General features: G+C 41.1%; 2 protein-coding genes across 16 annotated transcripts; both read right to left on the bottom strand.

Moving 5' to 3' along the window:
- Positions 1 to 12,374: 12,374 nt before the first annotated feature.
- LOC131468238 (neurturin) lies at positions 12,375 to 21,996 on the bottom strand. 2 transcript variants are annotated; one of them, XM_058642386.1, is made up of 4 exons: positions 21,871 to 21,996; positions 21,270 to 21,709; positions 15,288 to 15,588; positions 12,375 to 14,095 (listed from the first exon to the last, which is right to left on the bottom strand). In XM_058642386.1, exons 3-4 carry the CDS (start codon positions 15,559 to 15,561, stop codon positions 13,659 to 13,661), a joined length of 711 nt encoding a protein of 236 aa, XP_058498369.1. In that variant the 5' UTR covers positions 15,562 to 15,588; positions 21,270 to 21,709; positions 21,871 to 21,996; the 3' UTR covers positions 12,375 to 13,658. The 2 variants fall into 2 exon arrangements, with proteins under 2 accessions (XP_058498369.1, XP_058498296.1); XM_058642313.1 differs by lacking the exons at positions 21,270 to 21,709; positions 21,871 to 21,996 and adding an exon at positions 16,026 to 18,653.
- Positions 21,997 to 50,143: 28,147 nt separating this feature from the next.
- On the bottom strand, positions 50,144 to 210,089 carry LOC131462852 (receptor-type tyrosine-protein phosphatase F). 14 transcript variants are annotated; one of them, XM_058634394.1, is made up of 35 exons: positions 209,724 to 210,089; positions 151,908 to 152,082; positions 139,773 to 139,918; positions 138,758 to 138,899; positions 120,093 to 120,281; positions 118,663 to 118,680; positions 116,207 to 116,317; positions 108,695 to 108,964; positions 107,247 to 107,828; positions 106,472 to 106,605; positions 105,919 to 106,063; positions 102,959 to 103,264; positions 97,605 to 97,798; positions 92,634 to 92,660; positions 89,942 to 90,059; positions 88,759 to 89,334; positions 88,045 to 88,145; positions 86,850 to 87,097; positions 84,461 to 84,539; positions 83,314 to 83,535; positions 77,111 to 77,262; positions 73,887 to 73,999; positions 70,628 to 70,660; positions 69,145 to 69,242; positions 66,462 to 66,585; positions 66,144 to 66,319; positions 61,385 to 61,504; positions 60,500 to 60,654; positions 59,672 to 59,957; positions 57,233 to 57,411; positions 54,510 to 54,636; positions 53,418 to 53,543; positions 52,270 to 52,424; positions 51,887 to 52,022; positions 50,144 to 50,313 (listed from the first exon to the last, which is right to left on the bottom strand). In XM_058634394.1, exons 2-35 carry the CDS (start codon positions 152,005 to 152,007, stop codon positions 50,245 to 50,247), a joined length of 5,757 nt encoding a protein of 1,918 aa, XP_058490377.1. In that variant the 5' UTR covers positions 152,008 to 152,082; positions 209,724 to 210,089; the 3' UTR covers positions 50,144 to 50,244. The 14 variants fall into 14 exon arrangements, with proteins under 14 accessions (XP_058490377.1, XP_058490371.1, XP_058490384.1 ...); XM_058634388.1 differs by lacking the exon at positions 209,724 to 210,089 and adding an exon at positions 168,338 to 168,670; XM_058634401.1 differs by lacking the exons at positions 118,663 to 118,680; positions 209,724 to 210,089 and adding an exon at positions 168,338 to 168,670.
- Between the last annotated feature and the right edge of the window lie 78,269 nt (positions 210,090 to 288,358).

Consider the following 288,358-nt stretch of genomic DNA (forward strand, 5'->3'; position numbering starts at 1 on the left):
TCCCATTTTTGTGGAGGGTCTGAGGACAGAGGGCGTCACTTACTGTACCGACTGTAAAGTTAGTAATGTTGGGCTGTATAAATAAAACTTGACTATCACACATCGCTGTCAGGAGCAACCTGGGGTTAAGTGTCTTGCCCATCGCCATGTAGACTAGTGGAGCTGGGAATCGAACCCTTGACCTTCCACTACCACTGTCGTCCCTGCAGATTTTTCCCAGCTGACGCTGAACACGTCGTTAAGATAACTCAGACTGTAGATAATGATACTGTGTTCTGCAGATGTTGGTTTTCAGATAAAAGTCTGTGTTGCTTCTGCGTCTCGGCACAGAATCAATCAGTTTTATTGTTTTTGGGCTCAAACAAACAATCAAAGTGTGTTTTTCTGCCCACGAAATGCAAATGACACAGAGCAGACGTGCATTCATTCAGACCAGGTGGAAGTTGTTGTAAAGTGATCCGTGGACTCCGCTGGAGTGTGTACATGCCATGATGTCAGAATGAGAAGCGCCTCATATGCATGTTAAACATGTGAAAGGCCACAGATGTGTCTCTCGTATCGTTACTCAAACAACTTTGTCTCCCAGAGAACAAATGACACCTGCTCACACCGCGCTCATCCCTCTGCTCCACACCAGTGCCGCACAGTTCTCACTCCCACAAAGTTTAAGAGTGCAACATTCAAATTAGCACCTCAGATGCCACATTTTTCTTTTTCTTTTTCTTCAGATCTGTTATCACTGGTGAGCTGGAACATGTTTCCAGTAGGCAGATCCATAAATGAGTCATGCCGCCTTAGTCGTCCTGGAAAGCTTTGGCAGTGCTTTAAGGCGATCGTGTCAGAGTGGATTACGTTCACACGAAGACGCCGATGAAAGATTGCGATGGAAATGTTTGAATTGAGAATTCGTGGCATGCTGAGATGAAGGGAGAGTGAATGAGGGCTGTTGTTGCTGCATCAGTGAAGAGACTTGTGCCGTATATATCAAAGTGTTCCTCCCTTTGAGAGGCTTAGGTAAACAATAGACGTCTATATGATCTCCATTAAGAACCTCTGGTGATTCTTTATTTGTGTCATTTATGTCCTTATAGGGAATCAAGGTATTCCAAAGAGGGCTGGCAAAATTAAAAAAAACACTGCACATGACTTTGAGGAATTTACGAGAAGCATCCTCCTCCTCCTCCTCCTCCTCCTCCTCCTCCTCCTCTTTAAGGATGGAAACGCTGAATAAATAAAGTTTACTGACCGGAATAAATGAGGAGCATGACGTGGACTTTAGTTAAAACTCCTCACTCCATGTAAATAAAGTCAGATATAGTTTCCACGCTATTATTGGAGTCAGTGATCAAAGAAGGTGACGACGCCAGAAACTACTGTCTGTTTACATCATGACATCACTTTAGAGTTTTTATGTTAAAAGTACGCTTTCATTTCCGAGTGTTTGCTGCAGTTAGTGTTCACACTGTGTATAACCGCTGATGGTGGTTATGTTTAGAGCTGCAACTAACGATTATTTTCATAATCGATTATTTTCTCGATGAATCGTCTTTTTCGGTCCATAAAATATCAGAAAACCTTAAAAAGTGTTGATCGGTGTTTGTCAAACCTGTTCAAAATGATGACGTTCTCAAACGTCTTGTTTTGTCCACAAACTAAAATGATTAACTTTTAATGATTTCTTTATTATCCAGAGCAAAGAAATGAAGAAAATACTCACGTTTAAGAAGCTTAAACGATCGTAAATCTGGTTTTAATCATGAAAAAAAGCTTCAAACCGATAAATAAATACACAATCAAGGAAAACAACCCAACAACCATCTCAACCCATGCATGACGGGTATTATATAACAGTAATGAGGACGTGAAGAAGAGAAGAGAGGACACACTGAAAACACTGGAGACTAACACACTACCATTCATCCATTCACACAGCACATGTATGTGCATATTCTATCGCACATATTTCAGTGTATGTTTCAAACCCACAACCTTCCAGTTCAAAGACAACTCTCTTTACCAATGAGCCACTGTTGCCCCAAAAAATAAAAAAATACATGTTAAAAGGCTCCTTTAACCAAAGAAGGAGAAGAGAAACTTATAATAGGTGCATTAATGTATTATTTAACATCAGTTAAAGGAGACTAATTTTGTCTGATCTAAGATGAAGTAAAAGTGTTAAAATAAATAATAACGGCCGGATATAAAAGCCAGGTTAAGTTCTGTTTCCTCAAGTTTACATGAAATAACAATTACAATGCACACACAATAATATACATTTCTTGTCTGTTGTTCTCACATCCTGCCACAGGGGGGAGCTGTTATGGTAGTGTCCCAAATATTAAACATGTTGTACTTCCTAATTCAGAGGGATTAATCATGACAGATTTAGCCTGAACAGGATTAGTGGTAGAAAATGAATGAATTAATATTTGACAAGACTTTTCAACACAGATGTTGAAATCACAGCTCGGCACAAGTTCATGAGGACTTCATTAAATAAACAATAAATGAAAATCCTGACTCGTTCTGAAAGGTTTGAAATCATGTTCTCATTCTGCAAACGTGTGCAAGAACTTCATAATAAAGTAATACATACAATTATTTTTTGGGTTTAATTGAAGTTTATTATTAAAGGAAATAAATAAAAAGATGTTGGCACTGTTAAATATTATAATATAATATAATAATAATATAAAAAGTCATATTCTATTTGCAGATTTGTCTTTGTTTTCTCACCAACTTTGACACTGAAAATAATCATTATTTTGTGACAAAGGGAGCGGAGTGAGTGGATGAGTGGGATCGTCGGCACAATACTTCGACCCACTCGTCTTTTCTTTCCCCTCCCTGAGATTAAACGATTCCATCACATCCTGCTGCTCACGTCCAGTCATCGCCTCGCCCCAAAGCCCCGACAAAGCATCAGTGAGGACTACAAACACTCACACGCCCACCGACGGACACTGAATAAACAACCCAACCCCATATGTACATAAATAAAGATGTATATGACTCAAGAAGAAAACAATGCAGTCATTCAAAGTAATCCCATGAGAAGACTTAAGTAGATTATTGTTCATCTTTATTGAAATAAGATTTTCGATTGTCAGCCGAGCTGAGCGGAAGGGAGTTCAGCTTGTAACCGGAGGATTGCTGGTTCAAATTCCCACCATCGCTGTTAATTGGACACTCTTAACAACAGTGTAGTGCTGGTCCCAAACCAAGATAAATGGAAGAGCATCTGACTTCTGAAATCTCTATTGGTTTATTTCTATTAAGCCGTCACCAGGGACCAGAATGCACCTGGGTGGGCCTCAGGTTTGGATTCATTTGTTTGTTTGTTTGTTTGTTTGTTTGTTTGCTTGTTTGCTTCAGGACAATCAACCACAAAAACAACAATCACCTGCATCGTATCCATTTTAGTTTGACCTTGATTAGTTTTTGTTTTTCGACAAACGGCCGTGTCATATATTAATGAAACATCTGAGAGAGAAGTGCTAAACACAAGTAGCACAGAATGAAGAAGAAAGGAATATCCTGAGGCAGAGATCAGTGTCATCCTCCCTCACTTTATATCACTGCGGCATCAATAACATTCAGCACGCTATCAGCAGCATCTCCACCAACGAGCACAACCCAGAGAATGTTGGTGAAGACTGAGGGACATCAAAAACAGAGGCTCCTCTGTTCCCACTCACAGAATGGCCGTCATTCTTCTGGTCAGCAGAGATGCTGCCATCCCAGAGCTCTCTGGAGACAATACTGCCAAATTAAGCAGCAGCTTTTCACACTTTTACGACCACAGACTCACATGTGAGCAGTCAGTGAGAGAGCTGTGCTTCAGCAGCAGCAGCAGCAGCAGCAGCAGCAGCAGCAGCAGCAGCAGCAGCAGCAGCAGCAGCAGCAGCAGCTGGGTCCCGTCACATCAGAGCCCTGCAGGTCACCTCACTTTACTCCAGACTGCCGTGTTTACGCGGCACACCTGACACTCATCCATCATCAGCTGCACTGCACATTAAATAGTTCCTCTCTCAAACACAAATATCAGTAACTGAGTCATTTCTTTTCAATTAGCGGTCACATACTTTAACTTCGCTTAATTATTTATGATTATTTACATTTGAAGGTATTAAATATTTATGGGAGTGTTCCGCAAAATGCACATTCATTATTAATGAATACAAAGAACATTTCCCTCCCCATTCTGTATATATCCTGGTTGCTTAACATATGTATTGTATTTATATAATCTTTACAGTCCAATGTGAAAATGCACGTTTATTATTTCAAACCTTGACCTTCACTGTCTTGCTGCTGAAACGATGTAAATCCCCGCCATTGTGGGACTAATTATTAGGATTATCTTATCTTATCTTATCTTATTTAAAAATGGAACGGCCAACGTTTTAATGTCATCAATTCTTTATAGGAAGAAAAAAATAATGATAATAAATACACGGCCAAAATGGATTATGTTAATTCATCTTTGGAGAGTTGAGAGTTGCTCAGGAAGACGAGAAACACCTGCTCGCTGGCTGCGGTCGTGTCCTCCAGAGTCACCGCTGCATCCTCTGTCCTGCTATCTCTCTCTCTCTCTCTGTGTGTGTGTGTGTGTGTGTGTGTCAGCGTCAGCTAACGATGGCTGAACTCACCAGCATGCTGCAGCTGGACATGGGAGGGGGTTGTAAAACTCTGGCATGTTTATTGTAGATCTTCTCTGTTCCCAACAACAGATGTCTTGTATACACTAACCCTATTATCCTCCAACATGCTAGAACATTGAGGGGGATTCCTTTAAATGTGCAAACACAAATAATCATCATTTTTGTTGTTGTTGTTGTTTTTACTAAACTGTGATTTTCTCAGACACCAGGTAGCATCGCATTATCTAAGAAAGAGAGAAGAAGAAGAAGAAGAAGAGGGAGTGACTCTGTCGAGTTTAGGACCCACAGATCACATCTTTCAATTTGGACGCCATTAACTCCTGCTGGTCCAGCGTCTAACCTGCTATTATCACTCCATGAAAAGCACATGAGGATATTTTTTTTGTTGTGAAAATGTTGTTTGTAGTCAAACCACAGTGGAGCAAACACGTGGAGATTAATCATACTTTGTGATTAAATGGCTGCCATGTGTGATTGTTCTTAAACACAGTTCTTGTGCTTTCTTTCTTTTTTTTAAATTATTTATTCTCGAAAGTCCTCGAAACCTCTGCAGTGGGTTTTGTAGACGTTGCAGTCAAAGACTCTTTAATGCAGTGGCAAGTAGCGGAAATGTCTGTTTATATCTGCGATGAAGTGGTTCCACTTTATTGCGGTTCTAAACATGCAAAGGCATATTTTAGCTGCTGTGAGAAGGCTGAAAAGTGAAGGAAATTACATTAGAAGAAAGCAATAACACAACAAGCTGGAGGAATGTTACGCAGGTTTTTCCTCTCCCCTCTGGTCGTCGAAGGCAAAGTCATCGTTTCGTCAGAAATTCCGCTTTTTTATCAGATTCTTACTGCATAAAATACGAAGTTGCTCTGCATACAAAGTGTTGAAGTCATCTCTCCCCCACAGCTGCATTAAATACAACACGTCACAGGCAAATAGAAACATGTGCTCCACTTGGCCAAACAAAAGCCCAAAGGAAAAAGGATTCTTTTTTCACCCACCAAAATACAACAGTTGTGCCGTACCACACATTAGCCACATCACTGTGTGTGACCCGCCTCTAATTTCTACTCTCACATAATTCAAGCTGACTCCTGTGCTGCTTCTCCAGCGCCTGCAGCCATCGTATTAACTCCGAAAGGTGTTGTTGTCTCATTGAATCTCTGCAGGAAGTTGTGTCAGTGTGTCTGTCTGTGCCTTTTCTGAGATTTCTGTCTGCGGGGGATAACAAGCACCACGTCTCCATGCAAGTACAGCTCAGGAGAAGACTTGTCCCGCTCACTTCTAATGATACCCGGGAGCTGATATCATATTAAATTCAAAATAATTCACCCCTCGGTAACACTTTTGCTGTTAACTACACGTTCTCTGTGTCAGGACTGGCATCTGCAGGGCGTCACACACCGAAAAATAAATAGTGTTCTTCAATTACTACATGTGATTTATTTCCACAACTATGGAACTGTATCCTACAGTGTATACACGGCTTACACGTCACCTTTACTGTTGTTGTTTTCATTAAATAAAGTGTAAATATTCCTCAATCACTTTAATGGGACACATCAGCTCCACAGCAGAGGTGTCAAACTGGCGGCCCGTGGGTCATATGCGGCCCGCGTCTGACTCTAGATGGAGTTATCATGAAAACTTGGCCTCTTCCTTTGAGCACAGCATTTATATAGTCTGTCATTCACTCACACAGCCGGGAACCAAACCCACAACCTGCCAGTTGAAAGACAACTCACTCCAGCACTGAGCCTCATGAATATAATACTAAACATATCTGCTGGCCATATTATTGTAAGAGCAAAAATAAAACATTTGGTTGTAATTCTACATTATTATTACAGTATCACATTCAACACTAAATTACATACAACCTTCTTCAATGTTGCAGTTACAGTTATTACTTACTTATTTTACATTTATTTGAGTCTGTTTTTGATATGACTTTTGTTTTTGCATCATTTCACTTTTACTGTGAAACTCTGTGAAATATTACTTTGAGTTATTGTGATATCATGATGGAATATTGTGTAATCATATCAAGCTCATATTGCCCACCCTTTACTCAACAGTTCCCTTTAGACCAGATGCTCATTGGTCCCCAGGTCACAACTGCTGCTCTCTGCAGGTTCAAGTCTAGACTGGACCTCAGATGTTCTGGTGTGGGAGTCCCTAATGTTTTAAACCCTTTGGTGGCACCTTAGGGGTCATTACCAGAACCATCAGGGCCATTGTTCCCCTGAGCAAGGCACTCAATCCCCAGTTGCTCCTGGATGCAGACGGTGGCTCAGTGGTAGAGCGAGTCATCTTTAAACTGGAAGTTTGTGGGTTTGATTCCTGGCTCTACACGCCGATGTGTCATTAACCCCATGTTACTCCTGACGGCTGTGCTGGCAGCCTGTGAGTGGGTATGGTCATCAAGATGATATAAATACGATATATATAAATACAGACCATTACATGCTGAGTAAATAGCTGAATTCTAAAATAAAGAGGAGGAAAAAAATCTTTTTTTTACTTGAATAAACAAAACAGATCGATGTTTGTTCCACGGTGATGACTATCCACCCGCAGTCACTACAGTCGGATGGATATCAATCGTGTGGCAGAATTTTATTTTATTTAGGTTTATGACAGAACGTCGCTAGATTTGTCGCTAGTCCTTTTTTTTTTTTAAATAAAAAAAGTCACTCGGGGTCTGTAAAGTCGCTAAATGTGCACACAGCGCGAAACGTAAGCAAACACACATGATTTCCCTTCTTTCCCTTGCTCGGTTCATTTCTGTTCATATATCTAATGTTTACAACGTCTTACAGCGCCACTGCAGTCCTGGCATATGTACTGCAGCGTCTGGAGTCGTTTTGAGACATTTCCCGAAACGATGTCGTCTTCACGGCAAAGAAAAAGCTGGTTTCCGTGTGGATGTGGCCTCCTGAAGTCCACGAGTGAACAATAGCAGGACCATGACTCTCTGTGGGAGTTTAACTCTAATTAATGTTAGTGGTAAAACCTGTGTTTGTCCCACAAATATCTGCAGTGAAAAAGGTCTATTACAGCAGGTTTATGAAAGACATGCTTGAGCAGTACATACACATGTTTGTGTGACAGACGTGAACAGCTCTGTATATTTGTGTTGTCACTTCAAAACATTTTGTGTTTAATCCTCGCTCACAAACACGTCTATATTTTAACTCTTCTCTCATTAAACCACATTCCCCTCCTGTAAGTGATATCCCAGAGTGCATCGTGGTACTTACAGTAACAGCAAACATTTTGAATTTTCCAGGTGAAACTAATTAAACCAATGACGGGTTTGTTCCATGTCAGAATCACATGGAGCCGCGCTGGCAGTGAGTCAGCAGGCACAGCAACCTGAACCTGAACCTGACACACATGAAAGGAATGCAGATACAATTAACGACATCAATTACACCTGTGCGTTACCTGCTGTGACATGTTGAAATGTCTGCAGTGAAACATACATTGTGAACGTTTCTGAGTCGTGAGGCTGTGTTCTGTTACCACTTGATGGTTAAATTGCTGTTTGTTTTTAAATCTACTCTCACCGTCCACTTTATTAGGTAAACATGAGACCTAATAAAGCGGCAGGCGTGATGCTCTGTGTGGTCTCCAAAGTTAAACGTGCTGTGTGATCAGAGGTGGTCTTCTGCATACAAGTAGTTGTTTGAGTTACTGCTGTTGGTTAATGTTGCATTTGTATCGTGTTTATCATGTATCCTCTGATCTCTGCCATCAACCACATTCTCTGTAAACTACGATGGAGGGTTAGGGCCATTCAAGCTTTCAAGGAGACAAAAAGTGCAATTTTAGACGATCAGCAACATGGAGCATCTTGTAAGGTTAGACTTTAGTTTGGTTCTTCACAAATAAGGAAATACTTAATCTTTTGGCACATCGGCAGCACACTAGCATCAGTGTCAGGGATTTGAAAAGATTGTGCAAGAAATGGAGTCTCTTCTGAGGAAAGAATCACACAGACTTGGAGGAAATCCTTTCTTTTGGCTGGTAGTGATCGACTGTATGTATCGTGCTGAGGTTTTATCGTTCCTCAAGAAACAATTAGATTGATGATAATTAACATTCTGGATGCAGAGGGCGTGGAACACCAAATGCATGTGATGAACCATAAGAATATGTTCACTTATATACAGTCTACATCTGACACCATGATTCATTTAAATTACCGTTCGCCCTCGTTGTGATGCTTGGTTTGAACCTCGGCGGGTCGTCTTCACTGGGTCTACATGCAGTGAGTCGTATGTATGTGTAAACAAACGTGTAAACAAACGTGTAAACAAACGTGATGATGTCAGGCATTAGCACACAGTGTTTTCTCTGTCAGTGAATGGAGATGAATGAGAATCTGCATCCTGCTAAGAATTTTCCAAACGTTCCAATGACCGAAACCACAGTGTGTGTGTGTGTGTGTGTGTGTGTGTTTGTGTGTTTGTTTTCTAAAATACTCGTTTGCATGTGGACTGAACCAAATATACGTTAGGAAATATTTTAATTCTGTGGTGTAAGTTCCTCAAACTGCACAATAAGTTGTACAGATGAGAGCAGATCTGCCTCTGACTCAACACAGTGGAGCTTCTTTAAACTTTGTGACGCTCTGATAGCAAATATCATAACAACTGACCGCAAGCATAGTCCAGACAGAGGTGTTAACCCTTAGAACACAGAGCATTTCTGCAGCTTTTTTCCATGAAACGTTCATTATCTACAGAATGTGCAACATAAAGTGTCTTATATCGCCAAATATTAGGCAAATACAACACGTTCCACCGCTGCCTCAACACAGCAGAGCTTCACTGGAATTTGATTAGTAAACTTTAAAAAATAAAACAATCACATTTAAATGTATTTAACATATGATTGCATTGCACAACTGTTCTTCAAAAGGTAGCGTAATAACCACTCACACTTGTATGAGCAACAATCACTTGTACTGAAGCTAATTACTTGTGTCAGGAAGTCGTGCAATAATATGAGAGGGAAAAAAAAAAGTGAATGAACGACACGGTGATGACAAATATTTGGCTTTAACAGAATGAAATGATTAGAATCAGCAACACGATTTGTAATTACCACCTTTAACGCAGGTGTGGTTCCAGACCTTTAATCTGGTGTCCACATGATTTTTTTTGGATTATTTTCTCTGTGCTATTTACAGTAATCTGTGGTTGTGCTCTTTGATTGCCCAGATAATCAAAGTAGGTGGGACAGAGATCAAAAGAAACCAGTGCCTCCTTTGCCAAAGGCAAAAATATGATTGCAAAAACAAATGCATTTGAGCGTGCATGAGACGATTTACAGCACACAGTACACACAGCTGTGTGTTTGTTTGTTTGTTTGTTGTAAACGATCTTAACTGCACCTCCACTGATCTATGGAGTCAACTTCAAATGTCACTGATGGAACAGATACTGTGGTTGTTTTCCTTTCAGCAGAGACTTCACAAAAACAGTCCTCCAAGTATAAAGGAAACGGCGGGAGATATTCCAGAGAAAACAGTCAACAGTGGGATTATCTCGCACCTTGTTTATCCAGAGGCAAGAGTCTGGCCATGCTGGATAAACAAATAGGTGCTGGGTTCATTCAGTAGAAATTTGCCTGTGACGACGAGTAAAAACAACAGTCTCTGCACCTCCATCACCTCCATGAAGCAGAAAAGCAACCTGTTCACCTGTGTAACGTGCATGTAAAGCAAAACCACAGAGGCTCCTTCAGGGGTCGGAAAGTTCTGCGACTCATGAAGCTCTCGAGAAAACCTGCCGGCTACGTTTAAAGCTGCGCTGTGGTCAAGTTAATGACAGGGTTGTGTGTGTGTTCACCTTTGAAAAGTACAAAACACACCATGTTCCTGTTCCCTTCAAATCATCCCCGGCCAGTATTACCTCTCTGTCTGCAGGATAGAATCTGCAAGAATGATGTCATTTCCACTCAGATATTGTTGTTTGTTCGTCTATCGTTTCATTTCTGAGTGAATGAAAAAAAAAGGATGATGGTGAGGGAGTGGAGCGTAGATGGGAGACTCCCCTTTTGCAAAGGTGAAATCTGTTGGCACTTTTCCATCATACAGTTCTAGCACGACTGGGCTTTTCTATGCTTTTCCATCAGTGGTAGTTCCTGGTGCTTTCTTTGGTGCCTGCTCTGGCGAAGTTGCACACGAGCCGAGCAGAGAGTGTCATCACTGGAAGAGTCAGGATCAAACTGAACAATGCCGAACTATCGATCAGTTAAAGTCGCTTTGGATAAAAGCGTCTGCTAAATGACAATGTGATGGAATGTAATGTTAAAAAAAAACTTAAAAATCCTGAAAACGTGTGTTAATCTCCAACATTTAGCAAGATCATTTCTAAAATCTCAATCTGGTGTATACTGAACGATTCTTTTCAATGAACTGATTCAAATGATTCAGTTACTCAAAAACAGCTGCTTTGACCGTCTCTAGTTTGCGTGTTTGTCGCGTATGTCACGGCAGTTTCAAGTAGACCCCGCCCACGTTGAGAAAGTACTACGAATGCATGGAAAACGACAAATCTGATACCAAACTGAGCAGAGTCCAGTCCAGTCGTGCTGGAACTGCATTATGGAAAAGCACCAAAGTTTGTCCTCACTAGCAGTCAAAGGCGGCAAGTGTCACATGACCATGTTTATAAGGATATGAAATCTTGCGAGAATAAGTATTGTAAAAGCAAAACGCCAGGCGATGCGAGATTGGAGCTTTGAGTCATTATACTGTACATATTCTACAGGATTATTGTTAACTGACATCAATTTGATATTTTTTGACGTGAAAACTATTGTTTTAAGCAAGACTCTTCATTCCAAAGTCCATTTGCTCTTGGATTTGATTTAATTGATCTGATTTAAAAGTTTTTATGACAAAAGAGTAAAAACTGTGGACTGTTTAGTGGATTATTTGTTTTCATCACATTGAAGGAACGTGTCACACAGAACAATGGGTAATTATTTTAATGATATAATGACAACAAAGGAGCAGAGGAATAAGATGTACCTTTGAAGGCAGGGGTGACATGTGTTAGTTCACGGCTGACTTCACGTGACCTTTCATATTTAGAAGAAGAAGAAGAAGAAGAAGAAGATTTTTCCTCTTCTTCTTTCTTTTTCTTCTCAGTTTATCACGGCCTCATCCTCTGACTGCTGATGAGTTTTCAGCTCACAATCCCTGTTGTGTACGCTAATGTCAGGTTAGTACAGATGTGACAGAGGATACAGAGGAGACGGATGAATCTCATATACTGTATATGGTTCATTTAGTGTCAGCACATCCTCCTCCTCCTGCTGCTGCTCTAATCCTCACATTGCTTCATAGAGTTCAAATTGCTATATTAATAGGACCTTGAATGACAATAGTTGTATTATTACATATTTATTTTTAAATACAATCTGAGTACAGAATATTCCAGACCTAGAGACCAATCATTTGGGAGAAATGATGAACATCCATAGCTCTGAAATAACGTTTATTCAGCAGTCAATATAGAATGTTAGATAAAACATTTTTTGGCACAGTTGCTTAATGATAAAAAGCTGTCCCTTTTCTGTGTGCTACTCTAAATAAATATGCAAAACCATAATTTACTTCCCAAATAAATACAATATAAACTACAAATAAAGATGCACCGCATCCACGCCGCGCACTGCACCTTCTCAGAGAAACAAAAAAAAACAAACAAAAAACATAACTCATCGTACTTCAGGCAAACATTTGCGATGGGTTCAAACCAGAGAAAGATAGAAGGTGAAAAAGATGCTTCATAATTCATTTCAACAGCTTATTTTCTACTCGGCAAATACAACAAGGAGGCATTCCATGGGCCAGTGGAAGGCTGCACTGTGGGCTTCTGCTCGTATGAATGGCTACAAACTCGTCTCTACTTCATATTTACTTTTCTGTCAGTGAGGAAATGCCACCGCAGATTTTTAGATTCATTTTCCACTGTGAGTGTAAACAATCGCCAATTAAACCCAGAGACGATTCCATTTTATAACCTGGGACATGAAATCTGAGTTTGTGAGTGAATCACAAACTCCAAATTGACTTTGTGCTTTTTGGCAATCCTAGAGGATGTTGAGGGTAATTGCAATATTAGACATGTTTGTTTATTTATTTATTTATTTTTTAAAGACTTGACTTTTGTTGGCAGCTTCTTTGAGTGTGAGCTATAATCCATGTGTTGGAAAGCAGGCCCTTGTTGTTAATCTACACATTATCAATATACAAAAGACGGAGGAAAAGTGGGGATCAAATCTTGAGCTATAGAAAAGGATTTTCTTTCATCATTATTATTATTATTATTATTATGAATAACTTATTATGAACTTCTTCTTTCCACCTGTGTAATAACACTGCAGTCAGTAACAGTAATGCATACAAACAGGTCACAACGTCCAACACAGATTTAAGTCCACATCTTTACAGAACCTTAAGTAAGTAAACATTGTTTGAGAACCTTTTTTTTACTGAACAGTGATTTACAGTCACCATTATTAGTATTATTACACTATAAGATTTGGACTTTGATTTAATACTTGTGAATGTGAAGTTTAGTAACAGCAATAATCTAGTTCCCCATGTGCTCATGGTCATCGTGAGTCTATCCATGTTCTACAGCTAAATCCCAAAGGATGCTGCTACGCTGTCGTTCCACCACAGTTTACAGTGTTACTACACAGATAGAAAAGATGGTAAAAAGGGTTTTGCCATGAACAGTTATGTCTTTTTTTACATGGAATCCGCACAAACACAGCACTTGCTGTCCATGGGATTTCAATCCCAAGCTCTGGTGACAGACACCCAGCAGAGCGTCTGTCAAACATGACAGATTCCGCTTCCTTCTCTTCTCTTCTCGAGTTAATATTCCTTTGTCTTTTGACAGCGTCCTCGCTCAACTCGTCCAACAAAGCCTGAGAGCAGCATGAAGAAGTAACAAGTCCATTTCTCGGGGGTCATACACACCCGCAGTTCTTCGCCGACACGTTCTGTATCGTGTGATAGCGACTCTTATTGTCCAGGAAGGAAAAGTTTTTCTCGAATGCGATTGGCCGGCAGCAGGGCCCGTTGCTGACCTTGTCCTTGCGCCCCCTCTCCCTGAAGCCCGACCGCATCATATGCTCCATTGTGATGTCATAGTTTTGCCGGTGGGCTGTGCATTTGCCGCTGCAGTATCGCAGCAGCACCGTCTCGTCGCTCTCGTAGCCCAGACCCAGGTCACTCACAGTCAACTCCAGCTCCCTCAGAGAGCAGGGCTTGGGCTTGCGGGCTCTTTTAGTCCTCCGGGCCTGGCTGTCGCCCAGACGCCGGGTCTTTCTTCTCTTCCTGTCCAGCAAAGTCCCGACCATGTGCTGAAGCTCACTTTCTGTGAAGCTCTGAAACATCATGGAAACTGAGAGAGAGAGAGAGAAAGAGGAGATACTTCAAAATGTTGTCATTTCTGTGTACGTAGATAAAGGTTCAGTAAATATACACAGAAATAGCAAAGTGTCATCTGCAAAGTAAAGAAGCATCTTTCTAAATCAGTAGCTGTGTTTACATGAACAGAAACGTCACCGGATGCCCTTCCTGACACAACCCTGACATTTATGGAGGCTTGGGACTGATACGAGGAGTACACTGCATGTGGCTGCTGGTAGTCGGGTTCACTCTCGGGCCTTGTGCTCGGCCACGGTCTGCCCCGTTTACATGGACACAAACAGAAGAGCCAGTGCAAAGATGGCCAATTTGGAAAGAAATGTCTTTCTGCTGGAGAGGGTTAGTTTATGACATCATCATTCCAATAGCGTTCAAGTAAACATTTGTAATGATCATGACTTCCCAGTTTGGGTTATCACCCGTCTGTCTGCGTAACATATTCCTGCTTTTGATATAAAAAGAAGAGAAACATGGCAGAAGTCTGGAGCCGACACAGTTTTCTTATTAAAAGAAGTCAGTGAATGACATGTGCTTGGTTTGATGTAAATGTCTTCCAGTTCTCGAACCCTGCGGATCAGACATGAGCTGCTGAGCCTGCAGCTTCATCACGGAGAACAAAAGAAGCAAAAGCATCTTATGAAGAACATAATGAAGGTCAAAGAAAAGATGAATAAATGAAAGTCACAGATGTGACGTGTTTTTGTTCAGGCGGAAGTGAATCCCTCTCTACTACTGTTTCTGGACATCGTAAAGGTTTATTATCTTATCTTATCCTTCATCAATGGATTACTTATTTTAAGTTGTAATTTGTGATCAGACTGATTTTAGTCCGATTGAAGACGTAAAGTCTATATAAAGTCACGACAGCAACACAATCTATTCATCGCACAAACATTTTTAGAAATCTTGCTTTTAGAGTCTTGCTGCCAAAATTCCTCTCTGTGAAGCCATGTGAAACCAAAGTGGGTGTTTTCACTGCGGTTGTGTGCAAAGACTGTGAACTATGAGGTGTTAATTGACTGCAGGTTATTGTTGTTGACATTAAATTCTTGTTCTGTAAACAAAAGAAGCTGGCACTAAGTGTTCCGCCTGCACCACAGCAACGCTTTCACACGACATGTCAGATCAGAGGAGGAAGGGAAGGGAGAAAATAACATTTGTCTTACAGTCTGAGAGGAGAGAGTTCATGTTCTCTGCTGAGCGGGAACTGCGGCGGAGAGCCACCATGTGCCGGGGTGCCGCCGAGGATGAGGGTGATAGCGGTGAGGTCCTAGGTGTTGATTCTGACGTTGAAGAGTGACTTGAAGAAGATGAGAATGTGTATGGATGTTTTGTCCTTGGTTTGAACTGTCCAATAGTGGCCATGTTTCTAATGAGGAGGATGGACAGGGCTGCACCACAGAGCATGAAGGCAAAAGTGGCACCTTTCCATAACTTCATCTTAGAACGTGGAGGAGCATTGAAACTCTGCGGAGAGAGGCAGAACACATAAATACCGTCATTCAAATTCATGTAAACCTCCTTCTAAACTTGTCCCATAATAAGCACAGAGAACAATGTTGTAATTGTAATCGTCTGTGTGTTCTGTACAATCACATTTCAGTGACCTTCCCGTTTAAATCCACCTCTGTCGCTGAGGTTTCTCCTCACAGTCTTTTTTATTTCACCACCAGTTTACTTTGTCTAATTCTGCTGTCAGTTCACTTTCACTCTAAGTGGGTTCATGATCTGCAAGCTTCTCATCACTTGCTGACACCTGAGAATGCAGTGTGTGTTTAACGTTATGTCGCGGCAGCCCGAGGGTGAAAGAACACATTTTTTTATTTAGACTGAGGCGTGCTGCGTGAGTTATGCAAGCGCTTTTCCCATGAAACCTCTTAAGAAATGTGTGCAATTCAAAATACCTGTTGTGACTTCTTGTCTTGAATTCTGAAGAAAGTGCTAGAGATAGTGTTCACGCAACTCCTTTTGAAGTGAGGAAGATCCGTTTCTTTCATGTCAGGAATCTCCAAAACCACACCTATATCCAGTGCTATGCTTGATGAGACCTCAATGAACATGTGTGCTTGTACATCCCTTTATCTTATACAGCCCCTCCCTTTTCTAAAGCACAGCAGGCACAACACTAAAACTGGACTTATAGGTTTTTCTTCTTTACATTTTCTCTTCCCTCATTCTCATTCCACAGGTATTTGAGAAGCTTTACGATCCCACGTCTTTGTATTTTTCATATCATGTCACCAGTGAGCAAAACATTTCCCCTGAGTCGGAAATGGTAAACTGGCAGCGAATAAGTGCAAATCCAGACCGGTGTTACAAAGTGTTTTGCCAGACTGGTTCCTGCAGTTAACATATACAGACTGCTGGATTGTTTACAGTGGGACAAAAATGTCAAATAGCTTTGTATAGCTAGTTTAGTATAGTGAAGTGAATCATGTTTTTAAGTTGTCTGCAGCCTGTGGGATCATGTCACACATAAAAAAAAACAACAACTTACAATATAACGCAAGAAATAAAAGAAGAACTAAAGGTGAACTCAGAGTGTTTTGGAAACCGCAGCAGGGAAAACAAAAATAGAAGCGGGCACACATGAGCTGCAGTGGTATAAACAGCGTGTAAACAGGTACAACCAGTCCTATCAGTCAAAGCTTGACTCATCACTCATAATTCCGTATGCGTTTGACATGGAGAGCGGCCTCGACATGATGGAGGGGTACAAGGGTTTTGATTTGACAGTCAAACATTTCACTCAACAATGATATAAATCAAATGTGGAACCACAGCTCCTGCAGAGTGTTACTCCATGCCCCACATGATGAATCGAAAGCTCTTTGGAAAGTTCCAAAGTTTCTCAGTGCTGCTTCTCTAAAGATGATAAATTCTCAATAGAAAAAAAACGAGCCACTTTGTTATGGTATATAGCAAAGGATGAGGTCATTGTTTTCTTTTGCTATTAATAGGTCAGTTTGAGACAATTACCCAGTCTTGGAATTAGTCGTTTCACACTGCAGTGATACGTCAGCGTCCTCAGCTTCGACCTCACTCTTGTGGATCGTCTTGATAAAACAATTAGCTGGTAAAAGACAGATGAGTCCCCCAGTGTCTGAGACGTTGACACTGGACAAGACTGGTCATCAAACTATGAGCTCATGTCCCTGAAGACGCTTTGATTGTCATAATTGCTCCACTCAGAAACCCATTAGTTCTATCTGTGGTCACTTGGTGCCAACAAAAGTGCCAAGGAGCATTCTGCAGCTTGTTGAGATGATCGCAGATGATTAATTAGCCCAGACATTTGATATCTACTACTGGCCCCTGCTGTCATGGACATAAATATACAGATACTGATGGGGGGGGGGAGATCGCTGGTGCTGAGGACACGTCCAAGAAGGACAAACGCTGCTGTTTTCCTGCAAACAACACAGAGGATTGAGACGAAGCCCAGAGGACGCTCCAGCAGAAGGAAAATGAATCCATCCTCAAACACAGACTTAAAAGTGCAGAAGAGTTGCAAAGACAACTGAAACAGATCCCACACAGACGCAGCATGTCCGGCCCTCACAAAGCTTCAGCGCTGATGTGCCCATGCATGCTCCTGTCATAAGGCTGGGCCCAAAGAACGCGGAGAAAATCATCCGTTCATAGAGAGAAAAGTTTACATGTTTGTTTGAAGAGGGCGTGAATAAGAGGTTTGTATGAAATCGAACACCTATGTCAGTCGTCTATCACCTGACGTGCAACCAGCGGAGTGGAAACAGTCTCCAGAGGATCGTGACCGTGTTTGAGACCAGTCTATGAACTTGAACTGCTCAACCTAGACCTTCTCAGTCTGTCAATGCCATTCCTCAGACATTATGTGTCCTCGAATGCATGCGTCGTACAGTTGGAGCCTGACCCCCAGCCCTGAACCGAGCTCTTGTTGCGCCTCAAAGATGGCATTATTTCAGATGACACAATAAAAGTGATATTTTCAAAGGAATAATTGGGTCAGTGACCGTGGCAGTGCTAAGCTGGCTGTAATGTAATTACAGTAGCATGGCACATGTCCCTTTCTCCCTCCCAGGCCACAAGGACACACTCATTAGAATGCCAAAGCCTATGGAAGATGAAACAAAGATCTGTCAAAGTCTGGATAAGGGACGTCTGTGGTTGAAACTTTTGAATGAAGCTGGCGGACGGAAGGATGTTGGGGGGGGGGGACACATGTCAGCTTGCTTGAATCTTGACCCGTTTGACATGATTACAGAGAGAAGATCAGAAAGGCGTCAATGAAGAGCTTCTTTGTGCAGGGGAAAAAAAAGAGGAGGCAGATACCAACTTTTATGTGCCATCACTCTGTAGCATTTGTTCCTGTACATTCCCTCAATACAGCGTGTTCTGTGTCACTCTCTCTCTCCCTCACTGTGACTCACACATACCATAAATACACTCGTGCAGCACTTGCGTGGCTCCCACTTTCCCCAATTCTTACAACTGGAGTGGAGATCGAGGCAAAGTCCAACCTTCCACTGTTTTCCAGACACTTGCAGGGCTCACACACACACACACACACGCACACACGCACACACACACACATACACTCCACAGCACCGTCACACACACTAGATAATCTAGTTTATATAACCCTGCTGCTTCTTGAGTTCAACAAATGCCCCCAGGTCAAACCTCGGTGTATTTGCCACCGCACAACCTCTAACCATGACAACATTAGAACCGCCGCTGTGTGTTGTCAGCGCCGCTCGGACCATGTGACCGGCCATATCTGAGCCACTCTAAACACACCCCATATCCACCTGCTGTGAAAAGATAACAGGAGCTTAACAAACAGCGGGAAAGGCACCTACTGTGTTGTTGCAAGGAAACAACGTGCTTTAGGGAAGTCGTAGGGAGGCCTTGTCTCGTCTTTTCCCTCTTAAGTGAGCATCAGGAGGCCTGGGGACAGCTAGAGAGTGCTTGGAGAGGTAATAGGGACATATTCCAAAGATCAGGGCGGGATTAGCACTAATGCCTCTCGGCTTTATCTGCAGTCACGTGGGTTAACACCTGGCTGCAGTGCATAGACCTGAGTGTGTGAGTGTGTGTGTGTGTGTGTGAGTTAATCCATCAGACACCTCTATCTCAGGGGTTAGGCCACCGAGCAGAACATGAAGAGTCACTTCTTCTTCTACTCTCGAGCTTTCAGTTGGACTCGTGAAGAAGAAGAAGAAGAAGAAGAAAGAGTGACATGTGCGTTTCTCCGTGTTGTGTGTGGCACCAGGGTGGGTCAAAAGCCTATAAAATGAAGTGGATGTTCTGAGCCGGGATTGGCTGTTCTAAATCCAGCCTTGGTTCTAATGCAACTGGAAAAGGCTTAGGTTAGAAAGTGCTGTAATTTTGCTGGGTAGCCACTTCACTTGGCTCTGGCTCTATTACTTCCGTAACCGTTGTATAATTAAAACAAGGCTGCTCCTTGTTAGTGAGAGCTGCCTCTCATTATTGAGAGAAAGGAAGGCGGGAAACCATGTAGACGTAATGCAAGAATTGTTTTGGTTTTTTTGATCATTTTTTACACACATTCCACAAATTCTAAACATAACTCGTGCATCCTATTACTGGACGTAGGTAAGTGGATTAAGTGGCTTCATTTGTCTCCTGTTATTGTGTGGATTTAACGTAACTTTGCATTACATTGAAGAAAAATTTCCCCATGGGGATTAATAAAGTGTTCTGATTCTGATTGACACAGATTAATCCAGTGACCCAAAATCTCTGCACTCAAACCTGTCGCTGTGACGACAGTGTTGACGAGGTGTGAGAGTAAGACGCACTCACAGATGACACCTGTCCCTGTTTGTCTGCCCTTTGCTATTATGCAGTGAGATAAGCTGAGGTGTAGTTGTGACATGCATTTAAATATTTTTTTTCCTGGCAGTCAAAGAGGGTTGGCACGGAAACGTCAAATTGTCTCATCGGTTTTTTTTTTTTGTGAAAAAAAATAAAGACAGAAAGATTGATGTTTTCTCGGCTGCTTTCTAAAGAAGAGTCCGTGAGCTGCTATTCTGGCTGCTAATCTGTCTATGCCAGATCCTCTTTTAACACAACAGCACCGGCTCTAAACCCATGTTAAACATGTTGATGTTGCGGCTACAAAAGGTTGACGGCCATCTGGCACATACTGAATACTATTTTCAAATATAACCCACGCAAGCAGGCGCAAACAAGTCCAAACATCTGAAGTATGATGACGTTTTTTCACGTCTTTTAAGTATGTGCTTTCTTTAGACCTAAATAAATCTTGGTTTTAATGTATGTATGCGATGAAATCCCAAAATGATTTTGTTGACACGTGAGGTGCGGTGCATCGTGTCACATTATCCCTTCAGCTTCCTCCAGTTATGACCAGCGTCAGCAAGGTTATGAAAGTTGAAATGCTCAATTGACTTTAGGCTTAACCTCTATATGGCCCCTGGGGGCCCACTTCATACAGTATTATCTCTACATATGATATGGGCTTAGTGAGAAGGGCATTATCACTTTAGTAAATATGTCCATAGTGATCCGGTTTCTCTACGGTTACACCCATTACATTTTTAAATAAGAAGTTTAGCAGTTTGAGCTCAAACTTTGTAATTATTTTAACTATTAAAGGTGCAGCTTTGTGGTAAAAAATTCAACATCAATTATGATAAACATGGAAAAATAATGAGCTGAAATCGTTGTTTATGCTTCAATCTCTGAGGAAAGGCGGCGAGAGACTGTGTGGAAAGCAATTATGCATGCTAATGAGGCAAACCACCATGTTGGATAAGTGACACTAAAGTTAAAATACTCCTCCTTGATCATATAAACGTGTCCGTGTGGCGAAAGGTTGGTCCAATTCTCTAAGATAAATCCAAAGACTGCATGAACAATTTCTCCTCTGACTGTTTTTCCATCATTGTGACCCAGGGCCTGTAATCAATGCTCACCACTTTGTAAACATTTTGTGACAGGCTGCTGCGTGCCATTGATATGTGGCTCCTGCGAGCGGCCGCTTGTTGATACAGATCATCTAACGTGTGTTTTCTGTCACTCGGGCACTCAGCGAGGGCTCCCTGTGTCAGCGGCACCTAACGCCGTCTCCATAAGCTGCTGGCTTAGACTAACAAAAGAAGATGTGGTGTCCTTACCGTTTGGCCGGCTAATCCAGACTTAGCTGCGTGGCGTCGTCTTCAGCTGACCTCCACAGGCACAAGTGCTGGTTCGGTAAGTCCATCATCTTCACAGGCGAGATGCGAGGACAAGATTCCCGCTTGTTCCCCTGGAAAGCATCTCAACTCCCTGTGCCTGCAAGTAAGGGAGGTGTCCTGACTTGATTTGGGTCCACACCGTGCTACTCTTTTATCATATTTGCACTTCCATACAGCTCTTTAACGTGGCAAAGATCTCTATCAACATTCCTTCACACGGAAGCGGGGACTTCATAGCTTGATGGCAGGTCAATCCAAAACGATGAGAGAGAGATAGGTGTTTAGAGAAGCTGCCAACTTGGCATCTGGTTCACTTCAGGAAAAACTCCTGTCATCATCCTCTTTCCATGTAGAACCTTGGGTCCCCCTCTTCACACAAACTGCAACAGAGGAACAGAGCAAACCTGAGGTAGAGCGTCAGGTCATGAACAGACCTCACACATGCCTTTAACTTTTACTCCATCTGTTATGAAACTCATTGTCCCTCAGGACAGTTTGACTGCGTGGAGCAGTGGAGGAGAGATAAAGCACATGTCCTTACCTTCTGTCCGGTTGCAGGTCTCCTCTCCAGCTCAACACAGAAGAACTCTGTTGGGTCAAGAAGATGGGTTCGAGTGAGGAGGGAGAGTGTGGTTACTGTAAGTGGAGCAGAGAGCTTCTCTGATGCCTCTGCCTGCTTCCCCCCCCTTCAACTGTTGCTCCTCCTCCTCCTCCGTAGTTGTGCTTGTGGGCCGAGTCGGATTACTCCTGACATGATAATCTCCCTGGCTCTAGCTCCAGAAGCACTAAAGGATGCTTTGGCCTGAGCAAGGGCTTACATTTACCTTCTGCTGCAAGAGAGTCTGCCATCTTAAGCGGGAGATTGGTAATAGCCTCAATTGGGTAGCTCTGCCCTACTGGAGCAAGAGATTTCCAATCTTTTAGCAGGAATTAACAACGTTCACAATTGGTTTATTGGTGCTGCTATGACAATGTTAACCCTGCTTAAATGCCATTATCACCGCAGAGGTTTTTCATGGTGATTCGATCTACAGTTGGCTGAAGATAAAACTGTGGGTGTTGTTGTTGTTGTTGACGATCTCACGTTCACGTCTCCTTCAATACAAACCAGTATTTTAGCCCTTGAGCCTTGAGCGCCAAATGAGGAACAGATGGTTGTGCTTTTGGAAGGTATCAGGCCCTGCAGACTGCAATCTAAATAAATACCGCGTCCATGAAGGAAATGCGTCAGGTGTGTGGGGTCAGTCTGTATATAAACACAGGACAAGCAGTTTGGGTGATTGCACGAGGGAGGAGGGACATACACAGAGCTTCACGTCACAGGTGCAGTTTAAGGAGCATGAACCAGTCACAGAAATGTGAAAGTAAGAGCTGTTGTTGCTGCTTCACACATGAGCAGAAATCTTTCAAGCTACAAGTTAGTTTCAGGAAACAGGAAACAAATTATTTGCTCGCAAATAGCTCATTCTGACGCCGTGAGTCAGAATCACTCCCGCCAAGACATACACAATTCACAGTGAGGAGGAGATTTTGCTAATGCTAAACCTTGAAGGATTTAAAATTCCTACTGTATTTAATGAGAGGAAACGTTAACGAGAAACTGAATATTCCCAAAACGAGCCCTGAAAAGTGTCCTTCAGCGCTAACCTTAAGATAAGCTCCGAGGTGTGAATCAAGAGATGCTTTGTGTTCGGCAGGTGCACGGTCATCCACATCCCACCAACCCCCCAAAAACTACAAAGAAAACATGGGAATTATCACAAGTAACTTGTTTGACATTCACCTTAATTAGCGGCCAGAGGAGCTTGTGTAAATACATAATGACTTCCAGTTTGCGGGTGATATCGTGCTTTCTTAGCCTTGAAGAGAAACGATCAGCGCAGAAACATTTCCTGAGCATTTGCTCTTGATACATATTGTTCGCAGATGTGTAACGTTTTCATAGACCAACCTCAGCTGTAGTAAAACCCACACATCTGTTAATTGCTAAATTAAGTCGGAGACAAAAAGGGTGATACATTTGATCCGTATACAACAGAGTTTCACTCGGCAGCTGACGCGACATCAGTCAGAGAGCGAGTTTGACACTCAGCTTATACAAGAGCAAAAAAAAGTGTATGTTTCCATTTTGAATAAGATAGTATCCCATACACACTGGACTGAGTCTTTCCCACTGGGTGTGGATGAGTGAAGAAACACATTTTGTTTAGGTTTGGGCAAGATTTTAAGGAAGCCCTCAATCAGTAACACTATAAACACACCATTCCAGCCGAGGTGTCATTAGAACGGCTGGAAATAAGGCGCAAATGTTGCTACTACTCTCGCCGTCTTGCACAAGATGTGGTTTGATGATTGGACAAGTAGCTTTCAGCCAAATGTCATCTCAGCGAGTGGAAAACTACTTTTCAGAGAACCCAAAATCTAAACAGGCATTTGGGAGAAGGACGCAGAAGAACAATGAAGGCTTTTTTTTTTTCTTTCTTTTCTTTTTTTCGTTTTGCCGCAGGTTTGAGAGACACCACCACTTTCTCTGAAAAAAAAGAAAAGTGGTCACAAGGTAAATCCATCCTGGCTCAAGAACAAATATACAATGCAATTTGCAGTCGTGCACCAGATGAGCTGAGGCCCCGCGGGTGCAGAGGCCACTCATGTTTCAACATTCACAGAAAGACTTTTCACTTTTACACACCTCGGTTTGTGTTACACTTTACAGCCTCAGCTGCTGTGTGTTATTGTCCTATTACATGCATTGCACTGCATTTACACGGCATGCTACGTACAACAAAGTGCTCAGAATAACATGCTCGTAAACACGGCTAAATGCTGCCCCCATCTGACAGCTGTGTACAACTGCATGCACTAAGAACAAACAGAGAAACAAAGAACAAATAGCTTTTGTGTCATTTGTTTTTTTCTGTAACATGCTGGAGCAAATGTTGCACAGATTTAACTTCTCTGTCAGGACAGAGTTTGATCTCTTGTGGAGATTAGTTTGAAACTACTTTGAATCAAGTTCTTCAAAGTAGTTTGGGGGTTGGCATGCAGCACCGGCCCTAGCCTTTACGTGGCTCTAAGCTCTGAGGTCAATTTGGGGGGTTATAGTATAGTATGTCGTCCAAAATTTGACAAAAGGTCATAGTATAGTATGTCGTCCAAAATTTGACAAAAAGGTCATAGTATAGTATGTCGTCCAAAATCACTCAAAAAAGTCATAGGATAGTATGTCGTCCAAAATCACTCAAAAAAGTCATAGTATAGTATGACGTCCAAAATGAGACAAAAAATTCATGGTATAGTATGTCGTCCAAAATGAGACAAAAAATTCATGGTATAGTATGTCGTCCAAAATGAGACAAAAAATTCATGGTATAGTATGTCTTCCAAAATCGGTCAAAAAAGTCATAGTGTAGTATGTCGTCCAAAATGAGACAAAAAAGTCATAGTAAAGTATGTCGTCCAAAATTTGACAACAAAGTCATAGTATAGTATGTCGTCCAAAATCACTCAAAAAAGTCATAGTATAGGATGTCGTCCAAAATCAGACAAAAAAGTCATAGTTTAGTATGTCGTCCAAAATGAGAAAAAAAGTCATAGTTTAGTATGTTGTCAAAAATTTGACAAAAAAGTCAGAGTTTAGTATGTCTTCCAAATTTTGCACGACATATTGAACTATGACTTTTTTGTCAAATTTTGGACGACATACTATACAATGACTTTTTTGAGTGATTTTGGACGACATACTATACTATGACTTTTTTGAGTGATTTTGTACGACATACTATACTATGACTTTTTTGTCAAATTTTGGAGGACAAACTATACTATGACTTTTTTGAGTGATTGTGGACGAAATACTATACTATGACTTTTTTGAGTGATTTTGGACGACATACTATACTATGACTTTGTTGTCAAATTTTGGACGACAAACTATACTCTGACTTTGTTGTAAAATTTTGGACGACATACTATACTATGACTTTTGTCAGATTTTGGACGACATACTATACTCTGACTTTGTTGTCAAAATTTGCACGACATACTATACTCTGACTTTGTTGTCAAATTTTGCACGACATACTATACTCTGACTTTTTTGTCTAATTTTGGACGACATTCTTATACTATGACTTTTTGTCTGGTTTTGGACGACATACTATACTATGACTATGTTGTCAAATTTTGGACGACATACTATACTCTGACTTTGTTGTCAAATTTTGGACGACATTCTTATACTATGACTTTTTTGTCTCGTTTTGGACGACATACTATACCATGACTTTTTTGTCAAATTTTGGACGACATACTATACTCTGACTTTGTTGTCAAATTTTGGACGACATTCTTATACTATGACTTTTTTGTCTCGTTTTGGACGACATACTATACCATGACTTTTTTGTCAAATTTTGGACGACATACTATACTCTGACTTTGTTGTCAAATTTTGGACAACATTCTTATACTATGACTTTTTTGTCTCGTTTTGGACGACATACTATACCATGACTTTTTTGTCAAATTTTGGACGACATACTATACTCTGACTTTGTTGTCAAATTTTGGACGACATTCTTATACTATGACTTTTTTGTCTCGTTTTGGACGACATACTATACTATGACTTTTTTCTCCAATTTTGGACGACATAGTAAACTATGACATTTTTGTCAAATTTTGGACGACATACTAAACTATGACTTTTTTGTCAAATTTTGGACGACATACTAAACTATGACTTTTTTGTCCAATTTTGGACGACATACTAAACTATGACTTTTTTGTCCAATTTTGGACGACATACTAAACTATGACTTTTTTGTCCAATTTTGGACGACATACTAAACTATGACTTTTTTGTCCAATTTTGGACGACATACTATACTATGACTTTTTTGTCTCATTTTGTACGACATACTAAACTATGACATTTCTGTCAAATTTTGGACGACATACTTAACTATGACATTTTTGTCAAATTTTGGACGACATACTATACTATGACTTTTGTCTCATTTTGTACCATAAACTAAACTATGACATTTTTGTCAAATTCTGGACGAAATAATAAACTATGACATTTTTGTCAAATTTTGGACGACATACTAAACTATAACTTTTTTGTCAAATTTTGGACGACATACTAAACTAGATTTCCGCAATTCCGTGCCGAAATTTCGAGTGTGCCTGCAGTTCTTGCGGCATGTGTCTTCGCGTGCAGGACTTGTGCTGGTAAAGGATTGAGTGGTATTTTGGTGGAATCACCCTTTGAAAGAGAATAACTCATAAACCCCTCCCACTCCCTGATGCCCCCTCCCCCTTCCGAACACCTGCGTTATAAAATCTAAAAATGTGGATTGAACCTTTAAAAGCATTTAGACAGAGTGGTATTTTGGTGGACTCACCCTTTAAAAACACCAAGTTTTAGAGGAGATAACAAGACGGATCAGAGAGGACTCAGACGCAGAGGCTTTTTAATTGTCTTTATTGGCACTCGTAAACAATTCTCAAGGCAGGTCCTCTTTACTGAGGAAAAACAAAAGCGTGGCTATGAAAACCTATAACAAATTGCGAGCGCAACGCTCTACAAGAGAAACGTTGTGGAACTATAAACGCGGAACAAAAAAATCACTCCGAAGAGGAAACATACTCGGACTAAGGTTATCATGTAAAACTTAAACAGAAAACTCTCCAAACGGAGGAAAACACGGCTCTAAACACTTCAAAACAAAAGCTAACTCAAAAGCACAATCCTAATGATTGGCGATCCTTAACCAACTAAGAATGAGATAAAAAACAAAACGCAATCTAAATGATTGGATCTAACTAATAAAAGGTAAGTCACAAGCCTAGTGATTGGAGTTCCTAAAAGGCTGTGAAAATTAACAAACAAAAAATCTCTCCCAAGGAGGAAAACAAAAGCTATAAATCTTAACTAAGGTATCAGCTAACAAGCTATGATAAGAAAACTTACAAAATAAAGCAACGCTCACCAAGAGGATCAAAAACTTGAGGATTCTGGGGCTGTGACGAGGCGCTATGGTGATCAGGCATGGACGAAAACACACTGGCACTGAAACAGGGGAACAGGGAGTTTTTATAGTCCACATGGCTTAATTGTCAGCAGGTGTGTGTAATCAGGGCCGGCAGAGGAGGGGGCGGGGCAAACTGCTGGAGTGACAGGAGAGAGGGAGAGAGAGAGATTCACAATCCCCTCTGTTTCCCATTCTCACAGAGAAAACAGCATGTTTTAAAGTTGTCATATCTCAAGAACGGTTGATGATAGAGATAAAATTTTTGGTTTGTGAGCGCCAGGAGGCTTTCAGCAGCTCCCATCTCAAGATTTGTGACAAACGGGCGTGAATTGACAGAGAAATCACAGTTTTAAAATCACCCTCATCTTGATTTTCCACAACTCCAAAGCAGACATTTTAACATGGGAGTGAATTGAGACTGTGACCAGAGTTCTCTGTGCTTTGAGGTGATTTTAAGAAAAACTACAAGTCATATGAACATGACAAACACACACAGGGTTAGACGACAACCATGGCAACATTTTGATGTAAAAATTGTCTCTGTAGGTTGGAAATTGTGGGCAGGAGAAGAGTTTGTTTAGAAGTTTTTCTGATTATTTTGCTGGATCTTGCTAGAGTGTGTCACTCTAGCTCACACCTAACGACCACACACACACCCATTATAAAATCAGAAAGCTTTGAAAAAAAGTACAAAACTTAAACTGCGATAGTTCAAAAACCGTAACATGTATCAAAATGTCGACTTAGGTCAGAAAAGTCCCAAGTCTTGTGACCCGTTTAAACTTCCAACCACGTTTCTACGTTAAAGTATGACGACACTGTGATGCTCCAAAGCGGGCTTGGTTTTTTTCGGTCTCCCATCCACTTCAATGTTAATTTTTGTTCAGTTTTTTGTAAATATTATCCCAATGGTTATATGAAAATCTTAGAAAAGTGATAGCACACCATTCCCGGTCAAGGCGCACATTTTGATATAACTTGTGTTGGGGGTTTCTCAAAGATGCAGGAGGAGTAGCGTGCCGAAATAACGGGAGGGCGCGAGAATAAAAAGCAGAATAAACGCGCACGATTACAAGAGATGCCTTGCAGCGCAAGGCATTCTAGTGAGAACCCTAGGGTTCTCACTAGAATGCCTTGCAGCTGCAGGCACTAACTATGACATTTCTGTCAAATTTTGGAAGACATACTATACTATGACTTTGTTGTCAAATTTTGGACGACATACTATACCATGACTTTTTTGTCAAATTTTGGACGACATACTATACTATGACTTTTTTGTCAAATTTTGGACGACATACTAAACTATGACTTTTTTGTCAAATTTTGGACGACAGACTAAACTGACTTTTTAGTCCAATTATGGACGACATACTATACTATGACTTTTTTGTCAAATTTTGGACGACATACTTAACTATGACATTTTTGTCAAATTTTGGACGACATACTATACTATGACTTTTTTGTCAAATTTTTCACGACATACTATACTATGACTTTTTTGTCTCATTTTGGACGACAAACTATACTATGACTTTTTTGTCAAATTTTGGACGACATAGTAAACTATGACTTTTTTGTCAAATTTTGGACGACATAGTAAACTATGACTTCTTTTCTCATTTTGGATGACAAACTATACTATGACTTTTTTGTCTCATTTTGGACGACAAACTATACTATGACTTTCTTGTCAAATTTTGGACGACATACTAAACTATGACTTTTTTGTCAAATTTTTCACGACATACTATACTATGACTTTTTTGTCTCATTTTGGACGACAAACTATACTATGACTTTTTTGTCAAATTTTGGACGACATAGTAAACTATGACTTTTTTGTCAAATTTTGGACGACATAGTAAACTATGACTTCTTTTCTCATTTTGGATGACAAACTATACTATGACTTTTTTGTCTCATTTTGGACGACAAACTATACTATGACTTTCTTGTCAAATTTTGGACGACATACTAAACTATGACTTTTTTGTCAAATTTTGGACGACATAGTAAACTATGACTTCTTTTCTCATTTTGGATGACAAACTAAACTATGACTTTTTTGTCCAATTTTGGACGACATAGTAAACTATGACATTTTTGTCAAATTTTGGACGACATACTAAACTATGACATTTTTGTCAAATTTTGGACGACATACTAAACTATGACATTTTTGTCAAATTTTGGACGACATACTAAACTATGACATTTTTGTCAAATTTTGGACGACATAATTCACCATGACTTTTTTGTCGAATTTTGGACGACATACTAAACCATGACTTTTTGTCAAATTTTGGACGACATACTAAACTATGACTTTTTTGTCAAATTTTGGACGACATAATTCACCATGACTTTTTTGTCGAATTTTGGACGACATACTAAACCATGACTTTTTGTCAAATTTTGGACGACAGACTTAACTATGACATTTTTGTCAAATTTTGGATGACATACTTAACTATGACTTTTTTGTCAAATTTTGGACGACATACTAAACTATGACATTTTTGTCAAATTGTGGACGACATACTATACTATGACTTTTTTGTCAAATTTTGGATGACATACTTAACTATGACTTTTTTGTCAAATTTTGGACGACATACTAAACTATGACATTTTTGTCAAATTTTGGATGACATACTAAACCATGACTTTTTGTCAAATTTTGGACGACAGACTTAACTATGACATTTTTGTCAAATTTTGGATGACATACTTAACTATGACTTTTTTGTCGAATTTTGGACGACATACTAAACCATGACTTTTTGTCAAATTTTGGACGACAGACTTAACTATGACATTTTTGTCAAATTTTGGATGACATACTTAACTATGACTTTTTTGTCAAATTTTGGACGACATACTAAACTATGACATTTTTGTCAAATTTTGGATGACATACTTAACTATGACTTTCTTGTCAAATTTTGGACGACATACTAAACTATGACTTTTTTGTCAAATTTTGGAAGACACTATACTATGACTTTGTTGTCAAATTTTGGACGACATACTATACCATGACTTTTTTGTCAAATTTTGGACGACATACTATACTATGACTTTTTTGTCAAATTTTGGACGACATACTAAACTATGACTTTTTAGTCCAATTTTGTACGACATACTATACTATGACTTTTTAGTCCAATTTTGGACGACATACTTAACTATGACATTTTTGTCAAATTTTGGACGACATACTAAACTATGACTTTTTTGTCAAATTTTGGACGACACACTATACTATGACTTTTTTGTCAAATTTTGGACGACATACTAAACTATGACATTTTTGTCAAATTTTGGATGACATACTAAACTATGACATTTTTGTCAAATTTTGGACGACATACTTAACTATGACATTTTTGTCAAATTTTGGACGACATACTAAACCATGACTTTTTTGTCAAATTTTGGACGACATACTATACTATGACTTTTTTGTCAAATTTTGGAAGATATACTATACTATGACTTTTTTGTCAAATTTTGGACGACATACTTAACCATGACTTTTTTGTCAAATTTTGGGCGACATACTTAACCATGACTTTTTTGTCAAATTTTGGGCGACATACACTATGACTTTTTTTATCCAATTTTGGACGACATACTAAACTATGACTTTTTTGTCAAATTTTGGACAACATACTTAACTATGACATTTTTGTCCAATTTTGGACGACATACTAAACTATGACATTTTTGTCAAATTTTGGACGACATACTATACTAGGGCCACACGGTGGTGTAGTGGTTAGCACTCTCGCCTTGCAGCGAGAAGACCCGGGTTCGAGCCCCGGTTGGAACAAGGGCCTTTCTGCATGGAGTTTGCATGTTCTCCCCGTGTGTGCGTGGGTTCTCTCCGGGTTCTCCGGCTTCCTCCCACAGTCCAAAAACATGCAATGTGGGGATAGGTAAATTGGACACTCTAAATTGACCATAGGAGTGAGTGTGAGAGTGAATGGTTGTTTGTCTCTATCTGTGTGTGTGGCCCTGCGATGGACTGGCGAACTGTCCAGGGTGTACCCCGCCTATCGCCCGATGTAGCTGAGATTGGCACAGCACCCCCCGCGACCCTCTGGTGGAGGATAAAGCGGTAGATGATGATGATACTATACTATGACTTTTTTGTCAAATTTTGGAAGACATACTATACTATGACTTTTTTGTCAAATTTTGGACGACATACTTAACCATGACTTTTTTGTCAAATTTTGGCTACATACTAAACTATGCCATTTTTTCTCATTTTGGACGACATACTAAACTATGACTTTTTTATCCAATTTTGGACGACATACTTAACTATGACTTTTTTATCCAATTGTGGACGACATACTTAACTATCACATTTTTGTCAAATTTTGGATGACATACTTAACTATGACATTTTTGTCTCATTTTGGACGACAAACTATACTATGACTTTTTTGTCAAATTTTGGACGACATACTAAACTATGACATTTTTGTCCAATTTTGGACGACATACTTAACTATGACATTTTTGTCAAATTTTGGACGACATACTAAACTAGGACTTTTTTGTCAAATTTTGGACGACACACTATACTATGACTTTTTTGTCAAATTTTGGATGACATACTAAACTATGACATTTTTGTCAAATTTTGGATGACATACTAAACTATGACATTTTTGTCAAATTTTGGACGACATACTTAACTATGACATTTTTGTCAAATTTTGGACGACATACTAAACCATGACTTTTTTGTCAAATTTTGGACGACATACTTTACTATGACTTTTTTGTCAAATTTTGGAAGATATACTATACTATGACTTTTTTGTCAAATTTTGGACGACATACTTAACCATGACTTTTTTGTCAAATTTTGGGCGACATACACTATGACTTTTTTTATCCAATTTTGGACGACATCCTAAACTATGACTTTTTTGTCAAATTTTGGACGACATACTAAACTATGACATTTTTGTCCAATTTTGGACGACATACTTAACTATGACATTTTTGTCAAATTTTGGACGACATACTAAACTATGACTTTTTTGTCAAATTTTGGACGACACACTATACTATGACTTTTTTGTCAAATTTTGGATGACATACTAAACTATGACATTTTTGTCAAATTTTGGATGACATACTAAACTATGACATTTTTGTCAAATTTTGGACGACATACTAAACCATGACTTTTTTGTCAAATTTTGGACCACATACTATACTATGACTTTTTTGTCAAATTTTGGAAGATATACTATACTATGACTTTTTTGTCAAATTTTGGACGACATACTTAACCATGACTTTTTTGTCAAATTTTGGGCGACATACACTATGACTTTTTTTATCCAATTTTGGACGACATACTAAACTATGACTTTTTTGTCAAATTTTGGACAACATACTTAACTATGACATTTTTGTCCAATTTTGGACGACATACTAAACTATGACATTTTTGTCAAATTTTGGACGACATACTATACTATGACTTTTTTGTCAAATTTTGGAAGACATACTATACTATGACTTTTTTGTCAAATTTTGGAAGACATACTATACTATGACTTTTTTGTCAAATTTTGGACGACATACTTAACCATGACTTTTTTGTCAAATTTTGGCTACATACTAAACTATGCCATTTTTTCTCATTTTGGACGACATACTAAACTATGACTTTTTTATCCAATTTTGGACGACATACTTAACTATGACATTTTTGTCAAATTTTGGACGACATACTATACTATGACTTTTTTGTCAAATTTTGGAAGACATACTATACTATGACTTTTTTGTCAAATTTTGGAAGACATACTATACTATGACTTTTTTGTCAAATTTTGGACGACATACTTAACCATGACTTTTTTGTCAAATTTTGGCTACATACTAAACTATGCCATTTTTTCTCATTTTGGACGACATACTAAACTATGACTTTTTTATCCAATTTTGGACGACATACTTAACTATGACTTTTTTATCCAATTGTGGACGACATACTTAACTATGACATTTTTGTCAAATTTTGGATGACATACTTAACTATGACATTTTTGTCTCATTTTGGACGACAAACTATACTATGACTTTTTTGTCAAATTTTGGACGACATACTAAACTATGACATTTTTGTCCAATTTTGGACGACATACTTAACTATGACATTTTTTCTCATTTTGGGCGACATACTAAACTATGACATTTTTGTCAAATTTTGGACGACATACTTAACCATGACTTTTTTGTCAAATTTTGGACGACATACTATACTATGACTTTTTTGTCAAATTTTGGACGACATACTATACTATGACTTTTTTGTCAAATTTTGGACGACATACTTAACTATGACTTTTTTGTCAAATTTTGGACGACATACTAAACCATGACTTTTTTGTCAAATTGTGGACGACATACTAAACTATGACTTTTTTGTCAAATTTTTGACGACATACTAAACTATGATGTTTTTGTCAAATTTTTGACGACATACTAAACTATGACATTTTTGTCAAATTTGGCTACATACTAAACTATGCCATTTTTTCTCATTTTGGACGACATACTAAACTATGACTTTTTTATCCAATTGTGGACGACATACTTAACTATCACATTTTTGTCAAATTTTAGACGACATACTAAACTATGACATTTTTGTCAAATTGTGGACGACATACTAAACCATGACGTTTTTGTCAAATTTTGGACGACATACTAAACTATCACATTTTGTCAAATTTTGGACGACATACTAAACTATGACATTTTTGTCAAATTGTGGACGACATACTATACCATAACTTTTTTGTCAAATTTTGGACGACATACTAAACCATGACGTTTTTGTCAAATTTTGGACGACATAGTAAACTATGACTTTTTTTTTCATTTTGGACGACATAGTAAACTTTGACTTTTTTTCTCATTTTGGACGACATACTAAACTATGACGTTTTTGTCAAATTTTTGACGACATACTAAACTATGACTTTTTTTCTCATTTTTGACGACATACTAAACTATGACTTTTAGGTCAAATTTTGGACGACATACTAAACTATGAGATTTTTGTCAAATTTTGGACGACATACTAAACTATGACATTTTTGTCAAATTTTGGACGACATACTTAACTATGACATTTTTTCTCATTTTGGAAGACATACTAAACTATAACATTTTTGTCAAATTTTGGACGACATACTTAACCATGACTTTTTTGTCAAATTTTGGAAGACATACTCAACTATGACTTTTTTTCTCATTTTGGACGACATACTAAACTATGACTTTTTTGTCAAATTTTGGACGACATACTATACTATGCCTTTTTTGTCAAATTTTGGAAGACATACTATACTATGACTTTTTTGTCAAATTTTTGACGACATACTAAACCATGACTTTTTTGTCAAATTGTGGACGACATACTAAACTATGACTTTTTTGTCAAATTTTGGACGACATACTTAACTATCACATTTTTGTCAAATTTTGGACGACATACTATACTATGACTTTTTTGTCAAATTTTGGACGACATACTAAACTATGACATTTTTGTCCAATTTTGGACGACATACTTAACTATGACATTTTTTCTCATTTTGGGCGACATACTAAACTATGACATTTTTGTCAAATTTTGGACGACATACTATACTATGACTTTTTTTGTCAAATTTTGGACGACATACTTAACTATGACTTTTTTGTCAAATTTTGGACGACATACTAAACCATGACTTTTTTGTCAAATTGTGGACGACATACTAAACTATGACTTTTTTGTCAAATTTTTGACGACATACTAAACTATGACGTTTTTGTCAAATTTTTGACGACATACTAAACTATGACTTTTTTTCTCATTTTGGAAGACATACTATACTATGACTTTTTTGTCAAATTTTGGACGACATACTAAACCATGACTTTTTTGTCAAATTTTGGACGACATACTATACTATGACTTTTTTGTCAAATTTTGGACGACATACTAAACTATGACTTTTTTGTCAAATTTTGGACGACATACTAAACTATGACTTTTTTTCTCATTTTGGACGACATACTAAACTATGACTTTTTTGTCAAATTTTGGACGACATACTATACTATGCCTTTTTTGTCAAATTTTGGAAGACATACTATACTATGACTTTTTTGTCAAATTTTTGACGACATACTAAACCATGACTTTTTTGTCAAATTGTGGACGACATACTAAACTATGACTTTTTTGTCAAATTTTGGACGACATACTTAACTATCACATTTTTGTCAAATTCTGGACGACATACTAAACTATGACATTTTTGTCAAATTTTGGACGACATACTATACTATGACTTTTTTGTCAAATTTTGGACGACATACTAAACTATGACATTTTTGTCCAATTTTGGACGACATACTTAACTATGACATTTTTTCTCATTTTGGGCGACATACTAAACTATGACATTTTTGTCAAATTTTGGACGACATACTTAACCATGACTTTTTTGTCAAATTTTGGACGACATACTTAACTATGACCTTTTTGTCAAATTTTGGACGACATACTATACTATGACTTTTTTTGTCAAATTTTGGACGACATACTTAACTATGACTTTTTTGTCAAATTTTGGACGACATACTAAACCATGACTTTTTTGTCAAATTGTGGACGACATACTAAACTATGACTTTTTTGTCAAATTTTTGACGACATACTAAACTATGACGTTTTTGTCAAATTTTTGACGACATACTAAACTATGACTTTTTTTCTCATTTTGGAAGACATACTATACTATGACTTTTTTGTCAAATTTTGGACGACATACTAAACCATGACTTTTTTGTCAAATTTTGGACGACATACTATACTATGACTTTTTTGTCAAATTTTGGACGACATACTTAACCATGACTTTTTTGTCAAATTTTGGAAGACATACTATACTATGCCTTTTTTGTCAAATTTTGGACGACATACTAAACCATGACTCTTTTGTCAAATTTTGGACGACATACTAAACCATGACTGTTTTGTCAAATTGTGGACGACATACTAAACTATGACTTTTTTGTCAAATTTTTGACGACATACTAAACTATGACGTTTTTGTCAAATTTTTGACGACATACTAAACTATGACTTTTTTGTCCAATTTTGGACGACAAACTATACTATGACTTTTTTGTCAAATTTTGGACGACATACTAAACTATGACTTTTAGGTCAAATTTTGGACGACATTCTTATACTATGACTTTTTTGTCTCGTTTTGGACGACATACTATACCATGACTTTTTTGTCAAATTTTGGACGACATACTATAGTCTGACTTTGTTGTCAAATTTTGGACGACATTCTTATACTATGACGTTTTTGTCAAATTTTTGACGACGTACTAAACTATGACTTTTTTGTCCAATTTTGGACGCCATACTTAACTATCACATTTTTGTCAAATTTTGGACGACATACTTAACTATGACATTTTTGTCTCATTTTGGACGACATACTAAACTATGACATTTTTGTCAAATTGTGGACGACATACTATACTATGACATTTTTTCTCATTTTGGACGACATACTAAACTATGACATTTTTGTCAAATTTTGGACGACATACTTAACCATGACTTTTTTGTCAAATTTTTGACGACATACTTAACCATGACTTTTTTTTCTCATTTTGGACGACATACTAAACTATGACTTTTTTATCCAATTTTGGACGACATACTATACTATGACTTTTTTGTCAAATTTTGGATGACATACTTAACTATGACATTTTTGTCTCATTTTGGACGACAAACTATACTATGACTTTTTTTCTCATTTTGGACGGCATACTAAACTATGACTTTTTTGTCCAATTTTGGACAACATACTAAACTATGACATTTTTGTCAAATTTTGGCTACATACTATACTATGCCATTTTTTCTCATTTTGGCTACATACTAAACTATGACTTTTTTATCCAATTTTGGACGACATACTTAACTATCACATTTTTGTCAAATTTTGGACGACATACTAAACTATGACATTTTTGTCAAATTGTGGACGACATACTATACTATGACTTTTTTGTCTCATTTTGGATGACATACTTAACTATGACATTTTTGTCAAATTTTGGACGACATACTTAACCATGACTTTTTTGTCAAATTTTGGAAGACATACTATACTATGACTTTTTTGTCAAATTTTGGACGACATACTAAACCATGACTTTTTTGTCAAATTTTTGACGACATACTTAACTTTGACTTTTTTGTCAAATTTTGGACGACATACTAAACTATGACATTTTTGTCAAATTTTGGACGACATACTTAACTATGACATTTTTTCTCATTTTGGACGACATACTAAACTATGACTTTTTTGTCAAATTTTGGACAACATACTAAACTATGACGTTTTTGTCAAATTTTTGACGACATACTAAACTATGACTTTTTTTCTCATTTTGGACGACATACTAAACTATGACTTTTTTGTCCAATTTTGGACGACATACTAAACTATGCCATTTTTGTCAAATTTTGGCTACATACTAAAGTATGACATTTTTTCTCATTTTGGACGACATACTAAACTATGCCATTTTTGTCAAATTTTGGACGACATACTAAACTATGACATTTTTGTCAAATTGTGGACGACATACTAAACTATGACATTTTTGTCAAATTGTGGACGACATACTATACTATGACTTTTTTGTCTCATTTTGGATGACATACTTAACTATGACATTTTTGTCAAATTTTGGACGACATACTTAACCATGACTTTTTTGTCAAATTTTGGACGACATACTTAACTATGACATTTTTGTCAAATTTTGGACGACATACTAAACTATGACTTTTTTGTCAAATTTTGGACGACATACTTAACTATGACATTTTTGTCTCATTTTGGACGACATACTAAACTATGACATTTTTGTCAAATTTTGGACGACATACTATACTATGCCATTTTTTCTCATTTTGGCTACATACTAAACTATGACTTTTTTATCCAATTTTGGACGACATACTTAACTATCACATTTTTGTCAAATTTTGGACGACATACTAAACTATGACATTTTTGTCAAATTGTGGACGACATACTATACTATGACTTTTTTGTCTCATTTTGGATGACATACTTAACTATGACATTTTTGTCAAATTTTGGACGACATACTTAACCATGACTTTTTTGTCAAATTTTGGAAGACATACTATACTATGACTTTTTTGTCAAATTTTGGACGACATACTAAACCATGACTTTTTTGTCAAATTTTTGACGACATACTTAACTTTGACTTTTTTGTCAAATTTTGGACGACATACTAAACTATGACATTTTTGTCAAATTTTGGACGACATACTATACTATGCCATTTTTTCTCATTTTGGCTACATACTAAACTATGACTTTTTTATCCAATTTTGGACGACATACTTAACTATCACATTTTTGTCAAATTTTGGACGACATACTAAACTATGACATTTTTGTCAAATTGTGGACGACATACTATACTATGACTTTTTTGTCTCATTTTGGATGACATACTTAACTATGACATTTTTGTCAAATTGTGGACGACATACTATACTATGACTTTTTTGTCTCATTTTGGATGACATACTTAACTATGACATTTTTGTCAAATTTTGGACAACATACTAAACTATGACGTTTTTGTCAAATTTTTGACGACATACTAAACTATGACTTTTTTTCTCATTTTGGACGACATACTAAACTATGACTTTTTTGTCCAATTTTGGACGACATACTAAACTATGCCATTTTTGTCAAATTTTGGCTACATACTAAAGTATGACATTTTTTCTCATTTTGGACGACATACTAAACTATGCCATTTTTGTCAAATTTTGGACGACATACTAAACTATGACATTTTTGTCAAATTGTGGACGACATACTATACTATGACTTTTTTGTCTCATTTTGGATGACATACTTAACTATGACATTTTTGTCAAATTTTGGACGACATACTTAACCATGACTTTTTTGTCAAATTTTGGACGACATACTTAACTATGACATTTTTGTCAAATTTTGGACGACATACTAAACTATGACTTTTTTGTCAAATTTTGGACGACATACTTAACTATGACATTTTTGTCTCATTTTGGACGACATACTAAACTATGACATTTTTGTCAAATTTTGGACGACATACTATACTATGCCATTTTTTCTCATTTTGGCTACATACTAAACTATGACTTTTTTATCCAATTTTGGACGACATACTTAACTATCACATTTTTGTCAAATTTTGGACGACATACTAAACTATGACATTTTTGTCAAATTGTGGACGACATACTATACTATGACTTTTTTGTCTCATTTTGGATGACATACTTAACTATGACATTTTTGTCAAATTTTGGACGACATACTTAACCATGACTTTTTTGTCAAATTTTGGAAGACATACTATACTATGACTTTTTTGTCAAATTTTGGACGACATACTAAACCATGACTTTTTTGTCAAATTTTTGACGACATACTTAACTTTGACTTTTTTGTCAAATTTTGGACGACATACTAAACTATGACATTTTTGTCAAATTTTGGACGACATACTTAACCATGACTTTTTTGTCAAATTTTGGAAGACATACTATACTATGACTTTTTTGTCAAATTTTGGACGACATACTAAACCATGACTTTTTTGTCAAATTTTGGACGACATACTTAACTATGACATTTTTGTCAAATTTTGGACGACATACTAAACTATGACTTTTCTGTCAAATTTTGGACGACATACTTAACTATGACATTTTTGTCTCATTTTGGACGACATACTAAACTATGACATTTTTGTCAAATTTTGGACGACATACTTAACTATGACTTTTTTGTCAAATTTTGGACGACATACTAAACCATGACTTTTTTGTCAAATTTTGGACGACATACTAAACTATGACTTTTAGGTCAAATTTTGGACGACATTCTTATACTATGACGTTTTTGTCAAATTTTTGACGACGTACTAAACTATGACTTTTTTGTCCAATTTTGGACGCCATACTTAACTATCACATTTTTGTCAAATTTTGGACGACATACTTAACTATGACATTTTTGTCTCATTTTGGACGACGTACTAAACTATGACATTTTTGTCAAATTTTGGACGACATACTTAACCATGACTTTTTTGTCAAATTTTGGAAGACATACTATACTATGACTTTTTTGTCAAATTTTGGACGACATACTAAACCATGACTTTTTTGTCAAATTTTTGACGACATACTTAACTTTGACTTTTTTGTCAAATTTTGGACGACATACTAAACTATGACATTTTTGTCAAATTTTGGACGACATACTTAACTATGACATTTTTTCTCATTTTGGACGACATACTAAACTATGACTTTTTTGTCAAATTTTGGACAACATACTAAACTATGACGTTTTTGTCAAATTTTTGACGACATACTAAACTATGACTTTTTTTCTCATTTTGGACGACATACTAAACTATGACTTTTTTGTCCAATTTTGGACGACATACTAAACTATGCCATTTTTGTCAAATTTTGGCTACATACTAAAGTATGACATTTTTTCTCATTTTGGACGACATACTAAACTATGCCATTTTTGTCAAATTTTGGACGACATACTAAACTATGACATTTTTGTCAAATTGTGGACGACATACTAAACTATGACATTTTTGTCAAATTGTGGACGACATACTATACTATGACTTTTTTGTCTCATTTTGGATGACATACTTAACTATGACATTTTTGTCAAATTTTGGACGACATACTTAACCATGACTTTTTTGTCAAATTTTGGACGACATACTTAACTATGACATTTTTGTCAAATTTTGGACGACATACTAAACTATGACTTTTTTGTCAAATTTTGGACGACATACTTAACTATGACATTTTTGTCTCATTTTGGACGACATACTAAACTATGACATTTTTGTCAAATTTTGGACGACATACTATACTATGCCATTTTTTCTCATTTTGGCTACATACTAAACTATGACTTTTTTATCCAATTTTGGACGACATACTTAACTATCACATTTTTGTCAAATTTTGGACGACATACTAAACTATGACATTTTTGTCAAATTGTGGACGACATACTATACTATGACTTTTTTGTCTCATTTTGGATGACATACTTAACTATGACATTTTTGTCAAATTTTGGACGACATACTTAACCATGACTTTTTTGTCAAATTTTGGAAGACATACTATACTATGACTTTTTTGTCAAATTTTGGACGACATACTAAACCATGACTTTTTTGTCAAATTTTTGACGACATACTTAACTTTGACTTTTTTGTCAAATTTTGGACGACATACTAAACTATGACATTTTTGTCAAATTTTGGACGACATACTATACTATGCCATTTTTTCTCATTTTGGCTACATACTAAACTATGACTTTTTTATCCAATTTTGGACGACATACTTAACTATCACATTTTTGTCAAATTTTGGACGACATACTAAACTATGACATTTTTGTCAAATTGTGGACGACATACTATACTATGACTTTTTTGTCTCATTTTGGATGACATACTTAACTATGACATTTTTGTCAAATTGTGGACGACATACTATACTATGACTTTTTTGTCTCATTTTGGATGACATACTTAACTATGACATTTTTGTCAAATTTTGGACAACATACTAAACTATGACGTTTTTGTCAAATTTTTGACGACATACTAAACTATGACTTTTTTTCTCATTTTGGACGACATACTAAACTATGACTTTTTTGTCCAATTTTGGACGACATACTAAACTATGCCATTTTTGTCAAATTTTGGCTACATACTAAAGTATGACATTTTTTCTCATTTTGGACGACATACTAAACTATGCCATTTTTGTCAAATTTTGGACGACATACTAAACTATGACATTTTTGTCAAATTGTGGACGACATACTATACTATGACTTTTTTGTCTCATTTTGGATGACATACTTAACTATGACATTTTTGTCAAATTTTGGACGACATACTTAACCATGACTTTTTTGTCAAATTTTGGACGACATACTTAACTATGACATTTTTGTCAAATTTTGGACGACATACTAAACTATGACTTTTTTGTCAAATTTTGGACGACATACTTAACTATGACATTTTTGTCTCATTTTGGACGACATACTAAACTATGACATTTTTGTCAAATTTTGGACGACATACTATACTATGCCATTTTTTCTCATTTTGGCTACATACTAAACTATGACTTTTTTATCCAATTTTGGACGACATACTTAACTATCACATTTTTGTCAAATTTTGGACGACATACTAAACTATGACATTTTTGTCAAATTGTGGACGACATACTATACTATGACTTTTTTGTCTCATTTTGGATGACATACTTAACTATGACATTTTTGTCAAATTTTGGACGACATACTTAACCATGACTTTTTTGTCAAATTTTGGAAGACATACTATACTATGACTTTTTTGTCAAATTTTGGACGACATACTAAACCATGACTTTTTTGTCAAATTTTTGACGACATACTTAACTTTGACTTTTTTGTCAAATTTTGGACGACATACTAAACTATGACATTTTTGTCAAATTTTGGACGACATACTTAACCATGACTTTTTTGTCAAATTTTGGAAGACATACTATACTATGACTTTTTTGTCAAATTTTGGACGACATACTAAACCATGACTTTTTTGTCAAATTTTGGACGACATACTTAACTATGACATTTTTGTCAAATTTTGGACGACATACTAAACTATGACTTTTCTGTCAAATTTTGGACGACATACTTAACTATGACATTTTTGTCTCATTTTGGACGACATACTAAACTATGACATTTTTGTCAAATTTTGGACGACATACTTAACTATGACTTTTTTGTCAAATTTTGGACGACATACTAAACCATGACTTTTTTGTCAAATTTTGGACGACATACTAAACTATGACTTTTAGGTCAAATTTTGGACGACATTCTTATACTATGACGTTTTTGTCAAATTTTTGACGACGTACTAAACTATGACTTTTTTGTCCAATTTTGGACGCCATACTTAACTATCACATTTTTGTCAAATTTTGGACGACATACTTAACTATGACATTTTTGTCTCATTTTGGACGACGTACTAAACTATGACATTTTTGTCAAATTTTGGACGACATACTTTAACTATGACATTTTTTCTCATTTTGGACGACATACTAAACTATGACATTTTTGTCAAATTTTGGACGACATACTTAACCATGACTTTTTTGTCAAATTTTGGAAGACATACTAAACTATGACTTTTTTTTCTCATTTTGGACGACATACTAAACTATGACTTTTTTATCCAATTTTGGACGACATACTATACTATGACTTATTTGTCAAATTTTGGATGACATACTTAACTATGACATTTTTGTCTCATTTTGGACGACAAACTATACTATGACTTTTTTTCTCATTTTGGACGGCATACTAAACTATGACTTTTTTGTCCAATTTTGGACAACATACTAAACTATGACATTTTTGTCAAATTTTGGCTACATACTAAACTATGCCATTTTTTCTCATTTTGGCTACATACTAAACTATGACTTTTTTATCCAATTTTGGACGACATACTTAACTATCATATTTTTGTCAAATTTTGGACGACATACTAAACTATGACATTTTTGTCAAATTGTGGACGACATACTATACTATGACTTTTTTGTCTCATTTTGGATGACATACTTAACTATGACATTTTTGTCAAATTTTGGACGACATACTTAACCATGACTTTTTTGTCAAATTTTGGACGACATACTTAACTATGACATTTTTGTCAAATTTTGGACGACATACTAAACTATGACTTTTTTGTCAAATTTTGGACGACATACTTAACTATGACATTTTTGTCTCATTTTGGACGACATACTAAACTATGACATTTTTGTCAAATTTTGGACGACATACTTAACTATGACTTTTTTGTCAAATTTTGGACGACATACTAAACTATGACTTTTAGGTCAAATTTTGGACGACATACTAAACTATGACATTTTTGTCAAATTTTGGACGACATACTTAACTATGACATTTTTGTCAAATTTTGGACGACATACTAAACTATGACATTTTTGTCAAATTGTGGACGACATACTTAACTATGACATTTTTGTCAAATTTTGGACGACATACTAAACTATGACTTTTTTGTCAAATTTTGGATGACATACTAAACTATGACATTTCTGTCTCATTTTGGACGACAAACTATGCTTTGACTTTTAGGTCAAATTTTGGACGACATACTAAACTATGACATTTTTGTCAAATTTTGGACGACATACTAAACTATGACATTTTTGTCAAATTTTGGACGACATACTTAACTATGACATTTTTTCTCATTTTGGACGACATACTAAACTATAACATTTTTGTCAAATTTTGGACGACATACTTAACCATGACTTTTTTGTCAAATTTTGGAAGACATACTATACTATGACTTTTTTTCTCATTTTGGACGACATACTAAACCATGACGTTTTTGTCAAATTTTGGACGACATACTAAACTATGACTTTTTTTCTCATTTTGGACGACATACTAAACTTTGACTTTTTTTCTCATTTTGGACGACATACTAAACTATGACGTTTTTGTCAAATTTTTGACGACATACTTAACCATGACTTTTTTGTCAAATTTTGGCAGACATACTATACTATGACTTTTTTGTCAAATTTTGGACGACATACTAAACCATGACTTTTTTGTCAAATTTTGGACGACATACTTAACCATGACTTTTTTATCAAATTTTGGAAGACATACTATACTATGACTTTTTTGTCAAATTTTGGACGACATACTTAACCATGACTTTTTTGTCAAATTTTGGCAGACATACTATACTATGACTTTTTTGTCAAATTTTGGACAACATACTAAACCATGACTTTTTTGTCAAATTTTGGACGACATACTTAACCATGACTTTTTTATCAAATTTTGGACGACATACTATACTATGACTTTTTTGTCAAATTTTGGACGACATACTAAACCATAACTTTTTTGTCAAATTTTGGACGACATACTTAACTATGACATTTTTGTCAAATTTTGGACGACATACTAAACTATGACATTTTTGTCAAATTGTGGACGACATACTTAACTATGACATTTTTGTCAAATTTTGGACGACATACTAAACTATGACTTTTTTGTCAAATTTTGGATGACATACTTAACTATGACATTTCTGTCTCATTTTGGACGACAAACTATGCTTTGACTTTTAGGTCAAATTTTGGACGACATACTAAACTATGACATTTTTGTCAAATTTTGGACGACATACTAAACTATGACTTTTTTTCTCATTTTGGACGACATACTAAACTATGACTTTTTTGTCAAATTTTAGACGACATACTAAAGTATGACTTTTTTTCTCATTTTGGACGACATACTATACTATGACTTTTTTGTCAAATTTTAGACGACATACTTAACAATGACTTTTTTGTCAAATTTTGGACGACATACTTAACTTTGACTTTTTTGTCAAATTTTGGACGACATACTAAACTCTGACTTTTGTCAAATTTTGGACAACATACTAAACTATGACTTTTTTTCTCATTTTGGACGACATACTATACTATGCCTTTTTTTTCTCATTTTGGACGACATACTAAACTATGACTTTTTTGTCAAATTTTGGACGACATACTATACTATGCCTTTTTTGTCAAATTTTGGAAGACATACTATACTATGACTTTTTTGTCAAATTTTGGACGACATACTAAACCATGACTTTTTTGTCAAATTTTGGACGACATACTATACTATGACTTTTTTGTCAAATTTTGGACGACATACTAAACTATGACGTTTTTTCTCATTTTGGACGACATACTAAACCATGACTTTTTTGTCAAATTTTGGACGACATACTAAACTATGACGTTTTTTCTCATTTTGGACAACATACTAAACAATTACTTTTTTGTCAAATTTTGGACGACATACTTAACTATGACTACGTATATATGCTTGTATGTCGCTGGCATATTTTTAATCATACGTCCATATTGTGTCTGCTCCCATCATATTCACATCCATCCATTACTGTCTTTGATCCGAGGACTTATACTTATTGTCAGTATCGCGGGTCTGTACTGGATTAAGAAAACAAATCATATAAATATAGGCTCCCTCTTCCTGGAACAAGCTACAAAATAGTTTGAAACTGAAGGATCTGGTCCTGTTGGAGACTTAAAGCATTTTTAATGCTGTGTGACTGAATAGTCGAACATAGATCGCTGCTGCCTGTATTGGCCAGTACACTTTTTAATCTCAATACTTTTATTCCAATTTAAATAAAGGTTAAATAAAAAAAACAAACAAACAAACAAATAAACAAAACATGAGTCTTTGGACAGTCACTGATTCTTACTCACTGATAGAAAACATATACAGTGTATACACATTTTCGGCATTAAATTATCTTAAAATGAATAGGCCCCTACCTCATTGACTTCCATGCTTGGCCCCTCTACAGCTATTCTTATTTTTTTATGTTCATGTATTTTGCACACGGAAGAAAATGTATATCTACATGTGCTATGACACATTTGTTGTTATTGTCACAAAAGAAGAGGCTAAATGGCCTCTGATGTTGGACAAATATCAAAAGAACTCCTGAAATATTGACAAAAAGTTATGTATTTTGTTGACGGGTCTGCTTTTCCAACACTTTTATTCAGGGTATGAGACCGTTTTATTTTGCTCACCTTTAATGACCTCCTCTATTTAAGGGAGAGAAGGAGGAAATCATGTGTTTGGTATCACTAGTTCAGTCAGTGTGTTAACTTTTGTTTTTTTGTTTTCAGCTTCTCCCTCTCTAGGGGTCGCATATTTGATTTGATTTGGCAGAGATGTTTTATGCCAGATGCCCTTCTTGACGAAACCCTCCCAATTATCTCTGCTAGGAACCGGCACTGGATGTTGTTTTCATTTTATTGTTGTGTATTTGTCGCTCATCAATCTTGGATGAAACCGCACTACGATTCCAATGATCCCACGGCGCTTCTCGACATCATCAAACTTGTTTTTTTTGTTATTGATTTCTCGTAGCAAAACAAACGACATACGCTGCATTTAAATGTCAGGCTGTGATTGGTCAAACACAAGCTCAGGATCCTGGAGACAGGACAGGATTACATTTCTACCTTTAACTCGTGTTCATAAAGGCTCCAGTCACTTATTGTAAGAAGAAGGGAAACTGTGTGCATCTACTTACTGTCTATGAAAGAATATTTATAATGAATAAAAACACACTTCAGACCAGTTTCATGTTGCTATGAGCAGGTGAAATGGCTTTAAAATGCAAATATAGTAGTTGTCAATTATTACCAATCTTATAAAGACAATTATTTATTTATCATTGTCATGACCTTTCTCCTTATGTCAGCTGTGATAGAGTGAGAGTGAGAGTGAGTGACGGTGTCATTCATCACATTGATGAAAAAGAAGCTCGAAGAAAAGCCTCGACACAAATGCAGCGCGAGTGTGAACTGAAGCTGTGGCGTTCACGCATCACTAAGTATTTCTGGGGCAGAATCATGGGCACCAGCCAAGTGAGAGATCATCGACAAACAAACTCTCAGCAGTCAGGGTATTTGTACAAAAACCGAATTATTTAACTTTATTAACATCAATGTGTGTTTTTGTTTTTTTTCATTTTCATTGACAGTTTCTTTTTAAATTCCAGTTCTTTATCAACAAATAGAAAACAGACTGTGTGTACAACAGATCGAACCCCTACAGCACTAAGCATTCACAAGGTAAAAATGAATATTTTTGTTTTTCCTCAGCGTTTTTCAAGTGCCCCCGCCCTCCCACCACCATCACCACCACCACCACTGTCGGGGTCAGACGGCGCCTCCTGCAGCTCGTGTGGGAGAACATGTGCTTGACTGGTGCGATGGCCTGTGCCGAGCGAGGAGTCGCGACGCTTTGATGGGTGGGGCGGAGGCGGAGGCGGGGGCGGGGGCTGGGGGGGCGTTGTGCTGTTTCCGCTCATCCAGATGGACGACTGGCTTGTTGAAGTTACGATGGTTTTACAGTAGATACAATGGTGGTTCCGTTAATACACACTCTAGGACAGCAGGCTCTCTGCACAGTCTCTCGGGTTGGTACATCAGCAGAGTTAATCCTTTCAACAATATACTTGTGAAGCTGTGTATATACCTTTGTGTAATTGTACATATATATATAATCAATCATAATTATATATATATATATATATATGTATATATATATATTTATATTTATAGTTCTATTTCGGTATAAAAGAATATCAGGTTTCAGTCCAAAGGGCTGAGTCTCGTTCCCTCTGGTAGGAATGGTTGATTCTGTACAGGTGCCAGCGTTGATGGTTTGAATCCTCAGCCCATGTGAACCACTTCCTCTCCATTCAGTGTGTGTGTGTGTGTGTGTGTGGTTCAACTCCAGCGAACCGACCTGGCTAATGGGCAGTGAGGAGACGGGAGGGACTTGAAGAGCATTTATATTCAGAGATCAGGGAGGGCTTTTCCGTGTTCTGTCAATTACCCCGTGGGTATAAAAGTCTGTGTTCCTCTGAGTATGAAAGGCCTCAATGCCACGGGCTTGTGATGAGAAACAAACAAACAAACAAACAATAACAAAAACAAAATAAAACATAGAAATCGTGTGCTTTCCATTTCTGTACACCACTCGTTTAGTCTCGTGTTAGCGGTTTCACTTGTATTTTAACTAGCTACCATGTTTACAGAAGGACAACGTTACCGCGCGTGTGTGTGTGTGTGTGTGTGTGCTCTGAAATCCACTTTCCCGCCGCTGCTTTGTTTTTTACCCAAAATGACAAAACAAAAAAGGCAATTGTTTCTTTTGAATTGTGTTGAAGTGAATAAGAGTGAACGACGACGTATACGACACGTGATATGAACACAACAAAGAAGTCATATGATAACATGAATGTGACAGCAGCTCAGAGAACAGTGGGTCCTCCTGTATTAGTATCTAGGAACGTGTTAAAAATACATGTCCCTTGTGCTAAAGTACCCTAAAATAAAGATTTAAGTACAGATTATGAAAATAATGCATGTCCGAGGCTGGACAGTTTAAGACAGAAGAAACGTCTGATGTTAAAATGATTATTAAAAACATCAAAGTATAATAACAAACAATAACATATGACATAATGAATCATAATATTGTCAATCCGATAAAAAAACCAAAGAGAAAACAGAGAGGATGCGAGAGGATGCTCTCATAGTGCCACCAGTAGCCTTTGACAATCAGGGAGGTTTGGCTTGGACAGAGCAGGGAGGCGAGGAGCCAGTCTGCCCTGACACATCTGTACAACACTTGTCCTATTTTGTCACATTTGTCACAGTCACTCCAATATTTCCATTATTATTTTTAAAGCAAATTTTCACGTGGGTGTTTTAAGTCGACGTGGATCTCTGTGATCGGTTAAACCATCAGCAGTTCTGTGAGCACGTGCCATTGTCCTCCCCTCTGGTAGCTTCCGAGGGCTTGTTTGGGCTTTGGGGGGGGGGGGGGGGGGGGTCAAGTGAGTGGATGGTGGCTGAGATGGGACACTTGGCACACTCCTGAGAGGTTTGACCAGGCAGGCTGCTCGGGCGGGAGTGGTTACGTTGCATAGTGGTCAAAGCTCCCCAGATACTCCAAAGCTGCCCTGTAGCACAACTGGTACTGGTCCTGTAGTGACGAAGAAGAGGAGGAGGAGGAGGACAGTGAAAAACATTAGACCACAGATTAATGCCTTCACCCATATTTGGTATTTTCTAACAAGTAACCTCAACTATATATATGTACTATATATATATATATATATACTGTATATATATATACATATCTATATAATTTATATAATTATATAAATGTATTATATACTACATTGAGAAAAAAACAACCCAGAACGACTTTATTCTCGTAAATGAAGACTTTATTTTCAAGTCTGTGAATTGTTTTTCCCTCAGTGGCCCTAATACTCCATCGTAATATACATATATATCTGTATATGTGCGTAAAATATTTAATTAATAATACTTAGTGTATTTCACAAATGTATTCATTATAATAAATGTGACGATCGATACAACAAACCAGCAAAAGTCATCGCAGATATCTCACCACAATATGACGATATCTGATCAATACAGTGCACTACTTTAAATAATGACATCATCCGTATTTATTTAGGACATTTCCTACAAAATAAGGTGGAAAAACCTGAGACACTTCTTTTTAAATGAGTTTTTGATATTCATCAGTAGAGATGTAACGATATGAAAATTTCATATCACGGTTATCGTGACCAAAATTATCACGGTTATCAATATTATCACGGTATTGTTAGATGTGTTCAAAATGTTCCAAAAGTACTGAACACACACACACTGAAATCTTTTAACCAAGTTTTATTTGAAAAAAGATATTTTATATTATATGATTATTATTATTATTATCATCATTATTATTATTATTATTATTATTATTATTAATAATTATCATCTGACTGACTGACACACACACACACACACAGGTCCTCACTCTGTGTCGTATAATAATTAAGTAGCAGCGGTCGTACACAGCATAAAAATAAAATAAAAAAACACAGAAACAAACACATTTTGGTCTGCTACGGTACCTGTCGTCTGCACACTACTCGCTTTCGCGAGACAAACCATGACGTTTCCCACTATTCCGAAATCCCGTTTTTGTTGATTTACCCGCTGAAAAGTTGTGTGTGGTGGTCACGGAGATGGCTCATCATATTGGAAGTGGCTTCGCGCCGCGAAGTTCGCGGAGATTTTTTTTTTGCATTTTCTGCACAAGGATTGATTGTCTTCAATTATTTTACTCTCAACATCCTTTAAAAATACAAAATATGCCCAGATTTCTGATCTTACGGGGGTAATCTCTGGAGCGCAGGTGTCTTCAGCCGTGTTGACGCTGGACAGACAGTGCAAACTGCGCATGCGCGCCCGCTTGAGCGAGTGCCGTTCAGGTGCTGCTGCTTCTCCAGGAAATGAGCAGTATCACTGTGAGTTTTTCGGTAATCAGTTGCGGTAATCAATCACGGTTTTAACGATAATTAAAATTTGAAACGGTATGATAACCGTCGGGAATTTTACCGCGGTTTATCGTCATACCGGTAATCGTTACATCCCTATTCATCAGTTTATCTTAATGTTTTAAAAGCACTGATAGATTTAACATGAGATTCCTGAGCCTGTGTTTCTGTGGAATAGTTGAGCTGTGTTCTTACCTCGGTCTGCACCATGGCCGGTCGCTGGGTGCGAAGTGTCTTCACTGTCTGGAAGAGGTCGACCACGCCCTCGTACCTCATCCTCTCCAGCACGATGCTGAGGGTGATGAAGACTCCGGTCCTGCCCACCCCAGCACTGAGCGAGCAAAATGGAGACGGTCATTACTTTTAAAAACAACAACTATGAATGAAGTTTTTCTGAATGAGGTCAGTGAACCTGAGGTTTTTATTAAATGACTATGATCTTGTTATTTTTGCATTCTTTTCTGTGTCATTATCTCAATGCACCAGCTCCCCCTTGTCCCTCATGTGAGACAAGGGGGACACAATCAAGCATTTGAGAAGACGTAGAAAACTCATCAGTGCGGTTTATTCCTCCTCACCTGCAGTGCACAGTGATTGGTCCGTCTTGTCCAAACTGTTCCTTGGTTTTGTGGACTTGTCCAATGAAATCGATAAAGCCCTCTCCAGTTTTTGGCACTCCTTGCTCGGGCCAGTCGGTGAACTGGAACTGGCGGATTGTTCTGGACTGGCCATCCTGAAGGGGGCAGCAGAGGGAGAAGGAGATCAACTTCATTTCAAAGTTCCAACAACAAGACACAAAATGTCAAACAATCAAACACCGTAAAAGCAAAACTGTAAAAAATAGTCCATTAATAAAATGGTACAACTCTAGTGAGATAACTATTCTCATCCTAAAGTGAAGGCCAAGAAGAGGCGGGTCTTTAAAAGTGATTTAAATGTTCAATATTGGTTGCAGATTTCATTTTGAGGGATAAATAATTCATCGTTCCATAAAGAGGCAGTGAGCGGCGCGGAGGAACACAGAGATAAACAAGTGAGTTTCATTCAGCTGAGGGAACTTTAATCTTTGACCAGATAACACTCGACACAGCTCTCACCAGCCATCCCATCATCTCATCTACACCTGGGATGTGATGAATAAAGCTAAAAAAGAGAAGACACAGCAGGACTGGGGAGTCCAAAGACCAGGACCAGAAACCTTGCTGTACTGTGGACTCTTCATCCCTGTAGAGTGGATTTATGATCAATCTCAGACTATTGCATTACACTGAGTTCCAGCGCTGACTCTTGGAAAATGGAGGCTGCGCTTTTCATCTCGTAATATTAATGTATGCACATGCACGACTATATAATGTTACTGAATGTGCATAAACACGTCTGACAACAAGTATAACTCTTAATTTGTCACGACTGTCACCGTTTCTACGGAAACCTAACATTAAAGCTGTAGTGCGTGACTTTGAAATATGATCAAATATCTCTTATTAATTCAAACAACTGTCAGAGGATTTCACACAAAGCTGCACAACATTATCCTTGTGTGTGTTTACATCTCCTGTAGCCTGGCGACATTCACACGGTGCACACAGGAAGTGATTCATTTTATTTTAAGACAGACTGAGGCGACGGCAACACTGTGCTGGAGTTTGACTGAAAACACAGGAAATAGCCCCGCTTCTTTACCCCGCCCACCCCTGCACACACACACAGAGTGGATCTGACATACCCTGGCATCTGTGACTTTAAACTCTCGGAGGATGTACTGGGGCATGTTGTACTCGGCCATTGGATCCACCACAAAGTACTGGTACCTGGCTGAACGTTCTGCTGGCCAGTACTGATGACACTTCTCCTGCAGGACAAAGCAAAGAAAAGATTTTAAATATGATGAACAGTGTGCTGTTAGTCACTGGGAGTCAAATATCATCTGATTCCTCTTCACTGCAGTGATGATCACCTGCAGTATCGTGGATGTAATCACACACACATGAAGATAAAGGCAGGAACACTTGCTTTCTTTCTTTCTTTGCTTTCTTTGTTGAGGTTTAGATAAGATTTACTGACGAAACACAGGGAAACAGCCCACAGGTAATAACATCTGTTGACTGCAGCCTGTTGTGGCATCTTTGCCTTTATTGGACAGTAAACAGGATACATGAAGCAACGGAGACTGACACCCAACAGAGATCCCGAGGCTAAAGAATGAAGAAAGTCCCTTTAATAGCACCAACGTCGTAGCTGTTTCTCCCTGTTTTCCAGTACATAAGCTAAGCTAAATGAAGTGCCTGTAGCAGTGTTTAGCAGACGGATGTGGGAGTGGAGCTCATTTTCACATCAAGACTTCTCAGCAAGAAATAAATAAGAGTATATTTATATCTCTGTGAACGTCTCTCTACAGCGTGAACATCTGCAAGCACACAATCAATGTTGTGTAACGTAGTTTTACATGGTAGGAATCAGAGTTAGTTAGTTTTTAGTGATTGTTTCACATGCCAGTGATAAAGTAGTGTGACAGTAGTGAACACACACAGTTGGCAGAAGTTATCTGTGCCCGGGGACCGATGCTCATGCACAGCCCTTCACATGTTACATGATACAAGCCTCAGTGTCTGCCACTTGGCCACGGGGCTGCCTGTACAGCTGCTATGCAAAGATTGTATTGGAATTCCTCCCAGAGCTACTGTTGAGGGCTGGAGTGAATTAATATTAGAACAGTGTGAAGATTGTGATCATGCACTGACATGGTCCAGTGAGCGTCTCTGTGGTGCGTGCACTTCATGTACGTATGTAAGCGAGAGTGCGTGTGTGCGGCACTGACCCGTCCCATCTCTCGTAGCTTGGTGAGCATGACGACGATGGTGGAGTTGTGTTCCCACAGCATCCTCCAGAAGTCCTCGGTGGTCTCGGCCAGCGGGCCCTGTGTGGCCAAGTAGGCCTTCTGCTGTCTGAGGACACAAACACAGAGGAGACATTAAATTACATAAACGTGGTGTTTATGGTGCGTTTGTAATTGCTATCACCACAAAGCAATAAGGGAAAAAACGGTTTTATAATGAAGGAGAGACATCCTGACACAAATCTATTCAAATACAACCGAAGGGCTGTGTGCAGCTTTCTGTCTTTCTCCACTTTCCTTCTATGAAAGCAACACAAAACCATCTGGTGGATATTTATACACGAGGCACCTTCAGCAGAGTGACTTGTGGAAAATCTGTTTTAAAACCAATAAAGGCTTGTTGCTAAAAGCACTCAGCTGCACGCTGAAGATAAAGTAACGTGCTATTGTCCTTGTACTCGCTGTCAAAATGTCAGACCACAAATTCCTACACATTTAATGAACATAGCAAATAATCCTTGGCAGCTATCGCCATCACTGAGCTATTTTGGTCTGTCCAGATCCTCTGCTTCTTCCTCCTTCCTCTCTGTAACACAACCCACAACGAGAGAGAGAGGGAGAGAGAGGGAGAGAGAGAGAGAGAGAGGGAGAGAGAGAGGGAGGGAGGGAGAGAGGGAGAGAGAGGGGGAGATAGAGAGGGAGAGAGAGCAGTTGATACCGATGAGCTCATCCACTGAGATGCCAGAGCTCTGCTTGTGTCCTACGTGACTTTGGTCCAGCTGAGCAGTTCCGTTATAAAACAGCAGGTGGCAGCAGTGCACTGATGAAAACAGACTGCAGGAGCTGAGTAATGCATTCACACGCTCACGTTTTTGTAGCACATGTGGGTTTGCGTCCAGGTGCTTGCATTTACACATGCAGTTGTTTCACGTGTATATTCAAACACACACATATGCACGTTCACTCTGAGCCGCGGCTAATGGAGGCGCTGCAGGCGAAGCACTAATATGGAACTGGGAGATTAGAATATGCTCGGGGGCCTCGCTCACACAAAGTGAAGACAAAACAGATTGGCAGAGAGGAAAGGAGACACAACGCAAGGGGGGGGGAATAAAGGATAGAGCGTGAGGAATCAAATTAAAAAAGATGAAAAACGGGAGGGGGGGGGTGAAACGCAAAGGAGATGTAAATGTACAAAGTATAAAGAGAAAGATGTGAGCAGTGCACTCTCCTCCTGGTCAGAGGAGAGAACAAGGGAAAGGAACTAAATGAGAATGTGGGAAATAGAGGCAACACAGCTAAGCAGGGTGCTCAATTTAAAATGGATAGGGTGCACCCCTCTCACCTACCAATAACACGGCCCCCCCGCCAAAGCAAAAACAATCCTGACTGACTTCCCTGCACACACTGTCACGATGAACGCACAGAGCTCACTGTGCATCGTCCCACACGACTGTAGAGCTCCAGGACACAGGGTTTCATTTCAACCTCATTACGATGCTAAAACTCCAACTTGCATCAGAGCATATCCAGGCCTCACAGTCCTGATAGCGTAGCTGGAATCAATGGTTTGCCTCTCTTTAGCTTAGCATATTATTGGCTTTTCTAGAAGGCGCTGGGGTGAAGGACACTGGAGGCCCCTGTTTAGTTTTTATTTATGCCTGGGCTTTAAATGCAGCTTAATTACACAGTGCCGGAGGTACACACAACAGGTTCCCACCCGGATCCCGGTCTGTCTCTGCCACGATAGGACAGACAATTAAGATGGTGAGTGAGAGACAAAGGTGGGAGGGGGCAATGAGGAAGGAGGTGCAGAAAAGACAGGGAGGAGGAGCACAGAGACAAAAACATGAAGAAGAAAAAAGGGGGAGGGATGAGTTAAGAAAACACTTCATTACATTCTCTCCTGCTGCAATTATGCCATTTACACAACAACAATAGTGGGTTGGCCTCTATGGAGCTTCTCTTCAACTAACAGCACTGGAGGAGGGCTGAGGTGTTGTCTCGGTCATAGCCGAACCCATATGGACTGAATGGCATTTCATGGCTGCTAAATCCATCTCCTCACAGCACACTTCAGCCACACAAGAGCCAGCTCTGTCTGTACTTATATAGATATAAAACAGAGAGCTGCCGTTTCATCTTCCTCTGTGGAGGAAGCAATTTGGACTCGCAGAGCACACAAGGATGTGCGCTGGCTTCGATACGAAAGTGGCAGTCGCTCAGCGGATGAGAGACGCATCAACAGAGCAAAGAGTAGTTCCTCCAACTCGACAGTGTCATCCTCTGTCACCTCCTGTACACTTTCATCAGGTCCACTGAGAATACCTGCTGTGTTTCCCCACACCTGATGACATCTGACTTCCAGAAAACAAACGGTGGCCTGTCACAGTCCAAGAAAGTATTGCTGTGTAAAATATGAATAAAACACTAATTTCTCATTTCTCCTAAATAAAGATATCCACAATAATTCAAGATACAGATTCAATGTTGCCCTAACAACACTAAATATGGCAACATGTTGCTATGATTCTTTTCATTTGAGATATTCATGATCCTCAGCATTCTTCCAACTCCAACAATTCATCAGATTTCCACAACTAATCAACATTATTTGTACTTTTGCCTTCAGTGAGGTCCAAGTCTCCGCCCCCCACCTTCAAAGTCAAGACTTCAAACATCAGAGAACGTGAACATGTGCTGACCTGTAGCCGTCGATGCAGCTGGCGTTGATGTAGTCCGAGCCCTCGACACCACGGATGGGCTGCAGGCAGACGCGGGTGGACTCGAAAGGCATGATGTTAACCAGGCGGTTCTTGAACTTGTTGCAGGGCAGGTTGGCGCTGATGAAGCGTGACGTGTGGGCTTTGGAGTTGGCCAGTCTCTGTTCATTAAAAACGTCGGAAGGAAGAGAAAAGAGAAACAAATGAGTGACCTGTGACCTGAAGTTAACAAACTAAAGAGTCAGATATGCTCCCCCGACAAGTCTTTATTCTGACATGAGGGTTTTTTTCCGTCAACATAAATAAGAAATTCAAGAATGAGCTAGTGACGGCGTGCAGGTGTGCTGGACTGTCTGCTTGGTTCACTCTGCTGTTGCAGTGATTTAAGGGGATCTTTAAGGAGCTTAATCAGCAGCAAGGGACACACCTGAGTCCAGTGTGACCCAAGCATGTAAGCCAGGGCAGCGGTCAGACGTGTGGTCAGTCAGTCCTGTTTCACTGTCTTTGTTTTGACAGCACACTGACACAGAGCCTGCACTTTCTACCATGTACTTCTTTGTGTTTATTACATCCAAGTGTCTCCTGAGGCCGAAGTGCGACCAAACCTGGGATCTGTGAACCTAGCAAAGGCCATTTGGAAAACCTCTTAACAAAAAAACAACACTCTTAACTCTGGTTCCATACACAAGCGTGTTCACGCCTTGACAGAAGAATAAAGTTAAGTTCTTAATATGATACGATAAGAAATGCTAATAAAATGTAACTACGACTGAAAGAGAGACACTAAAATGAATAAATGACACATTTTATCCTCTACAATATCATAATACAATAATACACCCAGTGTCCTCATGTCCTCCTTCACAACATCCATGAACCATCTCTGTCTCTCAGCTCACTGTCCCTCGTCTGCACGTGACCAAACCATCTCAACCTTGCCTCGTATTTATGTAACGATCCGTGATGTCAGACGGTTTGTGCTGCCAGTGCAGGGAGATGTAGTTATGTCGTTCATGTTTGAGGAGCAGAGTCTGACTCACATGAGGACAAGAGGACAGTGTGAGGATCATCTTTCCAAAAAAAAGAAAAATGATATCAGAGGAGAAGTTAATTAGCTAACCCTTGATAAGCATAAATCCTCTCTGTGTTTGTGGGCGTTTAAATAATCAGCTGGTACAACAAAGTGCCATGGACTTGTTCATCATGGGGTCCTGGAGCTTCCTGCAGGACTGTAGGTGTGACAAGCTCAGTGCTGGCAGTGGACAAAGCACAGATGGACATGATGGACCATGATGGACCATGATGGTGCACAGGGAGGAGTTTTAAGTTTGTGCGTAGTGTGGGCACGGAGGCCGTGACTGCTCCACACGCTGCAATCACCCTCTCAAGCTTTCATTCTCACTACATCACAGTTGATGGCTATTTACAGAAGGTGTGTGTGTGTGTGTGTGTGTGTGTGTGTGTGTGTGTGTGTGCGTGTGCGTGTTCTAGTCCCTGAATCATGTGTGCTGACGTTTCTGCTCCAGCACCAGAGTCCACAACACAAAATATTCTGTGCATTGTTTAAATGATTTCTGACACTGACGGACAGACCGGTGCTTACACCTCTGTGTGCAGAGGAACTGTAGCAGCACTCAGGTCACAAAGGTCAGCGGCTGTTTTACTTCAGACAATAAAATAAAGAGTCCAGTCTTGTGTTGACAGATCAGAGCGGACAAAGAAACACAGTGTTTTTACAAATTAATTAGTTACACTATACGTTGCTCTGTGGTGGTCCGTATTTGTCTCTTTATGAGTTTCACATACTTCAACGTAGACATTTCATTCAAATTTCAGTTAAATTTGGACATTATTGTTGTGCTGTTTGTGAATGTACAGCACATAGAACACAGTGAGTTAACGAGAGAGTGCGTATTCAACAGGTTGATAGTTACAGTCGTCAGTGGAGTTGTGGTACCAGTCGTAATAGAAGGTGTCTTGTTTTAAAAGGACAGTATTTCATTATCCAGATTACAGCCCTAATGGATGCATTCAGATTTTAGACATATTTCCTACTGTCAATCCCCATTTTTTTTTACTAATTTACAACTTTGTTTCTAAACATTCAGACGATCAATAAGAAACTTGAACTCATCATTTCAACTTCATCAGCTCAGGCAGAAGGCAGCAATCCTGCAGCAATTTCTTCACAAATTGCCTTCTCTAGTTATTTATTTATCATTATTATTATTATTTTATTTTTTTTAAATCACTTCCTGAGAAATATTCAGTTTACTGTAAATTAAAAAAGGATGAAATGCTTCATCACATCCTATAGGAGTCAAGGACAACGCTAGGAAGACTTCACAGTTATTTAACAGCACATAATGAGTAATCCTTTAGAACCTTGAGTCATACTCGATGCTTGTGTTTCTCAGTCACCTTGAATTCCAGCTCCATGGCAGTCACCGTCTCACCGGTTGGGGGCTGGGTGAGTTTCTGGATGTGAGCGTACAGGTTCCGGGCCAGCACCTCAGTGTTGCCACAGGTAGCGGCCTCCAGCAGCGCTTCATGAATGAAAATGTACTGGTCCTCGGTCTGGACCATGTAGTTCCTCTGGGCGCGCATGCACGTCACGTGACCGTAGATGTCTACAGACTTCTCGTGCTTCATGCGCTCCAGCATGGCATCGATCACGATGAAGCAGCCGGTCCTGCCCACCCCGGCGCTGTCAGAGAGAGAGAGAGAGACAGGCACACAGAGAGAGAGACAGGCACAGAGAGGATTTTATTAGGTGAGCCTTTTGTGAGGTGGCTAAAATCAGCCTTTGCTTGTTTTCATGCTGGCAGCTTTGTTTTCACCGAGAACAAGAAGCATCTGTGTCTCAGGTTCTGCTTCTTTGTTTTTTCTCCTCAATGGTTCAAAAGGATATAACAATATATGAACATCATTTGCTGAGAGTAGTAATGCTTTTTAGAACTAGTGTGCTCTCTCTTTGTGCTTTACAGCTAAGAAATTAACATTATGTTTTTCAAATTAGTTAGTTTATACACTACAGCACAAAGGGCCATAATTAATTTTGCTTCAGTAGCTCGTGCAGGAACTTGGTGATTGTAGAATAATCCTGAGCGGCCTGGTGATGAGCTGGAAAATACCCATCATAGAATTATTGAGCTGTATTCAACAAGACATTGACCCCAATGTGGTGCCATGGATTCAGCAGGGACATGACATTTTCATATAACACATGTAATCTCTGCATGAACCCACCTGCAGTGAACCACCATAGGCCCTGCATCTGGAGGATTGCAGGACTTCACCCGTCGTAGGAAGGCCAGGATGGGTGTGGGATACTCAGGCACCCCGTGATCGGGCCAAGCCATGAACTGGAACTGTCTCACCTCTCTCTTCTCACTGGAACCATTCTGCAGGAGAGCGAGAGGAGTCAGTGCAACAGAAAAAGAATCGCAAGCTACAGCTCAGGGGTGCACCTTGATAGTGAAAAATGGAATTGGCTGCATTTTGTCGTGCTGGGAACAAATGGTCTGGGCGGCGTAATGTGGTCCCATTTAATGACAGGGAGCTGGAATTGTTGCAGTTAAAAGAACAACTGATTTGATTATAAGCAAAGGTTGCACTTTGGCTCATACTTCCATGGCTATTACTTTGCAAATGTAGGTGGAAACAAGTTTTACTCGGGCAGTTTCTGGGACACAGATCCTTGCCATTGTCACCATTCTTGATTGAGGAGCTGGTCCAGATGGAGACCTTCTTTAATTGTGAATTATTACCATGTTCAATGTTAAAAAATTATAATCAAGCAATGAAAGAGGAGAAATTAAAGAACAAAATATTAGTCACATACCACAGCACTGAGGTTCAGTATATGAATCAAAGTGAATAAAAAGGAAGAAATATTTAATTGACTTTTAGAAGAAGAGACAAATCATGGATGTTAAAAACCAATTATAGCAGTAAAAAAAAAAGGCTTTCCAGTGGTAATAGCCTTTATCAGCCTTCAGAAAAATAAGAAATGATATCCTCAAGTATGACCCCATTAATGATGACCTGCAATAACCTGCTGGGGACAGTCAGTCCTTCAGGAGAATGTTTTGCTATATGGTTAACTGCAAATGAGAAACGCAGTACTCTTACCTTATAGAGGGCAAATGTACGGACGCTGTAAGTGGCCAACTCCACCGTGTCCAGCATGGTGACCTGGATCATTCCGTAGGTCTCAGTTCCTCGTGATGGCCAGTACTGGTCACACTTCACCTGGCAGAGCGAGAGAGAGAGAGAGGGCACACTGTCAGGAACGAGCTGCCACCTACATCCACCGCCAGGAAGGTAAAAGGCTTGTAGGATCACACTGATTAGCAAGAGCGGGACATGATGGAGGTCAGATCAAAGGCTTTGTCCACTGTCTAATTAAAACCTGAAGACTCAGACTCAGCTCCAGCATGGTCTAAAAATGTGCCCTACCACACATTAGCATCCACGAGTGTGTGCAGATGAAACCAGCATCAAAAGGGCATTAACAAGTGCACTTTTTTCCCCTATGATCATTTTCATTTAGCCAATTGTCAGGCGGTTTGCAGCCTTTTGTCATTTCTGCTTTCGGAGCATTTGGGATGATTGGGCTCTGCATTGTGGAGGGAAACGTGTCTAAAAGCTTATTCTGGTTTGTTGTGATGGGGCAGCAGGTCGCGCCACCTGCCTCCATCTGTGCACACAACAAATATAACTATGGATGAGGCTGAAGGTCCAAACACGGCCACAGAGTGACATGACTGCCCTTTGCCACAATGTCCACCCGCCTCCTTGTGGTTTGTGAAGCGCAATTAGCATTAGGCTGCTACTTGTTAGCTCATACAGTCATTCAATGTCTCAGAGACAGAGATTAGGATCATTAACTGCCTGTTTACCTTTCAAATAGCCCATGTTCTACATCCCAGCATTTCACAGAGCTACAGCTAGAATGACCCACAGTAGCACAGTTTACATGCGCTGAATGTCTTTATTCTGATCGCTTGCATGGATGCAAAATTAAACAATCAGATTGTGGTGTGTGTACACGTTCATCGAGTGCTCAGTCGGAATGGACTACTTTGACATGTGCAGTGTTTTAATTCTGTGGAAGTAGAAGCAGAAGAAGAAGCTTCACTTCCATTTTGCGTCTGCTCGTCCACTCACTGTCCGCTCTGCATCTCATTTTCCTCCTCTCCCATGTCTGTGACTTTCATGTCTGTTCATTATTCTTTTTTTGGAATGAAAATACAGCAAAATCTAATAAAAAAATACGTCACGGGGATCAGACACGTGATAGCACTGAACCATACATATACATATATACGCCTATATAATGAAGGGCATATACCAGCCGTCTAATCCCGAATTAAATTTGTTTTCATAACATTTGAATTCCGATCAGGCTTTTATTCCCATGACGTACTAGTGTCACAGCACCATCCTCAGATCTACTCTCATCTCAAATGTGGTCTAAATAATGAAAATCAAATTTAAATCCCTGAATATCACACATCTTCAATTAGACAGGAGCTGAACAAAATGCAGGCAGTGTTCTGATGTCAGTGTTCTGCGGGAACAAGGACTTACTGTTATTGATTTGGATAACACAAGAAAAGGAGATGTGGTGCAGCTAATCATATTGATATCGCAGTACTGAGCTGACATTTGGAAGCACCTTGGCTGTCTCTGCCAGCTGCTACCAATCCACTAACAAAATGCGCTCAAATTCACCCTTCATATTTCACCTCCCCCGTGTGACAGCTTCCATTCAGAGGCGGAGCTTGACATTGCAGGAGAAACTCCTGCATTGACTGATAGGGAACTGCCTGCAGTACAAACATATGGATTAGCAGTCACCACTGTAATGAATATCTCTGTGCTCCCTCTCAGACAAACATGCACTCACACACACACACACACACACACACACACACGTCCTCAGTATCATCTGCTTCTGCTTTGAACGTTGTCCTTTTGCAGAGGACACACACATGCATGTCTGCGCAGCTTCTGCATTGATTTCCATTCATTTGGTCGTGCTGAACAAACCATGGCCCTAATCTTAATCTAACAACAATTCGAATTTTAGCCCCCAGCTCAACCAGTTCCTCAGAAATTAGCTTCTGGATGAGGGTAAGGGATTATTGACCCTTGCAATGTCAAGTGTACTGTAATAACACACACAATAACACGTTCCCTTGCCTGTAATCGTAATCTTTAAGCTCAACACTGTGTGTAACTGTGTGTTGCCCCCCTGAAGAACAGCTGCTGGTGCCTCTACATGACGCATGCCTGGGTGATCTCGCAGCACCCTCACTCCTCTGCATCCCGGTTGTAAATAGTGTCCATTGCATCAAACTGCTGAATATCCATTCTCACCCTAAAACCCAAATCTGTCTCTTCACAACCATGGACGGACACACACACACACACACACACACAGAGGCCTGCACACACAAACGTACCCACACAGTGCGTCATAACAAGTTCTGACCTTTTTAGGTTTTACTGACTGGTTATAAATACGCTGAACTTTAGCTGCTGCCAGAGCTCATCATATTTGTCAAGCTCTTACTCTGTTTGGCATAAGACATCACTTTCACTCCATGACGGGAGTTTGACTCGCTCATCATATGTGTGTGTCTTTCTGTGTGTGTGTGTGTGTGTGTCCAAATTAAGACTGCGTATTTATGGAAAGGTTTTGGACAAAATAACAGGAATCGGCGAGAATGTGACAACTTGCAATTATCTTATTTCCTCAAATGCAATCTAAAGTCTGATAAGAGTTGTTTGGACGGCTCCACTTTGTTTTCTCGGTGCAGAGGCAATTTAATCAAATCAGTTCATTGTCTGTTATCTCATGTTGCGTTAGATGGTCCAGTAACATTGTGACAGATATTTATATCTTATATATATAAAGCTACTTGTTAATGGTTAGTTCTGAGGATTACGACAATAGTCATGAATGATTCTAAGGTATAAAAGTGCTTCAAGTGCAGCTAAAACAGAGCAGGTTTGGTTCTTTGTGTCACTCTCCATAATGTCGACTGTTTTCCGTGTGTGTGTGTGTGTGAGTGAGTGTGTGTGTCATTTCAAGTTCCATATGTTGCGAGGCTCCCATTATTTTGTCTCTCTCCCTGTATGTGCAGCACACAAGCATGGAGCTGCCAATCAGACACACTGAATGTACACAATCATTATAAAGACTGACTCAAGTCTTTGTTTAAACACAAGAACGCTGCAACTTTTCTCCTGGGTACAAATAAATAAACTCTGCGCTCCATAAGGATTAATATAATAACTAATCATTTTAATAAAAGTCTTTTTAAACATGCTATAGATGAAGTGAACCTCAGGTAGTGTTTCCACACCTCCAAAAACCAAAGTGAAGGACTGTGGAAGTAAAATCTTCCATTTAAAATCACTGCTACTTCCACTTCTTATTCTGGGGCTCTCTTCACAGTACACTAATAATGCAGCACACACTGGCAGAGCTCCATGCTGATTTATTTCCCCTCAAGGAATTCACGAGTATTATTTTTTTGGGGTGGTAATTAAATAGATCCTACCCAATTTTGAATCCCAAGTAGCCTATGTGCTGTTTTTTTTTCTTTTATGAACTTGAATGTATTTTTGGGAGCACAAGTGTTGTTGGGTGACAATCCTCTTAACTCACAACTTCAGAGTTTTCATTACAGTGCCTCGGCTTTTTGGGAACCAATTTCAGCAAGTGCACACACGAATGACAATCTCCACGTCTGTCGAGCCAAATTAAATATGGAGCAATCAAGTTTTGAAACTCATTTCTAAATAATGGACGAGGGAGGATTTCCATTATCAGACGTAAAGAACGGGGATCTAAACAAAGCCGATTGGACTTCACAAACAAATTCATGAGGAATTGATGTGTTTGGAGTTGGCAGAACTCTCAGGGGAAGAGATACTGTCCACACATGACCAAAGTGCGCTTTGAAGTCTATGTGAGTTTGATCAGGCTGACTGGGGTCTACATGCCTTCAGGCTCTGTTGGGTGTAATGTGTTGTGGAGCCACATAAATATATATACATCCATATTTCACGGAACTAGGGAAACTGCCTAATCATATATCATATTACTGTCAAATTCAAAGGCCCTAAGTTTTACAAGTAATTTGTTTTCTCTTCTAAAACTGCAGCTGGAGGTTTGTGGAGGGGGTGAAGGGTGAGATAAATTGTTGTGATGACATTTTAAGAAAGAAAACATTTCATGTTTCTCTCTTTTATAATATCTAATATCATTTCTCGTTCACAGCCAGATGTATTTTCTGGGGAATGAGTTAACTTCCCCAGTAATCCAAATCTTCTAAAACTGGCCATTCTTATTCTGCAAGATGCTCCCTGTGAGGTTACTCACAGCTTCACACTGATAAAAGAGATGGAGCAATCAATCGCATGTTGTTATAGATGAAAATACTGCATGCATCAATGAATAAATGCTTCCTATGGAAGTTCCCATTAAAATTTGAACTGTTTTCAAAAACTTTATTTAAGAAAATATGCATTTAAGTGTGTTTTATCTGCTATTGTCGAGCAGATGTTCACTGTGACAAAACATAATGACATAAATAAAGAGGACCAGTGGCTGTGATACATGGTGGCGTTTCATTGCTTTATATCGGTTATAATATTAGCTTCTTACATTCTTACTGCTGCGGTCGTGTGATTTGCTGAATCTGTTTCCCTTGCAATGATCTGCATGTACCTATTATCGATAACGCAGCTTTTCCACCTCCCTCGTGCATGAAATCAAAATGTGCATAAAAATAGCCTGATGTGAGTCCACCTACTGACTGATTACCATACCTGAGAGGATTTTACAGGTCATCACACAAGCATCGTTACGTACCCGTGACTTCTCTTCCAGTCGAGTCATCATGACAATGGTGTTGGATCTTTGCTCCCACACCATCCTCCAGAAGTCACTTAGTGTCTCTGGCAGAGGCCCTTGTGTGGCAATATAAGCATTCTGCTTCCTGTAGCCGTCAATGTAGTTAGCATTGATGTAGTCACTCCCTGGAACAGCTGTAACCAAGAGCACTGAGATTGGTTTCTTTTTTCTGACAATACTGTTCAAACAAAAGTATAACAATGAACGATGAAAGTGGATTTTGTTGATAGTAACTGCATGCACGCTCAATGTCCTTGGGGTTACATTGGCTCTTACCATCAACAGAGGTGAGCACAACCCTGGAGTGGTCATAGGCAATGACATTTGCATAGCGGTTCTTTGGTTTGTTGACTTCCATGTTGGAGTTTTCCCAGGTAAACTGCTGACCTGGATCAATGGACTGTGAGAGAGGAGAGAGAGAGAGAGGACGTATTTAAGGAAGTGAACATGGAGCAGATGGGAAAAAACACAAAGGGGAGGCTCTTGAGTGTAACACGGTCAAAAGCGACTGGGCCAAATGACACTGGTGTGTGTGCTGTCACCATTCTACAGCAGTATATCACGGACGACACGTACAGACATCCTGTCACTTAAAAGCCACAGTGGACAACAGAAGGTAAGTGGTTTTATACTGTGTGTGTGTGTGTGTGTGGGGCACACGCAGGCTGAGGCAATCAGTTAACAAGGCCTGTGTTGCTGTTTACAAGGCTACGAGGCTAGCGGTGCATTAACAGTTGAATTATCTGCACGGCTGAAATACATACAGACATCTATTTCACTGAAATCATACATTGAGCCATGACAGGCAACATATTCATCCAATCAAAATAACAAGAATGAATTGGTTTGATCACGGGCATAAATGTGTCTGGACTACTTTCAGTAACCATGGTGTCCTCTAATTGTCGTCTTTCTTTTCTCCTTTTCTATTTCTGTTGACCTTTTCCCATATTTCACCTTCTCCATTAAAGCTTCTCTTCATTCTTAACCCTTTCCATCTTGCGTCCTTTGTCTGAGACGACAGTGGACTGCATACATACAGTATTGATCTGGAGACACATGTGATGGCTTCCCATCCCTTGGCTCAATAATGTCACAGTCTCTAGTTATTCCGCATCGATCTCCCTCAGCTCACGTCGGAACCGTGTCCACTAATTTACCAAACCTTTACGGCTTCACAAACCCAGCAGGACTAAAAACAACACCTTTGGAATCCCTTCACTTACTTATTGTACGTTTTATTTTATGTCAAAACCTGACAGCTCAGACATGTAATAATAGTCTCTGCATAAGCCATAAAATAAAAGGTGCAAGGTGAGGCCAAGCCAAAGCTCAGGCATTGGAGTTTGCTGTAATTAGACACCATTTTGCTTTCAGTACACTTTCAAGCTATGAAACATGTTCATGAACAGTAGCAGTAACATGAGCATGTTATGAGCAGAGATCTACTGTAGCTGATGAACTTTGTCCCTGCAGGCCAGTATGACGTGAAAGTCAAAATGTGTTTTTCCATTTTGAGAGCTCAGTCAGCACAACGGGCTCAGTGGACTGATGACAGCGAGCAAACAAGTTACGTAGAGCAGCAAACGCCACAGCTATTCTCACTGACACACTGCAACTGCTTTCAAATGAATATAATGATGGCGCTATGGCGACTGCAGTGTGACATTGCTTCCTGTCAGAGGGAGCTGCCGCACGTCTGACTGACAAATTTTGCTCATTACCGAGTGTGCTCATGGCTCAGTGTGCTACGGACTGGTGTTGGTGGTAAAGGAAGTGTCACGGCGCCTAAAACGCTAGCAAGAGAGAGAGAGACAGAGAGAGAGGGAGAGACAGAGAGAGAGAGAGACAGACAGAGAGAGAGAGACAGCTTCTATGGATTCCGTGCTATGAGGTAAGGCACAACGGGAGCAGCCGGTGAATCTGACTGTGACTAAGCGCCATGAGCTCGGCTGCGGCCCCTTCTGCTGGCGTAGAGACGAATGGCCATCTGCCGGCCGTGGAGGGGGTCTTCCCTGGCTTGGAATGACTGCTGCAGTGAGGGAATGGGGCCAGGCTGGTCGCCTGCAGTCAGACAAGTCACGTCTCTGGCCTGATTCATTTACACTAACTCAACAGGCCGGGAGGGCAATGGAATGGAAAGGCACGGAACACACTACACAACTACGGCCTAATCGTCTCCCTAGTTCGCTGTTCATTTCTTCACAGTGTACCACATCAAATAAACGTCTACACATGTTTAAAACATATATTTTGCATTACAATAGCTCTTCTTACAGATTTCAAGTTTCTCATAGATATGAATGCATAATATTTACGACACAAAACAGACTGTGAGTGTCTCTGCGTTCTATCGAGGATAATAAAGACAAATCGACTCTATGACCAGATCATTCCTGGCCTGTGTGCAGCCTTGTGAAAGAGGCGCTGAGGGTGAATATAAGCAAAGATTCACAAGGCCACGAAAAATACTTTTTCTGAAACTTTCACGTCGAAACATTCAGTCGATTTGATTCAAAGAATTCTCCATGAATTAGAGCAAATAAACAAAAGACAGCTCTCGTTATTCTGCATTCAAGGATCTCTTCATCTGGCCTTGTTTAGTCCCCACACCAACTATGTGCCACTTTAAATGCTAATTTGAGAATAACACAGACAAGAGATAATCCCTCACAGAGCTGCGTCGGAGAGATCGCCTGCAAAATAACATTCTTTGGGGAAACATGGAGACGCACACAGATTGCTTAAGCAACTCACAACCTGCTAGTCTCGTGAAAAAGAAATGTAATGTAAGTGTTGGTTTCCTGGTGGGATTGTTAATGGAGCTGTAAAAATGACTGAAGGACGTCTGTGAACAAAGTCTCACATAATCCATTTGAATACATGCATATGAGATCAAATACACATCAACACAAACAACAACAACCACACTCATCCTCTACGAGTGTGCGGCTCTTACCTCATACTCTTGAGAAAATCGGAGGCCATCGTTGGCCTTCAGTCGCTCGATGTGGTCGGACAGGTCGGCGACAGGAATGGGCGGGTGTTCCCTCATTCCTGGGAGAAGGAAAAGACAAACTGTGAGACCGGGCTGTTCTTACATGACACACACACACACACACACACACACACACACAAAGACAAACACTGGTTGGACCACAGGGTGAGTGAGGCTGCCAGTGGGACCATGAGGTGGCTGTATAATAGTGAGGAGAGTGCACTTTGTTCAACAATGCATGAAGACAGGGAGACAAGAGTGAGGGGGGAGAGAGAGAGAGGGGGGGAGAGAGAGGGAGAGGGGGAGAGTACAAGTTGAGATGAGCTGGTGACATTTGGTGATTTCATCATGCTAAGTGAGGAGGACAGAGGTGGATCTGGCTCGACGATGCACATGAGTGACTGGGTGAACATGCTCCTGGAAGGAAGCAGGAGGCAGACATCTCTGACTCCACAACGCTCAATCGGTGGCAGAGGTGGGATCAGAGCAGGAACCCACAAGTCTCTACAGATCAGTCACACTGTCACTTCCCCGAGAAGAAAACCTGACTGGTCACCAGCCAAAACTCATTTCTTTGGAAAATCTCTCTCCCTACAATAGACTATCTTTCAGCCCAGCCTGGAGCGCTTGGGCTGGATTAATTTCAAACACCCCCCACCCCCCCCCCCGCTGCTCCCGAGATTTCTCTTCGCTGGGTTATTGGATGATTTATTGCTAATCTAGCGACACAAATTCCCCCTGTGCCTCTGAACTTGGCAAGGCTCTGTGCTTAAACGGATTGCTAAGGACTTGCCTTATGTGTAAAAAGTTAAGTGTATGACACGCTGGAAGTTACACATGGAGCATCATCAACCTCATATATAGCCTTGAAGTCACACTGTGAAATGCTACAGATACTAACATCAGTGCCTTTAGATGATTACTTCTCTAAGGCCATGGGTCATGCTTTCACATCAACAACTGCTGAAAGCTCATTTGTGCTGCGATGCTAATGGATAATGCTCTGTAACTATGGCCATCGCACAAAATGAGACCTGACCAATTACACTAATTTAATAGTATGACACAAGGGGAGCTATGAGGACATTAACAGCAGAGTGTTTGTGCCTGTTTGTGCCTGTTCAGCCAGGTCTTTTATAGCCATGTTATATGTTAAATGGAGAGTGAAGTCGTAGATAACAAGGCTAATGTAAAGCGAGCGTAACTGTCCGCGCTGCTCAACCATTCACGAAGCCATTGTGGCTTTTGCTTCCGCACACCGAAAAGGCGTCGTAGGAAGTTCACAGCACTAAAGAGGACGCTGCTGCATCCTTGACACGCCAGAGGCATCAAGCTTGTGGACCTGTGATGTCTGTCGGGATTGCGTCAGGGGAGAATGGGATCAGGGAGCGAGTGAGACACTGCATGTGTGTGAAATTCACAGAAGGGGAGAGAGCAGACTAACTTGGAGTGTTGGGGCAACGATGAGAGCTTGGACCTGTGGAGAGAAGAGAGTGAAGGAAGGAGGAAGAACACTCAGGATCAGACCAGGGCCAAATAGAATCTGCAGACACCCTTGTAAGCTAGTTGGAGTGCAGAGCTGTTGGTGTTTGCCCTTGTGAGGCAACTTAAATATTGTATTTAGGCAGTTAAACAAAACTACTCCTGTAACTGCTGAGTGCGAAGGGCAAGTAGATCCTTCTGTGGTTCAAGGTTCATCGTTTTAGCCACCACTTTGTTTATCTGTGATGACAACATTAGAAAAAGCAAAGGGATTGATTCTCCTTCATTATACTGTACATGAAATCAACACGTATCTCAGCCGTCTGATATTATTGTAAATGTGTTATTTCAGCAGGAAATACCACAGTGAGTTTTATGACAGGTGTTCATGTGTCTGTGGACAGATCCTGTCGACACCAGAGCAGGACAGCTGTGCGATGATACTGTCACCAAACCTATCAGGTGAGCAGCTGAGATCAAAGATGGATGTGGTCACACCCATCACTACTGAGAGCTGGTGTCATAATATACAAGAGGCTGCTGCTTTGCTGGTGGTGCCATTACAAGACCATCCCAAGATACCACTGGAAGTTTGGGAGATCGTTTTACCTTTTTAATTGTTTTCTTATTATTTCCCACACATGAATACAAGGAAAAAATCCTCATTATGAGTGAGGGTGTTGTAGAAACCTATACAGTAAACGTTTATATGAAACAAACAATATAAAAACTGCAGGAATACAAGCTGTGATTAACACAAGATCACTCCAAGGTATTTGACTGAATGCCGACTTTGAGGTGTTTACATCATGACTTGTCTGGTTGAGTAATTATTCAGATTCACACTAAAATAATAATTTCAATCATTTAAACCCATGTGGCTAATCTGACCTCATATTTGACTTGATATATAAATATGTCAAAGCTGTTTGTTCATTTCATCTGTATTAGTGTCTTAATTAGTTTAGCTGTGTTATTTACTCAACTGGACAACACAGCCTTAGTTTCATCTAAATATTATGTCCAAAATGTCAACCGATGTTATGAGACCAGAAATGTCATTTAAAATACTCCCGTATGACAACTTAGCGCAAACTGTGCTCTGAGTAAAACACAGTTAAGATCTCAGTAAAGTATTTGGAAATACTGTGTGATAAACCCAGTCATTTATTTATAGCATGCCATGTGTGCTGCTGGAGTGCCAAAAGGAACAGACCAGGTCTGTTTCAAGGAGAATTCTGTTACTTTTCAGTCTGCGCCAACATTTTCAATCTTTCTGGCACGGAATATTTAATAGGAACACAAATGTTTTGACCACAATTCAGCTGCAGTGTAATTGTCAAGGGGATTTATGGAGACTTATGTCAAATTACATCCAGTAAAAGTGAGCATGTTCCATTTGTTATTGTCTATATGTCTGACAATAACAGTGTTGGGATTCCTACTAAGAATTGACGAGTCTAATATGTAACTGTGGGGGAAACTAGAGCGGAGTAACAATCCAGAAGTGGAGACGTTGTAGCAAACAGTTAACTAACAAGACTCTGCAGACTGTCTTTGAGGAACAAGGACGCACTAAAGTTGTGGCAACGTGCACCAGGTACTGTGCGTGACGTCGCCAGGCTGCCGGCCACTGATTGGTCAGAGTGCCGTCACAGGAAGAGACGCAGAAATCAAGTAGATCAGTTACAAAGACTTAACAATCCCAAAAAACGTGGATTAATCTCCAACATTTAGCAGGGAAATGTCTAAAATCTCAGTATTTAACAGAGGAGTCTGGTGTATTATATAAGTGAGGAAGAGAGAGTGGAAGTAATATTATTATAAATTATTTTGGTGACACGGCATCGATATATTTAATGACTATTATTTATTTATATCTCACTCTAGAAAACATTGTTGTCCTTATTAATCATTTGAGCCAGAAAAGATGAGCAAATAGATTTAAAAAAAATCAAAAATAAAGCAATTATCTTTTCACTAACCAGCATGCAAGAGACATGAGCTATAATCTGCTGGACTAGTGTCAACAATCAGACTCAGAGCAGGAATGTTCGCCTGCTGGGAACGAGAAACAGAGGAATGGGTTGTTCAATATTCACTCAGCTCAGCCTTCAAGTCTCATTGATAAAACAGCGAGGTGGAAAAGCAGAGACAGAATGAAGGAAATAAAGATATAAATGTTGATGTGGAAAAGGTGGAAGAGGGAGAGAAAGAGAGATAGAGAGTGATAACCCTACAGGGGAAAACAAAAGAGGAAAGAGGTGGAGTGGGAGGATGGAAGAACAGCAGCATTGCTTAATTCCTCTGCAGGGGTTCAAAGGGACTGTATGTGTGTGTGTGTGTGCACACTGTGGTTGACATTTTCTCTCAGCTCTATTGTTCCCTGTGCCTGGCTCACCTTGACATCCAAGGCAGCAGGACTCATTACCAGCTGGCTGGAATGAAAGGAGCTCATGGAGGAGGGGGGAGGGGGGGGAGCGAGGACCAAGGGAGGAGGAAGGAGATCAGGAGCAAAAATGAAGAAGGCTAATGCTGTGTGGCAGGCACCTGACATGACCACCACCACCACCACCACCACCACCACCACCACCCAAAATACATAAATAAAGAAATAAAACCCTTCTCTACTCTACTGTCCAGATTTAGGGATCGTTTCAAACACGACTTCTTTGTTTTCTCTTTTCAACACATTTTTTCTTATCTTTTCAGAACTGGTCAGAGTCTGAGTCTGAGGATGAATAAGAAAAGAAGCCGGACACATGGACGTCAGGCAGTGAGGACGACTAAAGCAGACTGCTTCTAAAGGAGCTGTTTTGAGTTTAGATGAAACATTTCAAAATGCAATAACCACATTTAAGGAGAAAATTGCTTGAAAGTGAAATATATCAAAGAAAACTATTATACCTATTATACCTATTATTATAGGTATGATTCACCTTTACATATGAATTACTGTCTGATCAGTTTTACAGATATTTACTATTTTCAAAAGGCAAAATATACTTTATTTTAATTTTTATGACAGAACCATTGAACTGAACCTGCACTATTTTACTTACTAGAACTAGTACTCAACCAAGTCTGTAGTTCAGTGTAGTTAAATCCAAATGTTGTTTTTACCATTCATCCACATGACATGGATGCAGCATGAGTTCATTTCTCAGGAGCAGGTGAAGGAAAGGAGACACAACTTTAGCATATGAAGCTCACTGTTTTACCTGGGGTCTGGTAGTTGAGTCTCCTCATCTCCACAGGGTCGGACGAGTTGGCCAGCAGAGAGTCTTTCACCCCACCTGAGTGGTCATCTTTGGGTAGAGGCGATGCCCGTTTCCTGTGGTGACAGAAGCAGGCCGTACGGTGATGATCACATCACATCACATTAATTACAGCCGTCAGTCACTCGAGCTAACCCTAAGTTCTATTGACAGGATGACTAAGAATGATATTAGTGTTCCTGCATCTTCACTCTGCTGCACACCTGATGAGGTTAATGGCATAGTTAATGGTTCTGTGAGGACCAGCAGAGACACTAGGTACCAGGGTTTTACCCCCATTAGTTTGCCAACTGGAGTTTAATGTGTTTGAAGAAGTGAGTGGGCGACGTTGGGTGTGTTTGCTGCTGGATAGGTGACAGCTGCTGTGTGGGTATGTGCACACGAGCGCTCGTGTTTGTGTGTGTGTGTGTGTGTGTGTGTGTGTGTGTGTGTGTGTGTGTGTGTTCTAACAACACATTGTGTTTACTGGCTTTCCAGATTGAGAGGAAAACAGGCGGATGCTGTAATTAGCTCATCAGCTGGGTGGCACAACACTGGGTAATTAGACCAGTTCAGCAGCACCTGCACTGCCAGGCGTGGCCTAACTAAGTCTAACATGGAACAGAAGAGAATCGCACAGCTCAGCCAACCGTAGGTTTGTCCATCAGGTGGTGAGCGACAGAAGACTCATCCCGCCTATATTCAGATAGTCAACATCTGTTGAGATACACACACAGATGTACGCTTCCCCACCTCACACACACACACACACACACAGATACAGCTGCAGACGTGGTGCAAGCCTCCTGACTGCAAATGGAAATGGGCAGAAGAAAGCATCAGGGTGCCCTGTGGAAATTTCACAACTCATTGCACTCCATTTGCAAGTGGCGAGTGTGGGTTTTAGGCCGGAGCAGGGCCTTCTGCTGACGCCCCAGCGTGGACAGAATACATAAATGGTGGCGGTTCAGACACTGGCTTAACTCACTCGCCCTCAGCCAGTGGGGCTGGGGCCTCACTGCCACCTGTTATCTTACGCTGCAAAGGCTTAAGCTAATGCTTGCAGTGTGATGCCTAATCGGATGACAAGCATCTCTTCCCTCTGCAGTGGAGCCAGACCATGTCCGGTTCTCTCAGAGACCGCTGCTGGTGCTGGGCTGGGCGACAGGTGCGTGTGTGAAAAGAGTCGGGCATCTGTGATCCAATAACTCTCCCTCTGACCCAATGAGATGCCAATCTACGTGACACTTGGTGCTGAGTGAAAGCAAACATGGCAGCAACGTCAATGGGCTTATTCATCTCTCACTCAAAGTGAGGGTTAAGACGTGTAACAATGCAAGTACACACACACACACACACACACACAGTACTGGGAGCACTTAATGAGGGTAGAACAGGGCTTTTAGTTGAGGCTCCTGCTACGAGGCAGCAGAGGGAGGAGGGGTTGAGGGTAAAAGTGGAGGAATGGGCCTCGGTGGAAAATGTCAGCTTAAAAGATGGGAACATTTCTTTTTCAGCAGTTTTCTGGTCTGGCATTTACTTCACAATGGCCCATTCAGCAGCAGGTGATGACTTGGCATATTCAGATGGGGCCAAGCTTGAAGGGGTGCACTGACACTTGCTGGATAATGAAACACAGCACGGAGACGAACCATGGCAGGGCGATCTGACGAGGAACACTGGCACTAGATGTGGAACATGCACTGTTACACAGACATGACCTGGGGTTCCTTTAACCCCAGTTATCAAGGGGTGCAGAGTCCGCTGCTTCTCATGTTCTGCACATCTGAGCAAATTAGACTGATCCCTTTTTGAAGCCCTTGTATTAGTGTTTGAGTTATTTTGTTTGCACCTGAGAGGTAAGTGACTCTGCAACCCTAAGAAAAAGCTAATGAATGCCACTGATCCAACAACACAGATGAAGGGGACTTGGGTGATGGGAGGTAAAGTTGTGACTGATACAACAGTGAGAGTACCCACCTTTCCTGTTTGCTGCATTCACAGAGGACAAAAAGAAGGGTGTTGAAGGGTTAATTGGGAATCTTTACCCATACGGATTGAAAACTTCCTCACTTGTTCTTATTCTGTACTTTTCCTCACACATTTTTATCCATAGCACAGCATAAAAAAGTTACCCTAATACTTGCTGGAGACTTATTTAAAACGACGTCATGATGACTCTGCTGCTGATGATACTGGCGAGTGTGCAGGTATGTAGCAGTAACAATCCAAGCTAGAGTGTGATTATTCCTTTGCACATTTACTGCCCGTCCACAGTGACAAGGGCACCCAGCCACCTCCTTCAGTGCCTTCTGTCAATCTGTGTCTACACGGAGAAAGGGCTTCCGAACAGTGGATGTGCTATTCAGCAGCGAGCTGTCTCAAGGCCTATTATTAACCAGTCCCTTTCTGCTGCTGCAGGAGGAGGCAGCCACACGGCAGTCTGCACGGCTGTGGATGGCAGGTTGGAGAATAGGTATGATGGGAAATGGCTCATTTGTAATGGAGCCATCAAGAGAAGATATGGAGGTGGGGCTTCATCAGGAGGGGGTGAATGAGAACTTACAGGTCTAACACATTAGTCTAATCGATAATGACTATGTTTCCAACATTCAGCTGTAACTGCATGGAACTGAAGGACTAAAATGATTATTCTCATATTTTACAAACATAAAACAGTGAAAATATGCAACCTTCACATTTCAGAGGGGGCAACCACCAAATGTGCCACATGACTAAATATGTAATTAGAACATTATTTAGTATTTAATGAAGGGAATATGTCAACAGTATCTGCGATCTCGTCCTTAATGAGCGCCTGCATGCTGCACAGAGATATAGACTGCAGTTACCAGCTACTGTAAGTCCTCTGCTGTTTGTTATTTGAATTTCTCACACCTACCTGAGAGTTTCTGACAGCCAAGCTAAACTTGTCATTAGTCAGCTGACACGACGTTTAGTACTTTTAAAGAACAGACAACTGGGCCGAAATCTTTCGGCCTTTGGTTAGTTTGCATTCGCGTTGTGTTATTATTATGGTAACGGAAGCGAACGTTAAAGTTTGGCACGTAAGCAGAAGAGAGCGCGCTTCTTGTTACCATTCCTGATGCAACGACGGGAAATTCACTGGAGCTCAGCTGCAAACAAACACAGAGACGTATGACTGAAGGAAGACACAAGGTTCTTACTTCTTAAAGAGCAGGATGGCGATGACGATGATGACGATGAGGACCACGGCCAGTACTGGACCCATTACCCACAACATCTCCGGCTGCTCTGAGCCCTGACTAAGACGCGTGCCTTGAATCGGGTCTGAGTAAGGACTGGCAGAAAATGTCATCTGAAAGAAAAGAAAAGGCAGAAACATGAGAGCAGCATCACTTCAAAACAGCCTCCACCTGTAATGACTGACATCAAGCATAGTAACACATTGTTGCTGGTGGGTAAATAGCAGCCTGATACAGTGTGAACAAAACACTTCTATATTATTATCTTGCTTTCTTAATTCAAGGGAAAACAAAATGAACGGCGTCGGACATTACACTAGATCAAGTGAAATACTTTATATAGTGTTGACGACTCGGCAGAATAAATACAGTTATTATCATGTTTCTAGGAAAGCGTTGGTTGCATCACGTCAGAAGAAACTAAGACTATTGATGAGAGCACGCGTGAGACAGGAGAGTGAGACAGGTAGAGACAGGGAGGATTAGTGTGCATGTCCCTTGGCTGCTGAGATAAATGGGGGCACAGGAGAGGACTCATCTCTTCTGCATTAGTGCTCACACCGTGACGGAAGAGAAGGAGGAGAACGAGGAGGAGGAGGAGGAGGAGGTGACTGTGAGGGTGCGATTCCACCTTGGTTGTAAATGAGACACCCCCCCCCCCCCCCCCCCCGCTCCTCTGTCTTCAAATGACAGAGTATAGGTAAGGGGGGGGAGGGGGGGTGTATCTGAGCAGTTAGCTGCACGAGGTGATGCAGCTGGTGTGTTTTTCCTTCACAAAAAAAGGCGTCTGAAAGACGAGGGAGTTCAACTGCGGGAGAGTGAGCTGACAGATGATAAAAAGAAAGAGGGCGGTGCAAGGAATCTGCCGTGAGAGCGCCGCGTGCCCTCCCACTGAAAGACGATGGGTGATACAGGTCGTGGGGAGGAGGAGGAGGGTTGAGCGGAGAGGCACGGGTGACAGATCGCAGCCCTCGGAGGGAATTGGGCTCACAGCGTGCAGCTCAAGTGTCGGGGCGGCAGGCAGCAGTAATCCAGATCATTAGCCACACAGCAGCCTGCTCTTCAGCACGCAGGCAGATATTAATTGGAAAGATAAGCTGTGATGAGCTCAAAGTCTCTGCACTCTGTCATATAATTCTGTTATCTCTTCCACTGCCGGGTAACTGCCAGAAAAATGTTTTAGTGTTACAGTGTGTCTCATTAATGTACCTGCAAACTAGCGTGCTCTGATATTAGGAACGGGACTGAGATACAGTAACTGCAACTCTAAGTCAATCCACTTTCTTTATCATTCTGGCATTTTCACCACCCTTGAGTTCTCATGTAGACAACCAATAACGCCATCTTTGTCGCCGTTGCCTCCTTGTGTTTGGAGTTTGTTTGCTTTGTGATAACTTTGATTTCCTTTCCTTCGTCGCCTTAGCTTTCTTCTTTCTCCCTCTGTTTCGTGCAGATGAAGGAGAAAGCGGTAGAAAATGGATGGATGGATGGATGGATGATGTGTTCAAGGAGAGACTTTTTCAAAACGACAAAGAAAAAGAGTGTTTACGTCTCAGGACCTGAGTAAGGACTACTTTATAGCTGCTGCTGTCTTTGTCTTCATCACATGCAAATATAGATACACACACAACACATGTGAGAGCAGTCTTCTCTTGATCTGTGTGGCTCCAGGAGGATCTTATTATCGAAGAACAAAGCCAAACAACACAGCGGTGCTGATGTGACGAAAACCACAAGGCTTCCTGTTCCTTTGGGTGGGACCAAAAAAGGCTGAAGGATGTTGAACCTGCAGGGAATCCTGGGAAAAAAAAGTTTTTCTCTCTCTTGGTGTAATAAACGACTACAGCTGTTCTTTCACAGAGGAAGACTGAGAGCGGAGAAGAGAGCCCAACAAAAAGAGAGGTCACAGATCGTCCATTTGAACGTCTCTAATATCAGATAAAAGCTCAGTCACGCGGCTCCTGATGCTTCGGCCCTCGCAGAGCGGGATCACAATGGAAGTGATGGTGCATTGAAGGAACGTGTGATTCTGAGAGTGTTGCTGTATTTACTGCATTGTGTGCACGGGTCTGTTTGTCACTCGTCTTACGCCGTGTGTTTTTCGCAGGGTTGACGACACCTGAACTCTCCTGTGCGTCAAAGTTCCAGACGTATCAGGCTTCTCATTCTTCATCATCTCTGCCTGATGGTTAACAAATGAAAACAGATATTTAACATTGTTTTGGTGTCTGCACTGAGCCGTAGTCTCCTCTGCAGCAGTGGACTCATATGATGTGTTGTGGTGCTTTCTCTGGTAAAATGATGGGAGTCAAACGCACGACATCAATATGTGGGCACAGAGCGCCTCTTTTTCAATCTCTCAGATAAATATTTAAGCACCATTGACTTTTGTATGCTGATTAGATCTTATGTTCAGGTCGTGCTGACAAGGCAATCAAAAACTGAAGTACCTTCTCAGTCAACACTAATGCACTGGCTCAGTCAACCAAATCTGTCGTTATTTATTACGTAAGTTGATTAAAATGCTTCAGACGTACATTTAAGATCATGAAAGCTCAAAAGAATGGACCGAGTCATGATGTTTGAGTGGCAGCTCAGGTTGAACAGAAGTGAGAGACTCAAGGTTGCGATGATTATACTGGACAAAGAATGTTGAAGATGGAGATGAAGGAGAAGAGGAAGACCACAGAGAAGGTTCCTGGATGTTATGAAGGAGGACATGAGGACAGTTGGTGTAACAGAAGAGGACACAAGGGAGAGGACTGCGTGGAGGGAAGAAGACAATACTGTATATAATGCAGATGTGGAAAATCAGTATTTCTGAGTCTTTTCTCAAGCTCCTGTGTGTGTTTTCTGCTTGTGTGTGTGTGTGTGTAGTTGCCTGAGTGTGTGTGTGCGTATGGGTGGACTTTAAGTGTTTTTCTGAGACAGAGAAAAAGAACAAGATTGAGGGAGAGTGGGTGATGAGAGAAGGCAGAGCGCGACGAGGCAGAGACTCTGAGTCTGCAGAGGTGTTATGGTTGCAGCAGTATATCAAGGTTGCTCTCGGGCCCCTGGGCTACACTACTTCCTCAGTCATCTGCCGCTCTGTCGTCCCTGGAGCGGAATCAGCTATGCACATTAGCTTCAACATCAACGGTGACCTCTAGCTCCACGAGTCTCCAAAAATGGCTTCAATTAGCCGCAGGGGTGTGAGGCAAACAAACAAAAAACATGCAAACATGCCCATTAAATGTCTGCTGCTGTCTCTGCCTCTCCAGGGAGGCTGAGGAGCCCACGTTCTCCTCATTGTGGCATGACACGAGAAAACAAGGAGAAAGAAAACAAGAAGACAAGAGAATTAAAGACGGTATGTGTGAATATATAATGACATGTGCTCCTGCTGCAGGATGAACTTTCCTCCCGCACACTGTCCCTCTCGCTTCTTACTTTTCTGAAAACTGCACTTTTTTCTTCTGTGGCTGTCTGAACACAGAGCATGTAGATATCTGGAGGCATCACTGGAGGGAGAAGCCTCTAGGTGGAAGTGACACAGCGATTTGAACAGAGAATTCCATCAGTGCTGCCTGTTGTTCCACAAGCCTTGGTTTATTCACCGGGAAAATATTCACCGGGAAAATAACACATGCTTTTTTGATACCGTTTGTCAAAGCGAGAGTCAGAGTCCGTCTTTTATGTTGAGGGTGTTTTGAGCCTGGAGCGCTGGTAGAATTAGTCCCACACAGACGATCCTTGTTCAGAGTGGAGTGAATATAAATGACAGCACAGCAAACAGGAAAACACTCGCTCACATTAGCACAATCTACTCCTCTTCCTCAAGTTCATCTTCTCTCATCTGAGCTTCACGAGCTGGATGAGACTAACACACACACACACACACACACACATGCTGTGCTTCCCTTTTTTTCTCTTTTTGTCTCACATCACACAATATTTCATGCTACCTCCCCCCTTTGCTCTCTTGCATTAAATGGTACTGTTTATACACACCAGCCCCTATCATCCCATTTCACACTCCCCCCGGCTTGTTTATCTGCCCTGGGTGCTGGGGAGACATGAAGGCACACGCTCTGCTTCTCTCTCTCTCTCTCTCTCATCCCCATTTGCCTCCCTTCCTTCTCTTCTTCCCTCAAACCACTGCTGGCTGCTTGTGGCCATTGATATATGAGGGCTTATTAAATCCTGGCGGTCTTGTTTGATCTGTGCTGGGGGAGTTGGGGTGGAGGCAGAGCAGAGCAGTGCAGTAAAGACACAAGTCATTTACTCCAGCACTTCTTGTCTTGTTCTCCAGGGTCTGGTGAAGATCCTGCTTGAGGCAACTTTTGCCAAGCGCTCCGTCTCCCCGCACACTTTACCTTCTGCACTCGTTTGTGTTTGGTAATAAATGTTTGAAAGTGCAGTGGTGGGGGCGACTAAACAAACACTGTTGTGGTGTCGGATATTCCCAAAGAGTGCAGTTAGGGGGAGGGTTGTGCAGCAGTCAGTGACAGCATGTTCACCCGCACGATAAAACAGGTTATCAATAAATCTTGTTACAGTATCTTCTCTTCTGAATATTCTGTATGCAACATTTCAGGAGCTGGGATTTATTTCCCGTCTTCTACTGTACTTTGGAAACAAGCCCGTTTGTTTTCTCCCTCTTGAACATGTGGACTGACAGTTCAGTGAGAGTGTGTAGTAAGAAAAGTCAGTTAAGCAATATTTACTTCCATCATTTACACTATTTTTCACTTTTAGGTTGTTGAATACTGTCTTTCTGACAACATGTGCCCTTCTACAGGTCATGACCCTTCTTTCAATTTTCTTCACATCACCGCCGTCTTCTCTAACTTTTTGAGCCTTTGTCGAGCAACGTAAAGCAAATTAAAATCACTTGTGCTTTATTTCTGACCTCTGTCCTTGCACTACATACGTTTGGTGAGCAAGTGCCAAAACCGCCAGAATCAGACCCAGCAAGTTCTGCCGTCTTCGTGGGCGTGTTCGCTGCGGCCAAACTTCCACCGTGTCCACGAAACCAGGTGTCTGGTTTGCATAAAGTTCCTGAAAGTGAGTTACTGCGCAAAGAACCAGGAGGAGAAGCTAAACACACTGATGGACTCGCCGTGTGAGTGGAGACCGATTAATCCAAGACATTAAGTTTAAAGGTGGGAGGGTGCAACACAGTTTAAGGAGGGGGAGTACACAGAAAGAGACAAATCTCCAGCGTCGGTGATCCAGTGTGCTGCAGCAATAAGGTTTAAGCATCTCCTTTGAAGTCAAGTGTATCATGGCTGCCCGCTATAGCCTCCTTCGCACCTCCCTTCCATACTCAGTAAAAAAAGTAGAAGGATTACGGAAGGGGGGGGGGAGAGATGGGGGGGGGGCTTTAGAGACATTTAAAGCAGCATTTCAAGGGAATCAGGCCTGCTTTACAGAATCCCAAGACCCTGTAACCAGGCCCTCGTCCTCCTCTTAACTCCAGCCGCACTAATCAATCTCCTCTGCTCTCTTCATGGTAGAGAAAGATGGAGAGAGAGACACACACACACACACAGATAAGAAGAAAGCAATTGAAAGGAAAAGAGCAGAGAGACGGGGGGGGGGGAGAAGTAGGTGGAAAGTCTAGGATTTGGACATGGAGCACTGGTTCTCTCTGGTTCTCTCTGGTTCTGTCTCCCTCTGTGGCTGCCCGAGGCCCAGCTAGTGCTACTGAATATGCATGTCCCGTGTAGTGAAGGAGCCCAGAGCAATCGCAGCCTCTCGTTCTACCTGCAGTGAAGTTTACTCCTCACCGTCCAATAGGGAGCGGGGCTTCTGTGTTGGAGCTGTTGACGAGGGTATAGGGCCTGCACTTAAAAAGCCCAGAGTGTTGTATAAGCGTTGTAAAGAGATCTGCACGAGGGCCCAGCTGACGACTGGATGATGTAATTGTGGCCTGATAAGGGAGTTATCAGGACAAGCAGCAATGACTTTTATAGGCGGACGCATTAAAGGGTAAATGGCAGTAAAAGGAACAACAATTTGGCTTGTGGGGCAGTGTGGTTATAGCCTAAGGACGGGCAATACACTTAAATAGTTTGTACCTAATGTGAAAAGGTTGGTACAAAGACACAAACCAGGGGCAATTCCTGAATTCAGGTCATTCTGGCACATCAGGAAATTCAAAAAGTTTGAATGTGTCTTACATTATTGGCCGAGCTGTCTGTGGCTTCAGACTGAAGTAAGGCCAAGACGAAGCACAGGTACTCCTGTGGACTGGTCAGGGGCTTGTTGTAGAAACCCCCGTACATCTTCTCGTCACCCAGGGTAAACGTCGACGGCAGGGAGTCCAACTTAGCAGCGATGTAAGGTCTGGAGGAATCCAGGTGACGTCGGCGTCTCAGGAAAGGGCCTTCGCTTTTGAGCAGCTGTGGGAACATGTGGAGACAAAGGAGAAGGTCAAGTAAAGTGCATCATACTGAGTAGTGACGTGATTAAATCCTCACAGTTATTACGTTTCAGCACAAATTAATCGTTTGTTGTGTTTGAAGAAACAAAAAAAAACCTCCAGATCATTAAATCATACAACACTCTTCTCCAGGTTTATTACTGAGATTAAGACTTGAAATGCCCTTTGCTCAGTGCTATAACTTTGTAAACAATGCAGCCAAACTATGAAATGAGCAATTAACACATGCTCCAGCACACAATCTTAGCATGACTGCTTAATAATGAACAACAGCATAAAGCAGCACTGCAGCTTTGTTTTTGCTCTCTGTGATGTCGCACATGTTGCTCCAGATGTAGCTTTATTAAATCATTAAGATGGAGGGCGGAGACAATGGCCTGCTCAGTGGTTAGTGACTCAGGGAATCATCTCTTAGTCTCCTATACAGCACTAAGGGGGAAAAACAACAGTTTACTTGAAAATGATGCGATTAATATTAAGGTATGTCATTTGGCTTAAAGTCCCTCATGGAAAAGTAATAAAGAGTCATAAATCCTTATCCTCATTGGAATACTTTATGGAAAAACTTAGCGTGGAGACTATCAAATGTTTTAAAACATGCCGATTAAATAAAGTTTACATACTTATATTGATATTAAAAGCAGATTATTTGCTGTTTAAACAGTTGGATTGAGCAGATGGTTACTGTCTGCAGAGCTGGCATCCAATCAGGACACTTCCCGTCAGTTTGAAATGAGTCATTTCTTTAGAATCTCTCTGTGAGCGCGGGAGGGCAGAGACAATTAGCTGCAACCAGCGACTTTCTACCCAGTTGGAAAGAGAGAGCTGCTGCAGATAAGCCTTGACCTGAGACATTAGCCAATCAGCCACCGGCTGACTCTCACCTCATCCAGGTCCATTTCGTCTGGACTCTTCCACCGCCGCTGCGACTGGGATACTGGCACCACCACAATGTAGTACCACCTGCCAAGAGAAATAAGGCCTGTGTTAAGACAGATTGACTCACTGCCTGACACACGAGATCAGAGTTGGCCAAGTGATTCACCAACACAGTCCAAACACTGATTATGATATTCTTTTACGATGAAGCGAACTGGGAAAAATGCTAAACTTAAAGTGTTACACAAGAAGGTCGAACACCAAGGTCGAACACCGGCAGACTGGCACTGCATTCTCTTAATTAATGGCTAATCGCTGAGAACATCTGCCATGCAGACTGAAACAAACATTACCCTGGTGAGAGGAGCCTTCAGTGAACACAGATCCCCTCAGGATTCTCTAGGTTAATAGGAGCAGCTCTGTGAATACCTGTGTGTGTTCTTTCACTGCTTTCATCACAGAGACCAAAAATAGAAGGAAAAGAGAGGCTTAAGAAAGACATGCAGGAGATTCCATTCAAACGCAGGACAGAGGTAATGAATGCTGGGGTGTACTAGTGTGGTCTAACTTGGTCCTGACCGAGAGAAGACCAAGACTTTGAGGGGTCGAGACTGAGACAAGACCAAGACCGAGGCAGTAAAAGTTGGACGTGGTCCCAGCCGTCTCCGTTAGCGTCGCTTTGCAGAATTTACACGTTGCGCTGTGTTTTCTTTTGGAGGTTTTTCTGCAAAAAAAGTCTTTGTGGTTCAGGTAAGCACATTTTTATTCTAGATGAGTCGGCTGACATCTTCTCACGGACTCTTCTCCTGTCACTCACATGCACTTTTGTGGGGGGCGTGTGAAAGGGGGCGGGAGGGGTGACAAAAATTTCAAATGATAAATGAGTCAAGTTATTGGTTTGTACCCAAAGCAATACGATTTACGCATAATTCCAGTAATGATATTAACAAGTTCATCCAAACATGCACAGGCAATTTATTGATATCCCCACAGTTGTGGTCTTGACTGGTCTTGAAATAAAATCTAGAGTCCGCTTTGTCTGAGACCGAGACAAGACCGAGTAAAAATGCAGTCGATTCCGAGACGAGACCGAGACCTTCAAAAAGTGAAACCTTCAACACTAGTAGCATGTACTCAGTGTACAAACAAAAACCTGTGTTTGTGTTTTTTTTTTTATATGTGCTAGCTCTCTCTGTCTCTCTGTCTGTCTCTCTCTCTGTCTCTGTCTCTCATGTTCTCACCGAGTCCATCTTCTCTCAACTCGCAGTTTTTCTTTCATTCAGCCACTTGAATGAAGCTGCAGTGCTGCTGACAGTGAGAGCAGGTGCGTCTCTTGGTCTCTCTGCAGGCCTGCACTCTGTGATTCAACACTCAGTCAAGTGTGGTGTATAACAAGACTCCTCACGCATACACACATCTCCACTCCCCCATCCTCCATCACCTGTGCTCTTTGCCTGTCAATCTGAGCTGGAAGTTGGCCAGCATTGACAGCTCTGTAATCTCTTTACCAATCAACCCGGTGCACTCCCCACACTCACACACGTGTGTGAGGTAAAGGCTTTACTTGTCAGGGTCAGGCACAATTCTCCTCTTAACAATTTGAGCCAAAGGATAATACAGCTCACCCTGATGGAAAAAAGGTCTCAATTATAATCAGCTGCTCTTTCGTAAAGTTAGCCGAGAGTTAGTAGAAGATGCAACTTAAAGTTTGAAAATAGGTTTAGTATTGATCAGATTCTGTAGTTGCTGAAAAGGTTGTTCACATTTCAGAGTTCAGAGCATTATTGAGCTCCACAAAACATAAGCTTTTATGATGTAAACCTAAACTAAACTAAAGGTGGTTTTGTATTAAAGCTGATTGGTTGTTGTTCAGGATATCTCCACTAGAGTGAGGCTCAGGACACTTTTCACTTTTTAAGTCTAAACCTGATTCATTTTTAAGAGAATACTAATCCATCAGTTCTCCTCAGGTCAGGTTAAATGTACAAATGTATGCACACGTACATGTAAACACAGTCTTGTCACACTGTGGATTTTGAAAGAGAGCACTTTCACTGATCTATGTGGTAACATCTTAATATCTTCCATTAGCCTGAAAGGACGACAGAAGACACACCGCTGATCCCTGAAGGAAACATGTGACTGTAGCAGCCAAACATCAAATACAGAAACAAACCTGCATTATTCTATATGCTAATTTACAAAGCTGCAGCTAAGGATTCTTTTCAGAATAGATGAATCCGTCCATTATTTTCCTCATATTTTCCTGACAAGTTTTTATAATTATTAATAAAACATTCAAACCAATATATTTGATTCATTTGACCAAAGTGTGCAGGCAAACAGATCAGAGAGAACTGATCTGTGGTCAGTCCAGAGCGTCTCAGTACTGACCTGACTTGACTGTTAGTCTGGACCTTGGGCAGGTCGATGATCATCTTGCCGTTCTCGGCGAGGTGCGTGCTGGGTTTGGTCTTGATCAGGTCAGGGGCAGTGCGGATGGACACCTGCTGCTGCAGACCTCCAGCGATGTTGCCCCTACTGGTCAGTACAAAGGAGTAGTCTGTGTCCGGCTGCAGGTGTGAGATCAGCTTCCTCTTCAGGTTTCCCTCCACTTCCACACTTTGCTGGTTGTACAAGATCTGCAAGCACAGGGCGGAGAAACCTTGACTCGTGGTGTCAGCAGTAAACATGTACAGCAATCTGTATAATCTTACGGGAGCTGCCAATCCAATCTGACGCAGATTATTATTATTATTATTATTATTATTTTCAGTGTAAATAAGGAAGCGTCGTTGCATCACACCCCTGGTCAAAGTGTTAACAGTTATTTGTTTTCATAAAGCTTCTATTCTAAGCGCTGTAATCGGAGTATTATTAGCGCATGGCTCGGCAGATGGGAGAGCTGTAACAATCATCAGCACTTAAAAAACACACATTAAAAGCAGGATGTAAATGCAACTCCAGAGAGAAGCTCTGTCTCATCGTGACCTATCGCTTCTGCTCGAGGCGATACGCGTAAATCATCTCTGATCTGATGATACGTACATAATATTTACATGGACTCCTGTACGGGAACTTTGTAACCTCTGCTTTTTTGCAGCCCTGGTGATAAATCTGTCAATTTTCTTTAATGCATGACGCTCTGGAGTCTGGCTGCGGCTTTGTCTCTGTTGACCTTTTTAAATGTAGACCTGCAACTAACGATTATTTCCATTATCCATTCAATTATCCTGTCAATTATTTTCTTGGTCCATATTTTCCCAAACATCCAAATGATGATGTTCTCAAATGTCCCGTTTTGTCCACAAACCAAACTTAATCAGTTTTCATCATTTCTTTGTTATAAGGAGCAAAGAAACGAGAAAATATTCACATTTTAGAAGCTGAAAAATCAGAGAGCGTGAGGTTTAATGACCTTCACTCTGTAATTACAAATCAATAACAACAGTAACTTTTTCACTATACTATTAAAACTAATTTTACAGTTGGCTTATAAAAATGTAATAATAGTTACTAGCATTAAAAGTATAATAGTTTAAAAGTATACTGTAAATAGTGACATGACATGTTTTGCACCTGTACTCACCTTAAAAGGAGCCTGAGGTTTGTAGTTTGGTGGCAAATCCCAGGTGAGGAGGACCGAGGTTTTCATCACAGCTTTGACACCAAAGTTCAGGGTGGGAAAATCTAGGGTGGGAAAATCCTTAGATTAATATCTTTAAGTAAGACGTCCTGTAATCTCACTGTAATCTCTGTGTGAAAGTGGATTTCACGCTGCAGTTCAGCAAGTTATCCTCAAAGTAAACAATGTAAACATACATTTTTCACAGCGATACCTTGTGACCAAACCTGAGGGGGGGGCCGGGGGCGGGGTCACAGATCACATTAAAACAACCTTCATGCTCCCTTTACTACTGTATATCCACACATGCAGCCCTTCTAGATGACATATGATGTGTGAGTGGCGACATGAGCCTTAAAACAGGTTTCATGCACAACATATTATAAATAAAAAAATCTTACATTTATAAGATCATTTATAATACACACTTCAGAAGTGTGTGAAATGGGAGGGAGGACGAGGAGGCGTGGTAATGTGACTGCAGCGTGTAATGAGATTAGTGCTCCATAAATCAATAAACACTGTGCTGTACAGTAGTGAGTGGTAGATGAGAACGACGTGACGCTGATAAACACAGAGAAGGAGTCACTTATTGACTGTTTGTGTGAGTGACCCTGACTTCATGTTGTGCTGTGTTTATATATAAATGTCAGCCGTGTGTTTTAGCGGTTTTCTTACCATTTGACATAGTTCTGCTCTGAATGCTGGGGCTGAGGGGTCCTGCACCTTTACTGGTATACGCCTGCACCCGGATGTCATAGGTGGTGTCAGGATTGAGGCCTTGGATGGTCATGTGTGTGTCGGCTGTCCGGTTGGTGGTGTTCTGCTGGCTGTTGATGTCTCTGTAAACCACCAAGTAGTAGACGATTTTGCCATTTCTTTCTGCCAGCACCGGGGGCTGCCAGGTCAGCTGGGTGCTGGACTGGGTCAGACCCGTTACATGCAGGTTGACTGGGAAACCAGAGGGCAAGTCCTCCTGTGTGCCGATCTCCTTCACGTGGGCCTCACCGATGCCCGCGCGATTGCGAGCGCTAATGCGGAACAAGTACGTGGCACCTTTGTGCAGACCGGTGACAGTGTAGTGGTCATCAGTCCTCTTCAGTTCACGCGTGGTGAAGAGTTCCTCCTCAGTGCGCTTGTACTGCAGCCTGTAGCCCATCAACTCGCCCACCATGTCCTTCGGTGGCTGCCACTGGATCAGTGCTGTGTTGCCCATGGTGGTGCTGATCAACATCATTGTGGGCTTGCCTGGCACTGAAAACAACAGTTTTAAAGATAAGACACAAAAACTACACAATAGAACAACTATTACCCAACAGGCTGCTTAAATGGAGTAGCATGTGATGAAAAGTCTTATGGCGTGTTTCCACTGGCTCTACTCGCCAAACAACCACAAATCTTGTTTTAATCATGAAATAGTTGTTGATTAATAATCGATTCATCGATTAATTGTTTCAACTCTATCCTTCTTCACAACATCCATGAGCCTTCTCTGTGGTCCTCCTCTTTTCCTTCTGCCTTCAACATTCTTTGTCCAATATATTCACTAGTATACGTTCTAGTATACTATATACAGTATATACTGTATATATGTATATATATACATTATATATATACATAATAATGTATAAATAAATGTATATATATATACATTATATATATACATATATATATACCTATATACAGTATACATATATATGTATGTATGTATATATATATATATATATATATATATATATATATATATATACAGTATATATATATATATATATATATACACAGTATATATATATACTACAGTCACAGTGCACCTGTGACAACATCTTCTTCTCCTTGAAAACTGTGATAAAGCGACTCTGACCTGCTCCAGTTGTGGTGATGACTTTAGCTTTGCTACGAGCTCCGTCTCCCTTGATGGTGTACGCTGCTACAGTGACAGAGTACATGGTTTCAGAGTGGAGTCCACCAATGACGGCCTCCTGCAAAATGGGGGGAAAAAACCACAAGACCAAAGGTTAAAAGGAATCAATGTGCCGAATGACACGCCCCCTTCTCCCCCCCAACATAATAACAACAACCCCTCTCACACAAGCGCCCCTGCAAAAACACACAGCACCAAAAGAAACCATATTATAATTAAACCCCCTTGTCCATCCACTGGTAGTGTCTTGATCATTTTGCCTATAACAGGAATAAAAACATGTTACGCGTTAAACACACGAGCAGGTCCAGGAGCTTTTCTTTTGTCAAGAAAAGCTCCTCCCCTCCACTCATAAGGCACACACTGAGCCCACGAACCACACACACACCAACCAACCAACCAGATGAACCACAACTTCAGCCCGTGTGTCTGTGTCCGTGTTTGCTGCATGAGATCGTACCCAGAGGATTTTTAAGGATCATCATTCTGAAATCCCGACTGTGGGACGTTTCCAAAAGTCTTTTGAGTGAGGATTGTCCTCTGGGTCCCACATGTGGACTGTCCAAACAGTTTGGACACAAAGACACAGACACACGGTGGTGTTTGAACACATCGGTGAACTGGACACATCAGGAACAAACGCTGTTATTGTAACCTGCTGCAGTGCTGGCACTCACTTCACCAGACTACATCAGTCTGAGCAAAAACACACACACCCACCCACACACACACACACACACACACATAGGAGTTAATCACTCTGCGCTTATAGGAAAACATATGTAAACAGACGTACATCAATGCACATAGACGCCATAGTACAGTAGATATAGTGGAGTATAAATACACACTCAAGTATGCATGCACCGTAAATGTGATAGATGCAGACATGAGCACACACTCGCTACACAGAACATATTAACGCCTGCGGCTTGAGGACACACACTGGAGCCGCCTCTCTCTGATTGGGGCCAGTGAGAGGACGAGGGCACTGATGCCCACAAGCCTTCCTGTCACAGCTTCTTGCAAAACTTCTTCCACTCTTTAGTCTAATGCTGCTTCTCTAAGTAATGAAGTTTGAATTTCCTCCCTATAGAAGAACATTTATCTGTCTATACAAGCCAGCTCGCTTTGACAATGCGTTTGACTTCCCCTCCCTCTAAGGAACATTCGGGTCCTCCATACAAGCTTTTAAGAGAGACAGGGTAGGAATATGGTAAATTACTGAATCATAAAACCATTTTAACTTTATGGAGGAAGTCTCATTACTTTAATCATACAAAACGGCTTTAACAGTCTCAGCCGTGGCAGCCGCAGCGATTCCTTTTTCCTCGTTATTCAGTCAAGGACGAACCGGGTCTCGTAGCACATTTGAAAATCAGCAGAAAATAAAAAGCAAAGCTTCAAAGTTTCCTTCAGAGCAATTGCTTAGAGCAGCACCAACGGGCATTACAGAGATTATCAAGTTGCTTAGTTATAGAAATGGATTCCTCTCTGCATGCCTCCCTACACCATTATCCTCACAAGGCTGCAGATGCCAGGGGAGAAAACAAACACACACTTCATGGCCTCCGTCTTGTTTGCATTAAAAGTCAAATCACTATCGGACACAAATGAAAATAGCGTCAGAATGATATTCTCTTGTAAACGCGCTGCCAGCATTTGCTGAGGTTTAAAGAACGCTGTTGACATGAACGTGTAGCATTGAATACCTGGCTCACAGCCTGCTATTGGCCAAACATGGCTGTTAAAGAAATAATAAAGACGTGTGAACAGATGTCTTCCTCTGACAGCTCTGTCTGTCAGGTGTTAATCAACACATAAGGAGGAGAGGGAGAGGAGGCAAGCCTGACTCACGCTACGTGGGTGTAGTGAGATTAATCTGGCCACGTACGCAGTGCAACCACATTGACTTTTTATCAAATAGATAACGCGGTCCTTGCTCATCCCACGAGCTAATAACATATGAAGAGTTTTGACGTTTCCTATGTTTTCTGTCTTTATTTCTTTTCTCGAGTCCTGAAAATGCTGTTGGTTATTCTGACAGGTTTCTATTGAATTTCTGAGCAGGAACAGTGAGCTTGTGCAGTCTGACGTTTGGGAAGCAATAAGCTATAACAAAGGGCCGTGTGACAGCCACCGAGCAGCCGGCTGCCATTCGGGCAAATGAAAAGAACATGAAAGGCTGGTGGCAATCTTGGAGATGTGTGGAGCTGATAAAACACACAGCTCCTCCCCTCAGATAGACATGTAGCTGAACCCTGAGGGGAGACAGCAGGTTAGGAAGCCTGATTAATGTCATGGGGGACACACATGAAACCTGACTGTAGATGTTTAAACTTGCAATCACTCCAAAAACAAGTCCTCATGCTCTGTGGTTATCGTATTTTGGAAAGAACATCACACACATTAATATACAAACCACAAGTCGTTAGGACACACACACACACACACACACACACACGTCTCGCGGTGGTTACGACGGGGTTACGATCTGTCGCGAGTATTCGGAGGGTCGCGTGCGTCGTATGCACGGGAACAAATCAAACACACACCAAAAGCACACTCAACCCCTCCCAAACTCAGAGGGTAGAAGGCCTGCAACCCAGCAGCACACGTGGGGGTTACTCACATGCTCGGTGGACTCCTCAATATTCCACTGATGAGAGAGAGAAGACACAGGACACAGGGTGGGGACAGCAATGAGTCAGAGACAACACAACAGGAAACGGGGGGGGGGGGGGAAGTGCTCGTCTTTTTTTTTTTTTCATCCGCTCACAGACGGATGAATGTAGGTGTCAGAGTCAGAGTGATGCAGATTAAACAAACACACACAGAGTCACAAAGGAAAGAAATGAAGACAAGTTGAGTGGCATGAAAGAAATGGTGTAAATGAGAAGAGCAATGGTTGTGAAATTCATTATTGTTTATGATGCACTGCCTTGTTTCTCATTTGCCTAGGAATCCAATAAAAGCCCCTCTTTGCCTTAATCAAAGCACACTATTCAAAGGCATAACCATCTCACTGTGGACATAAACCAAAAGCAGACACTCTCAAGTATTTCCTCTCCCCAAAGTGGAGCTTCTTTTTTTTTTTATTCATTATATTTTAATATGTTTTCAAAATGTTCTCGTCGCTCGCTGTGCTTGGCCAAGTGATTCCTGGGGGAAGTGAAAGCCCATTTGGTGCCGCGGGGCTCTGTCGACGCAGAGCGTGAAATCCTATTATCACTACTGCTATGCTCGCCCTGTGACATCAAACCTCATCCATGCACAACGCAACTACTGCCTTTTACCAGCAACTCGGACCAGCTCGCTGATGGGTGTCCTGGCTGACAAGGGGCAGGAGAGGTGACACTGATGAGGGGAGAGCTGGGGGAGAGCTGGGGGAGAGCTGGGGGAGAACTGAGGATATGGATGATGATGGAAAACATTTTGATTTGATCATTAGGCTGAATAAATATGAAAATAAAAGAAAACAGCGGTGGCTAAACTAAGTACCACGAGGGATTAGAGATGGAGTGGATTAGCAAGCAGTAATCCAGGCGTCAGGAGGAAGTGAAATAATTTATCAACAGTCAAAGAGTTGTAGCTAAAGGTTTAGTTCACCCAAATTACAACACATCACATTTTTACTGACATCTAGTGGCAACAGTAGTTTGTGTTTTTCATTAGTTTAGAGTTTAGAGCTGCAATGATTATTTGATTATTAATCGGTTACTAAATTCATTGTTAACTTTAAATAACTACGATCAGTTTTTTTTTAATTATTAAAACAAGCTTTCAGATCTTTCAGTTTCTTTAAGTTGATCATTTCCTGGTTTATTTGCTCCATTTAACAAAAGGAAAAATCATTCAAACTGAATCATTTGGTTTAATAAGACACAAGACATATTTTCTGGACCAAACAAGTGCTCGATTAATCATGAAAGTAATAGACGTAAGACGTTTCATTCAATGTTAAATTCATTTTGGAAAAATGAAACATAAGTAAACAATTAAACAAAAAATACAATATTGAAATGTCTTGTTTTTTTCCTTTTGATGAAAAACAACTGTATGAAACTTTTTCTTTTAAATAACTTTGCATTACATTATAATTGGAGCAAACATATGGCTGCTTGTTGTGGGAGAGTCAGAATAGACAGACCATATACAGTATAATTACTTTTCTGCCCTCACACACTGTGGATCCATTATGCATTTGGAGAGACTGTGTTCATCATCCTTCATTGACTGTTTCCATATGAAAAGATAAAAGACTGAACTTCCCCATCTCCCTCCCTGCGGATGGCTCTTTATCACCAACTGCATAAGTGAAGCGTGAGCTGGGCCTCTGTGGTCCCTGATGCAACTGGTCGAGACACCTGGCGCATCAGAAACTGCTGCCTCATGCTCCCCCGCCTTAGCGGGACACTAAAGAGCTAACCATTTAAGAACAGCTGCTGCTTAACTTCATGAATAACAGTTTGCGACGAGCCTAATTGCTTCATTTGTTTACCACTCAGTATGTCAACAGAGCATCCAACACCAGTCACAGGAGTTCCCATCTCATCTTAGGCGTATTATCCTTTTCTACGCACGTTCATCCAGAGCTTATATCCAGAGAAGTCGGAATTATATTTGCACCATTGGCGAAAGCTGAGAACACGTCGTCGCCGATAAGCGTCACTCGTGGAAACGGAGCGGCACAATTTGCAAGCGAGTGGATGCAAATGTGATGACATGGGCTGAGATGTGTGGCAATAAAAATGGGACAGAGGGATGTGGAAGAGAAGGAGCTGTCATGATTGATGGAGTGAAGCGGGCTGAGGTGATTCTTTTCTTCTCTCTTTTTTTTTTTTTTTTTTTCAATTCCCATTCAACTCCAATCTGATGCAGTCAAGGCCACAGAGGCAGTGAAGCGTCGCGTCACTCTCCTGCACACACACACACACACACACAGACAGACCCACGAAAACGCATGAGTGGTCAAAGAAAATGATCGTGGGGAAGTTTTGCTGAATAAAGACAAACTTGTGCTGCAAATGTACAGAAGCACAGACGATGGTTAATGACTCTGAACTCAATCACTCCATTTCCCCCCAGGTTGCGACGTATAGATGATTATATAAAAACAAAAGGCCAGAGGCTGCTGTGAGTACACAGTGATGGAGCTGGTGGTGCCCACTCAGGTTAAGGCCACTTTCACGACAGAGACGTGGCTGGGAAGCGGTTGATAACATCGCACTGTCGACGTGGCCTCTGGTTTAAATTTAGCAGGGAAATAAGGGCGCTGTGTGGGCTTCTGCTTGAAAAGAAAAGAGGCGCTTAAACTGCCCACGCACAGGCCAGCTTTCCCAGCTCTCCTCCCTGCATTTCACTGAACCCTGAGTGAGGGTGAAGCGGAGAAAAGGAGCCAGATATACAGAGACAAAGGAAAGGCGAGAGGTGATAATGATTTCTGATAGAATCTGCAATCAGCTTCGATTGTGATTGAAGTGTCAGATGAGGTCGGGGTGTTTCCTGTGGGAGGCTTACTGTAAATCCAGTGCAGGTGAAAGGGGAGCAATGGAGCTGATTTCCCAACACATTGAGCAAATCTGTCAGAAAAACACTATGGGATGTGCCAAGATGGAAGAAAATGTCTTTTTCTTTCAGCATTAATTACAGGTGTGTGTTTGTCATGAACTCTTCTCAGCCAGCTGGAACACCCTCTACAAGGCTGATGTATCTGGAGCGAGCATGTTTGCTCACGTTACGTGCCGTGTGTCTCTTTTTCCACTTGTTGTTGATGAATCTGACAAAAAGACGGGATTGTTCTGAAACCAGTCGAGCAAACCTGGATGAAGGAGTGCTGGCTGTGTGTCCGCTCCAGTGACACGGAGGCAGGTCTGTGCAGGTACGGTACTCAGCGCTGGCTCATACAAAGCAATTTGTCGAGACGACTCCACCGAGGGTAACAAACTTGCACGCAAGCCTCTGGTTATTACTCAACTGGCCTCTCAGGAAGGAAGAGCCAAAGGGCTGAGAGTGAAACGTGGGGAGAAGTTTGAGGGGCGTCCTGGATACTTAACTGGAACACGAGAGCGATCACAAACACCACATTGCAGCTTGTCTTTGTGTCAACTGTGTGAACCTGGCACAAATGAAACATGGCGGCGAGCAGTGTTTGCACAACAAGAAGGGTCATGTTCAGTTCAGTCTTCATAACGCGAGGCAACGCCACGCCGAACATGTCAACATGAAGAAAACACTTCCAGGAAGACAAGCAGCCACCATGTTCTTCTCTTCTTCCACACCAAACAATGCTGCCCTGGCTGTCAAGCACTCTCGTACACAGTTAGATAACAATGGAGTGTCAGCAGCAGCTGCCACAAACTGCTGCTGTCGAACAAAGGTGTTGGAGGAAGAGTTTTTCACTCCCTGTACACTTTAGAAAAACCTCTCTGTCACGGTTATTCACAACTGTCAGGCCTGAATTAACTGAATGTTAATTTAACGCACAGGACTCGCTTTCTAATCCCACGTGAAACGGGTCACTCGAGTGTCAGCAGACATCTTTATTTGTGTATTTGTGACTGTCGACTGTCCTGTTACACACACACTGAGCTCTCCTACGCTGAATCCCTTGGGATTTACCACATTTGACACATATCAAGGTGACTTTGACAGCACGTCCTCTTCCTCTTCTGTACCGATAAGACTAAAGACTGTGGGGGTGTTTGCCAAAGCAAATGAGGGTTAATAGCTCCACTCAAGGACACAGCAGTGTGCACAGCCTGGGATCTGAAGCAGCAACTCACTGGTCTCCCTCAATGCTGCTGCTGCTGCTGCTGCTAAGTATTTATTAGCGACTGCTGCTCACAGACACGTACGAGGCTGCTCACATTTTCTTGTTGTGCTCCCGCAGCCAGGGAGTGTGCACTTGTTCAAATTAAATGTTTTTGTTAGAGGCCATCCAGGGTGTGAGTGGATGCGTGTTCGTGCAAATGTTACTCGCGGCAAACAATCAGAGGGAGGCTCTTAAGCCGCTCTCTTCTGCCCCAAAGAGCAGCAGAAAAAGTGAGAGTAGTTTTTATGATATTCATGAATCTATGAATCCATCTTAGAGATTACAATCTCTTATCCATCTCATGGTGCTGCACAGCCCTGGGCAACAGGAAGCAGCCTGCATTAATGTGTAAAGGGTGGCGTCAAGAAAATAACTCAAACTTATAAACATGGTAAACAAGGCAGTGCATATGTATTACTGCTAAAACAGCATCGATTCTGAGACATATCCTGATGTAAAGCACATCAAATATTTAAAAGCTATTACTGTAGAATTAGAATGGATCTTGTTACGGCAGCTAATCCAAAGCTGTGGGAGCAGGCTACCAATTTAGAGTGGAGTGTCACAAGTGGAGAAGGAAGAAAAAAAGAGGGTGGGGGCTACGGTATATGACAGAGAGAGAGAGAGAGAGACAATTCCATGTGTGTTAGCGAGTGAGGGGGAAATGAAGTGTGAACTCAGAGATTGGAAGTGAACAGGGGAGCGGAGGGAGTATGAAAATAATAGGAAATGATCACACGACAGATACAGACAGTGGAAGTGAGACAAAAGTAAGACATCATCCAGTACCTGAGCCTCTGGCAGAGCCACATCCAAGATATTTGGCTGGCCTCGAGGTTCGCCGTTTTCCAGCCGGGAGAAGATGACTTGATATCCTCGGATTTGCCCGTGCTGCTTCATCTGCAGAGGGGGCTTCCATGTGACCCGGATGGCTGTGGAGTTGATGGCCTCCACCTCCAACTTCCTGGGGGGTGCTCCTGGCACTGGAATCCAGAAAAACAAGGGGGGGGGGGGGGAGGGAGGGAGGGAAGGTGGAATACAAGAGTAAGACAGAGAAGCCTATTTTTAACAGAGATCCCACTGCATCATCGTTAGGAAGACTCTGCTCTTTTTTAAACACTGAACCAAACAAAGCCAGTAATGTAACGCTGCTCAATGCTTGTGATGCCACCGGGGGCTTTGAGTGGACATATGGACGCTCAGAGCAGAGCAGCAGTAAAATAGAGTGTGAGGTTAAAGTTAGGATAAATATCCAGGTTAGGCTTAGTGGATATAATTAATATTATATAAACATTTCCATTAATAAATCCTTAATAATTCTAAAGCACCGTGTACATGCACTGCCTGGTGCGACAGTATATAACTCTCTTGGAATGGAAATGGGCTGGTGGTGAAGTCACATGTTTCATGTGTCACGTCTTCTACAGAACACTGAGGTAGACGTAGACTTGACTGGAGTTCAAAGCTGTATGCTGAAGAGGGAAAAATGTGCCGAGTTAGCGCTTTTCCTCTGTTCAGTGAGTTTTGCAATGATAAGGCAAAACAAATCAATATAATGACTCCTGAGATTTATTTCATAGACTGGAGTGCTCTGTAGATGGAAGTGATACAAGAAGAGGTGGTGAATCAAAGTCTGTAACGACCCTGTCCCTAAAACACCCTCTGCGGGACAGCATGTGGTCCTGCCGTGTATGAAATGCCCTTAATTCCGGTATGAAATTAGCTGTGTTGCAGCAAACTTCAAACACATTAATTATAGACGAATCTCTCTGCGGAGCAGCTGCTCTCGATCACACTGCAAACAAAGTGAGGAGCGAGGGAGGGGAAAAAGAAAGGAAGAGGGGAAACGGAAAAGAGAGGGAGAGAGCTGCTCCATTTCTATTCTGCACAACAGCAGCAGCAAGAAAACAAGAATACATTTAAACAGTGAGAGCTCAGCATTGCAGAGTCGAGGCCCGAGGGTTATGAGACTTAACCTGCCGTTGATGCAAAGTGTAAAAGCCAAAGAGAACGAGCTGCAAAGAGGAAAGGAGGAGAAGGTGACCTTATTTTGTACCCCCGCTGTCTCATTAAGTCATAACTGATCAACAGGAGAAAGGAAATATGAGCAGTTAGGTTGAAGACAGTCAAGTAAAGTAGTGACAAGCAGCCACAGGCAACAGCGTCTGACAGTGCTCTGCTTCACAAGAGGTGTCTCTGGAGTCAAACAAGGGTCACTAATATTTCAGGCTAATGCAGTAATGTTCACGGATCATTCACACCCTGGATTTCCTTGTGTGTGCATGCACAAAAAAAGAATAAAGTGCATATCTGATTGTGTATGTATTTGTATAAAATGGCAATTAAAACCCTTAAACGCACCTAGACACCTTTTGGTGTTTTTGACTTTTTAGTTGTTTTTTTATGTATATTGTTAATTTTTTAGAGTGCTCTCAGTTTTTTTCATTACTTTTTATTCTTTTTATTTTTAGGCCATTGTAAACAACGTTGAACTAAAAATACTCACACTAACACACCTACGCACCAAAATGTGCTCATTGAAATCCATTCAAAACACTATTTTTGATCCTGCTCAAATATAAAGTATAAAACAGGAATCTTCTCATTTCGCCATTGAAGCACAAGACTTTAAATGTGTGCTTGGATGGATTCCCATCACAATGTCTTTTTTGCCTTATACGGCAAAAAAACCCTGCTTTTTCCTGATGAAGGGCACTCCCACTAAGCCCCGCCCCCCCCTTCTTTCCACACAAGCTTTGAGGCAGTAATTTAGAGTGGGTGTGAGAGTACGAGTGTGTGGCCATGCATGCATGTGAGTGTGCATGTGTGTCTACAACGTGCACATTGCATTTCTTGTATGACAGAATGCGTAAAAGCACAGTTTGCCACCTTTTCCACTGTCCACTTTTTTTTTTTTTCAAGCGTTCAAAGCACCCCGACATCTAAATTGTGGTATTTCCCTGTACATCAAATGCACAGCTGCAATCAGAACCAAAACAAACCCCGATCTGTGCATTGCACTGCAGCGATCCCAGGTGAGGTCTGTGCAAAGATAAGGAGCATAGCTGAACTTCTCATGTCATAACACACACAATGAAGTGTTGCAGCGGCACCGCAGAGGCGCTAAAAATGGTAATTGAACCCGAGCCCACAGAGCACGATCCGTTCCGTCGGATTCAGACACCGACACAGCCGATGAAGAGTACTTCCAGGAGGCTGACGGTGGGGAAGAGGAGACACTAGCGGACCTTTCGTTGGAAGTCCAAAAACGGAGAGATCTGGGCACCCACAAACTCCCTGACGCTCCAGTTCAAGCCTCCAGGCTCAGGACTAACTCCAGGACCTACACGCTATGGCTTGGCCATTATTAGTGAGCTGATTGACACTTTTGATTTATTGTTCCCGAGTGGATGAACCTCGATGCCACCACCGTGCGGGTTTACTTTGGACTCCTTCTGTTGGCGTAACCAAAGACAGAGAGGGTCGTGTTGGACATGATGGAGCGGATGAGAGGGGTGACTATGACTACTGATCATTCATTTTCCATTTTTGGGCTGGCAGAGGAGCTGCTGCGAAGAAAGATCACCATGGTTGGCACAATGCGTTAAAAACAACCAGAACTTCCCCCTCAGCTCCTGAGGCATCTTTGCGTTCGCTCCAACTCACACCCTGGTGTCCTACACTCTGAAGCGGGACAAAAATGTCCTCCTGCTCAGCACCAAACACCGGGAGCCGGAGATCAGAAGCGGGGGAAAAAAGCCCCAGAATTAAATATTAAATATTACCACTGCAAAGGAGGAGTGGATACTGCGAATGGAAGTTCTTCATTACAGCACAAAGAATAATGAATAATTATTATTATTTGGTATCTATGATAAAAGATAATATGATAAGATCTGATGCTGGTTTAAAATATAAAAAATACAAATGTATACAATTTTTATAACTTTTTAAAAACATGTTGGTGCTCTACGTGTGTTAACTTGAGTATTTTATGAAATCTGACATTACAAAAAATAATGCAATGCTAATATTTCACATGTACCAGGCTGCAGTAATCAAACCAAAAATAATCCAGTTTGCATGAAGTATATTGCAAGTAATTTATTTTTTTAGACCATGAAATGAAGATACATGAAGATATATCATGACAAAAACTGGCAAGTTAAGGGTTAATAATAAAAAAAATCATTAATACTGATGTTAGTCTAAAATCTAAAAAAATTCAATTTAAAAAAAATACAAATGTATAAAATTTGTATAGCTTGTATTAGTATGAGCATATTTTGGTGCTCTACTCGTGTTAACGTGAGTATTTTATGAAATCTGACATTGCAAAAAAATAATAATGCAAATAAACAGTTTCTGCCAATCAGTCACATATACCAGGTTGTAATAATCAAACCAAAAATAATCCAGTTTGCATGAAGAATATTGAAAATAATACATTTGTGACTCGACACGAGAAAACCAGCAACAAGTCGGCCCAGCACAAGTCGAGTAAACAAAGAAAAATCGCTTTGTTACTCTTCAAAAAATCCGAGGTTATCGTTTTTTTTACAGAAAAAGGAAGTTGAAATTTCGAAGAAGCCACTCCATGCTTCAAATCACAGTATTGCGGGTCTTAAAACCATGAACTTTGTATTTGAATCTGGGTTGTTTGAGCGTCGTGAATTGATTCCTAGTTAGCGTTTTTGTTGTTTTTTCAGCTGCGCGTCACAGCGGAAACACATGGCTACTTCATATGCTTAGGCTCTGAGAAGCTGCGTGTGTTTTCACCATTGAATGAAGATGGAAAGAGGAACAACACATTGGAGAAGAACTAAATCGTTACAGCTCAAAATCTTTGGCTGTACTTGTTAACGAAGAGCTTATGAACAACAAACGGATGGATTATTAAGTGGGAGGACATGAGAGTAACTGGACACCTCGAGGCGTTCACACGTACAGTAGTAACTTCTGAGATGACGACATGACGCTGAACCTCTAACCTTAAACCTCCTATCTTCTCATGGGGTGAGTTTTCATTAACGTCGTTAATCTACGTTACGTTAGTGTTCATTAGAAGTCACACACAGGGATTAAAAAATGTTTTTTTCATGCTGGACGCTGTCTTTTAATAATCTACTGTGTGATTCAGAACATTATGTGGCTACATTGTTATTAGCTAGCTCAGTATTGTTGTCTATATTTGATCCTTCTAACTCTTAAGTATATTACCTTTCTTGATTTTGATGTTTATGGACTTAATATTCAAATTTCATTTTAGTTTTCTCTGGGAACCCCCCAGGACCTCTTCATAGAACCCTTGGGGTTCCTAGATTAGATCAGATATCAGATATCAGATATCACTGACAGTTTAGGCCAGGAGGGGGCTGGACTATGTGAATGTGATGATACTGTCACTCGGCTCCCAGAAGGACCAGTTTGAGGAGTGCCTTCATTCAAATGGCCACATCTTCTTCAAATGTTATACCAGATTTTCATGTTATAGAAATTGCAGGAAAGCTTAGAAATCACATCTTCAGAATCTGTAAATAACTCAAAATGTCCCTCGGGAGACTTGTTCCTGGTTTCTGGCACTTTTTTTTTTTTGTGTGTTTTTTGGACCACAACATTTAGACAAAACCTGGCAATTTAAGGGTTAAAAAAAATAAATGAATATTTGAAATGTATGCAAAGGACTGATGTTAGTATACAAGTACAAATGTATACATTTTTCATAGCTTGTATTTGTATGAGCACATTTTGGTCCATATACCAGGCAGTAATAATCAAACCAAAAATAATCCAGTTTGCGTGTAGTATATTGAAAATAATCAATTTTTTAGATCATAAAATGAAGGTGCATCATGCCTAAACCTGGCAATTAAAGGGTTAAAAATGTGAAAAATTCATTAATATTTGATATATATGAATATGTTGGTCTAAAACTTAAAAAAAAAAAATTAAAATACAAATGTGTACAATTTGTATAGCTTGTACTTTTATGAGCACATTTTGGTGCTCTAGGTGTGTTAACGTACATTTTTTTGAAGGTGCATCTAAGGGTTAAATGTAAGTTTTTCCTGTGTAGGTGACACTAAACTTCACTTTGCTGTAGTATTAGTGACCCCTATGTTACTCTGTAGCTGTCAACCTACCATCCTCTTTGGTTTTCATCCTCACTGGGGCACTTTCAGGGCCCGGGCCTACATCAGTGTGTGCCCTCACCCACACCTGATACTCAGTCCACTTCTCCAGACCCTCTAGAACACAGTTGGTGGCGTCTGCACCGATGTCCGGCACCTCATGCCGCTCCGTGTCTTCTCCAGCCAGGGCCTGGTAGCTGACTGTGTAGCGCACAATGGCGCCGTGGCGGCTATCTGCGGGTGGAGCCACCCAACTCACCTGGAGGCTGGTGGAGCTCAGGCTGAGCAGATGTACCTCTTGAGGAGGAGCGGACGGGGCTGCAGGGGAGGGGGAGGGAGCAAAACCACACGGAGGAGGGGCATATGGATCAAGCAAACGAAAAAGACACTAAACAAGCAAACATAATGCAAAACTGTGGAAGCTTTTTGTATAATTACCCCTTAATGTATGCATACTACATTTGAAAACTTAACATTTTCTTATTCTTATTTAAGAGATGTTACAAAATACGCTTAGAATACAAATGATATGTATACATACGGTGGATGATACATCTCATTGTATTAGACTACAAGTTATAAGACATTTCATTTTTATGCTGAATACAAAAAGCTTCCATATTAAACAGGGTGCTGCCTCTGGACTGAGAGAATGGCTGACATCACCAGGCCACTGCTGGAGCCGTGTTTGGCTTTATGTTAATGGGAGAGGCCGTGAAACTTTTACAAGGTAGTGTTTTTTATAAAGACACAATTTGGCTCTAATTGCCGTCTCTGCTGCATCTCGCAGTTATGCAGAAGAAGCAATAAAGTGGCCGTATATGTGCCACTGTGGGAACAAGTGCTTAACAGTGTTAAGTGGTGTTGGCACACTGATGCAGAGACTCTGTGGTTAGTCAGACTCTGGTCTGAGCTGCAGCCGTGACACACTGAGATAATTGAAGTCATACATAACTATCATTAGCAGCAATGCTAATAATCATTATAATTAGAATAAATATGAAAAAGCTAAAACTAAGAAAATGGTTGTTTTTGTTTTTTTAATGAAAAATCTCCCATATCAACACGTCATCAGTGTCAATATTAATTAAATATATAAGAAAACACTCTTCAGACATGTTGTAGTGTGTGTAAAACACTGTCTAAGATTATAAACTGTATACATATAGTATACAAACCTCATGGATATTAACTTGTTTAAAGCTACAGCTACAGGACAAAATATATGCCAACTCTTCAGTCCAGAGGTAAAAACAGAAAAAAAACAATAATCTAGTTAAAAAATGAACAATAATAACAGTGATAACAAACTTAACCACATTCATAAAAAAACACATGCCTCTAACTCCGTCACAAACTTATTTAACTCTACAAAAAAAAGGTTTAAAGAAAAACTGAATTCAAAGCAAGGTGTTTTTATGAAGCATGCACATAAAATGTATGTTTTAATTAGCAGAGCAATGAACCGTTGGCTGGGATGTGAATCCTAACGCCAGGACATGAACATCTACCTTCTCAAGATGTAACCAAAGAGAAGTGAATCATATCCGGTGGCCAGTGAACCACCAGACCTGACTATTAACACCAGGTGTGCTTTTGATGAGAGCATCAAAACAACGCTGATGATTTGCAGAACATACTTTGATTGCGGTTCTTCAGAAAGAAAGATGTGATGAAGGGAGAACGGGACGCCGTAAAATACACACTACACACAGAAGAGGCGTGGGCTGAGATCACGTTAGTAGTGGAAATAAGTGGAAATTCAGATTCTTCTGATAATTATTAACAAGATCCGACTCAGATCTCGATAAAGTGGCATGTTTACAGTCTTTAAATGATGTTTGACACCAACAACGCTCTGTACTGTTCATTGCTCTGAAACTTAATAAAAGGATACGACACATTGAAATGCAGCAGAGGAAAATGTCACTTTTTCCAACTCTCCGTTTGCCTCGGAACCGTCCTCACGCCGCCTCTCCTTTTTTCATGCACACATCCTGTTGGTGCATTAAAATCCAAATTCTGTGTCCTTGTGTCTGCTGCTGGCAGGAAGCACAAGGACACAGGCTCGTCGCCATCCGTGATCTTTATTGACGGTTATATAATTCTGGGCTTGTCAGACATGTTAGCTCTTCAATGATTTTTCTCAGTCCCAATGGAGGAAATTTACAAAAAAAAACAGATATTCAAGCCTTCTCTTCTGTCTCTCTCTCTTCCAGCCAGCAGCCACAGTAATCATACTACAGACTGGGCATAAATATTAATGACAAGCAATACTGTCCATCTGATTTTATTTTGGAATGTCTCTCGACACACTGAAATAGTTATCCATCTATATTATATGTTCCAATATAACTTTAAAAGCATGGTGAAGTGCTTCTTTCTAGTTTAACAAACCATACATTACAAATGGTACAATTATTACTTTTACTTGGGGCATTTTATTTTCGACAAATGGGATTTTCGTGATGAATGTGCGTGAGGCAAAAATATGCTGTGCATACGAGTGAAGCAGCGAGAACAGCAGCAATCAGCTGGCAAAGAGTGACATTTTGAGTGCCTGCACTGTAAAAGCACATGATGATGATGATGATGAGGAGGAGGAGAAATAACACAGAGCAGCTCACACATGTGGGGACGAGACACATTAAACATACCTTTGACACAGAACACAGGCCCTGCCCTCAGATACACGGACAGGAGGGTTAGTGTTGGTGGTGGAAGCGTGAGGCTGCCAGGGACGGCTGCAGTGTCAGCACTTTGTGTTGTGCTCAAACTGACTAAGTGGCCCCGCAATCTTTCTATCAAACTCTGACAAAGTCAACTTTGTTCTGCCATAAAAAATAAAAAAAAAAGACCTAAATCTGCACCAGGAGGCTGTGGATGACCTTTACCCTAGGGAAGTGATTGGTTAGTGGATTAAGAGGAGATAAGGCAGAGGAGAGAGAAGAGAAGAAAAATGATTGACTTACTGGACTGTGCGGTGCGGGCCTCGATCGGCTGTGTGTAAACACCTAAACCCATTTCGGAACGAGCTGCCAGTGAGAAATGGTACGAGGTGTCAGGCTTTAAACCGTCCACGGCATAAGAGCCCACTGGGTCAAACGTCACATGCATCTGTAAGTGGAAAGAACGAGTCAAAAATGTCCTGATGTGCTGAGCTTCATGAACAGTATTAATCCCACCACTGCTGCCTTTCACTCATTCATACACATGCAGGGCAGAGAGTACGGCCAGACTGTTCCCACATTGTTCCAAAAAAACAAACTACTGTGGTTTACAGTTGGTGCAGCAGTGTTGAATGAAGGGTAACAACAGTGAGAGACACAACTGAACGACCAAGCTGTCTGTTACTATAGTCCATCTTTGTCATCAGCTGGGGAGCTACAATAACAGTGTTCATTCAGAGAAATAGCCTCACAAAGACGAAGATTCATTTATCTTAAGTAAAGAAGTAAAAACAGTCAGTGTATGTTAAAGACAACACTTGATTAAATAGTCCTGACTTCCTGTTGGTATCGTCACCTCGCTCTCTGTGCCGGCCTCCCAGTACTTCAGCTCATACTTGGTGATGGGGCCCTGCACAGGCCACAGCCATGTTAGCCTGATGCGGGTGTCGAGCTCGGCTTCCGCCTCGAAGCTGGACGGCTGCGCGGGGACTAGTTACAGAGGGTTAAGCAGAAGAAATAAACAGCACATTACTAAAGGTACAAATAACAACTACCTCTACACACCTGGGAGCTTCTGCACGTTAATGACAGTTAACCAGTGATATGGTAATTCATATAGAGGTAGTCTTTTGTTAATATTATCTCATCTCTACTGCAATTTCCAGCTTGGTAATAACAACTGTTATAAGGCAATAACATTACTGTACAATACTATGTTATTTAAAATGTAATAGCTTTTATAATAAGAATTACTGCAGGCTACCATCAGTGCAACATCTTAACTTGAAAATGATTGGGAACCAGAACCATAATAATCAAATTCATCCTCTCTTATGTCCCGCGACCATTTTCCATTGACGTTACCGAGCTATGAGTTTGGTGATTACCATAGAAATGAAATAGTATTACCATAATATTAAGTCCCTACTGCAGTACAATTACCACAATATTATAGAGATGTCATGTAAAGTATTAGCACACAAACTAGTATAGATAAAACCTTTGACACATAAAGTACATGCAAACCCAATATACTACAGTATCCAGTACAAGCTTTAAACAATGTAAATCCAAACATTAGCATTATGTAAATGAACACAAAGAACAATATACAGTGGTCGCAGACTCACCTCCCTGCTGGGTTTTCACTTGCAGAATGTCAGAAGGCGGCCCATCACCTACAGAGGTGAAGCCCAGCACCCGGAGGCTGTATGTGATGTCAGGAGTCAGGGCTGAGATGGTGGTCAGACTGCTGTCATCGGTGTTGTGTTTCTGCCAGGCACTGAGCGGCGCCGTCAGGTCCGAGCTATAGTAGATGCGGTAGCCCCTGATCTGCCCGTTCGGTTCCTCGGGCGGTTCCCACTGGACCAACATCGTGCTGGCACTCAACATGCGCGCCTGGACGTGCAGAGGAGGCGAGGACGGGGCCTGCTCACCGGTGCGTGTCTCCACGGCGTCGCTGGGGGGCCCGCGGCCAATGTTGTTGACGGCCATGACACGGAACTCGTACTCAGAGTAAGGGCTGAGTCCACCGATGCTGTACCGTGTGGTGGCCACACCTTCCACTTCCTGGAAGCCATTTTCTGAGGACTTGGGTCTGTACTGGATCATGTAGTAGGACACAGGTTCTGGGTTCCCAGAGTCCCAGGTGAGAGTCACACTCGTGGCTGTGGTTTCTGTCACAATGAGCGAGCTCGGGGGCTTTGGCAAGGCTGGGGAGTGAGAAGCAGGTTATTAGCTCTTGATATTAGATGTGGAGTTTTCGGACTTGTGGGTAATTTCATAAAAATTGAATATCTGACACATCTGACACCAGAATTTTCAAAACTGTAAACACATTACAGAAAGAATTCCTCTCCAGTGGAGAAAACAAATGACTGTGTGATTCTCCATTCTGAAGCACATAGAACTGAAATGATTGTTTTATAAGCTAATCCTCACAGTACTGTCAGTAGCTATTACCCACAATGAAGTAAGGCTTTATATATCTGGCCCTGCCATTACTGACTATTCCAGAAAATTGCAGGAATGGTTCCTGTAGTGAGTTAATGACAAATACAAAAAAGCAGAGGATCCTTATAATGGTTTCCTTGAAGGAGGTGGCCTCTAATGCTGAGGTCCCTCTAAACGACTGAGACATTCAGTGTATCGATCAGCTGAGTGGAAAGTGGGATCAATATTTAGGACAGCTGATAAGAGAGGCTGCAATAGGTAGACACCGTCTCACACACACACACACACACACACACACACACACACACACACACACACACACACACACACACACACACACCAGGGGAGAGAAACACATTCACACTTGGATATAGACAATAAAATGACTGATATCACATATCAATGCTTATGGACAATTGCATATATATATATATATATATATATATAAATACAAATATATATATGGCTATTTTTAGTGGTGATGGTGATTCACATTAACATCTGACTTCATAATAGTTGCAGTGATTGATCTACTTTTCATAATCAAGTATCCATACCCATCCCTGCTTCATACTGCTGTGGTAAAAACCAGCCTAAGTTTGAAGTTAAGAACCGCCGCTCTTACCTTTGACAGTAACCTGAGCCGTGGCTTCAATCATGCCCAGGGAGGACATGGCCACGCAGGTGTAATTGGTGGACTCGCGGATGTTGGTGACCTCCAGCACATTGCGTCCCAGTGGCATCTCCTCCTCCTTGGTCAGGTCCACCATGCCCATGGTCCACTTCACGTAGGGCATCGGAGAACCCACTGCCACACATGTCAGGTTGATGCTGCCACCTGGCATCACCTCTTGGTTGGTGGGTGGGATGGAGAATCTGGGTGGGACTCTTCGCACTAAGGGAATTAAACAGAGAGAGAAGTTAATATGTAGAATACGTGAGGTGAATGTGGTGTTCACAGCTAAGCGCTAACTAAGAATAGTGGACAGAATGGAGGGCTGATTGCTTTCATCCAAATGTGCAGACGAGCACAATGGGAATAATAGGACTGTCACAAAATGGCTCTGGAAACTCACAGGAAAACTTTGAGGGGGTGTCTTATCCAACAAAAGGGAATATAATCAAAAAATAGCCCAGTTTTTCTGGAGACTATGTCCAGCCTTCTTTTGTCAGGGTGTCAAATGGAGGCGAGAGTTGCATCACTGAGGGACCCTGTGGAGATGGCATTGTTTGATTTCTCCCCTTGCTCTCTCTCTCTCTCTCTCTCTCTCTCAGGCTCCTTCTGCTTAGTCTCTCTCTCTCCCTCTCTTTGTGCAGTCTGATATGCAGATAGGCTGACATTAAAAAGGGGTTCCCATGGAGACAAGAAGGGCCCGTTGACGTCGCCAGGGACAAGGCAAACACCGATGCAGAGGCTCCATGCAATACTGAAAAGCTGGCCCAGAATAAACAGGCAGCCGTCATTTACATATGACTTGTTTTCTGTCTAAATAAAGATGCACAGGAAATGCTTGCCACATTTAAACACGTTGGATCTTTTTCTGGTAAGTTTCGGCAACAACAACAACAAAGCTATCTCCTTAGCATGGTGAAATCTTGTTTGACACGGCTATGTGGAAATCCATCAATGTCAGACCTGTTACATTTATAACATGAACACAAGCGCAGGTGAGCTGCATATAAGAAAGCGGGAGTCTGACTTCTTTAACCTTGATTATGTAGAAAGTCAAGAACCCATCATTGCCATCGCACTACTACAGGTTGTATGTATTAAAAACATTATAGCATGAGGCTATCCCTGCACAATACATGCTGCTTGTTTCCCTGAATGCTCTACAACATCTCCGCGTCTCCCTGGAAAAAAAAAACCCCCCAAAAACAAACAACTTTTAACTGTAATTGCTCTTTTGCACCGGTCTCCATGAAAATGGATTTTCAAATGCGAGTCTCCCTCCACCTTCCCTTCTCCACCGCCCTTCACCCATCCCCTCCCTTCCCGATCTAATTTGAACCGGAACGTCATTACAGCCATGCTTGTTATTCCCCTCATTATGTGGTGAAATGGAAAAACACAAAAGCACGTTTTGAGATTCCAGTCAGGAAAAGGCTGCTTCTCTGACTGCACTATAATAAGAGAGACCTGGTTCACAGTCATCTGAAATTTCTCTAAAAATAATTGAATCGACGTATTGCGTACAAACCTGCAGCTGGCTTTTAATTAAACAACAATCATGTGGCCTTAAACTGCGTGGCTACATTTTTGTCATTATCCAAACATTAATATTCACAAAACAAACAGACTGAATGACACAAAACTTCCAAGGTAAATCAAAGCTTTACATCTTTTTATAGGACTAACCCACTAAGAGGAACAGGAGAACACTCGGAACAGAAGAGAGGTCAGCCAAAGTTTAGGACCCAGTAATGATGGCTAATATTATTACCGTATAAAAGTAACACTTTATATTTAGTTTATAAAGATGAGTGGAAAAAGGCAGCACAACTTGATGCAGTGACGACATTATGGTGAAGGTTTCATGCAGGAGCGGAGCAGAGACTCTCACATACGAGCAGACATGACATCAGCTTTCTGCAGTTCACAGGGATTTAGCCGATTTGAACATGCAAGGACTGGACAGGTGGGCTAGTGTTACCAGCCTGGGAACAGGACCGAGACGACATTCTCAGGCAAAGCATGCACAGGCGCCGAGGACAGATATGGGATGGGATCAGAGGACTCAATTTGCTGGGGGAAGAAGATAAAGGAGGGACTGGGTAAAAATGTTCTCATAAGAAATGTGTGAACATCTGATTTCCAAAGTGACTAATGCACAACAGATGGGTTGGTGAAAACGTGATGGTATTCCACTCGTGTGTGCTCACACAGCGGCAACATCTCAGCGTAAGTGCAGCTAATCTTTTACAACATATGCTTATGAAAAAGTGAAACCTAAGAGACGAAGACTAAACAGTGCTAAGAGCAGCGAGTCAATGGGGCCTGTGTATATTGAACACTTAATGTTGTGAATAATTCATGGCATGCGGTTAAGTTTGGAGAGGTGCTGTGGAACAAAATGACTAGAGGGCAGGTAATTGTTATCGATTCTCTCCAAGCCTCTCTCCTGTTGAGAGCAGCTTGGAGAGACGAGCTCCAGGACTCTATCAAAACCACAAAATAAGCCCTGTCTCCACTCTGCCTGCCTCCCTGCTTGCTGGATACCTATAAATTTAACTGCCTTGACAAAGTGCCCGAGTATAGCAGAACCTGTTCAGAGTGAATCAATATCTGAGCAAACTGGCACACAGTCAGCAGGCTCCCGGGCTTCCTGGCAGCAGCACTGGGCAACCATGATGGCTGATCATCCCCCTGTCAGCGCCTCGCCAGCTCATTCCTAAATTTTCTTGAGGTCAGCTCTTTGCGTGGCAGGGTTTCAGAAATGGTGCAAGTGAAGAAATCATTTCCAAAACATCACCTCTCATGAACTGTCAGTGGCATTATTCATGAACTCTAAAGCAGGGATTTGGTTTGTATGTGGATATAATGTTTGAATATGTTTGTAATCAGCACGTAAAGCTTTCTTCTCCCTACATTAAAGGACCTTCTTCTTCTTCCGGCTTCTCCGGATCATCTTGACCTATCCCGTGTTTCCTCCTCTGTTAAACCAACTGTCCTTATGACCTTTACAACATCATTGAACCTTCTCTGTGGCCTTCCTCTTTTGCTCCTGCCCAGCAGATCAATCTTCAACATCCTTTGTCCAATATAATCTGTCCATCCTCTGCACGTCACCAAACCATCTTGACCTTGAGTCTCTTACTTCATTTATAAGCTGTTCCACTTGAGCTGTCCCTTGTATAATATGCTCATTTCTACTGCCAATGAACGTCCTCAGCACCTTCAGCTCTGCCTCCTGCATCCAAGTCCTACATCACAGCAGGTCTCACTACTAACTCTTTCACTACTTTACCCTACACAAGCTCCTGCTGCAAAATCACCCATCACACACTTCAGTCCCTGGATGACGGACACCCAGGGCAGTAAAAAAGAACCAGACCTGTGAGTGTGGTTGACAGTAACGCTGTGAGTGTGTCACAAAACAACACAACAGAAGATCTCTAATAATAACTACAGGAAGCTGCACGGGGACTGTTAGGCTAATGGAGACATGGTTTTGGGGGATCGGCATCATAAAACATGCACAATCTATTCAGGGATTCATGCAGACACGTTGACAAAGTGACATATTTACACAACAGAGGATTAGGGAGAGATATTACAGATACATGTATATTTTTGAACGTGTGTTCATCAGAGGGGCTGGTGTGGGAGGAAGGGACGGCTGACTTTGTCTAAAAGCTGCATCGAATTGAAGGGGGAGGGATTGAAAGCGAAAATGACCAACCTTCACGCTGATCTGTTTGTGGATGAAGTAATTTGATGGAGGTGACCGATGGAATGAAACGACACAGAGTGGAGAGGAAGACAAGACAGTGAAAACAGACAGTGTATCCAGAGAGCCAGTGGAGGTTAGTGACATGGTACAGAGAGTCCAAGAAATGCATAGTATTCATGTACACAACCAGGGAGGGACATTTTTTAATATATTATTATATAAAACTCTAAAACCCTTCTTACTTTGAGCTGTGTTGATGATTTACCGTCTTAAATAATGCTACAGGGTGGTGTTCTTCGTCTGATATGAATTACTAAACACATTTTGAAATCAAATAACAAATTTACTGTCACTTCACTTCAACATGTTGGTAATTTCCGGCTTCATGCTGTTGTGGTTTGACTGTTTCTATTCTGTACCTTGTTAAAGAACGGCTGTTAATTACAGTCAATGCCTGCATTACCTCCACTATGGAGGTCACAGTTTGGGCTGTGTTTGTCTCTTGTCTGTCTGTCTGTCTGTCTGTCTGTCTGCTACTTTTGAGCAGACAGACAGATGAAGTAATGATGTCACTGGACCTGAATTCAGAAATCCTTTGACAAAGAAATTGTTAACCTTGCAAAATATTGGAGTTTATTGACACAGGGACACTGAGCGTCCTTAGCAAAGGTTTGCACTCTTTGAGTGTTTTCATTATTTTCCAAAATGTCCCTCCCTGACACACACACACACACACACACACAGAGAGAGAGAGAGAGAAAGAACAGCATGAAGATATTTAGTTAAGAGAAAAAGCCCAGCTGCAGCACTTTATCCTCTGTGGCATATTGACATGTCACATGGATATATGAGGGATTGCCAGCAGACAGAAGCTGACATCCCTCCTCTGTTGTGGGATAAGCACTTGACAAATGAGCGCTCATGCACAATCACAGGACGCTTGTGATTGTGCCAGTGTTGATGGAGTCCTTCTGCAGAGGAGGGTCCACAAAAAGGCGCGCTCGCACCTGCGACAGCGCTCTTTATGGATGAGAAGTGGAAGGACATAAATGGGTGACGTGGACAGGAAGGGGAAAACAATTCATGAGCACACCTACACCCACCCCACCCCACCCCACCCCACCCCCACAGAAATATGAGGACATCACTCTCTGGTGGCTCTAAAATGTCAAGACAAGGGTGGTGACGATGGTGCTCGCAGCGCGGCAGTGTACCTGTGGATTAGTAGAACTGGATTAGGTAACAAGAACGAGTGCGGGGAAAAACACTGACATGTTACAAGCATGTGTGTGTGTGTGTGTGTGTGTGTGTTAGCAGGTGTTAAAAGGTGGTTCATAGAGAGTAATAACAGCTCTTTCTCCTGTGCTAATCTTTATATGTCAAACTCAAGTAGTGGTTACTTTGTTGACATTTCAAGGCTACAAATTACTGCTCTACCCAGAGAGGATGAAATCGTTGGAATGGGCCACATTTTAATCTAACAGCCCACTCCAAAGTAATGAGGGAACATGGAAACTGTTCATCTCCACATCCAGGTTTTATTTAAATATTGCACGAAGAGTTTGGATTCAGCGAGGGCAATATGTCGTGACATGAAGACACCGTCACAGATTTTGGATATTGTCAAATCGTGATATGGTATCTGTGATCACTAAATATGAATAAATATATGAAATATGAATGCAACTTTATATTTGTAGCCTGTTTAACTGACTCGTTTGCTTTCCGAGAGTTTGTTTTTAAGTTTGAGTCGACATTGTAAGAGACCAAATCTTCCCTCTGCTGTCTGCAAATAAAAGACACACAGGAAAGGAAGATGGCTACGTCAAAGGCCACTTGTCTCCAGTCCCTTATGTTTTAAACCCAATCAGGCAGCCCAGTGATAACACAGCCCCGGGTCTTGTTTCTTCATTCTTGCAGCGGCAACAAAGACAGGGTGAAAACATGGCTTGAGCCTTTGTTCTCCATTCCAGACAAGTAGACTTTTAAAAGGTTACGCTTGGTTTGATTTCTATCTCTCTGCTGGTGTGGTGAGGCTGCTGGAAAAGCTGGCATTGGGGCCAATGGGTTGACAGCTACCTGGGTGGTGTTACAGACGAGCTGGGCCCGGGGGCCCTGCTGGCGCCTCGCCACACAACCACTGTAATTACCTGTGAAGGGGAAAAAAAGGCCATGTCTGCACCTGTGACAGACATGGCCTGATTAATAGACGAGGCTTACATCTATCCCTCGTCTATGCTGTTTGGCTGACTACCTCCCTCTGTCAAGATTTAAGATCTAAACCTTGTGGAGCTCACAGAGTTTAATCTGTAAATTTGATGCTGCTGTGGTCCTTGAAGATGATTTTACCTCCGATTCCTCTGATCCAGGAAGACGATCTGTCTGCTGCAATAACATTTTTCTTGTATAAATAATATTAGTGCTACTGCCAGGGAAATCTCGCCTGGCAAAAAACGATTAGGACTTTTCATTTGAATGTGTGGAGACGGTGAGGGACAGGGACGAGAAGCACTGATCTGTAAAATAGCCGACATGACGCACTATATGCTTTTCATAAAATGATGAAGTGATGGCCAATGTGGCTCTTTCTTGTCCTGACACTTTCACTCCCACCTCCGCCCTCCACCCACACTAACAACTGGATCAGCTATTGTGTTCTATGTTCATCAGAGGTGGTGTTTTTCACAGGGCCTGACCTAAACTGTTCTCTCCCCTATACAAGCTCTTTATAGAATGGGCAGAATGCCTTTGTGCCGCATTAGTCTGCTCACAGACAGCAAAACAACAAGAAATCAGGAAACTTCAGGCCTCGCCGGGCTGTGTTGGGGTGGGAGTGAGGGCGTAATTGAGCCTTTCGATACAGTTCAAATAAAAAAAAAAAAAGAGAAGCACGGCTCGTCTCGGCTTTCAGTGCCAGCAGACGAATCGCTTTCAATGCAGCTGTTTTCACAGCGGCAGCACCTGGTCCAGTCTGCAGCCAAACAGGACGCTGAGGTTAGGCATGGCAAGGGTAATGGTGGTGAAAGTCAGACAAACAAAGAGAGACAGTGAGCGGTTGTAAAGTCTCTGCTGCAGACACAACCTGACCACTGCAGTTTTTACATCTGCACGAAAAACATCTTTATTTGACAATTAGAACAATCTGAGGTCCCTGTTTAACATTAACATCTCATTTTGTTTAGTCTTAAGATTTTCTTTAAATAGCTTTTATTCATTTGATCTGTATTGTATTACATCACTCTTTTCTAATTATTGTTTAAACCCGATTTAACTCCTTTATTTAATTACTTTACTTCTACTTCTATTAAACTTTTGATTTATTACAATTCACTTTATTCGTTTATTGTAAATTTTTTGAATGGAATTTCTTATAATTCCATCTCTGTGTTGTTTTAAATGTTTGCCTGTGTATTCAAATTAGGCCCTTGTTACTATAAATAAAACAGCCTTGCCTTACATAGTGTATATAAGCAGAGTTATGCTGAGCATCACTCACTAAAGCAACAACAACAATGACATCTGTGTTTCACCCTGGCAGGTAGAACAGAGCTAACACCAGAGTGAGGAAGCTGTCAATCATCTCGTGAAGCGCTTTAATCACACACAGAAAGCTGGTGAAGTCTGGAGAAGGTGCAGAGAGTCACAGGGTCACTGGTGGGTGAACAGCGTTAACCATTAAACAGTTGACACACAACAGAAAGGTTCGATTAATTGAAGAGCGTGAGAGTGACGTGGGACTTTACCTCGTACGTAGAGATTGGCGGGAGCGGAGTAGCGAGTCCCGGCACTGTTGGAGGCAACACATTCGTATTTCCCCTGGTCAGACTCCTCGCTGTTCTCAATTTGCAGAGCTCCTGTGTAGAGGATTAAGAAATTTAGCCGTCTTGACAGTTGTGGGATATGAAATGTAACTATGCATGAAACCACAGCAGATATCTGCCTGTAGTCAATTAGTATAACCCGGTTCATGTGTAAGTACGCGTCTCACACATGGACAGAGTTTTATTACAACATTGAGCTGATATGGCGAGTTAAAGGAAATTGCTAAGAAAAAAGTCTTTGCCTCGTGTTAAGGGGAAATGAGACGGCGACTGAGGGTCATTTAATCAACGGCATGAAATGTCCCAACAATCACAGAGTGATTCTGTTGATGGAATTCATTGACAAACTTAAGTGTTTATTTATTGGAGGCTTATCTTTGAGCCCAGCTAAGCTACGCTGCAGAAATACTGTCATATCTAAAGAAACCATCAAACTGCTGCAGCTTAACATCAACAACTGTGCAGCATGTGTTTTACACTGTTTTATCCAGGGACATTATTCAGTCCCTTGGGAGGAAGCTCCTCTGAAGTACTCCACTGAGCTTTGAACACAGAATAACTATTTTTAAACATTAGACTATTTGCAAATGAAGTTACAACTTAAGCCTGAACCGTCCGTCTCAGGCCTGAGATATTACTCTTTCTAAATCACCGCCACTGCAGGTTGGCTCTTCCCCAACCTCTGTGGTGTAAACATTAAGCTGTGAGAACATTACAGTGTTCTTTCATTACCAACTATGTGACCGTGTTTCACTGAAGCCCTCCAGGGACATGCTCCTCTGCCAGATGGCTCAGATTAGTATTCACAATCCCAAGTAGCTGTAGTCATTGGACAGAAGGCTAACATGTTGTTTCTAACAAACCATGAAAGCCCGGGGGACCTGTCTCTGTGTGGTCAGTTGGACACACCGTGTCCATCCCCTAATCACTGCTACTGGATTGCAAATGGCCGACAGATGAGGTCATTTATAACCTGACAAAATGAGAAGAGACCAACGGCAGCAAACTTACCTGCAGCCCGTGAATTTTGAACAAAACAAAAGTACGTTTAAAAAAAACAACAAAAAACAAAAAAGCAGTAAATATACGTAGGTGAGTGACAACAGTTATCATGTCTCCAAAACAGCATGGTGCCACCAACAGCCACCATGCTGTTTGAAAATGACAAAAATACTTGGCGTAAGATGATGTCAGGATACATTGTGTTCAAATCATGCAGTATGAGATGAATACAACAAACAGCTTCACCACCAACCATCGGGGACTCCATTCAAGACAAGACCAAAAAAAAGAGCAACAGAATTGGGCGGGGCAGTGACGTGTGATAATACCACCTCAGATCTCATGACAACAAATCCCTCCGAGGTGTTTGCTCTGCTTGCTGAGCTCATCGCTGTCTGATTCAACTGCACACTGAGGCTGGTGTCACAAATCTGTCAATCTACCCCATCTCCTGTGGGAGAAAACAGCGGGAACGTAGAAGGAGAACGCTCCGACACTTGCCTGAGCTGAAGAACTAAAGCTCTGCCCTCAATTACTTCCAACTACTCAAATGCTGGTGGATCTTCCACAAGGTCACTCCACTGTTGCAGAGTGGGAAGCTCATGGAGACTGCCAAAAGGCTGCCTTCACCCACGAAGAGTGAAACATTTAATTGAATATGGGCTGCGTTAGGAGCCACAGAATCACAGACTCTGACACAGAGTTACCTCACTGTTGTTGACTGGAAATCCTGCTGTAACTCAGGAGAAAAGCATATGATTTCCATAAAAAGGGAAACCTTCCACCTTAAAAAAAAAACTTGTCCAGGCATCCTGTTCCCGCACTGGGGGGCAATTCTGAAATGGCTGTATGCAAATGCAGCCATTTCAATTTACATTGAGGCTGCAGAGAGGAGGCAGGTACATCCTCCTGTGGCCGTGGTGGCCTTTACTTTAAAATGCAACTCCTTACCGCCAATTTAAAAAGCCAGAGAAGAGGCTGTGGCTGAAAGATGTTTTGTTTCCGCGTGTGTTTGCGTGTTTGCTCATAACCACGGTTCAATTCTAACCATGTAACAGGAGACTGAGAAAACCTCATTTACAAGGTAACGCCTTGGGTTTGTATTTGTGTTCTCCTGGCGTCAGGGTTGGTGATCATTTGTTTGTTAAGGAGCAGACAGCAGACAGACCATGATCAGACAGAACATGTTGGGAGGAGACGTACAGGGACGAGGAGGAGGAGGAGGAGGAGGAGGAGGAGGGTTGGCGCTAACAGAGTGAATGAACCTGGTAATGTGGCACTGTGTGTGGGGGGGGGGGAATGCAGGAGTCTGATGCAGATGTGAGGGAATGGTCTGGACGTGATTTTTCGCACCACAATTTAATCATCATCCTTACCTCTAATTGGTGTACCACCTAGGTGGGAGTCATTTCAATGCAGACAGGGTTGAGAGATTAGTTAGTAATCCACTTACAACAGTGGTAGAGAGAAAAAAACAACTGTTTTCTGACACACCACAGAAGCAAAGTGATCAGTGAAGAATGTGACAAAGTTCAGCGCGTTTAATCGATGCTATTCAGGGAGTTGGGTCCGTCCATGATGTCTGTAAACGACTGAAAACAACAATCCTCAGGGCAGACTTGTATTTAACGCTACATCTGCTGCACGGCGACATTATAATATTATGTATATACATAATTGACAATGACCCCCACACTTTGTACAGACTGCATTTATGCAGATAGCAGTTAGTGAAACGGGCAAGAACAATGGATGAACCTAGTATGTATATATATATGTGTATTAATTGGAGGTCAAAGAAGGTGGAATCTGTGCATACCTAATGATTTGGACTGTGTGAAGACAAACTAACATGTCTGAGTGTTTCTATGCACTTTTCCTCCTGCCATCACAAACCTCACCTAAACGTCAGGTCATACGCTGCAATGCAAACCCTGATAGTGGAAGCGGATGTCAAGAGAAGGGTGGTTGGTTTGAGGGCATTACATATCAGCACATTTTCAGACACTCACTATACGCGAGGAAGAAAACTTCTTAAAAGTTTCTGGCTGGAAGCGAGAGAAAAACCCTGAATGTGGGACATTTTTATCTGTGCAAGAAAGACACAACAGTTACTAGTTGTGTTGGATAAATCTGTGCCTAATGTGGGTTATGCTTGCAGTGGAGCTAAGAATGCATCATTGCAGGGCCATGGACAGTCCAGGTGAGCGTGCTCCAGTGACCTGTATTCAGCTTTTTCAAGAGTAGCTTTCATCCTCAATCTTTGGGGCCTCAGACCTGATGCAGTCTAAGTGAAGTAGATTTGGTAAATCATGACCAAGACCAAACCTGGTCAAAAGCTACTGATCTTTCAACAAGATCCAGGTCAGGTCTGTTTATGAAAAGGTGCACTGACACTGGGAGTAAAGAGCAGGTCGTTGATCCAATCCAAGCTCACGCATCATTGACTAGCCTCAGCTAGAGGCCTTAAAAAGGGATTAAGGATTAAGGATTATTTATTATGGTGAAAATTCTCTCTTGTTGCAAACTCATGTGTTTCTTTCAAACAATGCAGAAATGTGTGAGCAGCTACAGCTGATGTCAGAAATACAATCCTCTAGGAACGCAGACGTCTAACGAGGTGACGCTGAGGAAAACAATCAAGTCTGCTGTGATGAAAGTGAGCGTCATACGCGACAACAGAGGCCTTTTGTCTGTTCACATCACGTCGACCACAACGTACACAACGTCTGTTGGAATTTCGACTTTTCATTACAAGTATGTGTGTGTCGTGTAAAGTAACACCTGAAGGAAAATGACTCTGTACCTGAGCGAAGCTGCTTGATGCGCGGGTTGCTGCTGCTGATGTCAACAGGAAGCATGTCCTTGAACCAGAAGATCTCCGGGTCTGGGTTTCCACTGGCGGCGCACAGCATGGTCGCAGTTCTGGTCCTTTCCACCACCTTTAGCTGGGGACCCATGTCGATGCTGGGGAAGCCGTGTGGGATCTGGTTCTCTGTAAAATGTGCAATAGTACATATTATTAGTTATTATTATTATAATAACAGGGTTCTGACAGTATAGGCTTTCCTTCGAATACTTCAAAGCAGTAAAGCCAGCAAGTGCAGAGAAGAGGATGAGAGAGAGCAAATACATTTGAGGTGCTAAAGGCCAAACAGTAATAAGAGCGCTCACACACACACACACACACACAGATAGCACTGTGCAATGCTCTGGATTTTAAATGTGTGTCTCTGATTGATTATCATAGCAAGCTTATTACCCGGCATTGGGAGTCTTAAGTTTAGGTTTATAAACTCATGCATAAATGAGCTGCCTTAGGCCTTACGAGCTTAACAAACCTATTTGAATAATCCAAATTTTCACAATCAGCTATTTAGTAGTTACACCTGCCTCACTTTGTGTCATTAGAGAGACATTTTTCAACAAATCAACAAATACGAGCACAGCAGGGACACGAGCTCGGATGTGTTGCATTAAACACGGTCGTGTCGCAGTGATATGACACCTCATTAATAATAGTTTTTAAAATAAAAGGCATAAACTGTTTCTATTACACTTATAATTGTTTTTTGTTATCTGCACGTAAATTAGACATAAAATTACATTTGTCACTGACATGGCAAAACTGTGCCGCTTCATAAAAATCACCCCATAATAAATCTTGATTTAATGTCTGGACACAGTGGACTGGTATTCTTGGTGCGCTGATTAAAAGTGCTGCTGATAACTGCAGATATGCAAATATTCACAGGTTTATTATCAGCTGTAGATCCACGACGTTCTTAAAAATCTAAACGGACTGAAGAGTGTCGTCGACATATACAGTAGGTGAGCAAAAACAATAACAAAGGAAAACTGGAGCAAGGTATTGGAGGCTTCATCCAGAGCCCAGCTCTGTTGGATCATAAGTTATAACTACAAACAACTCCAAGAAATGCACCTACGGTTCCTCACAACTCTATCACTGATGCGGTGATCTACTGTACGCTACATCATAGACCTAATGTATGTTTTGAGGGTTTGAGTGTATGGCTGGAACACAGAAGAATACAAATATCTGTGATGTTCTTTGTTCTGCTCTCCAGCAGAGCACTTGTTCCTCCCTTCACCCTTGTGTTTGGCCTGCAGCCCGGATTGTCTCATATTCAAATGTGGTTGACAGATCTCTGCATGGCCTCTTATCTTTGTGGCGAGGCGTATACTTCCTGCCTCACGATACGGGATTCTTCTTTCAGACGTCCCAAACACAATCAGGATACCTCTACAAAAGAGCCGAGTGCAGCACAACCAAATAATACTGCACAATTTGTCAATGTTGTGAATAATGGTGAGAGCCGTGGCCCTGTGTTCCTCTGTGCTTTACTTCCACTCACATTTGCAGAGAAATGGGGTGGGGGAGAAAAAAGAGAGTGGAAGAAGTTTAATATGGAGAAATGGAAAAGACCTGGTCGATACACACCTACACAGAGATGAAGCTGCGGTAATTTAGAAAATGAGGTTTTATAAAGGAGTAAAATGTTCAAAATGTGGTAGCCAAAGATGAGCAAAATAATAGATTCATGTGTGATTATCCCCTTGGGCTGAAACGAGGGAAACCGCTGAATAATACCAGATCTAGAGGGAGCTGAACTCCACTCTCACCTAGTTATAATTCACATACAGAATACAGTGTGATCTCCTGACAGGTGCTGCCCATGTGGCCACCAACATGGACCCAGTTACCTCGTGCATGTGCTCACAGTGCTGGGAAGCATAACGTGTGCGAGTTCACATGGTTGTGTTCGGGGACTGTGTGCTGCGTTCAGGGACCGGTCTGCACGGCTAATTTAGAGGCTCGGTTATGTCAGCGCAGTGAATCAGCAACGCCGTACGATTCGAGTTATTACCCGGAGTTTGTCAAACAAAAATACGATGGAGACAGTTAGTTTTATATATATATAATAATCAGTACACAGCATCTACACAACAGTGCAAATTAGATGCATTAGTAATATAAAATAGGTGATTTATTAAATGTATTATAAATGTGTTTCAGGCTAAAATATAATATCTGGATATTATCCCAATATCTCCTCAAAGGAGAGTGACAATATACTGTAAAAACAGCTACAGCTGTTTATGATCTGTATTAAATGTTGAATTTCCTTTCATTTTAGTTAATACCTGGTTTATTTCTTTAAATGAAGGATATTTACCGGTGTTAGAAACAATGAAATCATCTATGAATACAGTCAAATTTTGCTATAACACAAATAATTGGCTTAAAATCAAAGAAGTGTTATTAAGTTTTTTATTTTTAATCTGCAAACGTCTCGTACAGTATTAAAATACAACATTTAAATGCTGAGATGAAGAGTTTCAATGTTCCTCTTCTTACTGTTAGATTAAATGTGGTGCATTCCAACAATTTCCTCCTTTCTCAGTCGAGCAGTAATTGGTCGCCTTGGAAATGTCAACAAATGAACTCCTGCTTCAGTTTGACAAATGCAAAGATTACCACGGGAGAAAGAGCGGTTATTAATCTCTATGAGGAATCTCTTTAGATATAATATCAATATATCACTCGACCCTATGACTCAATCAATATCTGATTCACAGCACACTGTACTGAGTCACAGAACAACAACAATAATACAGATGAATGGGTATAGGACTGTATATGTGATATATGATATGTGATGTCCTGTCAATCACACCAAGCCAGTTACCTTAAGCATTGTAAATGCTGTCCTGTCATATTCTTGAATATTAGATTTCTTCCATGACACAACTTCAGCACCTACAGCATCAACATGTACCTAACCGGCGTGAGCAGCGCCTCACTGTGGTGGAAAAGGTGTTTAACAAAAACTGACGTATCAGCAGAGGATATCTCCGAGTATGGAATATTTATGATTACGATTATTGGCAAATGTTACTGAGCTGTGAAAAATGCAAACCACTGGTGAAACCGGGTGAAAGACCCCACAGGAGTTATTACACGAGTCAGCGGCTCTGTCACATCAGGAAACAGGGAATAATTTAGAAGGCAAACAGCTGCTGCAGAGCAGCTTATACATTAATCTATGCCTTACTCCTGCTTCGACTGTGTGTAAACAAGTGCACAGTTTCTCCTCCTTACACATTATTGTGAAAGAAAAGACTGAGGTTTTAGAGGTGTCATGGATAGCTATAGACGACTCTTTCTCAAGCACTGGAACAATATGAAAAGCCTCAATCGCCTTCGTCAGCAGTTCAGCGTTCACTCATGAGTGACTGCACCTGCTGCCACGCCACTGCCCTGAGCTTCAAAATGTGTCCATGCAAAAACACACGGGAATTATTCAAGACGACAAGAGCAGAGACGACACTGACACTGACAGAGAAGAGGACTGAAGCTAAACCAGCTCTTAGTGTGGGTGCAGGAAGTCATTGCTCTACATGTTTACCAAACCTATACATTTATAGCCTGTAGAAACACAGATGAAGGACCACGTCCACTTGCTTTGGTCCCCATTAAAGCGTGTATGAATGTGTGTGCATGGCAGTGCATGAGGAGGACAGGGGGACATTCACTCACCTTAGTGGGGACCAAAGCAGGTGAAGGTCATGTGTTAGTGAGAAAAGACGTTTGATACGAGTGCTGATACGATTTATGTTTATTTTCTGCACACACACTGACGTTCAACTGCTTTGGTCCCCACTACAGTGGTGCTGCATTTTACATGATTTAAAAACTTGGTACACTTTTCTTAATGATTCAATACAAATTTGCCAAAGTGGTCATTAACAAAGTCAGACTTTTGTTAGAGACATTTCTTTCCTAGTATTTCTGAGTATGGCTTTACATGGTGTGTCAGTCTGGTCTGTATGTGTTGTGTGTATATTATACTGTACTGTATATAAGGTGTAGGAATAACACATTTGATTTGATTGGTATGAACATGTAAATAATGTATTTTTAAATGATTTATTCAACGTTTTATTGAAAGCTGAGGTAATTAATGTGTGTAATGTGAAGTTATGAGCTGGACTTTTGCCCCTTTGGGAGAACAGGGATACATTTACCTTGCTGGATGTGGCTTTGTTACAATTTCAAAAACAGGTAATGAAAGACAGTTAATTAACCTTGAACATTCCATCTTTTTAAATATTTAGCACTAATGTTAGTTATAATCATTTGGTTTGAAAAACATACATCGTTCATCGAACATAGCTTCTTAAAGTCGTCCTTGGCTTTTGGCAGAATGAAGAATAATTGAAATTCCTTTATGCGCATTAATCAAAGATCTTGTCGAGCTACTGTGCAAGAATCGAGAACTGTCTGTCTGTCTGTTCCTACTCCTCGAACTGAAGCTGGCCTTGTCTGCCAACTTGTCATCTCAGGAAGACAAAGATATGCCTTTGTTCAGTCCTTTAATTTCAAGAGAAAAGAAGATGGACTGGGATATTTGGAGAAAATCCAATGAAAAAGAGCAGGCGATGCAGGTTGATGTTTGTCAAGATAAAGGGCATGTTTAATAAAAAAAATAAAATAAAAAAAGGAGGCTCTGCCGTGCTGGAGAGTAATTCATCAAAAAAAGAAAAAAAGCTCAACTCGTCGGTGCAGGAAAATACGAATAAGGTCAAAATCCGACTATAATGTCGCGCAGACTAAGATGAAGGGTTCTGTCGAGTAAAACAACAACACAAACAACAACTAAATACCTCATCTACAATGTGAGGACATTATTGAGTTGTTTTGAATCTACCACAACAATCTACTGCACGTTCTACGCTTTTGTTCTAAATATCATGAGTGGTAAACATTTGCAGACGAGTGAAGCCAGAGGCAGAAATGCCTCAGAGGTGACACACACAGGTATGCATGAACTCGTTCCTCCATCATGTGCTAAGTAAATAGACCCATTGTTCTCTCAACAGCCGTTTATCACGCACACTCACACTCCAGCATGAGCAGCTGAGCACACGTTGTCAGAGGCGACGCAGTAGAAAAGAAAATATGAATTGTGCTGCTCGACTAGAATAACAGCGGGGGGTCTTCACCGCACACAGACGACGCGGGGAGACACTGGCGACGTCGCTTCTGAAGAGAGGACGCACGGCTAATATGGTAATTAGTCAAATTAAGAAAACACCATAGTCATCATCGGCTGTTGTGTCCAGGGGGTGTGGCTTCGCTGTAACAGCCACAGGCAGGTGAGGGAAGATTTAAACGGGAGAAGAGGGAGGAGGGAAAAAAAGTGAAAAGGAGGGAAGGGAGGAGAGGAGGAGGGCTGCATGCCAACCTCCTGCCAGCTCCAATTACCAGTGTGAGTGGAGCGTGGCAGCTAGGGCGATGGGTCTAATCAGAGCCCCGCTGAAAGAGACCCATCCTTGTCCTCCTGTCCCACAGGGAGGCTGCTGGAGCTCAATCCCACGCTAACATCAGCCAGCATCCCCCCCCCAACCCAAACATACTCATCTCAATCGGGGGAAAACACTTCAGACTCCCCGTCTCCTTCATAACAGGGGAGCCTGACACAGAGCCACGAGATAAAAAAACCAAAACGCTGCCTCATTTCCATCTCAGTGTTCTGAGGCTTGTGCTGACGTCTTCTAACCTCGAGAGCATTAAGTGCTGCGTGGTATGTTCAGCCATGAATGTTTGAAACGCCGTCTTCGGAGAGAACACACAATCATACATGTTATACATGTTCATACATATTCATACATATTCATGATGTTCATCTCGTTCAGCATCAAAAATTAAGGATGATACATGGAGCGCTCTCTTGATTTATTTAACCTGTACATCCGAGCTGATCTCATTCCAGGCGAGAAATAAAAAGCCTTATGATCTCCACGTGTGCCTGTTGCCAAGTGATGGATGACAACAATTAAAGGTGATGTCTCCTTTGATAGTGCAAACCAGAGGACCACAGTGGCAGCAGCAGCAGCACAGGCGCTCGCCTCATGAAATATTACAGCTCTAAAACCCACTCTTTAAAACATACATCAGTGCACCGTCTTCCTTTGAAAAAAAGAAAAACACTTAATGCAGCTCTAGAGAATAGGTAGGCCGTTTTGGCGTTTAAATTTGCCTGTGAGGGAGTTTCATTTGTCCGGGGCGCGAGCTACAAATATTACAAATATTACAAATAGTACAGTCTTGGTGTTTCCAACATTAAAGCCCTTCAATAATTCACCTCTCTGCTCATCCGACCTGTGAGGAAAACTAAATATAGAGCCGTTAAGTGTTGGCACTGAAAGGGGGACGAGCCGTCTGCAGAGACAAAGCACGTCACCACTGTGAATCGGGACATTTGCATCTCCCTGAGACACGGACGTGTTTGAGGAGCGTCAGCGGCAACAGAGCGTGGAAATCAGTTCAACGGCCAGAGCTCCGGGAATGTTGGACGGCTCACGGCGCGTAAAGTTCACTTGGAAAATGTTTAACCACAAAAGATTTATGAGAAAGTCAAAGGTCGTGGCCGTGTTGTCGTCTGTTGGACCGTGGTAATCCATTGATGAATCTGGCAACCGTAATGTTTGCTTTTACAGTAACTAAGTGTTGCTTATTAACATTTGATGTGATTCAGGATGTACATGTGTTTGATACGCGGGTTGCTTCTTTTTCAGGCAGCAGCTAATGGGCCTCGCACAGACGTTCTGCCGTGAAGGGCATATGAGCAGGACCCTTGTGCTCTTCGTGGCAGAATTCCCACTGCGAAGATCAAAGACCCAACGAGGTCATTGATGTAATTCTGTTGTAATGACATGAAAATGGAAGAAGAATCGGAGAGAATGAGGAAGAAAGACGCAAATCGCCATCATCAAAACAAACCTACACTCTGAACTCTCTCTGACACGACAGCTCATTATCAAACAGTTGAGTGCATTCACTGTAGTTAGGATTAGACAATCTTTAAAATGTGAAGCCGGTTTTCTCTGGCACGCAATCCCTCAGACCAGGTGTGGCGGCGGTTGCTATGGAGAAAGTCGTGCATCACACCAACAGTCCTCGGGACATATGAACAGCACGCACAGACACACCTGCGCGCAGCAGACCGTCACAGAAGCACAGTCAAAACAAAAACACGCTGAATGTGTCTGTTAATGCTGCAGCGTGCAGGTATTCTGCTGTTTATCTGAGTGTGTGTGTGTGTGTGTGTCTGTGTGTGTGTGTGTGTGTGAGTGTGTGTGTGTGTGTGTGTGTGTGTGGGGCAGTTAACGCTCGTGAACTTTGAAATAATACACATTTTTGTCTGGCTGAGCAGAACATTCAGCCTTACTTCCTTGCCGACGGACAGATAATCAATAACTGACATCTAATCCCCCCCCATTCCTTTCTTCCCCTCCCTCTCTTTTTACCAGCTCTCCCTCCACCTCCCTGTTTATCTCGACTCCCTCTCCCTCTCTCTCTCTCCCCTTTCTAATATCATCCTTCCGCTGTCGTGATTTACTGGTTCCTGTGCCTAATATTAATGCTGCTGTGCACCAATGGCCTCTGACCTATTACTGCAACCAAAGGGGGGGGGGTCCTCTGAACTCATGGTTCTGCTGACCACCCGCTGAGTCACCTTGTGGGACAAGCGCTGCTGCACCGAATCATATCCTCCATTAACTACGCCGTACGAGTGGCACAGCTGTAGGCTTTCATTTTCAGATTACAGCTCTACTTCCTGCCCGGTGGTCCTACTAACGGGGGTTTGATTGAAGACCCTTGAGATTATGGCATTACAGGGTCCACAGTTTGTGGTTTACAACTCATTTTAATGTAACATAAAAAAAAACCCTCGGGGCTCGGGGTAAATTTCTGTGGCTAATAAGACAAGTTCTTCCTCCGGGTGTCTGCGAGGAAAGAGCAAGGACAGGACCGAGCATCAGGAAGCGGTGATTAATGAAAGGGGTCTGAAAAGGAGGCGGGGCGGCTGTTTTCAAATAAATGAATGAATTGATCGTCTCCACGACTCAAACGAATCCTCAGTGGAGCTTTATTGTGACATGTTTGGTGTAATTACAACAGATAGCGACGGCTTTTATGAGTGCTGTGAAAGGCAATGGACGTAGTGGAATGTGGCAGGTTGTGTTAATGAAATCCTCACTGACTGGGCTTCTGTCTCTCAGTCTGAGATGATGAATAATACACAGAGTCCACTTTGATTATGTGTGGGTTTGAAGGAGTGACGGGTGTTTACAATCCTGTAACCTGCTCATACTTCAATACACGTTCACGTCAATATGTTATAAATACTAATAAAATAAGTGTTTCTTATTTTACAATGAATCTTAATGACTAACTGTTGGGTTTTATTATTATTTATTCATCAAAAATTGTCATTTACGTGATTTATATAAGTCGACGCGCAGGGAAAGGAATGTGTGGTGAGATGAAGCGTCCACTGAGTCAAGGTAGAACACTACTAGTGACCAGGAGAGCGTTTAAAGGAACTAAAGGTCCCTGACTGGGTTTCCAAATTAGCATGACGGTGCGTGAACCACCCACAGCCACGACGATTAGCTGATTAATCAATTTATCATCAATTATTACGATTGTTTGTTACTTTAATAATTAAATTAATACACTTTGTGATTCATCAGCTGCTCGAATGTGAACATTTCTTTTGTTTCTTTGCACGATATAGAAAGAAATCATGAAGAAAAATAAATAATTAAAAGAGTTACATCGCGTTTCTGCTTCTCTCCACCAGGCAACGACAATTATGTTTACCACGTATGAAATGAATCAAATGCTGCTGCAAACAAAACCACCAGGACGACACACTCCTGAACTAATGTGCCACTGATGCTTAACTAACAAAGTCAAATGCATTTCTACTAGTTATTGTTAATGTTTAACAGACTATTGTTTATTAACCAGTTCGACTGTCGGTTTAGGAAAATGTAAAATATTTACAACCGTACTCGACCACAGACTTGCTCAATCATCGTCCTCCTTCCTGCAGAACAGGTTCACATGTGGACGCAGATGTAATGCACACAAACTCAAGCATTACTCGTCTTAAACAGGAGGGAAAAGGCCGGACTATAAAGCCTGGTGGTGCGTCGAGCCTTTCCACGGCCCAGTGGGTAAACCAAGAGGGCCTGGTGTGCAAGTGTGTGAGGAAAAGGGGCTCAGGGTCAAAGGTGTCTCCTGTATCCTGCACACTTTAGAAAACCCTGACTGAAAATGTATGCAATTCAATACAGAGATTAGATTCATGTGCAGATCTTTAAAGTATGACTCCGATGGATGGAGAACGCTGCAGGGCACCTGTAACCAAGCATCTACTGACCATACACATAACACTGTGTGCAATAATAAACCAAGAAGACAATATCCAGCAAAAACAAAGGGTCACTTGGCTTGACACGTGTTCAAATATAACTGACTTGTCAGGGAAGAATATCGTCACAGACATGACTGGCTTTTAATCAATATTGAGAGAATGACATGTCATTCTGGTGCATCGTATATTGTTCTAGTGTTCCGACGCCACGTGGACGATATTAAATCAAATAAAAGACACAAAGTGATTGAAAATCTGCCCGAAAAAGAAAATCAATTAAGAAGAAAAGAATGAAGCAATCAAAAATGTATTCACAATTAAACTGTGGCTGACTTTAAGTAAATCAGCGGGAATCTCTTTGATTGAGCAGTGACAGTTTCTAGAACACCTGACTATATTTCCCCAGTGGTCACTTGTCTGGTTTAGAGAAGAACGTAAAACAAACTTCGTCTCACTTTGACTCGCGTGTGTGTGTCTAAATAAACAAAGAAAAGTAACACAAAGGATGACCTCAGCGAGGAAGCAGCGTGTCAGTCTGAATGTCACGCATGATGAAGCACGAGGAGGATGAGCACACTGGACGCTCTGGAAAACTCTTCTTGAGTGAAATCAGTAATTGAATAATGAAAGCCCTCGCAGCTGTCTGTGGCAGATGCTTAATAGCAGACGTCAATTTGCGGATATGCTTTTGTGTCGCTGACAAAGCGCAGATACGAACAGAGGAAGGACCACGTCCTGTCACATCTCCAACATCTCCTGAGACAACAAACCAGAGACAACATGCAGACGACGACGAGTTCAGTCCACAGAGGTCAGAACTGTGTGTTTTGAGCTGTGATGGGCTGCAGCTCCGCTCCAGATCAATGTACCACAGTATGAATGTGCACGTACAGTATTATCAGCAGCACCTACTGTATGCAATACTGTGCAATCCATCACAGAGGGTTTAAACAGCAAGTCTCCAGATAAACAATGAGCCATAAAACATAATGTTTGTCGGGTTTTTTTGTTTTTTGTTTGCATTTCTTTATATTTTCTCATACTTATCATTTGAATCATTTCAGTTAGAACCTTTTTGGCGTCTGTGTTTTATTTACACACAGTGTGGCAGTGACGACCAGTCAGTTCCTGTCAGTTACAGAGTGAGCTGATGTGGAGTGGGAGGAGAAGACAGGAGAAATAAGATGTTGGCTCACTCAGTGCTTCACACTCTTCTCTTACGAATATATAAAAGTAATACACAAACTATTAAAGGATCTCATCTAAGGCTCATAATTAGGATCAGTTGTTTGGGCCATAAAATGGCAGAAAGTGTTGAGAAATGTTAATCAGTGTTTCCCAAACCTAGAGATGATGATGTTCTTAAATGTCTTAAATTTTGTCCACAAACCAAAATGATTCAGTTTTAATGATTTCTTTATTAAATGAAGCAAAGAAACCAGGGAAAAAAAGGAGCTTGTTTTACTTATTATTTCAGGATATTTAAGGATTTTTTAAGCAAGTAGTTGAATTTATTAGGATAAATGAGGGAAATGTATGATAAATCCACAGTTGCTGGACCATTGTGGGACAGGTGTGAGCTTAAAACCAAACAATCGCATGATTTTTAAAAGAATTAGACACACTGATCACGTGCACAAAGAAACAGCAGGAAAAGATAAAACTACATTCATTTTGTGCTAATTCCTATCAAATCACACTCTCTTGGTTCTATAATATTCTATTAACCACTTTTCCTTCGCCATGTTTATTCACTTCTCTCTCTCTCTCTCTCTCTCTCCGCCTCCCTCTCTCCCCTGAGGCGACAGACATGATCAGCACTGACAACGCAGACATACCAGACATCACAATCTTTACAGGTACACTTTGCCAAAAGCATGAAGCAACTGATGGACAAGTATGGATGATAAAATGCTGCCTCAGAGGCTGAACCACTGCATCCAGATGTTTTACATGGAAGAAATCATGTCCATCTTAAAACAACCAGTCGTTATCAAATACAGTGTACACTTTATTGAGTATAAAAATGAAGATATATATATATATAGATATAGATATATATATATATCTATATCTATATCTATATCTATATATCTATATACATATATATATATATTGATAGAATAAAAAGGAAGATGACAGCTAATGGTTATAACCCAACAAACACGCTGACGGTGATGCTTGGATGTTGTGATGGTTTGCTCTGGGATATTAAAGCTGTGAAAAGCATGTAACAGCAAAGTCACTGTAAAAATGTGTGATCAATGATGTACGTAGACTCGTTTCTGGGTCATCGCAGCTTGCTGACGCTTGTTGTTGTGATTTGCACACCTTTAAAAAAAACCCTGTAAAATAACTAGTGAGGCGAGAGGAAGGATGTCCAGTTTAGCAGCATCGTTTTCTATCATCATTACTGTTATGATTTAAAGTGCACCATTATCTCTGGGTTACGGGTTCTGTTTGTTGCCTTTTTCCATTTCTCGAAGGTGCCGTGACCGCGTCCAAAACCTCAAAAGCTATTTTCCGTCCTTTGAAACGCTCGTTCTTGGATGTGAGGATGCAGATTGGTGGCGGCCAGCACAGTGATTTCACCCTGCCATATTGTGTGAGTCCTTGAGAGAAGCCTGCACAGACAGATGCAGTTTGTATCTGTCAGCCTGGATATGAGCTACAGTGCTGGGCCTCCAGCCAGCAGATGGTTGGTGAAATTAAATCTGTGACACAGACCTGCACAATGGAGCTTGGAAATACAGTTTGTGGAGGGCGGGGGCAGCACACCTGTAGGCCGGTGAGCGTATGAGCGTATATACAGCAGCTCTGTGTGCGTGCAAGTCCTCTTCCTAATCTCCTGTTTTGCTCCTGCGTGTTTTGAGAAATAACAGCCGCGGCTTAAAATGGAAACCGAAAACCTGTTGGACCAAAACTGCAGCCGGTCCCTCACACCCTGCGCCGCTTTCGTCAACAACCTCCGGCACTGAGTGTTAAACACGACCTGAGCGCACGCCTTGCTTACTCAAAGAGAGAATGAGAGTGATAAAGTAACGTAGGGGGAATAACACTGACGCCACCAACTTTATTTTGGGTCTTTGTGAATGATTTGAATAGTGAAAAAAGGAGAGGAGAGGATTAAGTTGTCGTGGGTATTAAATCATTCCCATATACAGTAGCTTCAGTATAGATTTATCTTGCCTGGGAAAAGGGAGCCGTGAGGTTCCTGGGCTGTTTATCCAGTCAGGCTTGTTGTCCGCACTCGCCTGGCTCCTGAGATATTTATTACTGGCATTGTGTCGCAGTCATTTTCTGCCTATTCACCGGGGACTAGAATGCATGCCAGGCAAATAAAGGCTGTCATTTGTTTACTGCCACCAAACACAGGGACACTACTGTAAATACAGTCAACACATTGCATTCAATTCCATTTTCAATGTCTAAATGTGACTAATGAGTTTTCAGCTCTGCTGCCATCGTAAACTAGAGAGAGGAGTGATCTGTATTAATATTACAAGAAGCTGTATGACACATTTTCACACAGCAAAGTCTATTTTCTTTGGATGAAGATCTTTGGATTCTTGCATATTTTCCATCGTCATGACCTTTCCACACTGCACAGAAAATAGTTACCATGGAAATGGAGAGGGTGCGCGACAGGTCTAAAGGAGAAACTCGGTGGAGACATTGGAATGGCAAAGGATTGTGGTAACGGCGCGGCTTTTGATTCAGAACCATGAGATAACGGTCCACAGAAACCACTGCTCTTCAGGAAAGTTTTTATTAGCACAATTTACATCAAGCTTTTCTTAATGAAGGAATTCTTCTGAAAGTGTTGCCAAAGAATAGTCAGGAAAGACAGAGGAGGGTTTAGAAGGGATTTGCCCAGGACTTTCATTATTACAAATGACTCCAATCCCTTTGGTTGGGTCAAAGACCTGGTCTGGTGTTTAACACAAGAATGTTGTCGTGATGCAGTCCAAACATCACCGTGAGACATTTTTTCTCCTCAAACCATAAAAGGAAATAAAATGGTCATTTGTTTTTAGTGAGTGTTTTTTTCCCTGTGATATGGAACCTCTAATTAAACATGATGAATCCATTGTTGATTTCTTTTGACCTGGAAAACATAAGTTATTAACGGCTGCTAATGCAGGATAATATTAAAACCACGTAAATGTAGGAGAACTGTCATCTTTCACATGTGCACCACGATCACTCTATCCACTGCACTGCAGAGCTCCATCAGGTTTAATGGTCACCGATGGGACACGTTTCCAACACCACCTCAGTCATTCCATTTCACATTTTACATGCTGCTCAAACATTAACAGTGATGAAAACATGAGCGATTGGCCTGACATGGAGAAGTGGCAGCAGGCTGCTGTTAAGACTGATGTTGTGAGCAGCAGAGATGTCTTTTCTGTCCAGCAGTAGTTTATTCCGTGCATCACTGAGACAAGCGCCATTTACCTGGACATTTACTGAGGCAGTTCAATTCAAGAGGGACGCTCAAGGTCACAGCGTCAGCATCGTTACCCGAGTAATGAGTCATTGTTCCCGCTGGTCGTCTCTCTATACTATTCTATAATGTCACGCCACCGCCGCCACACTGTCCTCGATGTTTACCATAAAAGACAAAGAGAAAGATAAAGGGGGCAGATGTGGAGGGAAACAGATGTGCAGCCAGGCAGGGAAAAAAGAAGTAAAACCGGAAAGAGAAAATATGTCTTCATCACACCTCTTCCCTGTGGCTCTGAATCGTCTTCATCATTATTTAACCACACAGGTCAGAACTACTGTGACACTGCACTGACTTACATTCATTTGGACGGCCTTAACAAAACCTTACCCCGAACCTTAACCATCACCAGTCAACACCGAACCCTGAACTTAACCAAACCCCAAGTCCAATCTCACAGCCCTAAATGAGGACCAGGTTTTGGTCTCCACGAGGACTACAGGTCTTGATAAAGTCAGTGTTTATGTCAGAGAAAGTCCTAAAGAGGTGTCAGATACAAGAATACGCACACACACACACACACACACACACACACACACACTCATTCTTACTGAGGACACTCAGACATAATGCATTCCCTAGCTCCTTATCCTAACCTTAACCATGGCAACTACATGCCAGTTATCCTTAACCTAGTCCTAACCTTAACCCAGTACTTCTCAAAGAGTGGGGCGGGCAAGCACGGTGAGGTGTGAGTGGTTTATACAGATAAATAAATAAACATTATCAGGTTCTCAATAGTATTCAGGGGGGGCGTGAAAACATCTGTGTCCTCTAGGGGGGGGCATGACAGAAAACAACTGAGAACCACTGCCTTAACCCAACTCTAACCCAAAGTCTAAAACCAGGATCAGACAAAACGGCCTCGCTCCCTACGGTTTATACTTTTTCGGTCCTCAGAAAGATACACATACACAGACACACACAGACATACACAGACACACACAGACACAGACACACACACACACACACACACACACACACACACACACACCGGATGATGGAGAGACTAAAAGCAGGGTTGCACATTAAAAAGGTAGTTATGGAGTGGGCCATTATTCACAACATAAAACGCCAAGAATCCTCAGATTGACTTGTGATAGTGTGACAGCGTGCGCGCACACACTCACACGTGCACACACACACACACGCGCACACACACACACAATGAAGAATTGCTGAGCTGACATTGGGCCCGTGCGTTGGTCTCAGCAGAGCGACCTCTCGGGCAGAGGGGCGTGAGAACTGCCATGAACAAAGAGCGGGGCTGTTACAGCGTGACAGAATTACAGAGTGACTGGAGACTGCAGCCCAAACTCTGCTGGTATGAAAACATGTTTGAGCAGCTCCACGCAGGTGAGCAGCGGGTAAACTCCACGGCCTCTCACATCCAATCATCTGCTCACAACGTCTTCTGTGATCCACGAGCGCTGCTGCGAGCGCGGCCGTGTTTTTATATCAACAATGAAGCAGCTTTACATCAAACTTTCACACATAATGGACGGAGCTGCAGTGAATTTCAATACAAACATCAACGATCCAGACATTTGTGAAAACTGGCCTTCATTTTAAGCACAATGAAAGCAAACATAATCTATAATCTATATATAAGTAAATGAATGGATCATACTTAATGAGCGATGTTCCTGCACTTGTCTTAGACTCATAATCCATAATCCAGATTGATTTAGCAGTATAATGACTGTGCTGTTGTTATTGCCTCTATGGATGGAAGTGTATTTTATGTTTGACTTCATGCAGTTGCAAAATCACACGTCATAAAGTCTCTTTTGATTTTGATGGGATAATAATCCAGGTTTGGTAATCCAGGAAATCCCAGGTTACCTCTACTTCTTACACACAAAGTTTTTGATGAATGTTTTTTTTCTTCATAACAGTATTTTATCCACGCAGACACCAGAGTGGGAAAACCTCAAAACGCCTCCCATTGTGCTACTCTGAGAAAATGATGATGTCATAATCCAGCTCTCTCTCTCTCTGTGTGATTGTATACATTGTAATGTATACAATCACAGGCCTCATCGATGTACTCCAGCGTTCAGTGTCATTTTGTGGTGTTTTCGTATGAATTTCCTAAAATCAATGCCGTCTTTACAGAAAACGTATTTTGTTTAGTTGCGTTTCCACGGAGACGGGACCTCAGACACTTTCTCCAGATCTAACCAGTTGGTCACAGCAACATTCTCATGCGACACCTTTTCAAACCTCCAGGCCATCAGTGGCCTGTTAAGGTGCAGAGTGGTCAGTGTCCGGTTGTTTGGTGCTGCCCCAGCGTTTTCTTACCAAGCTCTGCTGATATGTACTTGATGTACGACGAGGTTACAAACACTGGTCTAAAAATAGAGCCCTGCAGCTGACAACAATGCTCTGTGTGTGTGTGTGTGTGTGAGTGAAAATGCAATAATCATGAATGTGTGTGGTAACACACTCGTGTTTCAGAACATCCTCAGGGTTCTGTGTGAGTTGTTTTCATCATACGTGGTGTGTGGTCTGTTCTTCATCAGCCTCTGTGATTAGCACGCTCGTCTTCCTTTAATAGAGAAGGAATAACGGAGTGATGAAGTGAAAGTTGAACACGATGTTTTTTCCCCAGTGTAAAGTTAGAATTATCACTTTCTGCCGCTTGTTTTGAGGCATCATCCAATGAGAGCCCTGGTTAGCGGCTAAATGTCTGCTTCTCTTTGCTTTGCCAGAGGTTCGACAAAGACGTCGACTTCACCCGTCGATGGTTTACTTTGGCCGTCGGCCATGTCTCTCTGAGATGTTACTGTGACGCTGACTTGCTTGAGCTTGTACGCTGAGAGACTTTTTTTATTATTTTGGTTTGTCAGATCAAAACAATGAGATTAGAGAGGCTCACCTCTATGTGGAACTGCAGACGACAACGCTTTGAATAAAAGGATTACGATAGGAAAGAGAAATAGTAAGCGTGGTTAACATGTGAGTCAGTAGCTATGTTTGCATGGACACAAGTGAAAGCCTGATAGGAATAAAAATATGTCATGTCAACCAAACCAAAAACTCTGACACAGCCCAGACAGAAACAAATGTGTGTACAGTAACTGTTGGCCCTTCCACTATGGTCACGGCTGACCTCGCCTCGGCATGGCACGGCACGGCACGGCACAACACACACACAAACCAGTGACTTGTAAGGTAGTTGTTTTCAGTGTAACTGAATCAATGAATATTCGTTCAGACTGGAGCACAGACTCCGTCTCGTGATCAACAGTGCTGTCCCTAAATACACCAGACTCCTCTGTTAAATATTGAGATTTTAGACATTTCCCTGGTAATTGTTGTAAATTAACCCAGTTTTTTTTAGGATCAGTGGCCGGCAGTCTGGAGACGTCACGCATAGTATCGCCTCAGTGTGCTTGGAACATCGTCAGAGCAGGTGCTATGCTCGTGGAAACACAACCATAACCATGCCGTGCCGAGGCGAGTAGAGCTGGAGGAAACACGGCACATGTGCACCATCATGTGTGACACGTGTCTGTGATCACAGAGACATGACCTCATATACAATAATAATGATATATCGCTCACTTCCACTCACTGGGACAATACAAATGAACATAATGAATGAATCTCATCTCTTTCATGTGCACTACATGTCACAGCGGTGATGCTCTCAACAGTCTCTGTGTGGGAGTGAAGTCCCTTCAGGAAGAAACATGCAAACCAAAGCAGTGAAATCATCAAATCAGCGAGGACAGAGAGAAAAAACCAGAGGGTGGGTGTAACAAAGATGGGACTGGAAGTGGGGGTGGAAAGGTTGGATCTGAATGAGAGCGGATCTGCTTTAATGTCAGTGTGATGTCCATGGTCAGCCTCAATATTCCCGCTGGCTCCAGCTCTGCAGCCTCTTTTCTTGAAGGTTGCTAATGTAATCAACTCCTATAGTGACGAGTGCACGGAGGACAACATTAAACGTTGTTGGTGAACAGAGGGACGGGACTGGTCCACATAATTCCTAAGTCTGTGGATGTAAAACTAGGACACAGGCAGGGAGGGGAGTCCTACATGAGGACAATAGTCTCAATGTTCACTATTGAGTTCTCACAGGAAATTGTGCATTTTAGCCAAACATTTTTATGCAGTACAAGGATTTTGGTTGAGATAATTCATTCAAATTTTAATTGACGATGGCAGTGATTTGGCATCAGTGGATTAAAGCAGGTTATTGCAGGGTAAAGTTACTGAACTGCTGAGCTCTAATTCCTATTTAACATCTTGTTTCTAACATTGTGGAGTTTACATTTATTATGCGCCTTGATCTCGGTAAATTGAATATTGATAGAAACAACGTCAAAAACTCGACCTTTGAAAGCAAAGGTGGAATCGAGGATTTGGCTTCTTCAGTGGAAAACCCTGCGTTTCAGCATTTACTGTTTATTCATATCATTTAAATTTGACAATAAGGCCTTAGTGTGGATCACTGCAATCAAATGACGGACATTATATCAGTCATGAAAACATGTAGAGAATCAAAATGTCTTTATCATGACATTAAACCAATGATCAAGGACTGTTCAGTGCAGTATCTACCCAGAGTTAGCAAATATTGATGTATTATGGCAAACACCTGCACTTATTTTGGACGTCTAGGAACGGAAACCTGGAAAACAAGCAGCGGCACAAGAGTTTAAGAAGAGATTGGCCTAAAAACAGGACTTTTCTTACCTTCAAGCACCGTAAGCTTAGCACTGGTGTTGATCTCGCCAGCACTGTTGGTGGCCGTGCACTCGTAAATGGCTTCATCTCGGTGTGTGCGCAGTGGCTGGATGCGCAGTACGGAGCCCGAGCCGTCATCAAACTCAATCACCTGGCAGAATCGGTGCAGAGCAAAGGGGCGGGGATGACTTTCCATGCACAGTGCATCACTTTATTGCAACAAATAAAAACAGCAATTTCTACTCTCACTTTGAAATGATTTCTGAAATGATTCTTTGGTGTGTGTGTGTGAGCTGAGAGAAGTGAGAATCTAACATTTGGCCGTATCTCAGCTTCATCACTTTCACAAAAGGCTGCTTTTATGCCCTGCTGCAAAATTACATTTTGTCCGAAGCAGAAAATAAGTCTCTCTCCCCAAAAAGTGGCTCGTGGAATGATTTCACAAGCAAAAATCATCGATGGCATTAAAGGTGAATAACAAACAGAAATCAAATCAGGGCTGCGTCTCCTCTGCCACCACAGCTACATTAAGTTAGAGAGGACACAGCGGTCAGAGATGGTGTGAGATCCCACCAAAGGCTCTTCAAACCAAGGCAGAAAAATGCAGTAAATCAAGGAACACATCAAGAGGAAGCATCTGCAGAGACGCTGGAGCGGGGGAACAGAGGGGGGAGGACGAGGGTGTGAAAAGATTGAAAGAGATGAAGCGGACTTTATAAATCAAGATGGGAGGAGATTACAGAGAAGGGGAGCCTGTCTGGTCTTGCTTGGAGAAGAGTCGGTGTGATGTTCAATAACAGGGCAATTGATTGTGTGCGCTGTGAGGGAGCACACGTTGTGTAAATGCAGAGATGAAAGTGAGGAAGAGTCTTTAATGAGAGAGAGTTACAGAGACAGTCTGAGACCCGACGCTTGTGATGTTTTGTCATGTGAGTTGTGTTTGTGCCTGCCTCTATTTATCTGAGTACATGTGGGTGTGTATGGGAGTTGTTCGGGGATCTGAGAGTCACGCACGAGTGCTCACCTCAAAGCGCTGGGAGCTGACTTTCTTGCCTTTCTTCATCCAGGTGATTCTGGGTTTGGGCTCCCCAGTGGCCTGGCACACAAACGAAGCAACTCCGCCCGAGATACCCGTCTGGTCCTCTGGGGTTTTGACGAAACTTGGCAAGCCTGAGGAGGATGGAGGTAAAGCAGTGGAGGGATAGTTTAAAAAAAGAAAAAGAAAGGGGGGAGGGAAAGAAGTCAGTGACGAGGCAAAGGGAGAGCAGAAGGGAGGGGGAGAGATGACGGTGATGTTAGCGCATGTGCCAGACACGTAAGCATGGAAACTTATTATCTATGGTCACACTTTCTCTATGCAAATGGATTTATTGAGAAATGACACGCAGGTACTGCAGCTATTGTTTTGCACACCTTCATCTTTTCATCTCTGAGTGACTGAGTGACTGAGTGACTGAGTGACTGAGTGAGTGAGTTTTGTACTTGCTTCTCTGCACCATTCGGAATTGAGTAAAGTCTGTTGTTAAACAAACAGTGATGCGGTCATATCTATTTAAAACTTCTGAATATAAACAGACGTGTGACAAACAGCACTGGTGAAGTCCACCTGGTCTACAGGACTCTGTGTGTATAGAAGCACAAAGATCTCGACACTCCCACACTATGTCCGGACAGAGTTTTATGTTAAGACAGCCAGAGGCAAGAGCAACACGGTGCTAGTAAAGTAAGACCACTACAAACAGGTTTAAGTATGACTGAAAGCCTAAGAGGCTCCCACATAAAGTACATACACAGGTGCACAGGTGTCAGTCAGCGCTGATAGTTTTGCTTGACAGTGCCCCATTTCAGATGGACACAAAGTCACATTAAGTCACTCACTGCAGCTCTAACATGAGAATTTCTTTGACAAGACGTATCACAGTGTCCATAAAAAAAAAATTAGCAAATGTGCAAACATATTTTTGTATGCATACAAATGTCCATATATATATACACATCTATATATTAAATGTATATATAATATAATATATATAATAACATATATATAATAACATAAACTCTCACTCTTCCCCAAAAAACCCACAAGATGAGAGAGTAAAAAATTGCATTAACCAGGTTCTTTAGAGACACAGGTGAAAGACAAGGTTTGTGAAGTGTCTTCCTGTACAATGTGTGTTTACACCAACACAGCAGATTACCTTGGAGAACACCTCTAACCCTGGCTCTTGTGTTTGCCTTTGGGGTGTTTTTTTTTTATCAAACACCACACCCAACAACATTGTCCTGTGAACAATGGTGTGCGTGCTTCAGTGACAGCCCTCATCTCAGCTGACGTGACACTACAGCGAGCACACACCTTTGCACCCACGCCACGTTTGCATGCTTTATTCACAAGCTCAGATGTGTGTAATCCAAGTGAGGCTTCGGGAACATAACTCGCCGTCCTTATTACCAGCTCTGTCGTCTTGTTTCTCTTCACTGGAGTCGTTAAAGGGGGGAAGGTGGAAAACACCTCAGCCACAGTAACAACCAACAGGCCCCGCGGAGGCGTGCTGAACAAACCGGTGCATCATTACACTGTGTACACACAGGAGATGGCGGCCGTCCCTCACTGAGCACACACGGGGGAAAATCCAGCGACGGCTGCCACAATTCTTTATGTCTTCTAATATAACACCGGGAAGAGGTGGTGCATGGGGTCAATATCTAGTTAGCATAACACTGTACCTGGTTGTGGTATAGGTGGATGTGTTACCAGGTCTCGTCTATATTAACACCCTCTGCCCCTCACTGGGTTATAGAAAGACAGGCTGTGCTGCCTGTCCTTGCTCGAGGACATTTAACAGTGTACAATAAAAAGAGGGCCAGTGCGAGGATGCAGGCAGCCAGGTGTGTGCACAGCTATAACAGTTCCACACACAACTGGACGGGGAACCCGACAGAGATATGAAACCGTTGGTGTCGCGTCGTCTAAATAAAACATGTTTGCAATAAACCAGATAATGAGTTCGTCTCTGAGGTTTGTTTTTGCAAATGTGTTCACAAAACATTACACACAGCGAGTACAAAGACATGTTTTTGGCAGTTGTTAATGAAAACCTGCGCCACCTTCACTGCAAACTCAAGTATCTGGCTGATTTAAGATAACTGTACAGGAAACAGCAGGGACGCACGGAAAGATGCAATCTCAAGAAATGTTCAGCATACATCGTATTTACTCGGTTTGTGAAGTTGCATATAAAGATAAGGTTCAGGTTTAACTGGCTGATTGCATTAGTACACTGTTAAAAGTGATATTAACATAGTTATAGTAAAATAACTCTTACATAAAAAGGCAACATTATAAAACTCCCTGCTCTGATTATTTACCGCTCTACTTTTAACAACTGCAGAAGAAAGAAGCAGCTTTTGCCTCGTGCACCTGAAGGCTCATTATTGTTATTGTGAACGCAGATACAGAGATGATACAGAGATGATACAGAGATGATACAGAGATGAATCTCTTGGACACATCATCCACTCACAGCCAGAGAAGCTATTAGGGCTAATATGGCGTTCAGTGTCTTTCCCAAGGGGGTGTGGACTGGAGCTCATCAGGTTAGTGGACAGTCTGCCCTCCCTCCTGAGTTAATGTAATGCCATCAAATGCACAGCATTTTACATAACAGCAATAACTTGACGTGTACTATAGTGAAATATCTCACCGTTGCATCCATCTGTGACCTGTGACCCATCGTAGTACCTAATCCCACCTGACATTTCAACGACATTTGACCTCTAGTTCTCCCAGAGACAAGGTTTAAGCTGCAAAACCAGTAATAAATCCTTCTCTGCAGCATCAGAGTGTGACACACACACACACACACACACAGCAGTGGCAGTGATTCAGCCCTGATAAGCTCCTCACAGAGTGCGCGGACATCGCTGCCTGCACGGATGGCGACTTGGAATCCTCAAGACTTGATTATCACCGTTCTGACCTCCAATAGTTCCTGCTAACATCTGCCCAGAGCAGCTGCATTTCAGCTGATGTGAGGTCTTTTTTCCACTGCGCCTGAAGCAGCATCATTAAGTCCTGAAGGATACAAACCAAATAAACTGCCACAAACAAATTTAAGTGAAGAACCACTGGATGTGAGAAATCCTCTGGATTTTAGGGATAAGTGAAGGAAAAGGGCACAGCAGCCTTTTCCTGTATTGATCCTCTTAAACAAGCTTCCCTTCTATTTTGGAGTTTAGTTGACCTGTGACTCTAATGTGAAGACATCGGTGAATTCTGAGACGTTCATTGTTCACAGAAGCTGCCGAGCATCAAGTCACAAAATCTTAAAAAGGCCCGTGTTGACCTAGACGTCGACTTACAGACAGGGTTAATGGAGTCCTGACACACTCCAATGAAAAGGGCAGATGCGTTTATTTTTCCACTGAGTTCCTCCATCACTGTGCCACCACTGGTGGGTGAGGATACTGAACTCTGCCGTTTGTCAGTTCTTTTCTTAGAGAGACTAAAATTCACACTCTCTGCCCGTGTCCCACTTTCCTCGCTGTCAGGCAGTTGTCACATGAAAACAATGGCAGGGAGGTGGTGGAAAACACATGAGTGTACCTATGCAAATCCCTCTCACCGCCACCGACTGTGAGCTCTGAGCTGTGCTCTTTCTAGTCTTTTGATACATCACATTCAAAACTCCCTGTCTTGACACAAAGCTTTAAAGTATGCTCTATTTTCACTGACAACGCGTGGAAAGTACTGCAGTAACTGTCAGCCTCAGTACGGGTTGTAAGGTGATTGGACTTTAGGGTTGAGACTATCTAACTCACACAACCTTATAATAACCATATTTATTCACTAACCAAACAAGATTATCTATCATAGTAACGCCTAATCTGAGTTGTGTCCGTATTACGACTCAATCATTCAAATTTCCACCAGCTCTACTCGCCTCGCCTCGCCATGGCACAGTTTAAGTAGTGTTTCCGCTACTATTGCATCCAGTACCAGGTAGTATTTGTAGTACCTGCTCCCACGAGGTTCCAAAAGCGCGCTGAGTAGGTAACTATGCGATGATTGGTCAGAGTGCCGTCACAGGAAGAGACAGAAATCAAGCCAAACAGCGCTGGACTGTGGATAAGTTAAAACTACTTAACGATCCTGAAAACGTGGGTTAATCTCCAACAACTACCAGGAGTCTGGTGTAAAGTCACTAGTCACTCGTTTGTGTGTGTGTGTGTGTGTAAAAGTCACCACAGTTTCACGCAGCCGTGCAGTGATGACTCCGCCCACGTTGAGTAGGTACTTTTTTGTGATGGAGACGCAACCTAAACTGTGCCGTGCCGAGGCGAGTAGAGCCGGTGGAAACACATGTGTGTATATGTGATCCACATAACAACAGCAACACACATAACAACAGTGTTGTTAAAACAACAACAACAACAACAAACACTTTCTATTAACTGGAGCAAAAAAAGGCTTCAACACTAAAACTAAGAAATGGAATAACTTCTTTTTTTTATATAATTTGCTTATAATGAAGCAAACAACACAAACCAGGGAAAGGCCAAAATGTCCCCATTATTCTGTAAAAGTAATAAGGCGTTTCATTTCCACCACACGTCCTGGCTGTGCTCCAGAATCATGCAGATTAGTGGATTATATGGGAAATGAATGTAAATGAGTTTGATGTTTAAAATCTTAATAGAAAATGCTATTTTAAACAAGCAGTAGTTATACCTTTGTATCCCTGCTGTTAAGTATTTATGCTGTGATGCATGCTGGGCTATCATGTGAAAAACCCTCATCACAAGATTCTTTCTACATCATTCAGTATTGATATCAATATTTCTGTCAAAGAAAAACTGGGTTTATAAATCACATCTTGATATTTTTAGGCTACATCTCATATACGGGAACATAAAGCTGCACATCTGGACTCGTGAAAGGTTTTCTTTTGAGATGTTTGTGAGAGTTACAGTTAATACACTACAAATATAAAATAAATGGTGTTTTTAAATGAAAGATAATATCTTATTACATATTAACGTGTGTTAGAAACAATGGAGTTGCCTATAAATATGGTCAAATTTAGCTATAACACATTTGAATATCATTTTGCATTGTTCGATCAACATTTAATGTATAATATGTAATAAATATGGTGATTAATATTAATGCAACAGCCAAACACAGACGTGACCGTATCCAACATCATATCTTGTCTCAGGTCATGATACAGATGTAATATCAGTACATTTCCAAGCCCTAGATGCATGCATTTCACCATGTGATATCTGATTTCCCTGTTGTGTTCAGATCTGCATGGATTCAGGTTTGGACAGCACTGAGGGAGCGTGACGGCTGCTGACTGCTTTGTGTGGAGGATTAAACACTTTCTCTCAGTCATTTAGGGGATTCTCACACTCTTCATCTTCATTCCCAGGTGTTTTGTCTTTAACAGACAGACAGACAGGCAGACAGGCAGACAGGCAGACAGACAGGTGGGATTGATGATCAGACACAACATCCACTGTAACAGTGACTGACCGTGTCAAGGACAAACATTACATGTCTGCCAGACCAATCACAAGCAAGGAAACACAGAGATGCAGCTTCATGGAGGGTTATTGTGTGTGTGTGTGTGTGTGTGTGTGTGTGTGTGTGTGTGTGTGTGTGCGTGTGTGTGTGTGTGTGTGTGTGTGTGTGTGTGTGTGATGACTGCAGAGACAGAGGGGAGAGTCATGCAAATGGATGATGTGTGGCTAACAATTAGTGTATTCCCAAGCCTGCCACAGTGCCACGGTGAGAGCTGCTGTGCAGTGTCGAGTATCAGGGATCGATACACACATGGCAGAGAGAAAAGCATTCATTCTTATTAATAATGGATTAGAGAGTTATCATTTTCACGAGGCAACACTTAGTGGGAGTTTGTCTGATGGCATCAGCACTGGCTGTTTTAATGGCACACTTCCATTAACGCCTTTTCAGACCATTAGCATGCGGCTTGTTTGCAATTAATTCCATATAAACCCCGCTCCCCTCCCCCACCTGCAAGTTATTTACCCCAGTGAAGTCAACTGCTCTTCAGGCTGTTTGTTTAAACTAATAAACATCATGTTTGCTATCTCCACTTCCATTAGACACACTTAATGTTTTTTGGGACTGAAGAGCACGACGGTTTCTCGTAATAATCTTGCGTTTCGTTTACATCCCTGTTTTTTTTTTTTTTTAAATTGTAATCAGTTTTATTAAGAACATCCAATGATGAGCCTCAGCCATGAGGGGCAATGTGTTTGTCACTGAACCTTTAAACCTGAACCTGTAAACTAGCTAAATGTGTTTTCTTTTGAAACTCGAGGTGAAATCTACTCAGAGCAAACGCGATGAATAAAAAGTGAGATGCTATACTTAAAACAAAATGTCTAAACTTATAGAAGAGGAAAAGGAATAAAAGAAAAGCATCAAACTTTCAATACCCCGTAGACCACAGAGACGGGCTTTCTATCAGGCCTTCCAGCCTTCTGTGAATTATTCAAGACAGTGGAGAAGAACAGGAACTCTAAGTGCAATTACCCTTCACTCCTCTCTTCCCAGTGTGAGCAACATTAATGTAATGGCTTTCATCTTCTCAAGCCGATTATGAAAGAAGGAGGCATCTCTCAAGTCTGCTCTGTCTCTCTGTCTCTCTCTGTCTCTCTGTCTCTCTGTCTCTCTCTGTCTCTCTCTGTCTCTCTCTGTCTCTCTGTCTCTCTCTGTCTCTCTCTGTCTCTCTGTCCTCTCAATTGTCAGTCGATACAGTATATGACATTTGGGAGGGGAGGGCGGAGGACGACACCGACACCACAATCTACTTGGGTGACCGATAATAACATAAATCCAGCAGGAGTAAAGTCTTGGTTGTGTAGTCGCTGGTGAGGATGTGTGTGTTCCTGGTATCACCCGTCTGAGAGTGGGAGGTTTTATATTACCTGTGGTATTTAAACTGGCGCCCAACGTGGCTCTAGTCAAAGATGACTCACTACCTGTGGCTTCTTTCAACTCCCCCCCCTTCCTTAAGGGAAAGTTTTAACAACCCTTAGATAAAGGCGGACTCTCTTAAGAGGAAAGTGCTACTTTAGTTGTACGATTGAACAAAGCAAAAATATACAAGTGCACGCTGTTTTTAAATGAAGGCAATGAAACGCGGGGGAACACTACGGTTCATGTTTTACAGTTTCCTTTTCTCAATGTGAGCATCTGTAATTGCCTGCTGGTGGGAGACTCACCATATCATTAACTGAAAACAACTGCTGTAAAGTTTGAAATACAGTGTGGACGATGCAAATGTAAAATGCAGAACCACTCCCCGTCTTCATGGAGACCTGCATGTGGCCTGAAAAGCTGCTCTGTGTGACCCTGAGGCTGCGTCACAGTCTAATGTTCTTTTAGTTCTCATTTGCTCTGTCATGATACTGAGTGCTTTTCTTCTTCTTCTTCTTCTTCTTCCTCTTCCTCTTCCATTTACTGACGGCTGCATTTGAAGGCACGAGTGGGCGACAGAGAGAGTCGATCTAAGGACACTCGGATGCAAAACAAAAACTGAACATGGGAGAAGTAGATGTTGAATGTGTAATAAAGAATACACCGTGACTCCATTATAATGGAGATCCAAACACCTCCTGCTGTGGGAGTATGAGAGAGGAAGCGGGGCTTTATTAATGGTGTTGGGTGAAGTCCGATGGTCACCTCGGCTCGGACCCTGACATTAATAAACCAGTGTGAGGGAAATGTTAAGTGTGTTAAGTAATCTCGAGAGGAGGTGGGTTCGGGGCTAAGCTGCAGAGGTGGCTCCCGGCTTCTTCAGAGCTCCAATTTTGGGGTTAGCTCATCATCCATCACCACTGCACACCCCCCCAACCCCCTCCCCCCCTGCAACCCCCACTAACCTCATTAATTTCCCTCCCCTTGATTGCCCCTCCCACAGAGACCACAAAGAACCCCTACCATTGTTCTCATCGCCTGAGCTACAGCAGAACAGAGGTCTTAAGTAATTCAACTCTCTGCAAGCTAAAATTGAGGAGGGAAATTAAATTATGTCACTGTTGGGACGGGAAATAAGACAGAAGTTCAAGTTGCACGGGCGCCAACAGGCTCTTTGTTGCCTCCCTTAGAATTTAACATCTCTGAACTGTTAAAGGCGACCATTTATCCATGAAATGCAGGAGATCCCAGCACAGTTTTATTCTTCCCCGTGTCCTCTGGCTGTTTGAGTTGAGTTAAAGGCCTTTAAACGTACCTTGGAGGACACTGCACAACAAAATGACACGTGGGTGCATCATTCAAATGAGCGATTACTCTACTGTGTCACATTTTAAGGAACGCTATCTTGAATTTCTTAATCTCTGCAGGGTCTGATCACTGTCGTCATTAAAAAGCTCTGTGGGCATCATTAATACTAGCAGATAAACTCACTCAACACAAATTCAATCCATTCAATGATATATTCCAAATCTGTGTTAATACTGGATTATTCAGATTATTTCATGTAAATTTGAGAGTTACAACACGCAGGCTTTTGTTAATAAATCCATCACTTTTCAGACACAATGGAAAGGTCTTCCTTCATCTGGAGGGAAACTGGTGGTTCTTATTGTCCTGTGGCGTCGCTGAATCCAGGACACAGCAGAGGGTTTGGGTGACTGCCTCTGGCCCCGCCTCTGAGCTTCCTAATTAAACGATTAATCTCACATCATTAACCTCGGACGAACCTTTTCCTCCCTCCATTCCGACACCGCTGCACTGGGTTATGAAAACAACTTCACATCCAAACTCTCCGGTCTCCACATTACAATCCTCCTCCAGAACATTATCTTTGGAGATGTTTTCCCTCATATATCACGCTCTTCCACCGCGTGCCCGGACCTCTGTGCTCGTACGATGTGTGTGGACCACAGCTGTGTGGTAACTGTATTACACTCCGAGTGACTCTCCAAGGTGGATATTGTTACTTTTAATTAAAAAAGAATCCATTTATATCCCTGTCAGATTTTGTGAACACAGTGACCATATGGACACTTAAAAAAAACCAATCCATTTTGCCCCCCTTGCCCCCCCCACATCACTGTCTGCCCAACCCTTTTCTAAACCACTTTGGCATTTCCATCACATCAGTCCAGTGTAGCAGCTGCAGAAATTGCTAAATCAATACAGGAGATTTGTCTTATGGGTTAGTGAAGTTTGAATTAAAGGAGGTTTTTAAACACTTTTTGTCCCTAACATTATTACCTAATAGGGGATATTCGGCCTAAAGCCAAATTTAGCATAGCAGCCCCGTGAGATACGTCTTAGTGGTTTAACGATTGGACAGTAAAGAAACCCAATGGCTAAGAAATTGTCTATAGAACCAAGGAACGGCCATGAATCCAGTGGCTGGACACAGTGAAAGAGAAATAAGAGCGAGACAGAGAAGAAAAGTCACTTTAAAGTTAGGAGGGCCTCGGTGGTCTTCCTTCACCTCACTCCAAAAACCACATAAGATTATAAGATGAGCGGCACGAGAGGAGACACATTCATCAAAAGCTTATTAAAGCCACTGAAATAACTCACAATGACAGCACTACAAAAAGATAACCATTTCATTTAAGTGCTGGGTATGTGTGACTTTGAGACTGACCTTGTGGGCCAGTGGCCTATTGTGTACAGGAGGCTGGTTGATTAGGCGGAGCTCCCGGGGGATCAATGGGGCGTCTGTGATCAGCACTCCAAGTAATCACACTGTATTCTGTGCTCTGACTTAATGACGATATAAGATGAACGACGTCACGGTGGAATCATCGACAGCGCTCGCCGTGTGGACTGTATACTGTATTTGTGCTGCTAAATCATTCAGCATTGTTCTACCTGGAGTACATGGCAGAGCCAGCGTGACGACAAATACAGCTCGTCCTAAATCAGCGCACAAAGCAATGCAAATGGAACACCCTATAGTTGTTTGTATGTAAGGAGGTGGCTTCACTTTGCTCTCACATTTGCCATCTGTGTTTGCAAGTCGGAGACAAGGACACCAGACTGAAGCTGTGTAATCAATCCACCCATAATATCTGTCTGGTGTCTGCCCTGTAATACAGGAAATTCAAACCAGAACTATCAAGTTCGCATAACTAAGTTGCATACAAATTACAGACACCAAATGCACACAACCCTGCCATTAGTGGTAGGTGTTATTTTTGCCCCCCAACTGTCTTATTTTAATTCTATGCCTGTTTGCTTTACAGACAGACGGCGTTTGGTAATAGCAGGTCTGGGACTTTTCCAATGCATGCTTTCATTAAGCTGCAATCATAGGTTAACCTTGGACCAAGGCCAGGCTTTTTCTACAAGTTATCTCTTCTATTATCTTCCTTTCAACCTGAAACATTGTTTTTCCTGTGCCCCTCAGTCATGTGTCATGTGTCATGTGGGTGGCTCCTCAGTGAAAATGCTTGTGTGCACTCGCATTACTGGTTAATTAAAATGGTTAGTGCTGATGTTTTTTATGTGTAAGTGATAAGATTACTGCAATTTGAGAGCAAGGACATGTTGTCCTCATGTACACGTGAGGCACAGGCAAAATGACTAGATTCTGTGTTTACAATCTATGATAATTGTCTCCTGGCAAAGATGATGAATACATGAATACAACCAACTCAATCCTTATAATCACCATATAAAACTTTAAATCACGTCCACAGTTACATATTTGCTTTACATTTGGCTTATAAGAATATAATACTATATTATGTACTATAGATATTATGCATATAAGAATATCTACAGTACACAATATAGGTGAGAACAGAACAATAGAAGCACAGCTTTAAGATGAAGGTCACATCGTGCATGAGGCCGACTCAGCACATTTAAATGATATCGAGGCACCTTCACTGTCCCTGGAGCTCCTTCTTTTCTCAATAATCAAACACTGTTGAATCTATTTTGTTGACTCGGTTCGTGGCAATTAAACAAGTTACGGCAGAGAACGCGTTTACGACATAACAATAAACACGACGCATAACCAACAACATTAATTACTGATGAGGCAGATTATTGGCTTTGCAAAGAAAAGTAGCAAAGCAATTATTCATAGACCAAACTTTATCATATTTATTTGATGGCTTTAATTAAGTTAATTAATCACTGGCAGTTTATACTTTAGTACTAATTGTTTGTTCGTATTTAGAACATCTCGTACACACTGTGTATGTCTTTGTGTAGCAGGTCATACAACAACAGTGTCTTTGACTTGAGTCAAATAAGTGGCACAGTGTTTACAGAGTGGGATAAATTCATTGATCACTGCCGCTGCAGTCGAGCTCTGATTTCATCAGTCTCGTCACATCACGAGAACAAAGACGGGCATCTGAAACATTTGTGCAGGGTCAAGTTCACACTTAGATTGTGACAAACCCGTGGAAACACTGCATGAGACAGAGATGACAGCAGAGGGCTGAGCGAGCGAAGGCAAAGGCTACAGAAAAACAAATCCAGCCGGAGCCATGTTTGACACAACAGGGCAGTGGGAGGGGTTGGGGTTATAATTGAATTACAGTGACCCTATGACAGCACTATAGGTGAGGTCATGTGTTGAATTAATTCTGTCCCTGACCTCGTCTTTGGCAGGACTGAACTCCTTGACGACCCTCGAGACCCAAAGGCACAGCGATGGTGAGACATCTTTCTGAGAGCCTCCTTCCTACCAGAAGCATCATTCAGATTGACAGGCGAGCTCAGAGGCTGATGGAGCTTTGTGCACTTATTTTTAGTGCTGATGCTGAAGCTTTCTATACTTGGACCAGGTGCTACTTTATTTCTGTTTGCTAGAATCCACCAAAGGCACCTAATGTATATAAAAATCTATAGTACTTTGTTGAAAGAAGCTTCACGGTGCACAGCAGCAAAGAAACGAGGAATTAATATAATAAAAAAAAGACACAATATGCTGGTTTAGCCTCCAAAAAACATGTATACATATAAATCAACACCTAAAGAGTGCAACATGTAGTAAAGGCCTGTATTTGTCCAGCTGCTGCCACAAGAAAGTGCTTTTTTTCTTTTTCCATCACGTGTCACTTTCATCTCTATCTTACTGTCAGAAAACTGGTGTGGTTTAATGTGAGGAAAGCTTCACAGGTGAACGAGGTTACTTACTGTCTGCCACAGAGGAGAACACCATGCAGCTGAGTAGAAGCAGGAACAGCAACGCCCCCCTGGGCAGGAAGGGCACTGCCGGGTAAATATTAGGCACCATGTTCCAAGTTGGCACTGCTCCCTCCTCGGTCCCTTGCTAGACGCGTCCCACTCTGACAGGATCAAAGACTAACACCTGCAGGACAGAAGCACAGACACATCAGTATTCAAACCCTCCATATGTTTGCAGATATCTGAATGAATACAATAACAGGAAGAAAAAAAATCAAAAACCAAAGGAGAGTTTTGAATTGTGTACACTTGGAAGAAAACAACAGCGCACAACATCGGGGATGTTTGGTCACGACAAACAAGGCAGAAAGTCACCACAACAAAATCCTGCCCAAGGCAGTGGAAAATACAAGTGAGGCGAAGCTAACGAGAGCGGAAGAGTTCGAAAGGAAACGCTGCACAACATCATCGTGGTGAGAAAGGACAGGAACAAAGAGGAGGACGGAGGAGTGAGGAGTCAACCTCTCCTCTCCCAATAAGAATCACTTTAAACCCCAGAGGAGCTCCTAAACAATCCTCCCTAAGGGCCACCGCCCACTTAATGTTCCCCATTAAGAAATTGAACCCGTGTCTTCCAGATGGGTTCAAATCAACAAAGTGGCATGATCTCATTGAATGACAACATGTATGCACACATGAAGGTTTAACATACAACCAGAGCCCGGGGGAGGGGCCTGATTGGATGATTGGTCAACAAAGGAGCAGCAGGTGTGCCACAAATTAACCAAGCTATTAAACAGAAAGCCGTCTTCCATCATTCTGAGTAGGAGGCGGAGACAAAAACATGGGCTGTTTCTTACACTGGCTCCTTTTGTTTTTTTTAAGAATTAGATTAAGTGTAGGAAATGACTAAGCCCACTGATAAGATAGAGATATACGACCATAAGTTTGGTATAGCCTGCAGTTTTGCTGTCTAATAATGTTACAAACAAAGTAACTGTGCAAACCTCTGATTTGAGTTAACTACATTTCTCTCTTGCCCGTGGCCATCTGTGATGAGTAATCAAAACACTGTAAAGCAGACAGCAACATTGTGAGGGTGGATATCTCTCTTTTGATGGAATTAAAGCAGCATCTCCAGGAAAAAAGGACTCAAATGAAAAAGAAAAAGTTTTTTAAGTTTTAAAGTAGCCCTACGTTTGTCTTCTACGGCTCCTTGACCATGTTTCTCTGTAAAGCTTTTACAGGAGGTCTATCAGGATGGAGCTGAAGACTTCCACAGCTCACGTGTTCATATCTCTGAACAATACTATATGGGTGGCCAATTCATCAGTTTGAAGCTTTTTTTCATGATTAAAACAAGATTTCCGATTGTTTAAGCTTCTTAAATGTGAATATTTTCTTAATTTCTTTGGTCTGGACAAGAAAGAAATCATTAAAAGTGAATCGTTTGGTTTGTGGACAAAACAAGACATTTGAGAACATCATCATTTCCAAGGTTTTCTGATATTTTATGGACCAAACTATTAATCGAGAAAACAATCGACAGATTAATCGATTATGAAAATAATCGTTAGTTGCAGCTCTAGTCTCTTCATCTCCATAAGTTAGTGTCAGAAACACAATGCCTCCAAGTATCTTCAGCCTGTAGAGATGCTGAGCAAAGAGACACACACACACACACGTGATCACGCTCTTTCTGAAACAAAGAGAAAACAGAGAATAGCTCAGAGTTTGTGTATTCCCCTCACAGTCTGTTGCCAGGAGTGGCTGCTGGTGAGCATGTGTCATGTTTATCTCCTGTTTGCTTCAGCCATCATTGTGTTTGCAAGACAAGAATTTACAATACACACCCTGTGCAACACAACTTCTTCAGGGCAAACTGGATGCAACAGTGGATAAATATTGGAGTGACAAGATACAGCAGTACTGGCAGTGCTACAGACTGCAGCTCCTAGCTCCAAGGAACCTGCCGGATGTTGTGAAAGCTCACTGTGAAGTTACAGGTTTTTGCCCAGATTAGAACGAGTTAATGAGTAAAACCTCTTTAATGAATTTAAAAAACTGCGCATGCAAATGACCGTCATCGTCTATTGTTTGGGAGCTGTGATGGATCCATAGTATTCTCACTCATTTTATTGAGTTATTTTACGTTTCACGTGAGTTTCACAAGTTTGTTCCCTGAAAAGTTTGTTTTGACACTCATTTTTTTTATGTATGCCAGCTCTGCATCGCTCTCCGCCGACGGGTAGATGGAGTGAGTGAGGCTGATAGAGTTGGCTACTTGCCGTGCTCCAAACCCTTGACGGTGAATGGATATCTTTCACAGCAGAAGCCAGAGAAAAGAGATGCTTTTCATCTTCACTGCAACAAATTCACAAATTTATTTAGCTACTTATTCTTCCCCAGTGCAGGTTGGTGCCTCCCAGCCGCACACAAATACTATAGGACGACGTTTGCCACCATGTGCATTTGTTTTGTAGTGGTGCTGGTGAGAGGAGGACGAGGCTTCAACGGGGAAACAGTTCAGCGTGATCCAAAATCTGAGCAATGGGCTCAGAACACAGGAAGACATTGTTTAGCCACTACATGAGACAGCAGGAGAAGGAGTGTAGGAAAACACTGGGCTGGAAGTGTGTCTTTGTGTTGGAATTATTAAATCTGAGAATGGATTCAATTATAAAAGCCTTTTTTGTGAGAGTAAGAGACGAAAGTGCAATAAAGAGTTCGCTCTGCAAAATGGATAAAATGATTGTGCAGATTATTCTACCAGAAACTGAGATCCTAACAAATAATTAGGGTGAATTCCAGAGTTAAATAGTTTTATAGCAACAGCAGATGATCTCGACTAATGCAGTTAAAAACCGCAGAGCAAAAACTAATCATCAGGACACGGCAGGTTCCAAAAACCTACTCTTTTTCTAAATGATGGAGTTCTACTTAAGACTATTTTAGAATAACATCATTTCCTTTTTGACAGGCATTCCCTGAGATTTGCCTTCGTCCAGATGAATCAGATGTGACAGGTCCGACATGAACTTGTTTATGTAAAAGAATGGTTGATATATTTGGTTTAAGCAAACACAATAAACTGACAAACCCATGAATGGTGGTCCCCAATATAGGAAGATAATACATGAGGCAAAGTCTTGCTTCCATCCCATAGATTATAGTTGGTGAAGTGCTGTGGAGGAACAACAGCTCCACTGACCTCATGACTCCAAACATTTGAGACGAGGTGGTGATTCAGAGGTCGACAACCAGGCTAAATACAATTTGTGGCGAAGCGCTTGGTTTTTCGGTCCAATTTATCAAGATGTCGAGATCAGATATCATATATATATTGTACATATAGAAGGAGGGAGCATGGCTTCAGAGGTGGCACCACTGAATCTAGACACAACGACAAGTTAAAACCTCCAATGACCAGTTACTCAATAGGGCATTCATTCTCTAAGGAAGACGCTTTGGATTCTCAAGTGTCTGGGGATTTCTCAGTATTGTAGAGTGGGACATTCTGTATACAGTTCATACTAGGGCTGCAACTATTACTCGATTGTTCACTTCATAAGTGATTACTAAATGTCAGCTGTTTTGATAATGGATTTGTGTTTTCAGTCACCGTTTTCAGCTTCTTAAATGTGAATATCTCCTGGGGTCTTTGCTCCAAATAAAAAAGAAATCATGAAAACTGATTTTTGTTTTGTTTTGTTGACAAAACAATACATTTGAGAACCTCATCATTTTAAAGTTTGTCAAAACAGATAGATTTTATGATATTTTATAGACTAAACATCTGATCAAGTAATAAAGAAAACATTCAACAGATTCATCATTTATGAAAATAATGGTGAACAATAGGAAGAAGGCTAGGAGGTTTGGGTGTTGAAGTGTTGAAAAGGGGAACAATGAAATGAGAACTTTCCAAACGGTTAACTGTGGAGGACAAAAGAGCTTTTGTGGGGAATATAATGAAAACACACACACACACACACCTATGCTTTGCTTCTTTGCCACCCACATCTGCTGCCTGTCATTCACGTTATTACCCTGGATATGATAGTATGTGTGTGGCAAGGGAGTGACCACCCATATAGAAGTAGTGCTATACAAAGAGCAGAGAGAGAGAGAGAGAGAGCACAGAGGCTGAGTAAACACTACTTTTATGCTAACTACAGGTAGCATCTCTGCTCTCCGCGGTTTCCATCCCTCCTACTCCCATTCTCTCTTTTTCTCCATCTCCATTTAATGGGTCATCCTGAGCACGGGGAGGTGGGACAGCTAAGATATATGGCTCGTAGTGTGGGGAGCTAATCACGGCCATCTCTGGAGGTGATAAACCTAGACCGGAGTGGCTTGTGTTGGCACAACCTGCAACGGCTCCATAAACACAGTTACAAGCTGAATTTCGACAGCAGTGTTTTGGCCCTTGATTAGTTCTCCATGCCCTAGAAGGCTGTGCTCCCTTTTTTTTTACCTCCACAGTGAACACACACCACAGAACCCAGGAGAATTGCAGCGAGCTGGCGAGCCACATATTGTAAAATGAAAATGTTAGGTAACTAAATGAGGTTTTCACCTCAACTCGGAATGCCTTGCTGTATGCACAGACTTGATGGTGCGTGTCTTTTTACAGGGCTACACTGAAATCTACCTAACCAAGAGTAATGTTCTGTGACCTATCGAGTTCTGCGGCACTTCAGTTTACAAGCTGATTTCACCGAGTTAATTGTTAACACTTTACTGCCGAGGAGAGGGTTGAGAAACAGAAAGGCACCAATAACGAGCAAAAGCACTTCCTTTAGTTGAGCAATAGAAAGTAGGGAGCACTGATTATGGGTGACCTACAATGAACACGCTCGGGTAATAAATCACATGAGTAACATGTCTGTCTGTGTGGATGACTCAAGAAATCCATCACGTAGGTAATGTAGGAGCCACACCAATAATCAAGCATAGAACAATGCCCGTGTGAAGTGTTATTGCCCGTGGCAATAACGACAACTGACGGGGTCAACGTGACGCGTTATGATGAAATCTGTGACTCATGAGAGGTGGATTTCATACGCCATAGTCCTGATCATTTCCCAAAACACTTGCACTGACTTGCCTCTCAAACAGAATGCCAGGAACACCATTGCAATCTTGTTCAACACACATGATAGGAAGTCCATCGCCATTTAGTCTGCTCGAGTTACCGTTAACAAAAGTCAAGCACTTTCATAAATTACCACTGAAATGAACCAGGGATTTACAGTCACCTCTGCTACCAAACAATCAACGAATGAAAGGTGATATGTATTACACTGATAAGTATTACACAGAATAGAAGAGACATATCAGAGTGCCACTTCCATTTGAATTTATTGGAGAGAGATTATTGGAGTTGTCAAGCTGCAGAGCAACGAGAAAATGGCTTGCACTACAAAGTGCTGGGCAAAGGGCTTGCAATAAATCAAAAGGCAGACTCAATGTAAATGAGACATTCATCAAATAAAAGTAATGCTATGTGTACCTGGAACTATCGACTGCATGAAACTGTAAAGTGGGACCAATCTTGGAGGCCATAGCAACAGCATATAAACAAGTTGAGCTTAAACACACTTTATTCTTATAGCTTTTGGATGAAAAATTAATGTTTCTTATACATTCCATCCCATCTGTTGACCTCGAAGATGACCACCTCGAGCAATATTATTTACTATCATTGGTGTTAAAAATATTGTGATTATTTTTGCTAATAAAATGTTAGTCCTTTTACTGATCTATCAGAGGAACAGAATCAGGTCATACTACAAATCTAGGGTCTCTTTAAAGCCACTAGCCTTGTCCTAGTTCAATCAACAGACATTATTTCTAATCCTAGATGTCATAACTGTTTTATTTTAATAATAAATCCCCACTGATTATGTCTTATTACTAATCTGACAGCTGGCCAGAATAAACTGCAACTCCCAAAAAACCTGTGCCCAGAAAATACTCGTGTACAAATATCTAAGCCTTGTGTTAAATTCAGAGCATCTATAAAGCCATTAACCTTGTCCTAGTTCAATCAACAGACATTATTTATGATCCTAGATGTCATCACTGGTATTTTCATTTTGCTTACAAACTCCACTGTTTATTACTTTATTACTAATCTAACAGCTGGCCATAATACACTGCAATTCCTCAAAACTTGTGCCCAGAAAATACTTGTCAACAACAATCTAAATCCTGCGGTTCAGTTCAGAGTCTCTAAAAGCCAATAGCCTTGTCCTAGTTCACAGATAGCGTGTGTGTTTACAATGATGAAATTAAAATGAATGATTCTGAGTTGTGGCCAAATATTAAAGTGGAAATATGACCTGAGATTCTCAACAGCAGATGTGAACATATATCAAAAGGAAATTCACACTGTCAACTAAGAAATATGGGCCAAGACGTCACCACTCGACAGTTTGCTCATGGACAGATGGTCCCATAAAATGACTAGGCAGGCAGGACAGAAGGCTTAAACCCCCCCCCCCACGTAACCACCAACAACAACCTTGACCCCCCCCCTGCTGGGCAGAAAGCCTTATCTCCACAAGCACAAGACAAACACAGTGGAGGCATGTGCACAGAAAGACGGGCAAATACAGAGCTCCATAGGTCAATAGCTGGTCAAACACGGGCTCAGCTCGATCCGCTGTCCAATCATCGATGGATTTTCAGCAAGAAAAGAAAGAGCTGAAATATTAGAAAAATAACTATTGGATAACTACCAGGTTTAGGAGGATACGGAATACAATATAAACCGCCAGCACAGTGCACAAGCATGTTTTCTCAATAGTATTGTCAAACATGAACAAAAGCCTTCCCTTTATCTTTAGATTTAAGAGTACTTATTTCCCACAGGTGGAAATGAGGTGAGACGATTGAGCATAACTTTGTATGAAAGGGTGGCGGAGGCTTAAGAGGGCTTCATACTCTCCAGCAGGTGTCTACACTGTTCTAAATCAATTACTTCTAGTCAGTCAGTGCTTAGGCTAGGGGGGTATTGTAAATCAGCTTGGTGTCAGGCCAGATTAGAGACTGTAACGGCCTGGGACAGGGACTCTTTGGCCAGCAGGGACCTTCAAGAGTCTGACATGTGAAAGACGCTACTGCCTCAGTGCTAGGTGACAGAGCTGCATCTCTTGTTATTGTTTGCCACAGTACTTTGTGCTAGGGTTGGGCAATTCCAGGATGTATAGTGTGAAACTGTAGATAATGCCCTATACCCTTTCAATTTATTTAATCTATGCTAGTCATTGCAGAAAATGATCCAAAATAAATGAGTAAACTAGTTTAAGGCAATACTTGATTTGGAATCAAGTGTCATAATGTATCATTGTATTTTAGGCCTTGTCCACGTGGAAGCAGAACTTTCCTCTTTTCTTTTCCATAAAACGCAGCATTGTTTCAAGAAATGTCGACATACACACGGAATTCTCACAAAATTGTTCTAAAAGCTATGGTATATACTGTGTGTGGTGCTGTAACACAGAAATAGACAAAAGATGTGAAACATGCGCATTCATCTTGCCTACTGTGTACAAAACTCCACAAACACAAGAAGGCGGCAATAAAGATAGTGAGAGCAAGAAAGACGTGGGGCATTATTTGTGATTATGCATTGGTTGGAAACCTTGTGCCTGATGGTGACTGAGGCAAAGCATATGCTTGTATTTGAAAGGAAGACCCCTTCATGAGATACAGCATGTTTTAGTGGAACAAAACAAATGCTATTGTGAAACCAAAGCCTTGATTACACAAAGACAAGCCAAGATTTGTGTACCTGAAACAGCTAAGTCCTAACAGACTTAACATGGGTTAGCCGGCATTGCAAATGTGGAAAAGGTGGATCCCCATGATGCTAATCCAACTCCTTCCCTGCCTTCTATTCCAGGAAGCTATCAACTCACTCCCTGTCTAACTAGAGGAAAAAAGGCTGATTCTAATAAGGTGTTTTTGTCTTTCTGAGAGTCAGTGTGTGCCCCCCCCCCCCCCACCGTGGCCACGTCTTCTTCTCTGTTTGTTTCTCTTTTTGTGAGCCATGGGCCAGTCTGTTGGAGCAGATGGAACCATATATCCCCATCGCTCTCCAGAGGCCTGAGGATTTAAAATGTAAAAGAGATGAGTGTGGAAAAGGCAGGGGCTACTGGATGAAGGGCAGAAACAGGGACTCTCGGCTTAGACCATGTTCCTTAGACAAGTGCAATCCATCTAAAAGTTGTGACGACACTATGGAGTGATAAAATGCAAAGATATAGGAATCAAACAATAACCTTGTGTATCTGTCCTCATTGGGTGCTTAATCCAACACTTAGGAGAGTGGTAGACTGTATTTTTATTGTTACAGAGGCAGATGTTCCATAATATTCTATTGTCATGATTCTGAAAAGTCACATTACAACATTACAAAACGACTAAGGGTATTGTGTACAGAGTGTGCCAACACACTCACGGCTGCATATGGTCAGTGTGAAAGCAGAAGTTTAAAATCCAGAAAAACTTGACAGAAATGGTGTGGAAGTATACATTTTAAAAGTCATCGTTGTATTTCTCTGGAATGTGTGGTCATTAGAAGTTGTCAATGGCTCTTATTTAGTTTGATTACCTCACTCACTTACCACATACCTACCTAAGCAGGAGTAATATTAAGGTCAATAACTGAAACTCACTCAGCCTGATGTATTTGTACAGACCTGGATGTCTGTATCAAGACTGTTTATACACATTGCGTGCAGGTTGTGTTTTTATTTCCATGAGTTGTGGTGGAATTGTTGCCTCATCTGCACTTGCTGCTGCTGCTGCCTGTCGCTGTTTTTGTTTCTTATTTTCTCTGACATTAGGATGTTATTCTGCTCTTGTCAGTGTCAGAAGAGTCAAATCTCTAACAACCGCAGCATCTGTGCAGGGCTCCAGACTAACCTTTTGCATTGGTTGCACTGATGCACCAGCACAACATGTAAGTGCACCCAGACATGACAAGATAAGCACAACAATTTTAAAGCAAGCTCTTTAGTCATTTGTCGTTACTCTTTACTTATTAGAGAAAAAAAACACAGTGTGTACTAAATGAGGACAGCATTTGTCTGTTAGATAATCAACATTCAGGGAGATAACGTTAATACTGGGCCTGGTTTTACCAATAGAGCAATCTAATGCCCTCAAGTCTGGATGCACTGTTCTGCATTCACAGATATTGGGTAAAACATCTCCTGCTGTGGCAAAAACAAGTGCAACACACATAAAGCCAATGTCTTCTGACTTGTCTGAAACAGTGGGAGTCATGTTGGCATCCATCAGGCTAACATCTTATTAGAGTAGCACTTTTAAGCCCAGCCCACTCTACTCCATCACAAAAACAGACACACACAGAGTCAGAAGACATCCAGCACAATCCCATGTAGTGAATGTAGTGAATGTATTTTATTGAATGTTTTCTAATGAAAATTACCTTTTATTTGACAAAAAAAAAAACATGTGTTGATTCACGTCAAAGTGGTTATACAGAAATCCTGGCCCTTTGTTAGTGGGTGTATGGTGTATGGTGTATACCTGCATATCACGCAGACTAAACCACAGCTATAGGCTAATTTCATCTTGAATGACCATCTTGTTCATGACTGCTGCACACAGACAGGGAGCAGTGTGCGGGAATATCTGGATTAGAGCCAATCAGAGACGAAGACCCACCCATTTTCAATGGTTTTGACCACAACATCGTCCCTCCTTGACTGTGAGTCCGGGCAAGTGTGGACAGAGAACACAGGCTTTACAGATGGACATTAGAGAAGATCCCTGCAATGGTACCTTCTGTAACTAATGCACTATAAAAAACATGCAACATCAAGTTCCAGTTCTCAAAGGCCTTATTAAAATTCACAAATTGTTAACATAAATAATTAGCTACAGTCCCAAAAAAGTAAAGTGCATTATTTAATAACCCAATTGACTGCTGATAGTTACCAGCCACAGGGAAGAATAAACAGGATTCAATTAGGATGCTGCCCCTGTGGCAAGCCCAAAGAGCCAGACTCTCCTTCCTCCACACCTCACCCCAGGCTACATTTCAGGTAATGAGAAAGTATCTGCACACTGTATCTGTCGTTTGGGAGAGGATTCTGCTTCGTCCTCCATCTCAGCTTGGCAGGTTGACAGACAGCAAGAGAGAAGAACAACAGGCGGACAAGGTTGTAAGCAGTGCAATCGATTGCCAGCTGACTCACAAGGTCCATTATACTGACAGGCTAGAGCCACAACACGACGACCTGCACTCCACCGACACCCTCATTACAACCCATGAATCTCTCACCATGGCAAATCTCTCACCATTGCTCTCTCCCTGTTTTGTGCTCTCTTGAATTCTCTATAGTTTACATCTTCCTGACAAAACACTGTAGTGAATTTCACAGTCAGTCTGATGGAAGTGTTTCAAAAGAGGCGAGAGCCACCTCTAAACCTCTGCACTTAGCTTTGTGAACTGGCAGCCCATGGATGCGCTACAAAGACACACATCAGAGGAATTTTCTCCTGCCTACATACGAATGGAAGCGATCGTGATTTGCAAAAAAAAAAAAATCTCTCAAAGAAATTCTCCCACGATCACCAAGTCTTTCAAGTATGCGCTCTGCTCTTCTTGGCCTTTTTTCCTGCAGCCTCCCCCTAGTTATTCTGAAATCCTTAGTCCTTGGAAGACTTATTTATACTCTCTCTCTCTCTCTCTCTCGCCTACCCCACCCCTCTCCCTCACAGTACAGCTGCAGATAGGATTTACCTGCAGCTGAGACAACCTCCAGACTATCAATTACCACCGGTGTAGAGTCACTGTTCTGTAGCTTGGCTAACAAGACATGCACACACCACATACACCTCAGTGCATATGTACACTCCCATAGAGTTCTCTGCAACACAATTTCTGGGTTGATGGTAAGTTACAAGATTCACGTAATAAAAAAAACAAAAAAACCCACATAAGACCTTCTCTAACAGTGAAAATATGCACAGTCATGCTTTGATATTTAGATCAAGAGGTTGAAATGAGAGGAAATTATACAAGAAGATTCTAGCGATTACTAGTAATTAACATCTGACTTGCCAATATACACATACAGTATGTAAGGCTGTCGCTCTGGTGCATAGAACAGAACAGCTAATTAACTGTGTGCTTGTTATCGTCATGGTGACAATGGTTTTACAAAACTGTGAGGTAAGAGAGAAAATAATAGCACAACATACAGTTTTTGTAATCCTGACACATCATCTGCCTCTGTGACCATGATCAGACTGAACACCAGGCCACTGAACACAACACAGTTATCACTCACCTGATCAAATCCACCCTGACGCTCAAAATACTGCTGCCAGGGCCATCAAATAGGATGCCACCAAAGCTGGTGTTGCGGTTGTCAAGTTTAAGTTATTCTATAGATTGGTTAAATGCTATTTTGTCAGTTGCTGTTAAGCTCAGTTGAGCAGGTTTTGGCTCAAGTTCTCAGCTTTGATTGGTTTCTACTGCTTCTGCACTTTTTAAATAAAAAAGTCCAGAGGGGTTTATGTGAGAATGCTTATGTCAGCGGATGTCCCCACGGACATTTTTCTTAACTCTCTGTGCTGTTCCTGAAAACGTCCTAGTGCGGCAATGGGAGAAGAAGCAAGAACCTCTGGCTAATTTACAGCTAGGACGTGGATGAGAGTCCTGCAGATTATATGCTCAAGCCAACTGTTTTGTTGATGCACCTACCCTGGAAACAGAAACCACGTCAGGGGCATAGGCTAACAATTCTTCATAAAACTCTTAGGAGGAGTTCAGTCAGCAGCAATCTATCAGTGCATGGTCATCCTGTTAGCCTGTGAAGAAAGAGCTGAGGAAGTGAAAAGTGAGCAATCATGTCCAGGCGTGACAGTAGCACACAGATAATTAGGAAGACAGATTTAGGTCAAAGAGCAAATGTATAAACTGTATAAACTGTATATTCACAAAGGACTGAATGGAAACACTGTGAAGTGAAACACCAGTGAACAAAAAATGAACTATCACATATAAAATCAAGATCAACAACATGTCAAGGAGCTTCCCTATGAGCTATAAATGGGAACTGGTGGTCCCTCTTTTTCCCCCCTTCCCCAACCGTTCCCTGGTCTGACTGTCAGCCAAAGCGGCCAAGACTCCCATGTTTACTAATGTAGAAGCAACCCCTTTATCAGGGAAGAGATTTGTAGGGAAGAGGCAGGGGATTAGCCATCAAATTACCAGGCAGACAGCATCCCTGCTCCAAGGTTGTGAAGCAGTAATCTCTGAGGCTGAAGGGGGAGATCCAGATAAAGGTTTAGGACTGGTGCTGTGGAACTCCAGACTGTGCATAAGTAAAATATGAAAATGTGTTTCAAGGGAAAAATGTGTTTAAAATGAAGTTCTCCCTTTTGTGTTTTTGTGATAACAACATTTGCCGCTCCAAATTAGATTATATAGTTTTCCCATGTTGTTGGGCTACGAGGTAACATTACAAAGTCCTACACCCCCACAGTGCCAGGCGTTGGAAGGGGAAAGCTCTTTAACAGGAATGCTGTAGCTAGGCAGGGCTGGTAGAATTAGATTACAGTGGCCTTGCCCATGGTTCTTACATTGTCACCCCACCTCCCTCCCTTAAACAAGCAGTGCTCTCCTCAGAGAATAGCCCCTGGACACAGGAATGTTTCATCAACGCCTCAGCCCCCAGCATCCTTGCAGGGCCACAGTGGGCCAACAGGCGCTGCACAGGCAGGCTATAAATAAGTCAGGCATTATAATGAAACAAAATGAATCTCCATCCATCTTCCCAAAACAAGCCAGGGACCTCAGAGTTCTGCAGGAGGAAGAGTCATCGCCTTTTGTTTGAGGATGAACCACAGGATAAACACGGGATAAATGTCGAATGCTGCTGCTGCTGCTGCTGAATAAAGCTAAACACATGCTCTCTGAAGCTAGTATGACTACACGCCGTACCGTACACCGTAACCACATATTATTCCATTTGATGGACAGTGAGAGGCCATTTCCTGTTGCTGCCGTGTGACTTCAGCAGTGGTGACGTGCTAAAAAAAAACGACAGCATAGATTAAGTTCAAGTGAGAGCCGAGTTGATGAAGTAATCAAGTAAAATGTCATGTTTAAGCCAGGCATTTGGAGAAATTGGGAAGCTGAACAAACAAGGCTGCTGCTAAGGCAGAGGGATAAATCAACACATGACTATTCCTGCAGGACCAAGCACCAAATAAATCAAGCCCAAGTTCAATTTTATTTGCTTTACTGCAGTTTAGCATCGCCATTATCCCCTTATACAAAGAACTCCATTTTAATGACAGCCCAAACCAATGTGACCTTGTATTTCTGCAAAAGTAATATTTTAGTCATGACATTCTATACGGTCATGTAGGGATTCAATTATATGACGTCAAAGAAGTGAATGGTATAAAACACTGCTGACAAACAATGGAAAAGTGGCCCTGAAGGCCTCTCTATACTGTCTGGGGCTCCACACGTGCGTACCTGATGCCACATTATACTCCATTGCAATATATTTTGCTAACTGGAGCATGAGTCAATGAGAATGCATGGTCACAAATTTCGGGCCGCGAGTGGATGTGTGGATCAGAATTCACATGAGTGGATGAAAGCCTTTATATTACACGGTCCACAGTGGACCTGAGCAGACATGAAAACCATGAACTGGCCTGCAGTCAGACTTCTCCTGGGCCCTGAAAATAGTTTGAAACGGTAGCAGAATTCATACGTGTCTCCACATACACCAGTCCAAGCTTGGCCTTGTCATACATACAGAGCACATACAACTGCAGCTGCCCCTGAAAATGAAAATGGAGGCTGTTTCAATCAATGTGGATGATGTGAAACTGAAATGAGTCTCTGACAAAGAGGATTTGTGTTCCCACTGAGAAACCCACAGTTGTAATGCAAAACGCTAACGCATGGTCGGATAAGAATAAAGTGTGTTTTATTTAAGAAACCTTCTATTCACGCCTAATTGATGACAGAAATAACATCACTTAACCCTAAATAAACGGAACAAACGTTAATGACCTTTTTCCTTTAGTTAACACAGCATCATTTCAGTAAATGTCTTCATCCACACAAAACCACTCATAACACTACAGTACATATGCCAGGCCTGTGCGTGCTGCTGCTCCACTCATAGCATGTGCATACAGCATGTTGATTTTCCCACTCTGGGATTTTTACATCTCAAAATGCTGTTTCCATGCAGATAAAACAAAAACAAAAACTTCAGCCTCTGAGTTCAGCCACATGAGGTCTCTGTGTGCAGCAGCTGAGGGAAAACTGTCATTGTCAAAACACTGGTTGTTTTAGTGGTTTAAATTAAAAAAAAAAGAATCTTTTTTCAAATCTATTTCCACAGCATCTGTCAAAAAGAATGAGCGACTGTCTGAAGAAAGAAGTGTCACAACTGAGAGCAGAGAGTGACTATCAGCACGGCCGATGCTTCACACAGAACAAATCTTTCCCACTTACCCATCACTGCGTCAACCGCACAAAAACTGACCATTGACAATTAGACCTTGTCATCATAAAAAAAGCCTACCCGTGACCTTGTCGCCAACTTGGACAGAAATCCAACTCCAGTGGAATTTTAAGGTCTGAAACCTCATCACACGCACGTCTAGACCTCGTCTACAACAAAGCTTTGAACTTTGAAGTAACTCTATAGACGAAGGCGAAGGCTTGTGTCTGCTCACAGTGTGCGTCATAGACAAATGTCTGGTTCCGCTGACACAATCGCCTTCACAGACATTGATCTGTGATTGTAAGCAAACCACTTTCATGTCCCAGCTGAGACGGGAGTGATTAAGCAGATCCATCATGCATTAACAGGCCGTTACATGTCACCCAATTTACCAATGATGAGAAATCAAGTTGTATGGAAAAATCCATATGCTCAGCCCATAATTACTTTTGAGCAAGCCAATGGGAAGAAAGATTGAGTGATTGACTGTTCCACACAGGGTTACTCAGAAGGAAAGACATCAGAGCAGTCGTTTAAGTGAGGGATAATTTGGATATTTGTTCAGGGAATCTAATAGTGGCGCACAAATGAGCATAGCTATTTCCTCAGGTCGCATCCCAGACATCACTTAGTGTTTGTCTGGAAAATCACCAGTGACATAGTGATAGAGGCATAGTCGTAAAACAGAGGGCCGAGGGGTCTGTGGGCTGCAGCGTGGAGGTGAAGGAGGACGACCTGGAGGTCACTCAGGGTGGAGAGGAGTTGGCTTTGTTTGGACAAATAAAACCATGACTGACTGTGTTTGTTTATGCCGTTGAGCAGCTGAGCACAAGTGTTCACCAATGACCAATGTAACCAATGACAAAAGAGCAAGCTCAGCTTTGGTGAAACGGACAACGGAGTGGAAAAAGTAAATTATCCAAACACAATGTGACATGGCTGCACTAAGATTTAACACAGCTTTGATGGAAAAGAGAAAGTTGCAAGGATCTTTTTCCCCAATGACAAAATCTGCTTGTGCTGAGCAACAAATATATTGTGAAACAACTGCATTTATTGTGTCTAAGAGCAACACGGTCCAAAAGGTTCTCACAGCTACAAGATTTATGGTGTGATAAAGTAATAATTAAATAATTAAAAGTGTCTTTGTTCACGCCTTCGTCCTCTTATATAGCTTTTCATCACGTTAAAAAAAAAAAGAGCGCAAAGAAAAACTATTTTGAAGCTTTCGATCAGTGAAGATCACAAGTTGTAATTGCTGTGAAAGGAGACATAAACATTTTTTAAAAAACATCATTTGCGACTTCCAGAAGTCCTCTACAATTATCAGGGATTTCAGAGTCTTTCTGTGTCTCGTCTCCTTCTCGCTGGAATTCTTGTCGTTGAAACTTTACCCTCCAGATTGCCCAGGGAGATAAAGACAACTGGAAAAACAGGTTGTTTGGCCTTAGTGTAGGCCTAATGCTGTAGAGCGGCAGGGTGCCTCACCTTAGCAGCAGTAGCTAGGGGACACTCTATGGCCCTTCTATTCAAAGTCCTCTGAATACGTAGGGGAGGGCTCGCACCAGACAGGGCAATTTGCCAGAGAGCCAGCCAATAGAGCTAAGCCGAGACGAGGTTAAACTATTGTTTTGGCTTAACAAGCAAGAGTGAGCAAGGACAAAAGGAAACGGGACAAAAGAATAGTAAGAAAATACCTGACCATTGAAGTGTAACACATCAACTAACTTTGTTACTTATGTTGTAAGAGACGCGATGTAATAGATAAATTCAAGATGAAATATAACACATGCTGGTGTCAGGAGACAGAGAGACAAAGTTCAGAAGAATATTTCAAATCCCTCTGAGCCTCAACAACTTTCTCTCCTCACTGACGCATCACAACATTTCTGTGGCAAAATCCACACTTACCTATGCATATCAATGAGGCCCACTTAAAAATAAATCCTTTGTATTTCTTTTTATTGTGAGGCACTTATTCCAGAGAGAGACAAGTATCCAAATCCTAGAAAAGAAAATCCAGCAGTGTTCCCAAAAAGAATAAAAAGATTATCCCTGAACGACGTCTTATGAAAAAAGTGTGTGAGAGAAAGAACTCTCCAGTTCCTGCTCAGTTATTCCATTTTCAGCGTTTTGGGAACTGTCTTCTGGATCCGCGGCAATAAGTTTCCAGCTGTGGTTATAGAGGGATAGTGCTGGGGGAGAGATCCTTCTGAGGCAGAGCTTGTTCACACACTGAGCTGGTGTTCAGAGGCTGCCCGCGAGAAGCCAAACCCACTGTGTGATGTCACAGGAGTCAAATTTCAAGAGGGGAGAGGGAGGAGGCAGCAGAGCCTTACCTTTTGAACCTTGACCAATGAACGACAATGTTGCAGTGCACCTGCACGTACAAAGAAACGGCACACGTGATGTTATGTGTTGCGACACCTTAGAGACTCCATTTTGGACTCACTTTAACCCCCCCCTCCCCCCTTCCAGGGAGAGACTGAGACATTGTGCTGACTGATAATCATAATAATCATAAACCTGACAGCAGACGTGACAACATATCAAACTCTGCTTTAAAATGGAAGCACTTTGTGTATTTCAAAATCAATTTGCCACGTCATTATCACGGAAACAAAGCTGTTAACAAAGTGTGACCTTGAAACATACAAGCGTTCCCGGGGGACTGAGCCGACCTCACACATGTCCACTAATATGTGGACTTGATAATGACACAGTTTCAAAAATAACTTTTGCCACCCTCTCTCTCTCTGTCTCTCTGTCTCTTCCCTTCTTCCTTAAAAAATAAACATGTAAAATTCTCAGTCTTAAGTCAGTAAGGTTTGATTATACACACACACACACACACACACTCCCTGCGGTCAAACTCTGCTAGCCATGGAGCTAATCATCCACAACAGATGTTCAGAAATGTTCAGGCGGATTTATGATGGAGCTCAGAGGAACAGCCAAGTCAGCCCCTGGTGCTGTTTTTTTCTTCCGTCCTATAAGGACAAGGGACAGCACTGAGAGACGACGTAAGCACAACCATTCTCCTCCGCCCAAAATTCCCTCGCTCCCCGAGATTGGCCAACCGAGACGACGCTGCCTTAATAGATCGCAGAGCCTCGGGACCTTTGCTCGTTTATCCCAATAATACTGTAACTCCACTCATCCAACGACGTTTGACAGTGTTTGGCTCTCAACAGAACAATGTTATATTAAATACATCAGTGGGCACTGGTGAGGCTGTGAGTCACCTACACTTGACAATAATGTTCTGAGGTCATGAGGTCAAACCTGCTATTGTAATTATATAACCATACTATGATAAGTTAGTGCTTGCAGAGAGGGAACATACTCTTTCAGCTTTGCATTCAGGCCTTAAACTAAACTTTAAAGCTGAAGAAAATGGCAAACTGTAACGTGCTGTGTACATTTCACGAGAGGGTGTCGCCACAATCTCGACCTTCGAAAGCAAAGGTGGAATCGAGGACTTAACCACGCCCCCAGTGTGACGTCCTCCACAACAGCAACGTTTGCATTGTTGACAAGAAAACCACAAGCACAGGACATCTCTGCGTGCATCATAAATGCATAGATGTAGATTTTGCAGCGTTAAATCAACACTTAAAGAGTTAATTTAACACTGTGCCCGAGTGCATTTGGTCCTTATCAGAATTGGTGTTAAATGAGCTCTTTCCTAGGGGACATTCTACTCACTCTGATGTTGTAATAACTCTGAAAGAGTCATTGAACCCTGACACTGTGAAGCTCCGTTAACACAAGCAACTCTTCTGTCCTCATTTGGAGCCAAACTTGACAGACATCCATCCCTGACCTTATTCAGGGATGGAAATCCTTGGATTGGGGAAAAAAAATATTGAGATTTGAATTGAATTGTGACACCCCGATTCATTACTAATGGAATGTGAGTCATGCTATTAAAAAGCAGTTTGAAAACAGTCGTCTTACTGTTAAAAACCAGAATAAAAACTAAATCTTTAAGCTCATAACTATCTGCAAAAAGGAGAAAAACTAATGTGGATGTGTTTTTCATCCTTTACAAACTAATGGGAGTATGAGGGAACCTTCTGAAGACTAATGCTTTCACATACACACTGCTGAGGAAAATAAGAGAAGCTACTGTTGTGTGAGTAAAAAGCTTGTGTCATCTCAAATGTCATTAGAAATCAAATCGCTGTACAAACAGCACAGAAGTACACGGTGATGTTAAAAGCAGAATGTTTTATAGTGCATGAGCCTTTTTTTCATTTTCTATATTATTTCAACGTCACGTGAACTCAAAACACAGTGTGAGCAGAGCAGTAACTCCTTATGAGAGATTAATACTGTTGCCCTAAGCAGGTTTTTGTAGCCCCGGCAGTTTTAGGACTTATCTTTTGCCCCGCCACCCCCACAAGCTTGAAAAGAGTTGAAAACACCCCCTACCAAGTCTGAGAATTTATAACCCTCTGACAGCCGCCCATCCCCCTACTCATTTCATTAGAAAAAAGCTAGACGACCTCTTCAATCCAAGGGAGGCAGCCTCTCCCAGACTAACGCCAGTGTGCTAACAATACCCATTTAGACTCTGGTGAAAGATGCTGTGAGATCCATGTTTTGGGTTTTTTTGTTGTCTGGGTTTTAAGGCTTTATGTTAAAAGTATTTTTGACAGGAACACAATCAATTGTTCTGCTCCAGGGTGAAGAACACCTTGATGAAGTCAGACAGCTCAGCTCCTCAGTTGGAGCGTTACAGTCATCATCCAAAGGGAAACAGCACTGCTGTAGATGAATCATATCGGCCCTGGACTCCATCAATACCATCATCTGCTAAATCTAACAAGCCTGACAACACATTTGAGAAAGGTTGAGCATTGAGGTGATAAAAAAAAATCAAAAATTCAGAGCAAATCAGGAACATTACAATCTGACGGTTTTTTTTAAAACAACATTTATCACCATCTAGGAACATGGTTCTCAAACTGTGGTATGTGTTCCATCAGAGGTGCACGAGCTGTGACCGCAGTGCCTAGATAAAGAAACCAATCTCTTGCTAGTGTGTGAAGTGCGGAAGAGTGCGGAATGTGAGGAAGAGGAAGATGATGACAAAATGATCTTATTGGGAATAAATCTGCCTCCTTCCTCGGCCTCTTTACACCACTGTATTTTAACGTTGGTGATAATGGTGTTCATCGAGAGCTCGGTATTTCCTCAGGTGAACCACTGATCTAAGATGATGAAATTAAAAAGAAAAAGAAAATAGACTGGCTGTAACTCTCCATTCAGAGAGGTCACTGATAAACACAATTCTGGCTGTGGGCCAGTGAGAAAATGCTGACCTGTGTCGTAAACACTGAGCTGTGAAAGTCAGCGTGCTGCTGCTGCTGCTGCTGCTGCTGCTGCTGCTGCTGCTGCTGCTGCTGCTGCTGCTGATGATGGGCTCTTAAGACTCGCACTATGTCATCATGTCCAAAAGCACAGCTGGGCAACACCTGTTAGCCTCAGAATTCCCAGCCCACAATTTATGGAGGCTTGGCCACTGCTGTTGTCTGTTTGTCAACTAATTTATCTCCAGATTGTAATCGCGGTGTTGTTGATTTAACATGTCGTACCTTACACACACCCGAGCGCGTTGTGACGGATGAGATACGTCGCAGAGATTTCTTATCCAGTGCAGAAAGTATGCTCAATCACATCTTCCTGTATGTAATTACTTGTTACACAGACAATCAAATCGTCCTTCATCATGGGATTAAAAAAGAGCAGCATCTGAACGGTAGCTCAGCACTAACGCTGCATTCATAGGACCCTAGTAAACCTCCATTAGCACCTACTCTCAGTTCCAGTTCCACCTCATCGTCTGTCTGATAAAACAGTTCTAGATCTTTCCTTTGTCCAGTGTTGTTTGTCAAACAACTGTAGAATGGTGACATGATAGATTATATATATATATATATATATATACATATATATATACATATATACACATATATATACATATATATACACATATATACATATATAAATGTATACACATATATACATATATACACATATATATATACATATATATACACATATATATATACATACACATATATACATATATACACATATATACATATATATAAATATATACACATATATACATATATACACATATATATATACATATATACACATATATATATATACATATATATACACATATATACATATATACACATATATATATACATATATACACATATATATATACATATACATATATATATATACACATATATATACATATATATATATATACATATATACATATATACATACATAGGTATATACTGGTGCTTTTCCATTATACAGTCCTAGCTCTACTCGACTCTACTCGGTTTGGCATCAGGAACGTCGGTTTTCCATTACCATAGTACCTCCTCAACGTGGGCGGGGTCGTCATAGCATGGCTGTACGAAACGTTTGCAGACTTTTGTTACCAGGATCATGATCTTGATTGTGTCTTTTTTAACTTTTGTAACTATGATACGATTGCAAGACGTGTTGTGCAGAGGGGTTGCAACGGAGCTTCAGTGGGATGGCGTGTGTAAATCGAGCTTCAAAATAGTTTTCACTGAAGTTCACTCTGAGCTGCAGCAGCTGGAGACAGCAGCAGCTGAGCGTGTGTGTGTGTGTGTGTGTGTGTGACTTGCGTCCCGTCTGGTGAACAAAGACCTATAGAACGAGCTCGCATGTCAGTTTCTCTAAAAGACCAGAAATTAGTTTTTTTGAAAATAGTCACTAGAGGGATCTGAATACTCGCTAAATACAGGAGAAAAAGTCACTAAGGAACTAGGTACTAGGAACTATCTCTAATGGAAAAGCAAAGAGACGAGCCGTGCCGAGCCGCGCCAGAACTGTATGATGGAAAAACAGTCGTCTGGATACAGATCCTTTTCTTACTTTCTTACCACTCCATGTGTCTGTGTGTATGTTTGTGTTTCCACACTCGTCACTATGACCAACAGAGGTGGACAGAGGCTTGTAGCGTGAATGGGGTGAAGTGTGCCATCTCTGGCAGCCTTGTTTTATTTGAAAACAGTAGAATGGATGTAGCCTTAATGGCTCTTTCTCACTGACGTGCAACAGTGAAGTCAAACTCTGTGCATGTGCCGTGCTTCCGCTCCACATTCCAAAGTCAGGGCACACGTTTGGTGCTGAGGTCTGTCTGCAGATAACACTGGCTCCAGCTCTGAGAGGGAAGGTGATGGGGCATGGCGACAGGAGGTGTGAAAAAGACAAGGAGAGTGGGAAAGCGAGCACATAAAAACAGAGATAAGATTGGCTTCACGGTGCTGACCTTCACTGAGCGCCGGCATGTGTACGTGCCTGTGCAGATATGTGACTGCGTGCATTGAGCATGTGTCCTGTGTTGCTCTCTTACATGGTTATATTGACTTGTTAGTCACAGACGGAGTGAGGGAACACAAATGGTGCACGAGTTGTAAAAGTGATAGTGGAGGCTATTTTCTATTTTCTGAATAAAAACACCGAGCGTTCACCACAACACTGTGTTGCTGACAACAGGCAGGGCACGCTCTCTGAGGGCAACGGCAGAGCATGCCGCAGAATGCATGAGACAAATCATTTTTTATCTGGGACCCCAGCGGGTATTGACAAACCGGGGATGCATTTAGATAGCCCAATTAAAATGGGGAAATGAAGCGACACTGAGGCACTTTACAGCACTGTGCCCCCTCTCTACCCTCCAGCCCCCTGTGCTCCAGGAGCCTCTCCAGAGACTCACTTCCTTGCATTCTCCACTCAGTTACGGGTACTGAGGTGGCGATGACGGCAAAGAGGCGGCTGGCTCAGCGACGTCGTGAAATATACAATACAGAGGGTGATAATGGATATAAGAGGCGTGTCCTGTTTGTGTTGTTTATTCTCACATAGTCCTACACTGGAGTCATTTTCAGTGTTCCAGCACTATGGAAATCCCAAGGGTGCTTTTTAGAAAAGAACAGGGTCAAGAAAAGCATCGTGGCTCGATGCAACTCTGTGCAACTTCAAAGGGTAAGTTGACAATCAATGATATACTGGCTCCATTTATCCAAACATGTCTTAGCAGGCGACCTTTAATGTCATCCGCTGCCTTCTCTCCAGTCTGCGTGGTTCCTCACCAGAATAAATTTCCCGTGCTCTCGTTTTCATTATTCATTTTTCTTGATCAATGATTGTTTCACTGACATGCAACAAAAACCCTGACGCTCATCTCGTTCTGTCAAGTTTCCTGAGATCTTTGAGATCAGAATAAATGTGGAACATCTCACCTTCTGTGGCAGTGAAGAGAGTGATGGCAAAAGCAGCCGAACAAAGTTACTTCTCCAATCGAGGAAAAGTGACTGACCAGCTGTTCAGCAGTGTTACATTTCACAGGCTACTGTCAACAGTCCTGCAAAAAGATGCAAGCTGTTTCTACAATGCATCCTGTTTAGTCAGGCTATTCTGAGAGAAGACACCGATACCTCTGCTTCTGTAGGAATCCGCCTTAATGGTGATGTTAATGTGAACGGCGTCTTCCTCTAATGAGTGAAAATCTATAATAGGGGACACTCATTATCGCTATTGGTCCAATACGAGTCAAACTCACTCGATTGAATATAGGAAAAAGAAAAATGTAAAACCTGATACCGTAAAACAAGCCCAAACTCCGAAATACAACATAAATGCTTCACTAAGCACAGACTGTAAACACTGAATAAAAAGCAGCAATGGCCGTTTAGCCGAGTCATGCTGTGGGCTGTTTATTTCTTCTTCAGGGGGCAGAATATTCCTCACATATTTGTAGTATTATCTTTTCAGTATGGCTGGCTATATGGCGAGGTGGTAAATGCATCAGCACAGATGTGATGTTAACAACTTAGTCGTTTATTTGATGTAAAACAACTGTATCAGACTGATAAAGTAAGGACCAAATAAGACTTATTTATATTATGAAATGTATAATAAATGTTACTCAACTAAACTTCATGTTTTCCATGATCGTGTCATGATATTACCCTGATTGGTTATTTGTATCCACATCTTTGCTCATTGTTCTTCATTTTGATAATGACTGATTTGATGAGGTTCCTGATATAAGTGAGGAAGAAAGTTTGAGAGGACAATGGACAACAAGAGAGAAATGGAAACAATCACTGCGTCAGTAGAAGCATCGAACTGGCATTCATTGTTTTGGCAGCTGAAGACGAATTGTCAACATAGAGACAATGGCACCAAAACATAAGAATATTCCACAGGTATGCAACATTTCAATATGCCAGTGATTGGCTCTGCCACGCCACCGAAGAGCAGCTGTCTTTCGATTCGGCTGTCGCTTCATTGGCACAAGATAATTGGTCTGAATGGTTGTCGGTCTACCCAATTGTGTGCAGAGGCATTTTGATCTAACGCTGCTTATCCATTCAACAGTCCTAGCATTACTCAGCTCTACTCGGTTTGGCACATCATTTACTGTTACTTCATAATATCTCCTCAATGTAGACAGTGTCGTCATAGCACGGCCGCGGTGGTTTTCTGATATTCTGAACACCAAACGATTAATCGAGAAAATAATCGACAGATTAATCGATTATGAAAATAATCGTTAGTTGCAGCTCTATCATCCTGCACAAAACACAACGTAGGGAGTAGAATAAATGTAAGGATGCAAGTTTCTTCAGTTCCTCAGTGACTTTGATAAATCAGAAAAACCTAATAAAAGCCCCACACAACAGTCTCTTTTTACCCGTGGAGGGAACACTCTGTCTCTGACAAGGCAGCATTCCAGATGCTTTCCCTCAATAAATGTCTGCCTCACACAGAGGATAAGGTGCGAGCGCTCAGGAAGATAAGTAGCCTGACTGGCTACAGTGAAAAGTGTCAACTGCTTTTCAAAATACAGTCTCAGCTTTCTGGAAGCTCAATGTCAATATGCATTATACTTCTACCACACAAACAAAACAGAAACAACAGTGCGTCAGTCTGTGGGGGTGCTTCCAACATTTCTGAGTGATTCTCTTTTGTGCAGAACCAATTGGTGGTGTTCTCATAAAGCATTTTAATATTCTAATAATGTCTGATTGACATGCAAGAAAAACAACTGTGACACAAGGGGATGCAGTGAAGAAACGCAGAAATCAACTCGGCCATTGCTAATGGCTCCCGTAAGGAAATCTCCCCAAGCTTTGGACCAGAGTGCATCACTTTGCTGCAATCAAAAGGAAGGAGATATGGAATGTTTCCTTCTGTTGGAGAAGGGCTGGCTTTCACTGATAAAAGGAAATAAACCACATATTATGGCCGAGCCTCTCGCACGGAGAGCTGATAATGTGCTGCATGCTTATGGCCTGGGCTGTGTAAATAACACAATGTTGATAACAGCTAATTTCAACTAAACAAGAGTTTAATTTGAAAATATTGGGAAGGTTGAGTGTGGCAGCCAGAAGGGATTGAAGCAAACTTCTAGTAAAGTGTGACGATGTAGACATTCTTCTGTGGCAACAATTAAAGGCAAACAATGGGAGTGAATGAGCGTCTCATATTGGTTTGCAGCAAAAGCATCAGTCGTCTTTTTTTTCCATATATGCTGACAGTTGACTGGCTTTGTCTTATTTTTTGTTGCACAAAATACTGCTAAACAATGTTGGTTTTAGGTTTCTACTTCTTCCGTCATGATTCACAATTCCAGGTTTACCACAGCTGAGCATTAGTACAATCATTAGTCGGCCTTTTAGCAGGCTTTTAGCATCATATTTGAATCCTTTAGTCAACTCAACAAGCACATGTCTCTTTAATGAACAGTTTCAGATTGAAAGTCTAACTATTTAAAATAAAATCTGTATTTAAATGCTTCATAAAGTCAAAACCACAAAAGTTGTTCAACAAGAGAAAAACTTCACGCTACTTTTTCTTTTCCCAAACTAACATGAGCAAGCATTCGTGGACACACACACACACACACACACACACACAGACAATTTGAACAGATGAAAAGCCTGCCAAATAAAAGAGTAATCCATCACTCGTGCCATTTTGCATTTGCAGGGTCCCCCTCTTCAACAATGGCTTGACTGACAGGGAAAGATAAGGCTCCTCTGTTGACCAAAACAGTGAACACATGGGGAAACAATGACAGAGTCATAATTCCACCACACTAAAATTACACAACGTTTGGCATGAGAATGAATTGAATGCTATAGAAAACAAGCTGATTAAAAACAAGGAAAACCAGGAAACCTAAATCTTAAGTTGCTCGAGCTCAATGGTAACACTGGCTCTTTTCTATTCCAGTTATTGAATTATTATTATTATTACAGTTGTAATGAGAATGAAATGCTTTGTGTATAAATACATGAGAGTAAATAGCTGATCAAAGCTTCAGTGTAACGTGTGTCAACTACAGCTTTACAGGACATCAAGTCAGGGCTTTTCTCCTCGTTAACCATTCAAAGCAGGGCGGAACAAATGGACTTCAAGAGACTGACTGCAAAACTAGCCCGGAATAATTAAGGAAATTAAATATTCAACATAAACTTCCTATTATAGCATCAGTGCTTCATAAATTTATAGAGAAGAAACGAGTGGATTAATTTGAGTGCTAATGGAGAAGAAAGCCAGTCATTTCCCTTTGCTCCCATTCGACTTCATTTAGCCTGTTAAGAGTTAAGAGTTACACCTTCTATTACTAACCTGGGATTCCTGCTGCATGGCAGAAACTGGAATCAAAGCATTGGTCACTATGATTATAAAAGAGAAATCAGTGCCTTAAGAAGCAAGTTAATAATGACAGAGATCTAAGCTTAAGTGCCCCAGAAGGTCCAGAGCTTCAGTATGTGCAGTTTTCTTTTCTTCATGATGGGGAAGTTGTGCTAAAGTGCTAAAGTGCAGTGCTCTTCCAGGTGCAAAAAGAGGACTGTACCTCAGAGACAGCTGTGCCTGTGAAATTCCAATCATGAAAAAAAAAAATGCTCACACATCCCAGCCTCACTTAGCAATAAAATTCTAATCACCGATTTCTTAAGGACTTACTTTTCTAAACACACCTCGGGCAGAGACATCGTCTAATGCTCAGCAGCTTTTATATCGTTTCATTGGCAAATTGATCAGAGCATCAAAAACCTTTCCCCAGAACACCATGTGGATTTCCTTGCTTTCAGCACAGTGTCTAAACTACACACACAGACACACACACAGACACACACACAGACACACACACACACACACACACACACACTGGTGGGACTTTGCCAGCCAATTTCAGGACAACTGTCAGTTCACTCTAAAACGCCTGCAGATCATGTGATGGATGTGATCAGCAACACTGAACACGAGTGAAAGAGAAGCAAAAGCAACACACTCACAGCCACGCTTTGTTTTTCTCTTCAAAAACTCCCGACATGAGCTTATTATCAGGAGATTCAAGATTGGGATTCTCACAGCGTGACAATAAAAAACACACACACAAATGTACAAACATTAAAAACCTGTGCATTTTGAAGAGAAATAAAAAAATGATATTTTTTTTAACAACAATAATAAAGCACCAATAGAATACAATAGGAATAAACATAAAAGCTAATAGAATATTGTGAAAGTATACTGTTCATAGACATAAAAAAAGAAGATAAACCATTCAACCCAATGATCATCCACTAAAAACAATGTCTTGAAACAAACATTCAAACTAAAAAGATAAACTCTTTGGTTTAAGAGGCTGCAGTGGGCGTGGCAAAGGGATCAGCATTCTTAGAGTTACTAAATTCCATAAAGGCTCCCCTGTGTCTGACCCACTAGCTTGGCATTGACGGGGCCACAGCGTTGGTTGCACTGAAGCCTCCAAGTACAATCTCCCCTTTCCACAGCAATCAAATATTTCAGGCTCAGGTCAAAACCCCAGTGTAGGTCATGCTATGGGCAGTTGGCTCCCAGTAAACACGACATGCCATCATGACCACAGATTAACCTTTAAGAGGTGCTGCATGGTTTAAAGTTAGTCTGCTGCTCAAAGGTACGACCCCTACTTTTACCACGTCGTTCCATCTGCTCTGCGCCGCGCAGCTGATCCCGTCTGACAGCCCCAAACTAAAACGGTCAGCGAACCGTGATGGTGATTTCTTTCCTTCAGCGTTTAACCTGGTTTCACCGAGGAAAAAGATTTATCACCGCCAATCTCTGCAGCAGGTTGTGCCACTCCACTTATAGTTCTCTGTCAATAGCCAGGGTCAGAGTATAAGAGCTGCAACCAATGATTATCTTCATGATCTATAAATCTGAGTACTTGTTTGCTCCCAAATGTCTTTGTTTTGTCCATAAACTATAAACTATTGACATTGTAGAAGCTGAAAAATAAGGACACTTGTATTGATGAATATAAAAACACCCAAACCAAAAGTTGTTGACTATTAGCTGATTAGTTGACGTTTAATTTGGTCATCGATTAGCAGCCGATTCTTTGAACAATGGTTACAGCCTCACACTTGCAGTGTAAGATGTGGCAAAGCAGAACATGAGTCTGACCATGCGTTGATATTTAAATATGAACTCTGTACATAAACATGTATAAATATTAAAGACATGATGTGTTGCGTAAATGTCCACTCCATAATGAGAACTGATGGGATGACTCCCTTTTATGTGAGTTTAAATAATTTAAAATATACATTTAATCCATTTAATTGAATCAGTTCTAATGATGAGTTGTGTATTTTCCCTGAAATAAATACCTTCTTTAAAATATTTTAGAACAAAATGCCAAATTGTCTAAGAAGCTAACAACTACCTAGAGCCTATACAATTAACAAATATTCTTATTTTGGTCAAATACGTCTCATAAATAATAAAACTAAACATACAGAGGTATACACCAGCATGAATGCCCTTCAACCATGAAAACTGTAACTAGATTAACATTTTCAAAGATGGCATTTATTTAGGGCTATTGTGGGAGATTAAATTGTACCACACAGGTGTTTATAATGCCGTGTCCACTCCCTTTTCAATAACCTGGTGATATTCTTGGGTTAAATAACTCATTTGGAAAACTTTATGCTTACATTTCCACCAGATGGCCAATACTTGTGGGTGGACGAGCCACCATGGCAGCAGACTATGTTCAATGCTGAATTAAACTAACCCGGTGTCCCCCCGAAAATTGACTATGCAAATTAGTCTACATGTCAAATATCCGCGACTAAATTGGCAATTTAAATCAAGCAGCTAAACTGTAACTAAATATTACAAGTGGGAGAATGAGAAAAGTCTCTGGGGCAAAATATGACTCAAATACTGAGTCGTAGGTTGATCGGCCGAATTTGAACAACTGACAAGGGTGTCGTATTAGCTTCAAATATTTATTAAAAGAGTAAACAATTCAGCCAGGGAGCTGATAAGATATTATAATTGTTCATTATATTGATTCAGGGTTGCTTTTAGCCCAGATTTATAGGGTTTACAATTTTATAGGGTGTACAATTTCAATTTAATCTCATATCTTAGTGACTTCCACATAGGGCTGGGCAATATATCAATATTATATGGTCTTAGATTTTAAGATGGTTATATTGTGATAAGGTATTTGTGATTGTACTGGTTTAAAACGCTGTTGCATTGATAATCGTCATATTTATTATACTTAATAAATCGATGCATTTGTGAAGTACACTTAATATTATATATTGATTAAAAATGCATGGATTTGACCAAATGAACTACCTACTCATGTGTGTAGCAGAGTTTGACTATATTTGTAGTCAGTTACAAATATCCTTCATTTAACATTAAAATGCCAAAGAAATAAACCAGGTATTATGTGAAAGGAAAGGTATTTTAAGCATGTAATACAGATGAGTAGATGTCTTATTTTAGACAGAACACCTCAGCTTTATATCCACATATATTTCATACTGTACATCTGAATTCTATATATTCTATATACAGAACATTTGACTTATATTGTGATGTAAAAAGTATGTTATTTTTTTCTCATATTGCCCAGCTTTACTTCCACATCCTCTCTTAATATGCAGTGGCTTATTCCTGGATAAAATAACACACAGGCTTGCATTTGCATGTGCAAACAGGCCAGTACAATCCAATCAATACTCATTATTGGCTGAGTGAGAGCCAGGATTTGTAATAAAAACACAAAAACAAACAAAGACGCAGTCAAAAGGGAAATCCTATAACTTGAAACCTGACTCACTCTAACCTGCACCCATTCTATTCATCCTTTATGTCAAATGGAGACCACACTACAGGTGTAAACCCTAAATGACATGTGCTTTCCACGGTCACAGCACTACAGTGAAGGTGCAGAAGAGAAATGACAAAAACATGTTGTGACCTTTCAAGTGTGAGGGGGAAGGGTTGTGTATACATTTACAAAATGTGAGGGGACAGTAAAGAAAAATCCCCATCACAGAAATTGGAGTGTGACTAATGTGTAGTGAAAGAGCCGCTCTGTAACCTGAACTCTAAAATAATCTGGCCCATGTCTCCGTGGCCACTTTTGGGGAAGCAGCGGGGGGTTTGACAAGGGAAATGGAGGACCACCTGCACACCCGGTGGAGCCAGCTTCGGTCCTGGCACCACCATTTGTTACGCTCTGGATTCCCATTACTTCAGAGCTAGGTTGGCTGGTAAGTCCATCGACCGGTGTTAGGTTAAAATAAAAAGCAAAGGTGGATAGAGGGAGAAGGATCTGAGGTATGCACAGAGTCAGCTGATGTTAAGTGGAGCAAATCCAGCGTATAATGTGGCTCTGATCTAGTGTTTTGAAATATTAAACATTGTAACATACCTTTATGGCTGGGTGAGGCCCGAGACACAAGTCTTTATGTTACATTTATAAGAACGACGGTGATTGATGAGTTCAAGGCTTGAGGTGGAGGGAGTCCATTTTAGAATATGCACAGCTCATTTATTTTCCATATTCTCCTCCAATATATACACATTTTTGTCAAGCGGTCATAAAGCATTCCAATTTCTCTTGGACCTTCAGAACAGAGTTGATATTTGCAGTCTCTCTCTACCACGTTTAATTTAAACATCCCACTTCTTCACTATGCTGTTCAAAAGGCCCGCCCTCCCCTACCGCTACCACCGTGTCCTCACGGACCTCCTCGGGTGACGAGTCCATGAGGCCGAGGCCGAGGCGGCGGATGACTGCGCGAAGGCCGGAGTGCTCCATTTTCCCACTGACACAGCTGACTTGCAATCTTCAATTATCCGAAACGGAAATAGCACAAAAGTTTTGAACTTCAAACTTGCTGCACTATCACTCACAAGAGTGGAACTACATGTGCATGTAGAAAGGGCCGCATAACTCATCTCCTTCTTCCTCAGGCCACTAACTTATCACTCACAGCAGCATTATATGCATTAAAAACCAGTCTCAGCAAAGCTTAGTGACAGCTCTGGATTTAAAAGGCAGTGAGACACACACTGAAAGCTACTCCCTAAAAGAGGTAATGCATGCTGTATATTAGAGGGCAACGTTTGCCAAGGCTACTTTGACTGTCAGCCGAGAGCAGGGGGAGAAAGTCTTTAACCTCAATAATTTAATTTGAACTGACCTGTGGTCAACAACCTAATCACGGTGAGTATCAGTGATTCTATGCAGTCATATAAGACCAGTCTGTGCTAAACAGTGTTTCCCAGAGTCAGGGAACTTATGCTATTGTTACATTATCCACAATTTTGTGGTCATTCAAATCATGTATCGAGTCATGTTCTCTACTTCTTCTTCTTCATGAGGGAAGAATATCTGTTACACAGTTGGAGAATTATGTCTTTAAAATAGCTTTAAATGTTCATCACAAATGTGTTTTATAGTTTCAAAGGTTGACTGTATCGGACAGATATCGTGACGCGAGAAAGTGGTACGGTGCAACCCTACTCAAATGTGTGAGCACCTTTGGTTTTATATATGATTTTAAAACTCTCACATCTTGGACACTGTACTTCTGGGATGTTACATATTATATGGAGGTCTCCACAGTCTGGATTAATGGTGCTAATGATGCCTGGTGTAGCAGTGTGGAGTCCCTGAATGAGATGTGACGTCAACACATCCCCCTGTGGTTTTCTCAGCTCAGTGTTTGTGTGTGTGTGTGTATTCCTCTCTCTTTTTGATGTGTGTGTGTGTGTGTGTTTTTTTTCCCCACCACATTCTTACTTTAAAGCCACCGTTGTGTTTCTGATGCATCCCATGACACATTCTCTACTGTTACTATGGTCACTGTGAGATTGTCAATCCTATGCTGTGACGTCATCGTTTTCTGTGTTAATCCAATTACAAAAAACCTGTATCCTGAGACACTTAATTCAATTGTCTCAGGATACATTCAAGAAAAGCTGCTGGTGGTGGTGATAGTTTGGCCAGAGGAATCTAAAAAAGGACCATCATTCAAGATCTGTACTGTATAAAAGTACAAATGAAAAGTGACAACATACATGTTAAGTCATTGTTGTTTCAGAAATAAGGGCAACAGAGGATTTCCCACATGAAGCCAAAATCCTCGAGGGCGATCATTTCAACATGCTGCTCTGCGTCAATAACACAGACTGACGTGCACAAGACACTCTGAAGAAGAATCAGTCAGTTTGTGTCACCAGAGGACTTGCCATGAAATAAACAAATGAGAGTTGACAATCCTTGTTACAGTGCATACATCCTCATGAATAGGATACATCCGTGGCTACCCTCTCCGCCCCCCTATAGATTTTACACAGATTTTCATTGGCTTTATATTGCACAACAAAAGACATAAGCAAGACAAAAAGGAGCAGCACCCCAGAGGTATAAAGATAGTTACAGTTAACTGAAGCTTCTTTGCAAAATCTAAAAAGGGAAAATAATGTGACAGTCAGTGTGCTGCGTGAACACCTATGAAGTGCACATCAGATGTACTGAGCATCTGGGAGCAGCAGCTCAGAAAATGTCTGTCAGGACTTGAAACACATCTTGAAGAGTGTAGAAACAGTATTAGTTGCAATAATGTATGGCTTCCAGTGGGACCTTGTAGAGAAGACGTGTGGGAAAGAACACTGATGTGATACAAATGGATATTTTATATACAATGATAACTTCATTAAAAAATGTTGTGAAAAACTAGGAAAATCCATAAATTTCTCTATAAATTCAAGACACTTGTCTGTCTGTGTGGTTGTCTGGTCAAAGCCCGAGAAGGAGTAGGTTGAGTGAAAATGAAATGTTCCTACGTCTTCTGTCTCTGTGTCCTTTTGTCCATCTGTTAGCTTGACAGGCTTCAAACTTGGCAGGTATATCCATAATGCTATTTGAATATCAGATATTCTAAACTGCAGTGCATGAGCGTGAAAGTCATGCTTCAAGATGCATTCAAGAAACCTCTTAAATGTCATCACTTCTGCAAACACACATCGGGTCCGCTGACCAAATGTTGCTGCTGCCGCTGCCACTTTGAGATAATAGTTGTGCCACAAATTGGCGAGTCATTGGAGTGGAATAATAACATGATTGGGAATACTCACAATGATTGATCAATTTTATAATCAAATGAATAATCAAATCATAAAATATTCATGCCCATCCCTAGCAGGCACTTCCTTTTGGCACAGCCATGGTAACAGAGAGAGGACTCGAAGACAATGATGCTGAGTCACTTGAAGGCAGAGAAGCGAGTAATGCACCAGTTTATAAAAATCACCAAAAACAAGCAAGTTTTGTCAAAAATTTAAACGATTATTCATGGTGATTGGGGTCATCGAGGTGACATCAATTTAAAATTAAAATTACAAATAAATTGGGAGTTTTGTTTAACCAGGTCTTCTGGTGGAGGTGCTGAGGTCAAATGCAATAAAAATGTAAATGTGTGCAGTCAAAAGTGCAGCCATTTTAATGCGTACAATTTTAATTTCAAAAATCTAGGCAAACGGTGACTTTGTGCAAATGTGACGCACTTGGATTCAAATGAATTAGATCAAGATTTGTCTTTTCCTGCTGATCTACCAGGAGACATAGTTTAAGTTAAGTTATGTGTAATCTAACAGTTCCAAGATATTTTCCAGGGATGAAAATACCACACAACTATAACTAAAGACATAAATATGATATGCAAAGCTTTACATTGTTGTTCAAAAAGGATGCAAGAATGAAAGTGAAATCTGACTGAGTCCAGGTAAAATGTAGTTTTAGTGACTTGGCATTTTAGCTACAGGGGGATGATAAAGTGGATTGTATTGGACATTCTAGCAGAGGGACATAACCTGAAAGGCTGATTCAGGACCCCGACTCCTCTACCAAAGCTCTGCTTTTCGAGAATTGTGTAAACCCATAGTTTTAGGTCTTCTGTGGCACAGTAAGTTTGGTAAATGTAATAACCCTACGATATGTATTGTGACTTGGAGTTAGTTTTTGTTATATTTGTGTTTATGAGAAGAAAATGTGTTCATTTAAGTTCAGTTACAATCCAAGATACCATTATTTATTCATCACCAGCATTAGAATTAGGTCGGCGGGTTAATAGTACGCCAGTAGGTGTCAGTGTCACTATGGGAAGTCTCGCATGAGCAAGTCAGACGGTGAAAATCTCCCAAAGTATCAGACGGATGCAGATAATGTTGCGTAGCGGCTGTGAACCTAAAGCGATATTCTTGTACTTTGCAGAACTTCCATTAAATTGAATCGTAATGTTAAGGTTTGGGAAACATATTTTTAACATTTTCTGCCAAACAACAAATGGATTAATGAAGAAAATAACCGAGAGATTAAAATTTCATGCGACATAAACCTACATGAACTTGTCATCACAGATAGAGACGTTCATTACACTATTCCTGAGACAAACACATTTGATGGATTAAACAGTCAAATATAACAAGATGCTTGAACTGCTGTCCCGGTTGTTAAGGGAGATCAAAGTGGGGCCTGAGGGTCTTGGTAAGCACGAGGAGCAGGATTGGTTCAGCCGAGCTCCAAAAGAACAAGTGCTGGACCAAGGAGATACGACATCAGACGTGCGCACTGCATTCCCTGAGGCTCATTCTTTCCAAACTGTCAGCCTGCTCTGCACCAAATGAGCTGCAAAGGAGGAGGGCGCAAACATTCTTTCAGAAAGCATTTCTAATCTAACAATAAGCATAAGCTTCATTTGGTGATCTGCCACCTCACTGAAGCTGACTGAATATGGAAAAATTATTTATTTTCATTTATTTTGCCAACCCTTATGAATTCTCATCCAACCATGAAATGTGTGACACAATACAGAGGGGAGAAAATAAGCAGTTAACAATAATATTATGATGAATCGTAATCGGTAAGGTCTGGTTTTGTTGCCATAAAAGATAAAAAGAAAAGAAAAGAAAAGATTAAAGCTGCCGTGCTTGATGTTTATTGTTGTTGATGGTATTATTTGGTCTTTGTGAACAGAAACGATGTAATATTACTTATATGCTGCGTCTGTCATGTGAAAACAGGCTCTGTCAAGCAAAACTATCAGACCAGACCTGAGTGTGTTGGCAAGAACTGTTGATTCCGTCAAACTAGTGAATGACTGGAGGCTTTTGAGCAGTGACATTCAAACAATTATCGGACATCGGCTAATACACCGATACCCCCGATATGACTAATGACTGAAACACTATGCTGAATACGCTGCTACCTACGTGACTTATTGAGCTCTTAATGAGACTCAAGGTTTGGAAATTTCAATCCAGGGAGACTCGACATCACGTGTGAACATAAAAAATATGCATATGTGTGGCACTCACTTTGCTGTTGGAGTAGTTTTCTCAGTGACACGTACTATATTTGCCTGATGATGGATTGCCTGTCGGCCAGTGCTAGTGCACGAGAGAGTGAGGAGACAAAGTGCTGATAAAATGCTTTTTGCTTAGCTTTCGGGCGCACTGTAACATGCACACCTCGTTTGTCACTTTCAATGACATTTCAGACACACAATATTATCACTTCAGGTTTATGTACTGTACATATGTATATATATATATATATATATATATATACACATATATGTATATGTATATATCAAATATAACATTATATATTAAAGCTTTTTTTCATGATTAAAGATTTCCGAAGTTTCTTAATATACATATATATATATATATATATATATATACATATATATATATACATATATATATATGTATATGTATATAACCCTTAACTGCAAAATAGTGATTTTCTTTTGGGGTATTGAGTAGAGTAGTGGCCAGTTAGTGTAGATGAAGTAAAATGGCCTTATATTATATCCCTTAGGCCATGGGCACACACAATATTAGACATTACTGAATAAACCATCAATCAGTTATGGACACTTTGTGGAAATGATTTATAGATTCATTGACAAATGAAATGAATCATCAGTTGCAGCCTAATGCACTGTCCTTCAACCCTATTACCACGCTTCAATATTAGCGACAGCGTCTCTCCACACCTTGAAGACGTATAACATAACTGCCTGCTGTCACAACATGATGATGATGTAACACACGGCTCATGTGTTGTCCTCGCGTTCTTTGCCAGACATAGAATTAGACAAATAATTAAAACAAAACAGAAGAGGAAGCACCAAGCAAAGAAACGTGGTGAGAACACCAGCTAAGGGAAAAGCTCTTAATGTGTCTAAATCCACAGAGGAATGCATGACGATATGCCTGAGAAAAAATGGCATCTAGTACCACACTGTTGCCATAGGAGGACGTATTACTGTCGTCCTTGTGCGAAGTGTGACCAATCAGTTTAAACTTCCTTCTGAGAAACAACACGGCAAGTGGGGAGAATCAGCATCTGCTGTGCCCCTCCCTCTCTCATATCTGTGGACCATTCAAAGACATATGATATCATACAATGCTCCGTTTGGAGAACGAGGGAGCAAGAAAAGGGTGGAAACTGTGAGCGAGGGAAGGAGAGAGAGTCTTTTGTCTCCACATTTCTCACGGTGGCTATCGGAACCAGCCAGATGCTGTCCATCACCAGTGAAGGCCAGAGAATAGGCTGCCCTATTTATCTAATGAAGAGGTCAGGGGGTGACGGGTGGGAGGTAAGTGGGACGTCGCCAAAACTGTCACTACGCCATCGCCAAACAACTTATTGCAGGGAAGCCACATTACACCCTAATGTGATGTAATGGGTCAATCTAAAAAATTACCAAAACAGCCTACGGTTTATAATGAGTGGGAAAACAATGTTACGCCACGCTGACACGTGCTCCATATCACTTATAACAGGGGTGTTACAATCTCTATTGTAAATATAATATCAATCAAATGACAAAAACACAGTGTTGTGGTTGTAGCCGCAAAACTACACATATATATATACACATATGTATACATAAACACATATACACACATATACATACATATTTATATACATATACACACACATATGTATATATACATATATATTGGTCTAACTACAGGCCATATTAGCTGACATTAGTGTAGATACAGGCATTGATTGTCTTGATTGTTATCTGTTCAAAATCTTATACATGTTCATTTGGGGCGATTTTGGAGGCGAGCCTAAAACACATTTACAGGAAGCACTGCTCTAATCTCACAACAATGTAGTCATTGAAAAGGTAAACAATCGCTCAGGAATTTGTGTGACCTCAAATCCCCAGAGTCATATTCTGGAGGTTGGTTGAATTAACATATCATTTCACAGAGGCTTTTTGTTAAGAAGGTAGAGAGAGAATTGAGGTAGTTGCTGCAACAAAAAAAAGCCTTTTGGACTCGCACTGTTACCTCCTCTAGCTAGAGGCTACACATCTGAATGAAAACATCTCAAAGCACAAATGGACCTTTGTTATGTCTGTTACCACCAGAGGGGTCAATTCCACGCGGTGCTTAAACCTGACCGTCTACAGTTTAACATCCAACTCATCTTAAGCACCCAAAGCACAGACACACGATGTTTTCAAACTAAGCATGCTCCATTTTATGTTGTGCTGCTTCAAGGCCACAGCAGGCATTACACATTTAAATGGGAACTTTCAAACACAGCATAAAACTATCAAAAAGGGTGATTGGAGAAAAGGGAGAGGAGTCAAGGGTTTGAGCTGTTCTGATTGTAATAACTTGGACCTTGTAAACAACATGGATTGGATTTGATTGCTCTGCAGATTATAATAAAGTGAGGCTCAAGCATGTCGTCAAGAAATTCTATTCATAAATAGCATCTGTAGAATGTAAGGCATCCACAGGATTTGTCAAGTTGCTCCACTTTACTGTGACAATGTGTAAAGGGGGAGATTTTGTCAGGTGCAAGACGCTGCACGCGGTGTTTTATGCAACACCACAAGGCGTGGCAAATATATGATTACAGCATCTGCATGATAGCCAACGTGGTTGCCATAGTAACACCTGTGATTGATGGCTTTGTTAAGAGGAATAGTTACACATCATTAAACTGGTGTAATAGTGCATGGCAGTCATCTCAATAACCAGGGACAAAGCAATTACCGAGTCATTAAAAAAAGAATAGATTAATGAAACACGGTGCACACAAGTATGAGTGACACGCCTTGAAATCAGCCTGTGTGCATGTTTGACTTTCATAATAATGTTATTTGCATGTGTTGTTTGGAACATTCCTCTGGTTTTAGTACATTCTAATCATTGCCACAAAAGGAATCCTCGTTGGTTTCAAACAAGGTCTGCCTTCAATTTCACATTTGAAACGTCGCCTCATCTTTTACGAGATATGCTCCGACAGTGTCATCTTGAGTGAATTTTTTTTATTTAAGTCAAGAGTACTTGCTCACAGGAACACCGTCCTTCTCTGCAGCCCAGACGCCGGGAACAGAGCACAGCCGTCCTGGCAATGATTGAGAGAATTCAAAACTCAAATGAGAACGAGGAGAGACGGAGTGAAACAGATGTGCTGTTGTTCGGCGAGAGCAGCGTGCACGTACACACGGGGTGAACATGCACAACCGCACTCCGCCACACATGAATCTATATTCACGTGCATACGTGGCAGAGACACTCAATCACGCTGGTTGAGGGCCAATCCATCTACTGCAGGTTGACTGGGATCCAATCACCATTCCCAACAGGGCCAGAATAAAAGAACGGCAGAGCTGTGAAGACGCCCGCTCTCTAATGGTAGATTGATGGGACAAATCTTAGCGTGGTTCATCAGGAATCTGTGTGACAGGCCTTTATAACCCTCCTCTGTGTCATGTGTCCATCTGTTGTTGTGTTTGAAAATATTCTTCACCATTCAACCATAAGAAACCCATTAGTATGTGTCTTTATTTGTCCCCAGTGGATAACAATCATTTCCACGTGTTTAATGCTGCGAGACATTCTCTATATTTCTATATCGAAATGCAGAGACAACTTGAGACGAGTGCAAAATAGAGCAGCGATGGACAGGGAGAGGAGCTTCACAGAGACTCAAAGTTAATTAAAAAAAAACTTTGGTGAATGTCAAGTGCTGGATTCAAGTGTTTTCAGTGAGTTAGCTGGGTTAACTATGCCGGATTATGACTATGCTCGGCTGGCTGACAGCGTAGGTGAGTGTGCATGTGTTAGAACCTAAAATGGGAACAAGACGTGCAAATAATGACTTGAGGAATATAAAAAATGTATAAAACTGGGAAAGAAAATGTAAAAAATGTGTGTGTGTGTGTGTGTGTGTGGGATGGAATGATATGCTACATTAGCTGCTTTACAGGGCAAAGCAGAGCCTTTGGGGGAAAAAGAAATCCTTGGGAAAATCCCTTAGTGGTCCTTTTATCAAGTCTGAAAAATGTAAAATGTATTATTTTTAACAACTCCATAATATTAATTGGCCCATGCTGAACAGTTTGCCTTCAGTGAGCGCTCTCACCTAATACAACGACGCTGTTGTGCAAATAAAATCCAGGCTAGAATCCCAGAGTTAGAGAAGCAGTTAGTCTTCACATCCGCTTTGCCGCTACATTAATGGGACATGATGTGGAGGTGTGACAGAGCTCCGTGGCCAACAATCAGTGCAAGTGCTGCTGGATTTCATGACAGTATCGTCATGTTTGTAGATTTAAAAACACAAAAATGTTGGTTACGCATGGAAACAACAACAAATTTCCTTGTGCGCTAAAGTCGCTTCACGACGCGGCGTCATATTCGCCCCCAAGTGCCTCTCTGACTAACTGAGAGGTGACATCCAATAAAGCTTTCAGAACAAATTTCAATATTTAAATGCGAGTTTGATGCGAGAACACATGCTGAATTAAACCAGCTCAAAAATTCATTGGAACTCCCGTGTTTGTTTCATGCACATCCAGCTCTTAATTCTCCTGCAATCACACCGCCTGCCTGTTGCTACAAGTAATAATCCCCCTGTGCGAGAGGCACGGTTAAACACAACATACACTGATACAAATATAATATACACATAATGAACCCTGCATGACAGGAAACACACAGAAGCCATGTATACGGAATCAACTGCAATCGTATAACTTGTTGAACACAAATTTCGTCTGCGAAAAGAGAAACATTATGATATTATGCAAGACACTGACTTTGTGCTTTACTCAGATCAGTGAGAAAATGAAGCCGTAAGCCTGCAACCCCTTTTTGATCATGCAATAAATCATAAGTGCACGTACAGTACATGGAGTTTCAAATCCTACCCTTTATAAGAGCAATTATTTATTAAACTTAGAGAATAATTAAGCTTCACTGGGTTTTTCTTTCCACAACTTTAAAAGTAGGTCAGTGTGGGAAGACTTTGATTGCAACACCCACAACAGCAGAACTATAATTAAGATGAACTCCATAATGAATATGCATCATTGACACCAAAAGGAATATTTAAATTATTATTAATAAGGGGGGGGACTTAGGACAATATCGATAGGAGTGAGTGTCACTCGTTTTCAAATATGTAAGAGAAGCAGAAGGGAAGAGCTGACACACATGAAGCTGCCTTTCTTGAATGTATTTTTTTGTTTTGCTGTTCCTTTTCGATCCCTTTAATTCCCCGTCTCATTAGAGATGGAATGCATCAACTATCCGTACACATATTTCTGTATAAATGTGTCTCGTTACTGCTTCACTAGGTCACTTGAAGTCTATGAGAAGCTTCCACCTGTATATTTGAAAAACAAGGTGAGAGGCCTGGGAACATTTGCAGCCGTTATGATAAGGGGTCAAGTCACTTCATTACAAACTACGCTTAGAACCTCACACATGGATTTATTGGAAACGTTTCCATTTGTTTACATGTACGTATGTGTTACATAACAACAATAATGTGCAGTGTATGAAGACAGAAACCCCACAGGAGGCCAACAACACATTCTACAGTGCAGTGTTTTGGTCGTGAGAGGGATCACAACAGAGGAGAGAGGTGAACGTAACACATTTAGATCAGTGGGCAAATATAAAGAGCAAGCGCAGAGCAACTGTCCCTGAGCAGCAAGACCATTTTTATTGTCAAACACTGCTGCTGGCTATAATTCCTATTATGAAGATTAATTTAGGAGCCAAACAGTGATGCATTATTTGGAGTCGTCTTCGGGCAAAAGCCTGCTTATTTTCCTGACTTTGTAGATTGTCAGCAGAGACATCCAATCCTCGTCCTCCCTGGCTATTTATTGACCCGTGCTACAGGACTCAGTCTTGTGTAGCACTGTCCTCCTGTGTCAGCATCACACACAAACACCGTGTCGGCCTGTTGAACCAACGGTTCACTCAAATGGCAACCGCAGTGTTGCTCTTGCTAATGCAAGGAAGCACATGCTCAACATTAGAGCAGTGCACCAGAGGGGAGAAGAGCCTCAGGACAGACACCTACGCGCTCTGGTCCTGTGGCGGTTGCGGCGCTCTTTAATAACCAGCATGAACCCTGACGTGTTAGTCTCTCCTGGCGTTTAACGACGGAGATAACCTTGAAATGGATCACACGGACGAGGGATTGTTTAATCTCACAGCTTTTCCTCTCTAATTTGGGTATGGGCAATTTGTCTGGTGCTCAACAGGCTTTATGGGATTTGCATTCACTACATATTTAGATATATTCAGAGGAGACAAAACGCTGCATATTATGATGTATGTTATTACAACTCACACTGATATATAGTATAACCACTCCATTACATGGTTGTGTTTGATAAATAGCTTATTGTTTCTACACTTCTTCATGATGACTATTTAAATGTGCATTATTTTTCAGCGGTGCAGTGAAAACATCAGTGAAAACATAAACATAGAGAGTTACAGTGGTTTAGGTCGTGTCCACATCCACCTTTGACAGTTTCATGGTGAGAAAGATTGTTGCCGCAGACACATGGTGGTCTTTGTATCTCCTATCACAGATAATATTTGGGCATCAAATGCAATAAACGCATCAGAGTGTTATTTTTCCATCAACCCTGGAAGCCAGGTGCATTTTTTGGTAGATTGCTGTTGTAAATTGAGATTTACAAGATAAAAACAACAGTTGATTATGGGTTCAGCTTCTTTAAAGTGAAAATGTTCTGGTTTCTTTGGACCTCTACGACGGCAAACTGCAGTAAACAGAGAACAATGGAGGAAAATAATCGACACAACAATCAATAAGGAAAACATGTTGTTTGTGAAAAACCCAAGTAGTCCATTACAATCCTGACAATGTGAACTGGTGATCTGTCAGGCACATTGCTTTCAGCTGCCTGACCACAACTCATTTCAAGACCGGCGTGCTCATGAGTGGACAACATGGACAGGAAGTCATTTGCTGTTTAAACAGCATGGCTGTTAAAAGGGGAACATGTAGAAAAACACAATTTCATCTGTAAATAATGAGATTATTATAGATGAGAAGGTTTGAATTGTTCCTTTGCTCGTCTATGACAGTAAACGTCTCCAACAACTAACCAATTCATGAAAATAGTCCTTGGTTGCAGCCCTGGTTCCATAACCCACTCCGTTCTGACTGGCATGACAGATTAAGAATAAGACAAAGTAGTTTTCATGACCAAAGCCAATGGCTAGTAAATCCAGTAATGAGTTTCCCCGAGAGCACATGAATGCACCACACCTCATCCCAAGTGTCAGCCCCCACACAGACTACTGAATCAAAGTGAATAATCGCAGAATGAGCACATATTAGAAAGGGTTTAAAACAAAAACACCAGCGCCATCTTTGAGCGCCGTTATAAAAGATGCAGGAACGCAGAAGAAGCAACAATGAATTTATCATCGTGTAGCCTAAGGTTCTCTGCAACACCATGGAGGGATACTCTCAGCAGAAATGTTGAGAACTATATGCAACTCTGCACATCCCAATAAATAATGCAATACCGTGTTTCTCCAGTCACAGGAAATGCTCAGCATATCTATAGAAAACACAAATGATTGTGCTGAACAGCCTGATATAATCTAATATTGGATGTAATTACCTGCTAAAATTCCATTATTGAAAAAATAATACGCTGATAATTCGATTTTCCAGTAAATTCTGGGATCATTTAGTCGTCCTGCGCTCCCACAATCCAAAACAGATGCTTGTCCAACCAAATCTCTGACATACGCGCTCCCCTGTGGAGACACATGGTTTTTACCTCGACACGCCAGCGTATGTTAAAGCTGAAAACCAACAACGGGTTGATCTGATTTCACAACCACTTATTCTGACAGTCACACTGGCTGCTGATATTTATGTTGTCACGCGTCCAAAGCAACACATGCTGTATATGTATGAACCCAGATGGAGCGGACATGTTGTTGACAAACATTTACTGACTAAAAAACAACAACATTCCTGCAGATGAAAGCCGAAGCGAGCCAGATAATTGGGTAAAGTCAAAGGGCACGGCCTTTTCACCAGGGGAAAATAAATCCATTGATGTGACCAACCCAATTAAGTTTTTAATGCACATTAGGTGCTGATTACAAAACAAGCACTAACATTTTTGCTGCCCTAATTTAGTTAGAACAAAGTCAATCCCTGTTTGAAGCTTGTGCTCATCTGCTACCACCACAGGTCAGGCTGTCTCTCATCCACTCGTGTCTTCCCTCCAGAGGCTCATGGGTGGAAACATAAATGCTTTTTAAAATGTAAATGAGCCACTGAATAATGAGTATGCAGATGATCACACATGTTTTTGTTTGCTTATCTCTCTTATTAATTTAAGGGACTTGTCTGTTAGTTATTTGGATTTCTCTAATTCACTGAACCACGAGATATGGAACGTTTCTGTTTCTGAGACCATGTTAGCGTTCATGACTCATGACTCATGACGTTTCCCTACAATCACAAATGGACTTCGGCTCAGACTGCTCCAGACAACTGACATTTCCTGTGTGGTGAGATAGTCACGAGCTGGGATCAGGGCCAATCCAGCCATTTTTGGACGGATCAATAATGGCTACATAAAACACACACACACACCCATTTCCAACCCTCTACAGTACAACAACTGTCAACTGTCAAAAACACATTATCCGGTGCCTGATTAAAAAAAGAAAGAAAAGCGTTGTAATAATTACTAATGTTCTGGTGAGCAGTAGAGCTGCTTTGAGGAGGAAGTGTTGCTTTGCCCCAATTTGGTCTTTCAGTGTTTAACTGATTTATTTTTCTAAATCATCATTCATTCAACTTTTATTTTAGCACCAATGAGAAGGCAGACAAAACTGCCACAGCTGTTAGACTGACGGTCAGAACCAGAACAAACCATAGGTTTATTGTGGACGTAATGGAAAGTAGACAAACATGTTTGCTGCTTCATGCCGGGATCAGACGACATGAATTCATGGCGATTTGCAAGCAATTTAGTTTCCAGTACCTTGAACAAGACACGGCAAGAATCTTTATTATCAACTGTGATTGTCTGATCCCAGCATTAGTGAAACTAAACCCACTTTGACCATAATATATTACATATAATACACGGAAATTGGACTGATCAAGATAAAGGGTAAAACATCTGAGAAGTGTAATAATAATGCAATTAAAAACGCAGTCACATGTTTGCTTCATGACGGCAGCGTCAAAGTTTGGATTCATTTTCTTTTACCAACTGCAAACCAACCAACTCGTCACCAAAGACTGTGACTTTTGAATCTGACATTATGCAAAGTTCGTGTTTAAGCTGCCGCTATTTGTCTCCTATTAAATTGCAGCCAAATGAAACTGTTACCCTTTCAACTGTTTGGATGCTGTTTATTATCTACTTTCTACGATCAAAGGTTTACTTCAGAAACAGTCACTTACTTACAACTGCAATTCATTTTTCAATTAAAATAATCTTATTTTCCAACTAGCTGGGCTTTACTCTGATGTATGTTTGTTTGCTTTGGCAGATAAAACATGGCTGCACATTTCAGATCAGATCCTAGTGCTGCGACTTTGTGCAGGTATGAGAGCGGAGATAAGACTCGCAGGAAGCCAGAGCAGGAAAGAGATTCTTGGCGACGCAGCTGCACATAAGTGTACGTCTCGTCATTAAGCAACCGCACTTTGATTTACCTCGTGTTTTCATAAGAATAGAAAACAAAGCGTGGTGTAATGCCAGTCACAATGACATGCTCGGTAAACGCTGTTAATACAAAGACTGATTATATTTTCCCACAAACTAAAACCGCCTTCTATGTTTGTGTAGTTTCTGGCTCACAGCAGGTTTCCTGCTTTTCACTTCAAAACCACGTCTTTGAAACTTTGTAAATCTTGACATTTGCCTCGATTTTTTTTCGGGCTTTCAAACATGAGAGGCAATCATGAATCCGACTATCAATGCAACCCTGCATCTACTTTGAAGAGAAATCACTGAAAACAGAATTGGAAAAAAGAGTTCATTGAAATGATATTATTCCAAAATTCTTGAATACACTTGAAAATCACTGAATAAATGCACTTTTCATGCCAAATATTACTTCACTTGCAAACTGGCTTTTTATTATCTCCAAATGACCATGCTCAAGGGCAAAAATAGTCATGATTACATCAGTTGGAAAATAATCAATTACTAAACAAATTGCCCAATATTTTGACAATTGATTAATCTATCTGTGTTTTCCTTGGGAGAGACACGTTGGTCCTGACAGCAGCGTGTGAATTAGGACTGGGTACCGAACTTTGGTTCTTTTATGGTACCGACCGAAATGCTTCGATACTACCCGGTATCGAAACACACCTTGTTTTTCAGTCCTAAGTTTCGGTACCTACGGAGTTAATCACGTGATCAACATCTGATCATGTTATTGTTATGTTTTGTGCTCTAATGTTAAACAGGGAGATAATAAGACATTGATTTTACCTCTGTTTTATTTTCACCACTTTTGTTGTTATTTTTTTGAGTTTAAGGATGGATGTGTACCATAATGTGTAATGTAATTTTCTTTTTTAGAAATTCTATTATAAAACTGGTATCGAAAAAAGGATCGATCAGGAACCGGTATCAAAATGAAGGTATTGGTACCGGTATCGAAAATGTTTGATTGATACCCTAGTGTGAATAGGTCTGAAAGATGAGTGATAGAAAAACACACTGTATCAAAGTGTGAGTGAATGGGTGTGAATGGCAAAACTGTAACGTAAAGCAGCTTTGAGTGTTCATCAAGAGTAGAGATGTGTTATATAAATACAGACCATTTACCATGTTATGTGCAGAAAAACATACGGCTTGTTGTTTCTCTACTCCATTTATTTCCATACAAGACTTGAAAAAAGGATTAACCACTGCCTGGGAGTTCTCAGGTCTAAATCACATGAGATGATTTAGTACAGGAGCAAAACAAGAGGGGAGAAAAAGGCTAAATAAGCTAATCAACATGCAAAGGCAGGAAACCCAGTGAGTCGTCTGAATAATGATACGCATCACACGTAGCCTTTCAATAATAATCCACTTCAAAGTTCACCATTAAGAGTCATTAACATCTATCTCAGGAAAGGTGATTTCCTGACGGTGGCACATGAGGTTCAGAAGGAGGCGGACAGCATGTACAGGCACCATGCAGAGACCTGTAAGACCTGTGAGACCTGAAGACTTCACATGTCACTCATTAAAACCCGACAACTGCAGCTAATCCCCCCGACAGTTCCTGAGGCTGCTCGGAGCGAGAGGACGTGGATTTCCTCTGTGCCTCTGTGTAGATCTTACATAACGGTGGCGAGATGGAACTGGGACTAACGGGTCGGACTGCAATACCAGAAGCAGGTGATGTTGGGTAAAACATTCTCTGTCCGTTTGCATTTGAAACGCTCCACCAAGTCAGTCAAAACTGGTTTGTGCAGCCTGAATTCTACGCCCCCCTTGTTCTGAAAGAACCGGTCGACGTGTCTGTGGACAACGAGCTCAGCACAATCACAGGAGATCATGTTTGATGTGAAAACACGCTGCTTATTCCACCGTCGTCATTATTGCTTCCACTCTGTCATGTAGTAATCCTAGCTGACTTAATAATGACGCTAATAAATGCTTGTGTGAAGCAAACTGTAAGACCATCTAACGCACGTGGGAATCAGGCAGGAGTTAAAAAAAGGACTCAAAACCTTCTCAGAGGAGCTCAGTGACATTGTTTGCCATGTTAATTGGAGGCTTCTGAATCATTTCGAGAGACTAAAGCTATTTCAAACATTTTCAGTTTACTCTGTCAATTAATTATCCCAGATATTCTAAGCCACATTACCTGACTGAGAGCAGACAGTCTGGGAGCTGCTGGGACGCTCCACAGCTCAGACATGGATATAAAGCTTATTAAGGAGGAAGACACAGAGCAATCAGCAGCCTTTCCTAGTATTTGTCAATCTAACAGGGCTTCACCATGTCCCACTATCTCTGAGAGAACACTTTTATTCTTCAGATTCAAGACTAAAAAGGAATAATACTCAGGAAGCAGTTCCTATTCTTCAGACAGCAGTTCTACCTCTAGTCAAGGATAAGGTCCATATCTATATAGAGACTTTGACAGAGAAAGATAAAAGGTAGAACAAAGCCTTATCCTTGGGCCTGACATATTAAGAACAATAGCTTGGTGTTTTTTTCACTTTGCAACTTTGCCGTCATTAATCCAAGTCTTTCTTTTCCCCCAAAATCCACATCCAGAATAAAGTTGCAGTGATGACGCACAGATTGTGAGCTGTGAACCCAGGAGGTGCGAGTACACATGCGGGTTAGTGTGCACGTTCGGGCGTGCAGCGGTGGGCGGGGCTCAAACCTATGCTTGGAAAGGGAACCTAACTGTTCAGCACATCTTGAGCAATAAATCAGCTCCTTGGTCAACCTGGCCAAGAGCATTTTCAAACCCATTTGCAGAAGATAATGCCAGCTATTCCTCCCAGCCCCAGGGACAGGAGAGCCAGCCTCATGAATCATTGCCCTTTTAGAGGAACTGCAGCATGGACATCACCTTGCTGCGTCCATAGGGTACTCTTGACTCTTTCTGGTGGGCAGAACAAAGGCGTACGGTCTAAAGGACTATGACTAAAGACATCCAAAAAGCAACTTATTAAGTGCAGCAGGCCGCCAATAACTTGTGTGTGGCTGTAACAGTGTCACCTCTGCGGCAGATGTAATTAATCTGCAGGTTATGAATACAACATTTCCAAACACCTGAAAGGAAAGTACTTTATTTCAGAGCCCAAAGGAAGAGCATCCTTAATAAGTCAGGATTTTGCAGGGAATCAGTCAATTTTACTGACAGACTACAGGGAGGTGTGATCCTGTGAGTTGATGGATGAATGCTAGGACCATATCATACTTTACAGACAGCAAGTATAACTCTCTGGTGTTACACGGGGACAAGACACATGTTTGGATAGTAGCAGAAATAACAGGAGTGATCTATCTCTGCTGGGGTGTCTCTTTGCCACCTGTTCACCACAAATGACGAACGGTGCCGTCACACCACACGAGACAGTGACAACATTACATACTAAGTCACTGTAAAGGCTTGTTGTCAGGGTCTTTATTATCATTATTATAATTATTAATAAACTATAAATAACAGCAAACTGTGTGTGTGGAAGCTGTATATATATATGAACTGACAAAAATCAACAAATAATCACACATAACCCCGCCCCCCAGAAAAACCCCAATAACAATTAAACCCAACGCTTTCTTGTTTGTTTTGCTCCTTTTATTCCTTTTCTTATTTTTCGTCCCCATCACAACATTGCTGTGGTTTGTCTTGTTTTGTTCTGTGTCTTGTACACAAATGCCACGTTTTCCTGTCACATTTCTGTGTATATGTGTGCAATAATGAAATTTAATAAAATAACAAGAGTGGACAAGATATTAAAGATTTGTATTGTTTCTTTATGTAAGCTCTAAAACAACTAGCTTACTTCACCGACTCCACAAATGTAAGACTATTCTGCATAACAAAAAAATGTGTTTGTAACCATGAAGCACTGGATTGGAACTTGTTATTAACTCATTATTACCATGAGCTAAAAATAAATACATATTAAGTTTTATACAATCATTAAATTCAAAATTCCTGGAGACTATAAATGACTGTGTGACCAGGATTTCCTAAGGTGTTTAGTGATATGTTTAACACCTCAGCATTTATTACTGATTCTTGCTTCTGAAGGGAAATGTAAAACATGATTTCAGAAAACTTGAATAATCCAAATCCTAAATTTATGAATCAGTGTAGTAATTAGGTGTCATCCTATAAAAGCATGTGCACATTCACGTTTCATATTTATGTTTATGTTTACGGCAACATATGTATTTTATTTTAATAAAACACCACCAGCAATAAAATGCTCCAATTTAGCTGATGCTGATGATATACAGCATGAGCTATTTTAATGACTGTTCTTTGTTTATTCATCTGTCCCAATAAAACATTCAAAACAAAATGTATATCTTTACAAAGAGGAAGTAGCACATTCCTACATGTGCTGTGACAGAAAACCAAAACATGGAAAACAGCCATTTATCCAGTGTCCATTGACATTAACCATACAATAAATTCCATTTATAACAGTTTGAGCCAAAGTCGATTTCCGCCCTTCCACCACTACAGCCACTCCACGACCTCATGCTGTGATTTTCCATTACTTTCTGACTACAGTCGAGAATATTGGACATAATTGCAACTATGCTACTATAAGAGCAACTATGTATTGCGTAATTTATATTATTAGCCCACACACACACACACACACACACACACACACAAACACAAAAGTTTAATCAATGTGTGTTCATTCATTCTCTGTCATTCACAGATATGAGAGTGGAACAGTAAAACTGCCCTGATGGAGAGTAATATGGATTTCAGCCTTATCTATTGGCTATTCTCACTTAAATAATATTAGTATTTTCTGAAGGTAATATCTGAAAGCTTGAGAAACAAGCACTGGAGTATGACTGTGTCTATTTTGAGGAAAGATATGAAGCCTAAACATATAAAGGATAATACCACACAAACTAACTGAAGTAATCATGATCTCCTACCACTACTATTATTACTCTTAAATACGATGATGAGCCCATGTTCAATCAATCAGAATAAAACTCACATGGACGTGATCACAGAGAGGTTTCTTCTCATTCTGTGGAAACACAAGCTGCAGCTCAGAGGCTACATTGTTTCCAGTTAGGTAGCCTCACGCTAAAACCTTTAAAGACGTTGTTGCTATTTAAGACTAGTTGTGTGAACAGCACTCCTTTAAACCTTCCTCGCCCCAAAAATCAATCACTGAATGATTGTATTACTAGGCTTTATTAGAGTCACTCGTCCAATGGTGAGCACTGTGAAACCAGCACTCTTTTAAGCCTTAAATCTGTCACAGAATTATTGCATTACATGGCATTATTGGAGTCACTCGTCTTCACTTGCGTCATATATTTGGGTCTAATCAAATCACGACATCTTGGAAAAACATCGGCAACACAAGCTGTGAAGGCTTTCAGGCTTTGAGCAAAGGCCACAGGCCAAGACAGTGTTTGGACAGAAGGAGCAACGTCTCCTTTAAGCTTTTATGAAACTGTGTCATAGAAAAAAAGGGAATGAAATCTTCAGGCTTTATCAAGTGTGCCATATTTATTTACTGTTCTTACTTATTTATTGCTTGGTCGTGCACTCTGCTGTGACATGATGACATGCTGTCAGCACTAATGGTCTCTTGATGGCATCACGTCTCTGACAACACAGTAGGTGCTCAGGGCCAAGGCCATCGGTAGTCCTCCATGGACACAGAGCCATCAACTCTGTCCCCCACAAGCAAGAGTCCAACCCCGCTCCCTAAAATCATATATATCTGCCACACCAGCAGGACACAATCCTGCCATTTAACCCTCACGACATGGGCAGTTATTTTGCTTAAAGCTGAATTTACGCGGCCAAACTGCCTTTACCACTTCCATTAGCACAAAAAAGCCACCTGATGGAATGTCCTGACAAGATGTAGTGACGCCGATCTCTAATCCTTTTCAGCCAGTCTGGTTTTATCACCTGAAAGTGCATACGCAAGATCTGTCTGTGTGCTTGTGCAGCCGTATTCTCGCCAAAGTGGGTAATGGCTTGGACAGAGATTCCCTCGAGTAAAGGAGGTTTTTAGAGAAGAAGAAAGAAAAAAAACATGCAGGGAAAAGCTACACAGGCTGAAATCCTCAACTCACACATGCAAAAATTCCCTAATTTCTTCAAACATACAGTATGCTCGTAGTATATAACTGTTAACCATCGGGAATACAGGTCAAACTGTGTGGAAACGGGTTCTTTTTTCCATTGCACTCGATGTTTAATCTACATAACCTATGCAAATGTGTCATTTTTCTTTCATTTTGAAACACGGAATGCATGACATTTAAATCTAGCCTGATAAGACGGCCGACTGTTTGACCTTCATGTAATGGTCTACATCAAGTCTGTGTGTGTGTGTGTGTGCGTGCGTGTGTTCTAATTAGATGAGAAACTGGAAAGAATAGGTTGACAGTGACAGGGATAATGAATGATGCTGGTCTGTGGCTCCATTTGTCCCCGTCGTGTGCGTCTGAAATGAAAGAGTGCGTCATCTGTGTGCTTGTGCTGACTGGACAAATGCATGGCGAAGGCACCACGGTCCGACACGCATGTCACATGTTCCATCCTGTCAACCCGCTGCTAGATCTGCCAATACGCATGGTGGGATAAAGCTGTCTACTCTGCCATAAGCCAGGACAAGCATCCATACAGAATCTATATTAGAATCATAAAGGAAACATTCATTCACACACATAAGACAACTGTGGAGGACAGGAAGCCATTTGGGCTCTAATGATTCATAAAATTCACAGTTGGATTTGGTGCATTACAGCTTTACAGCGGCATCCTATTTTCATACATTTTCAGCATTGCAAAAAAAAAAAAGACCTAGTATCAGTCTCAACATTTGTGTTTTTTTAATTTATGAAAGTTATAAAGAATAATATTTGAGAGCAGGAAATTCAACAGTGAACTTTTTGTCCCGTTTCAAGTGGTTTCTCAGCAGAATGACACAAAAGAACAGCAGGGTTTTCCAATGTAACAAAAGCAACCCAACAAAGAGTCAGAACTGAGCCATCACACCACTTTAATGTTGAACAGTCAAACGCTGGATTCATCCGATTTAACATTATCACTGAGTGAGTAAGGCTACGAACACGCTATCAGTCCACAAAGACTCAGGATAAAGCATTAAGATTTATTTATGCTGTCAACAACCTTAAGGTCAGGACAATTTAATGATTTTTCCAACACGTGAGGCCGTTACCAGCAATTTATCAACTGATACGGTGGAATATTTACAATGCAATAATATATCATTCAGCAGCAAAGTTGGCAACAGAAAATATTTGGTATTTTGGCTTCATGTGTAATCAATTATTCAAAATGTGCATTTATCACTTGAATGAATTCAGCAGTTGTGTCAGCTCTACAGTGGGCAAATATAAAAGCGTATTACCTTGATGAGAATCTTTTCCCACACTACCCACATGCAGGCATGTCATGAGTAAGCACCTAACTCATCAAGCACCCGCGAACCTGTAATTACTATGTTTGGACAAAAACAACCATTTATTTTCACATGGCTGAGCCAGCAATGCCACTGGTGTCACTGCCCCTTTTCTAAACACGCTGTTATTGATATTTAACAATTCCAGTAGCTGTAATCACTAATGGCATAACAATAACAATCATAGGAGATAATAAGCACAGCTGCAGTTAGCACGGAATGAAATAATAAAAAAAAAGTATCTGAATATGAGGGAACACGGGGGAAAACCTTAAAGCTGTTCACTTGAACATGTTTGGAGCTTTAAGGCTTTAACGAGACGGCCTCTATGGTGAGAATGCAAAGCCTTCTCGTGCCATCTGAGATAACACGGACGGCAGATGAATAGCAACAGTTCATACGTCCACAACAGACTTCGTGATAACTAAACCAGTGGAAGGCTAACTGCACATTCTGTCTATGATATTCCACAATTGTCTGAAAGTTTCTTTTCACACATAAAACAAACTGTGAAAAGAGCCGTGTTTGAGCTGTTGCCATAAAATAAACTGAAGACTTGAAATGACGGATTTCTATAGTGTGACTAGAACAATCCCAAATTAATTGAGCAAACATGGATTCCTTTCATTATGTTGACAATGATATTTTCTCTAAAGCACATAGAAAACCATCTTCACCAAACAACTGTCGCTGGAACCTGAAAAAATTAACCAAACTAAAAAATGTAAAAATGAACACCACTAAGGGTCACAACAAACACATGTCTCTATTCTTAAGATTGTATTACACAGATTTATTAACAGAATGGCCGTTAAACCAGCACTGCTCAGGCACAGCTCTGGCACAGTTTCACACTGAAAATAAATTGATTTAGACCCATAAAAGTTGGTTCCAATCAGGAACTGGGAACAATTTTCTGAACTAACAGAAGGAAAGCTCACAGAAGCTCAGTGTAATCCACCATGTTGCCACTGTCTGGTTTACTTTGGCTCATGTTGTGCAAAGGGCAATGCCAATCCTTGATAACATAGGGTGGTGACACTTGTGTGAATATGGTTGGGTTGAATAAAGCTGTGTTTCCACCTAGTGGAATGGTTTGGTACAGTATGTTTTTCTTCTTCCTTTTGTTCTTATTAGGAATGGTTCCAAAATAGGCTCCAACCATTCCATTGTTGGCATCCTTCCCTTGGGGTACCAGAGTAAAATGGTACGGTAAGGTCAGCTGCTTGCCAGTGTGAATGTGCGGTACAGTATGGTAAGGTCCAAATCAATTATCTGTAATTAGGCTTTTATTGTGACACAACTGCAGCTACTGTTCTGTTTTGGTCATTGAACGTGGCATAAACAGAATATTGACATCCTAAAAAAAATCAGCCATCAAACTCAAACATCCTTCATTTGCTAGTATTAACACATTTATGCTAAACAAGTGGCCCATTGTGTTCTTTATCTGTTGTCTCTGTAATGAGTTGCGTCTTTTCTTAAGGCTTAAGTGGCAAAAATGTAATTAAAGCTGTTTGCTCCATTCCATTCCATAAATGTTGACAGAGAAGTAGAAGTAGAAAAATGTCCCAAGCTGGCAGTAATTTGCCAGAGCCAATTTCCATGGAATTTGGACCATGGAACTAATTCACATGTACTGCCTGAGGAAACCAAAACTCAGAAAAGGTTGCATAATTCAAAGCAGAAGGACATCTATATCTAGGAGGTCCTTCTGCTTAAATTAAAAACATGTGGACTTATTAACTTAACACTTGACCTTTGACTTTCATCCAGATTCACTCGTTCACTCAGCAGCACTAACACACTTTGAAGTAGAAACAACAAATCACATAAGAAAAGGGCTAAAAATAGGCCTTGCTTTAACGTAGGCCATGTTTAGGCTGTGTCTGTTTCCACTTTGCCCATTGCAGGGTTGTCCTATAAAACACTGGTGTAAATGGTTTATAATGCCACCAGTGGACTCTGAAATGAGAGACCTGGTTTCAATCAGCAGTCAAATTGCTCCTACATTACCCTCGTAGACAGAATAGTAAATCACTCTTTGCCTCTGTGCTGCTGACGTTAAGCAACAAGCATTGTTAAAAATCTGCCAAGCGTGTTACTAAGAGCACCCAGTCTCTATGTGGGGATGGTAAACAGGACAAAAGATGTTGCTGGAGGCAACATAAAGAAAAGAGTAAACATCCTGATGTCGAAGCAGAAATCCATATTCTCAGTAGCACGATGTACATTTTGAATCTGGCCTGAATTTCAGCCGTGACTTTTGCCTATAGCCAGGGTCCTTTAGTCCCTGTGCCAAAAGGCCCCATCAAACCAGTTTGAACCAGTTCTTTTTGGTTAAAAAGAGTTCTGGTTTCCCCGTGCCAACGCCCTGACAGTGGGCCAGTGTGAGGCATCTCACAGCAGTTATAATCCCCTATAAACTCGAGAAACATTGATCCCGCCCACCACAGACCAACACACCATGGACAAAACCTCTCATTAGAACTCCAAGGCCCTGAAATTACCAACATTTTTCCCATATGGAAAGCATGAGAAAGCATCAGCTGGGAGAGGGTTGTGCCGAGTGGTTTTTCAGTGTGTGGCCACAGAGGAGCTGGAGCTCTTTAACAGTGCCATTCAGATTGGACCCTTCCAGGGAGTGCTGGCACATGACGAGGCTGAGGCAGATGCTCTGGCTGCCAGCCCTGAACCTTCCACGCTAGGAAATACTCCACACAAATATCTGAACATACACATGAACACATAGGTCAGGGATGAGGCCAGGTCAACTGAGCGATAGATAGATAGATAGATAGATAGATAGATAGATAGATAGATAGATAGATAGATAGATAGATAGATAGAACAGCAAATCTATTTGGTTGTGTTTGCTGACAACTTTTCTATGTGCTTTGATTTGCCCCCAGGGGTCAAATTACGTCCCTTAAAACTGCGCTCAAGTCGCTTCATTAGCCACAAGTTAAACCACAGTACAAACAGTACAAATGAGAAGGCTACACTGTACTTGTACACTGTCACTTCTGATGATACTGATGTTTCACATCTGTTGCTATGTAACCGATAGCTTTTACCTTTTCATACAGGTATATAGATTTATATGCCCAGCAGATGACATCACCGCTTAAAGGTCCAGGAACTCTTCAAACAGAAATACCACAAGAACTGGTGACTCAGGAAACAAAGGACAAAACACCTGCCCTGATCCACTGAAGGTCACCTTGTAATGCCTTGGGAATTCATGGAGATTAGGTCAACTAAATGAAATGTCTTCTCGTGAATCACTCTTGTTCTGAAGTGGTTTGAGTATAATAGGCTATAGTATATGTGGAAAATAAACATGAACTATAATCCTGGGTTTAAACAGCATCATTGAAAGTCGTCTGCTTTGCTTAAGAGATTTTCTCGTCTCCAATTATTAGCAACTCACATGTAAAATCCATGATGTTTGAGGCCTTTGACAGTCGTCACCTGGACGAGGACTTGGAGAATCACGACGCCCCTACAGTGTTGATGTGTTTCTAAATGCCTCGAGCACCTTGTTACAGTCGGAAACGCCATGGGCGAGCCACTGTTAGAATTACCAGTCATGACATTGCTCTACACGGTTGTGCGCAGACAAACAGCACAGCAACATGTCGACGGTTAAAAACAACACGGAACTATGAGGATGAAGGATTTACGACAGAAGTAGCAGTATTTGTACAGTGGCAGCCATCTTGGTGTTCCTGTTTAAGACGCCCCATGACCTCTGACTACAAATGGAACGCACCAATCATTATTTTACACTTAGTTTAGAGATGTTGTGCTTCCCTCTCTTCTCTTTCTAACTGAACATGAGTCCATTGCACTTGTTCAGATGTATCTTTTATCGATACACTAACATTCCCACATCCCTCACGTGATTTTTCAAAGGATTCCATTCGGGTTTTTATGCACAAATAACACAAAATAATGAAGTCCACAACGTCACTACAGCCGAAGGTTAGCGACACAAACATGCAGCGAGGCTTGGGCTTTATTTGCAGAAAGCCTCTGATGCAATTCCAAGAAACTAACGCACCCGTGTCATCCTGTTACAGTTGGGTCTTCTCATTGTGTCTGTGACAGCTCTAATCCGATTTGTGCATTGATAAAAGGATATGGCCATAAGGTTACTCCGGCATGTCACTCAATCCTGTCTTTAAATAAACCCCAACAGGGTTATGGGCTGGATGCAAAAACCTTCTTCACCATCCTTGTAGTCCAGATCTGTTCCACACCTCAAGAGGGATTGAGATTATTCATCACAGCGACACACCTGTCACAGAATGTGCTTCACAATGGAGTTCTATCATCGATGATTATTGGAATGTACGTTTGTGCTGCAGGGAGCAAAGTCATGACATCAAACCTGCTCTGCAGCCTGTGTGTTGATGCTGCTGCTGCTGATGCTGCTGCTGCTGCAGCATCAGAGGCAGGAGCGGTGGTTTCTGAGGGCAGATGAATGACACATACATCACAGGGGGTTCGTGCAGCTGACGGTCAAACAAGAACTCAAATACCTGCCTTTCTCTCTCTGGTACTGATAAATAAAGAAACAGCAAAGATTTCATATTTCCCCAGGGGTGTTCAGACACTGCTGACACACTCCTCCTCCTCCTCCTCCTCCTCCTCCTGCTGCTGCTGCTGCTGCTCATCAAGTCAAACAGTCAGGTTTGTAGGGAGGAAGCCACTAAGCACCTTATGGCACATTATTATAAATAAAAAAACCAGAAGGGAATTAAATCAAATTCAAAATAAAACAACAACAAATGGCTCATGTCCAGCACTGCTCTTATCTATTATTAATTCATGTGATATCCATCTCCACAGATTTGCTGCTTGATTGAAGCCTGAATCTGCAGCTGCGTCAATTTCCACACTGTACAAAGTGTCTGGACTCAGTTTGGCGCAAACTCTGCGCCAAACGCAAACACTTGAGAAATACAATAAGTGACCGAGACAAGTGTTCTCTCACTGTGTGTGTGTGTGTGTGTGTGTGCGTGCATTACAGTTAACGCGACGGCGGAGTGTATTCTCCGTGGACGTGTCGAGGCGAGTTATTAGCGTGATAAAAGTTGTAATTCAGAGTTAGCGCAAATAAACGCAGTGATAAAGTGTGTTCGTGGCTGCCTCGCGCACACGGAGCGGACTTGTAACACCTCAGCCGCGTCCCCGTGACACCGTCAAAAAAAAGCCTTTCCACGGCGTGTTTCCAGCTCCCACAGCAGCCGCGTCCATTTCACAAAGTTAGCTCAGAAAATAGAAAAATACACAATAATAATAACAAGAAGGAAGTTCAAGAGGGACAAGACGAGACAGCGGTGCACTTACTCAATCTCCTCTTTGTCACCGCCGTGGGCATTTCTCTCCTTCTCTCTCCGTGAACCACTACACGTCCAGTCCCGTCCAAAAAATCCACTTCATGTGATCCACAGACACGAGACACGAGACTCACAAACTGCTCCGACGGGAAAAAAGGAGACGAGGAAGGGCAGAAAAGATAGGAATCCACTGCCGGCGGAGGAACACGAGGTCCTGTCGTGGTCGAGCGGCCGCTGCCGTGGATACTGAATCTATTCGTGGCAGCTCAGGCTCCAGTGTCCGACGTCAGCTTCGCTCAGGCGCGCATCAGTGTGTCGCTGCTCGCGTGCGTACAGGCGGCACACAACATTCAAACATGTCAAATCATAATAATAATAATAATAACAATAATAACAATAATAATAACAATAATAATAATAATGATATAAAAAAGCTTGAATTATTGTCTCACTCCTGAAGTTGATGTGTGCGTGTACACAGTGCTGTGGAAAGTAAGGAGTAGTTACCGTCTCTCCCCACACAGTCACGCTTCTCCCTGCTTCTGTGCACAAAACAAACACATGTCGATGAGCAGGATTTTCGGATCCACTCGGCTATTCCCGCTGCTCTGTCCATTCATCCCTGCTCCTCAGGTCTTACTGTACCCTCTCACACACAGACGAGGAGCTAAACCCTGACAAGTATTAGAGGAAATCTCTCTGTTTACATTATGCACCTGCTGTTATTAAAAAAGACACATGTCTGCAAGTCTGTGCAGAACAGAGAGGATCTGACACTGAGGGGCTTTTAAAGATTTGTGCGGAAAATTTAATTAGTTGATGTGCAAGAAGGTCGTCCATTCACATCCCGGGTTTGGGTCTTTCTGTAAGCTCTAAAATGACTGTGAGTGTGACACTGAATGATTCTTCATCTCTATTAGGTCCTGTGATGGACAGATGACCAGTTCAGGCTGCACTCTAGAGCTGCAACTAACGATTATTTTCATAATCGATTAATAAAATATCATAAAACCATAAAAAATGTTTGTCAAACCTGGAAATGATGATGTTCTCAAATGTCTTGTTTTGTCCACAAACCAAAATGATTCACTTTTAATGATTTCTTTTTTATCCAGAGCAAAGAAATGAAGAACATATTCACATTTAAGAAGCTTAAACAATCGGAAATCTTGTTTTAATCATGAAAAAAGCTTCAAACCGATGAATCAATTATCAAATAGTTGTCGATTAATTTAGTAATCGACTCATCGATTAATCGTTTCAGGTCTACTGCACTCCTCCTTTCGGTTGACCACGAACAAATTCATGACACTGAAATAACTGCGTTTAAGTTACATTAAGGGTGGTTTAATGACACATAAGCATATTTTTGTAAGAGTATAATTGTGGAGGACGCTGAAAAATGGCTGCAAAGACAACGTGACATAAACAGAGAGAATAGAAGAGAAGAGAGAGTGTTAACATCCTCTCTGGTATGAAAGGAGTAGATTTAGGAGAGGGAGGGCTGACAATCTAAGTCTTACACACCGTGGCTTTAATTTGAGTCTAGACTTCCTACAGAAGAACATACATGGAGCAGTAAATGTGAATGATTCTCAGCCACAACCAGCAGAAGTAGCAGCAAATACAACTCAGTCACTGATTCCCAAAGACTGGGTCGGGAGCTACAGATGGATCGCAGGAGATTTTTCTCGGGTCCCCAAAAAATGTGTAGAATTATTCCAACTTTTAAGTTAAGATTAGTGTGCCATATGTTTTAAATAACATGCATAACAGTGATTTATTTATGTCCTGGATAAGTGACAAATCCACTATTAAAGCAAATGTTTTCCTCTTGAAAAGCTTTAATTCATTCTTCAGTCGTCACTACACCTCAGTATCTCTGCATCTTGAGCACACAATTAATCAATGAATGAAATAGTTAAGATATAGTTGTAAATGACTTGCTATATTAGGGACAATTTTGCAACGGTCAAGATTTACGTTATGATTTCACAATAAATGACTTTAAAAAGTAGGTCTTTATATAGATAGTTTGGGAAATACGAGCCCTCTTATGCCACAAATGGTTACCATTAGCTTTTTTTAAAAAACAAAAAACAAACCGGATCCAGATCACCACTAATCTAATCAATCTAATAATTGAAAGTTAATTTATTTTTAGGATTTTAGAAGTTAAAACTCTGCCTGAGGTAGATTTGCATGTAAATTAAGATTTGGGAGAAATGTCAGAAAGTAGGAAGAAAAGCTCAGGGTTAATTTCAGCTCTCTGTCATTATAACAGTAGAATGAATATTTCTCTCTTTTTCGTCTTCACCAATGATCAGTGACAATTCATAAACACTGCCTTATTATCCTCATTTTCTACAGCAAATAAAATGCATCTCCTGCCTCACTGCTCACCCCCTCATCCTTGGTCTCACCTTGTGAAGGCTCAGGACAAGTCTGTAATTTATAATTTATAAGTGCAGGCCAACTTTCTGGCTTTTTCACCAGTAACTTGAAATTGTTTTTTAAGACAGCCTTGGGAGAAGGTTGCAGGAAATATTCCCCACTGTTCTCTGAGACACACACACACACACACACACACACACACACACAAACACGTTAACAAGTTGTCTCTGAAAAGGAAATTCTGCACATTTTTTTTTTTTACTTGCTCACATTTAAATGTTAATAAAGACATTTGGAACGACTGTGCGCAGCTAAATGGTCATTTTAATATTTGCAGAAGGTAAAAAGGAACACCTGAAATCATAATATGACATTTCTGCCTGAATCACAGCCCCCTGGCAATCAAGGACATGTCTCAGCAACTGGAGAATTCACAAGTGCAGCAGTGTAATGAGGACACACACACACACACACACACACACAGAGAGCGCTCTGCTTATTTTGCAGCTTGGCTGTTAGTGCATGTGCACTCAAGCGTCTCGCCTGAACGTGCAGGGCATGGACACTGTGACCCCCAGTAATGAGGACCTGAATATCTTTAGGATTCTGACAACCCATATACTCCGCCTTCTAACCTCACCATGATCAATCGTTAGCTTGGCACAACCCCCCTCTGAACCTTCACCTGTTTATCCACCGCGTGCACACACCTCCCATAATAACTGGCACACAAGACACTTATACCGGATCGTACCATTAATGTCTCTCAGACTTGGCTGGCCACGGGAGTTTTCCATTGAACTCGCACACAAACGGACTCCTGAACACATTCATGCCCACTTCATCTGACAAAAATGAGTTGCTATGCGACCTCACAATAAATGAAAAGGGAATTCTGCTCCCTTTAGCTTACAAAAATGGTAACCTTGGTCATCCACAATGCAGAATGTTTCCAGAATAGGGTTCTTTCAGACATATAAAGAGTCCAAGGCAGTGCCGTTACACGTTCAGAGGGAGGCCATTGTTTTGATTAAACGCTCGTCCATATAAGTAAATGCCAGGGAGAGACATTTTCAGCCTCAGACAGGTCACATGGAAAGTGATGGAGGATGAATTGTGTTGTGCTGTGTTGTGTTGTGTTGTGTTGTGTGTGCTGGAGCCACATTAGCTTTGAGGGAACAAGGTTTTGCTTTGTGACATGTTTCGGGAGGTACCAAATGGGAAGTGGGTGTTTCGTGGACATCCACCCATCTATTGTCTACTGCTTTATCCTGCACATGAGGGTCATGGGTCAGTAGAGCCAATCCCAGCTGACACAGGGCAAAAAGGGCTGGTACACACTGGACAGGTCACACACACACACACACACACGCACACAGGGAGAACATGCAAACTCCATACTTGTTCTGACCGGGTCGTGAACCTAGGTCTTTTTGCTGCACGGCAATAGCACTAACCACCAAACCACCGTGAGAATCTTTTCATGCACATATTACATATATGTGTTGCTGCATATATTTACTGGGACTGCATATAGATTATTTATTGTATATATTTATATTTATGTAAGTATTTATGTGTGTGTGTGTGTCTGTATGAAGGATTTGTTTGTGGTATTGCTTTCGGTGTCAAATGGTGGTAAAACGTTGACTCTCCTAATTTTTCATGCCTTAGCTGCTTGAGCCAGCAAACACCTATAAACAACCTGCTGAAGACATGTTTTGGCACAGATGAGGACGTCTGTGAGGACGTCTGTGAGGACGTCTGTGCTTTGTCTCTGCCAGACAGTGAATACATTGACTTCAATCCAATCAGGCTTCACAGAACTGTCTTTTTTGTTTTAATACAACACAGGAAACATGCAGCTGTCTGCACATTAATTAAGAAATGACATATAGAATCCTAAACCCCCTTTTCCAGTTAATTAAACAACTTATATTCATCAGAGAATTTGAACAATACCCTCACTTAAAACTTCGCCTACTGATCTAAATTATTGTTATGGCTTGCAAAAGGCCCAAATGACTGCATATCAAAAAGGGTCTGCAGAACCAAATCATCCTCGAACCATAACACTCCTGGAACGAGGCCTCATACACGCATCACTTTATCAGCTGTTCCTCCTTATTAATTTTTTATATTGAACTCCACGGGGAAATCAGGCGAGAGAAATTACTTGTAAAGAGATTCATTTCTATCTAGAAACCCCTCAGTTAGTACTCGATGGCTTGAAGGTGGATTTAATAGCAGTGAATTTACTTTTCTGTTCTGTTGTGGTGGTGGATGTGGCTCTGCAGGTAAAAAACGGTCCATCCACAAACCATTAGGTTGGTGGTTCAATGACCAGAGCCTCTCATTGTATGTTTAAATGTCCCTGGGCAAGACAGGCCCCATGTGAATGTTAATGTGACAACTAGTGGTAGACAAGGGTCATTGAGACTAGAGGAGTCCTGTACGAATGCAGACCATTTACCAGGTTCCACATGAAGTCTCGCTAAATACTCTGCAGTATTCACAGAATGCTGAGTCAGAATCTCTGGAGAAAACTCAGAAATGATCACTAATATCATCAAATACATTCAAGTTTAATCTTTGGCCCCCACATTATTGTCATTGCACTGCTGGAGACAACACAACAACAACAACATTAAATTAAATCATAATAAATCATAATTAAATCATAATAAGATAATCCTTATTAATGTAGTCCTACAGTAGGGATATTTACCAAGTTCAAATCTGCTTTTCACCAGGAACCCATATTCTTGGCAGACTGTTTGTCAATAATGTGATTCAGCCGACTCATCACAAAACATTACATCTCCTAATTTTAATATAGTATAATCATTCTGAGACTCAATATATGCTCTAATACATCGAGTCTGCTGAATCAGGAGCAACAGAAATGAGATGCAGAGAAATGCAACAGTCAGTTTCAATGTTGTACGTATTTTGCCCGCCCTTAAAATAAAAATGTATCTAAAAGGATGAAATGTGGGAAATGATGAATTAAAAATCATAAAAATACTGGTTTATAGATGAGCAACTGGAATTGATAGCAACCGTACGCCACATGACTTAAATTACAGTTTTGAAAACGTGTTATAGGGCTCACAGGGATTTGTTTTTAATATGATTTCATTTATTATTAATTGAATCACACATCTAAGTGTGTTTTGCCCAGAGGAAGAACACAAAAAATCAAAACCCTCACGAAAACCTTCCACGGAGTCCACACAGACTCCAGAGAGGGATGTTTTCAAGTGTTGCACAATTAACGCGGGATTCAATGAGGCAGGAAAACAGTTAATGGAAGTTAATGATGAGAACACACAGAGCATTGTATCATTAACCAACATGCAGTCAGACATGGTAACGACTGTGGTAACTATAGCTCAGCGGTTAGACACAGACAAAGAGAACAAGGTGCTGCTTTACCTTGCAGCAGGGGTGAAGTCACACTCTCTGGCTGCGTCCACACGGGAACATAATGAAAACACAGAAAATGTGTTCATCCACATGAAACCCCCCCCAAATGTCTCTGAACCCTGTAGTACATATGCCAGGCCTGTACGCAGCGCTGTAGCACTGCTACAGAAATACACCAAAGCCAAAGAAGAAGACGTTGAGCCTGCGCAGGAAGCATGTGCGCTGCGACATTTCTTTTTTTATTATTATTATCATCATTATTATTATTATTATTATTATTATTATTAATCTTTATTTAGTGTATAAGCGTACATTACAATGTAACCAATCTCAGAAACTGAGACACAGAATGAAGAAAGCCAGGGCGACTGAGGGAAATTAAAACTTATCATAAAGCCATCAGACCAATTTTAATTGTACAGATTTAAATTTCTTGGTTGGTTTAATAAAGAGAATATTGAGATGCCTGCAATCCAATACAACTTCATTAATGTTGGTTGCTTTTCTGAAAGAAATGATATTGAACACCTTATTGTTGTTGGAGCGTGGCTGTGTTGGGCACTCCAGCACGAACAGTGCACCCAAGCTGATTCCACGTGTTCAATAGACTCACGGCGGCCATTCCATCCTCTCAACTCCCAAATTGGGAGGATGGAGTTAGGTCGCAGATTCTGGAGGTATAGGATTTCCACCAGCTCCACAATCTCTTGTGCTGTTAATTAGGTGCCAGTCATACATCCTTTTGTACAATGTACCTCATTGTAAAGGCTTTCCAACGATATCAAATACACGACCAATCGGAATAAAGAGGAGGAATTATTAACTGAAATAATGTCTCCAAACCTTTTTGAGGAGGTCATATAGCAATATTGTGTCATTGTATGTGTAATTTATGTATAATTACTCATTTCAAGGATGAGAACTTTGTTGTGAAGCTTACAAATAGGACAATATAGCCCAGCTATAATAACACATGCCTGTGTGGACTGATTATTAGTCTGATGATAAAAGGTTTATTTTTATACCCCAGTGTTCAAAACAATAATATATATGATAATTATGGATCAGAGTCATAATTTAAGGTTAGGGTGTGGCGTACATTTGTTTTTGTGTGGACAGTTTCTCAGTCTGCACTGAACAGCTTGGCCACTGGTCACAATAACATAGTTCCAGTTTCAGAGGTTGTGTCACATGCAGCAGCAGCAGCAGCAGCAGCAGCAGCAGCAGCAGAAGCAGAAGCAGCATCAGCAGCAGCAGTAGCAGCATCTTAACATAAATGAGCAGAAGGAACTCCCACACGTCATACTGTGATGAAGATCAAAAACACAAAGCATGGAATACTCCTGATATACTGAAATACTGTTGTAAAGGTCTGAATGCAGTTTATGTTGTTTTTTTATCTTTATAAGTAAAAAGTGATGATAGTGAAATCCTGGAGCTGCTACTACTGCGACTAACGATACAGTGACACTGTTGTTTACATGTTTTTACTCATCAGAGCAAATGCCAATTTTCTTTATTTGGCTCCTAGTGTTGACACATAATATTCCACAGAGCGTCTCCACTGTGTAACAACCTACTCAATAGATTCCTGTGTGATATCTGCAATAATGATAACGTGAAGTATCTTTGAGAGTGCAATTGTAGACATTAAGATCTACTGAAACAGCATGTTCCTGTATCACAGGCACACCTCTTAAACCATGAGAGAGAGAGAGAAAGTAAGGATCTTAAATGCTCCTCTCCTTCAAATGAAGGGGAAGAGACAACAGAGAGGCAGAGAGGAGGGGGGGGGCTGGAAATGGATAAAGGACTCGTAAGCTCTTATTGAGTTGGCAACAGTGAAAAGAACCCTTGGTTATTGAAAAAGAAGAAATCAAAGGGTGAAAATTCCCACAGAGTGATAGGGGCAGAGGAACAAGCCTGTCCTCTTCTTCTTTGTGTTGTTTTTTTTGGCAGTGGTAGCCAGCAGGTTAGCAAAGCCCTTGAGCACAAAGATAGAGAAGGAATAGGAGAGGACACAGCACCAGCAATAGTTTTGTATTCTGCAATGTGGACGACGATGTTGAATGTTGGGGGAAAAACATCTACACTATGCACGGATGCAACAATCATGCAATCGTCTGTGTGGAGCCGCTAAATATTCATGAAATCACTTTCTTGATTCAGTGATTACATTGTAGTCCATAAAATGTAAGAAAATATTGATCAGTGTTTCCCAAACCTCGAAATATTGAGTTTTAATGATTTATTCGTCATATGGAGCAATTTACACCCCACTGATACCAGCATTGGGTCAGATGCTGTCCTCGTGTACTCGTATTTGCAAAACTACTCCGATTGGAAATACTTTAAGATAAGCAATGATGACAAAAGGGAAGCAGACTATAAGAAAAAGAAAAATAGAGTCGTTTGATAAAAACATCTAAAAGAACCAACACGACACACAGCAAAGGATTTAAATATAATTCAAGTCTATCTGTTCCTGTGCTTTTACTCACCATAAAATGTGGTGTTCCATTACAAACGAATGGAACACCACTTGTAAATGGTTTAACATGTCTGGATGGAAATGCCTAGAAATAAAAGCTGAAACAGGGATCTCTTATAGTCTCATATGTACGCACACTGCATGGCATGACTGAATGTGTCATGTCATAGTTACACATGTGAGGACACTAACAGCAAGGTCGTGATATAGTGAATCCAGCACAGAGTAATGTGTGCTTCATGACAGCACAGGAATAGTCTCTATTTTTATGGGGGGGGGGATGGATGTATGCCAGAAGGATGCCAGAAGTGATGGATGTGATTGACAGGCATTATCCCTCTGTTTCTTCCTGCCATCTCTGTCAGCGTTTTCCCTGCAGCAGATTGGGTTCCACAAGCCATCGTTCACAGACCATCGCTGAGGGAATCTGCTGTTTCAACCTCGCAGAGCATCCCATCACACAAATGGATATTAGCTGGTTAATTTTTAATTCCTGAGATGCAAGGGAGCCTCGCGCTTTCATGGCTGGAAGGAGAGCTAATGGGCCCGGATTAGGTATCATGGGCGGATATCTGGGAACAGCCCTTTGGGAATACAGTGTGGGTCTCTCCATTGAACACCATTAAGAGTCTTGGAATAAGGGAGAAAGCCTCTCAAAGACACGCTGTCCAGCTATTGACCTTTCAGAGACACAATGGAGGTCCCCACTGAAGAGGTATTGAGTGGATGCTGGGAGCGGTTCATTACGGCATGGTGGGAGGAAAAACATGCTTGTTGATAAGGTCTGTTCCCAATCCAACAGTCAGACATAGATTTTCTGTTTCCAAGAGAGATCAAAATAAAGGATCTTCATTCTTCAACAGCGGCTGGTTCATTGTGAGGCCGCAGATTCCCTGCTGTGATCATACTTGCAGAGGACAAACAGAGAGAGACTGTAATAGGCTGTGTGCATTAATGCAGGCAGGCAGAATCAAACGTGTCAGCCATGTTTTTCCTCGGCCACCTAAAATAATTTCCGAGCTTTCAGTAGGATTGGCAGTGATGATTGTTTTTATTGACTCAGATGTTCCATTAGCCGAAGAGCTGCTTGGGCTAAATGGCTCCTGACAACAGCACAGAGCCGGCTGATGATGGCCCATCACTAGCCCTCACACCAGGGTTATTAACTGTCCGCCACTGTCACAGAAGCACCGGGGCTCACCCAGACAGTGACACAGACATGTGATGAAATATGATGCTGTCATTGGGTGCTTCTCGTCTTCTCACAGAGCATGAGTGAAAGCAACGGACCGATAATGGGAGTGATGGCATTTTAAATTCAAAGGAGGTTTGAGGAAATAAATTAAGAGGGGGGAGAGAGAGGGAGAGAGAGAGGGAGAGAGAGATAAGGGAAAAAGATGACAGTTGCACATGTGACTGGGTCGCTCTCTTTGTAATGTCTGCAAACATTGTTGGAACATTTGCACGGACTGATCTGTGCTCAAACTGCTTCATCATTACTGATTCAAATGGCTTGAAAACATCTAATTAGGTGCACATTTTACCTGAGGAAAGAGACGGGAAATGGCTTTATCATAAACTCTAATTGGGCTGTAGTAAAAATACAATCTTAAAATGCACGTGTTGATTTGCTTTTCAATTCATTAATTGTTCAATCGAAAAACAGGAGGATGAAACAGTGACAAAAGCCCCAAGGTGAAAGTGTTTGTTTTTGGTAAAAGACCAAAGACATTTCATTTACAGTGATATAAACAGAGAAGCATGTATGTGATGCTGGAGCATGTTTTCCTTGTAAATAACCTAAAAACCATTAGCTTGAAGGGATTTTGTTTGTAAATCAGTCTTCAGTCATCACTTCTTTACTTCGACTTTACTTTTACTTTATACCTTTGACACATTTCAGACCTAATGTTCAGCCCTTTTTTTATATAAATATTGTTCATACTGGAGATAAATGAAGGTCACTAGAAGATGGGAACACCACATTCTCTCTAGAAAATCACATGATCCCAATGGATCCCATTCATCGCAGCGACACCTTCTCATCATGTTTACTTCACAGGTATCGTTGTGATATATGAACAACAGGTGAAACACAAACTGCAGGAAGTTGAGTCTCATACAAGATTCAAGAAAAGACACTTTAGTAAAGAAAATCCACTTCAGGGTGTCAGCTACTGTTCAAACTGTTCAAAGATACACAGACTCAACGCTGGCCTCGTCGGCACACACACACACAGCTCATTCCACAAGCATGTCACCTGTGTGCAGCGTGCTCGTGCTAACCTGTGATAGCAGCTCCACAGAGGCATGCTGTCATGTAGGAGTGATTAGAGCCTGCTTTTTATAATCTCCCCTCTTTGTCCTTTCTTCACACGTCATTACAGTAATACAGCAGGCTCTATTACCCCTCCTCACCCCGTCAATGCCCCCTCACCACCGCCTCCCTCCAGCCTCCGAGCAGGCTGTGGATGGGTGAAGGCCCCGGGTCGCAGAAGCATGGCAGTTTTAATTTCACGCTTTGTTAATGTCCCCATTGCAAGTGCTTGTCCTGCCCGACACCTTCAACCAGGCAGCCCCAACAGGGGTCACATCCGTGCCGGCTGCTCTCTGTACGGCTCAAATCCTGCACACACAACTAAGGACAGGAACAAGTGAAAATCTCTGCCTCACTACCCCCACCTCCTGCTTACCTTTATCTTACCCGCACCTTTTGTGCACTTTATCACTGTCTGTTTCACTCTTGACCGCCCCTGCTCTCATTCCCTCTCACCCACGTCGATTATCTATCACTCCACTAGTGCACTTCCTCTCTCATTCCCCGCCTCCCCCCTCTGTGGTAAACAGCTCTTTCTCTCTCTGCCTATTCACTGTATCTTCCCCATGTAGTCTCACTCCACCTCGATTGTCGCTCTTCATCTCCTCCCCTCGTTCTGTCCCATTATCTCCCCCGTTTAATTCCAGCACGCTCCGTTTTCATTGGGCTCTGCTCACAATCTCAATTTGGATGAACATGTCTTAGTGCATCCGCTTCTCTCTCCTCCTCTGTGTCGCCGTCCTTAAGCCTCCATTTACACATTGTACCATCTGTATTTGCTAAGCTGAGAGGCTGAGAATCATCAATCTGTCAACCTGCTCCTTCTGCAGTCGCCAGACACTTTCATTTAGTCTTCCCTAAAAATGCCACTGTAAGCACTAACTTGTTGAACCCTACTTTTTAGAGTGAGCTTGAACACTGTGGTGAAACTAAAGCTTGCAGCCTGCCTCAATGCCCCAAACTGACCTGCTCTTTTTTCTATACATTGTGTTGTATAGTGGTGGTTGGGAAATGGAAGAGAGGGATAAAACTTAGCCTCGATAATAAAAATATCCTCTAAGTAAATCGAAATTATGAGATAAAAAGTCATAATTATGAGATTAAAAAGCCAAAATTATGAGATAAAGACAAAATTATGAGATAAAGTCAAAATTATGAGATAAGTCATAATTATGATATAAAAAGTCAAAATTATGAAATAAAAAAAAGGCTAAATTATGAGATACAAAGTCATAATTATGAGATAAAAAGTCAAAATTGTGAGATAAGAAAGTCATAATTATGAGATAAAAAGTCATAATTATGAGATAAGAAAGTCATAATTACGAGATAAAAAAGTCGAAATTATGAGATAAAGAGTCATAATTATGAGATAAGAAATTCATTATTATGAGATTAAAAAAAAAGTCGAAATTATGAGATAAGAAAGTCATAAAAGAAAAATCGATTCAGCTGCGCGTCACAGAGGAAACACATGGCTACTTTAAATGCAGCCACTCCTGTGGAAGATAGTTACTGTGTGTTTTTTAAGGAAAAACACATTGCAGAAGAAACTGTCCAGGGTGTACCCCGCCTATCGCCCGATGTAGCTGAGATTGGCACAGCACCCCCCGCGACCCTCTGTCAGAGGATAAAGCGGTAGATGATGACTGACTGACATTGCAGAAGAACTAAATTGTGGCTGCTACTGAGACGAAGACAGATGCTTCTGGTCATGCCGACACCGATCTCACTTCTGCTACGCTACGGAAATGCTACGGAAGAAGAAGCCGCAACCTTTCTCCAAAGCTTATGAACAACAAACTAACAGATTATTTAGCGAACAGACACAGTAGTTACTACTGAGATGAAGACATGACGCGCGCATTGAAAAGAAAGCACCCTGGTCCTCTTATTAACCTCCGATCTTCTACATTCTACGTTAGTGTTCATTCGCAGTCACATACAGGGATTAAAAAATGTCTTTTCATGCTAGACACTGTCTTTTAATAATCCACTGTGTGCTTCGCAACATTATTTGGCTACATTGTTATTAGCTAGCTCAGTATTGTTGTTTTAAAATCATCAAAATTATGCTATTACTATGAATAACAAACATACCTGATGTGCTTGAATAACGTGTGAATGACAAAGCTTTGTGTATGAAGTATTGACTGTGATGCTAATGATTTAGCAACTAGCTGAAGTGCCTACATTCAAATGGCCACATGTTCTTCAAATATTTTCATGCGACACATGATTTCCATGTGTTAGACATTGTTGGATCGTCTAGAAACTACACTTTCAGAATCTGTAAATAATTCCCCTTCCTGGTTTTTCCATGGCTGGGCACGTATATCACATTTAGGTACCTGCTCCCTACTGAGCATGTTTGACTCCCCAGTCAAATTGGACAGTAAGCAATAAAGATAATAGTAATGCAATCATAGACCTTATATAAAAATGAAGATAGTCTTCCAGGTCCGTTCTGTGGCCAACCAGGTAATGTGACTATACTATGAATATATTGAATAACCACCAGCCATTCAGTTTAAATGGGAGCGTCGACTTCACACTTGATTTATGTTGTCAGTAAACATTTTCCTGACACGGTAATGGTCTCAATTGCTAGTTTCAGGTCTTCTTCAATATAGCATGATGTCAATTTTGTGAAATATGTTCCACTTTAGATCGGTGGTTCTTTTTATACCAAGTACCAGAAAATATTGTGCTCTCGAGGTAACAAAGTAACCGCTATCGCCAACAAATGCAGTGGTGGAAATAGGTCGAGCAAAGTCAGCTACGGTCTTTTCACAGGAGGCAGATTTATTCCCAATAAGATATCATCTCATCATCCTCCTCTTCCTCACATCTATACTTAATTGTGAAATTAGATTATGATGGAGCAAAGGATAATTCCTCAGCTCCACTCCAACCACAAACCCTGGTATATACAGTAGAACAGTATTTCTGATTTGCCTCCAAGTACCACCAAAAGAAAACCCCAGAATATACAATCGAATAAGAAGAATGATGAATAAACACCACTAACTGAAAATAAATACAATAGTATACATAATAAGTGGTTTCTGGGTGTTAAGCTGTCTTTAAGGCTTGATGTCCTGCAGTGGTTGAAATTGCAGAGACGTGCTAGTGATTGTCTGAATTTCCTCAGCTTTCTCGGGATGTACAGCCTCTGCTGAGCCTTCCTATTCAGCTAAAGGTTGTGGTGTATATCCAGGTGAAGTCCACATTGATGTGGACACTGAGGAACTCGAAACTTGACTACTGTGCAGTCACCGGTATAAAGTGGTGAGTGGAGGTGTCAGCTCCTCTCCTTCCTCATGTCCACTATCACCTCCTTTGTTTTACAGATGTCGAGTGTCAGGTTGTTATTTGGACACCACACAACCAGGAAAAAGTCTCATTGGTGTCGGTTAAAGAAAATCCGATGTTTGATTGTATTTGCAAGATCCAATAACGATTCAAAAAGTAGATCAATTTTTTAATACTGTATATGCCGTCTCCTGTTTACTGTGTGCAAACACTGACAGCTCAACTAACAGCATGGTATAGAATGGGAAATCCTCTCACACGCCACTCTTCAGATGCATTGGTGTCGTGATTGTCCACTCTGGAGGACAGATTTGTTTCTTTGTCCACTCAATTGTCACCTCAAAACAACACAACATCACTGCTGTCTTCTTCTGAAGAGCAAAGGGGCTCACAGCACCCATTGCTGGACAATCTGGATTCGACTTCCACTGTAAATTAATTGATATCAAATCACATCCATCCATCCATTTTCTACCGCTTATCCGAGCTCGGGTCGTGTGGGTAGCAGCTTGAGCAGAGAAGCCCAGACTTCCCTCTCTAAGGCCACTTCGTCTAGTTCTTCCGGGGGAATCCCGGAAGAATATATAATATAAAAAGCTATTTTAAAGAGTGTTGACAATCAAACTACAGACTGTTTGGATGAGAATCATTTCGTATGAGACCTTTCATGCACTGAGCGTATCAGTCAGCACAGGGCCATCCAACAAATGAGCGGTTAACATAAAAGACTGAATAATGAAATGGAGGCTACCCAAAAGGAAAATGGCTGGGAAAAAAAGACTCTTTGGCTTTTGGAGACTTCAGGAGGCTCTTGTTTCCGAGACAAGAGGGAGAAGGAAACAGGATCTCTTTGTAAGTGAAGTCATGGGGCCTCCTGTGGGAGGGCATTGATCGGAGGTGAAACACTGGGGGAAAAGGGAGTAACTATCAGATTCTACACACACACACACACACACACACACACGTTTACACATAAAAACTGTTTATGCATGCACTCTTATTGGCAGTCAAGTCCACAAACTTTTCCTCCCACTCAGCACCACACTCACACACACACACACATGCAGAGCACAGGAGCAAGACACCAAACTTCATAATCACATGAAATATCTATTAATTAGACCCACATGCTGGAAATGCACATACTTGTTCACAGGCTACAAATTCACAAACACATCCTTAAAGACCACAGTTTTTATTTATTTTTTATTTATTTATTAGATAATTTTGTCTTTATGGAGCTGGTTCCACAAAACAATGACTCAGAGTATTAAGTCGGGCTTGTGGTCTGGCAGAAACAACGGTGCCATTAACGCCGTCATGATTCCGTCACCGTCTGAATTTGACTTGCCTTTCATTGCTTAATCATAACAAATGATATGACACCACAGAGCACGGACCCATAGCTATTGTTTGAGTTCTCGATGAGCCGCTTGTTGCTAGGTAACCAGCATCTATCAGCCACCCTTTTTATTGTGGTTCGTACTTTGATTGCACGTCTTAAGTTGCTGCATCCTACAATTGCTACAAGGCCTGTTCTACATTTGGAATAATGTCTTTTGTAGTTACCGTAATGCAAGCCAGACACTGTTTCATACTCAAGGCTATATGCTGCTGTGACATATCAACGCTTAATCTCATGATGCTTGTCTTACATGATGCTCTGCATGACAGTTTAAGTTCTGTGTGTGTGTGCCTGCATGAGTGTGGCCATGTGTGTGTATAATCTCTCATGTGAAAGAGAAGGCGGGCCGTTTTTAATCTCTTGAGCGTCTTTTTTGCGGAACACAACAAGGATTCACACCGAGTTTATCAGTTTTCTGCTATTTATATTGATACAGGCCGAGATGCTACAGCAGGTAAGAAATATGGCACCATGAAGTATGGCTTTGTCCATAGAGAGAAGGCACTGAATGCTATTTTGTGATGAGATGGGGATCGGGCCAAGGTGACCCTTCAGTAATATATGGGCTGCGGCTGTCAAGGCCGCCCAGGAAGATATTTGTCATCAGTGTTCCCCAAGTGTAAGGTTACCAGCAAATCAGGTTATCAGTCTACTGTTTTTGGCAGGAATGGCAAAAAACACAGATTATCTTTGCAATACAGCTCAGATATAGACACAAAATAAACAATGTATGTTATGTATGCATGTATCTTTGACCCCGTTGTTAAACGTTACACGCCAAACCTTAACTTTCATTTTAAGACTACTAAAAACGGCACAGAATGTAATCTCTGTACTGACAACAACAAAAATGATATGTCTTAGTTATCCTGATTATAGGGCTGGGTCAGACTTCCTGTGCCCCGCCTCTGCGAGGAACCACGTCACATGTGCTTACATGCCCTCGCTTCCTTCCGTTCATACTCACATTACATTATGACTCAAACTGGAGGTGTGATTGCGGGTGAAATGGGCGGATGAGCGCTGACACGTTAAGTATAACCCGGGTCATAGTGCTGCAGATGTGTTGTTTTTTTTTCTTCTTAAATCGCAACGATATAAAGGTCAAGTTTGTGAAAATTTTCCAATTTAAATTCAACGACTGTCTCTGCTGTTGTTTGTGGAGGAAGCTTGCACTTAAAGATGCCATCCACAACACAGGAAAAGCTAGCAAGAGCAGGCTTTATTTTGAAAAGCTTATACCTTCACCCCTTACGAAAGTTGCCTCCCCACAAACAGTATGCTACATAAGTAAAGAATCCACATATAACATATTTACCAATCCAGCAAAAAAGCACTGTCCATCTTTTTTGTCTCTTCCCTTATAGTAAGTTTTGACTGTAGACCTGTTGCTGCTTCCAGGTGAAGTGATGAGTTCTATATCTACATATAACAAATGTATTTTAATTTTTGTCCCCATTCATCTATCAATTTCTATCAAGATATGAGTGACGGTTTGAATGAATATGATAAAAATGTATAAAGCTATCACAGACAAAGGGCATCCCTGTTCCCATGATGGTGGCCTTTTGTAAAGCAAGTACAAATATCTCTCAAATTATACACACACACTACATTTAAACAGTAAACAAATAAAGCACATTTATATTCAACCGAAACTTTTTTAAAGACTTTTTAAAGAACTGTTGATATATTAAAACCCCTGCTCTCTTCAATCCTACTTAAAACATCATTATTGCTCCTCCTTAAAGCCACTGTCACTGGCATGCCAACTTTATTTCCCTAATATCCTGAGGCGCACAGCCACAAAGGATAATAACACCATGACAGAGCTGTGCATTCATAACTGGGAACAAGTAAAAAGTCTATTGAATAATACACACATCCATCAGTGGATGCTGTCCACCCTGCACCACCATGTTGCCATAAAAGTGAGGCTGCCACTCCAGAGAGCGTGAACTCTCCTGTGCACATCAGCGGCCCGGCGTGTAGGCGGGAGTGGGGGTGACAAATGTGCAGCATTATGTGAGAGAAGGCAGGAAGCCGCGCAACACGTCAGGATACAGATGCTTACATCTCCCTCACATCGCCTCTAGTGATGTATATCAACCCACAGGTTTAATTGTGTTTGCCTTGAAAATATTAATCTCTGTGTTCGCTGCAGCGGCAACAGTGCAAGGTTTAATGCAGGGCTGAGACTCTGCTACTGTGAGTGCTACATAGAGCTACTGGTAACTTACACACTCACTGTGCACAGGCATCCCATCATTCTGTGTAATTACTACCAGAGTGTAGGGGAGAGATATTTAAAGTAAAGCATTCATTTAAAGTGGTATGTGACCTCCTTCCCAAGTAAACGCTGCGTGTTTGTTGTTTAGAATGATGATACATTAGCTTATAATATAATTCTTACAGTGTCACAGTAAACGTAAAGGTAATAAATAATAAACATGCATCTCCACATATATGAATGTTGAACTATTAAGATTGTACAAACAGAATAGACTATACAGTTTGTACATATACTAATATTACATTCAACATTAAATTATGTATATATAATATATGCTTGTTGATTTTCTACATTAGTTATTAGGGATTTTTCATCATATTTTATTTCCATCTGTTTTTGTTATTTGTAGATTCACTTATATTTGTAGTTTCTGTTTGTATTTTTTGTGAACTTTGGGACTTTTATCAAAACTATATTGAGATATCATTTTAAGCTCAAATCACCCAAAATTTTCCCACTGGAGTGGCCCCCTCCTCACCGTGCTGGAGGTGGACCCCAATGGCCCCCAGGTCCTTTGATTTTATGACCCCTGCTATAAAAGGACTCAATTCTAAAATAAAATTGACAAAGTGGGAATAAACCGCGTGGCCACGAAATAGTTAGAATGTGTGCACAAAATACTAATTAATAATATTAATATCAATTCCATGAAATGCCTTTAGAGCTGTGTAAGCAAAGAGGGGCAATAAAGTTTTTCCAGCTCTTTTTTTAAATATTTCTGATTGCAGAATCTGTGAATATCTTTCTAACTTTACTTTAGTGTCACAGCTTAAAGGGAGGGTGCGTTCCATTTGCTTATCCAGCTGTCCAAGTTGTTGATGGGAATGATAAACCCACAGTTGTACTTAATTCGTGGCCACGACTTAGTATTTTGTGCATATAAATTAATATTTTGTGGCTACAAATGAGAGTTTTTTCCACCATGTCATGTCTGGGGCTCTGTATATTTTTGCAAAACAATTTAAAGATTCTTTTACAGCCGTACTTCTGAGCATCTGGCATGGACGTGCACAAAACTCTAAAAAGTCGAACACAATCCTTGGGTAAAATAATTGTTCACTGAGATCCAGCTGTGTGTCTTTTGAATCTTCAACGATGAAGTTTTAATAACCACATGCATGACTCCTGCAGCTCAACTCTTCAATGAGGGGAAAAATATTCTTTAGAAACTTTGTTTGTAAAACACGCTGTGAATCTTGAGACATAGTCCTGTAGAGGAGGATAAACTTAGATTATCGTAGCATAAGATTAGAGGCAGGAAAAATAGCATGATTCAAGCAACAACATCCACTTTGTTGGTTAGTGAATGTTGAGCGTGGTATTTTTTGACATATTCAGACAGAACTGTATCATAAGGCTGATATCATACACAGTAGGGATGCAACAGATTCACTGATTATTAATCAAGTGATAATAAGTAATTAGATCACTGAAACAAGCAAACAGCTTCTTAAATATATATTTTGTAAGAAAATAGATTATAAATGTAAATGTTTGTTGCAGCCCTAGTTGTCAGTGTCATTTCCTCTAAGATCTCAAAGGTGTACGGACCGACGAGTGTGCCAGAGCGCTCTGATGACATTTCTGTGTCCACTCCGTGCCCTTTTAATTCTAATTTTAACCACAGCCAAACCTTGATCTCTGTCTAACCATCGCCAACACAAAGGCTAAGACACAGCAGGCAGTCTGCTGAGTGATGAAGACGGAATGTCTACAATGGCTTTTGTCTCTCCAGAGATGTGAGCCATTGCAACCTAAGTAAGGCAATAAACCCATTTGCAGGCCAGAGCTGACTCACAGCCAGAGAGGTGACAGAACTAAATAAAGACAAAAGCTGTCAAGAGGCTTTGTCATGAGCAGCTGACCACACAATCGTCAGGCGCTTTGTTGTGCCACATGTGTGTGTGTGACCACTGAGGTCCTGCCCTGGGAACTGCATGTGTGCCATTTGTTGTTGTTGTCATTAAATGACAGTGACGCACAGCCCTGTATTTACAATGAAGGACGGAAAGCAGCAAAGCACACACAACATGGAGATCAAATTTACACGAATCATGAAGTGGTAACTGAATAAATGTTAAAATAGCTGCATCTGCAGACAAAATATCATAGTCCAATATATCTCCATGTAATTATACGATGAGTCGTATCATCCTGAAAGTGGGGCACAGCTCTGGACTCATGGAACACTGTATGTCTAAGAGGCTTGGGCAGATCCTATTAAACACGGCTTGGTGACACCTGCTCCTCTCGGCTCTGCTGACCTGTGTCTTCATCACACTCGCCCGAATCAGTCGGCTACGTGTGGTTTGTGGCACAGACGAGGAGCAGCTTGTGAAACTCGAGCCAGTATTTCATCAGGAGCGCTGCTCGTCACCGCTGTCCCACTCGACATCAGAGCCTTTCTGTCCCTGCTTCCTCCGCAAGATGAAATTGAAAAATGTAACGGGGGTAATGTAAAGCCCTTTTGAAATGGCTCTTTACGGAGCGGGGCTGAAATGACAATGAATAAAGGAGAAGCAAAATAAAGAAATAAAGAAATAAACCTTTAAGCGGGCATGAAATCATCCGAAAGCAGCAATCACAATTTTAAGAGCAGCCCTGAGTTCTTTATTATGGTTTGTCTCTGTGTGTTTTCTAAGGAAGTTTTCTTCTTTTTCCCTTTTTCGTGCGTTGAAATCACTTGCATGACAAAGCACAACTTTCCCGGGCTCTGATTTAGCATGACATCAAAGTGCTTGGAGAAGCAGTTGCTGAACTGAGGAAACACAACCTGCTCCAGTGCATCAGCTTAGTTAATACATGACTAAAGAGCACATCTATCCACCTGCAGCAGCAGCAGCAGCAGCATTCCTTTGCTTCTTCTCTGCTCTAACACCAGTTTGTCTTTAATCTCTATAACCTCTCTCCCATGAGGCACATGCATGAGCTTTGCACACACAATCATAACAAGCTCGGTTTCCTCCACAAACAGCATCATTACCATTAACTTGCAGGAGGTAAAAAAAACCCAAGATGGTGGCAGACACAGAGGGCTGTACGGATGGGGTTCAGGGCGGGATGAAGTGACTCGGAACAAATAGGATGGCGGGCTCAATGTCATCAATGTCTGCCATAATTGAGCCAATGACATATTGATCTTTGGGTTAATGAAGACAAAGCACACAAGAGATGGGGTGTTTAAATCCACCGTGGTTAATTCCTTGGAATCCTAGCATGAATCTTAATACCTTCTCTGTGCATGGATGAGTGACTGTTATAAACACACACACACACACACAGATGTTTCTGTCTATGGAAGAAAACTGCAAATGAGAAGTGTCTGGCACATATTGATCATGCTTTCTATCTAATACTGCAGAACAAGTAGGATTAAAGGATGACTCCAGTTTGTTAAAACTTGGAGCTTTTTGTTTTGTTTATTCTTTTTTTTGTCCTGTGACTTAAAAAAAGGGTTGTAATAAAGACAGGCTAACTCCACCCAATGTTGATTTTTTTGATTTTGAGAACTGCTTGAGGGAAGAGGAGGGAAGGGAGAAGTGAAGGGAACATGGTCTGATAGTGAAGTTGGACACTGCAATTGCAGCTGTGTGAGGTCCTCAAGTGGGGGGGGGAGAGAGAGAGAGAGAGAGAGAGAGAGAGAGAGAGAGAGAGAGAGAGAACAAATCAACAGCTCCAGCATTTATAAAAGGGGGAGGAGTCTGGATGTGTACCAGTGCACTAAGAAAGGCAATGGCAAATTTGAAATGCAGTCGCTGGTGTTTGACCAGACAGGCAGTAGATCTGCTGATTTATATCACACCATGTATAATTTCAATACTTGACACTAATGTGTGAAGATTTGCACCTGGATCAACAAATAGCATCACTAGATACATATAAACTGTCATTTTTTTACTGAGAAACGGTAGATCAGTGAATCAGAAACATGCGTTTGTTTTCAACATTTAGCAAGGACGTTTCTAAAATGTCAATATTACACAGAGGAGTCTGATATATTTAGCGACAGCACTGGTGTCAGACGTAGTCTGTGCTCCGGTCATGCAGGAAGCACTGAACCATTCTGTGAACAAACAGATTCTAATGATTCAGTTACACCGGAAACAACCACTTTGACCGTCACTGGTTTGTGTTTGAGTGGTGCACTAAATGACATCACGGCAGTTTCACGCAGCCGTGCTCTGATGACTCCGCCCACGTTGAGGAGGTACTATGAAGCAAAGGAAAACAACAAATCTGACATCTGACTGTTACTGTTAGCAGTGGAAATGATACCTTGAACATAAAAATGAGAGTCAAATGGTGAAAGAACTCTAGAAAACACGTGTCTGAGCAGAGAAAGACAGACTGCTTCCATTTCCAACACATGGCCCCCGTCACTGGCTGAGAGCTGGCCAGTGTCACAGAGCGCGGCCGTCCATGGAGGCTCTGAGCAGGAGGAGCGATGAGACAGAGATGAATCATGGCGATGTCCATTCCTGCAGCTATCGGTGGAGATCGGCCCACGACTTATTCCCCCTCCTTGTGTGACTTCAGCGGGGGCGCGACCTTCAAAGCTCACAAATCTTGCAAGTGTCACCAGTCATTAACCAAAGCAATATGTCCTGAGTCCGCTCTCTGTGGCCACTTCTATAGCCCTGATAGCCACTGTCATGCTGCATCTATCTTTTCCAAGCAGTGCAGGGGCAATATAATACTAAGTGAACTATGACCTCTGGCCCTTGACCGACCAGAGGAAGTACAGCCCAGAAAAGTTTTCATCCAAGTTGTGTAACTTGCATCCGTGTGATGAATTCCCCTCATTTTATGCATCTTATAAAGATTTACAGTACAACAGCCTGAGTTGGTTAGTTCTGCAGCTACTGGAGTCAATTTCCGTGGCACACTGCAGTAAAACTTTAAGAGACATATTTAAATTTACCACATGATTATTTGTCAAACCACTCCTTGAGCTTTATGACCCCTCAAATACGAACAATCTTCTAAATATGTCTTATTAATATTTCATGCCGATCTTCCTAATCACTTCATCACATAGCGCAGAGCTGAAGTCTTGCAGATGCAAGTCTGTGCATACAGCACATGCATTAAAGTAAAAGGCAGGATCTAAATCTACATCTGAATTGAGTTGAAGCAAATGCTGCCTTTCTCTTTAACACCATCTGTAATGCTGTTGTGCAGAACTTTCGGGTGATTTTTACGTTATTATTCTGCGAAGAGAAACAATGTAACAGTATATGCTGCGTCTTTTGTCTGAAAACAGGCTCTGTCATGCAATACTATCAGTCATGACTGAAGCCTTATCAACACAGAAACACACTTCATCCACACAAAAATCCCAAATGACTCTAAACACTGTAGTACATATGCCAGGCCTGTATGTGGCGCTGTAACGCTGCTGCAGAAATACAGGTGGAGACGAGGACGTGGAGCATGCGCGCTGTGTCCAGTTATTTTTTTCAGAAAATCTAACTTATCATAAAGCAAATACACCAAACAGTCTCCAAGCACAAGAACAAGGCAATCAGAGATGGCAGACTTTACCCCATTACCGCAGCAAGCCTCTGTCGGCCTCTGTTGGTCATATTGGTAACTGCGGAAAACACAAACAGACAGACAGACACACAGAGCCACTAAAAACTATACTTCACTCCCACTCCGTGGGGTGAAATAATAAGAAGACAACAGCAACCAAAAAAGATAGCAAGAGGGAATGCAAGAGAAAGGTGGAGCATCAAAGTCAAACCTTCATTGACTACACAAAAACGTTTTGAGATTCCTTCAACTCATTTTTCCAAAGAAAATGGCATTTTCATGCTTCTGTGTGAAGAAAAAGCCAAAAACGATATAAAACCTTTACAGATTCTCCCGAACTGAGGGAGCATTTGATTGTATACAGCAGCAGTGCCGCGGCAGGCGGGGACAAGAAGAGTTATCTAATCAAACGACTGAAAGACCAGATATTTAGTTCGGGATTCCTTGTATTTTAGGTCAAACTCACTGCAGTGTCTCACTCACTGTCAACTCCATCTCTCTTGAAATAAAATGAATCACTTAACCTAAATAAACTGTTAACATAACCACAGTTCAAATATTCGCTCTGAACTTGTTCCTCAGAAATCTGCTTCATTAGAACCAGGTTTTGGTCTCCTACTACAGTATGACGTCTGGTCCTGACAAGGTCAATGTTCATGCCAGTAAAGGCCCTAAAGAGGTAACACGTACAAATACCCATGGCTCCCTGGTGCAATTATTTCAAAAAAATCCACAGACGTTTTCTGTGCGAGTCTATTGATTTATCTCCTCCCACCTTGTGGAAGCAACGACACACATGCTGAGAGCCATGTCTAATCATGGGAACATTCACAGAGGGTTGGATTAAGACGAGAAGGGAAGTGAGGTCGACATGTTGGATGCACATCACTGAGCCGAGCTGTGGGTAGACTCAGTCAGGCACCGATAAACGGCCTACGGACGCTGCACAATAAGACTGATTAAAACAGCGGCAGATGGAGAGAGGTATTGATATCATGACAGGCTTTCTGTGCTCAAACTACTCCCCACTGCTGTGATGAAGTCAGAAGACAGCGAGAGCTTCAGCAGATCAGCTACACCTCTACGACTGCTCAGTAAAACGAGGAGTGTATGCTCAAGCCGGCACTTTACACAGGTCACAGAATTCTGAGGGTATCGTGAATAACTAAAGAAATATCATTTTAATTAGGACAGCAGGTAATAATTGGCCACATTCCACCATTCTATGATCTCGATGTTTTTGTTATGCTGTGCAAACAGGAGGGTGAAAGGAAAAGGAAAGGAGCTGCTTACCTGCCTGAAAGAATTGTAGGCGTGCAGCAGCCTGTCATCTCCCAGCTCTTCATATAACAGCTTACTGTCGCGGCTCCTACTTGTTCCATTAGTCCATGAAATATTTCACACTCATCCACTGTGGGGGAGAAAAAAAAAAAATGAAATACAAGAAAAGAAAAACATGCAAGAATTCATGTTTGCCATTTTAATGAATGGCCGAGCAAAGCTCACTGACAAACACTCCTGATAATAGAGATCAGTGCAAGTTTCCCTTCTGTTCAAGTCAAGTTTTAATGTGAAATGATCATTTTTGCATCACAGCAACTAAATAGTTTGTAATGCTGCAAATATATATATATATATATATATATATATATATATATATATATATAGATACATATATGTATCTATATATGTATCTTTATATATATATATACGTATATACACATATATATATATACATATACATATATATATATATATATATATATCGCAACTTTCTGTACTCACTCTTGTAAGATAATTACTCCCCCAACCACCCCCACCACCACCCCACACCCACTCCACCCTCCTGTGGGGTCAGACAATTTCAGCAAAGTGAAAGATTTATCCGTCTGTCATAACCTTGTTCTTTCTTTCCGATTACTGAGAACTTTCTGAGCTTCTTTTTGAGCCATGTGAGCAGAGTCATTTCCTGACCACCCTGGCCTGAAAGGATAAAGAAAGAAAAAAGAAAAAAGACTTGTTCTCCCCTTGAGGCAGCTGTATTTCAACTGGTCAGTCTCATCAAACTGATCTGTGCTGAGCCTGGGCAGACGAGGCAGACCACAGGAGCACAGGAATAAAAGACAGATAAATGATAGACAGAGAGAGCGCGGGCAAAGGGAGGCTCAGAGACAAAGAGACTAAAAGAAACGGCAACACGTATGTGTCTCGGAGTAATAGCCAGAGCTCAAATGCAGTTTAAAGGCAACTTGGTTGTCAAAAGTCACACTGTTGTGTTGATGTGCCATCACTCGGGTCACCAGCTGGTTCCTCTCCGGCTGAGCTGGATTTCATGTGACAGGCCAGCGGCGACAACAGCATGACAGGTCTGTTTCCATGGGAACACATTTGTCACTTCTCCGACGGTCAAAGTGTTGAAGGAGAATCACCAACGAGGTTTGTAGGACAGGAGAGAAAATTAATCACACTAATGATGATTCAAAGTGCGGCGCCACGGCAGGATATGAAAATCACTCCAGCTCCTCCAGGTTTTCCCTCCGTCAAACTGAAATCTCACCATCTGCAGCGGGATTTTGTTTCAGCAAATTTCCGCAGACATGAGATTCTAAACAATTTGATCTGGGTGCTGGAAGTGAAACAAAGCGGGAGAAGGAGAGAGAGGAGGAGAGAGGAGGAGAGAGAGTCAGTGCTGCTGAGAGATGTGAGGATACTGCGGTGGTAGTTTGGCTTTGAATTAAAAGCAGAACCAGTGAGTAGAAAGATGAAATTAAATCCTTGGCATGAACTTCTCCAGCTGCATGGAGCAATGCTGAGCTGCGGCTAACCCTGTTTTTACTTTAGGAAGAGGATGCAGCATGTGTTGAATGTTATGCACAACTAAATCTGTGCTATTTCATTCACGAGTGTTATATAGAAGGGCATTGTGCCTACATACTCATGCTTTCATCTGTTCAGTGCTACTATGACCTGATTCTATTTTACATATTTGATAATAATCAACTGCACAAAAAGGAACAATCTGTAACAAAGCCTATCTCACTTATTTCAGAGGATGATGCGGATTGGTCCAGAACTGACCCTCCTTCAAGCCCCTAAGGTACTGTAGTGTCAAACTTTTGAGCTAATTTCCTGAAACCTTATACTTTACTACATGAACTCTATGAGTTGACAGAAAAGCCCTCTGGTTTTATAATTTATATTCACACTGAGTGAAAGAGAAACACACACACACAGTCTGGTTTCCATGACTACAGAGGACCTCATCCTAACCACACATGTCTTCACCTTAAACTGTAATCATTTATGTTATGGGGACTTGATTCTTGTTTAAACAGCTTAAGGGCCCCACAACATAAGTAATAACTGACACACACACACGGTCATGAAAACTGGTCACATTTACATGAAAAACACCAGTGACACATATGGTTGCCAATTAAAGCCAGGGTCTGTAAGTTTGGAAAATACAACTGATACATCCCACTCCCTTCTGTCAAAACTCCACCCCCAAAAACACTGGCAACCATCTGCAGTGGTATTGTGAATTTTGGCCGCACATTATCTGCCACTTTTCAACAACGTGCTTGTTGTGAAGACTGCAGGACATGCACGACAAAAACACACACACACACGCACACACGCACACACACACACTGATTGGTCGGGTTTATTACCGCACTACCAGCACCACAGACAGGACAGACCGGTGTCACACAGCACGTCATGCTCACTCTTTGCATGGTCTGGGTGAGGGCCTTTCGTAAAAGAATAATAAATAAATAAAATGATCGTGTAAACCTATCATTGGTGGATTAGAGCAAATAGCGACTCCATTCCCATTTGAGTTTTTGTGTGTTTGGATTATAGAGTGAATAAACTAAACGGAGGGTTATTCCTGACTAAAAGCTCCATGCACAGCACACGGACATGTGGACAAAACCAAAGCTTGACAGGCCTGTCGTGCTCAGTCACATTTGCTATGTGATGACTTAACAATGGCTCTTCGGTGAAGGGACTGTCACAAATGGTCGGTAAGAAGCTTATGCACTTTTCCTCCACTTTCAATGTTTCAAATTAACACATTTTCAATCACTGAAAGACAAAAATGAGAGAGCGACAGAAAATCTAGAGTGTGACGTGAAGGCATATTAACTGTATATGAAAAGACTAAATACCCTGATGCAGATCTAAACCTGGCTGCTTTTTGGTTTTATAACTTACTCTGAACAGCCTCACAATACCAGAGTCCTTGAAGGCCATTTCATCTTAATGTGCGTCTGTCACAAAGTGGTGCTTCCAACATCGTTTTGATGGCACTCCAACCTGCCCAGTGCAATCAGCTTGGAAGCTCTCCTGCCATTGTCCTGCTGTATCGCATTACCCCTTAAAGGCACTTCACTGCTTGCAGAGCCTATGCACATTCATTATGTATTTGTGCGTAACTGATTCTAACTCTCCATATTAATGCGTTGGATTTGGCACAACACAAGTATGCAAATGAAGACTCGTTCCTCACGTGTGATGCACAGACACTGAGTAAAAATAAAGTTTTATACTTCGGGCTTCACACAGTTAAAAGAAGCCAATAAAATAATTTATTGATAGCTAGTAAGCTGACCATCTGGATGGTGTCTATCCTCCAGAGCAGTGCTATTACTGACTCAGTTCCGTCTTCTTACCATTTCTATCATCTCCCTCTCTACATTCCTATAAGCTGGCTGCTCTCGGTTTGGCTTGGCAACCTACACTTCTGCGCTCCTGGTTATGCTCATGAAGAAAATCCTGGCATTACTTCCAGGGACTGTGCTTCCTCCTCCTCCTCCATCCTGAGCTCTCACCCCCTTCAGTTTTCCCAGACATGTTCCCATAAGCCTGTTCTTCCGCGTTACGGCCAAGCTCTCCAGATTCCTCCAGTTGGTCTTGATGAGAATTGACTTGGAGCTGTGCTGGGAGGGCGGTGCTGTGGCGCCTCTCCAGTTGCCAGGCCTGCCAGCATCCACAAGTCTTTTCCAGTGAGCGTGCTGGTGCCAGGGTGGATGGGGGTGGCAGAAGAGGAGGAGGAGGAGGAGAAGAGGGTGGGGGCAGGAAGAGAGGGCTGGAAAGCAGACAGTGGGATACGGGGATCAGTTCACTGTGACCCACATCCCTCCGTTCTGCTCTGAATGCCTCAATATGAAAACAACCCAATTACTGTTGACCCCTTGCACCGCCTCCAAAACACAGCAGCAGTGACTAATTAAAACTGAAAGGGTTCTCATTTCCTCCTTTGTCTTTGCTCAGTGTGTGCGCTTGAATGTGTGTGCATGTACACTCGAATTCAACTGGAAGCTCCAATTTGTGCAAATATCTGCATATTAGCAGGGAGAAAAGCGAGCTCACGTACAAGTGATGAATAAAAAGCCGATTGTCTCTGTGCTGTGATAACCCACCTGCTCTGAGGAGGACACTTTTAAAGCAAAAGCACAGAGACATACAAAACAGGCCGTTTCTTTCTCACCAGTCAGTCCCTGGGGGCCTGAGGTGACGAGACATCAACCTTCCGATGTCTCTGGCAGTGACAGCAGCTTCCAACCCAATCTCTATTTCATTCACTTATCATGCCCTGCAACAGGACTCGGCGTCGTTTGCCCTCCAGACGAACTTGTGTCGTAGCGCTAATGAGTCTGCACATGTAGTATTTAAAGTGTACATACATGCCGCACATGCTATTAGCTGTATGATGTGGGAGTTTTCAATTTTAACGACAAAAATGAACAAAAAAGAACAATAAATTCTGTGATCTGAGACAAAACTTGGAGCGAGTCCACTGACAGTTAACTGGTGCCTGCACTTTGTTGGCTCACACGAAGCTTGTCTGAGATTTTACACCCTAATGATTTCACTGTAGCGCTAACAGATATTAACAGGAGAAAGTGCCCATATCCTGTCGGAGCAACCCTGGGTGGCATCGTGGTAACCACCACAGTCACTGTGAAATGTATTCCTTTAATTTGTTGGCAAACAAATGAGCAGAATTGTTTGCGTGTGTGGGAGGAACTCACAAAGGAGGACTCGTTGTCCAAAGCCAAAGAAGAAGAAATGTAAAATATGAAAAAGACGTATCCTCCTTTTTCAGCAGGGCTGCATCTTTTAGTATCATTTGTTAGACGTGTAATAATTATTACTTTTTCCTTTCACATGCATTTGCTGTGACTGTTTGGAGACATGTCCTATCAGGCAGAAGGATTTTCGGTTTACAGTGTCGCTCAGATTTGCTAATTTGACATTGAATTTACATTTGACTATTGTAATATTTTTCAAGTACAGTCCTGCCTGTAAATCCATCTCATTCCAAGATCTATTATCAGGTCATTTGCAGTGAACAGCACGTAGCTGTAGCTCAAATTGTTTTGATAAAACAATTGGTATAAGGAGAGCTCCAAGTAAAGTTTTAAATCATATAAAACATTTAGGCAGATACACCTGGTGACACAACCAGGTGCTGAAGTGCCTGGTAGCCATTTTTGAGTGCAGGAAGGTATCGAAAAAACACACCCAGCACCTCGACAAGCTGACAACAGTCTGACAACCCACATCCTGAAAGCACTTGAACTGGGACCACTGAAGGCTGCCAGGGACTGGGAGATGTGGACAGGCAAGACGCCTTCTCTGGTCCAACTTATTGAACTGACAGTCCCCTGGAATGATGAGTTTGATGAAGTCCATGAATGCAAGAGGTCGCGTTTCTCCGATTCAGCAGGTGAAGAAGAGGGCCGAGGCTGGGAAGCGGAGTTGTGCCCGGTTGAGGTGGGGGGTGCAGGGGCTTTGTAGCCAGTTTGACTGCAAAGCTCCTTGGGGAAATGGGAATCCGAGGACAGGCAATCCAAGAATTGGCTGACACAGCAGAACGGTCCAGTCACTGGCTGTGACAAAAAAAACACAAAAGATGCCACCTGGGTTGCCAAGGTGACCACCTAACCACAGGACACACACCCAGCCTGTGGTGGGCCTGCCTCCGTGGAGGGTGACTTATGATAAAAGGACAAAACACCCTGTGACGCTGAGGCACGCGACTGACGTCATCTGATGGTCACATTCAAATACCCACACAGAAACCAGCTGCAGTGCACAGAACATCCAGTCCTTCCACCGAACCTGCCCTGAAATTGAATTTCATATGACTTTCTTTCTTGTTGGATCCGTTTGCTTTCTCTTTCTCCTTCACCCTCAGCAGGACCTCTGCTGCACCGCTCTATCCTCAGGGAAATGTCGGCCCTTCTCACACCCAGCAGATGGTCAAGGTCGGACGCTTCACAGGACGCCGCTGCAATTTAACTGTGTCGTCATCGTGAAAATAAAGACACTATTAACGGTATAACAGTCCCTGGCTTTGATAGAAATCAATTCTCCAAGTATACACATGTATTATTCAGTGTTCTTGTCACAATTCTATTTAATAGCTAAAGCAAAAAAAAGTGAAAACTGTGGGACTGGCAGTTTCCTGTATATTGGATTTTACTCCATGTGTCACTGGGTCACTGCTGCTGCTTATCTGGCACAAACAGAGATAATGATTTCAAGACTTTTAAGTCCGGGAAAATGGAGAGACAAACAAGAATTTTCTGACATAACTCACCGCTGTTAAGCACCGATAAAAAAAGAGATTCAACTTGAACCAGCTGCAACATTAATCATGACAAAGGAGGTCTTACTTTCGGATAATATCGCTGCTACCGACACCACAGCAGCAGAGATACTGATCTTCCTGAACAAGCTGCCCTTTAATGTGTTAATATATTCACCAGTGAAACAGTGAGCCAAACAGAATAAAAGATGGACTCACAAACCAACCGCTTAACCTGTTGCGTGTTGTCTGCTGTGTTTTGGGAGACGGAGTGAAGAAAAGACTGCTTGAGTTGGTGTTTGTGTCAGATTTGGTCCAGGCCTCCCAGGAGCAGAGGGCTTACACAGCACAGTGAGGACAGGCTCATCAGGGCAGCTCGCAGACAGCTGGCTCCCTCACATGATGCATGGGTCCTGGCATTCTAATTGGCCCCGGTGCCTCAGCCAGCGGGTCTGGTGTTTCTGTATGTGTGCACCCATGTGTGTTTTCTACATGTGTCTGTTTTTGTGTTCTTGTGCCGTTGTGTTCATAGCTTACTGTTTATATTTGCCATCAGAGAGCATCTGTCTGTGTGTGGTTTTCACATCTGGATTTTGGCATTGCCTTTCGAACGTGTGAACGTGCGTGTGTGTTTGATGTGAGGTGGGGATTAACTGGCATTAACTGGTGATGGTTAAGGTTCGAGATAAGGCTTCGGTTAGCATGTCCAAATGAATGGAACCTGAGGCAAACTCCTAACCAAGAATAGCTGTGTAAACTGTGGGTGTGCGTGAATGTGTGTGTCTGTGTGGGTGAGTGGGAGTGTGTTGCTCTCTCTGCCTTTTTGACTGTACACCACCTAAAATGCTTAAGGCTGTGGTGTACTTCACTGACCTTTTATCTGCTGCAGAATCTGGAATGACACACACACACACACTTTGATTTTAATTGTATGCATATGTAGGCAAACGCAAACCTTTACTGGATGCGAGAACATAGTAAATTACCATGATAAATGGTCTATTTTCGCTTTAAACTCCAGTTTACTCATTCACACCCATTCACACACACATATACAGCGACATGTAGACGAGCATAGAATAGACTAGACCCTCAACATATGCTGTTCATATGAGTATTTATTGTACATATGTATATGTCCCTTTGCTGTCACTCTGGTCGATGTATTTACAAGCTTCGGAAATAAAATACCGTGCTAACAGAGCGTCACTGAATTAAACTGAATTAATAAGAGAGTGTACGCGTGTGTGCATAATTGTGTACGTGCACTCTAGCTGCCAAGACTAATATCAGTCAACTTCAGGATTATACACAGAAATGACATGAGACATTTACATTATCCTGCACTCTACAGCAAATGGAGTTAATTGCTGTTGTCGTCCTGTCTGTTAGAGAACTGGCCGGTCACTTTAAGCAGCGGCTTAAGTGCGGTGGAGGGAGAAACTGTCTTGTGAATGAAAAGGTCACAGGTCCAACCTCAACGACAGTTTATGTGTGCATCACTGCAGAGGATGTCACACTCGCCGCGGGGGAGGAGACACCATTGTGCATGTGCACAGTGCATCCATCCCAGAGGAATGAGCAAGCAAAGAACATAAATATTACTCAAGGCCTTCACACACCAGATGTGTTTTTTTGTTTGTTTGCTTTAGTCGTTTGGTGCAATTATTAGCACTTTCATAATGTTGCAGCTTTTATCTTTTCAGACCGAGGCAGATTTTTCTCAAAGCTTTGCATCCAACTGGTCCACATCTAACCAATTAGAATGCATGTCGTTGACGATGTGACATTAAAAATAATCAAATATGCAAATGCACTCAGCTTTGACTGATGACAAACAAACAGGACCTTCTTCAAATCTTCAGATGATTTAAGCTCTCCTCTCTTCCTCTGTGTCACATGTACCCGGGAATTTCTTTTCTTCTTCTTTATATTCAGTAATATGATGATGATAAGCATGTGCTCATCATCACTAGATGCTGACTCCACCTGTTTCTGCCTGTGATGCAATTTATGACTGGCAACCAGTCGTGACGTCACCCATAGAAATCTGAACTTCCAATCTGGAACCTCAATATTAGCACCTGCAACCAGACAAGAACAGCTGCCAGTCACACTGGTGTCCACTCATATGAACAGTGCTTTATCGTGCTATTGAAGAAGAGTTGATAGTAGCGACAGACTTACATTCGAACAGACTTATTTTCCCAACCACTAGCTATTCAGTATAAACTCTTATTTCCTGGTCGGCAGGTGTGTCCATTTTGTATATACAGTCTATGTGTCCTTATAATTTATCCACTAGATTGCATTATGTGTGGTGGGAACACAGAAGCTGCGTCAAATTTAATCTCAGAAGTATTTGCACTTTCATGCCGTTCATTCGCTTTTCCACATGCAAAAGCATTAAGTTAGATTGTATTTTTTTTCTATTTACTCATTTATTTATTTATTTATTTAATAGGGGCAATGCAGTTTAACATAACTCCAAGCCACAACATGAATTGATAAAAAATAAAAATAAAAAATAAGCGTGAAGTGAATGCATCATTATCTCTCAGCTGATCACTGTGATCACCCCTGGCAAAGTACACTGCTCCTCCCCCTCTTGTTCAATACGATCTCAGACGCCCAGCGTGAAGCTACAGGCTATAATAGCTATTCTAATACAGACCAGTGTCGACTGACTGGAAAAATAGGCAGAGACTTGCTCGTAATTGGAAGTATATAGTGGACCAATTACCCCTGTGGTGATGGCAATATACTAGAGTAGCTATAGGCTAGAGCTGCAGTGGGTGTAATTGATGTTGCTAGGTGGCTGCCAGAGAGGTTGGAGGTATGTAGACCACAGAGACATTTCCTGTAATAGGCCCTGCCAGGGGTCACAACACACACTACAGACTTCAAACCAAACCACCTCTACAGTGTCTCCTCCAAATACACACTGCATCAAGGTGTGTGCAGAAGTCTGGTTGGAGCTGTGCAGAGACAAGCCTACCTCAACTCACTTCAGCCACCTTTGTACGGAGAGTAAAGACTGGTTACATGTAGCTTCTTTTGCACCCACAAATACACTGTTTCTTAACTGATGAGTGCATGAAACGCACGCGAAAAACACAAGGGTATCTCAATTTTTCTGGAACGTAACGAGCGTTTGTAACGCGTCTTTTGATGCTCTGCTCAGAGGAAGAAGTAGGTCACACTGTTTTTTGTCCACTGTGAAATAAACTTTCAACCTCCCATCCTCCAAACAAAGCTCCGGAATCAGTTGGTGATAGAAAGGATTAACGCCACACTACAAGTTTCTATTCCTTTACCTCCACACACATATTGAACAGCTAAGCTGGAGTGAGGGAAAAGCAGTTTTGGGTTTTTTCTTAGTTCATTAATTAAGTGAAGTTGCAGTAACTCTTGTCATCTCAGCAGCACCAAGGTTTGGTTGCTTAGTGGCTTCTTATGTGTTTTTTAGATGCTGATGAAATGAACCCATTATGTTTGCTCACCACTTCACCTTAACAAAAATGCATGATCTGTTTTTTGTTTTTTTTTTATTAGACATCCTTCTCGTGTCTGGTGTCCAGCTAAATATATACAGTAGAGGCTAATTTTACTCATGCTCAACGTGGGGGGAAAAAACTCTTGATCTGAAAAAGAACTGCCAACCAGCATCTGTGAACCTCATTAGCTTTTCAAATGTGTCCACACAGATGTTTTTTTTTTTTTTGTGGGCATAAGTGGGAAGCTTGTGCTGTTTCTATTTCTTAAACCTGTATGAATTGATTTAATTTGACAACTCTGGGGCAGCATAACGAGCTGTAAACACAACATTTGATGTTATTTTACACTTGATATAGTGAATCGCTAATATTTATTTATCATTTTTTAGCTCTGCAGTAGACTCGTCCTCACCTTCTGAGAAAAACACAGTATCAATGAATCGCCTGCATATTGTTCAGCAGCGGGTTGCTTCCAATCACCAAACACTTGATTCTGAAGTTGTACACATTAGATTTTCAGGAAGACCTTACTGACAAGTAAGTTTTAAACATGCAATTATGAAAATGACTGCAGAGCACTGTTCATTTTTTCTGACAACAATAATTGTCACGATGCAGAGTAAGGCAGCCTCAGACTCAATTGGAGCTCATTTAGGATGATATTGTTTATGCTACAAAGCGTAGAAAACTATGCTGCAAAGATAATGATGCACTGCCCCATTTTACGAGGACATGAATCATCTAAATATGAGCGCATGATGGACTGTGCTTATGTGGAAGCTAATGAGCCACAGATGATAGATATTGCGTTCATTAAGAGCAAGTGCATTCGAATAACTCGCTTCTGGAAAGTGACTGATTTCACTCAGAAAACCTCCACCTCCGGATTTTACAATTAACATGCTATGTACTGTACCTTGGAGAACATTATACAGTTATTGGTTGAGTACACCAGAGAAGAAGTCTGTCACGAGGAAAGACACTAAATCCCTAATAGCAGTGCAGTGGGAGAAGGGATTTAATAGAGAGTCCATATAGTGTCACGTCATACATAAAATAGGAACTGGCGATGGTAACTCAATATGCCAAAAGAAAAAAAAACACAAGAAACTGCTCTCAGTTGCCACTTGTGTTACAGTCACATCATCACTTTTTCAGGTACAGAGTCCAATGACTATAACAGAGACAACGACCTGTAAGCTGAAAGCTGCATTATGGTGTGAAGCCTTCAGTGTGGACATTATGACGACTAAACTGTAATATTGTCTTGTTTTCAGCTGAACTTACACTTTGGTCTTGTGTTGGGGTGACCAGATCTCAACAAAGTAAAAGACAGACTGTATGTATCAAGGCTTTTTTTATTATTATTATTATTATTATTGTTATTATTATTTAAAAATAAATAAAAAATAAAGGCTTTGGCCTACAACACCTAGAATAATATAAAATATAGAAGGTAATTTCCAATAAGAAGAAGAAAAAAACAGTTCCCCACAATTTTGATCATTTACAAGTATAAACACATATAATAAGTAACTAACTAAGTATTTGTGACTATGACTGTGACTCCTTTTTCTACCACCTTTTTCTAGGTCATCACACTACCACAGTGTGATGACCTATATGACTGGGAGTGCTGTACAGCTGCAGGACAAGTTGTGAGACACCTGTCTGCTATTCTGTGAGTTTGACTTCATGAACTATGTGACACTTCTCAGTCTGCCGCGGTGTGATTGCCTCATACCGATGATCATAATAAGCTCTGAACAAATTTGCAGCAAATACTTGTTGAAGATATTAATCCATTTATTTTTTACTGTCTAAAAGAAGGCTTTTTTGATACATTGTCAAACAGCTTGAGAAAGTGTAAGAGAAAACCTCATTAAATGTAGTCAACCTGTTTCCCGTGACTAAATAAAGGCTTTAATAGAAGTTGTCTCATTACTCTGCTACAGAGTGCAGAAGGATTTTTTTGTGTTTAACCTGTCATGATTCTTTCCTCACTTATTTTATACCGGATGAATGAACCCAGTAAAAACAGAGCTATTCTGTACTTTAAATAAGCAGCCACTAATTCAAGAAATGAAGTGCAAGTAAGTAATGGCAATGTAGCTATAAATTAATAATATATTCCTTGTGTGTATATTGTCATTGATTCACTGCATTTCCAAATCAAGCTGCCACTAATTGAGTTCTTTCCTTCACTGGTCTTTCAAGGATTAACTCTCCACACCCACTCGTGTGATCACCCACAGTGTCCTTTTGTTATTGGCTGGAAAAAAATGGACCGTCTGTCAAATTCTCCCAACTGATTCACATTCTTTTCCCACCTCCCTCATTGTGATTGGTCTCCAATGTCCACGATGTTGTTTGTTTGCTTTGTTTTGTTGTTCATCTGCTAACATGATAATTATTTATGTGCAAATTGCTAGGTTTTTATTTTCTACTGCTTTGTCCTCCACATGAGGGTCATGAGGGTCATGAGGGTCGACAGGGCAGCGACAGAAACAACCATCCATTCTCACGTTCACACCTGTGATTAATGTAGACCAGGGGTGGCAAACTCGTTTTAGTTCAGGGGCCACATACTGTGCAATTTGATCACAAGTGGACCGGACCAGTAAAATAATAGCATAATAACCTATAGACAACAAGAACTCCAAATGTTTCCCTTTGTTTTACATTTAATGAAGCAACTTTTTACAAAGCATATTATGAACAACCCGAAATTTCTTGAGAAAAATAAGAGCCATTTCAACAATATTATGCCTAAGTTTACCATTTACACAAGTGTGTAGGTATCTGGATTTGGAAAATATAGGATTTCACATTATGATTAGAGTGAAATTCATCCTGCGGGCCAGATTGGACCCTCTGGCGGGCCAGTTCTGGTCTGTGGGCCATATGTTTGAGACCCCTGATTTCAATTAATCTCTGCATGTTTTTGGACAGTGGGAGGAAACCTGAGAACCCGGAGAAAACCCCCCCACACACGGGAAGAACATGCAAACTCAGAAAGGCCCTGGTTCAAACTGGTGACGTTCGTGCTGTGAGACAACATTGCTAGCCACTACTCCTCCATGTGCCCCCCCACCCATAGCTATTCTTCTAATATGTGAATTTAAAGAAAATTCACAGATTTACTGAGGATTTAATGTAATGATATGGAAGTGAAGTTCAGTTCACGCTGAGGTTCCAGGTCGGCTCTTTCTGTGTGCACCGCCACAAACTGCTGACAGCCACAGAAACAGCACAATGGCCACACTGTTCCTATAACACGTCCATTAAGTTCACATCGAATGACTTGCAACGACATTTCCTTAACTACCACAATGTGAGCTATATACAACATGACATAACAGTGAAATTGTCCTTCCGACTACACAACCTACGAGAAGACGAAGAAACATCACAATGCCTCACCATGCAGCTGCATTTACATAAAAAAACTAGACATAATAATCTCTTAACATTTGAAATTAAATAACTTGAAAAATATATAGGATCATTATTCTGTTATAATTTCTTGTCCTTACACGATAGTGTAGTCATATTTCCATCATCTGTTTTTGTTGTTGTTGTTGTTTCTTTTGTTTTTGAAATAACAGTTTGCAGTTGCAGTAAATACAGTTTCATTGTTGCATTGTCCATTTTAGTCAGGAGGCTACTTTTAGTTGTAATATTTAATTTTTAGATTTGATATCCTGGCCATGCATACATTACTCGTTACATCTGTCTGTTTCAAAGATGACAGCCCCCTGACCCCTGTCCGGAAGGCCTCAAAATCTGCCATCAACAACACACAATCAATCACAATAACCCCTCACCTACCCCTGCCCTTCCAGACAAAATCTCACTCTGAACTGACTTGAGAGCCGTGATAAACTATTGCAGTAGCTTGAACAATGTTTATCAATAACAGGTCTGAAAATTAAAATGAAATATGAATATAAATTTCATACAAATGAAAAGCAAGAAAGGTAATATACGATCTAATACATATCTAATATAAGAGTTAGAAGTATCAAAGATAGATAGACATTTCTAATATCAAATAAAATCCATTTAAGTGGCTCTGTGTTGGTGTGGATGGTTCAGTCTGTTACGGAAGGAGCTGAATGATGATGATGTGCTCAGAGAGTTGCTAAATCATTAGCATCACAGTCAATACTTCATACACAACGCTGTGTCATTCACACATTATTCAAGCACATCAGCAGAGCCTCTCCTCCACATACCTCTGACCAATTATGCGTAGGGCCCCCCAAAAGATTAGCAGCGGCCCTGCACATCAGGTTGGTCTGTTATTCATATCAATAGCAGATGCTCAAATGCTTCCTTTACAACTTATAATACATAATCTGATCAACACGAGTTTCGATGTGCGTAACATTTGCATTTTAAAACAACAATACTGAGCTAGCTAATAACAACGTAGCCACATAATGTTCTGAAAGGCACAGTGGATTATTAAAAGACAGTGTCTAGCATGAAAAAACATGTTTTAATCCCAGTATATGACTTCGAATAAACACTAATTTAAAGTAGATTAACAACGTTAATGAAAACTCACCCCATTATGAGATAGATGGTTAGCAAGAGGTTCGGGGTGCTTTCTTTTCACCGCTGGCGTCATGTCGTCATCTCAGAAATAACTACCGTGTCTGTTAGCCTCAAGATGTCCAGTCCTGCCACTCTCTTGTGTAGAAACTGTGGAGAAAGTTCGCTATCTTGAATGCAAACGTGTTAGCGTGAAGTCCGCTAGCTTAAATGCTAACGTGTTAGCATAAAGTCCGCTAGCTTAAATTCTAACGCGTTAACATGAAGTCCGCTAGCTTAAATGCTAATGCAATAGCATAAACGCCGCTAGCTTAAATGCTAACGCGTTAGCATAAAGCCCGCTAGCTGAAATGCTAACGCATTAGCATAAAGTCCGCGTTGGCATGTGGCCAGACGCCTCTGCCTTTGTTAAAAAGTAAAGCCAAAGATTTAGTTCGTCTTCAGTGTGTTTTTTCTTGTCCATCTTCATTCCATGGTTGAACACATGCAGCTTCTCAAAGCAGCGGTAACAGTAATAAGCAGCAGTGGCAGTGAGATAGCAGCAGCAGCTACATATTAAGTAGCCATGTGTTTCCTCTGTGAGGAGCAGCTGATTGGCTGAAAAAAAAAACACTGGAATGTGACATCACCATTCACAGCAATCAAACAACCAAAACAAAAATTCAAATACAAAGTGTTTGGTTTTAAGACCCACAACACAGTGATTTGAAGCTTCTTCCAAACGAAAATCCCTCATTTCGAAAAAAAAATAAAAATATTTTTCCTAAATTTTAGATGAGGCTTCGTTCTTGCCTGTTGTTTTGCTGAATTCCTGTTAAAGGTCCAATTGCCAGTTTTACCTCATGGAGAATTTGAGGTTTTGTTCATCACTGAGTTTTGGAAACACCTTTTCTTTCAACATTCACTTGAAACATGTTAATTTGAATACATTTTTGCTGTGTCCTTGTTATTTTGGCCCAGCATTGTAGTATTTGATTTGCTTACAGCACTAGCACTAGTAGGTCTTTAGTATTTGTACTTGGCCTGATTGCATTTAATGTGTATTTATTTATAGAATATGACTTATGAGAATTATTGTCACAAGAAATGTGTCATTCAATTTTGGTTGAAGAAGGAAAACCAAATGGCAATTATCAAATGATCAGTTAACCCTCTCAAGTCCCATTTTCATGTTTCATATACAGTATATAAGTGTTTGTACATGTTCACATCTTTTGTTGTGGCTCTGATCTTTGACCTCCTCTCTAATAGCTGCTGTGCTTCTAATCTGAGATTACAACTTTTTTCTATTCCAGTCTTCAGCAGCCTGCTCCCGGCGGGAGTGAGAGTTGAAATGCTAAAATATAAATGTTATTTGTTGACACGTGAACCTCAATATGAAAGTGGCTCCTGGAGGAAAACATTTTCATTGCCATATGTTTTGATATTGTTTGTTTTCAGCGATTGTGACGAGGAGAGTATACGCCTCAATTACTGTGGTGTGTTGTATTCAAGACGGGCTCCTTGAAGCCCTCCTGTTTTCTGTTCACTTCCTCATTAACATTTTACTGTGGTGGGTGACCCTGCCATTCATTTACAGACAATTGCTTCCCGACAATGTTTTTTTCTTCTTCCTTCCTCTCAGCGGAGAGCAGCCCTTTCTCTCCAGAATGTTAATGCCTTGTAGGTCCAGAAGTGAGGCTCAGTCGAGAGGCTGCAAACGAGGTTCTCTTCTTTTAGTTAGTGTGATTAAAAAATTCAATTAGGGTGCTGAACCATAGATGAGGGCGGAAAAAACATCGCCTTCAGTGTTGCTATGCTGTTTTTCTGGGAACACGATGTCGCTTTCTCTCGTCTGAATGGGAGACATTTGCTGGGTTTATACTCGGCAGAAGATCCAGGCGACACGAAAAGCAGGATCGATTCTCGGTTGTCTGCTGGGTGAATTTAGAATCAATGTCTGTTGTGGGGCAGCCGTAACAAAGGGAAAAGGTGCACACGTCGATGAAGGCGTCTGCTTGTGAATTCCTGTGGATCAAATCATTATCAAATACACCATTTGTTGGGGGTTTTCTTCATGAGTGCAAAAAGACATGAAGCCAATCATTGTTGTGATTACACAGACACAGGCGACCACTTTTCAATATCTAGTGAGAGGCTGCAAAACACACTGACGTGCAGGCACTTAATGAAGTACAGAAGCTCAAGTAATGTGCTTACAGTACAATCCTGATGTACTTGTCACTCTACGCCTGCCGTTTGATGCTAAACTACATTTCAGAGGGAACTATTGTATATTTATGCTGCGTTACATTAATCCCACAGCTGTAAAAGTGACTATGCAGAATATAATTTCAAATGCACAACATACTGGCTATAAAAGGAGGCAGCGCTGTAAGCTAAAGTAAAAACAACAGCATATAAAGAAGCAGTCACAATAAAGAAAAGATCTGCTCACACAACAATGCAACAGTAATAACAATGCAGTTTTATATAATCACTTAACAGAGACAAAAGCCATTCTGCTCCATAATGAGCACTTCCAGCAGTTGAATGCTCTTAATGCAAATAAGCAGCACAAGTCGGTCGACATCAGCTGTAATTTTATACAGCTCTTATATGTTGTTAGAGAAACAGGAAACACAGAGGCTCTTACCAGCGAGATTACATTAACAACAGTAATTCTAAATGACAGATTTAACATCAAAATGACCACGACTATATAGTAAAGAAAGGTTTTTATTTTTTAATTAAAAGTAAAATCATGCAACAAACTGCAAATCAAGCATCATGCACTCACTGACAACAGGCAAACAACTATGAGAAAACTACTTCCAATGGAAAGTAGCTAAAGCCTTAAAAGTCACTAAATGTCATGTGTTAATTAGCGTTGTTGTGACATCAATGATTGACGGGATGGAAGGTAACAACAACTCTCTTCTTCTTTTTAAGGGTGAGAGTGAAACTGTGAAACTAATGAGGGGAGGAGAAAAGAAATAAAACCTCATCACATCAGTGATTGCAGCTGCACGGCACATGCACAGCTCATTGTTGTGCTTCCCTCTCTCTCTCTTCCTCTCATGTGGAAGAACTGGTGACTTTCTTCTCGGCCTGTAGATATGTCGGTGTCTCTTGAGCTGGGTCTAAAAAGTCACTCAATCACCAAGTTAGCGACACTGTGAGGAAACACACAGATGATTTCCTGCCGATCGCGTGGCCCTCAGATGATTGACAGGCCTCTGGCATCATGAACCATCAAGACAATTCACTGACGTCCAGGAAATCTCATTAACAATACAACGTTTGTTCTTATCTCACTAAAGCTGATGAAGAGGATTTAACACACTCCCCCACCTGAGCGTCTGTGGCTGGTGAGTATTTTTCTTTTTCTCTCTCTCACATATAGAAGATCATTTTAAATGAACTATTGACTCTTTTCATTTAATGGAGCAAAATGTTGGTGCTGTGTTAATCAGATTATCTCTATAATGAAACTTACTGTAAATCCTCAAGCCTTTAACAATGAAATTCACCAGTAATGTGTTCGTGGGGCATTAGTGTCATTATCTTCTATTCACCTGATCACTGAATTGTCAACATTAAGCTGAAAACATCATGGTGAAGTAAGCGAAGTCGACTCATTGTGTGTAATCCATACTAGAGATGGTCCTTTAGATCAAATGGATGTTGGTGAAAAATCATTATAAAGTCATCTCTACAGGTTATTCTGATAATAAAAGAAAATGTCAGAATGCAACACTTTTACTTGGTGAGGAGTTTTCTGTAAGGGTGGCACTTCCACTTTTAATTAAACGATCTCACCCATTTGTCTTCCAGCGTCGCACGCAGCTTCCTCTGAGTCAAGGGCAACGTGATAAAAGTCGGCAAACGCTGACTCAGAGCCATCACACCTCCAGCTCACCTGTTCTGCTCAGACGCACATGATGAGCACTGTCCCGGCGAGTTCAGCCAATCGATCACATGCTGGACTCTGACCACACTACAGATCAATGTGGTTCACAGCGTTCCAGAGGTGCACAGGGAGCACATCACAATCTGCTTTTTGTTTTCACTCTCATGCCATCGAACAACCGTTGTGCAGCTGATGCATTTCTTCTTCCAAAATTACCTTGGCGAGCAGGAAGACAAATTACAGGTGTACTACTGCGTTAAAGGCTCTAAACAACACAGAATTTTGAGCACTGGGATGTTAATGGCACCACTGAAGGCCACAGACAGCCGTATGCCAAGCTGCCTCTCCTATATATTCTCCTGTTTTGTTTTTCCGCTCATTCAGCAGCTGACTGAGAGGCATCCTGCGGCACACTGTTAGATAAAGTTGGTGCTGGTTGGCTCCTCCAGCCAGATTTGATAAAAGATACCATCGCTCTCTTCTCCTCTCAGTCTCTTGCCCTAGGCCCGCCGTCCTCAGCCGCTTCCCAAACCAAATCTTCCTCCTGGGGGACAGTGTCAGTCACGCCGTTGCTAAGTAACCTGAGAGGATTGTGGGTCAGAGTAATTATGAGTTCAGCACCAGTAAGAATTCTTCAGTCCTGACTTTGTGAAACATTACAAACCTAAAATAAAATAATGGTGTCACCTGATGTTGCTGATTTTAGAGCAAATCTCTATTGATGGAAAGAACGTGTCAGTGTGGTTGTCTGCCTGACACTTGACTTGACTCTGCATAACGAAGAGGTGGCAGTGTGAAACATTAGAGTCACACAATTGAGAGCCATGCAGGAGAGACAGGAGAGACAGATAGACAGATAGACAGGAGAGACAGATAGACAGGATAGACAGATAGACAGATAGAAAGAGGCTACACATTATAATGTTCCAACAAATGTGATGTGAATGAGTTGAAGCCCGAGATGCTCGGCTGGTGAAATGTGTCTGAAAAGGAGGTTTGACGTCCCATACACGTTAGAACCATCATTTTGGCTTTTTATGCCTCTGAGGAAACTTAAGTGAAACTAAAGCACGACTCACTACATTACCTGACAGGAAGTCAGCACTTGGAGAGTGTTTTATAAACGTCTGTCATCGGCAAAATACTCACTCAGTAGGAAAAAAAGAAAAGAAGGGAGATCAGCCTAAAAATAAAACATTTCAATTTAAAAAACCTGAATTTCACCTTATTTTAATAAATATTCTTTAGTTGTTCTTGCTATTGTATTGTTGAACAGTATGGAATTGTTTAAAAATGACTAAATGTTTCAATCAACATCAGTCAACATTTAAATATAAGCTTCTACTTTGGCTTCATATATTTGTACATCTGACTCCAGAGCAGTCAGTGCCTCCACAGTCATGAACCTCATATAGCCGCACATCACTGATGCTGCCATTATTATACAGGTCCATGGATGTGATGGCATTGCTGTAGTTACATCAGCTACCAGAAGCACTAGAGTAAGAGGTGGAGTGCAGCAAAGGAAATGTGCATCTGATTCCTAACAATTAGTCACAATCACTAAGCTGATTTCTGAACATTCTAATGCAAACTGAAATTATACATAGCTTATAACTCTGTTAATAAATTAGAAAACATACTTTCTTAACGTTCTTTAAATAAAAACAAATATCAGGACTCTTCAGTACGTAGCTCCACATATAATAATATATATCACAATAAAGCTCTGTTACTTGCTTATACTGAATGTGGAACAGGACGTGCTGTGTTAATGTCATGTGAGACAGATATAGACAGTGAAGCTGTGGTGAAAGAACATTTTCACTGTCTATTATCCTGCGATCCTCACGGCTCATGTGAAAAATACTTCTAAAAAACTTCTATTTCCAAAAAGAGACGTGCAGCTCACACACACACACACACACACACACACACCTGAGACGCTCGCTCTCATCTGAGAACACGTGAGGGTAAATGAAAAGAGAGAGAGAATCTGGGACGTGCATCAGAATACGGTGACAAAGTTAAATAAAATGATTATTGAGTTAAGATAAATGACTCTATGGCTCACAAATTAGAGTGATATTTTATGAGAGTATTCATGGTCATCAAGATTTAAATCTATCCAGAATTGATTTGCTGCTATTAAGATTTCATACATGAACCAGTTTCATATTAACTCAATCCAACTGTGATATGAAGCAACTTTGGCAGTCGTCCATCCGCGAGCTGCTTCACGCACGCTGAGCGACTTCAGACTTCAGAGATAAAAATTCATGCCCTTAAATTAACTGAGGCAAAATATAATATTGTGCCAGTGATTGCATTAATATCAGTCATGTCTGAGGGCATCAATTATTGATGACGCAACCCTGGTGGGGAGGTCACCACCAGCTGGAGAATTGTGGGCGTTCACAAGTGAAAAAGACTGAGAAATAATGAGCTGACGTTTTCTCCTTTTTATCAAACACAGATCAACCAAATACATCGACCACTTCACTGGACAATGTAATCTACCTTCAGTCGTGTGATGCTGTGCAGAATTGTGTGGTAATAGTAGTACAGGTAGATATCAGTACAAGCTTCCTGTCGCAGGATATCCAGGACCTACAGGAAATTGTTTTTGTGCTTTTGCTGTTTTGTCCTAAATGAAAACAATTAATCACGTGTAATTTAAATTAGACGAGATTAATCTGTCCCATTTGTGTGTTTCCATACAGTGACTCATGTAAAAACTCTCCTGCTATTGTCTTCTCTTGCTTTGACGCTGTATTATTTTACCGTAATTGTAATTAATAGTATCTTAACAGCTGATACACTGTACATCCCGACCCTGCTGAGAGATGATGCTGTCACCAGAGTTCTGATAACCAAAACATTGCTGATAAAGTGGATGCAAGTGATCTTCAATGTGCTGAACAATTTCAAAACCATTTTCTTCTCTAATCTCTAATGTTTTAGACGCCATCCCCACGCTGCTGCCAGGAATAAAACATTTGTTGAAAACAGAATAGTGGCAGTAAAACACGGAAAGAGTCCCTCACAATGAGTGTCATCTCCACCTGAGACGCTAAAAGATGCAAAACGTGTCCATCGGCACAGCCACAGTCCCAAAATAAGAAGCAGGATCGGTGCATTCAGTCGACCACACACGGGCGAGCGATGCCATTCTCTGGGAACTGCCAAACAAAATATAGAAACACCGACACAGAAATAAAGTGGCTTAGCAGCAAATTCATCACCATAATAAAAACAAGTACTCTCACAGAACTCAGACCTGTGTTCTACAAACCGGCACCTGATCCAAAAGACCTTCTGGATCTGTATAGACCTGCTTATAGATGTTTCCTTCTTACATAAGCATGACAAACTTCAGCCTGATCTGTTAAGATGTCACTGAGATACACACAATGCTAAATACCACTTCATATGTTAAATTTAAATGGCCACCGAATCTGTAATCTGGATGAAATTTACTCTGAGAGTCTGATCCTGCACACACACACACACACACACACACACACACACACCACATGTAAGAGTTGGGATGACAAATGTACATTAAGTCACTAACAGAAGGACAAACATACAGATAAACTGCTGCTGCTGAGAACACAACCTCCTTGGTGGAGGTGACAAACCATTCATGCAGATTAGAAGTACACACATTCAGTAAACTCTGTGCTGTGAGCTGATGCACTGAACCCAGTGTGTTGCCCAGCGCTGAGAGAGATGCAGGACACATACAGCTTGATGCCTGAGCCAGAGCAAAGGGGGAATCATCCTGCTTGATCCACTTCAGCATTCTAATCAGAGGCCTTCAACTGGTGATCCAATTCAGGGTGCCGAGCTCAGCCAAGCGCAAACGGCCCCTGAAACACGTGACGCCCGTCATTTGAATAGAAATGGCTCCGGCTCGTCAACGTGTTTTATTTACCACACCAGATCCAATTTGCATTCATTCTAATTGCACTATAGTTGGACACATTTGGGTCAACTGTTGAAGAAGGGTATAAACAAAGGGCTTTTTTTTCTTCCAGCATCCAGGTTGATAAAAAAAAACCTCTTCAAATCAAGTCAGTTTCTATTATTTTACATCTATTGATCATAGACCACTTAGTATGAGAAGTGGATATAGTCACTTTAGTGAGATGTGAGATGCAAAAACAATTCCCTTTGAACGAAGGTCTATGGGAAAAGTTGCTTCTCACTTGATTCATAACGTCACGTTACCGAGACGATGAAGGTCTCAGGTCTTCAACAGAACATGATGTCAGTTTGGGAAAGTACATTTTGTACATGACTAAGAAGACTTGCTCATGAGTGGACATCTGTGTGATTGACAGCTGCTATTGTTCAACAGGAGCGTGGTTGGGACATGGCGCCAGTCTCTCGAGGCTTCAAATGGTGAGTTCAAATTCCTCTGGGTGACATCACCACTGTGTGCCACTTGATACAGAGACATGTGGCTGTGATCATCATACAGAGATGAAAATATGATATTTGATAGTTTGTGCTTTGTACTGAGGAGGGGGGGTGAAGGTGGGGGTTTAACTTCCCTGTGCAGATACTAAGATTAATGAGGCTGACTGGAATTTGTTCTTTTTTTTAATCCCCCAACCAGACCACAAACCACCAGGACTCTGAACTCCTACCCACTAATTACTTTGGGAGTGTGTGTGTGTGTGTGTTTATGCATGCATGTGTGTGATTTTGCATTCCTGTGCATGAGAGGAGGAAGAGAGGGCGTAAAAGAGGAGAGGGAGCGCGAGAGAAAATCTGATAATATTTGTCTGAGTCAGTGGATTAGTCACCCACAGCCTCACGTGTGGCATGTACAGTATGTACAGACGCACTTATGGACGTGCTATGTGTACTATGCGCATTAGTGTGTGTTTGTATTAGTGGAGGCGTTGTGAAGGGGGCACTGCTCGGTGAAGCTGAAAGAGGAGAGATGACACGCTGTCAGTGTGAGTTGATGGTCACCGCTCAGTGCCTTCCAGCCTCCTGACACTTTCTTTTCAGACCACAGAGACCACAGAGACCACAGAGACCACAGAGCGCCTCGGGCACGCTGAAAGATCTCGCCTTTTAATTGAGCTTTTACCCAAGATTCATTTCACGCTGCACCTCGGTCCTCATTGGGAGCAGACAAAGTCACGAGAGTGACAAAGCTGGATCACACATTGGCTTAGAGGCTGGTGGAACCTAGACCTACATAAAAACGTTAACCTTTACATACATTATCCCACTTTTACAGGCTCTGAAACTTCACTAATCTGAACTCCTAAGACATGAAAGTCATTTTATAATCAGAGGACTCCCATGTCAATGTGGTCAGACCTCCGTTAGCCGTACACTGGGCTACATCCATGAGTTAGATCCCTGGTGTTAGAGAATATTCTTGATAAAACACAAAATAAAAGGAAGGGACAATGCAGTGTGTAAAAGGAAGTGTTGGTGCTGATATGATTAGTTAAGTGACATCAACATTAAGTTGATGTCTATGATGTCATTTCTAAATACATTTGCTTTAGGTTTTCCTGGAGAGAAACGGCCTCGTTTGGTTTTGATTAGAGAGTAAACAGAGAGAGTGTTCAATTAGTCGACTCCCAACTAATGAACACCACTGAATTACTATGTTATTCTATCACTAAGAGAGCATAACATGCAAATGTGTCGTTTCTGCAGGCCTACGAGCAGTTAATAAATGAACCAGTAAATAAAAACATAAAAAGGCAACGTTTATTTAAAACAGCACTTTTGAGGAACGTGACAAAACTATTTCCTCCAAACTGGAAACGTTTTCGCCAGAAAATCACGGATCTGCAAAGTAAAATCAAGTCTTACTGGTAATTTATATTTAAATGTCAGGCAAAAGTAGTGATTTGAAAATGTCACTTTTGGCTCGGGGTGGACATTTGTGATAATCACATGTTTGTGTGTTGATTTATTTATTGATTTTAATATATTATTTCAACGAAGGAATCAATTGATAAGCGGAAGAATCGACGGCTGCTGTAATGTTGTCTGTTCAGGGTTTGATGAACTATGACTTACTGACGTAATCCTTCACATATAGAATACGATGAGCTGGGTTAGTGACATATGTGGATGTGATATCACATCCTGGCAAATATTTTGTGTATTATTTTCGTTTTCAGATCTTATTTTTGAATGTATTTAACTTTGACATTGTTATTTCTTGTTTTTTCGTCCCGTTTATTTATGTTCATATATTAAAGGATTCTCAAGGCTGTTCATGATACGTACGTCATTAAGTTCAGAATTTTCTTCAAATCATGTTTGAAGAAAGCAAAATCATAGATATTCAGTGATGAGTAACATTTCTGCAGTTCATGATGAACAGAAAAAAAAATCCCAGATTTATTTTTCTTTCCACATATTTATTATCTACTGTTGGGTGAATGAGACACCACATTTTATGCGATTACAATAAAGGCTTTCTATTCTATTCTATTCTGTTCTGTTCTATTCTATTCTATTCCTTTTACATACAATGGCTACAAAAACACATCATTGCACATTTCAGACAGGCGATCATCTGAAAATCATCGCAGGCTGTCGGGAGGACAGTGCTGCAGACACATGGTTTGACCCTCGTGTTATTATGTGACTGCCTTTAAGAATACAAATAATCTTAATCTCTGAAGCCTGTTCAGACAGAAGAGCAGCCACTGGAGAGGAAGAGCATCACCTGTTGTGACAGATCGTCTCAGGCTTCTCAGTGCAAACAATGTGCTTCATTATCCTCCTCCTCCTCCTCCTCCTCCTCCTCCCATGCTGGTGCAGCGTGATGACTGATGTGCGATGGGAAATTTAATATGATGTCATTTATTTGTCATACGCAGGCTTGTTCAATCCCGTGTAGAGGACGCAGATAAACACCACAAATGTGGGAAAAGTTGAAAAGAGACGCTAAATGTCTCCTTAAATGTAAAAGCCTTTTAATTAAAGGAGAGCGAGACGGTAAATTAATTTGCTGTTTTTAATGACATAACAAATGAAGGAAAGTAAATGAAATTTTTTTTATTCTATGGCAGCTCGTATTAAGTGTGTGTGTGACAAAGGAAGAAAGTATGAAATAATAAATGAAAGGTTGCCCACTCTTCAGGTGGTCACACTCACTGAGCAGTAATTACAGATTTGGTATAAATGAGTCACTCATCTCAACCATATATGGACACGATCCAATTTCCCTGACGAGAGACAGTTCAGCAGTGATCCTGGTGTCTGTGTGGACTTCCTGTCTGTTAATAAGCAAACCCATGCAGTGGCACAGTTGGCTTCTCCGTTTTCCCTTGTTACCAACGAATGTCCTGTCAATACTGCATTTAATAGAGAAGCCAGGTATTATATATCGTTCCACTGCACCTTTCTCTCCATATCTTATATTTTTTACCCCTCCGTCTGCTGCTCTTTGCCCCCTGAATTGCCGCATGGGGATTAATAAAGTTTTCTTAAATCTGAATCTGAATGACTACACGACAATACAACTGTGTTCATTATAACGATGGTATGACGACACAGTGATTCTGCTCTTTTCATTCTATCATGTAGGGCTGCAAAGATTCAATGAATTGATTTCTAAATGAATTGTCGAGTATTTTGGTAATCAATCGGTTTCTTTGATTTTTCTGCTTCTTAAAATGTGAATATTTTCAGTTCTTTGTGGTATTTTATGGAGCAACACGTACTTCATTCATCGAGAAAATCATGGACGGATTCATTGATTATGAAAATAAGCGTTGCCCTTTCCTGGCAGCATCCAGGAGGTTTTTTTTGTTGCCAAGGAACATCAATCATCTTCTTCTACCATCTTAAAGCCGATCTTTTGACCATTCTGAATTCAAACATGTTTTCCATTTTGGCATTTCTGCATTGTTAGTCACAGCCATGAACAACAGCAGCAGCAGCAGCACATGGAAGCCTTGTTTACACTTTGAACCACTGATAAATCAGAACTAATCATTGATCTAATCATTGTAGAATAATCTCTACTTCTTTTTAGCTGACAGGTAAGAAATAGTCAGACTGGCTTATTGGAAACCAGGAGGTGATGGTGCATAATATAGTGAATTTATTGGGTTTCTTCCATCAACTTTGCCAATTTATTAACATTTTCTAATTCATGAAATTCATGAATCTATCAAGCACTACATGTGTTGAGTCATACAGTATATCATGTTTATGATGGCAGGAAGAAGGTTTCTGCACCAGGTTTCCAAAGGTTGTGCTTCATCAGGGCAAATATCTCATAGAGTTATGAGACGGTGTCACGTCTCTGAATGTGCTTTAAAAAACTGTGAAATCCAGACACTAGACCAGGTCACTATCTGCACACGTCAGACATCTGATGTTCATCAGATAAGCAGAAGTGTATTTGCTGCTCTGATAAAACGGGCAATGACCAGGAAAATGACAACTGCATCAGTGTGAAATGAACAAAATCACTTTCAGTACATGCTGTGAAATAAGGTTATTATTATGTAACGTTTCTGGCCTGGTCATTGTGAGAGTTTTGGTCAGTTTATCCTTTTTCTTATGAAACTAAAGCATCTCCTGATATTTTGACTGCAGAAATCAGTCCAGTCATGTGCTTCTTTCTAATTAGCGAGGTAATTAGTGTCAGGGCATGTCATGGGAGAAGTCGGTGAGTAGAAGAAGAGTAAAAAGGCGTAACAAGCCGCGTGCGTGCTGTAAAGTGTGTAATGTTGGCTGCTCGGTGTTTGATTTGTGTATGCATGCATTTGCTTTGTTGTGCTGTTGTGTTGGACTGCACTGTAATGAATGGAATGAGGTTCAGTGTAGCGTATGCATGACACACATAAATGATTCCTATTAAAACACTGTCAGTCATTAACAGTGATGTCGTTAACCTGCAAACTTTTAACAAACATTATCTTTAAACCCAAACTAATGACTTCATTATAATCCAGAATAAGTTTGACTTTCTTTTTTATCAGTTAACCTTTTGTAAAAGTGAGTGTGTGTGTTGCAGGTGGTATTTCTCTCTGTAATGAAACTTTCCCATTTTCAATACTTCAGCCTTTTGGAGGAGAAGATTTTTCATTTTGATGAGTCATGAGGACGGGTTGTAAATGGTTGCTTCTGGCAGCCTGAGGTGGAGAGACAATGAGGAAGCAGGTGTTTTTCTTTTCTACGAACAGAAACAGCAGGTGTAGCAACATTTCTTTCCCTTTCTTTAAGTAGATTCTTCAAATAAAGTTCTGCCTCTCGTCTGCTCTTCTGAGATTGGAGCTAAGAGAAGACGCAGAAACAGACGGCGTGTGAACAATCAGACATGCATCCGCGATAAAGAGCTGTCTGCATTCTTGTGTTGTATGGCTTAATTGGTTAAATTCACTCCTTGACCTTTGTAACCGCCCCATAAGTGCAACTTAATCCTTTTCCTCTGAAGTTAACCTTAAACCTAAATCCTGAGCATAAACTAATCCCTCAAAAGAATTCCTGAGAGGACACTTCAAGCTCTGCGAGGAAAATAAACGCACACACACACAAATGTGGACAAACACACACTCACTCACTCACACACACACACACACACACACACACACTCTGCTGTAAGGTTTACAATGATGAGAAAGACTTAACAGGATTTCTTGAGGCTTCAGCTGTTGCTTTAGTAAACATAAACATTATTATCGTACATCATTAAATGATGATAATTAGTATTATTTCTTGTTTAATCTGAGAGACGCAGCTCTGATCAAACATTATTATTATTACTTTCTTACATGTTACAGACATGGGAGAGCAAAGACCGTATAGAAAGTCCACATCTGACAGCCAACACCTAGAAATCATCAGGAGTATGTTTACTGATGTTGATCAAAGACAGAGAAGAGGCAGAAAAAGTGAAAGACAAAGATCGTTTACTCTTGTTTTCAGTTATTTTATATGAAATGACAAAAAGTCAAACCTTAAAATTGTGCTGTTGAAGGTGACGACGGTGCACCTGAATGAAAGAGTGAGGCATCACGTCAGTCTGGAGCCAGGAATACTAACAAAACAGTGAAGATGACCCAACGCTTCCAATACTCACTGGAAACTCTCACCACGGCTTTGAAGCCCCCCCCAAAAAAGGTATTGGTGACAGCCCCAGTGGTGGGAAAGAGTCGCTGCCACTGTGGTGATCTAATGGTTTGAAGCTGCCAGGCGTCTCTGCCCATCTCTACAGAACTCTTGCCAGTGGACATTAGTTTGGGCTCCATCCCATTCCTCTGTTTGGGATTTATATCCATTAATAATTCATCCACTGCTGCAGACTTTAGGAGCTCCCCTGTTTTTCTTTTTTTTCTTCTTACTGAACCACACTGGCCCATTTACACGCTTCACAATGACGCATGCAGGGCTAATGTGCAGAGCTGCTTTAGTGGCTGTAACATTTAAGCTGAGGGAAGAGAAAGAGAAAAGAAGTAGGAGATAGTAGCTCAGTCTTGGTTTCTGTCTCATCTCCCTTCTCATGGTTGCTAGGCTACACCACAACTAATCGCTGGGAAAATGATCTTCCTTCAAAACGGCGTCTCTTAACTGGTGTGAGGACAGACAGTATTCCCCCTGCAGTTCAGATTGAAGATATGAAACAATAGGATTGTAAAGCAAGCCGAACGACTGTGTGTGTGTGTGAACACACTGGTGTGCAGCGGTTAAGGATTACAACATGCCCAAATGAATCACCCATCCACTGCTTATCACTGTTCTCAAATTGAAGTTTAATATCCTCTGTTCCCGGCAATTTCCTACTTCCTTGAGTCTTGTGCACGGACAAGCAGACGCTCAGGACCTGGATGGAAATCTTTCCCATCAGCGTTTGCCACCTCTGAGGAAGAAGATTATGAAGATTACATTTGCCTTAAACAGATTTTTTTATGGCAGCCAGAAACAATACTATCTCAGAGTCACTCTGTATGCAATTCACTCCGCAGACAAAAAGCACTCGTTGTGCGTGAAGCACGGCTTTGTGCGCTGGTGATTGAATCTTGCAGGCGAAGTAATGGCAAATGTTATGACCACTGACGTAAGGGGACGGAGACGGAGACTGTTCCTCGCCTTCTGAGGCAAAACCACCATCCACGCAATCTGTCTGCAGGACATAAACAGGTTTCACCTGCAGTGGAGTACATGTGTGTGTCAGCGTGTGTGTGTGTGTGTCAGCGTGTGTGTGTGTGTGTGTCAGCGTGTGTGTGTGTCAGTGTGTGTGTGTGTCAGCGTGTGTGAGGACGTAAACACCGTCGTGACGAGTGAGTCAAGGGCGAGCTGAACTATTACATGGAACATTGACGTGTTTCTCTGAGAATATAATCTGTGATTATAAAATGAGCGATGATTTCCTGTATTAACAATTAGTGGAATTGTAATTACATTTAAAGAAAGGGTGAATTAATAAATGTTTTCAATAATAATACAAGAGTAAAACAGTTATAATGTGCTTAGTTGCCTAGACTTGGGTCAATCCACTGACCACAACTTTAAGGGGATAATTCTTCTTCTTCTTCTTCCTCCTCTCTGCATGGAGTTTGCATGGTCTCCCCTTGTGTGTGTGTGGGTTTTCTCTCATGCAATATGGGGAATAGATAAATTACACACTCTAAACTGACCATAGGTGCAAATGTGAGAGGATAAAGTGGTAGAAGATGGATGGATATCACTCTCTCTCTCTCTCTCTCTCTCTCCTTCCCTCCCATGGTCTGATTAATTGATCTGATTTTACGTCACATAAGGCAGTTACAGTTTGCTTGTGTTTGTCTGGCTGTTGTGAACAGGCCAGATTATAGAGATGAAAACAGGGTTTTTGTCGCCAGTTGTTTTTATCCTGACCTTAAAGCTGCAGTACGCAGTTTTAATGGGACACGTTTGGAGCGGGTGAGGGTGGAGCGAGAGCACCGACACGTACGTACGTCATGCAGTGATTCAGTAATTACACAGACTTCCTGATGGGGGCGACACAGTGGTTATGGTTATTGTTGTGTAAACCTAACAAACACATAAACAATACCCACCTGCTACACCTATAAATAAAGTCAATAAATCACTTGTTATGATCATAAATATTCGTTGTGTGGTCACGCTTATCTTGTTTAAATGTTGTTTGTCAAGTGTTGTGCGACGTCTATGATGAAGGAAACAGGCCCAAAGCTGCCAGTTTCATTACACAGCGCTCTGCACACAGACCAATGCAGACGCTGTTCTACATTAAAATTTATCGGCCATAGTTAGCCTTGTGACACACTGGCATTGTTTATGGCCATATTGTCAGAAGGAATGACCACAGAGTGTAGGTCCCTCAGTGGTAGCACGGCTAATAACCATTATTCATACGTCTGACGGAGCTGTTCATTTTGTCCCGGTGGAAGCTGACGACTGTCAGTGACAGAGGTGACCAGCACGACTTCTCTCTGTGCAGCTGCGTGTGGTTCACTGGGACGGTTCACTGGGACGGGTCACTGGGACGGGTCACTGGGACCGTTCACTGGGACGGTTCACTGGGAGGGGTCACTGGGACGGGTCACTGGGACGGGTCACTGGGAGGCAGCAGGCGTTGTTAGTGTCCTGCAGAAGCAGAGACAGGTATAGTCGCGCTGGCACCGTGTGACGACGGCCACCATCAATGACTAAGCCCCAGGTAATAGTGATATTAACGTCAGCAGAGCTATAATAAGCACCACTGCCTCACTCACTTCAGCTGGACAGGATGCTGTGTTAGGAGTGTTGAGGTGATTTTTTCTTTTTTTTTTCAAATATTAATTATAATCTCATGAGTAAGCCAGCAGGAAACGTCAGGGCACAGAGCAAAGGAAAGAATAGAAGGATGCAGTAATGCAACAATGGCGATGAAACACCAACAATAACATGAGGACATTTCAATCACATGCAACTCTTATCTTTTTTCTTTTTTTAAATAAGATCTTAGTATAAGATCTTTATTCGCTGATGCCTTTTACTAAATCATTTACTAATTTCTCACAGTGTTACTTACGTATTGTGTACATATACAGTGCTTAAGAAATGACCTACAACCTGCTTAAAACTAAAAAAATGTATTGTTATTTATTTGGCAAATAACAAATTGAATTCATCTTTTTATACGGCTCAGTTGGGCATAAAATTCAACCACTCAAACATTCAGGAATGCAAGTAAATAACTATAATTTCACATCTTAATGAAGAAATAATAATGTGCTTTACTACAGTAAATTTGAAACAATTATAATTCTATTTTAGCATTAAAAATATCATTTCGGTTAAAGAGCTTCTACATACTGGGTATTAACCATTACTGATAATTACCAGTGCTATTAATTTAGGGCAGCTGTGGTTTGGGTGGTGGTCTAATAGCTTTGGAAAGTGCTGTGGGTTTAGTTTTATTTCATTAATGTTGGATGTTTGAGAACGTATCACCAGCTCGACTGTGGCTGTCACACTCACACCTCAAGTGTAAACCACGCTGAGAGAGTTATCAAACAACAAAGGGGTAAAAACAAGACACACAGTAAATCACAAGATAAGCAAACCTCTGCAAATGTACTGATAATGAGATACTGACACTTTCTCTGTCTCTTCATCTCGTCACGGGTGCAAAAATAAAAGGAGACAGGAAAAGAAAAAAGGCTTCAGTAAACAAATTAGCAAGGAGACAAAGACAGAGACAGGACAGGAGGTAAACATAACCAGGAACTCACAAGGAAAAACTACAAATTAAAACAGGAAATAAGGAAAACAGAAAAACAGAAACAAAGGTTAAAGAAAACAGAACAACAAAGAGTCCAAAGAGGCTGTTTTACTAATTAAAAGTGACTGAAATAATTCAGGGGTCATGACACATCTAAGTGAAATCTTCACTGACTTATCAACAGTGGGAGTCATGTCCACTCACTTCATGTCCACTCTGCCCTTGCACAGTGTTTGATGAGTGGGAAGAAACACAGTAACTATCAGAATCAAGTCACTCTTCACTGAGGTCATCATCAATAACCATGGTGTGTTTACTGCAGTGACAGAATGTCTAGGAAATGACACATTACACAGTTTAGACAGTGTCCATGTTTCTATAGACACGTTAAAGTGACATCAAACGACACTGACTGACATAAGACAACCTGTTTGACCTTGGTCACGTGTCAGATCTTCCCCAGCACTCTTCCTCTTCCTCAGTGTCTTTTTACTAAAATGTCAAATCCTTTCTTTGAGTTTCAGGGAGAGCAACATGAAAGCTGTGCAGACTGCAGTCAGCCTTCACTCCGGGTTTCCAAAGACAAGAAAGTATAACACTTAATATGACAGGGAAAAAAATCTATGATGTATGTTTGTACATTTTCATACAATGACAATACAGACATGTGATAAAAGACAAAAAGAGGTCAGTGACTGGACTCATTTGTTAATTACATTACTTTTAATATTCACAAACCTCCAAATCACTGTCTTTAGTTGTCGTGCTAATATGGTTTGTGACTCTTTTGTCTCAGTCGTTCAAAGATGTTTTTTTAACCTATTGCTGATAATCATCTTAAACATTAACAATGAAAAATCTTTCCCTTTAAAAGCAAACATTCGTCACTGAAGTTAATGCAGACTGTCACATGCACTGAAAATGTATTCAAATGATTCATTTTCCACTTTAAAATATTGAAAAAACACCCAATCCACATTAAACATGTCCCAGTTAGTGAGAAGAAAGAAGTGTTAAGACAAAGTGGCTCCACAGACTTTCTAAATATGGAGATGAGCTCCTCCTCAACAACGACTGTCTAATCTAAAAAAGATGTCCTGGTGTTATTGCTCCATTTCGTCCGTCATCATTGAGTTGAGCATAAATGCAGTAAAGTAACTAGGACTCGTCCACAAAAGTTCATAAACATGTGGTTTATTTACTTATTAAATGCCTGTGATTACCACAAACCCAGAGAGAACATTACTTCAACGTGGAACCGCGTTAGTTTAGATTTGCCTTTTAATTAAACTGTAAATTACTGTTCAATTCATTAAAGAATATGTACCTCAGAGATAGGTGTTGATTCCACATAAAACTGCTCAAATTCAGTTTTATTTCCATAAATGTGAGTAATATCACTACTGGGAATATGAGAAGAAGAAGAAATACAGCAAGTATAGGCACAGTATGAGCAAATATTCCCGCAGCATTCCCGCTGTTTGATGTAAATTTTGATTAAACATCACAGTTATTAATTTCAAGGCGGACCCTGAGTGGATAGTTAATTACACAAGCTCTGTTTCAACAAGACTTATGTTCTCTTACAATTAATCAAAGCAGTCATAAACCAGGACACGTGCACGAGTGCCAGCCCACCTCCTCCAAACACGGTGTGGGTACAGTATGTGTACGGTGTGAAACAGCCGTCCTCAGCCGAAACCCACTGAGTTATCATGTTTCAGCTGGAACTGAATTCAAATGAGCTTTGGCTGCCACTTGAGGAAGTGCAATTTTGCTCTGATCATCGGTCGTCACCTCAGGTTGCAGCTTGCAGACGCGTTTATGTGTTGGTTTGGGTTAGAGATGAATATACGAGCCTGCGTGGCTGCTTCCATAGCCGTGGACTTCGGCGCCTCTTTCACACAAGTGAGCTGCAGGCTGTCACAAGGATTTTACCTCCTCGTTTTTCATGTACAGTACTGGTGAATGCGCTGCTGCTCAGTGGGGGAGAGTGATTACGTGCAAAGATTAGATAGAGGTAGAAGGAGATATAAAACCTCAAGGAAAAACCTATCATTTCACCAAATCTCTGCATCATCAGGTGCATCCCAAGCAGGACCGTGAATCAAAACCTCATGTCTTTGTTATTTTTCAGCAAATCGGTAAAATTGAAGCTCTTCTTCGGTCTTGTTGTGACTTTATGTCAAACCCAGCGAGCGAAGGCAACTGGTGTGTTTGTCAATCACATGGTCTGTAGATTCCCACTGATGGACTGTAAACTTTATACTTCGACTTCTGTATTGAATTTTTGCTCCAATCATTTCACTCCAGCGATGGTCTCAGTGACATGAACATGAGGTGAATTCACACAAGGCTACAAACTGTGCAGCTCTCCTGCTCACACACTGGGGGCAGGAAATGTGTCTCGTAACCAGAGGGAATCTCCACAGATCAACCTCTGAGCAAGGCACACAATCCACATTTCTCCCCAATGTTCTCCCCGACCACATCCAGGGAGACAAACATCTGCTCACACACTCACAGTCTGCAACGAAACACAATCCCTGTAACGTCCCAGTGTTTATTAGTGTAGTATATTAACTGTATGTCAATAAACCATGTATGTCTGACTGAAGCGTCTTAAACCTTGTGACAAAAACTTAACCGCTGGTCTTCGGCCACAGAGGCACTTCTGCTTTCATAGATGTGCAAGAGGTCATTTGTAACTTCATTTATCGTTTGAAGTCGTAGGACAATTCAGATTTATTAATATAATAAAGCCGATTTTGTTTTCGGACGTAATTTAGTTTATTTAAACACATTTTAAAGAGTTGGAACAAAGACTCAGTTACAAAAGAAGAAATGTGCTTAATATGCAAAGTAAGTGATTTACTGTAATGGCAGTCTGTTCATTTTGTTCACATTTTATGAATAAAGCATCATTTTGTAATTAGATTTTTTTGGCCATTCATTTGTCTAATGATGCTTTTTACTGTCGATGAGGGAAATACAGAAAACAGCCACAAGTATAATATTCAATCAACAAAACCTCATTTATCTTTATGAAACTGTCCTTGTACTCTGGTGCATTTAAAATATTTTGTTCTTGAATATTACCTTGATCATTTATGTGTTTTATATTAAAATGATTAATTTTTAGGTTGTGGCCCTCAAACACAGAGATATGTTTCTATGTGGCCCTGCTTTATACACTACATGTCAAATGATTAATCAATAAATAATCTTTTCATTTATTACTTAACAAGGACTCAAAGTGAATTATTCATTAGATAACATCATTCTTTCAATGTCCATGTATTGATTGAGGGCTTTTTAAAAATCTGTTGCTACTGGAAAACACAATTAATTCATACTTAAAGTTAAAAAATATCATAAATAAAATAGAAATGCATATATTATGATGGAGCAATATCATTTTTCAGCAGTAAAGGAGTCAGCTGCTGTTTCTACAGTGGTTGAAATGATTTTCCTCATGCACTTCTGTAAACACAGTGTTTAATTCATGCAATATCTTTATTTATTTTTTTAATGAGGAAATGAACACAGTTACATAAGCACAGTTCTCTGCAGTATATTGTATTTCCTTCTCCTGAGGATGGTGTATTTAAGATTATGTCATTTAAGTACAGGTTATGTGATACATGTTATGTTGTTTTATACTTTTTATTTGACCCAACATCACTCTCACTGTCATGTCCGATCTTCTATTCACACAATGAATGAATGAACGAGTGCGTCAGGCATCTACCTTCGAGTCTTTTCCAATGATGAATATTTAAAAAAGACTTAAACTGAACATAAATCATCAAATATCTGGTGAAGAATCCCTGTTTAAATTCACGTGTTTTAACAAATATCAACATTTCACTGACGGCAGAAGATGAAAAACATTTATTTTATTGCCATGTGCTGCTTCAACAGATTCTGTATATTCTTATCTAATCTGCAGGAATCTTTTAAAGATGATTTTTAAATAAACGTTCATGTTATTTGCTGCTACAAACTGAACTTTCTACTAAGGTTCTGCATGAGCAGACATTTCAGCAATTCTGTAACTTCATTCCACTCTGCGACACGTGTGATAAATGTCAGAGAACATGATGAAGAACAGCTGCTGAATAAATAAGTAACAACTTGAGAACAAGGTTTTTCTTTTATTATTATTTTTTTTATTTTTTTTTTATATATATATTTTTTATAACCTTTTTAAACAAGGTTTTAGTCTTTCTTGTAATCCTAAACAGCTCCTTTTGTGTGTATTTGCTCCATCCATTACTTTGGGTTTGGTGCCAGGGATGCAGTGAGTGGTTTCACACACACACATATTGACCAAAGTTATATCTTGATGTTTTATATCTGAATGGTGATATAATATACATCCGTAAGTAAGTTCTAAGTCACTGGCACATGTGGCTGCACAGAATCAACACGTCACATAAAGAAATAAACCCTCTTTTAAATAAAAATGTCAGGCTGAAGTTGAGTGAAATCCACAGGGAGAAGAGTAATGATTTGAACATACACAATATCAATATAACAATGTTGTCTCCTTCTGTATGAAAAGATATCAGTATTTCTTAAAAAAACACGTTCTTATACAACACATGTACCGCAGTTCTTTTTTCTAACACACACATCTCAGCATTTCACATGCTGCTGGCACAGCTGCCAGGAGCAACTTGGTTCCTGTAGACTCGCGGAGCCGAAGATCAAACCCTGACCTTCCAGTCGGAACAACCATACATTTCTACCCACATAGAGAGTAGTGAGATGAAACCAGGGGTCTGCAACCCGCGGCTCTAGAGCCACATGTGCTTCTTCAGCCCCTCTGCAGGGGCTCCCGACAGCTTAAAAACAACCAAAATATTTATTTTGATTTTCCTTTTATTTAATTTTGTCTTTCAAAGAAACACCTCTTATTTAAAGCTCAAGGTGATAAATAAATGTGTTTTAATATTACAACTAAAACCCAACATATGAAAAGCTATTCCCAACACAAAGAAGTCCACTTACAAAGTCTTGTCCATCTTTGGATCTACATACTAATGCCAGTACTTGTGCCTACTTTATTAATTTTCCAGAACTCAAACAGGTTTACATAGTCACATGTTTTATTTCAACAGGTTTGTTTTTGTGGTTCTTAAATTTGATAAATGCAACAGACTCAGAGGTCTTTTATAAACAGTGTGTATACATACATATATATATATATGTATAATTTTGCAGCTCCAGATTAATTTTGTCTGGATAGGGAGGAGCTAAAGTCGTCTCTTTTGATACTAAAGGTTGCAGACCCCTGGCTTACACAGGCGTCAGGAAAACAACACTATCCGTGTTAACACTGATTCCCTGTCTTGGTCTCACTGAGTTTTTTTCTCAGGGCCCCCGGGTTTATGCAAAAAAAAATTATAACTCAATTTATGGAGCTAAGGAATTGGTTTACCTGCATCTAAGATAATGAAGAGAATAGCATTCATCTCATATCTGATGTGTTTTCTTTCTAATTATCACACAACGCCAGCTCTGGGGAAAAGAACACACAAGAAAACAGTCTGTTGTCTCTTTAAATTAAACAACAACACTGAACATCATTTCTCAGACAAAACATGTCATTACTGCACTGGTACAGAGCAGAACTTGGACAATATTCCAGCCCTCAATCTTCTCTATATATTCTTTTTTTTTTAAATTTAATTTAGATTGCACAAAAGCCTTTTAACCCCATGACCAATTTTCTGTGCGGACCATGCAGTTCATAGTGCTGACCACCTCGATCCAATAACCTCATCAACATACAACACAAAGAAACAGGAATGACAGGGTTTTTCATTATTGGCCAGCTATTGTGCCAGAGGCGGAAATCAATTATAAAAACACGACTAACAGCAAAGATAACAGCAATGTCCTCTATTGTGTTGGAACGAGCCAACTTTCTTTTTCCTCAAGGGTCTCTTGACCAGTCCGGCATCACCTTGGTGCAATTTGCTCCCCATCTCAAATCCCATTGCCTTTTGGAATTGGATTTACCTGACTCATTCACACAGTGAATGGACTCTCCCTTCAGTGGAAAAAAAAGACAGATTCTGTGTGAAATTGCCTGAGGAGTCAAGAGGTTTTGGATTTGTCAGGTTCCCCTCTCTGTCTGCCATTAACCTTCCAACAGGAAGAATGTCCTCATTATAGGGGAGGACTGGGGGCTGAGTGATGGCAGAGGGTGAGGGGGTGAGGGGGTGAGGAAGCAACAGCACAAACTGGACACTGAAACAATGAAGGTACATGCAAACAACTTTAGATGTTTTGTCTGCCATTGAAAGTCGTATTACACACACACACACAGACACACACACACACACACACCACATACAGCCTCATAAGCTTCAGGCAAGCTTTGGAAACTCAGCTCCCAGATGAACAGTTTCTAAGTAAGACACTGACATCTGCTCACAGCCGGAAATTTGGCTAAATCATCACAAACCCAAATCGACGCAGATGCAGAAGAGTAAACTAGTTTTCTGTCACTGTAAACCGTGAAACAACCGTCTCCAAAAAGAAATGAATCACTGACTGAAATGAAGTGTCACTAATATTTTATTGTACGTTATCAGCATTCAGAAAAAACCTGGTAACACCACCAACATCTCAGCCAGCCACACTGGAATACGCACTGGAAGCACTGGAAGCAGATCCATGAACCCATGACCCTTGGGGGTAATGGCTCCATATTATATTATATTCAGGCTAACTGGATTGCGAGGGCTGCAGAAGCTAGAGTTAGCTCTTTAAATCTGTTTTTGTGGACTGCACTTTCTGTCACGTTTAATTATCCTGTGAGTTTCTTCAGACCAGCTCTAAATACCCTTAGCTCTATTAAGAAACTGCTTTCTTAGCAATTAAAGTTTCAGCATATAAGAATTAGTGGCATTAGTGAACAAACAGATGACCCCTTCACTTCCCCAATCCTGTCCTTTATTTACATAGTGAGCTTCTGCACGCTCTGTCTGTTCTGTCTGTTTGTCTGCCTTAGAAACATGGCAGCCCAAGATGACAGCCTCCATAAAACAACAAGCCTAAAGTACAAATAAAATGCTTATTCAAAGGCTACCAAGCCATTCTTATGGGTAGTATGTTCAGTATCTCCCAATAAACCCTCCTCAATGTGACATGTTGGACCTTGAAGTTTCACGCACGCTTTGTCAAGAAATAATGTGTTCTGTAATCCTTGTAACTAGGTTACATTCGATCTTGGAATCCACTGGCTATCGTCTGGTGTGTCCTGATCATGTGTGTCCTGAGGCCGATTTCTGGACCGAGACAACTTTTCCGTCGACTATCCACTGTTAGCGATCTGACGAGCAACATGAGATTGCAGTTATAACATCTGTAACCTCACAACTCACACGTTTTTGGCTCCACTCATTTGATGGCAGCTAAATGAAAAACAAGTAGATAAGTCAGATAGACAGTGGATATAGTGAAGGAGGACATGAGGACAGTTGGTGTAATAGAAGAGGACACAAGGGATAGGGCAAGACAGGGAGATGGCAGATGATCCGCTGTGGTGATCCCTAAAGGAAGAAGCCGAAAGAAGAAGAAATGGATAGACAATGCATCACCATCACGGTCTCACAGTGCCGTCACAGGAAGAGGCATGAGCACAAGAATCAAGCCGAACAAAGCCGAACAGTAGATCAGTTAAAAAGACTGAACAATCCTAATAAACGAGGGTTAATCTCCAACAATTACCAGAGAAATGTCTAAAATCTCAATATTTAACAAAGGAGTCTGGCGTAGTTAGCGGTGCAGATATGTGCTGCCCAGCTTGCGTGTGTTTAAAAATAATGAGTTAAAATGCAGAGATAGAATAATTCACTATCACCAGGAGTTGTGTGGGTTTATTCATGTTGCAGATGTTGTAGCCTACAGCACTGTCTCTCTCTCTCTCTCTCTGCTGACCCACAATACACCTGAAACCCAAATCCAGCTCCTCTCGCTCCCTCATCGCCCTTGATCGCTCTGACCCATATTCAGCAGCTCTTCTTCAAGTTTCTTTGACACTTCTTGTACTCACTCTCATTAGATCTGCTCCTTTATGATTATCCGGCTCTTTGCCAGCAACATATGCAACCTGATTTACATAAAGAATGATTTTTCCGGCGGGCTGCATTACGTCATCCACAGACAAAGGTAATTGCCGGTTGAAACAGATAATCATTTGAGAGGTGGCTTGCTGTTCTCCCACTGGGAAGGTCCTGTCAGATTAATCAGTATGGGAGGCAAGCGGTCTATAAATGATAGTTGTTTACCATTAGCATTCGAGTTGGATCCGGAATGAAACCCATCATCAAATACAAGGCTAATGCGGGCTGACAGGATGTGACAGAATAAACAAAGAAGTTCAATACCACTTCATGGAGTGGAAACCAATCCAGAGTCATTTGTAAAAGCCTCAGTCCCAGTAATCTTTTAAAAGAAAATCTAGAACAACAGTAAGTAGGTTTTGTTCCTCACAAAATTGAATTCCACTGCTGATCAATCTGGCCCAGCTGTAGAAATCAATGGGATTTCCAGTGCATTTGATTATATTTTGGATACCGAGGGAGGAAATACCTTATTTTCCTTGCGGCTTTCAGTTCAATTTGCTCTGTTTCTAAAAGAATCGCTGGTGCAGAAAAGATGCCGTGTGTCTGAATTTCTAGGTCGAAGCAGAAACTTTTCACTGAGGTATGATTATACTTTACATCAGTTTGTTTCACTTCATAGCCTGTGTGTGTTCATCATTCAACAAATGGCAAAAGAAGCATGGGAATGTATCAGAAATCTTTTATTAGGTTGGACACTGTGATATTTATTATATATGATATTTATTATATATATATATGTATATATTATCTGTTTTACAAGGGAAAAAAACACCACCACAATATTCACTGGTGTTTTATCATGCTTTTTTTTTGCCATATTGTTTTCCAAAGCTCTACAAAAGCACTTTTAATGCCATCAAACTGAAGTATGTAATTGCTGCAATTAATGTCAGTCTTGGTTCCATCTTGGAGAAAATATGACAGGAAAATAAGTGTTCTTGTGCATGTTCATACGGCGCTGCTGATGTTCGTATTATCTGATCAAAGCCTCACAAACAGAGCCACAGCCACAGGCCTCGCACTAAACAAAACAGATGTAGGCCTAATGAGAGTAAATGACTGTTGAAATAGGTTTAGCACAATCTGGAATCAGATAAATGGACCTAATCTCGTTGTGGTGGGGACCCTGGCCGGGAAATGGCTTCTGACACCTGAGACCCTGCAACACGTCAAGGTTCAATCAAGGCTGGCACCAAAAGCCCATACATCTCCATTTTAGATGACAAGACACAAATCTAAATCCTCAAGCAGAAGAAAGCCTGCGAGGGTCCGTTTTGGTTTAGTGCAAGATTAAAAGGTGGGGAAAAAAGGAGGAGGTTGATGGATACGAGATAACGTTAGATAACGTTGACAAGAGAAATGGCCCTGGCTTAGGTCTCATTAAACCAGGTTAAAGGCTGACTAAAATCCAGTCTGATTGTGTTTTTCTTCAGCCAACGCTCACCAATGTAAGCGGTTAAATCTGTTTTTGTTTTACTCCTTTAATTTGAGGGACAGAGCATGACAGCAAGCATTAATTGAAGCTCTCCAGGGAGAGAAATTTAATTTCAGCTATTTAATTTTAGTACTATATTCTGTTATGTTCAGAGATACAAGACAGATACCTGTCTATACTTTAGCCACAAATACTTTATGGTATATAAAACTGTCCTCTGTTACATTTTAAAGTTAGATGGCTAAAGTATTTCTGACATGAGCAAATAAGGATGTCAGGGAACAAATCACGCCTTAAGTGAGTGACTGGGGTTGGTCAGAGAGACAGAAGACACACACAGACACAACAGCTGTAGTCACTTCTGTCAGGATTCTATTATAATGTCACTAATACAAGCAGCAGTGTGAAGTGTAGAAAATGTTACTTTTATTTATTGTAATCATAGTACAGCAACAATGATGAAAATGCTACTACTATAATAATAATAAAAGCCTCGGAACTGTTTGGATCCTGCAGCCTCAGGGTCACGGTACCTACAGAGCGATTATTGTTATTGTTATTGTTATTGTTATTATTATTATTATTATTATTATTATAACCATTATTACGATTATTATTTTTTTATTATTACTATAACAATGGATCCTGCAGCCTGGGTAAATCATGGACTCAGACTAGATATACCAAGAGATAGTCTTCACAGCAAATTTAGGACAGAATTATTTTTACATTACACTAATGCTAACGTTATGCTAGATTATGCTAATGTGACACTTCCAGTGACAATAACACCATTGTTAGCTGGTAGACTGCAGGTTGTGTCCATTTGCATGTGCAGTGAACTCTGATTGGTTGAATCCAGCACCGCTCCCAGTTCAATGAGTCACATGACGCTGAGAGCTCTATTTAAATGATCTTTCCTGTGAACTGATCTGGATGGTGGGAGATGAACCTCACAGACAGAAGTCACAAACAAAAGCTACAACACCGCTCTTTGTTTCCAGTATGAAACCATTAGTCTGTGTTGTTTTCTTTATTGTCGCCATGACAACAAACATCCTTTCACCTCTTGTAGTGAGTTGGTTACTTGTTGTCGTTGGCCTTGTTTAGGCCTGGTATTAACATGGAGTGGTCACTTCAGAAGTGGGCAGCTCCGGCTTCATCAGTTCTCATCGGAAATTAAAATGCAACTCCACCGCGACACAAGTGTCTCCAGTGAACGCTTGTATGTGGATCTTACTTCCCTGCTCAATATGCAAATGAACACAGACAGTTTGTTTCGCAAAGACCAAATCTTGTTGTTTTATAGGCTGGACATTCAGGTGTATTTTGAATGTGACTTTGTCCAGTTGAAAAAAAAGAAAACATAATGAATGTGGCAGTCAATATTAGGACTGTGGTGGTGGCCACAAATAAATCAATGTATGGTAAACAGAAGTGTAAAACTGGGACTTCACACCAGCACTGGGGGAGAAATCCCTCAACTTTACTAATAAAATGTTCTGGTTCACTTCACATCAACTCACCCGAGATGAATGTTAAACCAGATCTATACAGGGCCACTGTTCTATAATCACATCAAGTTCATTTACACATAAGAGTTGCAGCTGGATGTCTACAGGAGAAATGTAAAGACATCATTTTTAACTCATTAAGTAATTGAAGATTTATTAGACAAAAATGTCTAAAAAGTGAGTCCAGTCTTTAAAAATGACAGGATTTGCTGCTGCTTTACTTTTATTTGACATTTAATAGGGAAAATTATTGATCAATTAATCAATAATTAATCTGAAAAACCATTCATAAAAAAAGACCTGAAGGTCTGTGAAGAATAATGGAGAGCTGCAGAGGACACACCACCACTGAAATGTGCTGCCTGTGTGAAAATGTCACTGTCTAACATTCACCCCTTCACCTTCAATCATGGCCTTAGAATCACTTCATAAGGTGAGAGACAGGTAGAAAAGATCAAAGCAGAAGACATGTATGTAAGGACGTAAAGGTCCTGATGGGAAATGAGACGAGACGGCGAACTGTCAGTCGTGCATGTATGAATCTAGACACCATTCAAGTCATGTGTCACACACACGATGTATTTATTTGGACGATTCAGTTGTGATTATTTTCAATCTTTCAACATAGTGAACTGTAAATGGACTCAGTGGCAACACCAGGTTCTGTGTTTTCCCCATGGACACTTACTGAATGTGGATGGAAGAGGGATCGAGTGTCAACCCATAACACCACCTGTGCTTCAGCTGCCCTGAGATTGAAATAAGCAGCGGGGGTTTGTGGTTGAAATAACCTTAATTATGGTTGATGTAAGGTCAAAAAAAATAAAGAAGAAGAAAAAGCTGCTGAAGAATAAATGTTTCACACAATGAAACTGCAAATGTACTTTTTTTTCTGCTTGCTTTATAATTCTACTACTGAATTAAAACTAACGATGATTTTCCTTCATTCAGATGAACCAAAGCTACGTTCACATTGGCTGTTTATCATCAATTATGTCATCGATGCTCAGTGTCAATGGCTTAACACACTGACACAATCATCTGTTGAGTTATCTGCTGGCTACTAACCTCCAACTACACCATTAGAGCGACGGTAGCTGACGTCACACAACCAAGATAATGACACTGTTCACCTCTATAGACTTAGATACTAGACGACACATAAAGCAGGCAGTACGTCAGACGTCTTTTTACAGGCATAAAAGTGAAGATGGTGGATAGATTTGCCAAAACAGTCGTAGACAGACTAACGAGAGAGCGTTTCACTGCATCTCCATGGATCCAGTGAGATGGCAGACCTGGATCGCTGATCGTTGCAGCCAAAAAGTAAATGTGACTCGATGTGGATTCAGTTGTAACATTTTTGCATGACTCACTTTGGTTAACTAAAGTGTTTAGTAAAAAAACACTTACATTGATGTGTTCATATTCATAGGCATCTGAGCAACTGGTGTGTAAAGATATTATTATTCAAATTATGAGAAGCAAAGTTGTATTTTCCCATTGAAACTTCAGTCTTTATAAAAATAAACTTATCATGGGACAGTTTCCACAGTCTGAGTATCATGTGTGAACAGTCGGTATCTATGATCTTTTACTGCTTTCGGGAACTGAGGCAAACAATCCATCAAAGTCACAGGAGACCACCCTTAGAGTTGGTTCAGTCCTGTCGCTGATTGACGAGCAGACAGACAGACAGACAGACAGACAGACAGAGTGGCGCACGTCTGAGTGTTTGAATTCATAGAAAGTCAAGTGTTCAGCATTGGAAAATGACTTATTAAAAGAAAATGCAAGGAATACTTTGCTTGTGCTTCAGTTTTAGACTCTTTTATATTTAGCTCTGTGCTTTCTTTTCCAAGAGTATTCTCACGTTCTCTCATGAGGGTAAATGAGAGGCGCAGGTTTTCTCTAAGTGCCAGATTCACAGCCGTGATGTGTCGTTAGGCCCTTGTATTTGTATAAGTAGTTGATATTTGTTTTACCATGACATCGTTTTAATAGCCTGCAACCATCGATTTTTCATAGATAATTTCAAAAATTAAATAACTGCCAACACACATTTACATACTATTATTGATGCACCGCTTGTTGCCATAGAATAATGAGTCCATCTTTTTCTGTTCTGCCGTTTCTGTTTCTCAGCAACGTAAAAATAAAGAATAATTCTTCTAAATTCCATCATTATTATTATTATTATTATTATTGTTCTGTTCCTGGGAAAAGACCTCCACCAATTATGTACCTCGCAATGTTTACTCACACTAAAAAGGATCACCTCATTAATTGTAGAGGGATCCTCATCATATACATATAACCAAATATTTTTTTATATTCTGGAATAATGACTCGAGTGCTAATTATAAACATAAGCACAATTACAATGAATCACGTGTTTAAATTCAGGAAAATTAAAAAAGAAAAAGAAAAAAGAACAGGTTTCTTGTTAGAGTTTGAACTTAAACTAATTAAATATGTAACTAAGATGAAAGTAGTAACTGTTGCATGCAATTGTGATTTTCATTCATTCACTAGTTAAATATTCTTATATAACTAGTTATAGATTCTTATATAACTAGTTATAGATTCTTATTGTGACTTGAAAGGGGTGTTAGTTTTTCTGGAAGCTACTGTATGTGACCGAATGAATGAAGTGAATATGATCCAGTCCAAAGCTGCTCACACACACACACACACACATCTTCAGACGGGGCCACACTGGTCATTCAAACCTCTTGGTTTGAAGAATAAAAGTGACCCTGCTTTTGCAACCAGAGCAGCGAGACTTTGAAGCAAGCAACCAGGGGGAGATCAGAGGATGAAACACTGAAATCCTTGTTTTAAGTCCTGCTTCAGAAGAGTTTTTTTGGTGGTGGTGTAGTTGAGTTGCATTTCTGTTTGGGTGTTAGTGGTTTTCTTTAACTTGTGCCATGTTATCTCTATGCACTGCACAATAATAACAAGTCATCAGCAAATTAATGTGATTTGATAAGAGCGTGCATAATTGAAGCGGTCTCCACCGATGACCATTTACGATCATAGTGTCGGAGAAAGTGAGTGCTTGGGTGCAGGTCATGACGATGTTACACAACAGCCTTTTTTCTTCTTTAACTTGGGTGAGGACCAATCAAGAGTGGTTTTAATGTGTCTTTAATGCACATAGATAAGATACTGCTGGCAGTTTAAACACGGTTGGCAAAATACAAGGCTCACAGATTAATACAGCCATAAATCCAGGGCAAAAAGCACAGTTCTTATCAGACACAGGCACAGTGAAATTCATTACTCTAGCACAGCACTTCACCCATAATGCATCAGGGGTAGGGACCTCTGAAATAGTCTCACTTAGTTTATGATCAGGTCAAATAATCCGTTACCCATGCAAACATAACACCAGTTTTAAGTGCATTCGTTCCATCTGTGGCCTGCAGACTACCTGTCTTCATTCATTTCTAATAACAGACCATGACACCGCTGAGATCTATCTGTACAGCTGCTGTGTGCTGAAAGATACACATCACATTTGCCTTTTTCACCAAGGGGACGGAGTTTGATAAAGCATCATTAGCTGTGTTAGGCTTTGTGATTTGTTACGCGGGAGGGCGGCTTCAAGTGGTAATAGAGAGTGTGACACATGGGGTATTATGATTTATTGTTTTAATTAAGACCATAAATGTGACAGATTTGTCATGGCAATTACGTGCTGATTTCAACATGTGTAAAGGCGGTAGATCCGTCGACAGATGCATGTCCCTGTATGCCGTGTGCGGTTGTCTGAAACATCACAAATGGCCACATTTAAATAAACTAACCCAACATTTCCTGCTGTAATATGAGCTGCACACAGTCAATCTCAACTAAGACGTAAGGCTGGGAGCTTGTTGTTTAGTAGGCAACTCTCAGAATTAGTTTGCATTTATAAAATGTGGGAAATGCTTTCCTCCCACATTTTAGTGCCTGACTGCCAGGCTTTATCTTCTAATGTGCAGTAATGTTATGTAATGTAAAGTATCACATTCCAGGGATATGTTCCAGTCACTCATTAGAGCTAAACAATACCGGAATGATTGTTGAAAATCTCCCATCAGCCCCTGGACTAATTGCGGTGTAACATTGGGGCGTCTGCAGGAAACGTTTGGCAGCGTCTCAAACCTCCTCTTTCAGAATGAGACGTGACATCACGAGTTCACAATCATGAAAACCCTGAGCCGGTGCACCAAGTTCACGGCCATGACTCTTGCATAAAGTTTGAGGTGACAAACGTGTGCACACGCTGACATCAGTGTCACTTTTTTCCCCACTTCATTATAATTAAGCGCGTATCTCTGGGACACACACACACACACACACAGAGAAGCAAGTTGAAGCCAGTTGGGCTGTAATCTGACATTGATGTACAGCAAAAATGGAAGTCCTCGTTCACCTTCGCTTTGTTCCGGGGAAAGGGAAGTGGTGTGTGAAAGGGTGTAATTAATGAACCTACAAATAGCTATGGTTTCGTTTAATGACAATCTACGTGTTAAGAGGCAGTCGCCTTTGTTACTGTGGGTGTGCGGGTGCTTGCAACACTGGCTCCCAATGGAACCCTGACAGGTAATTCTGCATTTTGAAATGATAATGAAGCAGAATGCATCACTGGATTATGCCCGAGGGACCAACGTGTTGAGAATACTTCAGGGTGAGAAACTGTAACTCTGCTGGTTATCAACAAGACCACTGGCATCTGAGTATTGGCGGGTGCGAAGGTCAAGAACAGCATCTGTGTGACTTACCCCAGGGCTTCACCAGTGCAGACAATCTCTAATTGCCGCTTTGAACAGGGCAAATGAAGCTGGCATGACAAATTGCGTCAAAACAAGTCTGCGCGCTGGCACACAGTTAATTTGTGAGACACAGAGATGTATTTGGTGCCAGGAAGGAGCTCACGCGTTATGAATATCATTTCCCAGGGAGCAGCTTACAGATGATGTATGTTACTGCGGACTGTGCACAGTGCAGTGAGAGACAGGCACACGGCTCCTTGTCTGACTTCAACTCAACCTGGACGCCGACAATGTAGGGCAACACGATGTGGTCCAAAAAAAACGTAATTTTCTTAAAAAAATATTTCAACATTGACATTTTTTGGAATCTGTTAACGAACAGAAGAGAGTTTCTCATCTGAAGAGTGAGATTTTTCGGCTGTTGAATATCTGCAGCCCTGCAGGATTCTATCAAACATTTTATCTTTATCAAAGTCTTTTGCTTTGCGTTCTATTATTTTACAGAATTGTGCAGCCGCACTATTATGCTGCAGAAGAGAACGGTGCTTTAGTAAAATCAAATGCTCTTGTCGTCTACTGTGAGTGCAGATGCTATGATTTTGACGCTGTTATCCTACTGAGCTGAAATGAGTGGTTTTAACTCATTCAGTGTTTAATTAATTTTTCTCATTTCACAAATTCTGTGACCATATCTTTGTCTTTCATGCATCCAAAAGAAAAACTTTCTGGCACCATCGCTGCCCATCTATTTTCCCAATATGCTTATCTCAGTCCCTGAAAGATTCCCATTGTTCTCCCGCTAATCCCCCAAATCTGCAGCATGACTCAGAAGTTAACCACACTCCCTCGTGCCAATGCAATCCTGCTCTGAATTATCCTCCAATAGGAGCCTGGTGATATTTTTCCCTCTGAAACAATGCACCCAAAATGACTTTTTGTCTGCCAAACACATGATAAAATGCCCAGCTGTGAGTTTAATAATGCTTGCTGGCAATCACGAGTCAAAGGAGCAGTGAAAGATATAACAACGCACTTTGTTATAATGAAGCTCATTGTCTCACACAAGAGTGGGTGTCCTGATATAGCAACAGTCTGGTTTGCATACTTGTAGTAGCCACCTGTCATGTCGCCAGGAGAATAAAAGACCTGGCAGCGCTTCTCGTGAACAATGAAAAATGCAGGTACTAGAATGTAGGAAAAGTTATTTAAGAAAGCAAAAGTTAAACCAAACGCATGTCGCTCACAGATGCCGAGCATATTATTCTTAAACCCTGACCAAACCATGTCTCTGAAAACCTTTGAGGCCAAATGAGATGAATCCTTAGGAATGTCATCTCGTCGCTCTCAGGGAGGGAGGGAGGGGCTGGCTGGTGGCAGTTGGCTGTTTGCCCTCATGCTCACAGGAATGTGGTCATAATGGAAAAGGAAGCTGGCTGCCTTAATACAAAATGGTGGCAAGCTGTGACATTCCTGCACAAGTGTGTGTGTGTGTGCTTTTCAGCATGGACCCTAATCTCCAAGGTCTATTTTGGATCACATTGGTCCCCAAGGACCCCTTATACCTCATGTGTCTCTATCTCCATTTGAACAACTGCACACTGTCATATAATACACTGTCTGCCTTTAATTACTGTCTGGAAGTATCAGGGTCAAGGGTCACACATGCCACTGGGAGCCTGTGTGTGCATGTGTGTGTGCAGTGTATGTCCTTTGTATGATGGCAGGAGTGTTGAAGGATGTGCTGAATTCCGCGACACTTTTTCCCTCTTGCACATCACGCACTGCACACCCTTGATCTGCATCCACCTAAGCCCTCCTGGACCTGTTTTAGGAGTGTAAATGGCCAGTGGGAAGCGCAGGGAATGAGACGGAGCCATGAGTACGAGGGTCTAATTTAAGTACGACACAAAATTCTGAAACGATATCGGACTCAATTTAAATCCACTGTGATGTGTAACCTCAACCCATAAATGGTTTGCTGCCCTTGAGGTTGAAGCCCTTCCTATCCCTGGGGCTCAACTTCCACTTTTACTGACAAGAGGCGAGATTAGGCAGCTGTGCTCAGGACCAGAGGGCTGTCGGCAAAAATGGCTAATTTTAATAAAGAGCCTTTATCTTAAAGTAAAAAAATGTCAAATTAATTTCATGTTGGAAAAGAAATACAGGAAATATATATACATATGAGTATCCTTGACTATCCAGCTATCTAAAGGAAGACTGAGGTCAATATATTACATCTTACATTACATTTTTTTTGTTTATAATATTTTCTTGTATTGCTGCTATGTCTTAACAATTTCCCCTTGGGGAGGAATAAAGTATTTATATTCTATTCTATTCTATTCTATTCTATATACATGAGGGTACAAATAAAAGGGGGTGGTCAGAGATATGAATAAAACCATACACACCCCAGTCTGTAATCTGACTGCAGATATTATAATATAAATCAGTTGGTGGCCTTTCACCAGGAACCCACCTGTCCAGCCCGGCTATAAATTCAAGCAAACTAACATAGGTGTCAGGCAACAGTAATTGGGTTTCCTATCTGCTGTTATATTTTTCCTATCTGGCCAATTGTTATGTATACTCATAAAATTCTGTTACGTAAAGTAATAGTTTTTCCTGATGGGAAGAAAGGCAAGAACATGGTGGATTTGAATATACTTATACTTCAGTGGCGGTTCCAGTTATTTACACATAAATCCTGCAAACAAACAACTACAACAAGGAAACGTCATCATTGCGTCAAACTGAAATGCTATAATAGTGTTTTTGTTTACAGTGTATATGTACAAATGAAAATGGTCTATATCGCCAAGCAAATAACACACAACAACCAGCTATTTGTCTACAGACGTCACAACATCCACACAAGACTGAGGCAGGAAATCAAAAACAATCAAAGACTGGTTCCGCCTTTCAGACAGTTCCTCCAATCATCACGCAGAAGGCCAGCGTCCGTGCCCGTAGAGAAGCTGCGCTGCCACTGGTTTTAATGTGGAGGCGGCTACGAAATTACGATGCTGAATGAACTAGTGACACGTAGTATTGAAATGGAAATACAACATTACATTTTATAGGAAGCTGAGCTTCACTTGCTGTCTTTGAATATGCTCGGATCAGATCTGCCTTCAGCACCGTGACCATCACCTTTTCATCTTCTTTATTGAATGCTGTTGAATGAGTCGCCGGTGTAATTCCACACAGGGAGAAATAACATGTGGTTGAACGCTGATGCACCACTCCCTGAAAACATAATCTAGCGACCGGGCTGTTTATCACGGGATGTGTTGACTAAACTGTCTCACATCATTAAGCACATCCCTGCAATACTGATTACAAACGGGGACAAAAGCATAAAATGCAAATGCTCAGTGCAAGGCTGTGATGCACATTTCACTCAATCATGGGAAACGATGATGTAACTCCAAATGATGGAGCAGAAAAAGATTTCACACTCTTAGTGAGGACTTGGACGCTTTCACAACAGGATATTAATCCCACTCACTGGTTATTCAATACAATATGAATGTACAGAGCTACTGAATAATAAATGATGCACTTAAAGTGAAAGCATGAGGATATCAATTGATTAGACCTCTTACATCTGTCATATGACCCATAGATTATCACATGATCTGCAAAGATTGCCTTACTCTCAGCGTTCCACTGGCGACACAACTGAGCAGAGGGACACACGCCACGCTGACAAATATGCATTGATGAGGTGATGCTTACTGTTTATCAAGTTCCATTGACCTTGGCCACGAGCAGGACAATGAAGCAGCTCTTTATCTCTTTATCCATAAACCATCCAAGTAAAAGTAAGCACGTTGCTATAGTGTCATAGCCAGATTTAAACAGCTCCTGCTGCACATGTAAGTAAATGCACGAGGATTTGTGTTTGTAAAGAGTGAAAAATGAATCAAACACTATCACGTTGTAAATAACCAAAAAGTCTGACTGGACTGTGGATGACTGAATGTATAAGTACCACAATATAAATACTTGAGCAAAACAACCTGTAGTTCTGTTCTATACTGTAAACCTTGGTTGGATATATTGGGATTGCATGTAAAAAAAAGCAGAGGTATCTACAAATACAACGTAACAAAGGAAAAAAAGAACTTTTTGTTATTTGTTTTGTAAATGAGCTTCTGCTTACCACTGCTCCACTGACATCATCATATTTGCATATTACCTCGCAGTTTAATTTCATTTCCTGCAGTGTCTCTCTTCATGTTTCCTGGAGGACGTTTGATGTGGATCTGTGTTCAGTCACATGACCAATCACACGACAGAAAACTGTAACACATGAGTTTTCCTACTGCGACTGTAAGAGAACGTGATTTGTGAAATTACCGATGAATCTTCTTAAAGAGTGACTTGTTTGCCATAGCAGTTTATGGTCAGTAGGAGGTGCTATAGGGTGTTCTGCATACAGTTATTAAAGAGACTTTAATAAATGTTGACTGCGTTAAAACCACCTCAAACGTCCTCCAGGTAACATGAAGAGTTTTTACTCAATCTGAGAATTGCAAATATGATGATTTACGTTAACGTTACGTTAAATTAAAAAGAAACTAACCTCGGTTTAGCGCCTTTCTTACATATCAAGTGTTTCGCCTCTTCATAAGGTTTCATGATAAACTGTAAAGACACACGTCTTTTCCATTTCTGCGTCAGTAAAACTGTGATCGACCTCAGGGTCTACTTCAAAGAGCTGTGAATGCACACTTACCAGGATATTATACCGGGCTTGACCAAGCTGCACCTTCTCATCCTGGTTTTTTAACGTTTGTGCAGCGGACTAAACCAGGATTAACTTAGTAGCCTAGGTTAAGGCCCGCTTTCTCATATATCCTGGATATCTTAATTCTACAGTCCCCAGGCCTAGAGTGGGTCATTCCACTAAAGTCAGACCACACACACCAACCACACTAACCACCAACCATAAAAGAAGAATTACAATGTCTCTGATGTGCTGCAGACCTGGAGGGAATTCCTGGTCATGGAACCTACTTTGTTGATATTTGGAAAGCTGACAGTGACAGCAATTGTATCGATACAGATACTGCTACTCAAGATTTATGGATACTCTTATTGATACTTCATGCCTTTCATCAGTCAATGCGTTTACAAGCATGTCAAAAGTCTGATTTTAGTCAGACTAAGACAATATTTTGGTTCACTTAATGTCATGTAAACACATTAGTCTGACTAAAATCCAGCTATTCTTAGTCGGACTAACATACCTGGATAATGCCATTTATAGTCCGACTACTCCTGCATGGATACACATAGTCGGACTGGACATGGCATTCTGTGCATACATCAAAATTAGAAGTATGAGAAGCACCAGAAGTAGAAGGAGATCACGCATAAACTGCAGTACTGTTGCTGAAAATCATACGGTGGCGTATTTCTTCTGACAACACAGAAACCACAAGATCTAATTTCTACATGTACAGCAGGTACATACAGAACCACGGCATGATCCATCTCACTGTTTGCTGTTTGTGTTTCTGTGAAAAAGGGGTCAACAGGAAACTGATTCAATAAGCACTATAGCTTATGAAGAGATACAGCCAGACTAATGGATGTACACTCGCACTCAAGGCGGACGGTAAGTTGTCCGATTGCCTATCTTAGTCGGACTACAGGCTGCAGCTTGATTAAACTGTGCATGTAAATGACTGTTGGAGCCTGAAAGCTGCACAGAGAACACTGCAGCTGGTAGCATCAGCAGAAACATCAGCTTTCTTAAAGCAGTCAAACACATGCTGTGTTTGTATGTAATTATTATGTGGGTTTGCGAGTGAAACCTGTTTAGTTACCGACCAGTCTGATCGTCTGGTTTTAAACAAGCTTCACACGTCTGACATCTGCAGCTTCATCATCATCATCGTCATTAGGGACCAGTGATGGTTTGGTATCAATTCAATATTGTTTCTCAATACCCAAACCATAGTTTCATGCAGTGAAATAATGATAACAATAGAGTTTCCCAAGACAATAAAAGCTTTTAACAAGCAAAACATGATAAATGTTTCTTCTAAGAGAACTCTGATCATGTTTTAAAGGATTATTAATCATAAACAGTGAACAAGCCAACAAAAAATGATTGCAAATTGCCGTGGTTAGCGCTTAGTCATGTTTGGTTAGGCAGTAAATAAGAAACATGAGAGGAGAAATTTGAAATGGAGAAAATATTTCCAAATAAATCTGTCTGAAGATGACCCTCCCTTTTTTCCACTGGAGGATTATGAAATGTCAAGAAGGCGTCACGATATCTACATTAAGAAGTGATGGTGACACCTGGTGTAGCACATGCCGTT

The sequence above is a fragment of the Solea solea genome, chromosome 1, assembly GCF_958295425.1.
Source record: "Solea solea chromosome 1, fSolSol10.1, whole genome shotgun sequence".
NCBI lineage: Eukaryota > Metazoa > Chordata > Actinopteri > Pleuronectiformes > Soleidae > Solea > Solea solea.

What these genes read in the sequence shown, in the direction of transcription:
- LOC131468238 (XM_058642313.1), bottom strand. Translation starts at nt 16,181, where the DNA reads ATGTTCATTGAGGTCTCATCAAGCATAGCACTGGATATAGGTGTGGTT. An exon ending in AAGACAAGAAGTCACAACAG is followed by an intron (nt 15,589 to 16,025) that starts GTATTTTGAATT and finishes CTCTCTCCGCAG; the next exon opens with AGTTTCAATGCTCCTCCACG. An exon ending in GAACTCTCTCCTCTCAGACT is followed by an intron (nt 14,096 to 15,287) that starts GTAAGACAAATG and finishes TCTCTCTCTCAG; the next exon opens with TTTCCATGATGTTTCAGAGC.
- LOC131462852 (XM_058634394.1), bottom strand. Translation starts at nt 152,007, where the DNA reads ATGGTGCCTAATATTTACCCGGCAGTGCCCTTCCTGCCCAGGGGGGCG. An exon ending in GTTCTCCTCTGTGGCAGACA is followed by an intron (nt 139,919 to 151,907) that starts GTAAGTAACCTC and finishes CATCCTCCTCAG; the next exon opens with GCTTGCCAAGTTTCGTCAAA. An exon ending in TAAGCTTACGGTGCTTGAAG is followed by an intron (nt 120,282 to 138,757) that starts GTAAGAAAAGTC and finishes CACATTTTACAG; the next exon opens with AGAACCAGATCCCACACGGC.